Source organism: Manis pentadactyla, chromosome 5 (genome assembly GCF_030020395.1).
Source record: "Manis pentadactyla isolate mManPen7 chromosome 5, mManPen7.hap1, whole genome shotgun sequence".
Taxonomy (NCBI): domain Eukaryota; kingdom Metazoa; phylum Chordata; class Mammalia; order Pholidota; family Manidae; genus Manis; species Manis pentadactyla.
In genome coordinates, this window is record NC_080023.1 from 6,400,595 (window position 1) to 6,670,484 (window position 269,890).

Below are 269,890 nucleotides of genomic sequence, written 5' to 3' on the forward strand. Positions count from 1 at the left end.
ACAGGGCGAGCTGGCCTCGGGGGGCTCTCTGCAGGAGCCAGATGGGAGAGTGGGACCCAAAGTCCAGGCCATGTCACCCCTGCTCCTCCAAAACCTCCCTCTGCACCCCCACACACTCCCTGCTGCAAAGGGGAGCTCATGGTGTGCCCAAAAGGCCCTTCATCATTCTTCTCACCTCCCCCCCCTTCTTTTATTGTGGTAAAATATACATAACCCAAAATGTATCGCTTTATTATTAAGCGGCATTAAGTACATTCACACTGTTATGCAGCCAGTGCCACCATCCATCTCCAGAACTCTTCATCTTGGGCTAAACTGAAGCTCTGTGCCCATTAAATAACAGCTCTCCAAGCCCCCGTGCACAGCCCCAGCCCCAGCCCCCACCACTCTACTTTCTGTCTCTATGAAAGAAACAACTCTCGGGACCGCATGTAAGTGGAATCACACAGTGTCTGTCCTGTCGTGACTGGCTAAATTCACTCAGCACAGCGTCTTCAAGGTTCATCTGCATTGTAGCAGGTGCCAAGGCGTCCTTCCTTTTTTAAGGCTGAATAATATTCCATTATGTACATGGACCATGCTCTGTTTATCCATTCATCCGGCCGTGGGCACCTGGGCAGCTCCCACCTTTTGGCTGTTGTGAATAATGCTGCCATGAACATGGGTGTATAGATACCTGTTCAAGTTCCTGCTTTCAATTCTTTGGCATATACCCAGAAATGGAACTGCTGGGGCATATAGTAATTCTGTTTTTAACTTTCTGAGGAAGTGCCAGCCTCTTCTCTGTAACAGCTGCACCATTTTACATTCCTACCAGCAGTGCACAGGGTCCAGCTTCTCCACATTCTCCATGACACCTGTCATTTGACGTTTTCAGAACATCCATCCTGACAGGCTTGAGATGCTATCTCATTGTGGTTTTGATTTGCGTCTCCCTGATCACCGATGTTGAGCATCTTTCACGTGCTTATGACCATTCATTTACCTTTTCACTCTTTTGGTAGTTTTCAATTTTTATGTAGTTCAATTTATCTATTTTTTCTTTTGTTGCCTATACTTGTTAACCATTCTTGCCTTTAAGTCTTTACCTGTTCCCTCCACCTGCAGTGTTTTTCCTTCATCTCTTTGCTGGGATAATTCCTAGTAACTGTCAAGTCTCAATTTAAATGCCATCTCCTCTAGGAAGACTTCTCTGAGACTCCCAGACTGGGATAGGTGAGGCGTCCTTCCTCTTGTGTCCTAGGGATGAGGGCCTTCCTTCGATCACAGTACCTATCCAATTATTTTATAATTGTCTGCTGACATATGTGTCCCTCCACCAACACATACATATGCCACTGGACTTCGAGTTCCTTCAAGGCAAGGGATCATATTTTTCTAGGTCAGAACCCAGGTGCAGTGCTCAGCATATGGAAGGCTCCTAGTCGATATTTGTTGATGGAAATAAGCTAATTTCGTGGCGCCAAATATTTTTCATTATGAAAACCCTTTATATAAAGAATTTCACAAACCCTCACCTGATAGAAATTATATTTCTGTATTTATGTTAATTGAGACTATCCATGACAAAAACTGAGGTTTTATAAGCATGTTTCTTCTCAGTCTCAATAGTCTCAACACTCATTCCAGCTATGCCGTTGCTAGTTTTCCACAGAAAGTCCAAGATACAGTCTCCTCCCCGGCTTCTGGGATTCATGCCCACAGATCGGGGACAACCACCTATTTTGTTGTTGGGAAAATAAAATCTCTAAAGGGAAAAGAGAACTGCCTCAGTGAGTCCCATATTAATATGCTTGATAAATACAAAATCTTGCTCTGTTCTTACCAAAATCCATCTACCTTTGTTCAACTCTGGTCCAGAAACAGAATTTAGGAAATAAGCTGGCTGTGCCATAAACAAGGCCATGGGTCCACCACCCATTTTTCCTTTCCAGACATATTCTGGTCCACATTTCCCTCTTCCCTTGCAGCTGGATTGGAGACCACAGGACTGAGTGATGGGCAGAGGGAACATAAGCTGCTCTTAGCCCTGGTCCTTAAAAAGCATCCTGGGTGGAATCTCCTACACTGTAAGTGGGAATGTAAATTGGTGCAACCATTGTGGAAAGCAGTATGGAAGTTCCTCAAAAAACTAAAAACAGAAATACCATTTGACCCAGTAATTCCTCTCCTAGGAATTTACCCAAAGAAAACAAAATCCCTGATTTGAAAAGATATACACACCCCTATGTTTATCACAGCACTATTTGCAATAGCCAAGATATGGAAGCAACCTAAGTGTCCATCGATAGATGAATGGATAAAAAGATCCATATACACAATGGAATATTATTCAGACATAAAAAGAAAATAAATCCTGCCATTTGCAACAACATGGATGGATCTGGAGGGTATAATGCTCAGTGGAATAAGGCAGGAGGAAAAAGACAAATACCATCTGATTTCACTTATTTGTGGAATATAAAAACAAAGCAAAACAGAAGGAACAAAACAGCAGTAGATTCATAGACAACTAAGGGGGAGTGGGGCCCATAAAGGGGCAATCACAATATAAGCTGGTCACAGGGACGGTAGTACAGCACGGAGAATGTAAGAAAGAATATCTTTCTATGTTGATAGATAGTAACCGCACTAGAGGGCACGAGAATTTAATAATAAGGGCAACTGCTGAGCCATTGTGTTGTACATTTGAAACCGGTATAGAATTATATATCAATGATACTTTAATTTAAAAAAAGAACATCCTTGGCGATTCCCCACTTTCTCTTCTCTTCTCTTTTACAGGTGATGTGGGCAGCCATGGGCTTAAGGTAATGATGCCCCGAGATGGAAGATGCCTTGATGCCCAGTCACCAGTGGCAGGGGAGCGCTGGAGCGTGACGCCGACTAGCAGTACACTGTCACCTCAAGCCCCTGGGATTTCCAGTTACTCTGTCCCCTCGGCACTACCCAGCCTCTCCTGACATGCAGCTGCTCTGCAATTGAGGACTGTCTGGCTAGGAAGGTGTCTCATGTGCTGTAGGTTTCAGACTCCCAGCCCAGTGCTCTTTGCAGCACTCGGCCCCTCTCACCTTCATCCAATTTATTTAATGGATCACAGAGATGAGTGACACCTTGCCTGTCCCCAGGTGCTTCAAAGTCTAATGGGAAAGGCTAACAAGCAAAGCAAAGGTTCAGGCAGGGCACACAGGTGAGCCGGACGTCAGTGTCACAGCCACACGGGTCACAAAGCGGGGAGTTAGCAGGACCCATTCCTGTGTAAATCATGGTGACAAACCAGGAGAAAAAGCTAAAACAAAAAAACGTGGGTTCTGGAGTTGGACAAGTCTGGGTTTAGTCCTTTCTCAACACCCGAACAAGTCCTTTCAACTGCCTGGGCCTCAGTTTCCTCAATCGTAGAGCAAGAAACCAGTAACTTCCAAAAATAGTAAATAATAACTCCATGTGGTGAAAGAGTTGAATGAAATGTGGAGCACCCACACGGTGGGCACAGAGCAAACAGGGACACCACTGCCACTGTTATTAGAAAGCCTTGTAAATTCCGAAGTTCTGTCTGTGGTTGTCTTAGTCCCTTTTAGCTGCTATAACAACAAGCTGTTTCTGAGTGGCTTATAAACAATAAACATTTATTTCTCACAGTTCCGGAGGCCAGGAAGTCCCAGATCAAGGCTCTGGCAGACTTCGTGACTGGTGAGGAACCGCTTCCTGGTTCACTGAAGGCTGCCTTCCCCCTGTGTCCTCGCACGGTGGAAGGGGCCTCTCTACCTCGTACCCACTGTACCTATTTCTGTCACATTTATCACAGCTCACATATTATATGTTGTGGCGGGCTGGGTTGACTTTCTGCTTCCCCATCCTTCTATTGCAGTATAAGCCCCTTTCAAATAGAGCTTTCTGGTCTGTTATATTTGCTGCTATTCCTCTAATATCTAGAACAGTGCCTAACATGTGGTAGACATGCAGTAAATATTTTTTGAATGAACAAATGGATAAAAATGGAATCGACTCTCACCAATAGACCATTGGAGAAAGACTCTTATCATCGGGCAGGTTCTGAGATACAGAAAGGCTGAGAGCTGACCGAGATCTAGCCTGTGTCTGAAAAAGAACCTGGGCACAGGGACTCCAGGAGGGCACAGGGATTCAAGGGCAGGAATCCAGCCCAACACCCAGCACTTCCAAATGCTGAGGCAGGAAGTGAAATTCAAATAAGATGCAATCATGAGGCAGATGTAGCGGACCGGACCGCCTCTGCAAGGCCAAGATCCACTAGCCCAGAGTCCAGCCACCTTCTGTTGAGACATTCGGGGCGATTACCCGTGACCTATTCATGCAGAACAAATCTGTCTCCTAAACAAACACCAATCAGCAAAAACAGCCCAAAGTTAAATACGCTGACTTCGACATAAACTTAAATAAGCTCTTGTGTTCAGCCGTGGAGGGAAGGCTCTCTGCACTCTGTTTCTTTCCAGGGGCAGGAGTGGAGGAGGCCTAGGAAGGTCCTGCCTTGCCAGATGCTTTTCCAAGACCTCTGTCCACAGCCAAAACTTCCAGCTGAGGGACCCGGTGGGTTCACCACTCAGGAAGCCTGGACCTCCCCCCTGGGGAGCAGCCCAGACTGAACCAGAGTGTGCTTGCCTGCTTCAGCCCTCCTCCCTCCCAGGTACCTCCAGGACTGCCCAGGGCGGCTGGACTTCCGAGGATGCCGGAATCTGGCCCCACCCACACAGCGTCCCGTACTCCCAGGGTGCAGGCCCTGAGTGTGGGCCGTGGGGAAAGTGTCCCCGGGGGAGTTGGGGCCAGGTGGGGGTGCGGTGGGGTGTGAGGAGAAGGCAGGCTCAGGAATGAGGAGTCAGGGACTGGGGATGCCTTCAGGGACCCATGGCACCCCATGCAGGCCTCTCGATATAATGACAGCAACAGTGACCACTCTGTATGTGTCACCATTACATACATTTTCTTACTTAATCCTGGTACTGTAGGTTCTGTTATTACTCCCACTTTTCATGTATATGAGGAAACTGAGGCTAAAGCAACTGGTACAAGGCACTAGACCCAGTAAGCGGCTGCAAGGAGGTTCTGAGCCAGGCCGTCTACCTCGACTGCTTGCCTGTCAGCCATCCGTGGGATGCTGCCTGCCGGCACAGCTCCAGCTCCAGGTGGCACGGACCTACCGGGATTCCCAGGGAATGGCACTTTCAGTGTTAAGCCTGGCTGTCCCAGGTGAGCTGAGATGGCAGTTCACTGTGACAGGCTGAATAACGGCCCTTGCGCCCACCGTAACGATGTCCGTGTTCTAATCCCCAGAACTTAGGCATGGCAAAAGGGACTTTGCAGATGTGGTTAAAGATCTTGAGATGGGGAGATTATCCTGGGTTGTCTGGTGGGCCCAGTGTGCTCACAAGAGTCCTTGTAATTGAGAAGCAAGGTTAGTCAGGAAAAGGAGATGTACCAACAGAGGCGGAGGTTGGAGTGATGCCGTGGCTGGCTTTGAAGGTGTTAGGGCCAGGAGCCCAGGAACACGGGTCCCTCTGGAAGCTGGAAAAGGCCAGGAATGGACCCTCCCCTTGAGCTTCCAGGAGGAACCAGCCCTGCCATCATTTTAAACCAGGGACACCCACACAGGACTCTTGACCTCGTAAGATAAATTTGTGCCTCGATACAACAGCAGTAGGAAACTAAGACAGCCATCCTAGCTGCCTCCAGGCACTGACCTCGCCACTATACTGTGTTTTCTTTTCCGAGGAGAAGGAACAAATGTTTGTGCAGCATGTATGGCGTCAGGCCCTGGAAGAGCCCTCATTCCCTCTCTCACGCATTGTCTCGTGAGTTCCTCTGGACAACAGACAGGGAACGTGTTGCTATTGTGGATCTCTGTTTACGGATGAAGAAACTAGGCAAAACCAATGAAGCGGGTTGCAAAGCAACACATCCCTGAATTGGATGGGCTGCCCAGTTCCCTACACTGGCCTGGCCCCAGGCCCAGCTCCAGAATTTCACCCTGAGCCCCACCCTAGAATTTGGGGTCCTGCTATTTATGGACCAGTCCTATTCATTCATTCATTTTCATTCAGCCATTCATTCATTCATTCATTCAGCAAACATTGAGGAGCAACTTCCTGGTGCCAGAACAGCTCCAGACACTGAGGATTCAGAGATGAGTGTGACACAGACTTTGCCCACACAAAGCTCACAGTCTAAGAGGCCGTCGTAGGAAAAATGCGTGCCAGGGGATTTACAAGATGAGGCACGGGGGTGTAAGCAAATGCATAAGGATTTCTACTTCTCTGATTTATTCTTCTCTAATATATTCTCCAGCAGGAGTTAGGACATGGAGCTATGCTATGTCTAAGATATGGATCGATACTGTGTCTGGTGAGTCCATGTGAGCACCCGCCAGGAAGAGGGCCAGCTCATGCATCAGGGTGTGGGGGTTCACAGTGGTGCCTCTCCTCCACTAGCCTGTTTAGTGTGATTATCTGCACCCTCTAAGATGCGTTTGCAACTTCGTATTATCTCACTAGTTATGCAAATGCTCACCTGGACACACAGCTGAACAAAATTCCTGCCAAGAAACCACAGATTGAAGATCATACTAAACGTGTAGGCCCTGAGAAAGCAAGAAAACAGCAGACTTGACACTTCTCTTCCAAGTACAAGCTCTCTGTCATCTCTTAGGTAAGAACCCCGACATTTAATCAGAGGCAACAGAAGAGAGACAGAAGTCATGAAGAAAATGAGCTAAATATGGGTTCATGTCTGCTGTCATTAAAACAAACTTCCCTTAGTGATAATATAGTGTGTCTGGAGGTCTCATCTCTGCTCCACAATGGTGTCAGCAGGGACATATGTGGCTGGCAAGTTGGTGCTGGCTGTGGACTAGAATCTGCAAGCCGGGGACTTCTGTTCCCTTCCGTGTGGGCTTCCTCACAGCATGGTGGCTGGGTTCAAAGAGAGGATTCCAAGAATGGAAATGGAAGCTGCCACTTCCTTAAAGCCTCCACTTGGAACCTAGCTCAGCACCATTTCTGCTGTGCCCCGTTGCTCAAGCAGACACCGAGACTTCTCACATGCCAGGCAAGAAGACATAGACCCTGCTCCTCAATAGGAGGCACGCTAGAGAGGATTCCTGGCCATCGTTACCATTACACATCCACAGAGCTCGCTCAGGATTCCTAAGAAAGCTTCACATCCTTCTCTACTGTTGCTTCTTTCTTCCTGCTTTTCCTGGAGCTCAAATGGGAGTCTCAGGGTGGAAGGTCCATCCTATAACCGGGAAGGAAGCATGTTAATGATGGCCACGCACTAGAGGTGGCGGAGCAGAAAGGCCGAGGGAGTCAGGGCCCCCGGGAACTCCGCCGAGCTGCTGTGCCAGCCAGGACTGCCCATTTCTGGATTCCTTGTGATGTGAAAACCCAAACTGCTCCTGGGTTAAGCCCTGCTAGTGACACGTCTGTCACACACAGCCAGACACAGTCCCTAACTCAGGGCTCAGAGCTCGAGGTGCACAGAGGTGGAGGATGAAGAGACTCCCCAGGAGAGTGACATGTGTGCCGAGTCCTGAGGGCGAGGACCGTGGCAGGGGCTTTGCCACAGCGAAGGCACAGGGAGGCACTCTCTAGTCTCCCTGTGTGGCCTCCACCTGCTGGGACGCCTCGCTCCTGGCCCCCTGAGATGGAGAGCCTGCACTCTGGCCCACGAAAGGAACCATCTCTTTCTCCCACTCGGCGCCCCTCCACCAGTGCCGCTCCCCAGCTCCACTTCTCACCAGCAGCCGCTTGAGTGGAATATGCACCAGACAAGGAGCCACTAGGGAAAGGGACAGCACGGGAACTAGGTACCGTCTAGGTATCCGACCCCGGGCTCTGTGCTTCTTGGTTGTTATCATCTTAATATGAACTCTCCCAATCACCCTGAGATAAGGACACACGTCCCCACTGCAGGGGGAACTGAGGCTCAGAGAGGTCGGCCACACAACGAAGGTCACAAAGCTAGTGAGGGATGTAGCTTGGAAGTCAGGCCTGCCTAGGTCCCATCAGAGGGCATGTTCAGTCTAGGGCCTCAATCTGCATTCAGAAGTCCTGAAGTCAGCTCCCCCAGCCCAGACTCCCACCCGCTATGTGGCTTAAATAATTCATTTCACCTCCTTGAACGTCAGTCTACCCATCCCTAAGATAAGAGGGTCCTGAGGGCTGAATAGGAGTTCTAAAGGAGGCTTCTATCTCTAATATCCTTTGATCTTATGCAACTTCGGAAAACATCAAGGTTTATAAAAACAAAACATCATCAAGCAAGCTTGTAATAAAATTCCAAAGCAATATGTAGGTGGAAAAGGGTTGTAAATCCACAGGATGTCAATTCCAAGTTGAACGCAGTTTACAAGAATATGGTTCAAATATCACAAGGTCAAAATAATTTTGAGCTTTCCAGTATTTACAAACATGCCCCACTTCATAAACCTTTCCAATCCATGCTGCACAATATATACAGGACTATTTTGAAATGACTCTATTTAATTTGATGTGGCTTTAAGTGAGGTCTGTTAGAAATGTGCTACTAATTTTGGACTTTGTGTTTAGGGGAAAATGCGATTGAAGCTTAATCCAATTTTCTAACACCCGAAAACAGCTACAAGGAAATAGACAGGCATGAAGGAACAATGGCGGGGTCTGCCTCAGAAAAGGCTCCACCGGCCACTCACTTGCTCTGCGGGAATGTCCCCGACCAATAAAATGTTAGCCCTCTAGGCATGTGGGAAAGTCAGGCAGGGAAGATAGTTCATATGCAGCAGGGCGCTTAGCGGGGAAAGCCCGTTGAACGTACACAGCTGCACCTTGAGAAACTTTCTGTGGGATATTTCTGCTCTTACGAGCTCACGGGGGTTTCTCAATATATAGTCACCTGGTCTCAGACATAGATGACCGATGATAACAACATTGATCATTTGTTGAGTAGCTCTCAATGCAAATACTTTGGGTTACTAACTAACTGCTGTTTCCCATTTCCTCTAAATGGGCCAAGGCCCTGCCCCAACACTCCTCTAAAAACATCCAGGTAGGTGTGAGCCACACACAGTGGTCTCATCCTCTTCATTATTGATTAATGAAGAGGTAAGTATGTGCGGCAGACTGCTTTCCAGGAAAGATTAGAGCTGTCTGTCCCATCCCATGTGCCCTTCTGACTTCATGACTTCGACATTCCTCGCATTGACAGGCAGCCATCGAGGTCCCCTCCCTTTGAACTTGGATGGAATCATGTCTATGGCAGAAGAGTCTTACATGACTTCTGAGGCTAGGTCATGAAAGGCAATACAGTTTCCACCTGGTTCTCTTCAGATGCTTGTTCTTGGAGCACAACCTCCATATTGTGAGAAAGCCCTAGTCATCCACATGTGGAGACCGAGGTCCTGGGCCCACAGCACAACTGAGACGCCAGCCAAGAGCCAGCACCCGCTTGCCAGCCGTGTGAATGAGCCACCTTCAAACTGGTTCCTGTGGCTCCCTGCAGAGCTGCCCCAGCTTGTACGTGGAGCACTGTCCAGTTGTCCTTGCCAAGCCCTTCCCAACGTGCAGACCTGTAAGCAAAATAAAAGATTGTTGTAGTTATTAGGTATTTAATTTTGAGATGATCTTTTACGCGGCTGCAAGTACCCGGAACAATGTGCGCTCTGTTCTGGCAAACAAAACAAAAGAGGAGAACTGATAGAGGTCATCTGGGAAAGATTTCTTTACTCTTCAAGAAATACACAGGGAAGAACTGTCCTTTCTCTGCCTCTGGACATGGGTATGTGAGGATCTGACGTCTGGAGCTGCAGCAGGCATCTTGCAACTGTGAGGGGAGCTACTGAAATCTTGAGAACAGATGGCAAAGAGAAGACGAGAGAACCCAGTCTTCGTTGGCATTGTTGAGCTGCTGAATCAGGCAGCCCGGGACAGCCATATCTCCAGACTTCCTTTCACATGGCATGATAAGTTAATTATTGATTAAACCAGTTGAGCTGGGGCATTCTTTTACTTGTAGCCAAATATACCCTGATTCATACAGTATGTATTTTACATCATTCTATTCATCTATGACAACAGAACCAAAATATAAGCATCAATGCCATCTACTTTTGGCTGAAGAAACATGCTTAGTGAAGTTAAGTAACTTCCCCAAGGTCATTTACCAAAACGGGGGTGAACAGAATTCGTACCTAGGTTTGTCTGGCTCCACAGTCCCTGCCTCCACGCTCCCCCATACCTCTGTCACTGTCTAGTGGAACAAGTGTTGACCTGGGAGTTAGGGTTCCAGGGTCAAATTCAACATCTTCACTAATTTTCCATAGGACTTTGAGAAACCGCCTCACCTCTCTGAGCTCCTGCTCTCTCATCTGTAAGATTTACAGGGCTATGGAAAAGATCAAGGGTGACTGTGACATGCATAATACTTGGATATATGACACAGATATCTTTTTCATCCCTTCTACCTTACTGTCAATCTTGCTCCCTGTTAGCCATTCTCATTTAGGTCCCCTGGGAAGAGGGGGACAAGAATGCCACCTTGGAATGAAGAGGGCTTGACCTAGGGAAGTCCTTACCAGACAGAAAGAAGAGGAAAAGAAAATCCATCTGGCTTTCTAAGAGGTAGGACACAGAAATGACCTTGAGGCAGAAATGTCCAAATAATTACGGAGGAACTGGAGAGCATCAGGTCCATGACCTGCTTGCCCAGGCAGAGCCAGAGGAGGCTGCAGCCCCCAGGGGAGGCTGCACATGGCATGCAGTGGGGCATCCAACATAGGGGTCAAGGGCAATAGGGAAGTGGATGGGGGAAATGTCTGGGTACAGGATGCTAAGGAGGCGTGGCTCTTTCTCCATGATCGACAGAGCACACAGAGGTTCCCAAATGCCCCGGCAAGGGGACAAGAGGATGAGGAGACCAGCAGAGGCCCAAGTCAGAAGGAAGGAGCCACAGAATGCAGGGAATTTGTGTCAGAGGCAAACAGCCAAGACCATTTGCTCTGAGTGTCTGGAAGGTGCCCCAGCTGGGCGCAGCCCCTAATTCGATCCCACCCAGGAGCCCAGGGACCAGAGCAGACCACACTGGGCATGCCACCCCAGAGCTGGCATGTCAGCCCAAAGACCTGCCCCTGTGGGGTCATGGAAGCCTCCCCTGGCCCTTGCGGATGCCAGGAGAGAAGGAGAGACTGTGAAAGTCCAAGCATTTACCTGAAGGAGACTCTGTCCCCACTAAGAACACTTTGAATGGTGGGAGAGACTGAGATACTGTAACTCTCAGACTGCATGTCCCTCTCCCTTTTCCACTCCTACTCAAAAGCACAGGTTAGCTCAGCCATAGAAAATACAGAAGCTGTGTTTTCCTTACCTCTGTGAGGGGTGGGGTATAAATCTGCCATCCCACTCTACTGGATGTTACTATTTTTTTTTATCTCACTGTCTCTGTTCTATTAAAAAGTCCTTTCCCTAAAAGGGTGCCTCCTATGAAAATCTATTTTCAAATGGAGGAGAAGCTTACAAACTGAATGTTCTCCAAGGCCAGCAGAGACTCATGGGTATTTTAGGCAGGGAAATGGCAGAAGAGAGTGTGGCTTAGGAAAATCTGGAGGCAACAAGGGGATGGGACAAAACTGAGGCACAGAGCCTAGGACGTGAAATGGTCCAGAAGAAAGATGGCAAGGATTCAGGACCAGGCATCATTGAGCCTTGCAGAAAACAGAGAAGGCAGGCAAGATTCAAGACACATTCAAACAGCAAGTCTTTCCTCTGTCACTTAGCACCTGCCCTTGGGCAGGAACCATATACTCTCTGAACCTCAGTCTCTTCTGTCAAAAGGGGATAGTAATATCTATCTAGCAGAGATGTTAGGAGCATGAAATGAGATCACAGCTAAGGCACACAGCATGATAGTTCTCCTGCTACAACTGCTATTTCCCCCTCCTATGTAAACACTCACTTGCAAACAGTGGTAGAGATGTCTAAGAGAGGCACACCTGTCTGTACTACCGTTAGGAAAAAAAATAAAAAGCCTCTGACTTGCTGTTGGAGACAGAATTAACTTTGAAGTGGCAAGCTGAGATCTGCAAAGGAAAAGAGAATTTCATTACAAGTTTATAAAAAGACACTGGCAAAGGGTCCTTTGCCAAACGCATCCAGACGTCATGAGAACAATGTGCCTCTGAGGGATTAGTGACACCCATCATCACTGAACTACAGCATTTTCTTCTTCTACTCACCATGAGGATTCAGGCAGGTGCCTAACATTTCAGGGCCTTGGTTTCCCCTCCTGGAAGGGGAATAAACACCCCTGACATGGGGTCCTGTGAAGCTGATAACGCAGCACGGGGAAGAGGAGAGATCCCACGTGTGTGATCGATCGCCTTATGACCTTGGCAGACAATCATCTGAAGCCTCAGTTTCCTCATCTGTGAAGTGCGTGCAGTTCTCCCTGTCCCACACAAAGTTCATTCATTCTTCCAGGTCTCAAGAATGGAGCCGGGCTCTGCAGGGTGTCAGGCTTAGCACTAAGTACTAGGAGGGCCCCAGAGCACAGCAGACATGGCAGCTGCTGTCATGGTGCTTAAAGACTCTCTGCTCAAGGTCACCCATGAGAACAGCGCAGCCTCCTCGGTACAGAGCCTGGTTAGTGCCACGAACAAGCTGAGTGACCTTCAGCAGCTCACGGAAGCTTTCCGTGCCTCAATTTACTCATCTATGCAATGCGGATGATACCAGTTCATCCGACTGTTGTAAGAACTCACTGAAGTAAAATGCAGAAGGCTCTTTGAGCAGTTATCTATGTGTCCTGTCTCTCAGTCTTATTTTTTAGTGGCAGGGCCTATACAAACTGGTCCCAATCTCCTTCCCAATCTCATCTGCTAATATTTCCCTACCATGGACAGTCAGGCAAAATCTAACCACATGGGGCTCTTCCCAGTCACTCTGCCAACACGTTGACTTCAGACGTTGAGCCACCAGAAACTATGAGGGAGTAAATGCATGTGGGTTAAGCTCCCAGGCCATGGTGCTATGTTATGGCAGCCCTAGCAGACTGATACAAACACACACGTAGAATTTTTAAAATTATTTTTGATGCCATTGCATCGTTCACATTACAGGCCAACTTGGAAATTTTCGTTTGTTGGTTTTTTGTTTGTACTTAACACTGTATCAAGGACAGCACTCCAGATGCTTAGAAATTTAAATTTTAAAAGCTTAGTGTTTCCAAAAGACATGTACCATGAACTCATTCAACCTTTCTAGCCCTGAAGGACTTTCAGATGGCCTCCAGGTCTTTGCCACCACAAACATGTGACAGTAAACATCCTGTTCCTACGGCTTTACACTCTAGGGTTTTTGTTTCTTCAGGATAGATTCCCAGAAGTGGGATTGCAGGATCAAAGGGAATGAGTGTTTCTAGATGTTAATAAATACTTACAGATTGTATTCCCGAGAGGCTCTGACAATTCACAAGGACCTAAATGTTAACTCCTGGTCCAGCAAAACAAAATACAGTATCAGAAAAGGCTTCCCTTCCCTTTGGTATTCACCGAAGTTAGCCCAGAGTCAGGAGAGGAGCCCTCTTCCCTGGAGGCTTTCAGGTGCCATGGAAGCAACCAGAGGGGTCTGAGCCTTGGCTGACTGCCCATGGGCATGTCCGCCAACCTTGCGGAGCCTAGCTCCTCAACCACAAAAGGACCCAAACCCAGCCCAACTCACTTTGTACGCATCTGACTGGAGCAGACACTGAAGGGCCATGTCACATGTTGGGACCATCATTCCATCCCCTGAGCTGCTCCCCCCGACCCCACTGCTCTGGAGGGCTGTGGAGAGGTACCCTCGGCATGCGTCAGGCCACCTGGCTGTGTGTGGGCCGGGCCCCATCTGTGCTTCCTCGCCCCTGGCCCGGCGTACCCTGCCCTTCCCCCAGGCTGAGGCCCTTCCCAGGTCCCGCCCGCCGTCTGCCGTTCCCTTCCCACCCACACCTCACTGCATCCTTCCCAAGCCTGCTCTGTCATACTGGGCGTCGGTCTCTATTTATAAACAAAACTGCTCTCCCCCAGATACAAAATTGGAGATTCTGCCTCCTCAGTTCAGTAAAATAATAACAATAATGGCTAATAGGTGTTGAATGATAGCCAGGTGCCAAGCACCATGCTAAGCACTTGAGTTTGACGTGTATTTTTCATGTACTCTTCATAATAACGATTAATATCCCATTTTACAGGGCTCAGTAACTGGCTTGGGCTCCTTACCTTCCTCCGGCCTCGGTTAATCTCCGGTGAATTTCACAAGACCCAGGTTGCACCGAGTCCAGCCATCTGTGTGCCTGGGGAAGAACCAGGACTCACCTTGGTCCACAGGAGGAAGCCCAAAGTTGCAGGCAACTAGGGGTCCTCTCTGTCCATCCCAGGCAGTTCTTCTCTGCCCCCCAAGTTCCAAACAGAATCAGTTTGCTGTGGGTTCAGCCACATCAGAAGCAGAGACAGAGTTAAGTCAGTGCCTGCCCCCAAGGGAGTCCAGCCAGAGGGCAAACAGTGAACCACATGTGGTTGCCAAGCCAGGAGCAGTCAGGGAAGATTTCTGAGGAAGTGAGGTTTAAGAGACGAGGTACAGGTATGCTGTTCCTGGAAGAAGGTACGGAAAGAACAAAGGCCTGGAGATCTTCAGGAGAGGCCCTCGTCTGAGTGGGAGCCTGGGACCTGGGAGAATTGCTGAGCCCCAAAGTTCTGAGAACTGTGCTCTGATTCCTTGTCCCAGACACCTTCCTCTCTTGGAGCCCAGAATTAGAATTACGGTCACGGTGGTGTCTGACATCTATCCAGACCAATTCGTTATCATTAGGAAATGAATCCCTAATGAATTTCTGCCACCATTAAGTCTGATTTACAGTAATGGTAATTACCCTTGGAAGCATATGCTGTAGCCCTTTAATTAATAATCCCTGCTTATCAGCACACCTAACGATCATGGGACAAAAATGGAAGAAAGCCTTCCAACTCCAGGCCTGGCTTCCCCATTGTACCTTTGGGGAAAGGAGAAGGGTCAGGTCCCTGGAGAGCATCCGGGCACCATGTTGCCCGCCTGTGAGGGCATGAACATCCCAACCCTCTGGCTGAAATGCCAGAGCCATCCAGACAGTTGTGCTCAGATCCCAAGGCCAGCAGGTCTCCAGTCGGGGTCCTGCCTAGACTTCAGTAAATCTGAACACTGACCCCTGCTTGAAACACTGCAGTGGTGCACATGTGTGTCCAGGATAGCATGCCAGCTCTCTGCACACCTGCTCACCCTCAAATCTCCCCCAGTCCTTCCTCCTACACAGCCGGCACCCCTGCCCACCTTTTTCCTCTTCTCCCAGAAACCTCAGGTACTCCTGTACGACCTTATGCCTCTTTCTGAAATAGCCAGCCCTTCTTCCTTCTGTGGCCCTGCACACATCTACAGCCCTTCTCCCATGCCTCTGTGACAACCTAAGCAGTTTGAACCAAAAGGATCCATCTGTGTATCTGGAGGGCAGGAGACAGGTCAGCAAGTAACTTGAACCTGATGTGAGAAGGAACCACTATCAATACGTGTAAGGCACACAGAGGACAGAGGGGGAGAGCCAAGCAGAGCCCCTAAGAGGAGGGGATGCCTGAGCTGGGTATTGAAGAGTGAATTTTATGATATTAATGTTATTCCCACCATTTTTTAAGCATTCATCAGGTGCTGGACTCTATCCTTACAGTATCTCACATAAATGTCACATTGATGCCGAGAGGTCAGTATCATTACCCCCATTTTACAGATGAGAAGACCAAGGTCCAGAGACATTAATTTAGCCTGAGGTCATGCAGAGCCCATGAGTGGCAGAGCGGGATCCACCTCCTGAGTGTCTGTCCCAGGTGCACACCTCCAACAGTACCGTGTTTAAAGGGGTATAACCGTGTCCTTCAGTCCGAAGCAGGACAGTGTGACACTGCCTTCATCTCACTGCGGCTCACACCTGCACACATCACATCAGGAGGCTCACTAGGGCCCACTACTGAGCCAGAAGCAACCAGTGGGTGTGCATCTCCACCCATCCCAGGGGCTGTTAGATTCAACATCTTGGCACACTTTGTGTTAGTTTGCCCAGACTGCCATAAGAAAGTTTAACTACCACAGACCGGGGGCTTAAATGACAGACCTTTATTTGTCACAGTTCTGGAGGCAAGAAAGCTGACATCAGGGTCCCAGCAGGGTTTGGTTTTTGGTGAAGACCCTTTTCTTGGCTTGCAGACAGCCTCCTTCTCTCTGGGTCCTCACATGGCAGAGAGAGGAAGCAAGCCGTCTGGTGCCCCTTCCAATTAGGGCACTAATCCCATCATGGGGGCCCCACCCTCCTGACCTCATCCACACCTAATTACCTCCCCAGAGCTCCATCTCCAAATAGCATCACAGTGGGGGTTAGAGCTCCAACACATGATTTTGAGGGGGACACAATTCGGTCCTCAGCACACCTGAAGCCTGGGAATGGTGTGCCTGGGAAAACCCCATTAGTCGAAGAATGATGGATCTGGATAATGGAGCCATTTGCTGGTTCCACTCCTGGCTCAACCCTTTCCAGGGTCAAGATAGTTAGGATGCTCCTTGTGCCTGAGATTTTTCCCATCTGAAAGTGGGACATCAACAGTACCTAACCTGGTAGTCCAGGAAGATGAAATGAAGTGACACATGTGCAAGTGTTTGGTGCATAAGAAGCATCCAGAAGTGCTGGTTGTTCCTGTTATTACATCAGCAGGAATACCTGCTCTCAGCAAAAAACTGGTAAGACTCAAACCTTTGGGGCCAGAAGATGAAATGGCTACACATTATATCTTCATGAGAGAGAAAAACAGCAGGTTGAATGGAATTTTGAGACACTATCTGATATTTTTTTCCCTTTATATTCCCTTTTCCTCCCCAATTCCAAAATGAGCAGCCAGGTGACATGTCTGAAATACTACAGTCACAGTGAAGAAAACTAATAGGCACTCTTGGTACCATTCTTCCCCTTACTGCCCTGATTCCAGCATTCCTGCATGTGCTGGACCATCTCCAAGTTCCTCAAGGCAGCATGCACAGTGTTCCTCAAGCTGACCACTGCCCGCTTCTCTGGATTCATCCCTCGTGCTCTCCAGCTCATGGTGGGGCTCCGGCAACGCCCGACTTGGCACGTACTCTTGTCTGCACTCACTGTGCTGCTTCTAAGCTTGGGGGCTCTCTCCCTTACCCCCTTCCTCCTCCATCAGGCCCTGCTCCAATCCCTTCTAAGGATGCCCTTTCAACATGCCTTCTCTGGCCCTCAGACTGTGTGTGGAGATGCCCTCCTGCAGACCTTCGCAGCCCCTATGCCAGCCCCAGAGCGCTGAGCTCACACCACTATGCTGGAACTCTCTGATGAGGTTGCCCAGGGCAGTGAGAGAACGTGACTCTGGAACTCAACTGCCTGATGTGACCCCAACTTTCTAGTTGCTGGCTGCGTGATGGGGGCCAAATTACTGGGACTTCTCTGTGCCTCTGGTGTCCCATCTGTAAAAGGGCAACCACTTATAGGACTATATGGGGATATAAAGCACTTAGAACAGTGTCCAACATGTGCCAGGTCAAGAGCTCATTATTATTTATGAAACTGACCCCCCACTAATGTCTCTATAACCCACCGCCCAGCACAGTGACTGAGACTTAGTAAGCACTCAATAAATATTTGTAGAGCTGAATTACCCCCACAAAATGGAAACACAGCTTGGCTCACAAAGAAGGCAATCACTCATATTACATATTAGGCGATTTTTCCAGAGTACATCATGCCAAATACTGTACATTCTTGATTATGGGGAGGGGGCAGTGATATTCATTAAAGAGTAGCTCAGTTTCATTAGAAATCTTTACTTTTTGGAATTTTATAACTCGGCCACAAAAATTCACTCCAGGCAAAACACTAACTTTCGTCTGGAAGTAAATGGGTTTATTTTATAAATTTTTATGCATTTTCCACACATAAACAAATGGCCAGATAAACCATTCTTTAATGGAAGGACTGCAAGAGGAAAACTTGATATTCTGGGATATAAGACAGAAAGACTCCAAAAGACTGGGGTGGGGGGTGGGGGGTGGGGGGAAGGGGAGGTTTGCCTGGCCAGGACGCGCACCTCGCTGGGCATTTAGAGACAGGCTTTTCTCTGAGTCGTTTCAAAGGTCCTGTGCATCTTGATGACCCCCACTGGGAGGGCTGCAGCAGGCCAGAGGCTGTCCCAAGTGTCTTATGTGTATTAGCTAGTTCCCCAAATTGCTCTTCTCTTGAAGGATGAGTCTACTGGTCTGAATAAGCATCTCCCAAGGCTTATGTCCACGCGGAACCTCAGATAATGACCTTTTTTGGAAATAGGGCTGTGGTAGATGTGATCAAGGTAAAATGAGGCCGTTTTAGATTGGGGTAGGCCCTAAATCCAGAGACTGGTGTCTTATAAGAGAAAGGAGAGGGAGATTTGGATGCTGGGACACACAAGAGGGCAGAAGGCCACGTGATGAGCTGAGGCGGAAATCAGAGTGACACAAAGCCAAGGAACAAGGACTCCGACAGCCGCCCGGAGCTGGAAGAGGCAGAGGATTCTTTCCCACAGAGGAGCCTTCAGGGGGAGTGCAGCCCTGGCGACCCCTTGATTTTGGACTTTTATTGTCCTGCTTGTGAGACAATAAATGTCTGTTGTTTTAAGACCTCAGGCAAACGGAGGTAGGTAACTCACCTGGTTTACTCACAGACTACGTAGAGCCGATATTTAAATACAGGCAGTGGGCTTCAGGGTCAGAGGCATGCCCACCTCCTCCTGGCCCATCAGTAGATTTAACATAAGCAAACATCTGAGCTGCTCAACAGCAAATAACAGCTTTCTGATGCCTTCTTCTCTTAGTACTTTCCCAAGTTCCCCCAGTAAACAAGCACCCCCTCCACCAAAAAAAAAAGTACTTTTAGTTTCAGGGCTTTTAAATGCAGGGTTCTGTCTAGTCTCTTAAAAACAACGTCTCTTTCGTTTCTGCAATTCCATTGTGGGGTCTGATTAGAGCAACGCAGATTCCATCACACATTTAATATCCAGGAAGGAAAGTCACAAGAAAAAGCAATTTAATACAGATTGGTACAAGCTGCACCTGTGCCCTTCACCTTGGCCAGGTAAGTGAAGAAGCAGCTCCAAGGTGGAATGCATAGCACACATCATTCTCAGAAAACATAAACACAAACATACGGACAAGCAAGAAGCAGGGCGTGTGCATCCCCCAGGGGGCACAAATGGGGACGCGTTGACACAATGTAATCAGGGTTAGCTATGAAGGATTCAGGGTTATTTTTGCCACTTTATACTTTTACTTACTGTCTGAATTGTTTTGAATGAGTATGTACTTATTTTGTAACTAGAAAAAAAAATAACAGAACTATATCCAGGGAGGGAAGGGAAGCCTGCTTACTCCTGTGTACTGTGTGTGACTTTTCCCTCTGCAGGTTGGGTGCCAGAACCCCCCAGGGCTGAGGGTCTCACCCAGCAGCGCCCCAGTGGAAGACAAGCTTCCCTCAGAGCTCCAGCGGCCCAGACGGGATCAGATTTCAACCCCCCTCTGGCTCCGGCGGCCATCCCGTGCCAGCAGGCCTTTCCTATCTAAAATGCAAATAAGTCCCCAAAGTTAATCTGAACCTCCTGCCCTGGATAAGCAACGGGGAAGTGAACAAATAAAAAAGGGCCTACAAAAATCCAGCGGGGACTGAGCATTTACAGTTAGGGGCACAGGCCTGTGGGAGGGGATTCTTGCCAAACTGCCTGAGTGTTTCAGAAAGAGAAACAGGGCTAGGCAATCGCCTTTGAGAGACAGAAAGGCCCAGAAAGTGGGTGCTTATTCAAGACAGAGGCTGTGTTGGTTTCCTGTGGCTGCCATGACAAATTACCACAGACCTGGGGGCTCAAAACAGCAGGCATTTACTCTCTCACAGTTCAGGAGTCCAGAAGAGGAAAACCGAGGTGTCCTCAGAGCCCTGCTCCCCCCAGAAACCCCAGGGGAGGAGCCTTCCTGCCTCCTCCAGCCGCTGGCGGCTCCTGGCCTTCCGGGCTTGGGTCTGTGTGGCTCTGATCTCCGCCTGTGTCTTGCATGGCCGTCTTCTCCCTGTATATCCCTGTGTCCTCTTCTTAAAAGGACTGTCATGGGATTTAGGGCCTGCCCTAATCCAGAACGACTCTGTCGTAACTTAATTACCTCTGCCAAGATTTTATTTCCAAATAAGGTCACATTCTTAGGTTCTGGGAGGACATGAATTTGTTGAGTACACTATTCAAATCAGTCCACAGACATGCCCAAGCTTCTGGGACCGTGGCTATTTTCAGCGAGCAGCGAGGTTGTCCATCCTGAGTCCCACGTCCTAATGGTATCTGGCATATGCCACAACCGCCCCTCTGAGCAACTGTCACCCCCTCAGCAGTAGATAACCATTTATTGAGCACAGCCAGAGGACAGCCCCGTGGTGTGAAGGTTAGACATCTCCGTACTCATTCACTCATGGTGATGGGTGATGCTATGTGTCAACTTGACTGGGCCCCGGGGTCCAGATATCTGTGTTTGCAAGAGTGTTTCCCCATGAGATTCACACTCAGATCAGTAGTCTGATGAAAGACGCTCGCCCTGCCCAATGTGGGTGGGCCTCATCCAGGCCACTGAGGGCCTGAATAGAATAAAAGGCTGATAAAAAAGAATTCTCTTCCTGCCTGTCTTTAGGCGGGGACATTGGTCTCCTCCTGCCTTTGGACTTGGACTCAGCCAGAAACTCACACCATCAGCTCTCCTGCTTCTCAAGCCTTCAGACGCGGACGGGACCTACCCCACTGGCTCTCCTGGTCTGGACCCCTCAGCCCCCACAGTTGTTAGCCAGGCCATGTCGGTTATGTTTCTCTGGAGAACCCTGACTAGTACATGCCACCAGGAGGGAGACAGCCACAGACCATCATCAGAGAACAAAGGTGAAAATAGAATTTAAAAGAAAAAGAGGAGGCAGAGAAAAGAACTATAGAAAATCTGGACACAGTGAGTCTTATTTCCATATTTTGGGGGTAAACTGATCAGCTACCTTCTAACCAAGAAGTCCAGCCCAGCAACCTGGGCCTACGTAGACAGACTAAGTGTCCATAGAAAACTGTGTTAGCCATGTTGGATTCTCCCAAAAACCCTGAAAGCTTGGCTATGAAGCACACAGGGCCTCCTGTTCTTGCACCTCCACCTCCGCTGGGCAAGAGAACAGCATTTCTCTTACACACGTTTCTCAGCCGCTGTTCCATGACAGCCCAGGAGCCTGGGTGCCGTGGCAGGCAGCGCAGCTCCGGCCTCGGGCACCTACCTTCTCGTGTCCTGATGACTAGCACATCAGTCGCCGGAGAACTTCAGTCTTGTCCCAAGTCAGGCAGTGTTAGGAGGCAAAGGAGACCTCAGCTGTCTTCCCTGACATTCTCCTTGCCTTCCCCACTTCCTGTGAGGTGCATGGCAGAAACGGCCTGGCTCTTGGCCCTAGTCTGAGAGAAGCAGCCCTAGATGGAGTCCTGCATGCACAGGTGACCAACTCGGCCCAGCTGGGAATTCCTGGTTTTAGCACTGAAGGCCTGGTGCCCCAGGAGAGCTGTCAGTCCAAGCAGGCAGGATGCCAGTTACAGAAGGAACAGTTGAATCAGGACTGGGCAGGGTGAGAAGACGAACTCCATTCAGGCCCAACCATGGTCTCAAGTGGCTCCCACAGGCTGCTTCTGGAGCTGGGGCTGCCCTTGCAGGCTGACCTGCAGGGCCTGGTCACCCTTGCCTTGATCAGTCAGATGTGAGCCTCCCTGGGACGGGCTGTGACCTTAGGTGAGGTGGCCCTCTTCTCTGAAGGGGCTGACTGTGTGCTGACATCTGCTGGGCAACAGGCCTTAGTGGGGAAAGGGGTCTGGGCACACTGCATCCATGCTGCTCTCACAGGCTGTGGCTTGTGGGCAGGTTATCCAACCTCTCTCAGCTCAGCTTTTCAAAGGAGCCAGACTTTGCCCACCTCAAAGGGATGTGGGGAGGAGAAATCTGAAAGACATAACAGAAGTGCGTTTAGCATAATAAAGCCTCGCCAGTGGGGTCACATCTGCCCGGCTTTAGGACCTGAAAGGAAGGTGCCAATGAGCCTGCTGGTGCCGCCTTCTCAAGGCGATGGTAATAATGCGATGATGGTAATAGCTGATCATCATGGGGCCCTCAGGTTCCATACCTGGCACTATTCTAAGCGTTTTACACATAGTAGCTCATTTAATCCTCAGAACGACCCTGGGAAGCAAATCTGTTATTATCTCCATTTCACAGAGAAGGAAACTGAGGTACAGAGACACTCAAAAATTGTTGCCATCTGCCAGAGTAAGAGGGAAAGGGGTGCCTCTTCCACTGAGGATTTCTTTTCCTTTCAAGTGATAGAATTTAGGCTAGAGCTCCTTTGACTTAGAAGAATAAAAGTCAGGCAGCATCCAGAATATAGAAAGAGCAACTCAATAACAAAAAGATAAACTTGGAGAGACATTTCTCCAAGGCAGATATACAAGTGGCTAATAAAAATAGGAAAATATGCATGTCATTAGTCATCAAGGAAATGCAAATCAAAACCGCAGTGAGATACCACTTCACACCCGCTAAGATGGCTTAGATTTTCTTAAAATGCCAAATGGCAAGTGCATTCCTACAGAAAAATTGGAACCGTCACGTATTGCTGAAGGGAATGAGAAATGGGACAGCTGCTGTGTGAAACAGTTCGGCAATTCCTCGAAAGTTGAATATTGAATCACTACAGACCCAGCAATTCCACTCCTAGGTATATACCCAAAAGAGCTGAAAACAGGTGTTCAGACAAAAACTTATACATGCCTATCTACAGTAGGAATATTCACAAGAGTCAAACAATGGAAACAACCCAAGTTTCTTGGAACAAACGAATATATAAATGAAATGTGCTCTGTCCATACACTGGAATATTAGTCAAAAAGGAATAAAGCACTTGTACCCTGTACAATATGGATGACTTGGGAACTCATAATGCTGGGTGAAGCCAGACACAAAAGGTCACATATTGTGTGATTCTTTTTATATGAAATGTCCAGAATAGGTAAATCCATAGAGATAGCAAACAGAGTGGCTGTTTTCAGGCACAGGAAGAGGGGCAATGGAGAAGGACTGCCTAATGGGTATGGGGTTTTCTTTGGGGGTGATGAAATATTTTGCAACTAGGTAGAGGCTGTAGTTGCACAATGCTGTGAATGTGCTGCCTACCACAGAACTATACATTTTAAAACTGCTAATTTTGTGTTAAGTGAATTTTACCTTAATTAAAAAATGGCCACAGATGCAACTTGAGCTCTGATTTCCAGCACCCCCACAGGGTTGGGAAACCAGGAGTTAAACTATGAGGAAGCTAAACCAAAGCCTCTCAGCCAGGGCCCATGCACAGGTGTCCAGGCTGTGCACTGCATGACAGGGATGACTCAGGACACTGAAATGTACCCTACAGTCTGTCCCCAAGCCACATGGTCTGGGGTAAAGCTGCACTGGCTCAGAACGGTCTCCCTTTGCTGATTCAAGGCGAAGTACCCTCTGACCTGTAGCTGTCCCTTATAGCCTCCCAACCTTCCCCAGCTGCACCTCACCAGCAGCCCATTGGAAAGAGGCCACATAACCTCCAGCAGTGAACAGCCTGTGTCCTGTGCCCTTTAACCTCCTCCACCTCCCAATCTCCCACATCTCCAACAGCTGTTCCACGCCTCCACTCCCACCCAAGCCTCCCTCTGCCCTTTGGATCTGACAAATGGACTTGCCCTCTTCAGTGAGGTCCTCGGCTTCCCTCCTGTCTCACCCTGTGCACCTGCCCCTCAGCCTTCACCAGGCCCCTGCCCCCGGCAGGGTGGGGGGCACCACACCCCGACTGCACTCAGCTCTCTGCGTGTTCCTCACTGCAGCACAGGCACATGGCTGCTCTAGTGCAACTCTCAGGCCATCCCAGCAAAGGCAGGGTGGTTGGAGTTTGTGGTTTAAAAGCAGGTTGGGGCCTGGTCTCAATACAAACACTCTGATTGAGAGGCTTGGCCCCTGAGAGACATATACGATATAATAAGGACCCCCAAAGGCAAGTCCAAGCTATGTCAGGCCCAGAAGTCCCATGGACTACTATGATATGAAGCCGGTTTTCTAAACCCTTTTGAAGCCATAAAACTGGAAATGGTGATGGAAATAGAGCCCAAGATAGAAGTGCCGATCTTCCGAGGCCCTCTCGACAGACCAGTGATGGAGACCTAGCTGCACCCTTTACTGCACCCCGTCTCAGCATGAAGCAGCCAGAGCGGTCATCGCCCCCTTTCCCTAGCACCCTAGTTAGGGTTTCCATCTGCAGAGGGAGGAATGAGACAGGGACTATGGGCTTAGACAGAGGAGGGTGAGGGCCTCCAGAAAAAACAAAACAAGAGAATCCATTGTGGGATTTGCTCTGGCCAGCTGGGGGGCCAGTTTATTTTTCTAACTTTACCCAGGTGCTGCTTTCCCTCCTCCGGCCCTAGTCAAGTGATTTGCCACCTGGGCAATGTAGCAAACAAGCCCAAAACAATGTAGTAAAAACAGGAAGAATTCCATCTTGAAAATAAGATTGCATTTTGAAACCCAATTAGTTAAACAGACAATAACTCAGCCCACTTTGGGAGCAGAGCAGGCAGCCTTGAGTGATATGCTCCCAGAACCAGGAGGCTGCTATCCTGGGAGGATATCAGAGCAGTGAATTTCTTGTAAATGGCCCAGAAGACTGATGGGAGGCTTGGTGTTTTTTCAAGGGTAAACGTTTTGGGACCACTTAACAGGTGTGCATCCCTAGCCCTTTGTCTCTCAACTGCCTATAAAACCTCTAGACAACGCACCACCCCGGGACTCTCTTGTCCCCTCCTGGCATGAGCCAGGAGCTCTGTCCTCTCACTGTATCTCTCAATAAAACCTCTGCTTTGCTCTCCTAAAAAAAAAAAAAAAGCAGGCTGGGGACCCAGAGAAGCCTGCACAGTTAGAGGCAAATGAGCAACACTGAGGTGGCTTTTCCGTTTTGCATAATGAGTTCCTTGGTCAGAGCACGATTTGACGGCAGTCTCCTTCCTCCCAGGCCCTCATGGCTTACGACGTGGTTCTCATTTGCCACTGCTGGACCTGTGATTCCTGAACACCAGGGGCGTACACACATGATCAGTGAGGTGCCTTCTACTGCCAAGCTGTATGAGTCACTTCAATTTCTTGAGTGCCTACTTTGTGCCATTCATTTGTCAAACATTTATTGAGCAGCTGTCTTGGTGCTGGGGATGGTGGGAGGGTAAAGGTTACTGCAGGGTCTTCTAATTCCCTGGGCAGAGGTGAGCGCAGAGAAATCCAGGATTTTGCAGCCTAGCGTGATAGACCCCTAAAGAGTTCCTGATTAATTAGATAAATAGCTCCACTGGGCTTCTGAGTTAAACTACCCAAGCCAGTGCTTGAGTCCCAAACACATCAACTTCAGGGTAACAGCTTTGTTGTGATATACTGAACAAACCACACAGTTCACCACTTTAAAGTGTACAATCCAGTGGTTTTTAGTGTATTCAGTGAGTATCACCACTATCCGTTTTTATCATAAAAACTTAGGACATTTGTATCATCCCTAAGAAGGAGCCTGTATATTTTTAGCTAATCACCTTTAATCTCCCAACCCCATTCCCCCAGCCCGAGGCAACCACTAATCTACTTTCAGTATTTACAGATTTACCTATTCTGGAAATTCCATATTAATGGAATCATACAATGTGATCCTTTGTTATTTGAGTCTTTCACTCAGCATGATGTTTTCAGGGCGCATCCATGTTGTAGCATGCATGTACAGTACTCATTCTTTTTAGGGTTGCATAGCAGTCCCTTGTATGAATATACCACCTTTGTTTGTCCCTCCATCAGTTGGTGGGTATTTGATATGTTTCCACCTTTTGCTATTGTGAATAATTCTGCTATGAATGTCCATGTACAAGTCTGTGTAAAAACATACATTTTTTGGTACATACTTCAGACTGGCCTTGTTGGGTCCTATGGTAATTCTACTGTTCATATTTTGAGCTTCTAGACTGTTTTCCAAAGTGGCTCCATATTTTTCATTCCCAGCAGCAATCAATGTATGAGCGTTCCAGTTTCTCCACATCGTTACCAACCCTTGTTAATATCTTTCTTTTTGGTTCTAGCCACCCTTGTGGGTGGAAAACGGTGCACTGTTTGAAACTACCTTCTACTGCGTGCTTAGAAAGCACTAGTCACCATGACAACAATTTTCCATGCACCACATGGTTTTTTTCCTTTTAACAGTTCTGTGAAGCAAATACTTTTCTCCTCTTTCACAGAGAATACTGAGGCTTGGAGAGTAAACCACCTATCCATAATCACTCAGCCCAAGCTATTCCAATCACTGTAGCCATCTGCGTCCAAGTTACCAGCTATAAGATGGGTGTCATAAAGAACAACAGCCACTCCAGTGTGATGTCAAAGTGGGATCCAATAAGCACAAGCACCTAGGAAGCATGCACTCCCTCACACATGCATTCACAAGCATTTCTCGAGCATCTGTGAAGAGGCAGGCACCGTGCTGGGCACTGTGATAAACTAGCCCTGTATCCCTCAAAGTGCAGTCTGCACACCAGTAGTACTGGCATCATCTGAGTGCTTGTTAGACATGCATCCAGACCTGGAACAGAACTGCGTTTTTACCAAATCCCCAGGCAACTCATTTGCACAGTTAAGTTTGCAGAGTGCTGCATGAGAGCAGTGGTTCTCAACGCAGGGAGCCCATTAAAATCACTTGAGAAACTTTTAAAACTAGAGATGCCAGTCCTTCATCCCCCACACCCAGCTCTCAGATTCTGATTCAATTGATTGCAGCCCCCTCTTCCCACCGCAGGAATCCACCTGCGCGGCCAGGGTCAGGAGCTATGCACTCCTACTGACCATGCGAGGCTCCGGCTCTCCCAGAGCTTTCTGTCCAGTGGCCGGTCAGCTTTGAACCTGGAAAAGAGGGAATTAGAAGGCAGTCTTTTGTTTTAAGGATGTTGGGATGCCATATTAGGCTATGTTCTGCAGAGGGACCTGGAAGGGTGAACATTCACCCCTATATGGGCCACAACTCATCCAGATTCCTGAAGAAAAAGCATGTTTCTCCATCTAAACCTGCGACCTGAGTAGGAATGCCTGAAGAAGGGAAGAAGACATCCTTTCTCTTTGGTCTAAAGTCTAGGAGAGTAAAGGGTGCCTACGAGAGCTACATGCTGGTACACAGTCATGTTAAGTATACATATGCCTTAACCCAGGAGCCCTCACCAGGCTGAGACTCCAGGGAAATTCTCACTCAGAACTAAAGGGACAAGGGATTCTCTGAAGCATCATTTGAGGTGGGATTGGAGGTGATCTGAGTATCTATCCATCACTGGTAGAATGAGTGAGCAACAGGTTACAGAAACCCATCTTGGAGTACATGGGTACTAAATGACCCAAATGAGATACAGAGCCAGATCTTTAGTCCAGTAACATTGATGAAAACTCAAAATCCATGAACAAACAAAAAATAACACTACATACTTTCCAAATATGCATAAAAGTACAAGGATACCCATTGTTATGGACTGGACATTTGTGGACCTCCAAAATTCATAGGTTGAAGACATAACTTCCAATGTGATAGTATTTGGAAGGTGATTTGGGAGGTGATTAGGATTAGACAAGGTCATGAGGGTGGGGATTAGTGTCCCTATAAGAGGATAAAGAGACACCAAAGCTCTGTCTCTTTCTGCCCTGTGAGGACACAGCAAGAAGGCAGCCATCTACGAGCCAGGAAGAGGGTCCTCACAAGGAACCGAAACTGCCGGCACATTGATCTTGGACTTCCCAACCTCCAGACATTTTTAAATGATTGCCTTTGGTGCTCATGGTGGAGGGGTGTAAAGGAGAACATACAAGTGTGAGATGGAGATAAAAAGAGAATAAATAAATAACACAAGAAAGTAGCCTCACATAGAACAATGATGAAAGTATACCATGAATCAAAAGTAGGATTGATTACATTCTCCACTTCTGAGGATTAAAGATAAAACTGGAAGAGGAGTGGTCAGTTGGGGCTTGATCTGTGGCTGTGGAAGAAGCCAAAAAGGAAAGGTCCCTAAAAGCCTTTCTTCATAGGGATCCGCATGGGTCAGGAGAGTGCCACAAATCCTGGAGAACAAGTTGGCATTCATGGTGGCCAGCTTCCATGATGGCCACAGTGATCCACGCCTCCCAGTATCCAAGCCCCAGGTAGTCCTCCCTGATACTGAATAAGGCCTGGCCTTTGGTGACCAATAGAATATTACGGAAATGGAAATGCATGCCTCCTGAGGTGATGTAGAAGGCATCCCAGCTCCTGCAATGACCACTCACTCTAGGGAGAGCCAGCCGCCATGCCACAAGGATGCACAAAAAGCCCTGTGGAGAGGCCCCACTGGCAGAAGAGCTGAGGCCTCCAACAAATAGCCAGAAAAAACTTGCCAGCCATGTAAGTGAGCCGCCTTGGGGGTAGATCCGACAGCCTCACCTGAGCCTAAAGATGAAGCAGCCCCCGCTGGTATGTGAATGCAACCAGCAGCATGCACCATGAGAAATCTCAAGTGAGGACCGTCCATTGGAGGGTCCTGAATGCCTGACCATGGAAACCCTGAGTACAATAAATGCTTGTTTCTGCCACTACATCTTGAGGTAATTTGTTACACAGCAGTACATAACTCACACAGCTCTGTCAGTTCAGCCCTGTAAGCCGAGAGGCTTAATTTCCTTGGTCTCATTATGTTTATTCCCCTTATATTTTTCCTTTGTATACATCAATGTATTAAGAAAGCTTTTTCTCATCCCAATTGGGCTTTAGGAAAACCAAAGAGAAGGGATATGTTCATTCTTAGGCCAGAGGCTTACAGGAAAACAGGCCCTCCCAAGATGCCCCAGAGGAGGGGGTAATAAGAATTCTGGAGAAAAGAAAACTCAGACAAGGACCATCTGGCCAGCTGCCCCGTCCCACCAGGAAATTCTCAGTGCTAACCCAGGAGGCTCTAGGTTTATTTCACTAAGGGGGGTACCATTGCCTTCCTGGCAGCTCTAGGTTTAAAGTAACAGTAGAAACCACAGACGGGATGAACCAACTCCAGGAAGACAGTGGTTCCAGGGAGCAGCAGCGGAGCTGAGCCTAGGGGAACAGCAGCAGTCAAGGAATTGCCTTTGGAAGGGGAGCCAAAGAAGGCGACACGGGAGGCCAGGAGGTAGGAGCAGAGCCAGGGCTCCAAAGGGCTCGGAGGCAAAGGGAGGAGAGTTTAAAGGGGGAACATCGTGTGACAAGCCGACAGGAGAAAAGGAACTTAATTACTTAAAGAAAATGAAAGTGTGGAGAAGAAGACAAGCCCTGAAGGGGTCCAGAAGGATGATTAGACCCTTCGCTGGCCCAATAGCTATGATCCTAGACCATCATCCTGCTCAGCTCCTCTTCCGGACCCACACTCCCAGACGGTGGCCACAACCCATCCCACAAACACCTATTACCTTACAAGAAGGCAGGCATTTCCCCATTTCTGGTTCTCGTTTTTCGACAAGGCACATCTCTAGAAATTGTTGAATACATGGTTTTAGCAGAAAGATGGGTTCTGTATGCAGCCCGCATTTTCCCAATTGATGTTTCCTTTTGTTGCTGTGTGCTCTGTCTCTGTGTGAACACGGAGATCTCACTGCATGTTCCCAAAAGAGGGGTGGCACAGCAATGGGACCGAAATGTCCCAGAGGAAATGCACAGTCGTCTTCAGTGAGTAGAGGACAATGGGGAGGTGTCTTCTTACATAATTGAGGAGACAATGTCTTTTATACTCAGTCTGGTTCACTTTTCACACTAAATTAATCTTAATAAGCATCTGCTTTGAGTAAAGGAAGTTTTGTGATAATTCAACCGTGACCTCTGTAAAAGTCCAAATGATTTCACTTTAGTCCCTCAGCCCCGAGTGTTCTATTGAACTGGTCGTCTTTATTTCATGATCATCAGCATGTTAACATGAGCTGATTAATCCCATCAACCTAAATACACAGATCGGACGCAGCCCAGGGCTCTGACATCATTAGCTTTGGGATGCGAGCGCACAGGATTGCAGACTAGGGCCAGTCAGCTGGTCCCACAGGCCATTTGATCCAGTCTCCTTGTTTCTGAGAATTAAAAGCAGATTCTCCCTCCGGCTTATTCTCCGGCTCCAAGACCCAGGTAAAATGTCCCCGCACGGGCATTGCTGGGAACACACGTTACAGGGGCCCACTGAGCCTGCATGCCCTGTGGGAGTGCATGTGGCCAGGCCACCGGACGCTCAGTCAGGACCTAAGACCCACCACCCAGGGGCCGTAATGACCAGCAGGACCTCTGTGAGCGTCTCTTTATCTTCCTCAGGTATTTCTGAGCACGCTTCCTTGTGGAACGGATCATACATTTTTCTCCAGAGCGGGAGCCCCTAACTAGCAACCTGGACATTTGTGCCCCTGCCAGCCTGCCCCTCTGTTAGCTTCTGCATCCCAGTGGTCTTGTAGGAAACGTTTCTTCCCGTGTGTGTGTGAGGAAAGTCAGTTTAGGAAAACTGCCTTCTCTTAAGCCCGGCGGCTCTCCAAGTGTGATTCTGGGACAAGCAGAATCAACCTCACCTCAGAATTTGCAAGAGAAGCCAGTCTCAGGCCTCTCGCCAAACCTGATGAATGAGAAAATGTTGGACGAGAACCCCTCAAGCAGGGGCTCCGTGAGCCCTGGTGGCTGTGCTGAGCGATGCCGTTTCCAGAGGGGGCGCAGGAGCCAAATGACTCAGCCGGACCCAAAGCCCATGGTTTACAGTAGGGTCGCCCTCAGTGCCGTTCTATCTGTGGGGTTTGACGAGCCCCATGCACAGAGGACAGTGTATCCACCATCACAGTGTCAGACAGAACTGCCCTGCAGGCCCTCTGTGCTCCGCCTGGTCTTCCCTCCGTTTGTGCTGGTTAAAGCCCCTCGTTGGTGCTCATTTCTTGGGCAGCACAGGACCCTCCTGCACCAGCTCCTACCCACCTGGACGTCGCTGCCGAACAGAGGGACGCAACCCAGCACAGTGCGGGCGCCGGCCGCTCCCTCCGCACTGGCGGGAAGCTCCCTCCGGTCGCTCCTTTGCTGGGCCCCCGACGGGCACCCTGACTCTGTCCTTCCAGAGCCCGCTCTCAGCTCTTCGGTGGCTTCCCGAGGCTGCCCTTCTGCCGAGGGGGCCGGAGCTGGGGCCCACTGCTCTGCGCCACAGCGCCCTGACGCCCGTCCTCCCCAAGGGCAGGTGTGAAGAGCTGTAGGGGTGGCGCTGGCCCTCACGCTGAATTCAGAACTTAAAGGGTTAAGATACAACGATTTCGGTGGAATTCCAGGATAGAGTTTAGAACAGTACCGCCACAAAGCCAACAACTTTCCGATGGGGAGGAGCCGATCTCGAACGGGTGGGTAACTGAAGAAGCTTCCTGAACCTTCAGGTCTGGGGCTGAGAACGCACCAAGCCCCATCTAAGAATGTTATTTACTTCATCCTCTCAGAAACCCTCTAAAGTGGACAAGAGCATGGTTCCCTTTACAGACAATGGAGCTAAGGCACAGAGAGGTTGGGGGACTTGCCCCGGGCACACAGCTCTCTTACCCAGGGGACTGCACAGGCCGCCATGCCGTCAGAGGGCTGGTGGTGTTTCCGGCTGGGTCGCTTGTGGCTGGGTGCCTTTGTGAACCTGCTTTCTCTCCCATAAAGTGGGGGTCACACTACCCACATGACAGGGTGGGAGTGGAGATGAAATGCTGTTGTACAAGGAAGAGACCCCCAACCAATAGTTATCCCTCCATAAGGACAAACCAAGTGGATGAGAAAACCACAGCCCCAAGGAGACAAGTGACACACCAATGCCAGCCAGCTGGTGGGCAGCAAGGTCAGAAACATTCTCAGCCCAGCCCGGAAGGTTCAGGAAGCTTTTACAGCAACTTTAACCGCCAGTTAGAGGTCGGCACCTCCCCACGGAATGTTGTTAACTCTGCGGCAGTATTGTTTTAAACTCTATCCTGGAAACCGAAACACTTTTTTCAAAAGCATTTTAGGGAACATTTCACTTTCATTTATTATTTTAAATTATAACTTGGATATGAAGACATGAGCTAATCTGGCCTCCTTTCTTTTGGGATCTGAGGCTGGAAAACTCGTGTGAGATGCAGAGATGCAATCCAGTTTTTCCAAGTTTCCTGTGCACGCACACTCTCAAACCTGTCTCGCAAAAATGAGGTTGGGATTCGGGGTAGGAAAATCGGGAGGCCAAGCAAATCAGGCCTCCCCAGTGTGACCCCATCTCCCAGCCTCAGCCCCACTACTGGGCAGCCTTTCAGAACGCTGTGAGCCCACTGTGCACACATGGCTTAGATTTCTCTTTCTCAGCCTGGCGCAGAGATTTAAACACAAATATCCTGTGAGAGGAAATGAATCCATGCCGACTCCCCGACTCAGAGATTGCTCCCTTTTCTCTGATTTTAGCAGGGAATGAAGGAGGGAAAGAGGCCCACCTGGGTGTCGGGCAGGGGGCAATGAGTTTGGAGGCAGGAGGCCAGGACTCTAGCCACATACGTCCTGTGTGATGGTGAACAAACCACTTACCCTCTCTGGACTTCGGTTTTTACATTAGGGAAAGAACTGTGCATTGTACGAGAACAGATTCTAGTTGGAACGTTTACACTTACTAGGCTCCATAAGATAATGGCTGAGCAGTTCCTGTGAGAGGCCCGGAAGCCACAGACGGGAGGAGACGCATCCTGCAGAGGAGAGGCTCATCACTGGAAGTGGGGGGTTCCACCTTCAGTCTCAGTTTTGTCACAAGCCTTAATCTGGGATGACTCTGCCGTTCAGGGCTGAAGGGTCTCCCCCAGCTTCACATGTTGGAGTCCTAACTCCTAGAGCCTCAGAATGTGATTGTATTTGGAGATGGGTCGTTAAGGAGATAATGAAAGCTAACTGGAGTAACTGGAGTCACAAGAGGGAGGCTGTAATCTGAAAGGACTGGCCTCCTTACAGGAAGAGGAGGCACCAGAGGACCTGCTCTCATTCCACACACCTGCATGAGGCACAGAGGGAAAGCAGCCATCTGCAGCCGGCAAGAGAGGCTTCACCAGAAACCGCCTTCCATGGCATCTTCATTTCAGATTTCCAGGGTTCCAGACTGTGAGAAAATAAATGTCTGTTGTTTAAGCCCCTTGGTGCACGGTATTTTGTTTTGGCAGCCTGGCAGACTAATAGAGCTTCCCGTCTCGGGCTGCCTTAGTTCCTCAGATGAGGTCGCTGGGTCTGCCTGTGTGTCTCCAGGACCCCTTAGGAAACTTTAGAAAGCACATATGCCGGTAGACACCATCTTTGCGTGCAATTTCAGGAGCCTCCCCTATGCACTAAAGAACATACGGTTTGAAACAAAAGTAACAATGTATTTGGGGAATTAAAATATATGTGGAACTAAACACCATGACAATATAGCCCAAAAGGCAGAAGGCGATAAATGGGCTTCGAGTGTTTTTAGGCCTTTGCCTTATCTAGGAAATGGCAACACCCAAATATAGTGCAATAAGTCAAAGTGTTCTTTTCCTGGGGCAATCAGTACAGGAATGATAACCAGAATGTATGACTAACAATTAGCAGAGCAGGAAGAACAGAATACATTTCAAAAAGTTTCTATTACTCCAAAACTTGTCGGATATCTAAAAAGGCAAAACTCAATTATATTGCTATTATAAGAAACATGTACCTTAAATATAAGAAATCTGAAAACCTGAAATTAGAAGAATAGGAAAAACAGATGTGACTATATATAACATATAGTTAATAACAATATAATCATTACTATTATATTGACTTGACTTTAGGTGTAAAGTATTAACAATTTACTATATTGTCTTTATATGGAGTTTAAAAGACAATATATTCCTTAAGGCAAAATTTATTACTAGAGACATCTCACAGCATGAAAAAACCAGTTTAATAACATAGCATCAAAATTTGTCATTGCCTGTTTTAAGGTTTCTTTTCTCTTAGTAGCTGGGTTTCAGGGTGTTCTGCTAATTCAGAGTCAAATGTGGCTACAGTCATGGTGCCCTGGCCCTGGTGTGTTTAGGATTCAGTTATTGTTACCTTTTTTTGGAATTGTTGGGATATTCCAATAATGAGCCCTTAGTGCTTTATACATGAATAATAGTTTAATATGGAAAGGACTGGATGAAAGTTTTAATGTAAGGGCACAGTAGATATGGTAAGAGCAATGTAAATTTAGGCAGGTGATGGCAGGGCAATCTTAAAATAAATTAGTGACATCTACACCCCGGATGGCCAGCCCATTAGCCCCCTGGGGACACAGCATCAAATCGCTGTCACAGCTCTAGGCTAGCATTTGGCACTCTTGAACAGCACTCTAATGAACGACCTAAAGAAAGCTGACTTAAAGTTAGCTGTAGATTCATCCTCCCATAGTTTCAGCTGGCAAAGGGCATGATTGGAGAGAAAGGAGACTTTAGCAGGGGCAACAATTCAGTCACTAGTTAAGAAGCTCTATGCAAAAGTGGTTTCAGTGTAATCTCTGATTTCTGCTTCACTGTAATTAATATTCCTTGTTTTAATGGAGGTTATATATTGAGGTATATAACATATTAGTTTCAGTGGTACACATAATGATGTAATATATGTATATATTGTGAAATGATCACCACATTAAGTCTAGTCAACATCTGTCACCATACATAGTTACAAAATATTTTTTCTTGCAATGAGAACGTGAAAGATTTAGTGTCTTAGCTACTTTCAGATATACAACACAGTATTATTAACTACAGACATCATACTGTATATACATCCCCAGGACTTATTTATTTTAACCTTTTGATTCCCCTTCATTTATTTTGCCACCCCCCACCCCCCCACTGCCTCTGGCAGCCACCAATCTGTTCTCTGTACCTATGGTTTGGTTTGTTTTTCTTTTAAGATCCCACATATAAGTGACATCATAGTTTTCTCTATTGGACTTACTTCACTCAGCATAATGCCCTCAAGGTCATCCCATGTTGTCACAAATGGCAGGATTTCATTCTTTATGGCTGAATTTTATTTCATTGTATATGTGTGTGTGTGTGTGTGTGTGTGTGTGTGTGTGTGTGTGTGTGTGTATATACACCACATCTTCTTTATCCATCCATTCATGGATGGACACTTAGGTTGTTTCCATGTCTTGGCTATTGTAAATAATGCTGCAGTGAACATGTGAGTGAATGTATATTTTCAAGTTTAAAGAAAAATAAGTGTTTTTGTTTTATTTGCATAAATACTAAGAAGTGGGATTTCTAGATCTCTTGGTAGTTCTAGTTTCAGTTTTTTGAGGAACCTCCATGCTGTTTTCCATAGTAGCTGCACCAATTTGTATTCCCAGCAGCAGTGCAGAAGGGTTCCCTTTTCTCCACACCCTTGCCAACAACTGTCATTTAAAAAAATTATAAATTTGCACATAGCTAATGCCATAGCCTCAAAATAATACAAAAAAAAGCTGAGAGAAAAGGAGAAATAGTTAAATCCATGATCGAAGTGGAGATTTTAGCACCTCTCTCAGTTACTGGAAGAAAATGCAGACAAAAATTCAGCAAAGCTATAGAAGACTTGAACAACGTGATGAACAAATAAGAGTCAACGAATATATAAAGCACTGTAACTAACAACTTCTGGGTATTTAGTCTTTTCAAAAGCATGTGGAATGTTTATAGAAATAAACCACACATTGTGCAATAAAGCCTCAACAAATTTGAAAGGATTATCATCATACATACGTATTCTCTGATTACAATGAAATTAAGCTAGACATCAATAAAGCATAACTAGGAAATCCCTAAATGTTTGGAAATTTTAAGATATTTTGAGTTAAATAATAATGAAAACAAATGACTTGTTAAAACCTTGTAGGATGCAACTACCGCCGTGTGTGGTGATGCTTGGTTCTGGCTCATGTGTGGTGGTATATCCACACAACGGAACGCAACACAGCAAGAACCAAGACCTGCTCTACACAGTTACCTAGATGAGTTACACAGCCATGGTGGTGAGTGAAGGAAGGAAGCCAGATCCAAAGGAGAACACACTGTATGTTTTCGTTTATGTACAATTTTAAAACCAAAAAAACTCATCTATGGTGACAGATGTCCAAAGAGTGGTTCCCTTTTGTAGGGGATAATGACTGGGAACAGGTACAAGGGAGACCTGTGAGCATCAGTCATGCTCTGTTATCTCAATTAGAGCCGTGGTTCCCAGGGAGTAGTCATTGTCTTGTAAAAATTCCTAGAGCCATGCACTTAAGCTGTACGAAAATTGCTGGATATGTGTATTACTTCCACAGAGTTTGCAGACACGCACACACACAAAATGGAAACTTGGTTCCAAGGAAGGTAGGGTTTAAAAAGACAGATCTGGAGTGAGACAGACTGAGTTCGAATCCTGGCTCAGCCTTTTACAACCTGTGTGTCCTTAGACTACATAGCCTCTCTCTACTCAGTTTCCTCATCTGTAAAACGGGAATAATTTTGGTAACCTAAGCCCAAGGTTGTTTTGAGGACTCATGAGTTGATCCATGCAAAATATTTACAAAAGTATTTGAGTAAGATCTCAAAACTGTTGCTATCTTTTTTGTTGGTGTTATTACCTTTGCAACCAATTTGGAGGGTCATACAAAGTTGGGATTAAATGCAAGGACCTTACATTTTTGGGCATTTGTACCAGAAAATATGAAAACTTACATTCACACACAAGCCTCTGCACACAAATGTTCATAGCACTTTATTCATAATGGACAGAATCTGGAAACCAGAACATCCTTCAGGGGATGGATGAATAGCTAAACAAACTGTGGTACCTCCATACCATGTAATCCCATTCAGCAGTGAAAAGGAATGAACCACTGTTACACTCAACAATTTGGGTGAATATCAAGGGAATTAAACTGAGTGAAAAAAGACAACCCCCAAAGCATATAAATGTAAGCTTCCATTTATAGAATGTTCTTGAAATGACAAAATTACAGTGTTGGAGATCAGATTTAGTGGTTGGAGGGCTTAAGTGAGGTGAGAGAAGAACAGGCACGGTTATATAGGACAACATGAGGGTCCTTGCAGTGACAGAGCTGTTCTTCATCTTGACTGTGGTGCTAAAGGCCCAGACCTACAAATATGCTAATAGTATACTGATATGTATATGTATGTGTATGTACCACACACCCAGGTACAAGTAAAACTGAGGAAGTTTGAGTAAGATTGGTGGATTGTATCAATACCAAAATTCTCATAGTGATATTACACAAGAGCTGGGGTAAAAAGATCATGAGCTCTCTCTGTATTATTTCTTACAAGTGCACATGAATCTATGATGATCTCTGATGTCAGTCAGCCTAGATTTGGTGTCCTGACTCCATCACCGACCAGCGGGGTGACTTTCCACAGATAGACTCCCTAAAGCCTCAGTTTCCCCACCCACTAAACGGAGATAGCCATAGTTCCTACTGCCTGGGGTTGTGTATGGATGGAGTCACTGAACATAGTGTCCCAATAATACAAATCTTCAACAAATGCCACCTTGAGGAATATTATCATTGTTACAAATGAGAGTGTGGGTCTAACAGATGAAGTGGTTTGCCCAGTTGCCTCGAAATGAACCAGGATTCCAGTCCCTGAAGCTGGGTTCTATTTGATCAGAGGGGAGAGGATCAAAAGTGGGAAATCTGGGGGTGGATACACTGGTTTTCTCCCCCTGACATTGTGTCGGTGTGTGTTGGGGGAGGGGAGAATTAGGGACACGGAGGAGGTGCATCAGGAGACAAAGGAAGAAGGGGTCAGAGAGCAGGCACCGAAAAATTGCTAGGAAAATCAAAGGGCCGCTGGGAAACAATAGTTCAGGAGGCTATTGTGCCCTTGCTCAAATCCTCTGGCTACGACTGAATGGACTCCCCAGCCATGTCCTCCTCTCCCACCAGGGTGCATGCTGGGGTCAGCTAGGTTCAAGGATGTGACAGCTGCTCTGGACAGCAAAAAGCACTGCACAAGTGTTTGTCGATGATGATGGTGACGATGACGATTTTGAGAGGAGCCCTGGAGATCAGCCGCTCCCACCGGCTCAGATCCGGGCAGCTCCTCATCTAAGCTCTCCTAGGCCTGCTGCCAGGGCTCGAGGTCTGGCCCTTCTGAGTAAGAAGTGAGCTCAGAAGCCCCTTAGGTCTTTGTTACTCCAAGTTGGTCTGAAGACTGTCAGGAGCAACAGTTGCACCTGGGAACTCGTTAGAAATGCAGCCTCTCTGGCGCAGACCTCCCGAATCAGACTGCCTGTTAACAGTACCCCCGGAGGATACGCTTCCGAAGCACTGCTCTGGTCCAGCCCTCTGACTTTCTGCCAAGGAAACAAAGGCACAGAGAGGGTGAGGGGCTGCTCTGAGTCACAAAGCAGGTTGGAGCAGAGCTGGAACCAGAACTTGGGCACTAGGGCTCCCACGCAGCTGCCCTCAGCCAGGGCCTTGGTTACAGTGGGCGGAGGTGGAATGGGGATGAGCTCCTAAGGAGGAGAGCTCGCCGTCTTCTCTCCTGAGGGGTGTCCTGGTGGAAGAACAATGCCCCTCGCTGACCTCATTCAGCTTGTGGTTTGGATACAGGTAAGAAGAAACTCCATCCAGCTTGCAGACATAAAAAATTGTTCCTCTCCCAGGGAAGGCTGCACAAATACACCACAGCAGCTGGGTTGTTTTCAAGATGACTGCTTCCTCTCAGACCTCCTTGTGCCTCAATTTCCTCATCTGGAAAAGGCACCCTTCCTTGACAGCAACGCACTGAGCACCTGCCATGCAACAGGCCTTGGGCCAGGCCCTCGGTAAACAGTCACACATGCCTACAGCCTGGTGGTCGTACATGTCACATGACACAAGAAAGCCATGCAGTGTCTGCTAAGGATTTGAGGATAAGAGGTGGGTATGGGGCCTACACCCAGAAAAAAATGCAGAGAATCACTAGCCACCACTGTTGGAAACCATTTGCCAAAACCAACCTTGGAGTCTTCCTTTCTCATAATGGTCACTCAGATGAAACCAAGCGGCCTCTTCCATGAGCCCCTATCAGTTGGAGAACAGTAGCGCTGACAGGGACACCAGATTAGAAGTCTCCTGGTCCATCTTCATTTTCCACAAGGGGAAACTGAGACCCAGAGAGAGCCAGAGACCTCCGTGGGGACACGCAGCTTTAGTTGAAGCACCAGGACTCTCCACCCCTTCCCTGGTACACTTGCTGTCTCAGATCTTTTCCCCGTTCCATATAAAGTCACAATTCAACCGATATTGACAAGGGTCCTCCCTCTACCAGTTGTAGGAGGATGAGCAACATGGTTACAGTGAGACCTTGCTCTGGGGAAGCTCACTGCTTAGCAGGGGCTTAGCCAAAGGAGGTTCTCCTGACTTAAATCCACAGCACTGGCAGGACAGGAGGATGGAAGGCAGCCCGCCAGTGTGGGGCCCAAGCTGTGGTAGATGGAGCTGCCCTAGGGGCTGGGTACCCTCGGCCAAGTGCTGGGACTCACAGGCTGCTAGGAGGCCTTTCCAAAAAAAATGTTGGAGACTCTGGAAAAGTAATTTTTGGCTCCACCATGAGAAAAGCAAACTGCAAAGTCAAAACTAATAAATATTTAATTAAATATCTACAGAAGGTAGCACCATGTCAACATCATTAAATTGCTAAATTAATTATTCCTAAGAATTTCATTGCATGTGAAAATGATTTAGATTTTCTCACTTTGCAAGAATTTCCCAGTATGCCAAATCAGTTCTAAGAAAAAGCAGCCATTGAAAATAAGGATCTTTTGGCCAAGTAAAAGCAAAATTAAAGTTATTAAAAAAAAATTTTGTCATAAAAAAGGCTATATGTTGCTCTTCTTAAGAGTTTGTTCCAGAGGTACCCAAGGTCCGGCAAGTTAACCTTAACTTGGTACCTTAACTCGGTCAGGGCTGGTGTCAGACTAGCCTGCCAGAAATCTTTGGACAAGTCATTTAGCAACTTCAGCATCAGGTCTTCCCCATCTCAACTATTCAGGGGAGTCAGTAACCCCAGCCACGGAAGCTGTTGAGATCCAAAAGCCTCAAGTGCCAGGCATAGAGAGGAGTGTCAGCTGTGGACATTAGAAAGCACCTCATTCAGTTGCGACGCAAATTAAGAGGGTGCAAAAAACCCTCAATATCCAAGATAAATAATACTTTAATGCTGTATATTTTAAAAGCAAAAGAAATGCCAAAAAAAAAAGGTAAATGAGTAAAATATAAAAGCGTGATCTGTTGGGGTCTCTGGAGCTGGCCAACATGGCAGCACCGCTCCCCTCTCTGATCTGGTGCCGCAGGCCTCGGTTTTTGTACGGGCAGAACAGCGCTAAGCACCCCACCCGCCTGGTACTCATGGGCACGGAGGTGGTTTAAGAGAAGCTGAAGGATTCAGAGGAGCGCCTCGCACTCGGCCGCTTTGAGGCTTTGCTGCTGCCTGCAAAGGAAGCACGCTGCGCTCCCCGGGAACGTCGCACCGCGGGGAACCCAAGGTCACGCTGCCACAAACAAGCTTCCGCAGGGCCGGGGCGCGGCACGGGCGCGCTCGTGCTGCGGTTCCCGCCCTCTGGCGCTCGGCGGCCGGGGCGCGGGGCCGGCGCGGCCCTCCGCGGTCCGCAGGCCGAGGTCGGCCGCCCCGCCGCGCTCCCGGCTCCACCTTTGTCCGGCTCCGCGCCGCCCCGCGGCCCCGCGCGCTTTGTGCGCTCCGCGGTGTCCGGGGCGGCGCGGACCTTTGATCCCGCGGCCCAGCGAGCTCCTCATTAGGTCCGGCCGCACTTCAAAGCGGGCGCGACCGCGCAGCGCCCGCCGAGCGCACGGCCCAGACGGCCCGAGAGGGCGCGCCGAATGCCCCCGCCCGCCGCGGCCGGACACCGGGGGGCGCGGGCGCCGGCCCGCGGCTGGTACCGCCCCTGGGCCTGGGGACGCCTTCCCCAGGGGGGGCCACGGGCGAAACGCTTTCTGTCTGCTTCAGCCCCGCCGAACGCGCAGTTGTCTTCAGTTGCTTCTTTTCGGAAATAAAATAGCCCCCACCCCCTTTGGCTATTTCTGGGACAAAAGGAACCCTTGAGGTTGACCTGGAGGATTACAAGATGGGAGTAAATCACTGCCCCAACGTTTGTGGGGGCCTAGCTGTCGGGGGCGCGCACAGGTTCAGGAGGATGTGTGTGTGTGTGTGTGTGTGTGTGTGTGTGTGTGTGTGTGTGTGTGTGTGTGTGTGTGTGTGTGTGTGTGTGTGTGTGTGTGTGTGTGTGTGTGTGTGTGTGTGTGTGTGTGTGTGTGTGTGTGTGTGTGTGTGTGTGTGTGTGTGATAGGTATTGTGTAGTGGGGGAGGGGTTGCGTCGGGAATGTGGTGTTCTTAAATGGAGATGGTGGAAGGGAAAGACATGGGGCCCAAGCCTGCACTCCAGAACTTCAACCTTTTCCGAACGCACTGACCTTCTCCAGCCTCCTTGACCTTTCACGTCAGCGCACCTGCTACTCCCTTTCCTTAGAATGCTCTTCCTTCCATTTTCTACCCAATGAGCTTCTACTCTCCCTAGATGCCCAACTCTCCGGACCTCTCCTTCCGTCCTCCGCCCTTTTCTTGCTTTAGCCGAGGAGCTCTGGAGCCAGACTTGCCTGCTTGGATCCTGGCTGGACCACGGGCAGGAGGAGGCTTGGTAGTGGCTAGGCAGTGTCTTGGACCAGGTTCCCCCGAGGCTAACCCTGAGATGGGGGTTAGTGGGCTATGGATTCATCAAGAAAGCTCTCCCAGGGTAGGGAAGTGGGGAGCTGGACAGGGCCAGGAAGAGGGCAGGCGAGGACAGTCTCAGCCTGACCCTGCAGGGAGCTCCTTTGAGTCTGTCCTGCCTGGAGGCAGAAAGGTGAGCTCTCCGCTCCCATCAGGCTTTGGCCACTGGGCAGAGAGGAGAGGCAGGGCTGGTGAGGACATATACTTCCAGCAACTGTCGTGGCTGTCCTGCTGAAGTGGTTCCGGCAGTCCTGGGTGTCCCCTGAAGAAGGCTGCAGGTCTTTAGGAGCAGAGCGCACAGAAGCTGGGGCATGGGCATTCAGAGGTGTCTGGCGGTGTCTGGGCGACTCAGGGCCGAGCACGGAGAACAGCAGCGCATAAAGGCTATGCCATGGCATGGCCTGAACGCTCTTGTTCTTTTTGTGTGTCTGCCTCACCAAGGAAACAACCAGCTTCTTATTCCTCTAGCACCCATACATAGTAGGTGCCCAATAAAGATTGTTGATTGTCGGATAAATGATGCTAGGCAGTAGTGAGGACGGCTGGAGGGCAGCCTGTGCTTCGGCGATCAGTTCTGGAGTAAACTGCCTGGGTGAGACTCTTGTTCTACTGAGTGACCTTGGGCCAGTTTTGTGGCTTCTTTGAGCCTCAGTTTCCTTGTATGAAAAGAAGATAATATAATAGTACAGGCCCACAGTCTTCTGTTCAAACCCCTTAGGGTAGATGTGTTTCAGAATTCTCAATTTTTCTGAGTTCAGAAAGATAACACACACATGTACCTCTTGCTATGTAAACCCAGCACCCTGTAGTCAGCCAAGTACTATAAGGTTTCTGCAAAGAATCATGTGACTAGTTACATTAAGTAGGGCAAATGAGTGACCATAAATAGCCTCACATTAGTTCTGCTCAGATTTAATAAATAAATTTAAACAAATTTAATAAATTTAAGCAAATTCAGGTCAAGTTACTTATTGCAGATGATGGTTTGTTGTTGATAACATAGTTATGGCTACGTTGTCAGTTTGATTTAATATCTTTATCATTATTGCTATTTGCATCATCATTGTCATTGGAAAGAAAAACTAGCAGGGACTTGAGTACCATATTCCACAGTCTTAACCACATCAGTCTTATAAATTCCAATAATGTTCACTGACCATCTACCATGCATCAGGTCCTGTTATCAGCACAACAGATTATAACTTCTTGATTATTTATTGAGATTACCCCACTAGACTGTAAGCTCTTTGAGGGCAAGAACTGTATCTTGTTTTTCATTTTGCATCCTTAGTACTTAGCACAGAGCCTTACAATGGCAGGAGCTCAATAAACATCTGATAAAGAAAGAAATGAATGAATGACATCTCAGGGAGTTTGGAGTTTGAGCTCCCAACCTAGCAGGGGAAGCAGACAATGTATTAAATAATTAAAAATAAATAACTAAGTGTGAATATAGTAGCAGAGAGAAAAATGATCAATTAAACTTGAGGTCAAGTTTAACAGTCAAAGAAAATTTCACAGAGTGAAATGCAGGGATTAATTGAACCCTGGGAAAGCATTCCAAGGAGAAGGGATGGCATGTGCAAAAGCAAAGAGGTGTGAAAGGACCAGGCAAGTTCTGGGAATGGGGTCCTTTAGGCTCCAACATCAAACAGAACTCTAGGAAAGCGAATGATGATGTAATGATTTCTGGGGAGACCAAAAAAATGGGTGGTTTTCATTTACTGCTCAAATTTTACTGTAGCCTTCGAAAAAGGCAGAGCTACAGACTGAAAATAGCTGCCACCTTCCAAAGGGAGGGGCCTGGCTACCCTTGGACAAGACATGCCTCTCCTTTTCAGTTGATCAGTGTGCCACACACTGTTCCAGGTGGTACAGTTACGGAGAATGTTGGTCTACCCCATCCCAATGCCTTGCAACCATGTAGGGATGCCAGACCATTCACCACCAAGGCAATGTGATGCTACCAATGACAGACATGAGCCTCAGGGGTGGGACAGTCCCTGCACCCTGTGGACCTCAGCAGAAAGAACACTGCACTCAAGTCCTAGCTCCTACTTGGACAGGCACCCCACCTCTAAGCATCTGTTTCCTGTGGCATTTATCCACTCACAATAATTACTGAGCATCTCCTCCAGGATGGCCTTTATTTCTAGGCACTGGGGACATACAGTAATGAATGAAACATAGATCCTTGCCCTTGTGAACCTGAGTTCTAGTGAAAGAAGAAAATAAACATCATAAATAAATAATATAATGTGCAAAAAGCAATATATTTAGGATAGCTATGATAAAAAAGAAAGACAGAAACAAACAGAAAATAACAAGTGTTGGTGAATATATAGAATATTTGGAACATTCTTATGCAGGTGGTAGGAATGCAAAATGGTGCAGCCACTGTGAAAGACAGTCTGGCAGTTCCTCAAAAAGTTAAGCAGAATTGACATATGATCCAGCAATTTTGTTTCTGGGAGTACACCCTAAAGAATTCAGAGTGTGTACTCAAACAGGCATTGCATACCCGTGTTCATAGCAGCATTATTCACAATAGCCAAAAGATGGAAGCAAACCAAATATCTGTAAACATGAATGGATAAACAAAATGTGGTATATGCATATGATAGAATATTATTCGGCCTTAAAAAGAAAGGAAGGAAATTCTGACATATACTAAAATATCGATGAACCTTGACAGCATAAAGCTAAGAGAAATAAGTTAGTCAAAAGAGGACAAATACTGTGTGACTCCACTTGTATGAGGTCCCTAGAATAGTTGAGTTCACAGAGACAGGAAGTAGAATGGTGATTGCCAAGGGTTGGGGCGAGGGCTGGGGGATATTTGGTGTTTAATGGGCACAGTATCCATTTTGCAAGATGAAGAGAGAGATGGTGGCGATGGCTGCAGAATAATGTGAATGTACTTGATGCCACTGAACTTAAACTTAAACATAGCTAAAATGGTAAATTTTATGTTATATATACTTTACCAGAATTTTTTTAAGCAATGCATGCTATAGGGAAGAAAAAGAGTACAATAGGTTGAATCTGGGAGTTGGGTAGTGAAGGTGAGTGTGCAATTATAAACAATGTAGTCAGGGGAGGTCTTTTTGGAAAGGTGGCATTTGAGGAGTTCAGGGTCTCTCAGGAAATGTCCTGCCTCAGTACCCCTGTTGTGGTCAAACACGGCTGGAGAGCAGGGTGGTCTGGGAATAATGAAATAATGGACTTGAGAACACAGCTGCTGGGTCATTGTCACTTACCCTCCTGTACTTACAGATCTGTGAGGCCCATTCTCAGGGCTGCTGCATGTTCCTTAAAATCTAGTAAGGGGTGGCCCAGTGTGGGGTATGGGAACCTGAGGAGGGTGCCATGTAGGAGGGCTGCCCCTGATCCAAGACTCCTATACTACCTGGCCTATCTCCTGCTCTGTCCACATGCCTCACTGTGTTTCAGCCACACAGCTCTGGCTGAACAAGAAAAGCCAGAGGGCAGCTCAGCACTGAATGTCAGATCCAGGGTGGAGGCTGACCCCGTAGAGCTGTTGGAGTCTGAGCAGGGTGAGGAGGGGGTCCATGAAGGGTGTAAGACCCTTGGTGGAGTAAGAAAATCATCCTTGTAGGGATGGAGTAGCCATAATAGAGAGGCAGGATTATTTACATGTATAGGGATTGATCAGATAAGTAATACATTAAAGATAAAGGGAGACAAACTTCTCACTATTGGAGAATCCAGTTACAAATATGGAAAGGGCGGAATCTGGGAAATCCCTGTGGGTTGGATAGTAATTGGAGTTGTTAATGGGAACTCATGGTTTCCAATAGCTTCATATGTATAGAAATAAGTATACAGCAAAATATTTTGTGTATATAAGTGTTTGCACCTAGGTATGTATATACACATATATGTTCCTTAGTTGTGTCTGCTAAGAGAACTTCAGAGCAATGATATTTCAACAGGAGTAAACACACATAGCACCCAGATTTTGGCTTCTACATACCATTTTCAACAAAAAGGAATCGGGGACCCTTAGAGAAAGGGGTGATCCCAGGGCTGAGGAGGGAATGAGCCAGAAACACCTAGCAACCCAGAAATTAAGTGCTCAGAGAATGACGGGGACATGTCAGAAGAACACAGAAGCCATATATGGCTATATCTAGAATAATTCAAACATAAATCGTGATAGCAATGAATTATAGCGCATAGAATAAAATTGGAAACCAGGAGTCCATATGCTATACAAATGGAATACATCGAAAGTTTGATGAGGAACAAAATATTTACATAAAATATTTATCAATGAGAAAAAAAAGAGTGAAAATAGTAACTCTTTAGTGGAGAGACCAGTGGACAACATCTGAACCAGGTGATCCAAGTGATCACCATGAGTAACAGGACAAATTGAATTCTTGTGCTACCTGATAGGAAGTGACAAAAAAGAACATGGCATCATTTCTGTGCTGAATCTAATCAGGAAGAAGTGGCAGGCAAAACTAGAATGAGAGACATTCTACAAAATGACTGGCCTGTAATCTTTAAAAAGGTCAAGATCATGAAAATCAAGAAAACTGAAGAAGTGTTCCAGACTGAAGGAGATAAAAGGGACTTTATAAAGGCAGCATGTCATTCTAAACCGGATCCTTTTGCTTCAAAGGACATTATTAGGACCAAGGGTGAAACTTGAGTGTGGCCTGAGGATTAGAAACGCAGGATAGCAACTTCCTGATTCTGCTGATAGTTCTCTTGGTTTGATGGAAACACACATCACAGTATTCAGGGCAAACAGCATTCTGCTGGCCACTTACTTCCAGATGGTTCAGGAAAAAAAAAAATTCTTTGTACTATACTTGCTACTTTTCTGTAAATTTTAGAATATTTTAAATTTACATATGCATATATATAAGTCCGATCATATCACTCCACTGCTCAGACCCTTTATTGTTTCCTTATCACCTTTGGAATAAATATACGACCCTGACCTTGATCCATGACTCCTATACTACCTGGCCTATCTCCTGCCCTGTTCTCATGCCTCACTGGGTTTCAGCCACACTGGCCACCTGGATGTTTCTGGAATGTGCCAAGAACTCTTCTGCCTATGGGCCTTTGCACTTGCTGTTTCCTTTGCTTAGTGTGGTTCTCCCAGATTTCCACATGGTGCTCTCCTTAGGGCATGCAGGGTGTCTGCTCACATATATCCCATGGGAGAAGCCTCTGAAAACAGCGCCTCATCATGGCCAATCACCTGTATCCCTTTACCTGGTTATCTTTCTTCATAGTACTTTTCACTTCTTGACATTTTAATACAGGTGCCCCGGCTTGTTTGTTTCCTCCCTAGAATGTAACCTTTCTGTGGACAGAGACCCTATTTTATTGTTCCTTCTTCCCCAGGGCCAAGAAACATCCTGGCACGGTGCCCTGGACAGTGGGGAGCACTAGGTAAACTCCCTACATGGTGTTGGTCATAGTTAATACTCAGTAAGTGGAAAGATTTTTAAAAGAATCACTGATCCAGTTATGAAAATGTTTGCCCATGTCCAGGAACTAGAGGTTCCTAGAGCTGAAGGATTAGGAAGGAAAGAACACACCGCGTCTGCCTGAAGCTGGCGAGGTAAGGCGCTGATGATTGAGGCTGGACTCCAAGCACCCCCTCTCTGCGCGTGGTCCCGGTCCCCTTGGTGTTTTGTACCTAGGAGACTCCGGGGCCTGAGAACTGAGCTTCTCCCGCTGGCTCCGGCTCAGCCTCTGCTTCAGATGCCCTTCTCATCTGAACGGACTTTTCTCACCCGGCCAGGGCGGCCGATCCCGTTGGAGTATGCTCCGGTCCACAGGCAGCTGGCTCACTGCTGAGAAACACAGAGCAGTCTTGAAATGCAACTTTTCCAGTTTTGATGTTGCTCATTTGTAAATGTATACTTCAAGCGAAATTCCACCTGCTCCAATCCAATCCCTTCTTTGGCATCTAATTACCTTTAGAAAATGAATGCCAATATCAACAAGATGCTTTTTCCCAGCCCCAGAGCAAAGGAAACGCCTGACATCCTTTTAGCCCTTAAGGATGGATAGAGTGAGGAGCATATAAAATAAGTACCCAGCACACTTCTTTATAATCTTTGTGCCTGGGGAGGAAACACAGGTCCCTTTTGCCAGGTCTGGACAAGTTATTGTTAATTTGTCCAACAAATATTTATTGGGCACTTTCTACATGGCAGGTAGAACTCTAGATGCTTGGGGCACTGGTGGGCACAACAGGTATGGATCCTGGCATTGACATTTTTGCACAGGTGGTGCACTGGGAACACCTTTCTTCTCAGCCTTCAAAATTCAGTTCAAACCCACCTCATCTGGAAAGGTTTCCCATGTGCCCAGGGATAGTTAATTATTGCTTTTTTTGTGCTGTCATAACACTTTGCTCATATCTGATGTATAGTATTTTGTTACCTTCTTTTTCTAAATAGACTTTATTTGGGGGGGCAGTTTTTTTTTTTTAGCAGAGAGTGGGTATCATTTCCCCTTTCTTTTTTTTTTTTTTAAAGTTTTTCATTGTAAGTTTAATTTTTCATTGCAAAGGAGATAATTTCCAGGATATTGTACATACTATTAACATTTAAAAATAAAACTATTACTTTTTAAATCACTCTTATCATTCCTCAGTGGAAGCTGAATAACATGACAGTTTGATATTTTTATTTATTTATATTTTTAGATAATTATTTTTTATTGAAGGATGGATGACACACAGTATTACATTAGTTTCAGGTGTACAACACAGTGATTCAGCATTTATATACATGATAATTCTAGGTACCAGCTATCACCATACCAAGTTGTTACAATATTTTGACTATATTCCTTATGCTATACATTACATCCCGGTTACTTATTTATTTTACAGTTGGAAGTGTGTATGTATATATATATTTTTTTGTGAGGGCATCTCTCATATTTATTGATCAAATGGTTGTTAACAACAATAAAATTCTGTATAGGGGGGTCAATGCTCAATGCACAATCATTAATCCACCCCAAGCCTAATTTTCGTCAGTCTCCAATCTTCTGATGCATAACGAACAAGTTCTTACATGGAGAACAAATTCTTACATAGTGAATAAGTTACATGGTGAACATTACAAGGGCAGCCATCACAGAAACTTTCAGTTTTGCTTATGCATTATGAACTATAAACAGTTCAAATATGAATACTCATTTGGTTTTTATACTTGATTTATATGTGGATACCACATTTCTCTCTTTATTATTATTATTTTTAATAAAATGCTGAAGTGGTAGGTAGATACAAGATAAAGGTAGAAAACATAGTTTAGTGTTGTAAGAGAGCAAATGTAGATGATCAGGTGTGTGCCTGTAGACTATGTGTTAATCCACGCTAGACACGGGCAATAAAACATCCACGTATGCGGAAGATTTCTCTCAGTGGGGGGCAGTTTTAAGTTTGCAGTAAAATCAAAAAGAAAATGCAGAGTTCCCATATGCCCCCTGAGTCCCCTCCCACTTTCCCCTATTATTAACATCTTACATTAATGTGGTGTGATTGGTCAAACCATGAGTCGATGTAGATGCATTATTATTAACTTAAGTCCATAATTTACCTTAGGGTTCACTCTTGCTGTTGTACATTCTGTGGGTTTGGACAGATGTATAGTGACATGTGTGCGCCGTTATACCGCTATCGTACTGAGCAGTTTCACTGCCCTGAAAATCCCCTGGGCTCCACCTAGTCATCCTTCCCTCCCACAGTCGGCAACCAGTGACCATTTTACTGTCCCCATAGTTTTGCCTTTTCCAGAATGCCATATGATTGGAATCACAATCTGTGGCTTTTTCAATTGGCTTTTCACTTAGTAATTGTGCATTTAAAGTTCCTCCCTGTCTTTCACGTCTTTAGTAGCTCACTCTTTTTAGCACTGAATAATATTCCATTGTCTGGATGTCCCACAGTTTATTTACCCATTCATGTACTGAAGGACATCTTGGTTACTTCCAACTTTTAGCCATTATGAATAAAGCTGCTATAAAATCCACGTACAGGTTTTTGTGTGGACATGAGTTTTCAACTCCTTTGAATAAATGCCAAGTGTGATGGCTAGATCATAAAGTTAAAGTATGTTTATTTTGTAAGAACTCACCCGACAGTCTTCCTAAGTGGCTGTACCATTTTGCATTCCCACCAGCAATGAACAAGAGTTTCATTTTACTCCTTTTAATTTTATCTCTTAATTTCTGTGTTTCCCACCACCATGCACCCCTCAGACTGGGAACTACCTGAGCCCATTGGCCATGCGCTATTTATCACTGTGCCTTTAGTACTTGCCCCTGGAATGTTCCTTGAATTAATTCTTTGTTGAACTTAAATGTTTTAATTACAAGGGCAATCCCTAAAAATACTAGCGCATAGCTCTGGATCCTACTTCAGCAGTGGGGAGGGAACTTAAAGATGCACAATGTTGTAATCCATGGGAGACCCAATCTTCCATATTCTGTTGATATTTATTATCTACAGCATGTTAAGATCAAGTTTAAACAGTGTTCAGAACTAGAGTCTGATCATAGCTTTCAAATAATTTATCCTTTATGGGGTTTTTTTGGGTAACTTTAGGTCTTTATTATTTTGCTAATAAGCTCTTCAATAATCAACCATTGTGACCATGATAATCACACGTATCGCCTCTCACCTGGATACCACAACAGTTTTGTAGCATGTTGCAGTGCGAGGGAACCTTTTGAAATCCAAGTCTGCTCCTGTTATACCCCCACACTCGCTGAAACCCCACTGGTGTCCTTCCACTGCCTCCAGAATAAAGCCCAAACCAGTGTCAGATGAGGCCCTCCCGTGGTCTGACTTTTTCAAATCTCTGAGGATGGCGCTCAGCTCCATCCCACCTCAGGACCTTTGTAAATGTTGCTCCCTCCCACTCTCACCTCCGGGCATGTAGGAATACAGAGATGAGCAGGAGAAACCCCCAGTCCTCCAGGAGCTCTGTCAGGTCTAGTGGGGAAGATAGACAACTTAACAGGTAAGGATAACAAAGACAAATGTGCTGAGGACCATGGGTGTTGGAGGATGACTCCTAACCCAGCTTTGAAGGGGGCAGGTGTGATAGATTAGATCCTTGTGCAGCAAATATCCACTTTTCCTTTACTTTCTGTGGGAGGAATAATCTTCCTTGTCAAACTTGGCCTTGGGGCTTGCTCTGGCCAGTGGCATGTGAGCAGTCACAAAGCAGAGGAAGCTTTCACTGTGCTGGTGCAGTCTGGTCTCATGCTCTCCCGGCCTTCCACGAGGAGGACATTCCCCTAGAAGCTGCTGCTCCCTCAGCGGGGGCCCTGCACTGAGCCGCGTAAGCAGACCTGAGCCACAGCCGGGGCCAGAGCCACCTCAGCTGACCTGCAGGCCTGTGCGTAGGGAATAACTGTTCATTTATGTGCGAGGGTTTGTATCAGCTACGGTTCTCCAGAAAAACAGAATGAATAAGATATGCAGATACATATATAAAAAGATTCATTATAGGAATTGGCTCACATGATTATGGAGGTTGACAATCTCACCGTTTACCATCTGCAAGCTGGAGAACCAGGAAGGCCAATGGAGCAATTCAGTGTGAGTCCACACGAAGGCCTGACCACCTGGGAGCTGCTGGCATAAGCCCCAAAGTTCAAAGGCCTGAGAATCAGGAGCTCTGGTGTCCAAGGAGTGTATTAGTTCAAAAAGAGAGTGGAAATCCCCTCTTCCTTTGCCTTTTTGTTCTATTCAGGCCTTCAATGAACAGGATGCTGTCTACCCACACTGTAGAAGGTAGACCTTTACTCAGTCAGCTGAATCCAGTGGTAATTTCTGCCAGAGATGCCCTCACAGACACTCCCACAAATCGTGTTTCCACAGCTCTCTAGGCATCCCTTAGCCTGCTTAGAGTGCCACGTAAAACTAACCACCATGGGGTTATTTGTTACACGGCACGATCAGCAATAGTGACTAGTCCAGGAACCTTCCTGGGGAATGAGGATGGTAGGGTGTTCCAGTCGAAGAGGGAGGCAGTGGGACGAGGAGGCTGTGAGGAAACCTCGTTGAGTGCAGGAAACTGCAAGGATGTTGAATAATATTCGTAACTGGCATAGGCCACACACTAATTCACCACAAATGAAAATATATGGACGGAAAGGCAGACTCAAGCTGGTCATGAGCACGGAGGTATCACTGTTAGTTCCGACCCACTCTGCATCTTCCTGGCAAGGTCCCACTGCTGGCATGCCCACCATGGGGATCCTATCCCTTGGCTTTTGCAGCTGGTGAGAAGCCACGTGATCCAGTCCTACCCTTGAGACCTGTACACACATCTTCTCCCGAGTTTCTAGGAAAGCTTTTTCTTTCCTGATAAAAGAGGTCAGATGTGGTTAACACAGTGTTTCCCCCATCTCCAGCCTGGACAAGGATGTGATTGCTGGAAGTAAAGCAGCTCCTTTGTATCCAAGAAGGAATGGCCACAAAATTTCAGAAACATTGGCCCCAACATCTTTGAGCTACTAAATCAATGCCTGTGACTACCTTCCACTAGGCATCTTACTATGTGAGGAAAATAACCCCTCTCTGTTTTAGCTACTGTAGGAAGGGTTTGTGTTAGGCATTGGGTTCTGTATTCATGAGCTTTCCTAACTAATACAATAGCTGTAAGCACTATAAGCCTGACATGTTAAGCATATTATAACCACTATGCCAGTTAATCTTTGTAGTAATCCTGTGAGAAAGTGGTATTATTGCCACATTAGAACTGTTTCCAAGGGCCGGATCTGCCAAAGCTCTGCTACTCCAGGTCTACCCAGACTCCTCAGTATAAACCCCAGTCTATTTGCACTCACCCCAACATGGTAAGTTGAAGTTTTACTCCACCTGGGTATGGTCTGGGCAAGAAATCACCATGAGGAACAGACCCTTTCCCATAACAAGGGGAAAAGTTGTGAATTGAGGCTGGAGAAAGATCTGAAGATCTTGGGGTTCTGGGGTCTCCCCAACATTTCTGAGCTGGATAACTAGGATGAACAGAATGCATATTGAGGATTTTTTTGAGCATTTCTAGATCCTGGTGGGTAGCCAGCTTCCTTCTCTAGAAGCTCTAACAGAGGAGAGGGTGGGTGGAGCACTGAATGATCTCTTTGTCACAGTTAGCAGGATGGTGCAATTTGAAACAAACCTCCCCATACTCCTGATACCATTGGCTGCTCTTTGGTTTTCATTTGTGTTAAGGAGCAAACACCTGGTGTGGTTAGGAGGGTGAACACCATCTATCTTACCCTCCCTAGTGCGGATTACCTGGCTTTCATTTCCTTGGTAATACCTAGGCAAAAGTTCTCAAAGAACAAAAGTTCTATTAGGGGATGTTGAGTAAATGTTGCAGAATGAATACATTTGTATATGAATGAGCTGCATTCATGGGGGAATATTCAGAAACCTATGGGTGGGCTCCTCAGAGCTGTAACAAGGTGTATATATGTGAACACACACTCACACACTGTAATAGGAGACTCAAGGCTTTTGAGGTGTTCTTAGGTAACAGAAACAAGATTCAAGAGTTCAAGGAGCTAAAACAAGGGGACTAATGTAGTAAGACTGAGTTTAATAAGGGCAGGTGTTGAACGTTGAACATTTGTCCAAAAGTGCCCCACACAGGGAGGCCGTGGGGGAGGCAACACTTAATGGCAGCGTATGCAACAGCAGCGCACCAGTGGCCGCCAGCTCCCGTGAGCCAGGAGTGGAACCTGACTGCCAAAGACATTAATGGGCAACTTTAACACAAGCCCAGTTTCCAGAACGGGAGACCTGAGAGGTGCAGGATTCAGACCACACCTGAATTCTGAGTCTCAGTTCTGAGAACAAACATGGGCAAATGGTAACCAAAGGAAAACCCCCCATGATAAGAGGGACAGGGGCAAGGCAGGGCAGAAGAGATGGCCACAAAGAAGCAAGAAGGCTGGGAGCAGCAATGCCTATTCACCTTCGTATTCCCAGTGCCAGGTCCAGAACCAGGGACACGCCTGAGGCTTTGGAGATACTTGCTGAAGGAACAAATCAGAACATCCCTAGATAGAAAGACGACGGTTCCCCATCCATGGGAGTATTTATGTACAAAATAGCCACTTGCTGGAGTTTTTCTAGGCAAGATCCAAATATCTAATGAGGGCTTGGGAATAGATGCTAAGTTCCAAGTCCGGAGAATTTTATTCCATAAGTCTGGATATTAAAGCCAACATGCCTGCCTCAGACATTTAGTTCTCTTTTGTGGGTGTTTCCAGAACAGAAGGGAGGGAGGAAAAACAGAAGGAAGGATGGAGGAAGGAAGAATGGAAAAGGGCAGTGCCCGGAGTGCCAGTTCCCTGGAGCTGTCTCCCTGCCGCCCCTGCGGCACATGTTCACTGTCTCTGTGTGTAGCAGCCTCTCTTCCCTGAGGCCTGGGTCCAACTTGAGGCTTTTTGTACCAGCTTGTCCCTGACACTAACACTGTACTTGTTGAACAGTACCTGTTAATAATCCCTCATCTAATGAACGAACGAATGAATGAATCCTGCATTCCTGCATTCCTTAGGTTTTTTTTTAGGGATGTGTTTTCAACACTGCCACATATTTCATCTACTATTCTTAGGTACAGTTTGTGTATATTACTCCACTGGAGGAAAAAGAAGGCAGACAGGGGATGGGGGACAGACATTCTCGAGAGGTTAAAAACTGCCCTTTGTGGGTTTCAGAAATGTCTGGGATATTATGCCTGGAGCTGAAACATCAGGTTGCATTTACTTTTTCTTCTCTATAAACAGCTATAGGTTTACAAAAAAACAAATGACAAACAGCAAACCCCCTTGTTACTGTTCAAAACATATGAAATCATATGAGCTTGTGTCTCTGCAGGCCTGGGTTTTGGTACTCTTTCTTTCACTGGCCTTGGTTGGTCTCCAAGGTTTAGAAAAATTACACATTGATTTTGTACCCTCTGTAAGGGTTTTTAATGAGCACAAGGCCCCTAAATACTTGAAGAAATTTCAATGAGGGCGGGGCTCTCCTCTTTCCTAGCGTAGTGCTGGCCTCTACAGCAGGGTCTGACACAGAGCAGATGTAAATACTCAGAGAATGAGTAAAGTAGTTGCTGTCCACTGCAAGGACAGATATCACATAGCATGTTAATGAGCTTCCTGGCCCATCTACCATTACAGCAATGGTTAAGTGTGATTCTGATCTTGCAGAACAAGAAATAAGATAAAGGAACTGGTCAACGGTGGTAACTGAGTGAGTCAGAATTCAAAACCAGCAGTGTCCGACTACAAAGCCCGTGCTTTCTCTGAGTCACCAGCGGTTCAGGGACAGTGGCCTTTGGACTGAGTGAAGCTCATCTTGGGTCTCACCTGCCACCTGTCCGATCCCTTCTTCCCCTAGTTGTTCTTGGGTCCAGATCTCTGGCTACCTTTTCCCAATGCTTTTGAAGACAAGATAGGATATAATATTAAATGGGTGAATAGAGAGTTAGCTAAATGGTAGATACACGAGGGACTGTGAAACCGATGGGTAGAGAGCTAGTTGCATACGGACGTAGGTTCCTTCTCCTGTCTGTCCCCACAGGATCAGCCTGACAGTTTCAATCTGGCAACACATCCTAACAAAACAGATTGGCCTGGAACTCTTCCCTGCCAATTCTGCCCCCGCGGCCTGCCCCACCCAGGGTGATAGATGCCCGGAGGCCTTGAAAGTGGAACATACTTTTGCACTGCAGCTCTGCCCAGACCTCATTAATTCAGGAAGATGATACTTTGGCCAGAGGAAAGATCGACTGTGTGCAAAAACTCCTTAATTATGGGTTTCCTTGGGCTGTCTGCTCCCTTAATAAATTTGCAAACCACTTTATGTAAATGATATTCTTTGAAGGGGGTTATTGCATTTTCCTGCTCTGTGAGCTGGAGCAGAGATGGGGCAGAGCTGAATGCAGAGGACTATTTTAGCTACGTTTGCCTTGTCACTATAAACCGAATTCCTCCCAGGGTTGCTTAATATACATGTGAGCTCTGGGGATGCTGATGGGGCAGTAAGCCAGACGTTTGATGGGCGGGCAACAGAAAATGGAGAGGCAGAGCTCTTGGCACTGGCAATGACTCCAAGGGCAGGAAGCGTAAACTAAGCCTGGAGATGCCTGGGGTGGAACTGGATGGCCTATGAAAGAGGACGTGTGGGCGAGAGCCGGTGGAATGGAGAAAAGGAGAGGATGTTGCTCCGGCAGGCAAGGCAAAGCTGAACTGGTAGCCCAGTGGGAAGGACTAGCCAGGCCAGGAGCCCAAGGAGACCGACGGCCCCTAAATCTGTCTCTGGGTCCACCTCTGGTCTCAGAGCCTGAGTTCCTGCAGCTCCTCTACATTGCCAGATATTTCCAGCATGACTGCTCTCTCTGTGGGAGGCATTTCAGAGACTGGAGCTGGGCTGCCTGGGTTCCACTCCTGCTCTGCTACTTTCTAGAAGTGTGACCTTAGGCAAACGTCAACCATTCTGTACCTTGATTTTTCCTATCTATAAAATAGAAATGATAAAATCACCTACTTTGTAGGATTGTGTGACTTGTTGTCAATGAAGCACATAAAACAGTGCTTGTAAGTAAGCTGTAGTACGAGCTACGTAAAGATTTGCTATCATCGTCCTCATCCTCTATTAATGGCAACTAGTCCCCCAAGCCAGAAATTTCAGTTTATCTACTTGTGGGGAATGGATGTTCCACTCCAATCCCACCCTCCATTTCCTGGAACCCACACTCTCAAAGGCTAAGACTAAAAAGGGGTCACAACCCCCAAGGAGGAGGAGGGAGACGTCAGGAGGTAGTAGCAGAGCTTCCCCTGGAAGGGTGAATGGCAGGTCTGACGGTCACTTCCACAGTCCATCCTGTGGGGCAGAGTGTACCTCCCTGTGGTCCCCACATGAGCCGCAGAAGTGAAGAATAATGACAACTCAAGAAAGGGTGGCACCCCAGGGGACCTTCAGGGCTTCAGTAGATCAGGTTGTCAGAGAGGGAAGGACAGAAAGCAGGGCTGATGGGAGGAGGTTTCCGCGGACCAGAAGGGTGGCCACGGGCATAGAGCGCTCAGGTCCCGCTCGGGCCCCAGGCCTGGGATCACGTCCAGTAAGGCAACTGCCTCTTCTCACTTTGTCAGCCCTGTGTGGGTAAGAACTAAGTGAAGCGGCACTTGCACATTTTTCTGGACTCCATGGGGCATTTTCCAGATAAAAGTATGTCTGTTCTGTCATGGATACCATGATTCCTTCCTTCTACAACAGGGGCGAGAGCGCTGGACTGGGTTCATTTGTGATCACCACAGGGTCCTGTGCATCCAACATGTGAAAATGTTTGGTTACAATTAGGGATTTCATAAATTAAATTAATGGTTATATAATAAATTAGGTATTTCCAACAAACCACTTTGGGATGTATAGGGGCATATTTGGTAACTGCTGAATGACTGACATACAGATTCTTTGTTAAAAACTTCTTTCAAGTTACAGTCACTCAACTTGAAACCTATTTTAAAACACAGACCTAACCCATCACAGGCTACCTTGACGGGGGGAGGGGTCGAACTTCAAAAATATTCCCACTGATGCTCACAGTGTGACTTTTCATGTTCAAGTTTGAACTTAGAGCTGTAATTTGCCTGCCTTTTTAATGAACAATTATTAAAACCAGTGGCCGGCTTACAGCCTTCCTAAATTATCAAGGAGAAACTTGGCTTTCCTGGGAGGTTTGGGAAGAACTCCAGCAGTGTGGCCAATTCTTGGTTATTGATGACTTCTGGAATCCTGCTGTGCTGGCCCGCCTTATGCCTACAAAGCAAAGGAAGGTGCGGACAAGTAATAATGGAGACCTAAAAATATATCAACAAGAGTAAAATGTGTTGTGATGAAATTCCAAGCTTTATTAAATGCACTTTTGGTGAAAGAAGCCCTACAGAGAATTTCTTAATAAATTTCGAAGAGAGGAGGTGCTTGATTGCTGGAATAGCCTACATAAGCAATTGTGGTATTTGTGGAATGTCTTACTGCAGATTGTCAGAGGTAATCACTCCTCTAGTATCACAGTTGTTCCTTCTGATACACCCAGGTCCACAACAATGATCTGGGGCTGGCTGAGACTCATGTCCCTGTGTTGGAGATTCTGTTAGTGCCGTGGGCATCCCAGTGAGGAAAGAGCTTAGAGTGTAGCCATCACAACAAGCAGCCAATGCTTCCCACACATAAAGACCCATGGCTAGAAGAGGCAGTTTCCTGACATTAAACACCGTGGTTACTCATTCCAGAGTCCACAACGCCCACCTCCAGGAAATTCTTCTTCATGTTTAGCCTAAATCCCTCATGCTTCAGTGTAAGCTCATTTCCTCTCATTCTGTCCAAAGCAGAAATAGGGAACAGCTGCTCTCCATACACTTGAGGACCTTTATTTCATCCATCCTCTAACTAAGCCTTCTTTTCTCCAGAATAAATACTCCAACCCTCGAAACATTCTCTGAGACTGACCCAAACCACGGTGGCCAATTACCTGCTAAGTGCTTCCTTTAATGCCAACACTGAGCCAAGGTACAGTCTCAGCTTTCATTCTTGAACAGCACACACTCCCTGGGCGAAGTAGAATCCCAAAAGTAGACCCAGGCTCCTCCCAATAATTGAAAGAAGGCTCCCCACCACCTACCGCTATCCCAGAATCCTCAACACCCTCATGGCCACAACGGCTACATGTTTATTACCAGTCCTGCGCCAGATGCCCTGTTACACATCTTATACAGATCATCTCATTTAACGTAACAACTGCATCGGACAGATATTTCTATCTTTAATTCATAGATGAAGAAATATCCTCTGAAGATCTCATTACTAATAAGTGACTTGGATTTGAACCTGGGATTTGAACCCAAGCTCTGGCCACAGTGCCAGGCTAAGAGCAGAGCCGGTTCCTGCTCTGTAGAGTCCCATCAAGACAGGAATGACTGAAAGGGCCAGAAAGGACCACAAGAGCACCTTTTTTTGCACCTCTGCTTCAGGACCGACACCCCTTTCTAATTCATGGTGATCTTTTCCTGTCTCTGGAGAGTGGCCAGTGGTACATAAAACTTTAAAAAATTTTATTCTTCAGAGATGTCATTTAAATACAACAAACTCCATTATTGCACTTAGTATGTTTAATTAAAATTATCTATGTACACACTTGTCTGCCCCATTAATCTCCCACCTGTTCCAAAGTGAGGACTCCAGCCTTGTTTTTATATTTTCAGCATCTAGCACAGTGCCACTTATCAAGTAAGCACTCAAAATGTGTCTGGAATAAACTGACTGGATGGAAGAATGCAGGCATAGCGCACGGACAAAACACACACAAATCCAAACTTACTTCCCAAATTCAAAAGCACTTACAGATACATATCATCCCTTTGTCTAAATGCCCATCTCCTACTGTCATCCCTACCCTCACTGCAGACCTGGTTTGTGGGCATTAAACAGCTGGAAGATAAAGAGTCTCATCTTATTTGTCCTACTAACTCAATGTGTGATCTTAGATAAGTCACTTGTTTTCTCATCTGAAATATAAGGGGAATTGGACTTGAGTTTTGAGGCCCTTGAAGTCCTAGATTTCCATAATTCTGTGGCTATCAACCTACCTGAATCAGAGTTATCTAAATAATCACAAAAAAATGCCACTTCATGCTAGAGAAACACAGTCATAATAACCTAAGCAAAACCAAATGCCCTTCAATATCCTGTTGTGAGCTATAAAATGTCCCCTAAAATCACATTTTCCCCTTGAAACAGGATGTAGGAAAAATATTTTCCTATTAAATCCTTTTAAAGTGCAAGGGAAAGCATTTATTCTGTGATTTGCTGTCCAACTCAATAAAAGTAGAGGATTCAGCCATCTTAATCACAGAAGATACCGTCAGAAAAGCAAATGTAGTAGAAATTCAGGTTGGAAACCAAGATGCCCTGCCAACAAAATGATGCCCACGTTTTTCTGGAAGGAGTTTCCAAGTGTGTATCGAGCAGTTTATTTCTGCCATTATGTCGGGGAAACCAGTAAATGAGTTTTTATGAGGTGATTTATGAAACTCCCGTGGTGGATGAAGTGAGTGCCGGGAAGAAGTGGCACCAACTTCCAAACCTGAGGGGCTTTGGGGAGACAGAGGTCTTGAACGCTGGTAACTGCTGAGCACTGCTGCCAATCGAGTCCTCTGAGATGGGTTAAGCAAAGTGGGGTACAAAGGGCCAGAAGATTTTGGGGAATATTGCCTTGTGTTTTGAATATCTGAAAGCCTCCTGCTAGAGTAAATTCATTAAGGGCAGTGCTTCTGTTTTCCTTATTTCTGTAGACTCTTGGAGTATTACAAGAAGCCTAGAAACACTGAGAAATGGAGGATAGGATCTCTCTATTCATGTGAGAAAACACACAGGGGGCATCTGCTCAGTTTATCATCATCCCACCTTTCTGTGGGGCTACCCCCTGGGGAGGCAGAATAATAGCTCAGCAAAGGTGTCTAATCCTAGTCCCTGGAATATGTGAATATGTTATATTACATGGCAAGGGGGAAGGAGGTTGCAAATGGAATTAAGGTTGGTTATCAGCTGGCTTTCGGTTAGGGATATTACCCCGAGCTACTCGGGCAGCCCAGGGTAATCAAAAAGGTCTTTAAATGTCGGGGAGGGAGAATAGCCGGTGTCAGAGTGATAGGCTGTAAAACAGACTGAACCCGTATCACTGTCTTTGAAGATGGAAGAACTAGCTGCAAGCCAAGGAACGCGGGCAGCTTCTAGAAGCTGGACAACGCGAAGAGATGGATTCTGCTCTGGAACATTCAGGAAGGAATACAGCCCTGTCCACACCTTAGCCCAGATTTTAGCCCAGGGAGACCCATTTTGGGATTTTGACCTCTAGAACTGTAAGACAGCAAACTTGTGTTGTTTTTAGGCACTAAATTTGTGGTAATTCGTTACAGCAGCCACAGTAAAGTAAAATGCTCCCAAAGCCTCCAGCCAGGAGAGTGTGTCCTGACAGCCATGCTTGAACAGTATGACTCTGGGTGCTGAGCTGTAAGTGATTGGCCAAGGGTAAATGTCTGTCCCAAGCTGGGCCAGTTTTTTTCTGCATGCTCAGAATGTGGGCTTGGGAGTGACAACCCTGTAATTAGAAGCATAACACATAAGCTCAGGAGGGGGGTCCCATGTTTGACCATGTGAACTGAGAAGCAGAGAAAGCTGGTTTGCAGAGATAATTATATGCAGGAAGAGAGAGGCAGAGAAAGATGGAGAGGGATCTGGTAGCATTCTAGTTTCTAGCTCCTCTCTGCACTGAAGTACAAGTCTGCAGAACGAACTGTGTGAGGGGTCTGTGTATGCCTCCCACTGACATTTGCAAAAGACTCAATGTTCTCAGCTCAGAAAATTGGATAGATCAGCTCCAACCAATTATATAATGCATATAGATGGCTGTTCCCTAACAACCAGATGACTAACCCTGGCTTCATGGGAAGATGTAAAGGATATTTAGTGAGAAATCCCTACTCCTAGAATCAGGAGCCATTAATAGGTGTTCCTTCATTTTTTTTCAGATGAGGCTCAGAGAGGTGAAGTAAGTTGCCCAAAGTCACACAGCTAGTGAGTAGGGAATTCAAATTCGAGTTTTTCAGTTTCCAAATCTCATGAATTTTTGTTTGTTCATTTGGTTTTCCTGTTACTCATCTTCTGCTAATTGCTTGCTTCCTGGACCTCTATTTTTAACTAGAAAGAGTTCAGAAATCTGATAAATGTCCCTTAAGTACCCTACAAAAATGTCTTGGTTATTAAAACACTCACAGCTAGCACTGCCCAGAAAGGACAACAATGAATGTGTGATATACTTGAGGCTGGTCCAGGCTTTATAGTGTCCAGAGGCTACAGGTCAGATATGAAAGAGTTCCAAAGCAGTAACTGCCCATTCTCTCTTCTGAAGCCTTTACTCACTGGTGTCCACAGCTGTGTGGTCCCTGGAGAGTGCACACTGGCAGACACTGGATGCTCAGTCTTTGGGCCTCTATCGCTGCCTGATATGCAAGCTTGCAACTCCCACCCCAGACTGTGACTCTGAGCTTCAATAATCTTTGGGGAGCTGAGGACCATCTAGTAACAGAGTAAAGGGGTGCAAATAGGGATGTCCTAACTGACAACTGAGGGTGGTCTTAACTCAGAGAGATCACTGCCTTCAAAGTCAGACTCTTGGGTTGTGCAGAACCATGTGTACACCTCATTCTACCCTCTTGCCTGCAGGGCTCAGTACTCACAAAGATTTGTTTGTAGCAGGAAATCAGTCTCCTGGTAGTGGAGGGGTTTGGAAGGCAGTGGGGGTTCCCAAAACAATTGCTGATGGTGGGAAAGACCACAGACTGAGAACCAGTTAGTTAATCCTTGTATCTCACCACACACACACACACATGCACACACACAAGCACATGCTCATGGGCACAGAGACATATTTATGCGCATGCGTGTACACACACACACACACACACACACACACACACACACACACACACACACACACTTTGTCTTTTTATATGAACATCAAGAAAAGGACCTGTTGTGAGATAATTTTCCGAATAAGGCAAGCTCCTTGTGGCGATCATCTGAGCTTTGACTGGTGGACGTACAAACCACAGTCAATGCCCTACTATCTTTGCTCTTTGCAACCCTAGCTCTTGAAATGTTGTCACACTGACCGGGAGTGACAAAGGAGAGTCTTTGACAGCCTGAAATCTGCTTTATCCCTGTGCAGATGTCAAGTGGCCCCTGTTCTCTTGCCATAGGCTCCTCCTTTGGGAGTGACTTGCTTCCAAACTACTGCGTTCAGGTGGAATCTGGTCGTTCATTGACCTCCACAGCTGACTTGGCTGTGTGGGCAGGTGTCCCCTTTTTCTCCCTGCACTTATTTGAACTTCTCCAAGTCACGTGCCTTCCCAGACTGAGGAGGACCACTCTGGGTATGGACGTTCTAGGTGCTCTGAGCTGCTGCTGGGTCTGTTAGACCCTCTGCACAAGCTCCCTCTTGCTTTCTGCATTTAATGACTCCTTAACAGAGATGTTGGAAACAAAACAGTTGAGTGTATCTACCTTTTCGGAGTCATATGTTAAAAATGAAACCTCTGCCCCAAATCAATGGCCCCATGGCAATTTAGTGAGAGGAGCCATTTTGGGGTCCTTTTTGGCCAAGTTGAGCTCACTCTGGCCTCCAGCCTTCCATGTGGGGTGGGAGGCTCTGCAGCTGTTATCCTCCAAGGACGGACGATGGTAGGAGATGAAAGAAAAGGCAATAACACAATGCAGGCAGTTGCAAGACTTGATTAGAATCCAAAAAGATACAGATAAAGATATAGATTCAAGGCAGCTGCCAGTGGTTTGCCTGGCGGGAATGTCTAAACAGTGACTGAGGACCAAGAGGATCAGACTGAAGGAGAAGGGCCCAGAAAATGGGTGGGTGATGAAGGAAGGCTGACAGGAGAAATAAGTCATGCTGGGTATTAGTTCTCTGTGGCTGCAGTAACAAATTACCATAAACTTTGTGGCTTGGAATTTATTTCTTACAGTTCTAGAGGCAGAAGTCCAAAATCAAGGTGGTGACAGGGCTGTGGCTCCTTCAGAAGCTCTAGGAGTGAATCCTTCCTGGCTTCCTCCAGCTTCAGAGGGCTGCCAACGTTCCTGGGCTCGGGACCATATCCAATCTCTGCCTCTGTCTTCACATGGCCTTCTCTTTTCTGTGTGTCTCTTACAAAGCCACTTATCACTAGATTTATGGCCAATCTAGGTAATTGAGGATAATTTCTTCACCTCAAGAGCCTTAACTTAATTACACATACAGAGATCCTTTTTCCAAATAATGTAACATTTGGGGGGTTCTGGGAATCAGGATGTGCACCTGCCTTTGGGGGCCAATATTTAGTTCATTACAAGATGGAAGAAGATAGAAAGTAGGACGAAACAGGCCAGTTGGGCAGAACAAGGGGCTCAGAACAGCCTAGAGTCAGGTAAGAATGAAGAATATGGCCAGCCCTCTTTTACATGCTTTTGTGGGTGGGTGGACGGATAATAGCACATGGGAGGGCTGGGCCATGACAGTATCCTTTGTTTGTATCTTGCCTTCACCCCACTTTTCTGCACATCTGTTACAAAGCTAAGCTCTTGGGAGAGGTTCTGCGAGACATCTTCCTTTATTTTTTTCATAAAGTTTCATTTGATTGTGGTAAGAACATGTAACATGAGACCTACCCACTTAATATATACAGTACAGCATTGTTGAGTATAGACAAGATGTTATACAGCAAATCTCTACGAATTATTCATCTTGCATAACTGAAACTTCATACCCATTTGTCTTGCCAATGGGTTTCTGCCCCAGGCAAGTTCACTATGGATTCAATGTGACCAAAGAAATGACAGCAGAGCATTCTTGAGGTGAAAGGGTTATATCCAACTTTATTCCCACAATGGCAGGTCAATCACTAGAATCCCATCCACTCAGAGCGAGTCTGCGTGCAGCAAGCTGGTCTCTGCCTCTGGGCCTCTCTACCCGCACAGCCGTCTCAGTCTCTGTCCTTGGCGCTGCCACCACTCCAGCCTCTGCTTTGCTCTCCTGCAGCCTTGCAGCCATTTTGTGCAGAGCCCTGGGCAGAGCTCTTTATATAGAGTCAATAACAATGTATTGCCCACACATGTAGTGAGCTAGCTGATGAGGGCCAGGTGAGAATCCTGGCCACAGAAACCTTCACTTTATGCACACCATTAACTAGCAATTCCCCATTCTCCTGCCTTCTAGCCCCCAGCAACAGCTATGCTCCTCTCTCCTTTTGAGTTTGATCATTTTAGATATTTCATGTAGGTGTGGTCATGCAGTATTTTTTCTTCTGTAAATGGCTTAATTCACTCAGCACAATGTCTTCAAGGTTCATCCATGATGTTGCATATGGCGGGTTTTCCTCCCTTTTTTTTTTCTTTTGGAGAGCAAAGTACAGGCTTTTATTTAGAAATAAAGTGAGAGAATAGAGCTCCTGGCTCATGCCAGGAGGGGACAAGAGAGCCCCCTCCTTTTTTTAAGGCAGCTTCCATGTCGGGGCTATTGTAAATATTGCAGCTATGAAAGTGAAAGTGCAGATCTCTCTTTGAAATCCTGATTTCAATTCTTTTGGATCGATATCCAGAAGTAGGGTTGCTGGATCATGTGGTAGTTCTATTTTTAATTTTTTGAGAAACCTCCGTACTGTTTCCTTTAGTGGTTGCACCAATCTACATCCCACACCTAGAATCATGGTCCTTTCTAGAGCCCCTGAGGAAAAAAAATTCTTTCAATGAATTTCTTTAAGTCTACTTGCAAATGTGGAAATATATGTTCTCCAAGTCTTCTCTTGCAGTGTGGATTCTACCATGGTGTGGTCAGTCCTCCATGGTTTCAGTTACTGTAACCTTCCCAACCAGGTCTTTTCCACTGGTTAAATCTAGGTGTAATTTAGCAGTTCCTTTCTCTCTGTCCTTTACTTACTGAGAGATAACTCTATTATGATGGAGAGTGAAAAATGCATCCAACAGTCTTGTTTGGGCAGATACCTGGATATGGGTTGTATCATCCAGGATGGGTAATCATACTGCAGTAGCTAACAACTGCAAATCTCTATGGACAACAAGGGCAAAGGTTTCCTTGTCACTGCCAGCATGCATCCTTGGTTGGCTGTGCTCCATGCCATCTTTATTCAGGGACACAGGCTGATGAAACACTGGAATATTCTGGGTTGTCAGAGCAGAGGGAAAAGAGAGCACAGTGAACGGCCTGACAACTCTTAAATTTGCAACACATGTCACTTCTCATGGCTAAAAAGAATCACCTGGAAAAGTTGGTCATCAACAGGTCAAGGAAATATCATCCTCCCCTAGGAAGGGGCCATGCAGATAAGTGAACAATAAAGACTTTCACAGACCATCTCCAGCTACCAAATTATTGTGGCAAGTCCAAGATTCTAAAGACCCAGAAAACTCTGGTTTTCCCATACTGTGGTACAAGGATTCACGCTTCAGGTATTGGGTACCCTCCATACAGCAAATGCCTTACTCTGCAGGTAGAGGGGCTATAAAACCAACCTCCCTAAAGGTAGCAACAGCAACATCTCAGTGGCTAACAGAAGTCTATTTCTCCCTCATGGCGCATGTTTGTTAGGGTTGAGCATCTGAATGTGCAGTGCATCTCTTTTTGATGGAGGCTGCAATTAATGACTCCTATAAGGATCCACAAATAATTGTCTACATCTGTCTTCACTGTGTGCAAGGTGCTGTTATAGGGAGCTGTATTCAGGGATTTCAATATGCCTTGCTGTTTTTCAAGAGAAGACTGCCTTGCCTATTGAGACATTATTTATGAAACCTAATTTATATACTATATCAAACTGGGAAGTTTGTGGTATAGTCCCACGACACTCTGTTCTTCCTTTTAATCCACATCTTCTCTCAGTTTATGGAGTTTCAGATAGTTATTAGTCGCTTGTCAAGTGAAGTCACCTTGCTCTTTGAGGTTAAAAGAGCCAAATAAAAATAAAAGTGAAATCTCATAACCCACAGTCAGTGGGAAGTCCATCAGCCTCAAAGAGCTCTGTGACTGTTCTCGGAATTTCACGTGTTCGTGGTCACTGTGGTTTTAGAACCTGATGGTTTGAGCTCACTTGGGTCTCATCTCCACAATTTTCTTCTTCGCTCTTGCAGATATAGACTTAGAACTTTGTCCCCGTTTCTTCATGCACAGAAAACCAAATTGCACTCTACTCACCCGGGCATTGCTCACGGAAGGTTTGGGGCAGCTCAGCTGCTTTCCAAACACCCATGCCCCGCAACTACTTTCTCTTTCCTGGCTTCCCCCCCTTCTGGTTTCTCCCCTCTTTTCCCTAATTTAATCCCCTTCACTTTATTATACAGAACGATTTAACTCTCTTTCCTTTTACTCTGCCTCAGGCCTACCTTTGCATAGCCAAAGATTCATTAATGTCTCCATAAAACAAAGGGCCATTTGTGCAAGACAGAATCACTGGCAGAGATTTTGTAATTTCTTTCTTATTTTCTCTCTTAACTTGGTGGGCAGAAGAAAGCTGTATGGAAATTTGTTTTCCTCATACAGGAAGGCTGGAGTCATTACAGGTGGGTTTTAAATAACATTTTCCCTCCTTCTTCAGGTACATATGAACTTTCTTGACATCTATTTCTGTTAAACTTGTTTCTTGAACACAAATTTTTTGTCTCAGAATTCCTTTACACTCTTAAAAATTATTGAGAGCCCTAAATAACTTCGGTTTGTGTGGGTTTTATCTATCAGTATTTACCATATTAGAAATTAAAACAAAAATTTCAATGTTCATTTAAAAACAAAAATAAATCCACTGCATATTAACATAAATGGCATGTTTGTTTAAAAATACATTTCCAACAGAAAAAAATTAGTGAGAATGGCATTATTTTACATGTTTGAAAATCCCTTTAAAGTCTGGTTTACTAGAAGACAGCTGTTCTGCATTTACTGTTTTGCAATATGGGTCACAGAGTCCCTGGAAAACTCAACTGTAAACAACTCAAGAGTGAAAATGCAATTACATCCTTGTATTATGAAAAGTATTTTATCTTGCAGACCACACTGACAACCAGTTTCAATACATATTCTAGTTGGACATCCTCTATAAAAAGAGAAGCGATGAAATCAGTGTGATCCTGAATTAAATCTGAACCTTGAACCAAAATGTAGAAAGAACTCATTGGCTAACTTGCATCAACTTAAGTAACTATGACTTGTTATGTGGAGGGGTGAGAAGGCAGGGTAATCTAATGATCAGGTGAACGGGCCGCGGTCGGTCTGGGACTTGTCTAGGTGACCTTTGTGCAGACATCAGCCTTGGGGACTTTGCCCCTCTTACTTTTCATTTGAGGCAGAGTGGATGTAAACCCACCTAGAAAGGTTACCATCTTCCACCTCTCCCTTTCTGCCTCTCGTATCTTACCAACTGCATACTCTAACCGACTTACAGAGGGTATATTTAAAAACTATACATTAAGGATGAACAGAAACTGGTGACAATCTTCTGTCCTTGAATCCATCTGATAAATTCCTAGTCATCTTTCAAATCTGCCTTAATAGAGTGATACCTTCTCTGTAGAACACTTTCCGCAATAAACAGTAACAAGAATGATAACGTTGGTGTAACCATTAACATTGGTAACTTTATTGGTCACAGGGGGCCAAGTAACGCCAAAACAACTTTCAAGTGCTCTCTCATTTGTCACAGTAACACTTCAGGAAGGTGCCGGCTTAATTTTACAGCAGATGGCTTAAGGCTGAAAAAGGAAAGCCTCTGGCCTCTGTGCTTTTGCACACCTGCTTTGCCCTAACAATGACCGCACCCGGACGGCTACCGGCCACGTGCTTCGGTCCGCACCAGCTGAGACCTTGAGGTCAAAGGTCAGGCCGGTCGCTTCCCAGGCCCGCGACACCCGCTCTGCGGGGCCCACTAAACGCGAGAACCGCGAGAAGGGAGCGAGCTTTAGGGTTTCCCAATCCTCTGGCTCCCAGGGACTCAGGGCTTCGGAACCTCTCCGCGCGGCCAAGCCCGCCGAGGTTCACTGGGATGACAAAGGGGCGCGGTGTGCGCGCGGCCGGGTGCGAGGCGCCGCGAGAAGCCGCCACGCGAGCGGGCAGAGATTGTAACCTTCTCTCGCCTCGGTAGCCTAGCGGAGGGCGGAACCTTACTTCTCGTGCCGCAGTTGGCGGGCGGACGCGTGCGGTACCGGAACGGTCCTCCAGCCGCTGGGCATGCGCCGCGGTCGCGGGCTGCTGACGTGATCCGGCTCGGTGGGAGGCCGTGGGTGCGGGTCGCTATGGCGGTGGATATCACGCTGCTGTTCAGGGCCAGCGTCAAGACAGTGAAGACGCGCAACAAAGCGCTGGGAGTGGCAGTGGGCAGCGGGGTTGATGGCAGCCGCGACGAGCTGTTCCGCCGGAGCCCCAGGCCCAAAGGAGACTTCTCCAGCCGGGCGCGCGAAGTGGTGAGCTGGTTGCTATGGAAACAGCGGGCTAGAGACGGGGGCGGACCTGCAACGTGGACCCTAGACCGCAAACCAGACCCTGTCCCGTGTGTGAAGGAATAGCCTGGAGAAAGTGGTCTGAATGGGGGACAGCAGAGTTGGTCCCAGAGAGCCAGCAGCTGTCTTGGGAAAGGAGCAGCCTTATTTCGATGAGTTGGGACGTATATTGGGGAACTTGGAAATTTCTGTCACAAAGTTCATGGCTGTTTTGTAAGTCGCCGTCACTGCAGACTTGAACACCGGGAAACTTCCCTAACAGGCCTTTGCTTTTCTGTCGCAGCACTGACCACAGTGTTTTTGTCTCTTCTGTTTACTTATCTCGCCCTCTCCCCCTTGCATAGAGATCAGTTATCTTACTCGGCCGACCTCTCCCTTCCCCTTGCCTCCTGCGGTAGGTTAGGGCTCAGGCTAAGCATCAGCACGTATTGAGACTTGTTTAGGATAATCTTTCACAAACACTCTATGTTATACTCATCTGAACTACTTTCTGTTCCCTGAATATAGCCAGCTTTCCTTTAGGAGAGCAGGACCTTGTCCATAACGGCAGGAACCGTATTGGTTTCACTTCAGAATCCCCAAAGCCCTACTCCTATCGTTGCTTAGTAAATGTTGAATAAATGAAATGAACAAATGGTTGTCTATCTTTCCCAGGACACAGGAAGCTCTGTAGGAGAGAGATAATGTTTGCCTTGTTCGGTTTTGTGTCATTGGCACCAGGGGTGGATCTAATTTTGTGGCGCTTGAAGCTTATACAGTTTTGTCTGTCCTCTTTAAGAAATAAAAACACAAAATCACAAAAGAAGGTTCAGAGCTTTGGAAGGTGCAAGTGAGAGGCCTTGAAGCTTAAACTTCATTAATTTTGTAGTAAATCCACTTCTGTTTGGCATGCAGTCCAGTGCCTGGTACTTTGCAGACATTCATTTTTTAGTGAATATATGTGTGTGTGTAAATTAATGAATGGCAGTTTGCAGAGGATAATCAAGCATCAGGAGGAGGCTTGGACCAGATGAATACATTTAGTCTATCAATAATCATTTATTAAGCACCTACCTTCTGACCAGCACTGTGTTAGAATAATGCAACTTAAAAGTAGTGGGGGAGACAACAGTAACAGAACAAGTGCCTTACAGCCTCTTAGATGTTGTGTAGGACACAAAGGAGAATGTTTTTCCTGAGAACATTCTTCCTGAGAGCCAAGAAAGGCTTTATAGAGGCAACAATGCTTGCAGCAAATCTTGAAAGAGTAGTAGTTGGTTCCAGCGCAAACAGGGTGGAGAAGGGCATCTTAGACTACAAGAAGAATATGCACAAAGGTGTGGAGACAGGTAACTTTTATGGTCAGTTTATAGATACTGAGTGCATGTCTACCCATTAAATTATAAATTAATTGGACAGTAGTGATGTTTCTGATATTTCTTGAGGAACTTATTACCTAAAGTACTGCAGATCATGATGAATGTGCCCCTTTGCAATGTTAATAAAGTTGGTTTGATAAGCATTTGAGTGTGACTGGAGGAAAATTGGACTGGAGTGGCAGGCAAGGGAAGATCTTGGAGGGTCCGTGTATTCCTGTGCAGAGTTTGAGCTTTGCTCTGTAGGCAATTAGATGTTATGTTGTAGAGAGAGCACTAGAGAAGGAGCCAGGAGACCAGGTCATTGTCTTAACCCTGCAACTCTTAGCCATGTGATGTTATTAAGCAAGTTTTATGGCCTTAGTTTATTACTGATAAGTGGTTCCTTCCTCCCCCTGCCCCTCAAAGAGCAGAAGGCTTTTAAAAAACTACATTAATACCCTGTATAGCAAAGGTTAAAGGAAGAGTTTCTTAGGTGGAAATGAGAGGAAGGGAAACTAGGACATTCTCCTTCTCCTCCCCAGTCTGGCCTGGAGGTTTCTCTGTGCAATTGTAGTAGGAAGATCATAGTTTTGGTTTGAGGAAGGCCCTTCCTAACTCTGAAATCACTGATTTACTAGTACTGTGCTAATTTGGGGTCCTACTCAGGAATAAAGGATGTGGTAGTGGTAGAGACAAGAAGCATAATTGGGATGGCAAGCGTTGTGGACAGCCTGTGATCACTTAGACCTCAGGCGTCTCCTCAAATGGTGAAAATGTGGTTTAGGCCTTTGAGTTAATGGGTCTCCGGGACAATAACAGGACCTGGGGTGTTGAGTTCCCTGTCACTGATAAGTAAACAGAGTTGTTTGAGAAGAACTTTGTGCATTTGTCAGAGGATGAAATTGCATGTGATGGGAAGTTCCAGTTCTGATATTTAATGATGTGGGTAGGTTAGGCTTGGATAGTTTATTAAGTAGGGACATCAGCTGTGTTGTTCAGGGCCACTGCTCCTCCTGACATAGGGAAAGCATATATTCTTTTGAGGAATTTTTATTTTATGTTGCAGTTGCTTTGTGTATTATATCCTCTTCTTGCAACCATTTCTCTCTTTTGTGGAAAATTTAACTTGTGTAAGATCTAGTGAGAGGTGTCCTGTGCTCTTTCCACAGTCAAATGTGTCAAAAGTCTGGCTGTTAATTTTGTTTGGTGTGGATTCCTTATATATCATAATTTGGTCAATACTAGGAGCACATATTCTGGTTGGAGTTTAGCCTGGTTGTCAGATCTAAGGATATGTAACAAATTATAGGAGAGCCTTCTGTTGAATACCTTCCTGGAAGCATTTGCTGTACATTTTACCTAGTTCTTCCTGTTACTAATTTTGGACAAAACATATTTCTGATGCAGATTTCCACCTCACAGACTTGTTGTAGACGTTACTAAGTTTAATAAAACTGGGTTGAAACTAGGTATTTTATTTTCCCCAAAGGCTGGTTTCTTCTACATCATTCCTTTAAGTATTTAACTTTTTATGCTCAATTTTTCTGAGTTTATATACACTCAGGGCATGTCTACCTGTTAAATTATAAACAAATTAGATACTAATGACAATTCAGATTTTGGGGAGGAATGTATGATATTTGAAAAACTCCAAACAATGATGAATATGCCACTTTGCAGTGGGAGTTTGATTAGTTAACTCATTTGGACTGTGGAACTAATGGGAACCTTGAAAGTGGAAAGAGAACTAGAACTTGAATTTAGAAGACTTGGATTCAATCTGTGTTTTGCTACTTAGGAGTGGGTGACTTGGGCAAGCCCTCTTATCTTATTCTCATTTAACATTTCCATAAAATGGGCATGGTAATACCCTATTTAACTCATAAGCGAACTATGATCTTATAAGACTATATATATCATAATGAACCATACTGATAATTATTGTTCCTCTTCACTCCCTACCCCATCCCATGTAGTCCATTTAGACATATTTTCATCAGTGGCTCCAAGCAATATTACCTAAACCACTTAGCTTTCTTGTACTTTCATTTCTTGCTTGCAAAGGGGAACCAAGTAAGTGTGTAAAGGAATCAGTGAAAATCCTGTGCAGGTACTAAGAGCATCGATAGTGGAGACAGCAGCATTCTTCTGTCAAGGTGAAGCTCTATCAGTGATGGCAATTGTGTGGCAAGTATGCAGCTGTTCCTTCTCTTCCTCCCTGTGACCATGGAGCTCAGTGCTAATTTCCCAGTAGATCTGTGTAACTCAGAATCCTTTGTAGCATTGTACCTCAGGCAGCCAGTTTTTGGGTCCGACAGTCAAGTTGAAATCTGCTTGATGTCCTATCCAGTGCGTCTTAAAAACAGCATCTGTGTGCCCAGAGCACATAGACTTTTTTCTTAAGTAGTTTAAAGGATCTTGAATGTTTGTTGTTTAGGCTTCTTATTTTCAGTTGGGAAAACTAATACTCTGGAAAATGAAATGACTTGCCTAGAGTGATAATTTCTGAGGTTGTAAGACAGAGCCAGAGGTAGAAACCAGGTTCTTTGACCCAGTTTAATGCTATTTATTTCCCCCACTACATCCTTCTACTTTAAATTTCCACTTCAGAATTTTTAATTTTAAACCAAAAATTCTTTGGCTTTAAATGGCAGTGAGTTTCTTCTTGGTTAATACTGTATTCATAACTGGATACTGAATGGGATTTAGAGCAGAAAGACCTGAATTTGAATGCCTCTTACTTATTGTATGAACTTGGGTAAGCTATTTAACCTCAGTTTCCTCACTTCTAAAATGGAGTGAGTAATATTTGTAAACCAAATTTAAAAATATATCAAAAGGATCATTCATCATGACCTAGTAGGATTTATTCAAGGCATGCAAGTATGTTCAGTATCCACAAATCAATCAATGCTATCTCATTAACAAAAGAAAGGATAAAAATCATATGATCTTAATAGATGCTGAAAAAGTATGTGACAGAATTCAATATCCATTCATGCTAAAAACTCTCAACAAAGTGGGTACAAAGGAAACATATCTCAGTATAATAAAGGCCATATATGACAAACCCACAGCTAACATCATACTCTGTAGTGAAAAGCTGAAGGCTTTTCCTCTAATATCAGGAACATGACAAGGATGCCCACTCTCACCACTTTACTCAACACAGCACTGGAAATACTAGACACAGCAATCAAACAAGAAAAAGAAATAAAAAATGTCCAAATTGGTAAGGAAGAAGTAAAACTGTATTTGCATTTGACATGATACTATATATAGAAAACCATAAAGACTACATCAAAAAACTATTAGAACTAATAAATGAATTAATTCAGTAAAGTTGTAGGACACAAAATCAATATGTAGAAATCTGTTGCATTTCTATATACTAAAATGAACTAGCAGAAAGAGAAGTCAGGAAAACAATTCCTTTTACAACTTCATCAAAAAAAATATGTAGGAATAAATCCAGCCAAAAAGATGAAAACCTATACTCTGAAAATTATAAGACATTGATGAAATAGTAGAAGATACATATAAATGGAAATATAGCCCATGCTAACAGATAGGAATAATTAATATAATCAGAATGGCCATCCTGCCCAAAGCAGTCTACAGATTCAGTGCAATCCCTGTGAAAATACCAATGGTATTTTTCGCTGAACTAGAACAAGTAATCCTAAAATTTATATGGAACCACAAAAGACCCTGAATAGCCAAATCAATCTTGGGAAAGAACATCAAAACTGGGGGTATCATACTTCCTGTATTACAAAACTACCATGATTAAACAGTATGGTACTGGCACAAGAATAGATACATGGATCAATGGAACAAAATAGCCCAGAAATAAACCCATGCCTGTATGGTCAATTAATATATGACAATGGAGGCAAGAATATACAATGGGGAAAAGACAGTCTCTTTGATAAATGGGGTCAGGAAAACTGGAAAGCTAAATGCAAAAGAATGAAACTGGATCATTGTCTTATATTATACAGAAAATAAACTAAAAATGGATTAAAGACGTAAGTGTAAGGTATGAAACCACAAAAATCTTAGAAGAAAACATAGGTAGGAATCTCTTGAACAGCGACTAATATTTTTCTGGATACATCCACCCTGGCAAGGGAACCAAAAGCAAAGATAAACAGGTGGCACTACATCAAACCAAAAAGCTTCTACACAGCAAAGGAAATCATCAACCGAGTCAAAAGGCATCCTGCTGTATTGGAGAATATGTTTGCAAGTGATACATCTGATAAGGGGCTAATATCCATAATATATAACTCACACAACTCAACACCAAAAAACCAAATAAAAAATGGACAGGGAACCTGTATAGACACTTGCCAAAGAAGACACACAGATGGCCAAAAGGCACATGAAAAGATGCTCACCATCACTGATCATCAGGGAAATGCAAATCAAAACCACAATGAGATAATACCTTACACCAGTCAGAATGAATTCTAGCCAAAAGACAAGAAATAACAAGTGTTGGTGAGGATGTGGAAACCCTCCTACATTTTTGGGAATGTAAATTGGTCCAGCCACTGTGGAAAGCAGTATGGAGGTTCCTCAAAAATAGGAATACCATACAACCCAGAAATTCCACTTCTAGGAATTTACCTGAAGAAAACATAATTAATGGTTCCAAAAGGTATATGCACCCCTATGTTTATTATTGCAATATTTACAATAGCCAAGATATGAAAGCAACATAAGTGCCCATCAAAACTGTTACACCATATGAAGAAGGATAAATCATATGCCTGGCAGAGGGCAACAGCAGGGGGACTGGGGTGCAGAGGCAAGGCCAGGGTGCTGGTGCTGTTTCTGGAGGACGCCTGGGTGAGTGGCAGGAAGAGGCTGTGCAAGATTGGATTAGAGCAGGCGGTCGGCCAGATGTGGCCTGCTGCCTGGTTTTGTAAATGAGGTTTTATTGAAATGCAACCACATTCATTTGTTTACATCCAGGCTATGGATGCTTTTGTACTATAGTGGCAGAGCTGTATACAGCAAAGGCCTGCAAGGCCTAAGATATTAAATATGAAATTCCCTTTACAGAGAACGTTTGCCAGCCCTTGGATGTGAGCATTGTTGACAGTGCTAAAGAGTTTGGACTTGATGCTCTGAGCTACACAGGCAGAGGCATGAAAGGATCATATTTGTGTTTTAAAATAATCAGCTATATTGAAGATAGGTTTGGAGTGTAACAAGACTGACACAGAAGAGCTAGTTAGGAGGCTTTTGCAGTAATTCAGGTGACAGCTGATGAGCTAGTGACCATAGGATTGGATAGGAGCAAATAGATGAAAAACTATTTAGGAGTAGACCGAACAAACTTCAGTGTGGTGGGGGAGAGGTAGAATAATTCCCATCTTTCTGGTTGGAAAGTTAATCATACAAATATCACAATTATATTCTTTTCAAAGTTAGGACAGAATGTGTTACTCATGCCTTCTTTCTGAGTTCTGAACAGTAGAGAAGAAGGGAGCCAAGGAGGCCTGTGGAATTGGAGTTTTATTAGGGTGGCAGGTAGTGGATGGCTTCCCAGTGGTAAGCTCGCAAACCTGGATTGGGGAGCATAGCTGGAACCTAGTGGGATCCTCGAACTTTGTCGTATTTAGGTCTTGGAGGCAACTAAGGCTACAAAATAGATATTAGTACCTATGCCCAGCTAACTGCATGGAGATTGAAATCTGCCTCACAAATCCAGCAAACACCAGGTTGGGCCTTATTTTGGTGAGAAATACACAGCAAGTCAACCTCACCAGACTGCAGATGGGCATAGAGACTCAGTGGGACTCATTTAGACGCAAGACCTTATGCAGTTAGGGTCTCAGTTGTGCTTCCTGTACTCTTGAAGAAACTCATCATGGTAGTGACTGTATCACATAGAGAAGCATGGTCTTCAGGGATAGTTGATTTCCTCCTTTATTCCAAGAAAAGTCTAGAATGGGTCAAAGAGTTCACCCTTTAGTTTCTAGTTGGCAGGTCACCCAACAGTTCAGTGTACCACCTACTAGGATGGGGCTGCTGAACTGGGTCCCCTTAGGGGTGACATTTTTAATGAATTATTCTTGTGTAGGGTCTGGCTTTGTCTTGCAGGCTTCAGAACCAGATTTGTCAACATTGAGGTAGAACCACCCATCAAGACAGATATAACTAAGCTCACGTCAACTTGTGTAAAGTCAGTTTGTTCATTTACTTTGAGTGTTGTAACTAATATTCCCCAAGCGGATACAGATTTTGTAAAATCACTCATTTTTGGGCTTCTGTTATAGGTCAGTTATGGACTTTCATCTATCCCTTTTTGGGAGGATAGAAATATAACAGTATTAAGTGATTTTGCAATATTGCTGATATTATGAATGTTGTAACTCTAGAAATCATACAAACTTGATGTTTGAATTTTCTTGCTACGTGGAAACCAATATGGGCTCCCTCTGGCGGGCAAAGTATCAGTGAAGTCTACAATGGTTAATTATGGCTTGTATTGTGAAAAACTTACTGAGTTTAAAACAGATTTGGCTTACAATTGACTTAAAAAGAGTCCCCTTTAGGACCTCTCTAAAAGAAAGTGAATAAACCAGAGGAATGAAAGCATGATATATTGAGTGAACTCATATAACTCAGATATGAAAATTTTGCAGCACACTTGTAATTTAAACTCAGTAGTACTTTCTTCTTCCTGACTTTCAGGTTCTCAAAATCTGTAAATAATAGAGTTTGCCATCTCCTACGTGTAGTATTCATTAAAATAGTCACTTAAAAGTAATACTCATTTAAAAGAATAAAGAAGAAAATAAAGTTCATATACTCCAGATAGTCTAATGTATGGCCTATTTGTCAAAATTTTCTTATGAAACACATAAGCTATATTTAACCAAGAGAGTGAATCTTTTCAGTTCACAGTATCATACACATTCCTGTTCACTTTTTAGACAGATGATAAGAAGACCCTGATAAAATGAGCATTGTCTTCCTTAGTCTAAGCAGAAGTGACAGGCCACGGTGTATCTTGACTCAGAGAAATTGATAAAGGAATTAAAAAGCATGAGTTTTGAATTATAAACACTTGGACTTTTCCATTAATTATGTAATCTCAGAGAACTCAACCTCCTTTTCGTTTTTGGTTGCTTTTTCTCATTTTTCTTGTCTGATGAGGGGCTTTGGCTAGGTAATCTTTGAGGACCTTTTTAACAGGCTGGTTCCATGATTCAGTACTCTTCTTTCCAAAAGTCCCAGGATATATTTTTCAATGCATTTTGCAATGGTGACTGCCCAATGCCTTGTGATATTTCCTCCCTGAAATCTAATATACTCAGAATTTTTCACCTAGATGGAAAAATGAGTTTGTTTTTCTAAGTTGGCATTTGACGTTTTTGCACAAATACATTTGATTTAATAGTACTATATACTCTTATAATAGAATATTATCGGTGGGTCTTTTTTGGAAGTTGACTAATTATGTTAAAATCTGGTTATAAAAGTAGTATTAGTAATAAACAAAGTACCAAGTAAAAGTTGTATTCATTAAAAAGAATAAAGAAGAAAGTAAAATTCACATATTGATAGTACTACTGGCCAGAAGCAGCCCCTGTTACGATTTGACATACATCTTTCCAGACATTCTTCTGATTAAACAAAAACAGAACTTTTCACTGCTGTTAGGTGGCCTCCTTTTTTACTTATTTCTGTGTACATTTTTAAATGTCAGTATATATTGTTCTGTGTCACCAATTTATTTGGCTGCATAGCCATTAAAAATAGTTTCATGTAACTTATTTACCTGAACCCTTATTGAAAGATATTTAGGCTGCTTTCACTTTGTCATTATTTTAAGAAAACTACATTTTTATCAAATTTGTTTCACATTTATAATCTCTTAAAAATAAAAAGGCAAAAATATATATAAATTCATCTTACTTTCTATTTAATTTTTTCTTACATATAAAAAATTGGATGTCCTCTTACTGTGCTGATGGACAGTGACTGTAATAGGTTATGTGGTGGGGACTTGATAATGGGGGGAATCTAGTAACCACAGTTTACTCATGTAATTGTGTATTAATGATACCAAAAAAAAAAATTGGATGTCCTGATACTGATACAAGGAAAATTATCACTAATTTATATGAAAATGTTAAACGTATTGGAACTTATTGCCAATGCTGAAGGAAAATAGAAAAGGGGTATAATTAGGGGTAGACTAGTCAAGAAAGCTCTTCCTTGGGAGCTGAGCCTTGATGGGTGGTGAGTATAAGCATCGTGTGTTTCAAGACAGCAAAGGAACTGGCCACCCGGGTCAGCTGTGCTGCTCTGTCAGCAGCGTGAAATACACCTGGGGCGGTGCTGCGTGGCCTGGTTACAGAACGCCTCCAGAGCTTCTGTACAAAATGAACGTACAAAAATCAGTGGCCGTTGTGTATCTAATTAATGACCACTTAAAGCTCAGTGAAAGCATTTACAGTTTCAACAAGCATTTCTAGAAATAAATTTAATGAGAAATGTAAATATCCCACTTGAAGAAAATGTCAAAATTTTGTAAAAATACAGAAGACTTGAATAAATAGAAACACATGTTTTACACCTAAAAGGGAAGGAAAAATGTTGTGAGGACATCAATTATTCCTAAATTAATCTGTAGATTTAGTGCAGCTGTAATCAAAATTTGAACAAACTTTTTTGGGAGGAACCTGAAAATAGTCCTGGAATTCACCTGGGAAAAAAAGATGTGTGAAAATAGTGAATTAATTTTTGAAGAGTGGGAGAGTGTGTGTGTTGGGGTGGTGGTCCTAATCTTACCAGGCACTGAAACATTTTAAAACCAAAAAATGTATGCCTGTAGATTAATCACTGACGCCCAGCAGGCCAGGTGTGGGTGTGGGTGTGATTTTTATCTTGATAAAGAGAGGCATTGTAAATCAGTAAGAAGGTTTATTCTGATTTGGGAATAATTGGTTAGCACTTTTGAAACAAGAAAAAAAAGTTTTCTTAGGTCTTTATCTCTTACTCTACCCACATTAAAATACATTTTTAGTTGGGCTGAAGATTTAATTGTAAAAGCAAAACTGAAGAAAATGAATATTGACTTCTAGAAGTGGAAAGTCTGAGTTAAAAAATTAGCAGCAGTCGTCATAATAATGGTGATAATTTTGATGATGGTAGTGATGGCAGCTCTCACAGGTACTTCACGTAGCTTTTTCCCATGTACAGAGAAATTGTTATGGAAATATGGCATGCTGAAGATGAAGTCATGACGTGAGAGGAATTGCTTATATTCGCATGTTAGGTTAAGAAAACTATTACCAAAACCAGATACAATTGAATCTATGTATACAAAGTCAAATTCTAAGCATGGATATAATGATTAGAAGGGAATACACCACAATGTTAACAATGGCTATTTCTGGGGGACTTTGGGTGATTTCTTTTTCTGCTTCTGTCATCCTAAATTTCTTTAATGAGCAAATACCACTTTTGAAATGAAAAGCAGAACAGAACAGTTAGAACTCCTGGCAGATGACTTTTTATTTGCCACAGTAGGAAATGGAGAAGAATTAATGTCTTTTGATTAGAAAAAATGTCATGAGTAAGCAGTGTCTAATTATGTATTAAGTGCACAATGGAGGGGGACCTCTAAAGGAATTCTGCAGTAAAACCTTTTGTAAAGGGCATAGTTTCCCTGTAACTGAACTGGATTTTCAATTCAGACTTTCTTAATGCATACAAGAGAATCACCCACAAATGTTGCATTGATGTCTTAGCTCTGTTTGTCATTCTAAAAAATAATAAATGATAATGATAGCTACCACTTGTTGAGCACCTACTCTACCTGGCACTATGCTAAAAGCTTTATAATTTAGTTGACTATCCTTCCAAGTTAGGTTCCTTTATTCATGAAGAAACTGAGGTTCAGAAGGTTAAGTGACCTGCCCAGGATGATGTAGCAGTGATGAGTGAGCACCTATTGAAGGACTGCCTGCTGCTTCTCTAGGCTCTTGAATGCACAGCTGTGCATGTGTCCTGGGACTTTGGAGTTACACTCCCCTTGCATTCCACAGGTCAGGTCTCTGACCATTTTCTCCTTGGTGTGTTGTCGTATCACCTTCTGTCTTTACGCGCATGTTTTGGTACATAAATCATACATACTTGAAAGTGCCTGACTTAGGGGAAATAAAGCTTCCAGAGCTGAGATGACTTTTCAGAATTGTCGAGGTGAGGCAAGGGGACAAGCCTTTAAAGCCACTGCAGTGGACATCTCTCAGATGTGGGCTTTTTCCAGGGAAGCTCCAGAATGTGGGGTGAGGCTGTTTCCTTCTGCTGAGGGCAATTCCTTGAGGAAGACCCAGCTGTGAGCCATAGTTGGCAGTCCTCCTGAAAGCTGGGGCTTGAGGGCCTCCATCCTGAAGGCACAATTCTGCCGCTACCTTTTAGGGTTGTAAGGATCGAATGAGACACTCTATGTAAAGCTGCTAGCATTGTATCTGGCTGGTACATTATAGGTACTCATTAAATGGCAACTACCTTATTGCCAGCTTTTATTGACTATCTACCTATGAGGCAGGAGGGCATTTAGATTGCTCTTTGGGCTGGGAAGGTGAGTGAGACTTTCATCTGGCCATCAGTATGCTTACAGTCTAGAAGGGGGCATTCATTCATTCAGTAAATATTCACTGATTATATACTATAGGTTGTGCACTGTTCTTGGCCCTGGGGATAGAGAATAGATAAGACAGACAAAATCTCTGTTTTCATGGAGCTTGTATTCTAGTGAGAAACATACAGTAAACAGATACATTAAAAAAAGTAGTGATAAGTAAACTCCCAAATAGAAGACATGCTCAGAAGTAATTGTAGAAATCTTCAAAAGAGGAATTGTGATAACTCAGAGGGCAGAGAGATTACTTCTGGGTGAGGTTGAGGGGAGACTTCATGGAGGAGGTGACATTAAGGTGGCCTCAGATTTCCCACATGTGGGAATGAAGAGCGGAGTAGCAGGGCAGGAACCCATGACAGGTTTCCCCTGTGGGACAGCCCAGGACGGGAAGCTCTGTTTCCCTGGGAGGAGTGTGAGGCACCGGTAACGGGATGTGTTGGGTGTGACCCTGGGCCCTTGAGGGTTCACTCTGCGCTTGGCCCAGGAGGCTAATTTTTAGGGAGTGCGCGTTTGGATTTCCTTGTCCTCTGACTTGTGGTTGGGCTCAGGCAGTAGGAGGGTCCAGAAGAGATTGGAGGGCTGGAAAAAAGAGGGCTGATTAGGAACCGGGTATAGGCTTTGTATCCACAGTCCTGACTCGGGTCAGCCCTCTGCCCCACCAGCCTTAGAATTTTTTTCCCGTGTGTGTCAAATATCCTCTGGGGTAGGATGGGTTTAGCCAGTAGGCTGCTACCAGCCAGTAACAGACAAGACCGCATTGCAGCCCTACTTGGGTCATCCTGAAAGACTGTGACAAAGAGAATTCCTCCCCATGGGCAGAGCTTTGGACAATTCATCTCTGCCTTTTTATTTAAGGCAGTTTTTATAAGAGATACTGTACTTCTCTCTCCCTTTCTACCTCAACATTGCAATAGGGCGAATCAAGAATTTTAGGCTCAAACAGATTTTCTCTTAGTGATGTGGCACTTCATACGTTTCTTCCAAATACGACCTGAAAGGTTTGAGTTAGTAAATGGCTCTTGTAGCATTTCGACTATACATCTGAACTGGAGTAGAATATGTAACCCATTATCAGCTTCTGAATCGGGCTGCTGCCTTGTCCTTCTGTTTTTGTTTCAGTTGAAATGTGTGTTTTTATTCTGTCAATGGACAGTTTACATACCTAATGTACCCACTGTTTAAAGGGAATTATATAATGATAATCGATGTGAAAGGGACTAGTTAAATACTTCAGCTTCAAGGGATTCCATTAAAGTAATAAGGAAATTACCTTTAATTTTAAATGGTAGATTTTTTAATGATATTGCTATTAAGCATGTATTACAGACATTCAACCCATTTTTGCAAATCAATTCCCAAAGCACAATTCATCTTTATACAGGTGGAAAGGAAATAATCTTGAAAAATATGTAGTTTGTTGTCTTCTTAACAGTGGAGGAAAGCTTACTTTTCCAAAGAATAGAATGTGATGGTTGATTGGAAACTTTTAGAGCTACAGACTTTTAGCTCTACCTCTTGAAATAAGAAAATATATATAAATGGGTCCTCCGATGAAGATGTGGTGGGTACTTATAGCCCTAATTGACTCCAGACATAGAGCCTGTGATTTGTAAGCAAGCAGTGACAAGAGGAAGTTATATCAAAATTAAATTAAGGGTAGTAAGGAAAAAAAAAGAAATATCAAGGAGAGGTGGTGAGTTTTCTGAAAATTTCTAAATACCTATCTGGGTAAGTGGAAAAATCTATGACTGTATCTCAGTTATGTCAAAGGATGAAATCTGGAAACATTTCAGTCCTAAAAAAGACCTCTCTTTTTAAAAATCTTTTTTATGTTCCTTACTTGGTACAGTTCAGTTAGTATAGGCATATTTGCTTCTATACTTTTCCATGACTCAACTGGCAGTAAAAGTCAGTATCTCCCATGATAAACACGAGGTGATATTTTGGGAAGATTGGTTTTTCTGTTTCTGTTTTGACCTTTTGTAGGTCTTCCAGCTTGTGTGAATACAATTCTAGGAGGTAGAGCCCACCAGACGCTTAGCCACACAGGCACTCTTTTTGCAGCGTCTCAGTCAGTCTCCCTATTCCTGGCCTCTCCCCTCCAGCTAATTCTCACTCCCAAGAAGACAGGGACTGCGTTCCAGTCACATCATAGCACAGAGCACAGTGCAGAATTCAACAGGTCTTTGTGAAATGAATTAAATGAATAAATGCCTTGCCTGCCCCCTCTTTCCCCTCCATCCCACTGCCCCACGTGGGTTCAGACCCTCACTATCTTGAGCCTGAGCCGATGGAACCACACTGCCCCCCAGTCTCCCTTGCGCTGTCACTGTGCTGCTTTGCTCAGACGCGCTCCGTGCTGCTCATTCCCGGTATGACAGTTTCTCCGCTACTTGGCTGATGTTCAAGGACTTAATAAAGTAGCACTACCCACTTCTCCATTTTTCCATCCTGTACTTCCCAGGATCAGCCTGCCAGCTTTAACTGAACTGCTCTATTTATATACAGCCTCCTCTGTTTTCTTGCCTCCTTGTCTGGCTCCTGGTCTCTCCCTTGCCTAGACGGCCTGCTTCTCCTTCACATACGCAGATTCTATCCATCTTGAAAGGCGCGTTCTGTCCTGTGCCGTCTCCTCCTGAGTCTGAAGCATTTGCTCCTGTACTCATTAAGCAAGGACCCCCGGGGGGCTGTGATAAGGCACGCATTATTGTTTTGTGTTGTTATTTAATGCTTGCGTAAGTGGCCTGGCTTTCCAAGTACCATTGTGGTGCTTCCCAAACTATCTTGTGTATGTCTGGTCATCAGGGACAGCAGGACTGTGATCGGACGCTGCTCTGCGTTTCCCTCAGTGGCTCTTCTAGCCGGGGCTGCAGCCTTTAGGCAGGACACGCATCACCATACCTTAATCAGTTTGTCTTCCCAGTGCCTAGCACCACACCAGGCCTGTAGTAGGGATTCAGTATGTGTGATGTGAATAAATGGATGGAAGGCATTCTCAAATATTTGTTTACTAGTTTGACCCCAACCTGAAATAATCAACACGCATGATTTTCCATCTTTTAAAAGCCACAAAAATCCCATTTTTCATTTAGGTTTTTCTGGTCATTAGCAGTTCCCCCTCAAGCCCTTCTTCCTTTTCTTGCTCCAGCTTCATACTGAAGCATAAATCAGTTTCCTCTCATTCTTTTCCCTGTGAAATTGGAGAACAGCTGTTTAGTCACCTCCTTATAAATAACCCTTCAACAAGTTAAATTGCCTCTAGGACTTGCTTTCTCCAGATTAAATTATCCCAAAGCCTTTCCTTTTTCCTCATAAAGGCCTTTTCAAAAAGAAGCATTTGCTGTGTTTTTTTATTTCTTTTGCTAGCTCTTTATAAAACTTTATTATTTGATAAATGTACCACAGGATACCCTGTACAGGCTTGACTTACTGTGTCTGGAATGGGAGGCATCTCAGATCTCCTTCTCCTACTCATGTCTGAGGCACCCTGGTGCCTTCCCCTCTGCCTGTCAGAGTTGACTTGCTGGCCACTCACACCCTCTCCTTGTTCTCCTTCCTCTGTGCATTTCTTCAAATATGTGACTTCATTTTCTTCCCACAAACATGAACTTGCTGTATCGGGAGTCTTACGGCTACAAGTTACAGAGCGCAGTGCAAACTAGCTTAAATGATCATGGGAATCTACGGATTTATATCACTGAGAAGTCTAGTGGTATGCCTTAGCCTCCAGCGTGCCGGACCCCGTAGACAGACAGTGTCACCAAAGACCTGGGTTTCCTCGCTCCCTTTGCTCTGCCTTTCATGGTGTTCACGTCCTCCTTTGGCGGCCCCAAGCGCTTGCTTCATGGTAGCTTCCAAGTTGCAGCACTTGCAGACCTTACTTGCCCGCACTGCCGCATCCAGGGGAAGAGGGGGGCTCTTTCTAGGCCGCACCCACTGGCATCTGGGAATCGAGTCATATGCCTGTCCTTAAACCTGCTCCCTGAGTCCAGGGGGAAAGGATATATTGCTCAGCTCCGTCTGCTTGGGACCCAGCTCTGCAGCTGGGGCAGCATCTCTTCCACCCAGTACGCATTGCTGAGAACAGGGGCAGAGTGACTTCCAAAGGAAATATGAGGGGCTGTTTCCAGAGGAGGAGAGCAGTGGATGTGGGTGGCCCACCAAAAATGTACTTTGCACTCAGAATTGTGCCCCTTTACTCTGCCTTAGAGTGTGAATATTGCTTTGAACTGAGCGTGTCTCAATGTGTCATTCACTTACTCATGCACTAATAATTATTGAGCATCAAGTATATGCCAGGCATGCAACTAGGTATTGGGTGTACAAACATGAGACAATCCCTGACTTGAAGAAATTCGTATTCTAGTGAAAAGAGACTTATGGGCAAACATTAAAGTATGTAGTAATAAGTGCTGTTATCAAAGTATATGTGGACAGAGGTAGAAGTGAGGAAGTCTTCACTCGGGAGGGACCAAAGGGGAGGGCTTCACAGGAAAGGTGAGTTTTCAGCTGAGCTTTGAAGGGTGAAATGTATTTCCCTAGAAGGAGAAGGGAAGGACATTATCCCAAGGACCATGGTCAACCGTAAGGGGACAGACATGATCAGATACAGACTTTGGAAAGATGCTGCTGGCCGTTGACAAATGCAGCCGAGGTGAGAAGGGCCAGCAGCAAGGAGGGAGCGTGCTTGAGCTGTCACAGTGATCAGGTCTAGGCAAGACACAGTGAAGGCCTACATCTAGCTGGTGACCACTGGGACAGCGGACAGATCCAAGAGTTACTTGACAGGATTGGGGACTTGTTAGATGTAGGAGATGACAGTAGTTTCAGATGACTGAGGTTTCGACTGTGGGGCACTGGGTGAGTGGTCAAGACGAGTTCAGTTCTGTATTATTTGAGGTGACTCCTGAACCCCCAAGGACACAGGGTTTTCAGGCAATTATGAATACAGAAATGGACCTCAGGAAAGATTTCTGAGCAGTGATGTAGATGGGGAGACATCGGAGTGTGGGTGGAAATTGTAGCCTTGAGGTTGCCCGAGGGGAATTTCATGTGAGAAGGGGGCCTCAGTCGTTCCTGGGAATGGCAACACTGCGGAGGATAAGGGGTCAGGAAAGGGAGCTGTGGAGAAGTTAGGCATATGGGTCCCTCCAAATAATAGACCTTACCTTACCTTGATAAAGGCCATGTCACCTGGGATGGTTTGTGACATGGGGGTTAAGAATATGGACTCTGGGCTCCACTACCTCCAGGCAGGTGGTGACTTGTGAGCAAATTACTTAACCTCATTTCCTGATCTATATTATGGGAATAAAGTAGTACTTAATTTTGGAGGATTAAATGCGTAAAGCACTTTGAAGATGTTTGGCACATAGGAAGTGCTATAAAATGTTCGATGAACAAACATGGAAACCGGAAGACACATGTGCGTGTCCTGCATCTGCTGCTTTCTCTTTCTGAGCTCATGTACCACTGGCCAGCTGACCTGAGATTGAAACTTAGTTTATTTGGACTTGAGTAACTTACTCTCCTGAAAACTGGTGGTTCCAAGGCACAGTGCAAGCATCTTTACTTCTTGAAACGTTTCCAGATTACGTATTAGATTTTTTTTTTCTATTGGCTGTTAACTTTACCTCTGGCAGTGGTGTAGCTTTGTTTCTTCCATACCTCACATATTTTAAAATTGTTCCTAATACTTGATAGCATATAGCTTTCCCTTATTTTTTTTTTTTTTAATTCCCTCCTCAGAATCATTCCTAAAGTTCTGGAATGCTCTGTTAGTTGCTCCCCCGACTTTTGGTCAGTTTCTGGCATATTACTTTTAGTCAGGCTACTTTTCTCATCCATCTGTAGGAACTGGCAGTATTTCCAGCTCCTCTCCAGAGTGGTCAGGGATATGACTTGCTGTCTTTTATTCTTCCTCTTCCATTTTCCCAAGTAAATGTCTTGAACCACTGATTAGCTCTGTGTGCCCACGATAGCCTAAGCAGGCATAAAGCTCAAATCTGATTTAAAGGAGCATTGTACAGAGTCTGGTACTCCATTACAGTTTTTCAGACTCTAGGTTAAAATGAGAACAGTATTCCGGGTGTGCGTCTTGCTGAATCTCTAACGCTCGTTGAACCAGACATCGTGTGTGTTCATTTTTAAATAATGGGGTGGGTCACTTTGTTATTTATTACGAACACAAACACCGATGCTAACAAATGGCATGTGAAAGGAAAGCAGGTGATAGTGATGAAAACCATTTAATGATTAGTGAGGAAACAAATATTGTTTAATGAAAATAAAAACCATGTCTAACGGGCCTAATGCTGACTTTTGGGAGTATAACCATGTTGCGGTCTGGTGTGTACCCTCTGTCCTGTGCGGTAGATACTGTTTGAAATTGCTTGGGAACTGGAGCTTGCAATTGTGAGCCTGGAATGTCCTGCAGATAATTAAGTTGTGGTCAGGCTTTGGAAAAATAAAAAGTTCTCGAACTATGATTTTATAAACATGCTACAATAACATTTCTTTATATTTAACAGTTTCTTATAGAAAACTGATACTCTCATGAGGCATTGATTAAAGGTAAAACATCAAGAAAGAAAAAATATTAAATTAAAACTTCACTTAGGATGTTGACAGTTGGCTTGTAATATTAAACAGATGTGTATGTTCCTGGGGATATTCTTCTCTCTGAACTGAATCGCTAAGTTGTACTTTTTTCTTAATGACAACTACAAATTTTTGATCAGTTAATAATTTTAAATGCCCTTTCTACAATCTTCTGTATTCTAACTGCATCTGTAGTTTGAGCCCTCTCAATGATATAATGATTGGTGAAATCTTTGCTGCCTCGTCTAAAGTCTTTCATTTTCTTACTTTCTTCTCTCCCCTACCCCCTAAAGCTTAACTGGGCTCTTCTGATTTCATGATGCATTCTTGGAGATTGATTCCTTGAAATAATTTTAGGATCATTGGTTGGAATTCTACCCTTTCAGATTTATGTCTGTACTTTACTTCCACATAAGTTTCACATTGGTATTTGAGTGCACAAGTTGACCTACACAGTGGTATTGTGTTTGTGTGGTCAATTGTAAAGGCTTCATGATCCGTCTGTGTGGCCAGCCATGCAGATCGGCCTGTACCCCCATGCTGTAGGGCCGAAGTACGTCAGTGTGGGGACCTAAAGGAAACCAGGCTGTGGAGTGAAAGGAGATTCAGTAAATCTTCTTTTTGCTTAAGGACTTTGCCATATTAGGCAAATAACATAGAGTCCAGTAAGGGTAGTGAGGAGAGGGGGGAGGGTAGGGCAGAGGGGTGGATTGGGTAGTGGGTAGGCCTGGTAAACAGAGGAGTTAGGGTGAATTCTCTAGGATGAGGGGGATGTGTTTTACATCTTTAAAGATTCTTCATGGCTGTTTGCAAGACTAGGTAAATTTGTTGTGTTTGGGCTGATAAAAAATTTTATAAATTCTGAAGATCATTTTAATTGTCAGTCTTTGACATGTAGACATCTTAACATTTTCTGAAAGATGTGTTTTCCTAGGCAGGACTCTGATTAACCTGGAAGAACAGTTACTTGGTTGGGATAGATTTATTTATCTTGGAGCTGTGTTTTGTTTGTACAATCTTCTTTTTGGAATCAGTGTTTTTTCTCTGCAGATTCCATTTGGGAAGCTCTGATTTGGGGCCCAAGTATATGGGGGGCATTTCCAGTAAACACAAAGGCCTGCTAGACTGTCTGAATACATGTAACAACATATTTTATCATGTGGAACTTTACTTAAGCTTAAGAATAATGAATTCCTTTTTAATAGTACATTATTTAAATACTGCGGTTCTTTATATCTAGTAGTATAAATAGTTTTTAAGTGTCCTATTAAAATTTATCATATTAAAATTACATAGAAGCAAAAATAATTTTTTCATTTAAAAAGTACAATTTATATGAAAGGATTTGACATATATACATTTCTGGTGAACAAAGTTTTTGCTAGCTCTTTTATTCTTATTTTACATTTTGTGTGTGAGGAGGGAGAGCAAATTTCATGTGTACGATCTCTTAGCAGAGTTAATCAAATCACTGCCATATTCTAGAAATTTGAAATGCTAATTAATGGTACACCTTTGGAAAGAGTTGGGTACTTTGAGCTATGTGCAAAAATACTGTATAAATTTAGCATAATTTGCTACTTTAGAAAGAACCATTCATTTTCATGTAAGAATCTAAGAAGCAGTAAAATGTATCTGTGAAGGTTACTGTCAGTTCCCTCGATTCAGGGCTTCATATTATTTCATTCTAATTCTCTTCCAGTGTCTTGCTGTAAAGGAGTGTTGTAAATATTTTAAATAGTTCTCTCTAACTAGAATTAATAATAACATATTTAAGTAGAAAATGCTGTTCCATTTTACCATCATTACTGCATCATATATAACTCTGTAAATGATATTCTTTCATAGATATTTTGGCTGGGCTCACCGATCCTAATTTCAGTATTATGCCTGATTTAGCAATAAGCTGCTGTGATCAGCTACAGTGAATTGTATTAGGCAGGCTTTATTTTCTGTAGTAGTGTGGTACTGCAGTTTTCTCCCACCCTCAAGTTAGAGAAACATGGTTTAGTGTTTTCAGTTTTAATGTTTAATAATTCTACCGTGGGAAAAGGGCAAGTGGGAAGTTTTTCAGAGTGGATGATGATTAAAGAATTTACCGTTGAACTGCTTACAGTGTTTGGATCTTCTCAGCAGTTTTACAGCTAGTGAATTTGGTTCTTTCAGGGAGAAGGGAGTACATTGTCCCTGTTTGCAGCGTGTTATCTATATTAACTATCAGTTACTGATTGGGAAGGGAAGAAAGACTCTTATTGGTCCCTAGTGGTCTGACATGGTAAATGCATCTCCTGAAAATCTCATTTGATTAGAAATCAAAATGTTAATAATTTTAAGTAGGTTGATTGGCTTATTTAAAGTATTCTTTGAGGTACAATTGAAGTTCTTTATTTTCTCAATCTCTTACTGAAAATCAATGAACTATCAAAATTTGGGTACTAGTTTAGCACCTGTATTTCAAGCCACTTAGAAAATTGAGGAAAATTCTGTATATGCTTGTTTAAGTGCTAAGCAGATTGAGAAAAATCTGTCAGAAGTTTTCTCTTTCTCATCTCTTTGTTAGCTTTAGCATGCTTAATTTTCATGAAAATAATGTGTTTGTTACTGTGGTCACACCGTGATTTAGCTTTGGCTTATGTATGATATTTTATTGTCCCTGTCCTGGAAAATAATAGCAGTTTTTATGAGGAGTGGTTTGTGGGTTCACACAGCCCACTTGGAGTGCCATTTACTATAATTCTCTTCTAAAAGGACCATAAAACATCATGTAAATTATTTAAAAAGGGAAAGGCCTTTTTTGAGAAAGGCTAAGAAAAAATCTTTCCGGGCTTTATTTCCTAGAGTCAGTTTCACAATTTTAAGCTTGCAATGTATTTAAAGCATTAATTAAAAAAATAAATAAAGTGCACTTGTATGTGAGGAATGATAGTTGTGAGCTAGAGCTAGGCTAAAACCAGGTGTTGATGCAAACCATGTATCAAATTCATTATATTATAATCTTTTAAAGTAGGCTTTCTTTGACTTTGGAAATGAAATTAAGGATAAAAGGAAGAGGGGAAGAGAGGAAAGACTGAATTAACTTATAGCATTTATATCTTAAAAAAAACCCTTATGTTCTCTTAAGTAGTTGTTTGTTCATAATTGACTTTGAGGCACAATTTTTGGTAATCACTCTTGTGAAACTCACATTTAAATTCACAAATAGATTTACCCAAAGAAACTTCCCTTCTTGGCAAGTTTTAGCATTTCTGTTGGCTTGTTGCCCGCAGTTTATATACACCCTTATGAAGAAAGGATAAAACAAGCACTGTAACTAGGCTAAAGTTCTGTCATGGCTTTTTGTACAGATGCCTTATTCTGATATTATCTTGGTTTTGTGTATAAGTTCTATGGAAAGCATGGACAGAAATTGTTAATTTTCTACAGCATTTACATGGTACTCTGAGCTTCTAGTCACTTAAATGCAGATATATCTTATGTTTAGCAAATTGTTGCAAGAAAGTCCATGTATATGTATATATGAAATATAAAACAGAGACAGTTGTTCATTTTGCATGAAGATACACCAAATATATAATAGTTTAATTTTAAAAGCTAGTTCCTTGTATATGTGAGATTATTATATTTGTACAATATTTTATAGGAACACTTACAAGGGAATCATGATAACTGTGTTCATGGAAACAGCGATGTAGACATTTATCTATGCGTAATTTTCTCTTTTCAAACTAGCACGTTTTTAAAAATACAATATTATCTGTGTGGTTTAGGAACACCTTGGTTCTGTGACAGGAGGAGGTTATGAGTAGAGCATATTTATGCATCTTGTAGAGTGTCAGTAAATTTGCTAAATTTTCTTGAACATGGCAGTAAATCTTTGTCTAAGTATAAATATTCCTACTTACATGCATAACTTCATGAAAAATATCAGCTTAGGTTTAATGTCAGCTTACATGACTGTAAATTCTGCCTTTCCTAATGTGTTCAAACACACAAAATCAACTTCCTAAGACATACAAAAACTTTCTGGAATTACTCCTTATTCTACACTGTCTTCTTAAATTTTTCTGGTATTGGGGTGTTTGTGTTCTATCAGGGTCACAGAGCAGCTAACCAAAGTGAATTTGGGGAATAGAAAATGATGCAATAATTGGAAAGGAGATTAAAAAAAAAGTGGAGTCTCAAGTCTTGCTGTGACGTTATGAAAAGTGGGAATGAGATGAAGAATGTATGGTGAGCTTGGCTACTGCTGGTACAGGAAAGCCCGTGGAATTCTGCAGCTCTTTTCCAGGGACTGTGTGATAGACTTGGGGGCTTTTACCAAGTCTTTAGCCTGAGAATCAAACCCAGTTTCTGTGGTTAAATATTCTAAGCAAAAAATATTTTTGTGTGGCATTTTAACCAAACATGTTGAGTTTGCCACGTCTCTTCATAATTAAAAGTTTAGGTCTAGCTCCATTGATTAAATTTTTTAAATATGAGATATTTAGAAATAAAGTAGGCACTACATGGAAGGGACCAAATTCCGAATTCTTCAAGTTAGATATTCTACTATGAATTTAGAATACATTGCTATATGCTGACATCATTATTATTTTAAGTGATACAGAATGCTGTCTAGCATTTTCTTTTTTCGATTAGGGCATAGTTTTTCTTTTTTGTGTTAGCATAGACAGTATGCTTCCTATTAATTTATAGTTATTAAATAAAAATGCATAGGATTTGAATCAAGTTTGTGTTACCATGCTTTATAAATTATTCAGTTGCAAGAAATCTAAACTTTGCTAACAACTTTCATCCAAAATGTTGATGTTTCCTTGTTTTTCTTTTTCAGTTGAATCGGTTAAAAGATATTTTTCATGGACTTTAGATGTTGATAAATCATTTGTTATTAAATAGCTAAGTTTTTTTTCTTAGGTGAAAATCTTTGTCAATATGACCAATTCCTGTCGGAAATGGGGCACAAATTTTTCATTTTTTTCCCTCAAAATTACAACTTCAGAAAATATCTAAGAGATGTAGCAATTAACCTACATGCACATTTATAATACTAGAAAATGGGCAGCTAGTTACATTCAAAGACAGGATCTGATAGGCCCAAATTGCTTAAAACATCACAGTTATTGAAGATATACCCCAGGGAATTTGAGAAACCATTTAACAGATGAAAGTACATTTTGAAAAGTCTGACCTTACAGGCAATCATAAAATGAATCAAAACAGTGCTTTTTTTCCCCCTGAAATGTACAGAGCCCATCTGTGTCTAATCCAGTAATTATAGACTGTGTTCAATTACCTTTTCAAACTTGGAGCAGACTGGAGACTAGGCAGTGAACAAACGTAAGGTTTTGTCTAGACCTCAATTGACCACAGTCTAAAACTTGAATTTATATCTAATTTTATTTTTTGTTTGGTTTGATAGTTCTTAAAGGATTCATTTTGGCTACTTGGTGTTTTACCTTCTGAGATTTGAGATTCTGCCTTTTCTCATCACCAAAGCTTTCGTATCAGTGATAGTTTGTGCTCTCATCCAATGTTTGTTTTCTGAACACTTACTTTTGTCCACAAATCAATAATTTGCACTGGGGAAAAGACTGCATGGGGGTGGAGGAGGGGATTATACCCTGAGTAGTATTTTTTCTAAGTAGCTTTTAAGAGGTTGCTCCTGAATAATTCTTTTTTTATATGCTAGAAGAAAATAATTTATTTTCTTCTTAAACTTTGGAAACTATAGATAAGGTAATTTTCAGTTGCTTTGTACACTTCATGTTTTTAAAAATATGTGTAGACTACTAAAACAAGTCTATCTTTTTATCAAGTATGTCTCACAGGGTTTTTTTCTTTACACATTTTTATGGCATTTGCTCAATAGGCTGGCATCCATTGTAAGATACAGAGCATAGTATTCAAAATCCACTTCAAACCATTTCTCTTCATAAGTCCATTTATGATTTGATGAATCTTTGAGAATTACCGTGAATTGGCATGAAAAAAATAAAATATATTTTAAAAAATATATAAATTTTATCTAGCAACCTTGGCAATTCAAGTTTTTCTAGAAACACAAAGCAAACAAAAGATGACCACAGGTTTTAGAATGCTTATGCAATAGTCAAAGCGCCCTCCCCACCCCCCAGTATTTAGTATTCAAGTCATTCACATTCCAATTAGCATTGGAAACAAATGTTTTGAGGTATTTATTGGATGTAATCATAGCATATTAGACCATGAATTTTTATACTAACTGTACCACTATTCTTACTATGCTGTATTTATTATTTTTTTAGAGTTGTGTTCATTTTAGGTCTCATCATCCTTGGGAAGTTTTAAGGATTCTTCATGGGGGAGAGATGTTGTTTTATTTGGTTGCATGAATATACTTTCCAGAGAATAACATGGACAAAATGAAAGTTAAAGAAGATCAGAAATACCTTATGCTTAAAAGTTTCCGTGAGACATTTGCTCAGGAACACTAGGACGATATGATATCACTGCCTCATTCCTGAACCCTTGCTCCTTAGGATCTTAACAGAGAAGGTGAAAGATTAATCTTCCTAAGAAACAGAGATTCCTTGGATTCTCTGTCTTTCATTCCCTCATCAAATCCACTTAAGATCATTTTTCCACCCAGTGTCACTGGCCAGCACTTCTCCTAGTTCCTGCTTTCTTTACCTAACGTGGGAGACGACCACTAAGCTACTTCCTTCGTGGCACTGCGCTGGTTTGGGTTTTTATATGTGTTTATAAGCCTGTTTATGCCGCCCCCACTGGGCTGTGAGCTCCTTCATACCAAAGGCTGGATGTGCGTTATGTTCTCCAGTTGTATTCCAGCATCAAACACAATGCCTGGGTCGTGGGGGGAACTTGCTCCTTGTTGACTGATGGAATGCACGGTCTGCCTTACTTCCGTCCCATTCTCCCTGGCTCGCCATAACCATATTCTTTTCCCAGATCATCCAAGCCCCTCCTAACCCAGTGCTAGTCTTTCTCTCCCTTTCCTCTTGTGCCCTTTCATCGTACAGCTCTTACTGCCCTCACCAAATGACTAGCCGTGGTGGCACCATGCCCTGAGTACCCTCCACCATGTCCCTTTCAGCCAGCCAGTTACTCTTCTTTTTAAAAGAATGGCCCTCTTCTTGGAAACCTTACTGCTCCAAGCTGCACCTTCTTTCTTGTATATTTGTACGTGCTCAGTATTCACACTTAATTGAACATAGCCTTGGAGAAGTTCTGCTTTTTTTACAGTTGAGGACGTTGTTTTCTGATCTGTTGATATAGATCAGTATAGTCTTCTGGGCTGTGTTGCTCGGGGTTTCACAGGAGATGTCAGTATGTGAGTAATAGCTAGTATTTCTTTAAAGTGTTCCGGTCTGTCGTTTCACTTGATTCTCACACTCCTTTCAGAAAGGTCTCCCTGTTGGAGAGAGAAGAGGGAGAGACATGAGCTTCCGAGAACCTCAGTGGACGTGACTGAGTCATGACCCTCAGAGGGCAGAGTTCAGATCAGGCTTTTGTCACTCTGAACCCCGTGTTCTCTCCGGGACAGCAAGATTCTCTGTGAATATTTTCTAAGTTTATTTTTATATACATTTTGGACACATAGCAAATTGTATTGGTTTGTTCTTTGGTTGAAGCAGGGCAGTCTGTGTCTGTGTCTGTTACATTGCTTGTTGAACTATCCTGCAACTGTTGACTGTCAGTTTTCCTCACTTTTGCTTCTGAAGCACACTGTCCATCTTCTGTTCAATCTTCATCCTAAAGCAAGCACATGGTCATGATGGAGATGCAAAAAACATTTGGTGAATGAGGATGATGAGTCAAGTGAAAGAAATAAAAGAAATGTAATCAAAGTATAAATTCTGGTATAGATAATATATTCATTTTATTTTCAGAGCACTCTCCTAAAACACTGCAAAAATAGTTGGGAGGACAGTACTGCCTGCCTTTGATGAGTGCATAATCTAAAAGAAAACAACGGGCTACCATGAGGGTAATGCGGTGAGCATGGTAGGTTAGAACAGAGATGCTACAGTCCAGTCTGCCCAGGTTTCAAGCCCCATCTTTGGCGCTTTCCAGCTGTGCAACCAGGCATGTTGCTTTACCTCCGTGTGTATTAGTCTCTCATCTGTGAAATGGCAGTTATAATAGTACCTGCCTCATAGGGTTGTTAATATATAGACTTACTATCTGGCTCTTAGTAAATGCTCAATAAATACTAATGCTTATTAACATGGACCACATAAGGTCACTGAGCCATAAAGATAGGCATCCATAAATGAAGATAAATGTTCTTGACTTTGTATAACAGCAACAGTAAAAGTAACAGAAAACACTAAGAAGTTGCTGAGGTCATTTCGGTGGCCAAAGCTGAGTGAAGTGAGCGTGAGGACGCTTAGTGGAGGAGGTGACTCCTGAACCCTGAGACTGGGACAAGAGCAACAGTGCCTCCATGCAGGAGTGCATTCACCCAACAAAAACTCATCCCTTCCCTGCATACTCTGCCTCGTGGATGTGGATTAATTCCACAGGTCAAGTTTAGAGGAGAAAGGTGCTAGGAAGAGCTCCTTTAGTCAGGAGCTAGGATTTTCTTGGGTGCACAGTAAAGGATAGAAATTGGAATATCATGGATCCCAAGGAAGAGAGAATTTGGTTAAGTAATTGGTTAAGTATCATGCAACAGAGAAAAGACCAGGAGGTTTGACCAGGTTAATTGCTTATCATGTAGAGAGAATAGCTTCAGTGAAGAGTTGAAAGGCCAGGTCCTAAGTGATTAAGGTTAAATAAATGGATGTATTAAAAGTGGGGACAAAGTGGATCATCCATTCAGGGTTCTTAGTATTGAAAGGTAGGAGTGAAGGATCCTTAAAAGTTAATAGAAATCACATCTAAATAACACTTAAGCTCTCTCTTTTTTGTCATCACCAAATTGTGCTGAAAGAACATTTTTATTTCTCACCCTAAATTTTCGAAAATGAGAACAAGAAATAGAATGAATTTTATTCATGAAGTCAGCTTTCCATTGAAGCTGTATACTCTCTGTTGCTGGGTTTGACAAATTGCTCAACTTCTGATAATGTTCATGTAACTGTTCTCCACCTCTGCAGTGAGAAGATTGAGGAACATTTGTCTGATGGTGTATGTACAAATTTTCCTGACTCATAGAGAAGCCTTGCAGAAATAGTCCCTCAGTAAACAGTTATTGAACACTTTCAGGATACTGCTTGGTACAGTGAAGTCATGATGTAGATACAGTTCCTGGCCTCATGGGTTTTGAAGTCTGAGGATTGATCACTGTCTTCTTTAGGCTGGATTCTCCCTTTTGGAAGAAGGGGGAATCTTGGCAGTTCTTCCTTCATTATTGACTCTTACCTATTTATATGGTTTTCTCTCAGGTCCTCAATGTTTTTGTCACATCCCTGCCTTCACATTGAAATGAAAAGAAATCATGGCATTTATAAAATCAATGATTGGATATCTATCTTTTATAAGAAAAGGTAGAGGTTATAGTTGTGTGATCCAAGCCAGGTAGCGTTATTACTGCATGAGGAGACATCCCAGACCTCCTACTTTGTGGTGAAGATGTGCATACAGGGGTACTTTTCCCCCATCAGATTAAGAATCTCATTGGTTATCTCTTTTTGTGGGGTGTCTGAAAAAATACAGGAGTGTGATTTTTACTAACCTTGGAATTTTAGAGATTTTTAAGGTGCCACATTTAAGTAATCCACTGATGAACTTTGAAAATATTACTAACTCTATGTATTCCTCATTGAGGAAGATAGTCCCTAAAACTGTAACAACTAGAACACAGTAAGATCCCAGAACTGAGCAGGGGGTATGACCATTAGATTGACTCCCAGGAAGCTGACTGAGATGGCTGTCCAGGTTGAAACCCCCATACTTTCCTTTACTGCCTCAAACCTTTTTCTCTCTCCCTCTTTTGTTTCTGGGGTAAGGTGGCTGAGCCTACTTCTTTGGAGATCACAGATGATTGGGAAATCCCTTCAGAGCTCAGGCTCGCCTAAGGCAAAATTGAGATTTGAGATCCTCTCTGGGTCCCACCATTTTTCTGATCTCCACTCTCAAGGTACAGGTTCTTCTTTAATTAATATAGAACACAATTTCTGGGATTTGCTAATGAGAGAACCAAGGAAGGATTTCCTGTCTCCTCTGTCCCCTTAGTCTTTGGGAAATCTTAACATTTTTTTTAACTTAGATTATTTCCTTTGTTAAATTCTGAATTGAATGCATTCATGTCTTTTTGATGTGTATATTATCACATTCTTGGATTTTATTCTTGAACCCAGTTGGAAAGTTTTAAGGCAAACATTTGGTTTTCTGTTATCCCACAAATTGGGCAATGGTTGTTCAATTATAGTCTTCCCTTGACTTAGGCGGAGTCACATGTTAAAAGTCTATTTTGTTAGTAGCCCACGAAGCATACCAGTTGTCAGTCCTTTGTTCTGTTTGACTGTGGGCAGTAATATTACAGTAATGGTAATATTCCTAAATTCATGGATTACTTAAATGTATCATCTAGAAGTTCTCTTTAAAATACATCAGTGACAAACAGCCAGGCATAAAATAGGTATTATCTACTTGGCTTGCCCACTGATCCAAAAATTAGTAATGGTCTCCTAGTGGACTCAGATGCTCCCCAGAGACCTGACTCACAAACATGTCTCAAACATAGAAAAGCAAGTCAGTCCAGTTCAGTATTATGAAGACCTCTCACTGTCCTGTCCTGCTAGTTGCTGTGTGTTATTCTTACTCAGTATTAAATGGTTGTGGTAGATGACTAGTACTTTTTGTCCCCAAACCAACCTTCTTTCAGCAACAGCCCCTTCCTCCGTTTAGGAACTGACCCCATCTCTGATTTCAAACGCTCTCCACAGGAGCTGCTGTGTTCCCAGGTAACATCTTCCACCCTCCAGGTCCCAGACCAGGGGTAGGTACCAGACTCAAATCAAGCCTATCAGAATCCCTCCCTAAGATTTTTTAAAAATTGGAATTAGGGAAAAGAGTCAATCTTTGTTCAGAGGCCTGGATTTTAAACATATCTGAGGAGCTGGAGCTGAGGAGCTGTTAGTGGCCATGTCCCCAGTGCTGAGCTGCAACAAAAGAATTAAAGCTAAAATGCAGAGTAAAAAGGGATGAGAACTCAAAGGAGTTCTGTTTAAATATCTGCTTTCAGTTGTTCCCAGGGCCCAGCAGCATCTCTGCCTTCCCCATGTTTGATCATAAAGCCATTGGTTCTCCACTGGGGGCAGCGTTGCCTCCCGGGGCTGTTGGCAATATCCGGAGACATTCTTGGTCGTCAGAGCTAGGGGGCTGCTCCCGGCTTCTAGAGGGCAGAGGCCGAGGCGTGGCCACGCATCCCGCGCCATGCAGGACAGCTGCCCTGCAGCAAGGAGCACCTGGCTCAAAATGTCAGTGCCGCCTAAGTTAATAAACCCTGAATTTTGACCCTTCTTTCAATTATGTTGGATAAACCCTAGTCTCCGTTTAGTACCTCTCCCCTCTCCCCATTTTGTGAAAGCTCGCTGGAATTAGTTTCTGTTCAAGAGAACCTTAACTGACCTAGGAGTATACAGGAACTAATTGTGAGTGTTGTTTGGTTACTGGTAACACACTTCAGTCCCATATTTAAGATACCTCAGTATATAGCCAGCCTAACAAGCAGACATCCCATCACCCAGGTTTAGAAGGACCATTAATTCACCTACCACACAGGTTTGAATGGACATTTGTAGGCTCTCTTGGATACCTAAACAACATACATTCCAAACTTTAAATTTTTAAAGCAAAGCCCATTCATAAATTGTCATTAGGATTGCATCAAAATTATGCTGTCCTACCTAAGATTTCTTTTGAGATCTATATACAACTCGTATATCAGGGAGGAAATATATCCCTTTTTAGGAATAACTGATGAAAATCAAATGCTCATCTATGTGGAACAACACATAACCCTGTGTTCTAATGGCTTTGATGGAGCGACGCTGGTAAAAGGAACTCCCAGTATCTACATTAACATGGCTGGGCAAGCAAAATTCTTCTTTGAAACTATCAGAAAGCATGGTACCTCTGATTCATCTTCCAACTCATATTCACTGATTTCTCAATGAACAAATTGATGAAAAGAATGTTAGTGATGAATGTTAGTTAGATGAGGATCTGAAACACCGAGCATGGTCCTGCAGTTAATCCATAGATTAAGAATCAGATTTAATATTACCCATATTTTACACTAAATCTTTTTTTTTTTTCACTTTCTTTGTCTAATAATTTAAAAACACCCATGACTGGGGATTATCTCTGTTCCTTTACCCCTGCTTCTGCATTGGTCTGGTTAACTGGGGTTGAACTGCAGGGTATTCTGTGAGGCTAAGTTTCATATCCTCCACCCCCAATCCTTGGACAGCTGACACACAGGCACTCATTTGTTCAAAGAATGATGGATGGTGATCTCATCCAGCCCCACAGCTCTATTATCTGAGTTCCAGTACTTCTCTTTCAAACTCTATACATGTGACTACCCACCTGACCTCCCCGCCTGGCGGTCGGATAGGCGCTGGGCCTCCTTGCCTTTCCTCACACGTGCTAAGTCTGCTCCCACCTTAGGGCCTTTGTCCTCCTTCCCTCCGCTTGGAATGCTCGCCTCCAGACATCTGGCTGGCTGACTCTCCTCCCTCCTCCTTCAAACATGCCCTTACATGTCCTCTTCTCGATGAGGCCATGCTGAACACCTTATTTAAAATTATGATTACTTCCCCCACACTCCACCTTACATGTTTCCCTTCCCTAACTCTTCTTTTTTCCAATAACACCACCATCTAACATAATTAGCAGACTTATTACTGTATATTTTTTAGGCCATAGTATTTATTTAATCTGTCTAGATTATAAGGAGAGCCATGATCATTCAAACTGGGATTTTTTGACCCCCAAGTTCAATTCAGTTTTGTTACAGATGCTCCTTCTTGCTGACTGCTGAATGATCCTGACGTGTTGAGATCCACTACCCCTGGTCTTCTGAAGTTTTGGGCTCAGTCTTTGCTTCAAAGTAATAAACTCCATATATGTAATCTACATAATTAAAGTGATGTTTCTTTGTGTTTTTGACTGCAATACAAAAAAAACCTAGATTCTCATCACATTTGGAATCTATATTTGGCATGATCTATAGTAAAACACAGGCTCCATAGCATAAATAGGAGGCAAGAAGGGGCAGTCCAAAGAGATAGGATGTTTTCTTCCAGAGCAGCTTAAATAGGTAATATGGAGAGGCTCACATGACAGACTATTAAGACCATGAACAGACAAAAACCAAAAACAGCAGTGGTTTGGGCTATGTGCCCCAAGCTGAAAGTCCTAGAAGCGGACACTTTTCACTTACGCATTTCTATGGCCCGTGCTCTAATGGGAGTGTCAGCTGGGATCCATTTATTTAATGATGATTCCTAATTCTTCTAAGCAGTTATGGGAGGCCTGCTAGTGTTTAAATGAAAAAAAACACCCTATATTTGGATTCAAAATACCTTATATGTCTGTGTTAAGATGGCCAACACCATTTGTTTTGAGATCAGCTATCTAGCACAGTGGCTGATAGGTGAGAAGCATGCAGTAAGTACAGAATGCTTATTTTCCAGGCTGGAGCATAACGTGCTAGGAGAGAGTCAGTGTGTACCTTTTTAGGTAGGTTCTTTTTTTCTTAATTGTAATTTCACTTTAAAATTAATATACAGTAAAATTGATGTTTCTACTGTATAGGTCTATGAATTTTCACATATATAATATAAAATTAATGTAAATTATGATAATATATAATAAAATATTGATACACATTATATATACTATTGTATGTTATATATCATATATGATATATATGTATTTTTTCCTCTTTTGGTATAGCAATTTTATAGTTAGAATACAGAATAGCTTCATCACCCCCAAGGTCTCCGTCCTGTTATCCCTTTGTAGCCACACTTTATCCCCCTGCTCTGTCTTCTGACTGATTATCAGCAGACTTTTTTTTCCTGAGAGATAATGAATATATAAAAAATAAACCTGATTAGGTCACTTCCCTGATTAAAGTATTTTCTTCCAGTTCTTCAGAGAAAGACTTTCTAATACAGATTGTAAAGCATGATCCAGCTTGGTTCCTTGAATATGTCATGCTCTTCTCTGCCTCATACCCTATTTTGAAAAAACTAGGCAACCTCTCATACATATATACTTATATATATATATTCATACATGTATGTCAAGCTGATATCTGTAATTTTTCATCTTAAGTATAAATAGTTACAAAGGATATAATTTTCAGTGTACTATAAATCCTGACATTTTAAAGTGAAACTTTTTATCACACTTTTTAATGTATCCCATGGAATCTAAACACTCACTATATTTGATACATTGATTGTTTTGAAAAAAATCCCTGAGGACACGTTTTTATGGTCATAAATTTTACAACCTTTTTATCCTTGAACTCATATTTCCATTTCACTTCCCCCACATATTATCTATCTCCATTTATGCTTGAAAATCTTTTCTTGATTGTTCTATCATAGGTCTGTGCAACAAATACAGGTGTGCAAGTTGAAATTTAATTTTAAAATAATTTCCAGTGGTGATTTCTTTGTTCAGTTATTGCATCAACTTGTTCTGTGTTGAGTTACCTGTGCAGTTATTATTAGTATAAATGGATTAAGGCAAAAAATACATTATTTTATTGAAAAAGTCTTTTAAGGCAATGGATTTTTTTCCTAACTAGGTCATGTACAGATGGACAAATACAACTTTTTTCTAGAATGTGACAGTGTTCAATATTAACTTCATTCTTAGTTTTCATTCCTTATGCTCTAAGAGGTAAGAAACCTCGTTTATGTAAAGAAGTGGACAGGAACAGAAGTTTTGTGATAGTATTGCCATTCCACTCATTTCTTTGAACTTCCTCGGAGTTACATGTCATCAAAACTTCAAAATGACATGTCAGTTAACAACTCAGATCCTCCATTAATTTTGTAGAGTGAAAAGATTGGGAACTGCCTGAGCTTGTGAAAGGGTTTGTTGTCCTGTTGTTACAGTCATTCCTCAGCTTGCTCAGGATTCTGAGCGTCTCTCTGTTAGATGTTTTTAGGTCCAGGACAGCCCACCATGGTGGGATTCAGGTTTGGTGAGAACTATGTGTTTTGTTCATGAAGTGGAGAGGGTTTGTGAGGAGCATGTGGGCAAGTAGAACCAGTAGGATGCAGGTCACAGCCGATTCTCAGGCAGATCCACTTCAGGAAAGAATATAGTACAGGCAAGTTGAGGGTCTAGAAGTCGATTTCCTTAAAATTATGTGTCCTAGGGTCATGGCGGCAGCCTATCCCGTGCCTCCGGCCGCCTTGCTCCACCACGTGGATGTGAGCAATGTGAGGGCACAGCTGTGTTTGTCAGCCACAGTTTCCTCAACTCATGGCATCTAGTGAGAACTCACTGAATATTTTTTCACTGATCCAGGGAAAAACTTTTAATGTAAAATTTTACTCTGAATCTATTAACCTTTTCAGTTTCCTTTGAAAAGATGTAAAAGGGAAAATATTTTTATTTCTGAGTAGTACTGTCTGCTATGGAGTTAATTTTTAATTTTCAAGAATAAAAATGTTCTTTCACAAGTCAAGTTTTGATTCAGTAGCTGTCTTGCTAACTTAATAAAAATGCCACTTTACCTAAATTGTTTTTTTTTCTTTTTTCCCAGTTACATTGTTTTAGGTAACTTTTCTATTTTTCAAGTAACAAGATTCTGCTTGAATTCTCTGCTAAAATAATGTTTTAGGTATTTTTGGTATTTTTTTATCCTAATGTAATTTTCACAAGATTTTAAAAAATAGAGTTGCTATTTGATTTCTTTTTGCCTACAGTGGCTTTGAACTATCTGGCAAATACTTTGAGGCCTATATACCTATAGGGTAATAGAGGTCTATGTGCATGTTTCGGATAAATATGTTACATTGCTGTTCAGAAATTCGAACTGCAGATTGGCAGCTTTAGCTTGCTGGTAATGTGTGGATTCTTACTGCTTAGTAGTATCCTGGAGGTTTCTGTTTTCTGCAGAAAATCTAATACAGATTTTCGATTGCCTCTTAAAATGCTACACTTCTCCAGGAAACCTTATCTTCGATATTGCATCTGGTTTTCTGTGAAGTCATAATTTTGAATCAGAACTTCCAGCTGTTGCATCTAGTTTTATGGAGCCTGAATTGAGAATTAAAAAGTAGGTTATGTATTTAAATACCAGAAGTGAATGTTATCTTTCTTCTTATAGAACAGTATGGCAATTGTATTTAAGAATTTCCAATTTGTAGAATTATTGTTCATGATTTGCTCCATCCAAGAGAAACAAGATTGAATAACAACTGAAAAGCTTAAAGTGAATAGGTTACATTTTATTCTTCTGTCAGTGTCCTGTGAACCTACACACATGATGTCTGCATAATGACAGATAAGAATCATAAAATGTTAGAACTCAAAAGAGCCTTAAAGATCATTTAGTTCAACTCTCCTCATTTTCCAGATGAGGAAACTGAAGTCTTATTTTGCCCTGTATATAGAAATTGATCGCTAACTTGAGGCAGAGGAATTGGATTGAATGGCGTTAGGATAATCGTGTTGTTTACTGTTTTAAAATGCAGTCACTCTGAACAGGTAGACAAAGGAAGGGGAGTGTTGGCAGGACTGTTAGTGAACTGCTGCCGTGTGCCTGGGACAGGGCTGTCCTGTGAGGCAAACAGGTCCTTTCCTGTCCGAGAAACAGTTGGGCAACACATGTTAAGATTTTTAAATGTTTCTAGCTTTTTACCTTGCAATTCTTTTAAGAATTTATCTTAAGGACTTACAAAATCAGAACTGTATAATAAAGGTTTAGTATACAAAAATAGTCTTCTATGGCTCAGCCAAAAGATGTTCATCACAGCATAGTTTATCCTTGTGAAAAATAAGACGAAACAACCTAGATGTTCAACAATAGAGAAAAAAAATCATATTATGGTAAATTTAAACAAATGTTATGTAGTCATTAAAGTAATGTTTTAGAAGAGTTTTTAAGTACATGGAGAAGTGCTCATTATGGTGGCAATTAAAATAAATAGGATATAGAATTGTACATATAATATGGTTTCAATTATATAAAGGACGTGTGCATAAAATGGATAATAATACATGAAAGCAGCAAGTTATTTATAGGTGAAGATATGGATTGGTTTTATTTTCTTTATATTTTACATATTTCACAAACTCTCCATGAAGAGCAGAAAATAAGGTTATAAAAAAGAAATTTAAAATGTAGTTGAAGAGGCAAATTTTTTGTAATATCAAGTGACGGAAAGCCTCTTTAATACCCCATTGAGGATAAGATCATAAATAGAAGCATATTCTGATGTTTGTGCTCCAGTAAGTCACACACAGCTGCCCCACCTTCACCCCCATGTTGCAGATCCTAATGGTGGGGACAGTGACCCATCTGGACTGTGGGCAGTGACCCATCTGGACTGTGGGCAGTGGAGTGAAATCCTTGAGTAATTACTATTTTAGTAAGCAGTCATTTTATTTGGAAAAAAACTAATTTGAAAAGCCATTTTCCCCTATTGAACGAACATTCCTTTATTCTTTCATTTAATAAACATTTTGAATGCCTTCTAGTTAGCTCTAGCTTTAGTGATTCTTTGGTCGGTGATTGTTGCAATTTTCATAAATCTGCTTGCCAAAGTATTCTGTTTTATAGCTAACTTGATGCAGTTTCTGTTCTCACCTGGTTCAGGTTTAATAATTAAATTGGGTTATTAAATAATGAATATTTGTGTAGACACCAGTCACGGGAATACCTAAACCTGAAAATATAACTTTAATCAGTGCAAGGCTTGCTGGGATCCACGTTGCCGTGGCTTTGCAGTACGTGGTCAGGCAGCTGTGCAAAATTCAATGCTGTTTTTCTAAAAGGTAAGCTTTGCCAGAGCATGGTATGGTTTTCTTTGCTTTCAAAATTCTTTGAAAATCTATGAATATTTTGAAGTCCTCAATTCCACTTTATAATTTCAAATTAATAGCTTCTTACTACTATAATTTCATACATTTTATACTACCCCCTAGGAAAAAAAAAGTATTTACTTACGTCAAATTTCTTATATTGATTTCAGTTGGTTTCATTCCACATTACAATTATGGCTTTCCATTCCACAAGGTATGACTTAGAGATGTGTTTCAAATTTGAAATGGGCTGTGCATTAATAAAGCTACTGTTTTTAATTTAAAAGAAAAGATCTTTCAAGGAAAGTTTGTTAGGCGCCAGGATAAATTTTTTGAAATGTTTATTTTATGTGAATGCATGATAGCCTCAAATTGTTGTCCCCTTGCTAAAAAGTGACACCGTTTTTGTTCATTTGCCTGTTGGCCTCCCTGTATGTTTTGTGTCATATGTTATAACCAAAAATTCTAGCACTGGAATATGCTGTCTAGATGTGCTTTCTGTCTTCTTGCAAAAATAACCCTAAGTCTCATGAAATAGATGATACCTGTCTTATTCTTAAAGGCTTGCAGAGAGGAAAATTCCAGTCTTCCCGGTGTTCAGTGTCTCATTCTCCACATCATCTCCTTCTTTTTTTCTGATATGAAACCTAGATCTTTTTTTAAAACTTAAACTGCTTTGCTATTTGCCTAATGTTTTGGAGTACTAATTTATGCCTTTAAGTATACAAACTAATTGTTCTTACTGTACTTCCTGAATGTCCTGACCGCCTATGTTACATGAGGTGATTGTTTTATCCTGACAATAGTGTCATGTACCAGTGAATTGGTATCACAGAACTGTTTTCCTTGGAGAGATTATGAAGTCTTTGATTTTGGTTTGGACCAATGATATAAATAGTCCAAACACCTATAGTTATTTTTATTTAGCGATTCAATAAATATATATGGAGACTGGGCCTGTATGCTAGTCATTGTGCTGAGCATTGACAATACAAGAAAAAGTGGGTGAGATTAAGTGTTTCAAAGTACACAAGTCTAGTAGGGAGACCTTGCTGATATATTGGCAGTAATATTACCATTATTTGGTGTTTATTATCAGTATTTGGCTTATTAGCCAGTATTATTTTGCAAAGAAATAGAAGGGTCACTTCAAATCAACTTGCTTTTTTTTTTTTAACTGAGAGTGGTTCCCTCCAGAGACAAATTATTCTAAAAAGAAAAAAATACTTCCAAATCTAGGGAAGACATATATAAATGAGTTGTACATTTATGGTGACAAACAGTATGCACTGAAGTTCCATAAAACAAGAATTAAGTTTGGTCTTCCCCATTAATATTGTTAATAAAGTCTTTCATGACTTTTTTTAGTAAGTAGAAAACGTGTTTGTCCACTTCAAATAATTTGGTAATCATGCTTCTCTTTGAGGCATACCATGTAGCTTCAGATGTAAACACCTACGAATATGCTGTCTCTGGCTATAGCATATTGTCTCTATATTCTTGTGTCTTAGAAGATAATCTTAGTTGAACTCAGTGGGCAGAATACAAATTTTGTTTTAGACATAGTAGATGTGTCTCAGAGTTACATGACAAAGTGATTCTGAGGACCAGTGAACACATGTTTTTATTGTCAGATCTTATAAATTCTAGCCTGATAGGAGTATAGACAGTAGTTAAGAGCAAATATTCTGGAACCAGCTTAACTGGGTTTTAATCCAGTTATGCTCCCTATTAGCTGAGTGACATTAGGCATAGTATTTAACCTTCCTGTGCCTCAGTTTCCTTATGTGTACCACAGGATTAATAATACTATTTATCTCAGAAGTTTTTAATGAGGATTAAGTGAGTTAATATTTGTAGCACAGGGTGAAACTGCCTGGTGGGTAGTGTTATGTGAGTGCTAGCGTTATGAGTGATTAGATGTTATCTGTTGATGTTTTAGGTATTAATCACAGAATAATAAAGCAGTATTTATAGTTTCAGGGCCCAGTCAGTCAATGGTGATTAAGTTAAATGGTAACTTAGTTTTTTCTAGTTTTCCTCAGTTTTTTCCCTCTAGTTTTTCTCTACTATGGTACATTATAAACATCTTAGAAATTGGAAGTCTGTACTCTTTATTGGCATATTGTCCAGTTATCCTGGGAATTCAGCCTGAGCCTCTGAGAGCTAAATCAGAGGTCCCACCATCCTAAGCCCACACCAGTGAGGCCGTCTTGTATAGTACTGGGGTACTGATGGGGGCAGTCCTGTCGTCTTAATGGCTTCCTTGGTTCCGTGGAACCCGAGTGGGAGCCTCAGTGGTCATCTTCTCACGCAGCTGTGATCTTCCACTCCCACAGCCAATCTGGGCCCTAGATCTGGGATGGCAAGCTCAACCACAGTCCTCAGAAATTGCACTGGTTGAAACACTGGTTTTATGGAATTCATTTCTGTGTAAAAGATGAAGAAGGCACTCCTCCCATTGGCTAGGCTCTCTGCTAAGTCCTCTCAGACAGAGTCTAATTTGTCTTGGCTATGAAGGAATCTTCTCCCTATAGTCATTACTGCTTCCCACCCCTTCATCTAGCCCTTTCAAGCATCTGTTCTTTGTGTACCCTAAGTGTGTAAGGCTTACAGAGCTTGAGTCTCCTGCATGACACCATGGTTTAATGTGGCTGGCGGTCGGGTTTTTCTCCCCCGCAAACCCATGGCACAATAGTTGTTCAGATGGAAAGGGTTAAAGATAAAATGCCAGTCTTTCTACCCACAGTTGTGGAGGCAGCATGATGTGAAGCTGAAAATAACACCCCAAAGCTCCTGATTTTAAAGAGCACATTATCCCAGGCCTCAGTGCTTTGTCCCTAGGACAAAGGCTTGGGCTAGCTGGGGTGGTGGTGGTGTGGAAGTGGGCTATGGACGGGAGGCAGGGGGCTTCAGTGAGGAAGCCCCAGGGCTGATGGGGTGAGCAGAAGGGGCTGGATTTAGGAGCCATGCAAGATGGAGAATTTGTAGGACTGGTTGACAGACTGGTTGGAGTAGTTGAGTAGGAGGCAGTGATCAATTGTGGTGCCTCATCCTGAGAAGACAATGATGTTCTCATGAGTAACTCAGCTCACAGTAGCTTACACAGGAACTGCAGCCACAGGATCTCCCTGGGCTGTGTGCTGAGGTGGGGAATTAGCAGGGCGCGAGAGGCTGAAGCCTGTTTGGACATGGTTTCGTTTTGCTGCCCTGGCCTCTGTTTTCCTGACTTCACTACTGGAGTTGCTGTTGAAATCACTTTTCATCTCACTTAATGGCAGCCTTGGGCAGTCCCTCTGATTCAGTTTCTCCATTTTTAAATTGAATCTCTGACATAATTTGCTTTATCTTTCTCTTGGAAATGTAAGGAGTAAATGAAAAAATAGAAATCTTATTTTTGTAAGTATATATAACAAAAGAGATCTTGATGAAGGTACACTCACTTAAAGAATGTAATTCAGCTAGAGGATAAATAGAATTCACATAATCTGATAATTATAGATGTTCCATTTACTGACCCAGTGTTTCAGACACGAACACTTCTTAGAGCTCATAGTGTATATGTTGACAGCACCACTGTGTTGTGTCTTTACTTTGAACTCTCGTATCCATTTTAACTCACTCTATTTCTTTGTGCTAGTGTACTGTGAGATCCTCCCTGAAAACAAAACAAAACAAAAAACCCGAATTTGTTTCAGTTTAATCAACAACTTCTTTTACCTAATAATGGATTTTATTATATTTTTCCTGTTTAAAAATTCAGATACAGGGGTGGGGAGAGCTGGACCTGGTCAGGCATAAGGTTACCATTTGTTTTTTATATTTAAGCATATATTTTAAATAAGAAAGAGAAAGAAGGAAGGAAAGCTGTCGTATTCTGTCACCACTGTCTGTAAGAGATCATTTAAACACTGTTGGCTTACAGAAATTCCTTCACTGGGCATTCAAGGCCTTCCAACGTTAGGTAGTCCTTGTTATACACCAGCCACTTTTTCTGAGCCCTTTGCAGAAAATAACCCATTTTATCCTCACATGCCCTGTGAGGTGTGTACTGTTGTTTCCCCATTTTACAAATGAGGAAACTGAGGCAAAGAAAGACTGAGTAATTTAGGAACAGCCACGCAACTAGTGTCAGAGCCTGTATGAGGTCCAGGCAGTATGCCTCTGAAGTCCACTTCCTGTGTCCCCGCTATCCATGGTTCTCAGAGCTGCTTGTATGTTAGCATCATCTGGGGAGCTTGTGGAGAGGTCCAGGGGAGAGGGAAATAGATTTTTCCCCAGTCTACTGGACACCAATCAAATCTTCCCTTTTCTCCTGTTACCAAGGTCCAAGGTCACTCTCTCCCTGTTTTCCTAGTCCACCATACCCTTTCCTTCCCCTGATTGCATGACATATGCAGGGGTTTTAAAGGCCTTTCACAGTTAAGGGCAGCAGCTGTATGGCTTAGCCCTGTAAGGTAGAGCCAATGCAGATAGGGACATGCTTCCTACTTCGTATATCCAGCCCGGCTCCCAGCACAGTGCTTACACATGCGTGGCACTTGTTATTTTCTCGGGGGAGGTTCAGCGTATTGTTCCTTTGCATCAGAGGAGATCCCATGATATATGGGAAGAGCATGGATAGTTAACTGGACTGATTTAATTTTATCAGCTCTAGCATATCTGTACCTCAGTTTTCTTACTCGTAAAGTGAAAATAGTGATGATATTAGAGGGTCATTAGGAAAATTAAATGAGATAGGTAAAAATACAGAGTATGCTCTATCGTGTGTGTAGTAATCAGAAATAAATGTTAAACTCTTTCCCTTGTAAATTAAGCACAGTTGCCCATAAAACTTGGATATGTTCCCTGAAGTTATACTATTCAGTTTTCAGTCAAATGCAAAAAGTCATGGAATTTCGGGAGCTCAAATAGACAGACCCTAGAGACCAGGGGCTGCAATCCCTTAATTTCATAAGCAAGGAAGCAAGGTGACCATAGCATCAAGAAGTGACTTGGCCAAGAGCACACTAAGCTCAGACGTGGTCTTTGTGTGGAATATTCATTCTATGATGGGGCACAAATAGGTGTTTAGTAAACACATTCTAACTGCTTGATTGTTACTGCCTTCTACTTCACAGCATTACGTACCACCGCAATCTTCTCTAGTGCATGTTAATGTAACCCTTCACATGACTTTGCAGGCAGGGAATATCTGAACCCAGTGTAAGGCTTTGCCTGTTCAATAAAATCTTGACAGAGGCTGCCATGGGATAGAGGGTTAAAGAGGTACAAAAAAAAAGGCTGTGTTTGTTGGTTTTTCTTGCATGAGAGGCAGAAGAGCTAAAAGCATGCAATGAGTGGGTGAAAGCCCATGAATCTCTCTTTCCAGTTCTGGTGTTTTCCCTGAAAATTGGGTTCTTGTATCTTCCAGAAGTTCTTGCATATGTAAGGTTAAAAGCAGAGGGGAAATAAAGGTATTCCAACTACACTTCTAATAGAACGTTGATAATTTTGTTTTCACTGAACATACTGTAAGAGCTTCAAAATGGCATTATGCTTTGAGATTACTTTTAAACTAAACATTATTTTCTGTTGATGCTTTAGAATAGCTTTAGATTCCTACCATTGTTGGTTACTGTAACTTGAATTAAAAATGAAAAACAATTCATTAACACATTTAATTTGGAGACTAATTGCTAGGGAAGTGTGCAGCCTGCAATGAAGATAGTAAAATGTGTCCTTTTTTAATATGTGAATCAGAATTCTTGATTCCTGTGTGTCCTGCCCCCCTCCCCTCACCCCTACCACCCCTGCAAAAACAAATTCTTTTCCTATAGAGGAATAGTTCTTAGAACTACCGAGGTGAAAACACTGTGTTGTCAAATATAGTGGTGACTATCTATTTTTATAATTTACATTTCCTCTTTTTCTATCCCACTTTGCAACTTAGTACATATACCAAGATGTCTTGATTCTCTTAAATGCTTGGGAAATTTTACCTTTGTAGGACTGTGCAGTTAGCTATGGGCAGTGTAGTGAAGAAATGCCTGTGTCCTTTCCAAAAAATTGAGGTTGCTTAGAGAAGATGATAAATGCTTAGCATTGTTAGCTGCATCTAAACTCATGTGGAGAAACACCTATTTTAGCCCTCTTCAAAGACTTCAGTTGTCTGAAAGTAGAAACATTTGTAGTTTGAACTTGGTGTTTACCATATACTGTATGAGCTCTTAACAAATATTTAATACTTTTTTTTTTGCCATGATCGTCAGTGTCTTTGTTTCCTGATACTATACTAAGTTCTTAACCTTTCTTGTTTTTAAGTCATTTTCCAGAAAAGTCCAAATGGGCAAGTTTTTAAAAACACAATGGACCCAACAGAATGTGGCTTAACTTAAAATTATTCATTATGCACCAAAAAAGCTGAAGCAATAAAACTTAAATTTCATGAAAGTTAATCAAATTTGGTAGTACACAGATTTCATCAAAACCTGAATTTCATAAGCCTTGAAGACTTTGACATTCTAAAAATGTTCGAGGAGTTTGTTTTTACCATCCCACAAATGCACACATTGTTGCAGACCCCTCAGAAAGAGAGCTGCACGGAGGAGCACTGCAGACTCCCTCAGGCGTCTCCCGCGGGTTTCTAAATCTGAAATAAACTTCTTAGTCACATGGTGATAAGCAGAATTTGGAATATGTCTCTCTTTTAGTTCATGTGAAATAGAAAGTGATTAGTCATCACAGGAATGAAATCTGAGTTATGATGTGTTGATGGATCTTCATATCAAGGCAGGCTGAATGATATTTACAGTTTCCTAATGAAAACAAAATGAGTTCTGCTGGGAGTGATTCTCCCAATTGTTAAATTCTTTGCTCTTTCTTTTTCTGCTCACACTTCGATAATCTACAAGTACTGTTTGGATACTGTGTTTCACTTTCTTTTCTTACTAAAAGTTTTCAGTGATATATTCCCTGAGCAAATCCTTCCCAACCAAATTTAATTTTCTATGGACACAAATTCGAGTCAATTAAACATGTGTTCGATTAATTTATCACACAGAGTGCTACCTTGAGTTAAAACAATTCCACTTTGTGGAGAGGTCTTTTTGTTCAAAAGAGAGTCCTTCTTTCTAAGAGTAGAGCTCTGATTTTAATTAAATAAAGAACATTTTATGCAATTTTTTTCTGAAGCTTAAGATTAATTTCTATGGTTACTAGGGATATAAATCTCTAGATTGCTTTAAAACAAAGATTTTTGTTCAGAGAGGGTTGACAGCTCTCTTTAAGAGAAGCTATTACTTAATTTCACTTTCCTAAGTTTAAACACATAAAAATATTTGTAATGATACCCCAAAGGCATCATAAAAATGTAAAATAATTATACTCTAAAATATCTAAAATTACAGGAAATAGACCTCATTTTAAAAAATGAACTGGGATTCGTAGCTGTGGAACTGGGGTGTGACATACTTCAAAACCAGAATCTCTTGTTAGGAGCCTTTTTTTGTAATGATAAAAAAAATCTTTTCTGTTGCCAATCATACAAACTTTAAAATATGTTCATTCTTTAGTAAATATTTCTTTATAGTTTCATTACTTTTAACATGTGTTACTGTATTATGTGTAGAGATGTTAGCTCCCCTTTGAGAGACAAATTTCTGTCTCTAGGATTAAATGGCATCTGCTTGACTTACGGATTAACTGTATCACAGTTAGTAGTCTTTAGATTGCTTTTAACGATTATTTTAGAAAGCACATAGCCTAGTTTTCTAAGCAGCTTGAATACGGGCAGCATAAAGAGTTGCCAGTGTTTTACTTACCCAAAGTATACTTCCTTTTCAGTAGATAATGTTAACTGATAAATTGTTCCCAGGTTAAAAGGTTTGTCATGTTTTAATAAATGTAGTGCAAAATCTGTAGTAGAGACGCTTAAAGGAAAAAAACCCAACTTTGTAGGTAAATGAACTGATACCTTCTTTCCTACTTTAGTGTAGTATATGTTCTATGCCGCTTTCGTTTACTAAAGATTTAAGTGGGCTTTATATAGTAAAACATCCTCATTTTATTAGGAAAAGTGAAATTAGGTTTTTAAAATATTAAGACTGAAGTTTTGAAAGAAATGGCATTTTGTATGTAATTATGAATGCTGTTGAGACTAGTATGCTTGTACTTTAAAACATGCCCAATCCAGGAATGTTTTGCATTAAATGAATATATATTTTGAGAGCAAAATGGAGAGAAAGAAAACACTTTCCCTCCTTTTTTTTTAAGAGACAAGAAAATTAAGTTGGATGCCCATATTGAAAGTGCTATAAGCTGAGTGGGCAACAAAAGTAAACACTGATTATTACCAATGTACATAGGGACTGATTTACTTTTATCTTTCAAGGGGAACATTTCCCACAGTTTCTGTGGGTTTTTATATAAGTTGAGAAACCTTGGAAGTTTGTGTGAAAGTATAAATAAGTTTGGGAAAGTCATGATTAGAGTTTGATAATAAACATGCAAAAGCAGATTTGGAAAGTCTATTAAAGTCAGATGTAACATTTAATAATGTTTTCTCCAAAAACTCATTTTCAGAGAGAATGTTGGTTTATGTAGATCTGGAACAAAGACTTCAGCTATAATTGAAAATAAGGGTTAAATATGAATTCTTTAACATGGACAAAGTTTTGCCTTTTTAGAAAATAATTTAGTGATTGTTATAGGAATCCCTAAAATGCCCCTTTATGGGCACAGAAATTACATATGTATTTATAGATTCCATTTAAAAAACAAAATACATGCTTAGGTGCCAGGAAAGCTTAAACTATGTTTTATAAAATAAGCATTAAATGTTAGCATATAAGGAAATTCTTTATTTTTCAAGAAGGAAAAAATTTTAGTTGTTTTAATTATTTAAATATACCACAATGTAGAGTATAAATAAAAATAAAATTTGAAAATCTTAAATTTACTTGAAATCTTATTATGATATTAACCTCACAATTGCAAATTGGCATTTTATTTTTAGTTGCTTATACTCCGATTCTTGGGGAAATTTGTCCATTTTTTACTGTCCATTTAGTAATGATACTAAAGTTCAGAAAGGTATCACTTTGCCAGTTGTTTATTACATACAGGCACTTTTGAAGTAGTAGTCATGGCAACATTTGACCCGTTACTTACTATTACAGTATAGACTTTTTGAAGGATTTCTCTTGTAAAGTTTTACTTCACTTTCTTGGATACAGTACTGTATGTATCCTTTAAAAGTATGTGTGTATATGTTTGGTGGGGAGCAATTAATGTTAATATTTTGATGACAATTTTATTGCTTACAAATTGACACATGATTTTAATTGAAATTCATTGCTCTGATAAGAATGGAAATTTTTATATGCATGATATTTCAAATGCTTTACCTAACAATCTCAAAAACTATTAAAAAGGATTTAAATGTATATACTAGTTTTGCTTTTAAACCTTTCAAACTGAGTTCTGAATATAAAATTCAGATATAGGAATTAAACATTTTCCTGTCTAAATAAATTAGTAAATCTTAAAATTAAAAGTAGGAAGAACAGATACCATTTGATTCTCAAAATCAAGATCTGTATGATGCAGCTCAGGGTCTAACCATTATTTTTCAAGCTCTTTTTATACATGTTTTTCTCTAGTAAATATTTTAGAAACTAATTATTTTATGCTATTCTGAGCACTTAAGAATTTTTATCAGGCTAGTCCTTGTTTTATAAAACTTAGCAGTTAGCAGTTTGCTGCAGTTTTTTAAAATCCTAGAAACCACTGAATTTTCTTTTCTATTTTTTTCAAGCAAAGAGGATGTTAGAATGTTTTATCTGAAATATTTTCTTTTTGTTTGTTTGTGTGTGTACAGCAGTACTTTAAGTTTCATGCCTTATTTACTCCAAAGAAGACCATAACAAGGGAAAGGAATCTATATTTTTTGGAGGACAGGGAATAATGAAACAAGGTCTGTGATTTTGTTAGGAACTTGAGCATTTATATTATTGGGTGAAGCCGGCATGCTCTGCATTTTATTCCCATTCACTCAGTCAAAAGATGAATTTGGAGGCAAGGCTATGTATCTTGTTACCAAGTCCTTTATCTCAGAGCCCCATGATAAAATGCACATTGATTCCTTTGCTTTTGTTTTTACTAAGAGAGAGAAAAAAAATTTAATAGAGCAAAGCACTTACACTTTTGGGGTTTGAGTATTATCAAGCAGTGTTTTCTACTTGAATGTGATTGGCATCTGTCAAAGCAGTATGGAAGTTGAATGCACGTTCTTTCTTTGTACCGTCCGCAGTTGATTTCGCTCTTCTCTTTGCTGATGTGAAGCAGAAACTGGACAAGGTAACAGTTTTGATGATGAGATTAGAGGTAGCCAGGCTGACTGTCTCCTGGCTTTTAGAGAACCTTACAAGCTCAGGGCCACCCCCTCCCCTTGTTTAGATATTACTTGCTCTTTTGAGTTTCAGATTACAGGAGCAATTGATCCGCATGACCTATCTTAAGAACTTTAACTTTGCAGTGGAAACTTAAACCAAATGTATATCCTCAAGAGACAAATCATCTTAAAGCAGGCTGTTGTCATTTTGATGTACTGTACTGTTTGCTGAGGAACAGTGTGGTAGAGAGCAACACCTAGTGGATGGGAACTGTACTTGCGGGGATGGGGAGACGACAGAAAACGAATCTGTTTTGATGTAACTCTTGCCCTTGGCTTGCAAATGAGTGAGGTTTTGTGTTCTTCCAGTCACAATTTCTACCCGGAACTAGGACCCCAGGAGAATGAGGTTGAGAGCACTTGTGACACATCAAGTTTTATCTCTGGTTTTCCCTTTTTTGTAGGTGTAGGTACCAGTCCTTGCCATCTTCACAAACATTTTCTCCTTACAGTTGATATTGTAATTAAAATTAAAAGATTATTTTTTAAATGTCCATAGGGCAGCATTCAGTTTTGGGGATTTCGTGTTTTTGAATGTCTATGTTTAACCTTAGTAATAAGAGACTACCCAGTTTGTTTCGTGTTTTTGAATGTCTATGTTTAACCTTAGTAATAAGACTACCCAGTTTGTTGCCACGAACTGTATCTATTGCTAATCTGCTCACCCGAGAGAGGAGGAATTGCTGTTGCTGATCAGCTGTGCACTGTGAGTTGCTGGCAGCTTATTATAGACAGTTTCTGCCTTTGGTGTATACTAAAATATTTGCAAAAACGACGTGGAAAAATTCCATATTAAAAAAAAAACTTTAATCATAACCACCAGTTTTTGCTGTGGCTGTTTCCTAATGTTGATTTTAGAATGACATATTCTTGATAAAATGTATCACTTACTCAACAGACATTTGTTGAATTAGGAAACTTGCCAGGCTTTGGGAATCCACAGTGAGCATGACACAGTTCTTTTTGCACATATAATTTTTAAAAGTCTTTTAATTCTTCACCACAAAAGGGAGTGAACATATTCCTGGGATGTGGAATGTATTAAAGTGGAGTATAAATTTATTTGCTTAGTATTTTCTGCCATGATTGGAAGAATTTAGAGGACATTTAGCAAATGCTTTTGGAGAAGCTGATAAATAAAATTTATGGCTTTGTTTTAATGAGTTTGGTGTGTGGGAAGTTGTAGAAGGCTGCATGATAACATGTCCTCTGGTTTGGTTCTTCTGCTCAAGTTTTTTCCTGGAAGAGCCCAAGTTTGGAGATAAAAAGTGAAGACTTTAAGAGCCCAGGCTCTAGAGTCTATTTTGGAGTAGGGTCCTTGGCTTTTTGGTTCACTAACTGTATGAGCTAGGTAAGTTACTTAACGGCTCTGTACCTCCGTTTCCCTATTTGTTACGAGAACTAAATGAGATGATCTATGCCACGGACTTAATGCAGTGCCTGGCACATAGTAAACACTATTTATGCCGCTGCAGACAGTGATGACAGTGACAAGCTAGAATTCCCTCCCATCTCTTCCCTTTTCTGTGTTGTAAGGCAGACACGTGAGTGGATCACAGTGCTCGCAGACTCTCCCTCACACCTGCAGGCCCCAGGACGCCTGCTGCCACCAGCGCCCCGCAGCGTGACTGGTTAGTGTTACAGCACAGACAGGTCCTGCAGCCCGAGGACCCGAGCTGTCTTCAGTGCTGCCGAGCAAGTGCTTCCTTACACATGTGAAGGTTACCTAAAGGTTGTGCCCTCCTGTGCTTGTGTATTTGTTTGTTGAACCATGTTTTGTGATCAGAGGTTCTTAACCTGAGCTCCAGTGAGCCAAGAGCACTTGAAGCTCAACATGGTAGACAAAATTTTGTATCCTTGGGAACGTTGATTTTTATTAAGGGAAGAGATCATAGACACAGCTTTTGTCAGAGTCTCAAAGGTGTCTGTGCCCCAATACAAGGTCGAGAACTGTAATTTAGATGTCCATGGTTCTTTCTGGAAGGCTACTCTTAGAAGTTAAAAATATAACCTCCTCCTAGAAAAGGAATACAAATTTGAATTTTATACTGTTTGTTTCATTAAGGTACATGTATTTTAAGGATAGAATTAAGATTTTAATTTGAGGAACTCAAATTGAAATGGAATGTTTCTTCCCTTTACCCTTCTCATCAAAGTTTTGAATAATAGTAAGAGCCAGGAGAAGTTAGGAGTACAGGCCCTGGAGGAGAGGTTTGAGCCAGATACTGAGCCCCTGCCATCTGAGAAGCGGTGTCAGTGGCACCTATGATACGGCTGTGTGAGAGTTAAATGAGGTCTTCTGGATAAGCTTTGAGAGCCCTTCTTGGCGTAAGTACTATGGAGGTGTTTGCTGTTATCACAGCTGTTGCTTATTTATCCAACTACATCTGTAATTTGCAGAAATTAGTTGCCTGTTTCAGATTGCCTTGTTTGTCTGTTTTACATCCATGTTGTTGTAGTGAACAAGTGTAAGTATTTCTGATTTCTTATGCTCAGACTTTCCAAGGTTCCATAGCTGAATTGTCCTGAGTCAGAAAACATTATTAAATGATTATCCTAAATGCATAGATCCTTAGAATCATGCTTGAAACTTTGGGAAGCATAATAGGAGTAAAAAGAAACCAGCCAGGTGTGGTTATAAGGAACTTTCAAGTTAATTGAACACCAACAAGTTACCTTGGTTTTTCTGACTCTGAAGGACCTTCTCATCTAACCTTTGTAGTGTGCAGGTGAGGGAGGAATCAAGGCCCAGAGCAGTGACTCTGAGGTCCTTAAACTGGCTCGGGGTCCCAGTGTGCCTCGCCAGAAGCAGGGTCCCCCGCTGCCTGGAGCTGACCACCACCACAGCTTTCCCTCGGGAACACTTTGTGTTTTCCCAAAGAGCAGAATGGATAGGGGCTGCCTGCGGAGTGCCGTGCAGTCGGTGGCTCCAGAAAAAGTGGGTGTGAGCAGGATTCTGTTTTTTGGAGGAGAATATGAGTGCTGAGAAAAAGGAGGGCATCTCGTGTGAGGCAAAGGTATGTGGAAGAGCATTGGGGTGCAGGGGGCAGGCCGCCCCTGGAGGTGTTTGGAGGTCAGCTGGGTGCTTGGCGGGAAAGAGACGCCCCTTTCAGCGTGCCTGTTGTCCACTCTGCACAGTGTGCCACGGGCTGTGGGTGAGCTGGGGCTGGGACTGGCTGTGCCCCACACTGGTTTTGTTCCCCTAGGACCTCTTCTATGAAGAGGATCATACCTCACTGCCTGTGATTCTGGCATCTAAGAAAAAGTACTTTTGCTCTCTTCCCGGCTCCTGAACCCAAGAGCCACTTCCTCTGACACGCAGCTGATGAAACAGCAATCTGCTCTGGCTCCCGGGAGGCTTTGAGCCATTTTGAACTTATGGCAGGAGTGGATGTTGGAATCCAGTGGCCTTTGTAAGTGTCGTGTGGATTATGTGTGCTTTTCACCTTATGCAGTACAGTTAAGCTTGACCTGAAGTGCGTGCGGCTTTGCTGTGGAGGCGCCAGAGTCAGCAAGACAGCAGTTTAGCTCTTTTTAGGAGCTGCCTGTGCCAGGTGAGCTGTCCCTTGGCTGCCTTTGTGAGAGGCTTTTCCAGATGCCCCAGCATCGTGGATTTGGGCTTGGATGGAGTTGTCTCCACCACTCCACGCTGCTCTTTGCTCTGTGCCCTTACCTGCCTTTGCACCTGACTTTGGTTCGTGTTGGGGGGCCGCCCATTACCATTGAGGAGACTCTGCAGCCAGACTCTCTGGGACCACGTTTTGATATGTCACTGACTCTCAGTGTTTAACCTCTCTCTGGGCCTCAGTTTCCTCCTCTGTCATAGGGGTAATACCAGTAGCTCCCTCAGAGGGCTGTGGGGAGGGTTAAGTAAGTTCATACATACATATAAAGTTCTTAGAAGAGTCCTGGTGTATAGTAAGCACTCAATAAATGTCAGCTACTATTATTTCCACCACCTGTCCCCCAGTTATGCTGGATTTGTGCCATTTCAGGCTGCTTTTCTTCCTCTGACTCTACAGTTTTCCTCTTTGCTCCTCAGTGTTGTGTTTTGTGAATGACCTTGTAGGTCATAGTCCAGGTCTCCACACCTGTCCTTCTATCCACTGCCCCATGGTAGTCCACAGTCCACACTGACCTTGCCTCAAGAGTGAGACCCAAACAGTGGAAACCATAGAATGATTGAGTATCAGCTTTGTGCCAGATACAGTGTCTGACTTTTTACAGGCATCACTTTCATGGGACAACTTGTAGTCTCTTCCAATGTTACTGTCTCATGTTTAGACATCAGAGGTTAAGGCTGGAGGACGTCTTGCACAAGGCCATGTCACTGGTGACAGAGCTGGGATATGTATGACTCTGTCGTCCATGCCTGAATTACCAAGACTGGGAGAAATGCCACACACATGCGCGCTCCACACACACTGTCCACACAGTCCACACCCACTGTCCGCACACAGCTTGACTGGATCTGAAAAGACATGTGACGCCCTGTCAGGTCCTTGGGTTAGAACCTCCTGTGCTGTTGCCTTTCCTCCCTTCCTCTCATCTGTTTTATTATCTCCTTTCTTAATGTGCCTAGCTCATGCTGGGTCTTACATATTTGTCAAGGTAACAAACAAAAGAGGTTTCCACACACACTGAAGAGAAAGTAGTGATGATTAACTAGCATAGGTTCCAGAAGCATGAGCCATGCCCTCCCCCAGCCTCCTCGTGCACTTTTGGATGGGGTTACTAGGTAGGCAGGTGAGAAGATCTGGTTTCGGAAGGCAGTTAGCAAAGTCTCCCCTGATATTTTTGTGGAGGAAAACTTTTTTAAATGGACCGAGTATTTGGACTATTTGGGCATCTGTGACTGGTTGAGCTGGTTGTCTCCAAGGAGGGGTTTATGCCTATATGCTTCTTTTTCAGCCCTATTTTCATTCTATTTTTTAAAAAACTGATGATTTTTAGTTGCAATGTCTTTAGTGGCAGAATGATCAGAGTGGCAAATGACAAGAAGTCAGGGGAAAGCTATAAATATAGGGAAGCCGTTGCTTAGCAGCAGCAGTCAAAAAACCTAAATTTTAGTTGATGTTAAGTCAACTTGAGTGATATAAAAGTGAGCATGCTCTTAGGAGGCATCAGTAGAAGCCTAGAAGCTAGAACAAGGAAGGCGACGGTCTGCTTTCCTCTGCATTTCCTGCTGACATGCAGGGTATTGAGTCCGTTTTGAGAACAACATTTGATGGTTGAGGCCCAAAAACTAGCATTCAGAGGACAGCAAAGAATACTTGAGGGAATTGAGAATGTATGGCTTAGAAAAGACAGGAGACTCGGGTGGGGAGAACACAGCAGAGTGTTCTGAACCCAGTTCAGGGTGAACAAGAACTTTGTACTGTTTGAAGTAGAGCGGATGCCCTGGAAGGGGCAGCAGGTGTCCGCCCTACCGTGCAGACGCAGCAGGGAAGTGGCCTCTGGGACCTTGATAGTCTTGAGAATCCTGGAGGGCAGATATTTACTTGCTTTCTACCCTTTCTCATCCAGCATGTGCTGGGCAGACAGCAAGGTGGACGTTGCTTTGGAAATGGGAATGTGCTGGCGATGCCAAATAAAAGCAGTTTGGGGAGCTAGAAGAACGGGATTCAGTGTGTAATTAGATTAAGTGTGATCTTGCAGACAATGAGGTGAAGAGGAAGTTGGGGCTGGCCGGAGTGAGGAGGAGAAAGTTGAAAACATGAGAGGCCTTTGCTTTTTTTTGAGGTCAAAGGTCTTAGACCTGTTTTAAATTGAAAGTTGCACTGAGCTTCATGGGTCATTAAGCACTGTATGGTACTGTTCAACTTTTGAAATAAGTCCTAAGTCTTTTCATTATGTCATTAACACTAAGAATCTAAGGTTTTTTTAATTTCTAGATTTCTTTAAAAAGGGTAGGGACTTGATGTTAGAAAGGAGCAATACTTCTCAGGTTGCTATTCAAAAATTAGACCACCAAATTACCCCCACCTGGTGTTAACTGTCCTTGTCGCCTCTGTTTAACCGTCCTTACTGTCTGCTCGTCAAGACTCTGTGAAGCCAGCATTGGAGAGTGGAACTAGAAACGTCAGCCTCTCTCTTTCATGCACACATTTTCCTCTCTCTTTCTAAAAACATACATTGCATTGTGAACACTGCAGTCCAGGAAGGTTGCCATTGGTCCATCACAAAAACCCAGGGCAGGTTATGTAGCCGCTGATTGCAGTTTTCCTTAGCTGAAGGCAGCCTTATGTCTTTCTTCTAGTGAGGTTTCCAGACTGATGGAATAGAGCACTTTATATATTCAGCTAGCAGTCATGTTCTTTAATGCGTATAACATATATACATCCAGCTGCTGTGTGTATGACATTCAACTGTTCATACATTCAAGGCACTTACGGCGCGGGTCACGGAGGGCTTCGTGCAGAGAAAGTGGGACATGAACCCAGAGTCCTGTTTTAGTACCTGCTTGTGCCCAGCACACGGAGGAGAAACTTGGCTCATGAGAAAGAAGACATTCAGGTAGAGAGAACAGCAGGTGCCGAAATGCAGAGGCAGAGATGAGGAGGCCTGAGCGGACAGGTTCTGCGGGTCTGGAATGTGGGCGCGGTGCTTTTGAGCCACCAGTGGGACTTTTGAGCCACGAGTGGGACACGCATAGACAGTTGGGGACACATTTCTGGAATACAGGAGGTGGGGGGCGGGTAGATATTTTCTGTAGAGAATATATAAACTATGGATGGGAACGAGTTGGTTTAGTGAAGAGTTGTGGAGGACTGGACTTCAGTAAGTTTCAGAGGTTAGCAGAGGCACAGGAGGCAATGAGTGGAGGTGAAAAAGAGCTGTCTGGGGGTTAAGAAGAGTACCAGGATTGCGGGTGTGGGGTGTCCTGGAAGCCAGGGAAGGATAGTGCTGCAGGAGGGACCCAGGGAAAGCATCGGGTGTGTGAGGACCAGACAAGACTGGCCAGAGCTCCCACTACAGCCAGCACCACTCCAGTGCCCTGCATCATCGAAGGGTGGCATTGTGCCATAGAAATTAGGGGGGGAGTGCCGTGGTCGGGGTGGGGGCCAGCCCCTGGTGCTTGCTTCCTAAACAGCTGCTGAAAGGAAGGGAAGCAGGAAGGGAATAGTTTGTATCTGGGAGCCCTCAGTGGGCTCGCTGCTGTGACCCAGTGTGCTCCACCGGAATGTCAGTGGCATTGCTAGGCTCTTCTGTGGAGGGCCAGTCAGTGGGCAGCTTCTCATGCACAGGGAATGGACTCAGGCAACCCCCACTGCCTCAGGGTCGATGTGCTCCAGAGGTGCCAGGGTTCTGAACTTTTAGCTGCAGTTGCTGTTGATGTATTTTTCAATTATGACTGAGGGGAGTGGACGCAGAATTTAGTTAGTGGGCCTCCAAATTAAACTTGGGAACATGATCCTGGTGAAAAACGCTTTTAGCTTATCAGTAGTTGGCAAACGTTTATACAGCAGGGGTTGTTCTGGCTGTGCCTTTGGCTGCATGCTAAACTGAACAGCAAGCTGTGTCCATTGACTGAATGAAAAAAGTAATGATTTTGTGTAACAGGGAACTCTTTACAATATGCCAGAGGGACCTACTGGAGTCTCTTTAATCTTGAACAATAGTTGTTTCTTGCAGAGGCAAATTATGCAAATCGGTACTTGGTGTTTCATAATCAATCAGGTCTTTGTTGGAAGTGTTGTGGGTGCCAGAGGAACAGAATTCCTATCACCCTCGGGGGTGGGGAGCAGCTTGCAAGTCCAAGCGCTGCTGTGGTCAGCGAAGGACACTTGTGACTGCTTTGAACTCGCACCACAGTTAAAATGCCATCATTCTTTGAGAAGAATCCCACCGTTTTGTACCAGGGTTTTTGTTTTACAGTTTATCTTGCTTTAGGTAATGGACAAAACACCCGCGAAGGAGCAGCTAGCCAGGCTGTTCTGTGGGTGACACATAAAAACAAAGCTGGGCCTTGCCGCCTGGGATGGCAGATGGCAGCCATGCTCTGGAGCTCTCTTTGGGTCGAACCTGCCCAGAATGCCCAGACTCATCCAAGTGCACATGTATATTTTAAAACAATGTCATCTCAGCCTCAGCCTGTTCAGAACAATTAACCTTTAATAATCCTTTCATTCTGGATCAAAAACAGAACCAGAGAATTTTTGAAAGCCCTTGGGATACAATTATGATGTTTTTGAGAGAGTTCCTGTTATTACTTCAGCTTAATACTTGTATTGCCATCTAGTGGGTGGTGTGAAGTACGGAGCATACTATGTTTAGAGTTTCACCCTCCTATTAATTATTGAAAGGGATAGAAAATTAAGTTTGGAGCATTAAATCATTATTGGGGGACCTCGATGGGCTAGAACAAGATGGTAACATCTCTAGAGATGTACTTGCAAGAGGGTCTCTAAGCGGCCTGAAGATGGCAGAAAAGACATAGGAGGTATATCACCAGAGCATTCTGCAGAGTAGGAGTAAGTCAGAAGGCTGGGTGGGGAGGCGGGAAGGGCCTTGAATCTGGAGCAGTCTACTGGAGGGCCTCGGGCCTGAGGAATGGACCTTGCAGGTAATGAGGAATCAGTGTACACTTTTAGTCAGAGAAGCATGTGAGAAGATGTTCCTTTTTGTTTAAAAATATGTTTTGTCTAACTGCAAAGATTATATGCACTAATTTTAGAAATCTTTTAAAATACGAAAGGTTATAAAGAAAAAAGCCAAGTCTCCAAATCTTACCACCCAGACAACCATCAGTATTTCGATGAGCAGTCCTCTGTCCTTTCTGTGTATGTGTACAGCCTCAGGTGTGTTTCACGTACTTAACGTAAACGGGTCACACAGTACCTGTTTTGGGCCGTCTTGGGTTTTTCCCCCCACTCAGCCATCTGCTTGTGGGATAACCGTCCAAGTCGGTGTCCCTGAGGTTAAGTCCATGTCAGCATCTCAGATTCACCTGTACAGCCTCACAGGATCTTACAGGCGCACACGTTTTTGTTTGGTGTCTCCTAGTAAACCTTTCTGTGTAATGACAGGTAACATGAGATCCTTTTTCTTTGTCAACTGCATATAATATAAGGACCACACTGGTACTGTTTTATAGTCAATTTTCTTTTTTGGTAGGGTGGAGAATTTCAGTATCTTGATCATTTTGAAAATTAGCCCTATTAAAATATAGCCACTTAAAAGTGAACATGATTCATCTTCAGAGAAAGAAAGGGACGAGTCAGATGAATACCTGTGATTTTACAATGCAGTTTAAATAACCTACGTGGTTAAGTATCACATCCAAAGGAAACCAGACCCTGGCCAGTCCTGGAGTGAGGCTGTTAGCTGAGTGCCCTCCAACCATGCCTTTAACCTGAACCAGTCATTTCAGCACTGGGTACTTTGGATCTCAAATGTTCCATCCACTCTTCCTCAGAGGCCTGCTGTTCTCAGCTGGGAGAGCAGGGTCGTCTTCATGGTAGACTTGTAGGGACTGGTAGCAGACAGGACTTGGTTTGAGTCACAGTCTCCCATTTATTTTGAACTATTTATGCAGAACGTGTGTCTTTGCATCTGTAAAATGGGATTATAATAGAACCTGTCCCAGAGGGTTGGTAGAAATAATAATGGGTACAGAGCACTTAGATTGGTACTTGCCGCATAGTATGCACTCAATAAAAGTTGGCTATTACTTTGTGCTACTATGACTTAAAAAAATAATTTTTACCACCCTCCCTTTGTAGTGATGCCTAGGGAGATTAAGCAACTTGCTCAAAATTTCAGTTGGCAAAGGTTGAGAGTTCAGGGAGCAAAAAAAAAAACACCCCTTTCTTCTCAGCCTGATTTTGGAACCTCCTGAAAGAGAAATACAGCAGTTAGAACACGAACAAGCACATGGAGCATCAGGCTTTAGATTTGTAGCCAAGCATGGGTGGAGCAGAGGCCAGAATATACCTTCTCTGCTGGCGGGCTGATCTGAAAAGAGGAGAGGGAAAGACAGAGCCAAGATGCTCATTCTCTTCTCCAAATTTTAAGCCAATTGAGTTGTTCCTCTTCCCCCTGAGAAGAGTGAGTGAAACGTTGAGAGAGGACAGGAATATTGGTCCAGCAGAAGTCCCTCTACACGAAGCCTAAGGAGTGGGAGTCAGGGTTCCCTTCAGCAGTAAGTGGAGAAGCAGGAGTTAGATGCCCACAGTCTCGGCTGGCTCCCTGGATTTCTTACCATCTCTCTCTTGTCTGCCCTGCTCCACCCAGACCTACAGAGTCGGCTTCTCTGCCCAGGCCCCATCCCAGGCTGAGAGTGGATGCAGGTGAACACAAATGGGGGGAAGAAAACCAGTCCTAGAAGTTGCCTTCATTACTCATTTCAAACATGTTTTGAGGTGGTTTGGTGATTGATTCTCAGCATGAATGGGTCCCCATGATTCTACCAGTCTTCTGACCATCCTGTTTGCTTGCTCATATTTGTGGGCCTTCCTCTCGATATCCCTATGGTTTTGCCGATTCCAAGCCTCTCGTGTTGCAAAACAGGAGGCAGGCACAGCAGCCAGCCTCATAGGAGATGACTTGAGGTGTGAAAACGTTCTTTTTAGGCAGACATATATCCTTACTAAGTGACTTTAAAAATTAGCGTTATATGTGCAAACATCCAAGAAACTTTTCTTGCAGATCCTTCTGTATTCACTGTAGTTAAAAACATTTTTAAGATCAAATATACCAATACCCTCTTGTGAAACCCAGCTTATAATGAGTCATAAGAAATACATATTTGGTCATTCATATGAGCAAATATATATTTCCCAGGTATATTTGGACTTCATGCACAGGGTCTTAAAGGTGAAACAGGTGTTTTGTCATGTTAATGAGAGACCTTTGAACCCCCCACCCAAGGGCAGGGGCTGGAGGCTGAATCTGCCAATGGCCAATAATTCAGTCAATCATGACTATGCAATGAAGCCCTCACAAAACCCCTGAGAAGAGCTTCTCTTCCTCTGCTCTACCTGCTCTCCGTGGTTGGATCCTGCTTCTCAGTCGGAGAGAGCTGCTGTGCTTGGGGAGCCAGAACGCCCCCGCATGCCGCCAACTCAGGTCCAAGCTCCGCGAGGATAGAAGCTCCTTTATTTGAGGCCTTGCCCTGTGCCTCTCTGCATGTGGCTTTTAATTTGTATCCTTTACGGTATCCTTTATTACACTGGTAACCCTAAGTGTTTCCTGAGCTCTGAGAGCGGCTCTAGCAAATTAATCGAACCTAAGGGGGAGGTCGTGGGAACCTTCAATCTGTAGCCAGTAGGTCAGAAGCACAGGGAACTGCCTGGGGCTTGGGACTGGCAACTGGAGTCGGGGGTGGAGGGCAGTCCTGTAGGACGGAGCCCTTAGCCTGGGAATCTGGTGCCGTCTCTGGGCAGATAGCATCGGAATTGAGTTCTTGGACACTCTGCTGGGTGTTCAAGAATTGCTTGGTGTAAATATGTGTCGGGGAGGCCCCCTCCCACATACTTACACACATTGGAATCAGGTCCGGGAACCCGAATGGAGTTATATACTACTATTACCGCTATGTATAATATTGTTACTGTTATACGTATATGTAGGTAAAAAAGACACATAGCATTTGTTGTTAGACAAATGGGAATCACAGTTAATTTGTGAAGAAAAAAACATCAGACTTAATTAAGCTAGATATTAATAGTTTTATTAGTCTTCTGGCAGTATAAATAGATTAAATAGACTTTGCCTTTGAGTCATATAGGCCTGCGATCAATCTCAGTTCTGCCAACTTATTAGGCTTGTGACCTGGTGTGGGCCTCAGTTTCCATGTTTATTAAATGGGCCTGGGGGCAGTGTCTGAGTCATCCTATTGTTATGTGGGGAGGAAGTGACACACAGGTCCAGCCAGCCATTTAGGCACTGCCTGGCACACATGGCTGGTGCCCAGTAAGGGCAGTTGCTATTGTGTAAAATCAAGGGTGCAGCACATTGTTGAACACAGGATACAGGAAAAGAACAGCTTACCCACCTTGTAAAAACTATATGGAAAACTACAGTGGTGACCTGCCAAGAATCTGTGCTGAAATTTGGGGGTTCAGAACTCAAGTCTGATACTTAGAATGCAGGGTTCCATCCAGGCTTCCCCCCAGTGTCCCTGAGCAAGTTACTCAGCCTCTCTCTGACGGTGTTCTCATCTTTCTCATCTGTAAAACAGGCATGTAAAACAGTGGCAGCTGGAAGAACTAGGTGAGTCGATGCCTGCGGGGCTCTTGGACGACTGCCTGGCACACAGTAAACGCCCAACGACAGTTTCTCTGTTTTTTAGTGTTTAAAAGTGGCATTGATCCTGTTAAATGGAACTTTAAGCAAAGATTGCAAGTACTTAAAAATAAAGTAGCTCAAGACTGTGGGTGGAATTTAGTTGTTGGTTCAAGTGTGGATTTTTTACTAGTTTGGCAGCAGAAAATCAGTACTTCAAAGTGACTAAAAATGTTAAGAAAGTGCTAAAAGGGAGATTTTTTTAAGAAGAACATTTTATTACTAAAATAGAGTGGCATAAGGAACCCTTGTGTTCACACATACCCGGCTTCAACTCTGATCAACTCATGACTGATCCTGTTTCACCTGACGCTCCCTTGCCCCCATATTATTTTGAAGCAAATCCCAGGCATTGCTTCATTTTATTTGTAAATTTTTCAGTATATCTCTCTAAAAGAAAGGGATTTTTAAAAACCAATCGTGGTACATAATACTATTAGCACACCTAAAAAAACCATTGTAACTCCTCAATATCATTACATATTAAGTGGGAGAATTTTTTAAAGCAGTGAAATAACAATTCACAGCAAGCATTAAGATGACTGTACTTTTAGTGAAATTAGAACACACCCACGTATTCGTTAGTTTAACAGTACTGAGGGAGCCCATGCTAGTTCAGTGTACTGAGGGGTTCTCATTCCAGCTCTGTTGGTAGTGCTACCTCAGGGCTTTGGTTTCTTTCCACCAAGAAAAATACCTATGTGCAAGGATTGCTGTCAGAATTAAATGAAATAACCCACTTAAAGTGACTGGTACAGAGAAGAAAATGAATATTCCTTTCTTCCTTTTCTCCTTTAGCTTCAATTCCGTTATTTTACACTACAGTTTATGTTAGACGTGAAGGGCTCTCCTGTCCTTTGTCTGTAGCCATCCTACGGGGCAGTGGGGCAGTGCAGCCACAGCTCACTGGCATAAGAGCTCTTCCATGCTGGGCCATCAATCAGATGGAAGGTTATGGACTTGGTGAGAACACACCATCTCTTGTGAACTCATGTTAGGTTGCATGTTCTCCTTGGATTTTGCATGCTGATGCGGCATCTCTGATTGTACCTCACTGCCTTCCTAGGAGAGTAATTTGCCCAGATAGCCATTATGTCCCTCTTCTTATGTCCACAGTTACTCAGGTGCAGCCTTGTGATATCTTTGATGCTTTATGATCCAGCTTATGCATCAGGAATCATCAGATCGCGAGGCCTTTCTCTGTTGGCTTCCGACCCCCTTCCCCTTTCTCACATTTAGGCACTACTGGAGAAATGAGTAGGACAAAGATCCCGACCTCAAGGAGCTTGATTCAAGTATAATAGGGGTCACAGATAAACACTTCTAATGTAATGTGGAAAGTGCTGACGGTATCTGTAAAATACTAAGAACAGTGTTAGGGAAGGCTTCATGGAGGAGGTGACATTTAAGTGGACCTGGAAGGAGGAGCATGGGGTTGGAATAAAGAAGGTTATTCTAGGTAGAGGAAGAGCAGTCTCAAGGGCACAGAGCTGTGAAAATGGTGTGTCCCTCATCTGCCCAAGCCTATGATGTGCTCCACAACATGGTTCAGCCTCCAAAGTTTTTCCATCTTTAGCCCTTGCATCTTGTCACCCACCTGGTTCCGCAGAGACTCTTTCAGTGACCCCTTCCTTCCTCCCAGGACCCTCTCCCTTCTCTGACTCTCCATGTCACTCAGTGATATCAAAACTGTAAGAACGTGACACTAGAACTAGCTACAGATGGGGGTGGAGGGTGACAAGGGAGTGGGCTGCTGAATCTAACCCATGGAGTAGATGCCTTTGGACCTTTTAAAACTTAAAGAAAAGCTGTTACAGATATTAAGGCTCTGAGCAGGTATATTATGGATAGATTATTTGTGTCCCTCCAAATGGCATATGTTGAAACCCAAATTCCCACTGGGGTGGTATTTGGAGATGGGGCCTTTGGAGGTGAATAGGTCATGAGGATGGAGCCATCGTGAATGGGACTAGTGCCTTTATAAGAAGAGACACCAGAGCAAGGCTCTCACTTCCACGTGTGAGGATTCAGTAAGAGCACAACTGTCTACAAAGCAGCAACGGGACCCTTGCCGGACCCTGAATCTGCTGCAGCTTGATCCAGGGCTTGACAGCCTCCAGAGCTGTGAGAAATACAAGTGTTTGTTATTTGGGCCTCCCAGTTCATGGTGTTGACAAATAACATAACAAATTACCACAAGCTTAGTGGCTTAAAACAGCAAACATTTATTATCTCATAGTTTTGTGGGTCTGAAGTCCAAATTGGGACTCCCTAGGTTAAAATCAAGGGGTCGGCAGGGCTGTGTTCTTTTCTGGGGAGGCCCTAAGGAAGACTCCATTTCTGGTTTATGGAGGCTGCCCCCATTCCTCGGCTCCCTTCCTCCGTCCGCACAGCCAGCAGCGTTGGATGGAGTCCTCCCATTGGGACACGCTCGTGCTCTCCTCAGCCTCCTCCTCCTCCATCTAAGGACCCTTGTGATCACATGGGGCCCATCTACCTGGGTAATCCAGGGTAATCTCCCTGTTTGAAGGTCATCTGACAAACAACCTTCATTCCATCTGCCACATTAATTCTTCTTTGCAATGTCACATATCCACAGGTTCCAGGGATTAGGACTTGGACATCTTTTAGGGGAGGAGGTATACTGCTTTAGGGATTACTTGGTACCCACTGTGTATTCAACCTTTAGTAAAAGTGTTTAAGATTCTGCTCTGCTCCAGGAATTGTGCCTGACAGCCTCTGGGGAAGGAGAGAGGACCCTCCCTTACCTCTAGGAGCCTGCAGTCCAGCGAAGGGCAATCCACCTGTAGCTAGACATTGTGGCCATCATGCAGGGATCATGTGTGACATTATGTGAGTGAATGGGGTCTGGCTGTGCCTGGCAGTACAGAGTGGGTGTAGGGAGGAACACGGCATCTTGAAAGGTGGGGAGGAGTTTGCGATGGAGAGAAGGTGCGCAGGACATTCAAAAAAAGGGAGAACCATTAGGGTGTGAAGCCGGGGACTTAGAGCCTGGAGGCTGAGGGGGCGTTTGACAGGGTCTGAGGTCACATGGGACTTTTGGCACTGATGGTGCCGGGCCTTGAGTGTTCATGGGATTCTGGACTCACCCCCACTGGTTAGGCCCCGAGGTCACTATACATTGGCTGCCCTGTAGCAAGTCAGCTGGCAGAGCTGCTTCCTTTGGCTGGAGTGTATTTTGAAACCAGAATTCACTGCAGCCAAATATGCTTCATCTGTCCCCCTGCCTTGCTCACTAATTTATTTTCATCTGGCTCTCTTAGGCAGGGGTCGGGTAAGGGGGTGGAAATCATGGGAAATCTTAGAAGAGGACAGTAGCCTGATGAAATCTTATATGTAATGCAATAAACATCCTGTTTGCACATCTCAAACTTTTCCCCCAACAGTCTTAAAAGTCAGATTTTATGATGCAGTTTAAGAGGAAAATAGGCATCAGAGTGTGAGGAAGGCAGCTGTAATATACTGGAAAACATGTCGAATTTGAACTTGAACATGTCCTGAGGTTGACCCTGAACTCTGCTGTACATTAAGTGTGTTATGCTGGACAAGTCACTTAGCTTCTGTGAGGCTCATTTTCCCAAACTAGTTAATGAGAGCTGTGATATCAGGGCCCATGACAGGGCTGCTGGGCAGAGAACAAAGGTCATGTGGCTGAAAATGCCTCATGGGCCCTGAGAGATTGGACATTCTCAGCCCCTGTTTGTACCTGGTAAATAAACTAATAATGTGGCCATATGTGTTTTTTCCTTTGATTCCTGCTCTTACAATGCCTGAGGGTACTTTCCTGAACCCTATTTATTATTAGTCTAGACTCTGGGAAATTTAACTGAACCCCTGCTGACCTATCTCCAGACAAATGCTGAATGTTTCCTTTGTGATAAGTAGCATTTTTGTATTTAGACATGTATTCATTCCACAAATACCTGCTGGCCACCACCTTCTGTACTCACGCTGTGCTCAGAAATGTGTGGGAAGCTGTGCAGCCCTCTCCTTGCACGGCTCATACTCCCACTGACAGAGAGGCGTACCTGTAAAAGTCAGGCCAGAGGACATGGCTGTGTGTAACTCAGTGCCCAGCGGTGGTTCACAGATGTGCTTTTAAGTACAGAGCAAGGTGAAAATTAGCCTGAGTTGGCCTTGACAGAAAAACTTTCATGGAAAAGATGAAAGTGCGGCAGACCCTTCAGGGCTGGAACTACGTATGTTTGGATAAAGTAAAAAGGGCATTAGGAGGAAACTCGAGTGAACAGCGGTCAAAGGACAGAGCAAGCCACCAGTTTAGTTAATCACTCTCCTTCTGGAAGCACTTTCTTGTCCCTGTCAATCACGATTCTACATTTCTTCCTATCTCTCTCTTTTTTAAAAAATATAATTAAATTATTTTTTTTAGTTTCTAGCCCCATGCACAGTACCTGACATGTGGTAGGTGCCTTAGAGTAGGTTTTTACTATAGGAGAAATCGGCCATCACAAATCCAGTCCTTTGTCCTTTGTGTCCCTTTAGTTCGCTCGTGAAAGTAGGCTACAGCAAGACAGAGATCTGTTGTGTAGGGATTAATCGTTTCCCCTGAATCTTTTCTTGAACCCTGCTGCTGTACATGGGCCCTATTTAAAAACTCTACAAGTCCAGCCTTAGGCTACAGAACACTTGGAAGAAGAACTGTTTGTCTATTAAATTGTAGATCTAGAACACATACGGAAAGGAATTGGCTTTTTTTGAGCATGTGCTGTGTAGTTACTGGGCATGCATTATCTCGTTTATTCTCAAGGCTCCTTAGAGATCATTTCTTCTTAATGTCATAGATCACAGCAATTACAACAAGATGGAATCATCAATAAGAGACCAAGACAAGAGAGTCTAAAACTAAAGTTATTCTGTTTGTAGTTTCAAAATCTTTCTACAACCTGCATTCCATTCTCTGTTAATTTAAAATTTATTACATGTGAGTGTAACATATCTGTCTATACAAACTATTTGCTTTCTTTTTATTTTAGATTTCACACATTGGCAAACTGAGAGATTTTCTTCTGGAACACAGGAAAGATTATATTAATGCTTACAGGTTAGTGCATATTTTTATCATGATTTTGATAACCAGGTTCTTTTCCATACCTATATTCCTTTTAACCTTTTTGTCCACCTATTTTACTTAATAACTTAGAATTGTAATGGAGATTGGTTTGGCAGTAGTATTTGCAGAGCCAAAAGGAGCTCCCATACCCAGGGTAGCCTCTGTCATCCCCATATCCTCAAAGTCACTCTACCCACACAGCATATCTTCTATTCTGATACAAACATGTGTTTGATACAAACATGATACAACATTTCTATATGTACATTGTGAAACTTGCAGACATGAGTGAGACACTGTTTCTCCTTCAGTAACTATTTATTGAACATATGAAGGGATTTCATGGCATACAGTAATGCCATTTAGAGAGACAGAGCTCTTGCCTCTAGGGAAGGTTTTGGTTAGGATGATTTTTAAAAAGAGAAAACAGTTTTATAGTGCCTTCCAAAAGAGTTTCTGGAATAGACTGTAGTGCCCAGCAGACACAGGAACCTTGCAGTGCAGATAACCTGCCTCCTGCTCTTCCCTGACCTCCGCCTGCACCTGGCTTTACTATCGCATGTCTACCATAAGCCTCGGCTTCAAGTGTCTCATGTAAGTTCATGAAAAAGTTGGACTGAACATACGAAATGCCTTCATTAGAAGCATTCTTTTTGGGATTTTATCTGTATAAAGCAAGTGTTTGTTCTTCAGAAGCCTTCTTCTCACAAAGTATAAGATAAATGATATGTGAGGTGAATTTTAAATAATCCCTGATACTTTGTCTCCCTGAACAACATAGCAACTTTATACTTTTAAGTATTTTGTTTGTATACTTTTGGAATGTACTGAAATTATTCTAATGCATACTACCAAGACTTATTTTAAGTTCTCAGTTAAAATAGTTGGTTAACACTAGATGGCAGTGTAAATTTCATTTCTAAAAGTGTATGTGTATCAAATACTAATTTTATAGTCCCTAAAAATGGAAGCTGCAGCGACTTTGGAAAACTTACCCAAAGTGGTATAAACCTGTCAGTGTCCAGCTTCTTTCTTTAGTGTCTGACAATTTAGGTTAAAAAACGGCTTAGAGGTCTTTCATGGAAATCCATTAACGTCCCTTAGCCTTGAAAAGGCATCCAGGGAGGAGAATGCTTTGAATGTTGGGTTAGTTCAAGCCACCCCCCACCCCCACCCCAATAGCCATGTCAACCTGAGAAAGTCTTTGAATCTGTGAAACAAATGTCTTCCTCTAAACCAGGGGTTTGCAACCATTTCGCCTGCTGCCTGTTTCTATACAATCTGTAAGCTAAGAACAGCTTTTACATTTTCAAATGGCTGGGCGGGGGGCATAATAATAATAATATTTTACCATCTGTATTATGGTGAAAATAATATGAAATCTAAATTTCAGTATCCATAAACGAAGTTTGTTGCAACACCACTATGTGCATTCATTTACGTATTATCTGCGGTTGCTTTTGTGCTACAGTGTAGAGTTGAGTGGCTGTGACAGACCAAATGGCCCTAAAGTCTAACACATTTACTCTCTGGCCCTTTTCAGAAACACCCTGCTTTAACAATGGAGGAGATCAACACTAGCCAGCTGGTTGGGAAATTCAACAAGACAATATAATCAAAATGCAGTGCAAAAGGAAAAGCAATAGATTTGCAGAAAGGTTGTGTATAAGGGTGCTTATTCAGTCACTTTGCAATAGTTTTGAACTTCTGAGCCCTCTCCTCTGATGCTGCTGAGTATAGTGGGCTGGTGACTTAAGCCTTCTCATTTCCCAGCCACAATGGCAGCAAATGCTGGGACTGAGGGCCAGCATCCCAGGGGCAAATCTGCTCTGCCACTTAGCGTGAGTGGCTTGAGCATCAGAGAATTGTAGTTCCTGGGGCTTTCTTAGTCTTGAGCAATGCCACACCCATTATGGAGACTCAGTCTTTTATGCCACACCCATTATGGAGACTCATCTTCCCAGTTGCAGCTGTTCACTACCCAGAGTTCCACTCCTACTCCTGTTTTGGTCCCTTTGAAAGAGCACGGGCTTTGGGGTCAGTCACACCTAAGTTCCAGTCCCAGTTCTGCCAACTGTTAACCCTGTGAGTGTTTACACTTACTTCACATTTTTGGGCTTGTTTTCCTTTTTTAAAAAATGTGGATAATGTTCTAAGGAGGGTTAAATGAGATGTGGGAGAGTTCTTGGCACTAGTGAAGGGTAATTGAATTGGAACACCCTTTGAGCTATGACGCTGCTGAGGGAGTGGTCAGTTATAAAAAGAAAACACCTCTATTTCCTGCCAGAGGGTGGTAGGAGGGAGGGAGAGTAAGAGAGAGATGGGGTGCAGGAGTCAGGCCAACATGAGGGAGATACACGTTATGAGCTTAATCGCTGATGAAATCATGGGTAGTAGGCAACGCTTAGGTCTGTGAGTGGGTGGCCTATTGAAGGCTCCTGAATCAGACTGACTCACTCAGCCTTTAGTGCCACTGGAGAGTTGCAGACCCTGAAGCACAGAGAGCTGGGGCAGGTCCCTTATAGCGAACGAGAGAGAGAACAGAGCTGTCTGTAAGCAGGCAGACCCCAGAGACAGGGTGGCGAGAGGAAGGATCTGTGGCTAGGTGCGTGTTTCTGTTCCTGTCTGTGCCCAGGTCCTTCTGCCAGGTTACCAATCAGAGATGTCCCTCCTCCTCCCATGGAGGGGGTATAGGAGGAGGCCGAGGAAGCTAAGGCGTCACACCAGGGGCGTTGTTCTGTAGATCAGGGAATAGGCATCCTCTCAAGGCCCTTACCTTTCTCCAGATGGGGAAGGACCACCTTGTCTCCTCCTGTCAAGTCCTCCCTCCCAGAGGTGGCAGACTGTTGAAAGCCTTTCTCTTTGACTACTACCGCCAGTGCAATGTGCTGGCCTTGGCCTGCTCCTTGGAACATTTTGGATGGAGTAGATGGTGGAACTGAGAGAAATATTGCCTTCAGACCCATAAGGCTATGTTAGTTTGACATAATTAGGAGGCTGTAATTTTTTCCATAATGTAGAGCTCAGATTTTATTGACCCATTTATTTTTTTTTAATAATGACATTTTGCTAGAATAGAACAGCATGCAGCCTTTGTAGCCTCTGGCTGGATCTCTTGAATGATTTTAATTAAAAATAATTTCTCCATTTCTGGTAGATGTGCCTTTTCTGCAGTATCCTGGCAACCAAACAGTACCACTTGGGGGAGAAACTCTATGGTTTCTGTTGTTACTTATCGGATAACCATACTGTCCATTTTCCTAAAAGGTTAATTGACACTGACTGTATCCTAAAGGAACATCACCTTTTAATTGGGTAACCACTTTTATCAAATTAACCTTTAGACCTTTTCAATGTCACTGAGCTGAATTTCTGTTAAATCAAAATATAGAGTAGGAGGATGTTAATCTAATGTTCTTTGAATTAGTTATTTATAGGTCTGCTCTGTCCACAGTGTACATATTCAATCGGAAGTGAATACCTTTCTTGTGTTTCTGTCTCTGACCCCTTAGCCTCTACATCTGGTGAGACAGTTTCTCCTAAGGATGAGCACGAGGCTCATGGCCCCTCGGCTCACCACCCTCACTCCCCCCGCATTGATCTACCTCAGCTAGCGTGCATTCTGTGTGGTCACCATGTTCAGCCAAACCAGTTAAGAAAACAAGATGCCAGGGAGCGCTGTGATAAGGAAATGGTTCCCTCTCCCTCTTCAGATTCATCCAGGGGAGGATTAGCTGTTCCTCAGGAGCCCAGTGGCTTCCTTCTCTCCTTCCAACTCTCCCCAAGGAAATGTGGAAGTTGGGGTTGGGGAGTGGGAAGGTTGCCACACCGAGGAAGCGCAGGGGACTGATGTACTGATGTTTGGGACTGAGAAGACCCCATGCTTTCTCTTCCCTTTTCTCTCTGGGAGGGACTTGTCACCTGGCTGGATGCGTCCCCTGCCCTAAGTTCTCCAGGGAAGGCTCCGGATGCCTGGAGGTCTTGGGGGTGGGGGTAAAGTGGGTTGGCGAGGGATCTATTAAGGAGCACAGTTGTAGCTGTCTGTCAAGCCTGTTCTCTAGGTCATCCTCAGGCCTTGAATCGGGTATTTCAAAAAGTTATTTGATCATTGACTTATTGATTTATCAGCCTGCTAAGTCCTAGGCATTGCTGTTAATGATGGGGATATAACAGTGAACAGACAAAAGTCCTTGACTTTGTGGAACTTAAATTTTTTGAAGGGGGAGCACAGACAAGAAACAAAATAAGTAAAATACATAGACTATTAGAGCAAGGTAAGTGCTTTCAGGGGGAGGGAAGAAGGGAAGGTGGTTAGAAAATGTTAGGGGGACACAAGTTTATAAACATAGGTTAGGGAAGGCCTCAGTAAGAGGGGGACACTGAGTTAACACTTAAAAGAAGTAAGGGTCAGTTATATAGATACCTGGGGAAAGAACATTCCAGTAAGAAAAGAGCCAGCAAGTGTAAAGGTCCTGATGTAGGCGTGTGTCTGGAATGTCCGAGGAACAGCAAGGAGGCTAGTGTGACGGAGCAGGAGGGATGGGGGACGGCTGAAGATGAGCTCAGAGAGATAGCAAGAACCAGGTCTTCCGGGCATCTTAGGGATCTGCGGCTCCCGGTTTTTGCTTGCAGGTGGGAAGCTGGTGAAGGTCTCAGCGGGGGATTGGTAGGGCCTGACTTACTGTGTGAGAGGCTCAGTATGGCCAGTGTGTTAGAGTGGCCTCAGGAGGGGCGAGGCAGAAGCAGCAGGCGGGCCGGCTGGCTACAGGCCAGGTGAGGGGCCCGAGAGGCAGCTGAGGACGTGATAGCAAGAGGTCAGCTGCTGGAAATATTTTGAGGGTAGAGCCAGTAAGATTTGTGGATGGGTTAGATGTGAGATGGGAGAGAAAAAGGAGTCAGGACGACTCAGGTGCGGGGCCTGAGCCGCCAGGAGGAATGGCGCTGCGGCTGGTGCCAGTGGGGGAGGCCGCAGCAGGACTGTGCGCAGGGGGCAGCAGGAGGTCAGCCTCGGGCTTCACGCAGGTCAGACATTTATGTCTCAGGTTCAAGGAGAGGTCCGAGCCAAAGACAGGAGTTTAGGACCTGTCAGCGTAAAGGTGCTGTTCACACTGGAATAGCCATGAGACTAGACAAACTCACCCAGGGAGCAGTGTGGGTAGCAAAGAGATTCAGACACTGGGCCACGAACTGGGTCCTTAAATGGTCAGCAGGGGTGAGGGTGGCTAAACGACAGTGTCAACAAAGAGCCTGAAAAATGAGCAGCCAATGAGGTAGGAGGAAAACAGGGAAGTGTGGTGTCATGGAGGCGGGAGGAAGAAAACCAGCCAAGGAGAAGAGCCATCTGCCCCGTCCGAGCCAGTGCAGGGGCCGTGGCAGCCTTGGGAGCGAGGACAGCTGTGGAGTAATGAGGGTACAGGCTGTTGAGATGGGGTTCGAGAAAAGTGGTCAGGAAAATGGAGACCTCGGGGGTAAACTTCTTAGAGAAGTTTTGCTGAAGAGAGAGGAAAAATTGGACAATGGCTGGAAGGAGACATGGCACTAAGAGGTTTTTTGTTTTTTTTTTTTAAGTTGGGAGAAATAATACCATGTTTGTATGTGACTAGGAAAGATCCAGTCAACAGGAAAAAATCCGTATATTAGTAACTAATACGTGCAGTGTTCACTGTGTGCACCGCCAAATCAGTGTGCACACACATGAATTCTTTTAAGGTTGAAGGTGCAGGGGAGAGAAAAGAGAATTGCTGGGGGAGAGCTCGTTCTCAGAAAACAGGAAGCCGAGTTATTACTGACACTGGAGCTGGGGTGGGGTGTTGGAGAGGTTTGAGGAGCGTGGAGAAGACGTGGGACAGCCGTCCGGGAGAATGGGAGCACACGCCACAAGGACACTGAGCACACTTGGCAGGCAGCAGGAGGGCGCCACTGAGATAGTGACCATGAGACGGCCAGCGTGTGGTCTGCCGGCTAAATAGGGAGCCGGTCATCGGTGGTTCTGTAGGCCCACTGGTCTCTCCCATCTGAGCTCTAACTCCACACAGGTCTTGTCTCATTGCTTCCCACCCACTCCTGGCATCCTTCCAGAACCCAGCTTTGTAGCCACAATGACTCTTGCCTTTCCCCCTAAGAGATGGTAGAACTTCTCCTTCAGTTTCCCCAGATTTCATTACTCAAGGGTTGTAAGATCATTTGCCCTGGTTTCCTTTTTTCAAAACGAAGTGTCACTCATGGACCATTTGGTCTCAAGAACATTACTTCTGTCCTTTTATATTGCATTATAAGGACAAGTGTTAGCAGCAATTTATTTCTTTCTTAAATATTTTGAGTTCTTTCTTACCTTCTTTCTGTTTTTTTGTTTGTTTGTTTCTGTTACTCTTTCTTGTTCACCCAGACCCCAGATCTTGGGGTCTGTTGATGCTCTGCTTCCAGCATTGTTCTGTTCCTGACAGTTGTAATCTCCATCCTTTGCCTTTTCCTGGTCCCCTGCTACCACCCATGCTCTGCCATTGTCCCTTTCTTAAAGTTCAGTTAAATAGAAACTTACTAGCACCTACCTGTTCCATGGTGCTGGGGATACAAAGATGATAAGCAGGGCTCTCTGCCTCGTTTGGATAACCTATTGTCTGATATTCCTCCTCCGTTCCATCTACTGTGGTATTGCCACATTTATCTTCCCCAGGCTGAGCCCTTCCACTGGCTAAAGCTCCTTCCACTAGCACTGAAGGCCCCCCAAGAACCCATGGCTTCTACCTGTGCTGTGTTCCAGCCAAACGGACGTGCTGGCTCTTCTCCAGGCAGGCTGCCTCTCCTGATCCCATTCTGTTACTGGGAGCGTCTGCACTGGCCTCCCTACCGCTGCAGCCTGCCTTTCAGGATTTAGTTCACAGTTCGCCTTCATCCTGATCAACTAGTAGGAAATAAGCAGCCCCTTTTCTGAACTCCCTTGCCTTTTTTGGCGTGAGGGGTGCCCTGCATGGTGGTAAAGAGCATAGACTCGGGCCAGAATGCCTTGGTTCAAATCCCAACTCTGCGAAGTATTCGCTCTGTGACTTGGGCAAGTTGATGAACCTCTCTGTGCCTCAGTTGCTTCATCTATAGAATGGAAGTTATTGTAGTACCCACCTCATAGAATTTTAAGAATTAAGTGGGTAAATATACGTGGAGCACTTAGAACAGTGAATGGTGTTAACACATGGAAAGCGTTCTGTAGCTGTTAGTCTTTGTTTATGATACATAAGCACATATGGTTAACCTTTGAACAGCTTGGGTTTGACCTGCATGGATCTACTTATATGTGGATTTTTTCCGATATATTGGAAAATATTTTGGAGATTTGTGACAATTTGGAAAAACATTTTTTCTAGCTTACTTTATTATAAGAATACACTGTATAAAAATATACAAACTATGTGTTAATTGACTATTATCAGTAAGGCTTCTAGTCAACAGTAGGCTATTAGTACTTTGGGGGGGAGTCAAAATATATATGTGGATTTTCAACTACATGGGGGCTTTGTGCCCTTAACCCCCACATTGTTCAAGGCTCAGCTGTACATGTTACATGTTACATATTGTGATATAGTTTATTAAGAGCAGGGTCTATATTTTGTTTATGTTTGTAGCACAAACATTAACAGCTCAATTTCAGGAAGTATGTTGGGCATATACTAGGGGCAAGGTATATACTCACCGTATTTAATATTTATAGCAAAGTAGGAGTGTAGTCTTTAGCTTGTGTCCACCCTGCGTCAGTGACCTTAGGAACAGAGTGTAAGATGACTTGTTATCCTCTCTTCTGCTCTATCCTCAGGAAGTATCTAATTGCGTGTTAAATTAATTGGTAGGCAGAATGTCAGTGGTATTTGTAATTTTGATCTTGCCCTTTTCATACCAATAAACTAAATGGTTTAAAAAAGCATATTCCTTTAAATTTCTGAACCCAGAATAAACTTAATACCTAATTTTCCCTCCTTTCTCCCTGAAGTAAATTGACTAATCCAAACCTATAACTATCATAGTCTCCTTTAATTCAATCTAATATTTAGATAAATTAAGCTCTGTAATAAAATTATTCTGTGCAGCATAAAGGAAATAAAGCTTGACAAATTTATATATGTATGTCCTATGAGAATATATATTCTTGGAATTTATTTGCCAGATAATTAACCTTTTCAAAGAAGTAATAATTTTGTTATTGTGATACTTAATTTGGGGTGACATCACTAGCAAGGCTTTATTACTGTTGATAAATATGTTTCAAATGCTTATATATCTAGTGCTGTTCTTAAAATGTCACAGAAAATAAGAATTTGACCCCTCTTTCAGGTTGCTCTGTCTTCTCATCTGTCATGTCCTAAGCTTGGCATCCCTGTGTGGCCCGATACGTTAACCTCTGTCCTCCGGGCCTTTGCCGTCTGTGCTCTGGGTCCTAGGCCTCTCCTCATTTACCCCCACATGCAGTCAGGGCAAAGCACCTACTACATCCCTGTCAGATCTGGGCTGTCTCCTCTCCCCTCCAACATGGCCTCGGCTCATGGGCTCTTCATCTCTTCCTAGACTCTGAACTGTGGTTGAGGACCTCAGGGTTCTCTTCGCCTGCCTCCAGGCCAGCCACCACAGGGGACCCCGTGCAGAATGCAGATTCCTCTGAAATCCTCTAGCGGCTATCGCCAGATTCGTTACTGCAAGGACTTCTTTCTAATTGATAGTGGAATTTTTGTATTCTGTATGATCGTTGTATTTTATTTTATTGAAGTAGCATTGATACACAGTCTTGGTTTCAAATGTAAACATAGTGGTTCAACAGTTACCCATATTATTAAATCCTCACCCCATCTGGTATGGTTTTTATCTATCAACATAGAAAGATGTCGCAGAATCATTGACTGTATTCTCCATGCTGTACTACCATCCCTGTGACTAACTTACATCGTGATTGCGAATTATTGTGCCCCTTTATCCGCCCACCTGAACCCCACCCCTTGGTAACCACTAGTTACTTCTCAGTGTCTATGAGACTACTGCTGTTTTGGTCCTTCTGTTTTGCTTTGTTTTTATATTCCACAAATAAGTGAAATTATATGGTATTTGTCTTTCTCTGCCTGGCTTGTTTCACTGAGCATAATACCCTCTAGACCCATCCATGTTGTTGCAAATAGTTTTCTTTTTATGGCTGAATAATATTCCATTGTGTATATGTACCACATCTTCTTTATCCATTCATCTGTTGATGGACACTTAGGGTGCTTCCATATGATCATTGTATTTTAGGGAAACCTATTGATACTAGAGAAACTGCCATTGCTGATTGATTCACTACCCATTTTACATAAATGTGTAATATCATAATACCATCTTCATTCCTTTGAAAAATAGTGCAGACATAAGCCATACACATCCAGTATAGACACTCCACGTGCATGTGGTATGCCACTCCTTGAAGTAACTCAGAGGCCCCAGAGGCCCGCAGCTGTGACGTGCAGTTTGTAGGGACCGCCCAGTTTACTCCTGTGGCCCTCTCACTCTCAGATATGTCCTGGTATAGATCCTGCATTAAGTGGTCTTTCCAACCATGACCTGCACCCTGGGGATTTGTAGCAGGTCCTTTCCCGTGGTTCTCTGTGCAGAGTCTTCCTCTCTCCATGACTGGCACCTCCCCTGCACAAACTGCCCAGCTGCAGACCAGCACCACCTACAGCGGTTTCTCATGCTCCCTGCTTCTGTGCCAGTCTCCCCTGTGGTATGGTGTGCCCTGTAGGACCCCCAATGAGCCTTCCTCAGCTCATCCCCAGCCCCTATCAGAGGCTGGACATAAAGGGGGAGCTGGTAAATAAGTGCATAAATGGATGAGTTGCAAGGATTAATATGTAAATAAGATATACATAAGGCACTAAGAAGAGTGCCACATACTAAGTGCTCTGCTACAGTTAGCACACCTACTGTGTGCAGACACCATTTGAGATGCTGGGGAAAGAAAGATGAATGGGACAGAGTCCCTGCTTTCATGAAGCTTGCGTTCTGGGAGGAGAGAGACAGCTATTTCAGGAGCAGTAAGTGCTGTAAAGGGAAATAAAGCTGGGTAAGGAATAGTGTAGAGTAGCAATGTGGTTTGGAGGGCCCCAGCACCCTCACATCACAGGGCACAGTGTAGAAGGGTGGCTTGCAGCCCAGAGACAATAACTTAATAGGTAACTGAGTAGGTGGCACAGAACCCAGGACAGCGGGTGCTGGGGGCGAGCCCAGGGAAGCCGGCCCAGGTCAGGCCATCTGGGCAGAGATCGGAGGAAGGGAAAATGCGGCCCTCCGTGGGGCGAGCACTCCAGGCTGTGTGGCGTGGCCGGTAGGGGAGAGCAAGGGGGCCAGTGTGGCTGGAGTGCGGTGGACAGGACGAGTGGCAGGAAGTAGGTCAAAGGTGGGGATGGGGGCAGTTGGGCTTTGTATTTATTCTCAGTGAGGCTGGGTGGCTGGCGGGGCTGGTGGGTGGAAGCCAAAGGATCTGAGTCCATACATTCTCTAAGGTCCCTTTTCACTCGACATTTTGTAATTCTGAATTGCAGCTGTTAATGTCCAGAGTGTTCACTTAGGCTATTTAGCAGCACTGATAATAGTAACATTGCCACACCTGCCCAGATCTTACAAAAGATGAGCAGGTAACATAACTAATACTTGGGCTTCCAGCTGCTGTATCACTGAAAGTGAGCTCCCTTACTAGCTTAGTAAGTTTAGAGTTTTGAAACTTAACATCAGGAGAAATGAAATGTGTCTAAAAGTTATTTTATTGTGAGTTTTGAGGACTGCTTGTTAACATGGAAAAAATGTCAGCTTGCAACAGCTTGTCACATATATCTCAAGAGCCTGCAAAGAGCGTCCCCACATCCTTCTCCGTGCAGCACCCAGGATGTTCTAATGTAAATCACATTCTGTCATTGTGTTGTATAGAAGCCTTCAGTGGCCGCCCTGTTGTTCTCAAAGCCAGAGCCCACATTCCCAATAAGGCATCACGTGCCGCAGCCCAGCACCTCCCCACGCTGGCCTCACTCCCTCGCGGGACCGGCCTGCCCCAGGTTGGTCTCCTCCTGAAGCCTTTTCTACCGGAGGGCCCCCTTATGTGTTGGTTCCACTGTCTCCCACCTCTTCACCTGGCCTGATCCTCCTCATCCCTCAAGCCTCAGCTTAAACGGCACTTCAACACCCCATCCAGACTACATGATGCGGTCGCTTGCTGCTTCCCTGTAATTTTGTCCTCTTGCCCCTCTCTCTCTCTGTCTTTTTAGCCATATCATGTCTGAATATGGGAGGATGACAGACACAGAACGAGACCAGATAGACCAGGATGCTCAGACATTCATGAGGACCTGCTCAGAAGCAATTCAGCAACTAAGAGCACAAGGTGAGGTGACAGACGCATACAGACAGCCACGACTCTATTAAGTGCTCACACGAGATTCATATGGCACAGCCAGTTAAAGTTCCCTCTTGTGTTCTTATTTAGATCTAGGTTTTGAGACTTTAAGACATCTTTTTCTGGTTAATATTTTAATCTAAGCCATTAAAAGCAGCATAAAGCTCATGATTCAAGGTAAACAAATGGAAGGAGAGTGGTAGAAAGGACCTCTTGAAACAGAAACAGAAATTCACTAAGGGGCCAGGATCAAAGAAGACAAATTGTGAGTGCATGCTTGCGTGCCTGTGTTCTGTATGGCACTTAGTGTGGGGCAGTGGTTGCCGGCGTGTGGATAGGAGGGAGGGTAATCCAAGCCCGTTACTTGTAGTTGTAAAGTATTCTTTAGTATCACACTCTCGTGGTTAAGAGGAAAGCTCTGAAACCACGGCTGCTTATGTACCCATCCAACCTTCACAATGTTCTAGTCACAGGGCCTTGGGCAACCACTTAATTGCCCTGGGCCTCAGTTTCTTCATCTATAGAATGGAGATAATTGTAGAGCCTATCTCTGAGGGTTGGTTAGTCTGAGAATTGATTAAATTCTTCAGCATGCTTAGAACCATAGTTGGTGCTAGGGTTATTAATGTTACCCCACTTTCACTGATGTTTCATTCTTATTGAGGCACTGAGGTGGCGTCCCGCGTCATGTATTTCCCTTGATTCTTTTTTTATTTGCTTAGGCGGACACAGATTACATTAAATAGTGTAGTGTTCAAAGTGGCCAGATGCTCTGTGCTTTTCACATAGACTTATTTGGGAATCTTCTGTTAGAACCTTAGGGGACCAGTTGGAGAATCTGATCTGATAAAAACTGCAGACATTCTTGCCAGAAAAATATACATATACACAAAATTTTGTGTATAATTTCATGGATCTGCTGACTCTCTCATGTGAATCTCAAGTTAAGCAGTCCTATAATAAAACATAAATCAAGCTCCCTACCCTTAAGGACCTACTCATTCATTGAAATAACCTAGGAAATAAATGAACGTTAATAAAACCAGCAGTAAGTACCCAATCATGTGACCTTGGGCTGCTTGTCAACACTGAACTTTAGTTCCTTTGTGTGCAAAGTAATGTAATCATAATTGCCTTTTGGATTGTTTGCATTATGAGCAGTATGTAAAGTCCTAGCAGAGAGCCTGCACATAGTAGGCACTCAGTCTCAATAAATGGGAGCTGTCCCCCCACAACAAATGGCACAGACTCTAAGATGTGATTGTTCACCAAAGAAAGGCACCCTGTGGCTAGGAGAGTCCAGGAAGGATTCCTGGAGAAGGAAGTTTTGACTTAGTGTCTAAGGACCCCTCAGAGTGTGAATGGCTGAGTGGGGAGGAACATAGTATCCCGTGCTGAGCAACAGCCCAGACAGGCGTGGGGGAGGAGTGTGTGTGTGGCTGGGGTTTGATTTAAACATGTGACCTGAAGGTCTGCTTGAGCATTGGACACTGTTAGTACAAACCGGGTTAGCACTTGAGAGGGGGCCATGTTGAACGTGAGCCCTACTTCTGTAATAAACCATGAATGAGTTGACTGTAGTTTGCCTACAGGTTTTATCTTTTACAGAGCATGATAAATCTTACTCTTTTAAAAATGTAATGTCACTTGACACAAGACTTATATAGCTGTATTTTTTTTTATATCGTTAATGTACAATTACTTGAACAACGTTATGGTTACTAGACTCCCTGTATTATCGAGTCCCCCTGACATACTCCGTTACAGTCACTGTCCATCAGCGTAGTAAGATGCTGTAGAATCATTACTTGTCCTCTCTGTATATACTGCCTTTCCCATGTTCCCCTGCTACATTATGTGTGCTAATCGTAGTGCCCCATTTTCCCCCTTATCCCTCCCTTCCCAATAACTGTATTTTTAAAAATACTTTCAATAAAGAAACTGTTCTAAGGAAGCTGATGAATTGTTCTTCAAAGTAATTGAATACAAAGACCTGAATATTGTCCTTTCCTGTTACAGCCCACAAGGAGATACATTCCCAGCAAGTGAAGGAGCACAGGAGTGCTGTTTTGGACTTCATTGAAGATTACTTAAAAAGTATCTCATTTTATCTTAAAGGTCAAATGTAGCATTTCACAATAGGTGTGATGCAAAATTTCGCTTTGCTAGCTGAAGACTACAGTGTATCATTATATTTAATGATAACTTTACCTGGAAGCAGTTTTAAATGGTCTCTGTTCTGGTATTTTCCCCTGCAACAGGAGTATGTAAACTTTACTCAGAACAAAGAGCCATCCGAGTTAAACAAGTGGTGGACAAGAAAAGATTGTAAGTATTGTCTCCATTGGTATCCTTAATTAGTAATAGTGATAATGGTAGCAACTGTCATTTGCAGAGCACTTAACACTTTACGATGTACAGCGCTTGAATTTCCTCCCAAAATACTGTAGCTCGTCCTTTGGAGCACCTACTGTGTGCTAGGCACTGTGCCAGAATGTTATTAGCTTACAGCCACCCCGTGAGGCAGCAACTGTTACTGTCCTCATTTTATAGACAGGGTGGCTGGGGCCTGGGAAGTTACGTAACTCCCAGGGTCCCACTGTTTGAGCCCAGGCTGTTGGTCCAAAGTTTAGGCTCTTGCCTGTCTTGTCTCAGTAACCTTATGAGGCTGGCTCAGTTTTAGCCATTTTACCTCGGTCTCCTTGACCCCCATGCCCCTCCTTCCTGCCTCTGAGAGTGTTTTCCTGAGGGAAGAGCTGCAGCATAGCAACCAGTGTTCCCATGAGGCCTTCCTCAGGGCACCCATGGCGTGCCCCTCCCTCCCAACAGTGCATCACTCGATGCCAGGGTCTCGTGAGTGCACACCCTGCTACAACCCCAGCCCCTATGTGTTGCAGGTGCTATTAATGAACCCCCTTTTGCGGGTGAGAACATGAAGACTCAGCAGGTTAAATGATTTGCCCAAGGCCACACACTCAGGAACAGCAAACCAGACTTCAGTATTTCCCCAGCACCTGCCTGTCCCCCTCTGTCCCCCTGTAGGGTTGCATGCCAGCTTCTAGAGTGCATGAACTGCATCCTCAAAGCCACTTCCCTTGCACATCTGCCCAGCCCGGCTGAGACTGGATTCCTGAGCAAGGAGTGCTGGGTCCAAGCTCCAGCTCTCGACCACTTCTAAAGTGGCCTTGCAAACATTTTAGGTTGTTCTTTCAGAAGGTAGCAGGACATACTGTTTGGGGACAAGTTTTCTTAATTTTTACTCTGTTGGGGTCCCCAATCCCATCTTCAGGTCAGTTGAGTCACTAGGACTCACAGGACTCAGCACGCAGTTCTCCCCTCAGCTACTTAGTACAACCAAAGGGCGCAGAGCAGCCAAGGGAAAAGGTACAGGGCAGTATGCAAGGGCTCCACGAGCAGGCTTCCAGAGGTCTCTCCGGTGCAGTCACACAGGGTGTGAGGAGTGAGAGCTCACGGAAAGGGTAGTGCACCACGGAAGCTCATTAGAGACCCCCTGACCAGGGATTTTATTGGGAACTGGTCACATAGGCACCTTCTAGTGGTACACATCAAAATTACCAACTCTCAGAAGGAAGGTGGGTGTTCAGCATAAACCACACTGCTTGCACAACAGTTCAAGTACAGTGGGCCACTCTTAGTGAAGTGATGGGGACCCTCCTAAAGCCCAAGTTCCCAGACATCAGCCAAGGACTAAGCTTGCAAACGACTTTCTCAGTCCTAGGCCTGTAGTGTTCACTCTTTTTTACACATTTGTGAAATAGATTTGAATTTGTAAATGTCAACAAACAGAAGCATTTATGAAGGATAGTAAGTATTCAGGTTTTCTGTCAGCAGATAGTGTTTATTACACAGAACACTGAGAGAATAGCCAGAGAGAAGCAAGAGATAAAGTCTTTGCCCTCAAGAGCTTAGAGTCAGACCAGGTTGCTATATAAGCATGAAAAATTAGCCCCTTTAATCAGTATATGTCATAATGAGTGAGACCAGTAGCAAGTTCAGAGAGGGAAACGGTACTCTCAAGAAGCATGGCGTAGTACCTGAGAGCCCAGACTGCAGCCAGACAACCTGTGTTGAAATCCTGGCTCTGCCATTTATAAACTGTGTGACTTTGGAGAGACTACTGAACTTCTCTGTGCCTTGGTTTCCTCACTTGTAAAATGGAAAAATCTGTAATACCTACCTTGTTGGATTATTGTAAGAATAAAATGAGTTGATAGGTGAAATACTTGTAGTGAGCAGTTAATATATGTTTAACTTCTACTATTACCTACTTGTAAACATTTACCATGTGTCAGGCAGTATGTTAATTTCTTTCATTCCATCCTCACAACCACTCTATTAATAAATAATAGTATTCTGATTTATAGAGGAAACTGAGACTCAGAGAATTTGGTTACTTGCCCAACATCACATAGCTGAACTAAGATTTGAATGTTGGGACAACCAGGGCAGATTTCTCAAACTATAGACTTTGTGTTGGATATTGGGAGAAAAGATCACGGCTAAGTGACTGGAAAGAAGGAAAGCAGTCCGGGCCTGGGGAGGCGGGTGGGCAGCATTTGCCAAGAACAAGTTCTGGAAGAAAGGTAGGGTTCTGAAGATGTGTGACTTCCCACTGCAATGGGGTGGTGGTCCCTGATCCCCCACCCACTGGTGGAAGAGACGCCAGTTCCTGCTTCCTTGTCCTAGGCGGACCCTGACGCCTGAGACGTAACAGGCACTCCAGCCGAGTAAGAGGAGGCTTTGCTGCTGCCTCCTCAGTTTCTGGTTCTCAGCAGAGGTTTTAACAAATTAAGATCAGTCAGATGGGAGTTGTTCTCATTTAGACAGTAAAGTTCAGCCTTGTCTCCTGCCAAATAGCTGCCCTGTGCCAATTACTTTGAGCAAAAGACCTTGAGGGAAATAACTGTGTGACCCTACACCGTGCAGACCAGCCTTCCCTTCTAGTTCTCTCCTCACCTTGCTCCAGAAGGTGTCTGCCTAAAACACACATAAAATTTTATCACTACCTTGCTTGTCACGTCTGAAAAAGGCTAAACTTCCTAGCATGGCATTCAAGGTCCATGACAATTGACCACAGCCTTTGTTCTTAGTCAGATCCTGCCACAAAGTCTGTGTTTAATTACTGGCCCTTGAATGGGGCATGGTCACTCATTCCTGGCTCCTCAAGTCTGCACAGGGAGAGCTTACAAAGTGGAAAGGCTGTGGGCCAGCTTTGACACAACATTGGCACAAGTGGCCTTGTCATCCCCAAAGGGTTTGAAACTTACCCATTTTTCTCCTGCCCACATTAAAGCACTAATATTTTGGTTATGACTGAAGCTGAAATAGCCATCAGATGCCCTCCTGGGTATATACCCCTAATTTAAAACTGTGTGAATTAATCAGAAACAGTTCCCCTTCCCAGGAAGCTGTCAGGTTGTGTATCACTGGCTTCCTTTTTCTTGAGGAAGAGGATGAAGGGGGCAACCTGGAAATCAGAACTAGCCTCTGATGCTCTTGTCTCCTGGCTCAGAGGACTGCGTTCATGGAGGCCTAATAAACTGTGTGTAGGTCCAGAAATAGATCAGACTTAAAAGTGTCAGACCTTTCTCTCCAAAGAGCTATTTTTTTATCTGGTTGTGGGTCGTCTGATCCTGCATCTGATGGTGGCTAGCCTTGCTTTAAAGTTTGCTGGGTTCTGGCCCATCATTGAGCACCTCGCTTTTGCCTGCACAGCGTTGTTCTTAGAGTGGAAACTGGGGGCTATTTTCTCTGTCGCGGAGATTTGAAAAGGATGAAACATACTGTCTGAAAGAGGATGATTGCTTGTAACAGTGGGAAGGTTGTGAGATGACAGATAGGAAGACTAGACCAGCTGTCAGCACCTTGTGAATTATCAGTGTACTCTGAGGTTGATTACCAGAGTATCAGTGCATCCTACTGTTAATTCTATAGGATAGTTGGGGATTTCCTAAAATATTCTGAGGAGCTCCTGGTGACCTAAGTAAGTGTTACTCTGAAAACATTTTCCATGGTCAAACAAGTCTGAGAAACATGTAGTGTATAGAGCTCTTGGTCTCTACGTGCCACTGTGCCATGATTACACCCACCTAAGGGGGTGCCCTCCAGCCTTGACACATCTGGCAGGCACACTTTAGAAAACATTGCCCAGTCCAGTCCTGTGGCCAGTATATGACCTTGAGTTATCTGTTATATACTCCCTTAAGTTGGTACAAAAAGCCAGAATTTTGCTGCATTCCATTTTTCTTCCTCCTTTTTTAAAAAAAGGCATTGGTGCTCTTAAAACATAAACTCTCCCCATATTTATTTGGTGCTTGTCTTCTTGTTTATGACTCAGTCCTCTCCTCCCAGCTGGACTGGAGACTTGGCGAGGGCAGAACTGTGCCGTTTCCCTCTTTGTATCCAAAGCCCCTAACTCAATATCCCACACAAAGCAAGAGCTCAGTGAACTCTGACAGTGACTGCAAATGATGATGATGTTGATGAAGGTAAAGGAAAACCAGAAGTGATATTAGGTCTATCGCAGTGATTTTGTCCATTAAAAAAAAAATTTCACCTTATATATATAATGAAAGGATTCCTGCCCGTCTAGTTAATTAACATATCTATCACCTCACATATTTATATTTTGTGTGTATCTTCTGTGTGAATAGAACATTTAAATGCTATTCTCAGCAAATTTTGATTATTGAATAGTGTTTACAACTATAGTCACCATGTTTTACATTAGATCCTTAGAACATATTCATCTTATAGCCAGAAGTGTATATAGCTTCTAACCAGCCTCTCCGTATTTCCCCCACCTGGACTTTGTCTTATTTACTGCTTAGAATAGGGGATCAGCAACTGTGGCCTGTGGGCCAGGTCTAGCCTTTGCCTGTTTTGTACAGTCCTCAAGATGAGCATGGTTTATTTTAAAAGTTTGTAAAAAAAAAAAAAAACAGAAAAAGAATATGAAATTAAGACCGTATATGGTCTACAAAGTCTATATTTGCTGTTTCATCCTTTAGAGAAAAAGTATGCTGACCCCTGGATTAGAACAGGCTCTCTGTGGGTGAAGGACCACCTTGTTATTGTTTGTTCTTTGCAGCCTGTCATGGACTGAATATTCCACTCTACAGATCAAGTTCATGGCTTATGCTGCATGTGACCCACCACAGTAGTTTGGGAACACCTCAGCTGGTCTATACCCTGTCCAGTGAGCTAAGCCGCTGATTAAATGGCAATGTCAAATTGCTATAAATACTTCTAAATGCTTGCTCTTCACTTTGAACATGTCCCACAGCAGACCAGTAATAGTTCACAGTCTGCTACTGGACTGTGGGCCACACTTTGAGTAGCACTGGGCTGAAAATCACCTGGTACAGAATAGATGCCCAGTGAATACCTGTATGAGTCGGAAGATGGCTCACTCAGGACAGTGCGAGGGAGTCCTGCTCGGTGGGCACATGCAGTACCTGTGCCAGCGCACAGCCCCAAGTCTGAGAGCTGCTTTTGAAGTGATGGTACTGTAATATCATATACCAAATACATCTTCCTACCTAGAACCTTTGTTGGGCATGAGAGAAGTATCAGAGCTATATTTGACTCCGGATTATAAATCACTTTTCTTTAATATTTGTTTAGGGCTTAATTTAAGGTTTGCAGAGAACGTGTACAACTTTTTGTTAATTTGTTTGAATGTTATGTCCCTTGGGATCTATCTGGAGTGATAATTTGCCTGAAACTAAGAGAAATATTTTCTTCAACTTGGGATTTTAGTATCAATAAAAGGTCTGTTGAAGAATGAATGAATTTACACTTTAAACAGGGGAATATGTCCATTTTTTAATACAGTTACAAAAACTTCAGTTCTGTATCAGGAAATAGGTTACAGCATCCTCTCTCTTCTTTGGAGCAGGGTCTCTCTACATTTTTTCTTGTTTCAAAACTGAGAAATCTGTTTCCCTATTTTGTACCTCCTCCTGTTCTTCTTAAATTTAATCCCATGATTTTTCAAATAAGCGTCCTGGAAACAGATGTTGACCAGGTGGAAATTGTTTTGATTGCAGTTATGAAATGCTCAGCCTTTAGTTAGAGAAATCAATTTAAATAAATCATGGAGTATAAACTGGTCTGATGACTTAAGAATTGCTTTTTTCAAATTGCCTTCAACTAGTTAATTTGTAATTTCCTTGAGGATTGCAGTAGACATTCTCTGTATAATTAGATCTGTTCTTATCACTTAAGAGAAGCATGCAACTTTGTTGAAGTTTGCTGCATTGCAGACTTCTATTCATTTTCAATTGAAAACTGGCACATTAGCATACTCTGGACACAAAGGATGACAGGCACTAAAGGAAGCCTTAACTTAAAATTCAATTAAGCCCTTCTTCCTCAACAATTCGGCCCTCAGCTGTGGAGTGGGGCCGAATAAGGTGGGTGTCCTCAGGGATGGGAGCCAGGATGGGAGCTGTGGTTTCCCAGAGTAGGTCAGAGTCTGCACAGGCTGAGGAGGGTGGCTCAACATGGGCAGGCAGAGCCCCCGCAAGAAGGGGGTGTAACCACGTAGCGGTGGTGGTGGCGGTGGTTTCAGGGAGTGGCAGTGGAGATGGCAGACTGGTTATATGTAGAGGGATGGATCAAATAATTACGTAAGGGTAATGGAAGCCAGGTTTCACACTGCCGGGGAAGTGAAAGGGAAAAAGCCAGAATGAGCCCTGTGGTGTTGGATTGGAATGAAAGGTACTGGTGTGAACTCATGGTTTGCAATTTACATGGGTAAATATGGAAATAAATGTGGTTGTAAATGTGTATGTATGTATAGATTGGCAAATGCATACATGTATTTTCTGGCTTTGCCACTGAGAGGGCCTGGAAGCAGAGACACCCCACTAGCAATAAGCATACTTAGCACTCATCTTGGCTTCTAAACAGCAAGTTCAGCTTCTAGGAACCAGGGCTTCTTGGAGAAATGGCTGGTTCAGGGGCTTGGGCAGGAACATTTTATTAAATCAGAAAGCAAGGAAGGGCTCAGAGAGTGAGAGGATCATGTGAAAAGGGCATGAGCCAGTTTGAAGGGGCTTCACTGGCCAAGTTAGAGACAGTCTGAGCATCAGAATAAGTGATGGTAGCAGATTATATATAACCCATTGAGTAAAATAGGACATCATGAGTCCATCCAGATAGGTATGAACAAATGAGTATCTAAATGGCAAGGTTGAAATTGATAATTACATAGTATCAAAGCACTCTCCAGTACTAATTACAAGGGAGTAAGAGAGACTTTACAGTGGGGAAGCTGCCAGCCACCACCTCCATCGAGTGATCAAAGTAAAGTCATGCACAACCGGATAGGATGCAATGAAAAGAATGTAGGTAGAAGATCACTTTTTATGACAAAAGATGCATAACCTGAATCCAACCATGAGGAAAGGACAGGCAAACTCATATTGAGGGGTGTCTGTCGCACAGGAGAACTGGTGTTTTACGGTGTATCAAGATCATGAAATTCAAGGAAAGACTGAAGGACTGTTCAAACAAGGAGACTGAAAGGAAATGACAGATGCAGTGTGTGATTCCGAGCTGGAAGTTTTTGTCATAAAGGGTATTGTTGAGATAACTAGTCAAATTAGAAAATGGGTTTAGAGAAAGGACAGAAGTAATGTATCAGTGTGAATTTCCTGAGTTTGATGATTGTATTCTGGTTGTATCAAAGAATGCTCTTGTTCATAGGGAATACTAAAGTATTAAGAGGTGAAGGGGCATCAGGTTGGCAGCTCACTCTCCAGTGGTTCAGGCAGAAAAATTCTTTGTGAAAAAACACAAGACACCATCTCACACTTATTAGAATGGCTAAAATAGCACTGACAGATGTTGGAGGATGTGCAGCAATGGAAACTCTCCTCCTTGGCTGATAGGTGTCTGAGAGAATTCTTTATTAGGAAGAGCCAAGCAACCCTCCAAAGTTAAATGGCCACCCCATGGCCCAGCAGTTTTGCTTCTAGGCTCCCTGTGCCTAGCCATTCCTTTCTGCCCTTCTGTGCTGGGCAAATCTTACTCTTCAAGAGCTTACCTGTGTGACACCTACCCTGAGAAGCCCCCAGTAATTGCTACACTCTGAATTAGTAGTAGTAAGAATTTGTCAAGTACTTGTATTTTACATGGTACTTTTTTTGTCTACTGTTTGTTTAGTCTTTGCAACAACTTTGAGTGGTAATATTATTGGAAGGGTACTGGAAGCCAGGTTTTTCATTGTCAAAGAAATGAAAGGGAGAAAGCCAGAAAAACCCTGTTTTGTAGGATTGGAATGAAAAATACTGCTGGTCACTTTACAGATAGGGAAACTGAGGCCCAGTGCTTAGAAGGTGAGCCAGGAGAGTAGCTACTGTGTACCAGCCTCTCTGCTACATTCTTTCTCATGAGTGAGCCATTCAATTTTTATAAGAACCCTTTTAGAAAGGTGCTGTTTTGTCCATTTTGCAGATGAAGAAAACTCAGAGAGGATTAAAAAAAAAAACCTGTCATACTGCAGATAAGTGGCAGACTAGATAGAATTCAAGCCCACTTCTGTCTCCAAACTGCATGTCTTTTTTTTATTATTATTAAGGTATTACTGATATATGCTCTTATGAAAGTTTCACATGAAAAAACAATGTGGTTACTACATTCACCGATATTATCAAGTCCCCCTCCCATACCCCATTGCAGTCACTGCCCATCAGTGAAGTAAGATGCCACAGAGTCACTATTTGCCTTCTCTGTGCTCCACGGTCTTCCCCATGATCCCCCCACACCATGTGTGCCAATCATGATAACCCTCAATCCCCTTCTCCCTCCCTCCCCACCCGCCCTCCCCCACCCCTCCCCTTTGGTACCCGCTAGTCCCTTCTTGGAGTCTGAGTCTGCTGCTGTTTTGTTCCTTCAGTTTTGCTTCGTTCTTATACTCCAAAAATGAGGGAAATCGTTTGGTACTTGTCTTTCTCTGCCTGGCTTATTTCACTGAGTATAATATCCTCTGACTCCATCCATGTTGTTGCAAATGGTAGGATTTGTTTCTTCCCTATGGCTGAATAGTATTCCATTGTGTGTGCATATGTACCACATCTTTATCCATTCATCTACTGATGGACACTTAGGTTGCTTCCATATCTTGGCTACTGTAAATAGTACTGCAGTAAACATACAGGTGCATATGTCTTTTTGAATCTGAGAAATTATATTTTTTGAGTAAATCCTAGGAGTGGAATTCCTGGGTCAAATGGTATTTCTATTTTTAGTTTTTTGAGGTACCTCCATGTTGCTTTCCACAATGGTTGAACTAGCTTACATTCCCACCAACAGTGTAGGAGGGTTCCCCTTTCTCCACATCCTCGCCAGCATTTGTTATTCTTAGTCTTTTGGATGTTGGCCATCCTAACAGGTGTGAGGTGATATCTCATTGTGGTTTTAATTTGCATTTCTCTGATGATTAGTGATGTGGAGCATCTTTTCATGTGTCTGTTGGCCATCTGAATTTCTTCTTTGGAGAACTGTCTCTTCATATCCTCCATCCATTTTTTTGATCGGGTTATTTGCTTTTTGGGTGTTGAGGCATGTGAGTTCTTTATATGTTTTGGGTATTAACCCCTTGTAGGATATGTCACGTACAAATATATTCTTCCAAACTGTCGGATGCCTTTTTGTTCTGCTTATGGTGTCCTTTGCTGGACAGAAACTTTTTAGTTTCATGTAGTTCCATCTATTCATTTTTGCTTTTGTTTCCCTTGCTTGAGGAGATGTGTTCAGAAAAAAGTTGCTCATGTTTATATTCAGGAGATTTTTGCCTATGTTGTCTTCTAAGAGTTTTATGGTTTCATGACTTACATTCAGGTCTTTGATCCATTTCGAGTTTACTATTGTGTATGGGGTTAGACAATAATCCAGTTTCATTCTCTTACATGTAGCTGTCCAGCTTTGCCAGCACCAGTTGTTGAAGAGGCTGTCATTTCCCCATTGTATGTCCATGGCTCCTTTGTCCTATATTAATTGACCACATATGGTTGGGTGTATATCTGGGCTCTCTAGTCTGTTCCATTGGTCTATGGATCTGTTCTTCTGCCAGTACCAAATTGTCTTGATTACTGTGGCTTTGTAGTAGAGCTTGAAGTCAGGGAGCGTAATCCCTCCAGCTTTATTCTTCCTTCTCAGGATTGCTTTGGCTATTCACAGTCTTTTGTGGTTCCATATGAATTTTAGAACTATTTTCTCTAGTTTGTTGAAGAATGCTATTGGTATTTTGATAGGAATTGCATTGAATCTGTAGATTGCTTTAGGTAGAATGGCCATTTTGACAATATTAATTCTTCCTATCCGTGAGCATGGGATGTGTTTCCATTTATTGGTATCTTCTTTAATTTCTCTTATGAGTGTCTTGTAGTTTTCAGAGTATAGATCTTTCACTTCCTTCATTAGGTTTATTCCTAGGTATTTTATTCTTTTTGACACAATTGTGAATGGAATTGTTTTCCTGATTTCTCTTTCTGCTAGTTCATCATTAGTGTCTAGGAAGGCAACAGATTTCTGTGTATTAATTTTGTATCCCGCAACTTTGCTGAATACAGATATTAGATCTAGTAGTTTTGGAGTGGATTCTTTAGGGTTTTTTAATGTATAATATCATGTCATCTGCAAACAGTGACAGTTTAACTTCTTCTTACCAGTCTGGATGCCTTTTATTTCTTTGTGTTGTCTGATTGTGTGGCGAAGACCTCCAGAACTATGTTGAATAAAAGTGGAGAGAGTGGGCATCCTTGTCTTGTTCCCAATCTTAAAGGAAAGGCTTTCAGCTTCTTGCTGGAAAGTATGATGTTGGCTGTGGGTTTGTCATATGTGGCCTTTATTATGTTGAGGTACTTGCCCTCTATACCCATTTTGTTGAGAGTTTTTATCATGAATGGATGTTGAATTTTGTCAAATGCTTTTTCAGTGTCTATGGAAATGATCATGTGGTTTTTGTCCTTCTTTTTGTTGATGTGGTGGATGATGTTGATGGATTTTCTAATGTTGTACCATCCTTGCATCCCTGGAATAAATCCTTCTTGGTCATGATGGATGATCTTTTTGATGTATTTTTGAATTCAGTTTGCTAATATTTTGTTGAGTATTTTTGCATCTATGTTCATCAGGGATATTGTTCTGTAATTTTCTTTTTTTGAGGTGTCTTTGCCTGATTTTGGTATTAGGGTGATGCTGGTCTCATAGAATGAGTTCAGAAGTATTCCCTCCTCTTCTACTTTTAGGAAAACTTTAAGGAGAATAGGTATTAGGCCTTCACTAAATGTTTGATAAAATTCAGCGGTGAAGCCATCTGGTCCAGGAGTTTTGTTCTTAGATAATTTTTTGATTACCAATTCAATTTTGTTGCTTGTAATTGGTCTGTTCATATTTTCTGTTTCTTTCTGGGCCAGCCTTGAAAGGTTGTGTTTTTCTAGAAGGTTGTCCATTTCTTCTAGGTTATCCAGTTTGTTACCGTATAATTTCTCATTAGTATTCTCTAATAATTCTTTGTATTTCTATGGTGTCCATAGTGATTTTTCCTTTCTCATTTTTGATTCTGTTTATGTGTGTAAACTCTCTTTTTTTCTTGATAAATCTGGCTAGGGGTTTATCTATTTTGTTTATTTTCTTAAAGAACCAGGTCCTGCTGTCACTGATTCTTTCTATTGTTTTATTCTTCTTGATTTTATTTATTCCTGCTCTAATCTTTATTATGTCCCTCCTTCTACTGACCTTGGGCCTCATTTGTTCATTTTCTAGTTTCATTAATTGTGAGTTTAAACTGTTCATATAGGATTGTTCTCCTTTCCTGAGGTAGGCCTGTATTGCAATAAACTTTCCTCTTAGCACGGCCTTCGCTACGTCCCACAGATTTTGCGGTGTTGAATTGTTGTCATTTGTCTCTGTATATTGCTCGATCTCTGTTTTTATTTGGTCATTTATCCATTGGTTATTTAGCAGCATGTTGTTAAGCCTCCATGTGTTTGTGGGATTTTTTGTGTTCTTTGTGTAATTTATTTCTAGTTTAATACCTTTGTAGTCTGAGAAACTGGTTGGTACAATTTCAATCTTTTTGAATATACTGACGCTCTTTTTGTGGCCTTGTACATGATCTATTCTTGAAAATGTTCATGTGCACTTGTGAAAAATGTGTATCCTGCTGCTTTTGGGTGGAGAGTTCTGTAGATGTCTGTTAGATCCATCTGTTCTAATGTGTTATTCAGTGCCTCTGTCTCCTTACTTATTTTCTTTCTGATGGATCTGTCCTTTGGAGTGAGTGGCGTGTTGAAGTCTCCCAAAATGAATGCATTGCATTCTATTTCCTCCTTTAATTCTGTTAGTATTTGTTTCACATATGTTGGTGCTCCTGTATTGGGTGCATATATATTTATAATGGTTATATCCTCTTGTTGGACTGAGCCCTTTATCATTATGTAATGTCCTTCTTTGTATCTTGTGATTTTCGTTGTTTTAAAGTCTATTTTGTCTGATACAAGTGCTGCAACACCTGCTTTTTTGTCCCTATTAGTTGCATGAAACATCTTTTTCCATCCCTTCACTTTTATTATGTGTGTGTCTTTGGATTTGAAGTGAGTCTCTTGTAGGCAGCATATACTTGGGTCTTTTTTTTTTAATCCATTCTATTACTCTGTGTCTTTTGATTGGTGCATTCAGGCCATTTAGATTTAGGGTGATTATTGATAGGCTAATGGCTTTAGATTCGTGGTTACCAAAGGTTCAAGGGTAACTTCCTTACTATCTAAGAGTCTAACTTAACCCACTTAGTATGCTAGTACAAACACAATCTAAAGGTTCTTTATTTTTCCCTCCTTTTCTTCCTCCTCTATTCTTTATATATTAGGTATCATATTCTGTACTCTTTGTCTATCCCTTGATTGACTTTGGGGATAGTTGATTTAATTTTGCATCTGCTTAGTAGTTAACTGTTCTACTTCCTTTACAGTGGTTTTACTACTTCTGGTGACAGCTATTTAACCTTAGGAACACTTCCATCTATAGCAGTCCCTCCAAAATAGACTGTAGAGGTGGTTTGTGGGAGGTAAATTCTCTCAGCTTTTACTTATTTGGAAATTGTTTAATCCCTCCTTCAAATTTAAATGACAGTCTTGCCTGATAGAGTATTCTTGGTTCGAGACCCTTCTGCTTCATTGCATTAAATACATCATGCCACTCCCTTCTGGCCTGTAAGGTTTCTGCTAAGAAATCTGATGATAGCCTGATGGATTTTCCTTTGTATATGATCTTTTTTTCTCTCTCTAGCTGCTTTTAATAGTCTGTCCTTATCCTTGATCTTTGCCATTTTAATTATTATATGTCTTGATGTTGTCCTCCTTGTTTTGGGAGATCTGTGTACCTCCATGGCCTGAGAGACTATCTCCCTTCCCAGATTGGGGAAGTTTTCAGCAATTACCTCCTCAAAGACAGTTTCTATCCCTTTTTCTCTCTTCTTCTTCTTCTGGTATCCCTATAATGCGAATATTGTTCCATTTGGATTGGTCACACAGTTCTCTCAATATTCTTTCATTCCTAGAGGTCCCTTTTTCTCTCTGTGCCTCAGCTTCTTTGTATTCCTCTTCTCTAATTTTTATTTCATTTATCGTCTCCTTCACCATATCTAATCTGCTTTTAAAACCCTCCATTGTGTTCCTCAACGATTGAATCTCTGTCCTAAATTCGTTCCTGTGTTCTTGAATATTTTTCTGTACCTCAAGGAGCATGTGTATGGTTTTTATTTTGAAATCTCTTTCAGAAAGATTGATTAGTTCTGTCTCTCTCTAACCTTTTCATGTGTTGTTGAGATTTTGCTTTGAACCAGGTTCCTTTGATGTTTCATATTTGTATGTGGCCCGCTCTAGTGGCCAGAAGGTCTACTCTGTGGAGCCGTTCAGCCCCTGGAGCGATGTTGGGGAGGGGTCACAGGGGAGCGGTGCTGTTGCCTGGGGGGAGGAAAGAGCTGTTTCTTGCTTCTTGGCTGCTATGTCTGTCTCCACTGCCAGAACCAGGAGGCTGAACACACAGGTGTAGGTCTCTATGCTTTGCGCTTGTAGCTGCTGTAGGTGGGGCTTCCCTCTGGCTGGCCTGTTGCCAGGGCAGGGTTTGCCGATTTGCAAGCCAGGTGCAGGCTGGCCGGGAGGAAGGCGCAGCAGGCTGTGTTTCACGGTGTGGGGCCTTGGAGCCTGTGTATCCAGCCAGGGGGATGGAGCGCCTGAAGATCTTGAAAGCTCCCAACCTGCTGGGCAAAGTGCACCCGCACGTATTTGTCTACCTGTCCTTTCTCCTGAGCAGTAAGCTCTGCACAATCCTTGCCCCTTTAGCAGCCCTCTCACTTTTAGAAAGTCTCTCAGACTGCCCAACCAGATCAGCTGGATATGGATCCCTGTTTTCCACAAGCAGCTGGAATCTCAGTCTTTCCAGGTATTTTGCCTGTCTTAGCTTTTCAACCCCACTAATCATCAGAGCACCATGCAATATAGGTTCATGCTCCCAGAGCAGATCTCCAGGCCTGGGTGTTCAGCAGTCCCAGGCCTCCACTCCCTCCCCACTCCATTTCTCTTCCTCCTGCTGGTGAGCTGGGGTGGGGAAGGGTTTGGGTTCTGCTTGGTCATGGCTTTGGTATGTTACCCTGTTCTGTGAGGTCTGTTCTTTTCTCCAGGTGTTTGCAGTCTGGCGCAGCCTTCTTTCCTATTGCTCTTTCAGGATTAGTTGTATTAATTATGTTTTCCTATTATATGGGGTTTTAAGAGGAGGTCTCTGTCTCACCTCTTATGCCACCATCTTTAATCCTCTGCCCAAACTGCATTTCTAAATGTATCTTTCTCAGGCAGTTAGTGCCAGTCTCTGACTGCCATGGGATTTGTGGAATTACTGTAGTAACTTGTCAGCTAGGATGGCTGAGGAGGATGTCAGGTCAGTCCAACTGAGCTACACGGCTGAGGAGAAGCAGCCCACCACACAGGCAACTGTGGCTATGACCCCCCAGAATGTCCCCCCTGCTCCTCTGGGTTCATGGCATCCTTAATTCCTCCCCTATAGCATCAGTCTAGGTCCACACTAGTTGGACCAGGACCCTTGTATCAATTACAGCACTGTGGCCCCTTCTCTGAATTTTTTGAATTATTGATGGATTATCGTAGCTGTTTTTTTCTGTTCCTCCATTGGTCTTATCTTGTCAGAATAAAAAATGTATAGTGCTTTAGGATTTCATGAGAAATGTTCTTTAACAAACCGCTCTGCCTTTTCTCAATGCACAGTAATAATGGGGGCAATAAGCAGCTGTAGTTACAGTAGTGGTGCTCTTCTGTGTGCCAGAGACTGTGCTAAGAATTTACATATAGACAGCTAGGAAGGTACTCTGACAGTCATATTTTACAAATGAAAAAACAGGCTAGGAGATGTTAAGTCACTTACCATTTAAATGAAAATTCAGGCAAATGGATGGCTTTCTCATTTCAGGGTAGTTTTCAGATTAGCTAAAAATTAATAGCCCTACAATGGCCCCTAAATGTTGATATGGAAGGAAGAGTCGCACATCTTTTTACTCTAAGTCAAGAGCTAGAAATGATTATGTTTAGTGAAGGAGGCATATCAAAAGCTGAGAGGGGCTGAAAGCTAGGCCTCTTGCACCAAACAGTTAGCCAAGTTGTGACTGCAAATGAAAAGTCCTTAAAAGAAATTAAAAGTACTACTGCAGTGAGCACAAGAACAGTAAGAAAGTAAAACAGCCTTCTTACTGATACAGAGAAAGTTTGAGTGACTGGATAGAAGATCAAAGCAGCCACAACATTCCCTTAAGTCAAAGCCTAATTCAGAGCAAGGTCCTGCTTGTCAGTTCTGTGAAGGCTGAGAGGGGTGAGGAAGCCGCCAAAGAAAAGTTGGAAGCCTGTAGAGGTTGGTTCATGAGATTTAAGGAAAGAAGCCATCGCTAGAACATAAACATGGCAAAGTGAGGCAGCAAGTGCTGATGGAGACGCTGCAGCGAGTTACCCAGAAGACCCAGCTCAGATAGTGAATGAGGGTGGTTACACCAAACTACAGATTTTCACTATAGACAAAACAGCCTTCTATTGGAAAAACATGCCATCTAGGACTTTCAGAACTAGAGAGAAGTCAGTGCCTGGCTTCATAGCTTCAAAAGACAGGCTGATCCTCTTGCAGGGACTAATGCAGCTGGTGACTTAAAGTTGAAGCCAGTGCTCATTTACCAGTCAGAAAATCCTAGGGCCCTCAAGAATCATGCCAAATCTACTCTGCCTGTGCTCTAGAAATGGAACAACAAAGCCTGAATGACAGCACATCTCTATACAACATGACTCACTGAATATTTTAAGCCCACCGTTGAGACCTACTGTACAGAAAAAAGATTCCTTTCAAAATATTACTGCTCATTGACAATGCACCTGGTCACCCAAGATGGAGATGTATAATGAGATTAATGTGTTATCATGCCTCCTAATACCACATCCATTCTGCAGCCCACAGGTCTAGGAGGCATTTCAGCTTTCAAATCTCACTCTTTAAGAACTATATTTCATAAGGCTATATAGCTGCCACAGAGTGTGGTTCCTCTGACAGACTTGGGCGAAGTAAATTGAAACCCTTCTGGAAAGGAGTCACCAGTCTAGATGCCATTAAGAACATTCATCACTGATGGGGAGGGATCAGAATAACAACTTGAACAAGAGTTTGGAAGAAATGGATTCCAGCCCTCATGGATGACTTTGAGGGGTTCAAGACTTCAGTGAGGAGGTGAGTGCAGGTGTGGTGGAAACAGCAAGAGAACTGGAATCAGAAGTGGAGCCTGAAGATGTGACTGAATTGCTGCGTCTCATGGTAAAACTTTAATGGATGAGGAGTTGCTTCTTGTGGGTGAGCCAAGAAAGTGGTTTCTCGAGATGGAATCAGCTCCTGGTGAAGATGCTGTGAAGATGGTGGAAATGGCAACAAAGGAATTTAGAATATCACATGAACTTAGCTGATAAAGTAGCGGCAGTGTTTGAGAGGATCAACTCCAATTTTGAAAGAATTCGGTGGGTAAAATTCTATCAAACAGCATCTCGTGCTACAGAGAAATCATTGGTGAAAGGAAGAGTCAGTGTGGCAAACGTCACTGTTGCCTTATTTTAAGACATGGCTGCAGCCAGCCCGGCCTCCTGCAGCCAGCCCCCGATGGGCCAGCAGGGAGGGCCGTCAGCCTCAAGCGGGAACTTGCACCAGCAAAAGGATTATCACTTGCTTAGAGCGCAGATGACGGTTAGTACTTTTTAGCAATAAAGTGTTTTAGAATTAAGGTATGTACATTGGTTTTCTCTTTTTTGATAGAATGCTATTACACACTTAATCAACTACAATATAGTGTAAACATAACTTTTATTTGCACTTGGAAACCAAAAAAATTCATTCGACTAGCTTTATGGCAATACGTACTTTATTGTGGTAACCTGGAACCAAGCCCGCAGTATCTCCGAGGTCTACCTGTGTCTGTTTCTGGACTCTTTATTCAGTATCATTGATCAGATTGTCCTCGTTCCAGTACTTCACTGTCTTGACTACTGTGGCTTTGTAGGAAGTCTTGAAGTCTGCTAGTTTAAGTCCTCTGAATTTGTTTTTTCAGTATTTGCTATTCTAGATCCTTTGTGTATTTCCATGTAAGTTTTAGAATCACCCTGTCACTCTCTTCAGAAAACCTGCTGGGATTTTCAATGGGGATTACATCAAATCTATAGGTAAATTTAGGGAGAATGGACATCTTAATATCTATCTGCAAACATGGTATGTCTTTCCATTTATTTATTTCTATCTTTAACTTAAAATTTTTTTTCTCAGCAATATTTTGTCATTATCAGTGTAGAGGCCTTGCTTATCTTTTGTTAAATTTATTCCTAGGTTTTTTGATGCTCTTATAAGTGGTATTGTTTTACTTTGTTTTTCAATTTCTTTCTAATATATAGAAATACAATTGGCTTTTGTATATTGATATTGTCCTGCAACCTTATACATTCACAGTATTAGTTCTACTGGTTTTTATAAACTCATGTACTTTTCTGCATAAAGCATCATACCATATGTGAATAACAGTAGTTTTACTTTTTAATCATTATGCCTCTTCTTTCTTTTTCTGGCTTTGCTACACTACCTAGGACACAGGCCTGCAGTACCATGTTGAACAGAAGCAGTTAGAATGGACACCATTGCCTTGTACCTGATTGGGGCAAGGATTTAATGCCTCACCACTAAGTGTGATGTTAGCTGTAGGTCTTCTGTAGCTGCTCTTTACCAGGCTTAAGTAATGTCCTTCTCTGCTGGGGATTCCCAAGGGTACCCTTAGGTTCAGTGATTTGCTAGAAGGATTCCTGAAACTCAGAACAGCCGTTATACTCATGGTTATGGTATATGACAGTGAAGGAGACTGATTAAACTCAGCAAAGGGAAAAGGTACAGAAGGCAAAGTCCAGGAGAAACCAGATGCAAGCTTCCAGTTACATGGCTCAAACAGGACAGACAGCACTGCAGTCTCTCAGCAGTGGGCATGTGTGATGTGTGATGTGTGACAGCACATACAGTGTATCGCCAGCTAGCGTAGCTCACTGAAGCCTTGGTATCCAGAATTTTCAGTGGAGGTCCATCACACATGCACGGAGTGCCCAAGTAGCTGACCTCAGTCTCCAGTCCCTCCAGAGGTCAAGCTCTTAGCTTGGTCCAAGGCTCCCATCATCAGTCACACCCTTTGCATGAACTATCTGGTGTGGTCCAAGGCCCTAGATATACAAAAATACTCTGTATCAGGGAGGATATTCCGAGAGCTTGGAGGTTATCTCCCAGGAACTGGTCCAGGGCCAGTGTTTTTGTAATATGCAGATTTGGAACAACCTCAACTTGCTGGGTCAGCTCTGCCCTGCATACTCTCTAGTCCTAGCTCACTGAAAGTTTTTATCATGAAAGGAACTTGAATTCTTCAAATGCTTTTTCTGCATCTAATGAGATGATCACCTGGTGTTCTTTTCCAGTAATGTGGTGCATTACACTGTTGGCATTTTCAGTGTTAAACCAACTTTGTATTCCTGGGATAAACTTCACTCGGTCATGATGCATTGTTGTCTTTATATATTGTTAAACTCAGTTTACTTAGATTTTGTTAAGGATGTTTGCATGTATGTTCATGACGGCATTAGCTCAATTTTCCTTTCTTGTAATATCTTTGTTGATTTTCCATGTCAGGGTAATGCTGGCCTCCCAAAATGTTTGTAGGTTCTTTCTCCTCTGTTGTCGTTAGACCTACTTACAGCCTTACCTTACTCATCTTAGGGAAAGACATTTACTCTTTCACTGTAAAGCATAATGTTAGCTGTAGGGTTTTCTTAGGTGTCTTTTATCAGACTGAAGAGGTTCCCTCTTATACATACTTCTCTTCACCTTGCTAGATTTGCTCCTCAGCAGGGTGTAAAGGTGTCTTCATTCATTTGTGCTGCTCCGCTGTACTCCAGAGTTTGTTCAGCCAGGTCTGTACTGATGGACATGTGGATGATTTCCAGGCTTTTACTGTATTAAATTGAATTACAAAATTGCTACAGTAAACAGCCTTTTCCAAAGATTTTCATATTATTGCTATATCTTTGGGATAGATTCACAGAAGTAAGATTGTTGGGTTAGACAACAAATACATATGTGATTATTACCAGATTCCCCTCCATAGGAGCTAACACCACTTGGCATTCATGCCATCAGTATATGGGAGCGCCTACTTCTCCACAGCCTGACCAGCCCAGTGGGCCTTCAAACTTGTGATTTTTTGTCAGTCACATTAGCTGAGAACTAGTGTCTTACTTTAGTTTTTAATATGTTGTTATGAGTAAGATTGGGCATCTTTTCATATATTTAACAGCCATTTGCTTTTGTTTTTCTGTGAACTCTCTTGCCTAGTGTACCATAGGGTTGTCACCTTTGCCCCTTTTTTTACACAGGTGTTTGTTTTTAAGTGGAGTTTCCTTTTTAGAGCAGTTTTAGGTTCAGAACAAAACTGAGCAGACAGTCCCGGCCGTCCCCACACATCCCTGCGCCCACTCCCACAGTCTCCCCCACTGTCAGCGTCCTCTCCACTGTGGTGGTTTTTACCATGTAAAACATACATTTATTAAGTCATTTGTAGTCAGATTTATCAATTTACCTCTTATTGCTTCTGTCATAGTGCATTTTCCATTCCTTGGTTACAGAAGAATTCACCCACATTTTTTCTCATGTGTATGGTTCACTTTTTACGTCTGTATCTCTGATGCAGTTGGAATTTACTTTGGTATGCAGATTAAGGAAAAGAAACACTTCAATCCTTTCTCCATGTAACTACTTACTGATCCAGCCACACTTAGTTAAACCTATATATATATATACACATATATATATATATATATATGGAAAGAGCCATATGCATTTGAGTCTCTTTTGAATTTGTTACTCTGTTTCATAATGTATAATCTTTTCATGCCCTACGACCACACTTTCTTTAGGGTTTTTCTGACCATATTGTAAACATTTTCAAACATGGCAGAAGTGACTTTTACAGTGAACACGTGTATTACATTTTTTTTCCCATATTACATTTTACCATTTACTCTTTACTATACTTCTTTCACGTATCTGTCCTTCTTACATTCATTTAGCTCTGTTATTTTTTTTATATATGTCCAAGTAAATTGCATCAGCACACTGCTCTTTAGATGCTTCAGTGTGTCTGTCATTAACTAGAATTCAATATTTATTTATATTTATAATAAATTTCACAATTGACTTGTCTGACTTGAAGATGGGGAAGGGGACCCTGTGATATTTTTATTGGGAGCACATTACATTTATAAATTACTTAGAACTAACATCTATGTGACATTTCTTTTTTCTATCCAAGAACATGATATATCTTTCCATTTGTTAAGGTATGTTTGTATCTTTCAGGAACATCGTTAAGTTTTTCCCACATGGGCTTTGGGCTTTTTGTGTTATGTGTACACTGCAGTTGTCATTATTGTTAGTTTTTTTACCTTTGGTTTGTTTTATGTTGGCTGCTGCAAATGGTGTCTTTTCATTGTGGCTTCAAACTGTAAGCCAGGCACTATTTGTGAACATTTAAGCCATTATTTTTTGTTACTATAAGCAGTGCTATAATGAATATTCTTGAAACGACATCTTTGTGCATAATTTGTGATACTTAGAATAACAGATGTATTTCCCAAAGATGGTTGCACCCAAACACATCCCATCCTTTGGGGTCTCACTTAAAATGAGATTTTGTCACTGCTCTGTTGCAAGGGAGATATGAGGCTTGTTTTCCCTCCCCTTGGACCTGAGTGGACCGTCGCAACTGCCTGGGCAGTGGGATATGGCAGAAAGGACAGTATGTGACTTCTGAGGCTGTGGCCACAGTGTCTGAGACTGCTCGCTCTGGGGGAAGCCAGCCGCGGTGCCGGTAACACACTGCCCTGGGAATAGGAAACGGGGCCCCCTCTGGCACCAACTCAAGGGCACATGAGCGAACCTCCTTGGAAGCGGTTCTCAGCCCTGGCCCCGCCTTCAGGTGATGCAGCCCCAGCTGAGCAAGCTGCACCCTCGTGAGACACCCTGAGGCAGACCCGACCCCAGAGACACAGATGTTGTTTTTGAGGTGATTTGTTGCTCAGCCATAGGAACACTTAGGAAGATTGATGGTACAGTTACCTTAAAAACATTTTTTTATTAATGTTGTAGAGGAGCATTTTATAAACAGCCTTAGAACACTGGTCTTTTGGGAAAAAAATCCATGAAAATGGTCTCTGCAGTTAGGTTTTTTGGAAAAGCCAAGCTTTTTGGAAATTCAAAATGTATGTTAGTGTGTTAAAGGCTCTGAAAAGTTTCAAGTAAAATACCCATCTAGCTTTGACCCAGCCTTCTCAGATGCACCGGACCAGTGGGGTCCCTTCCTGGAGAACATGGTGGGTAGAAACTACTCTGACGAGCCGTCGTTAAGAGTATAGCTCGGAAATAAGTTCCCTGAGGTTACATGCCAGCCCAGCCACTGGGCAAGTTCCCTAACTTCCGTATACTTCGCTTTCCATCTTTGTAAAAAGGTCGTTAATGATTGAGCAGCTATTATTACTTTATAGGTATGCATATCATTAAATTTGTCCTTATGAAATTTGTCTGTTGGCTTAGAAAAATGCCCAATACAAGATAAGCCCTTGGTAAGTGTCAGCTGGATTAGTAATATCGTCCTCCTATATATGTACATTGTTCCTTTATTTATAGCTTCTCTATAAATGAAAGTAATTTATAGTGATGTGGAATTTATCATAGGTCCTTTTAGCAGTCTTCCTATCATTTTCATAGAGCTATGTAGATTCCGGTAAAGCTGTTACAAGGCTCACTGTTTTGTAACCAAATGTTTTTTCTCTTGTTAGCCATTTACTGGCAATTGTAAACCATCCATCATTCAACTTACATTTACTAAACACTGAATGCGAGGCACTCATCTAGGACATAAGCCTACCCAGTGAACACGACTCACAGAGTAGGGGCCCCTGCTCCCCGAGCATGCCCCTCCAGTGGAGCCAGACAGATGACAGGCAGGGGAACTAACAAAGTCATTCCAGGCCAGGGATGGTGCAGTGTCACAGGAGTGCACAGGCAGAGGAGGCCTCAGAGTAAGCAAGATGGAGCCTCACCCTGAAAGTGGAAATAACATTGCCATGGAAGGAACTCTGAGGCAGAGGGCCAAGTGCAAAAGCCTTGGTTTCTGAGACGAGTTGGTTCCATCCAGTGGCTATTGAAGATTTGTGCTTTAGTGTGTGTGTGTGTGTGTGTGTGTGTGTGTGTGTGTGTGTGTGTGTGTGTGTGTGTGTGTGTGTGTGTGTGTGTGTGTGTGTGTGTGTGTGTGTGTGTGTGTGTGTGTGTGTGTGTGTGTGTGTGTGTGTGTGTGTGTGTGTGTGTGTGTGTGTGTGTGTGTGTGTGTGTGTGTGTGTGTGTGTGTGTGTGTGTGTGTTTAGCAGCACTTTTGCATTGGTGCGAAATGACCAGCTTCCTGGATTTGTTGACCTTGGAACAGTCAGCCTTCACTGCTCACGTGCTGTGTTTGTGGTCAGTGTGCAGGTTCTTTCCATCAGCACCTGCTGCCTTCTCCCCTGGGGTGCTTTGGTGGGGGGCACACGGGCCCCTGAAGGCTGCAGCACCAGTATTTTGTACTAAGCACCCCACCTAAGGTGTAGTGGGACGGCCGCTGGGCACAGAGGCAGGAGATCTGCTCAGGAGAAGGCAGAACATATGTGTCGAGGTCTCTTGTGACCCCTCCTGCTGTCAAAATGGAATCCTGTTGTGTAAATAAATCATATGATTGCTCATTATTATTTTTTTTAGGTCTAAGCTGGAACCAGAACCATATGCAAAGACAAGAGAATCCATGTCTTCTGAGAAAGTTTTACAGAATCCTTCAGAAGACATTGAAGAAAAAGCTGTCACTGAAGAATATCCAGGTATGAATTAAAATCAAAATCTTGTGTCTCTTCCTTATGACATGTTGGCAAAAATACAAAGCAGAAAAAGAAAGAACACGGTCTTAGACATTTTGTGGCATTTGTATTTGCATAAAGCAAACATGGAGTGGCAGCCTGTTTTCTGTCGCAGTCAAACTTTAATGACGGCTGCTGGGGCAGGGGGTGATTCCCGTCACCTGGGCGCCGGCAGGCTCCACGAGAAAGGGCCTGAGTGGCTCTGCACCAGAGGGCTGGGGAGTGGACCGCATCCAGAGAAAATACCAGATCTCTTGCATGTCAGTCTCAGGAGAGGTGGGGTGTTGCTTCCCCTGCACCCATACGATGCCCTTTCCCTGGGATCTCAGTGCGCCGGCAGTGCCGACCCTGGGTGCACCTGCCCAGCTTGCCTCGGGTGGAGCATGTGATCTCACCAGGCTTCAGCCGCAAGTCTAGCCAACAGGACGAAATGCAAGTCTGGGTGTATCTGCTTCCTGTCTTTGTGATGTGATCCTAGGTGGCCCATGACTTAGAACAGCCCCTGACACCCTGTGGGTGCTGATAAACACAGTGCCTCCCAGGAGTCCTCTCCACCTCCTCTTCTGTGTTACCTCCTTCGCTGTGTGTCTCCCCAACTCAGGCACTGTCCTGCACCAGCAGCCCTCGGGGATGGCCCTGTAAAAGAGGAAGGCTTCAGGAGTCTGGGAAACGTGTCCAAGTTAAAAGCTCCTAAATGGGGGACCCAAGATTTCCATGTGGCCCTGTGCTGCCTCTCCATTTAACTTACTCCATACATTTCACAAGTGAAGGAATCCAGAATGCACTGTGACTCTGTGAGCCTGACGGATGCCGGGGGCTCCTCCATAGCTGGAAGCAGTGTCCGTAGGGAAGGGCAAGGAGTCTCATGGTTCACAAGCCCCTTCGCTGTGCTGGGCACGTGCTGGGCAGTGAGTAGATCGACTCTCACTGCTCTTGAGGTATTATTATCAGCGTTTTACGTGTGAGGAAACAGAGCTTTGAAGAGATTATATAACCTGTTCAAAGTCAAACTACAAGAAAGGGGTGGCCCTGCCCTCCAGGCGGGCCCCTCGTCACAGGGCCGAGCCGTCCTCTCTGGCGGCTGCCTCGATCCCGCAGGCCAGAGGCCTTGCACACCTCCGTCTCCACTTGCCCCAAACAAGGGAAACCCCAGCTTCTCAGGAAGTAATGCGGCTCTGCTTTTTCTAAGATGATACAGGGGGTATCATACCTGCATTCACTCATGCTAGACACAGCATAGTCACTCCTCCCTCCCCTACCCTCACTCCTCCCTCCTTCCCTCCCTCCCTCCCTCCCTCCCTTCCTCCCTTAAAACACTGTTAGGGCCGATGAGAGTAGGGAGCAGCCATGCAGATTCTCGAGGTCCAGCTGAGAGCCAGCCTCCTGTGAGATGAGTCTGCCCCCCTGGGCCCCAGGCCCACGCTGAGTATTGCTGTGCCAGGCACTGTGCTGGATGCTGGGGACACGGTAGTGGGTAGGAAACAGGCATGTCTGCTCCAGCCCAGTGGGAAACAGATTAGTGGAAGGCTTCTGCAGAGGGGTAGACTGTAGTGCTCATGGTGCTATGAGGGGGGCACCTTGGTAACCGAGATGTGGCCAGTCAGAGAGGCTGGAGACCTTGGCACTACAGTAAATGCCACAGGTCGGTGAGGAATGAGCCATGTGGCTCCCCGGGGAGCAGTGTCACAGGCAGAGGGGACAAAAGTGCAGAGGCATGAGGCAGGAGCATGCCTGGAGGCCGGAGAGCAAAGGGGCAGGAGGCGAGGAGGTGCCAGGGCAGCCCGGCCGTGGGGGGCCTTGCAGGCCACGGGAGGATGGGGGGCTTCTCCGCCGAGTGAGGTGGCCGGCCACAAGGAGGTCTGCACGAAGGACTGTCCCTCCCAACTGTCTTGAGTGGGGCCCCCCTGGTTGCTCTGTTGAAATGAATCATGGGGATCAAGAAGAGAGACAGGGACAGTTAGGAGGCTGCTAAAGTCGCCCAGAAACAAGGTCAAGGTGGACCGAGCATGGTAGCAGGGTGGGGGGGGAAGTGGGGGGATTCTGGATGTATTTTGAAAGTAGAGCCACAGAATTTGCTTCCTGGATGTGGGGCCTGAGAAAACCAGTCAAGGAAGGCCACCTGGTTTTGGCAGGAAGGAGGTCGCTGACCCTTTCTGAGATGCGGAGACTGTGGTGAGGCCGGCGGCAGCTGGTTAGACCAGGAACTCAGGGTGGGCGGCCTGCAGAGATGCTGGGTCGGGCACTGGCTTTGAGTCTAGAGGTCAGGGGTGTGTATATAGATAGCATCAATCCCACGACACAGGCTGGGATCCCCAGGAAATGAGGGTGGACAGAAGGGGGATCACGGACTAGGCCCTCCCAGCCGTTGCATTTCCCCTGCTTTCCCTGCCTCCCCAGCATGCCTGTCACCACGCTTCTGTGTGTTCTACTCATTGATACACTTTGGGGTCTGCCTCCCCTACTAAAATATAACTTCCATGAGGACAGGAATTTTTGTATTTTGTTCACTGCTCTCACGGGTACCCAGAACAATACCTGGCGCATACGAGGTGCCCAGTAAATCTTTGTTGAAAAGAATGAATGAGTGAGGAAAGCCTGTTTGGAACACTGATTGCTTTTAGTTGCTGTGGAAGTGTTTCCTGATTCAAAAGGAACCAAATCTTGAAGTCATACTTGCGTGTGCTTTCCTGATGAGTAAACCAGCCCACTGAACACGAGACTCCCCGGTCTAGCTCTGACCGGCATGCAGCAAACAGAGGGCGTGAGGAAGGCTGTCGCTCTGCAGGCAGTCAAGGTCCCAGTTCCAGTGCTTACGAGGACTTCAGAGCACTGTTTCTGCCCTTTTGAAAATGGGGGTGATGGCACCTACTTTTTAAGGGTGGGGAAGGAGACATGGTCAGCGTTAGCATTGCCTTCGCCTTCTGTCTTGCATCTTGGGACCCCTGCCCTGTCCCATCTGGGCCTAGGGCACCTTTCTGAGACGCCCCATGGCCAGTCCGCTCTTGCTCCCTGTGCTGCACCCTGGCGCCCACTCCACCAGACCCCTTCCCTTCCTGGCCATTTCACGGTCACCTGTTACTTGATTACCTAAGATCCCAAAGGGTGGCACAGTCTTACCTGGTACTAACTGAAAATGTACAAATTCCTGCACATGTAACAGATTTTTTTGTACTTCGTTTTATTTGTCTGTCCCAACAAGCACTGATATATCCTGCCTTTATTTCCTGTTCGTGGACGTGTGCCATCCCTTCCCTCTGGGTATAAGGGAAGACAGAACTTGGTTGCAGCGTATACTTTGGACTTGGGAGCCAGACTAGCCTGGTTTCACAGCCTTCCTCCATCCTGTTTTATGACCTTGGACATGTCATTGGAATTCTGAGCCTCTCCTCTCCTGTGGCATATCATGTGGCTGACGTGAACTGACACATAAAGGGCTCAGCAGTGTCTGGTGTGTGCAGTGGCGTTCTACAAGCGGCACGTCTTCTGTTAGATTGCGGAGCCGGCTGTGACGAGGTCCACTGCTTGACACTGAAGACCGGGCAGTGTTCTTCAAGTTTAGTGCTGAAGGTCAATTAGTAGGTTGGCTAAGATAGCCAGGGCAGTTAGGAAAGAAAAGAAAAGAAAAATCCAGATTAGAAAGGAAGTTTTTTTGTTGTTGTTCTTTTTGCAGATGACTGGTATCATATACAGAAAATTGTAAGGAATCCACCAAGAAAAAAGTAGTAAATGAGTTCAGCAAGGTTGCAGGATACAAAATCAGCATATGAAAATCAATTTCATTTCTGTATATTTTCAGTGAGAATCTGAAAATGAAATTTAAAAAGCAATAATTCCTTTATGCTATATCAAAAAGAATAAACTAAATCAAAATCCCAGCTGACTTCTTTGTAGAAATCAACAAATTGATTCTAAAATCCATAAGGAAGTGCAGGGAATGCAGGCTAGCCAAAAGAAAGTGGGAGGACGTACCCTTTCTGGTTTCGGCACTTACCACAAAGCCAACAGTGATCACACAGGGTGAGACTGGCACACAGGTGAACATGTGGGTCAGTGGGATAGGACTGAGAGCCCAGAAATAAATGCAGGTGTCTGTGGTCAGTGGCTCTTCACCTAGGGTGCGAAATCCATTCAGTGAGGCACAAACGGGCCTTTCAACAAATGGAGCTGGAAAACTGGAGATCCAGGTGCAAAAGCATGAAGCTGCACACTTAACCTCACACAATATACAAAAACTAGCTCAAAATAGACCGAAGGCCCAAATGCAGCTAAAAACTCGTAAAAGGAAACAGTGCTAAATCTTCCTGACCTCAGTTTTGACAAAAGATTAGCAAGGATATGACACCAAAAGCACTCACCACACAAGGAAAAGTCAGATAGATTGGCCTTCATCAAAATTAAAAGCTGTTATGCTTCAAAGGTCAAAAAAAATAAAAGGTAAATAGACAACCCACAGAATGGGAGAAAATATTTGCAAGCTATATATTTAATAAGGGATCTGTATCCAGATTACAGAAAATACTCTTACAGCTCAATGACAAAAAACCCAATTTAAAAATGGGCACAGTATCAGAATAGAAATTTCCCCAAGGAATATATACAGATGGCCAATAAGGACATGAAAGGATGCTCAACATCATTAGTAATCAAGGAAATGCAAATCAAAACCACAGTGAGGTACCACAGCCACCGAGTGGCTGTAATGGAAAGGCAGGTAATAACTGGGTGAGGATGTGGGGAAATCAGAACCCTCTGACACGTAACAGTTCTCCAGTTGAAAAGCAAGTTTGGCACATTTCAGCACCTTTGCACACACATGTACACACAACGCAATCCCACAGGAAGGAGGCAGAGGTCTGGTCATACAGGGCCTTAGAGGCTGGGATCAAGGCCTGGAGGTTTTTAAGCTCTGTGACAATTTCTGGTTCACATTTTAAAGCCTCTCTAGTGTTGGGTGGAGCTGGAGTTGAGTAAAGAGAAAGTGGAGGCAGGTGGCTTGTTCACATTCTCTTGCAGCAGTCCAGACGCTAGAGAACCGTGGCTGGCATCGGAGGCCACGGTGGAGATGGAGGTGGAGAAACATGCCCAAACTCCTGTCACAGGTTAGAACTGGAGATCAGATTGTAGGTAGGATGTGAGATCTGAGCAACAGAGAGCAATTGAGGATGCCTTCCAGGTTGGGGTCTGAGCAGCTGGGTGGACTGAGATGGGGAAGATCAGTTTGGCAGCAAGGCCAGGAGGAGCAGGCTGGGAACAGAATCAGCATTCTGGTGTACACATTGTAGGTCTGCCTACTGGATTTTCAGGTGGACACAGCCCATTGTTGGAGTGAGCCTAGAGCTCAGGGACAGCTTCAGGGCTGGAGGCGTTTGGGAGTCCTGGGAAACCAGCAGTGCAGTCACAGGCCTGCACCTCAGAAGAATTAATGGGTGTGGGGAGGGGACGCCTACACTGGCCCATGGTGCTGCCCTGTGTTCTAGGGCCTTGGGCCTTTGACCTTTCAGCGCTGCTGGGTAATCGCGATCCCTCACCCAGCTGCTGACCCCGGCGGGTGTATATCTGTCCTTCCCTCCCTGCCCTTTGGGAGACAGTTTCTTCCAACCATGGACATTTTGCTAAATGTATCTGCAGTTTGCTGATGGGTTTTTTAAACCTGGGCTGCTGTCCTTTTGCTTATCTTTTCTTTCCAGTTTTTTCATTTCCCTCTTGAAACATGAGATGTAACTTAGACAAAAAATAGTTTAGTTTCGTGTAGGACCAGGTGGTGTAGGTCTAGGCAGAGGATGCTTCTTGCTTGTAGTACTCCTGGTTTTTTTTTTAAGGCACTGATTTTACTTCCTCATTAGTCGGCAGTGTCAGGCACCTCTGCGGGTACGGCTGACCTTCGTCCATGTCTTACGGAGGCCTTTTTCTTCCACATCCCCACTCAGCCGGAGTGAGCTGGGTCTTCCCATGTCCAGTTGACATGGTTTCCCTGGCATTAGGATGGGTATGGTGTTCTTGTGAATGCTTCTCAGGCTTGCTCTCAAATAAGCCATGGCTGCTGCCTCAGGGATGCGATTCCAGACCAAGAAACTGAGTGGTGCCCTAGAGAGGGCATGGGGGGAGGTCAGAGTTCACTCAGGGGCTGGGGGACCTTGGGAGGAGGTGGCCCTGAGACATGAGTCCGGACCTGATGAAATGGAAGCTTAGAACGTTCTAGGCAGAGGAACAGCTCGAATAAATACTGGAGAGAGGAATGCAGTGTAGTCAGTAGAGGAAGCCTGTGGGTTTGCAGTGCATGGAAAGGGGAGGTGGCTGGATGAAGGTTGGGAGGGTGGGTGGGGCCTGACCCCGCTGAGTGCTTTGAATGCCGGGCCAGGGAGTCTGGACTGGAGTCTCTTGGCACTGGGCTGCTGGAGGTCCGGGCAGAGCACTGGCACGGGGAGCACCGTGCTTCAGGCTGCTGCTCACAGCAGCAGGCCGGCATGGCTCCGGCTCCAGCCGGCTGCGAAGGCGAGCGTGTTGCAGTGCGTGAGCTCTCTTCGCAGCCTGCCGCCCTAGCTCAGGGCTCATTCAGGCTTGGTTCTGATGGGAACGATTTTCTTTGTTTCTAATTTTGGTTTTCTTACCCTTAAAAAACATAAAAGTAAAAGCTTGACATGGATGCCATAATGACGTCAAGGGGAAGACGGAGGGCTCTGGGTGTGGATGGGTGGCTGAAAAGTGCAGTTTCCTACTTGAAGACGTCATCTCAGAAAAACACCTACTCGGTTTCTAAAGAAGCTTTCAGCCTGTCTTCTATAAATATGCCTTTTGTATGTAAATTATGTATATCTCATATTTATATGAATATTTTGTATGAATATGTCTTTTATAATAAATACAATGGTAGTTCTGGCAAAAACAGCCATTTTTAAAAAACTTGTACAAAGCTATGGATAACACGGAGTTATTTTGTGATGATATGTCTCAAATAGTGACCACATCTCATCACATGATCTGCCTAATCTTTTTTCTCTAAATTGTGCTATCATTATGTTCTTTTCCCTTTTCACTATCAAAGCAAGAACTCTGGACTTTTGTCCATTTCATGGGGCTGAGATCAGCTTTGGGAAATTTAATGGGGAAGAACAGAAAAAGAAGCCGTATTTGCCTTTGACTTCTTGGCTACCTGCTGACAAGCCCAGAGGCACCGCTGAGACAACAGACACCCCATTACAGTCTCCCCCAAGGAGCAACCCCTTCCATCTCTTCCCTGGCTGAATTCCAATAAAACCATGCCCGGGTTCCCTCCACCTCACCACACACACAGTTCTAAACACTGTAGAAGAACCATGTCGTCCCTGAATATTAGCCAACACGTAACTGAATATGGACAAAGCTGTGAGATTCTGTTCCATCTCATGAGTGTAATATGCCGGCAGCCTAAGCCAGCCTATTCTAAATGAGTACTTTGCCGCCTTTTTTTTTCTCTTAACAGAAAAGATACCACCTGACATACAGCCTGAACTGGGAACCTGGGGAGACGGCAAAGGTGAAGAGGAATTATCCCCAGAAGAGATACAAACGGTAATGCTACTCTCTGCCTGATCGTGTGTTTTTAACTAGTTTTAGTAAGAGTATTCATTGAGTAGTAGGTCATCCTAAATGCACTTGCCTTGATTTTTATACCAAGTTTTAAAAATCATGAATAAATATATTTTGTTTTTTAGATAATTATTTTTTATTGAAGGGTACTTGACGCACAGTATTACATTACATTAGTTTCAAGTGTACAACACAGTGATAAAACATTTATATACATAATTCGAGGTTCCAGCTATCACCCTTCCAAGCTGTTACAATATCTTGACTATATTCCTTATGCTATACATTACATCCCGGTTACTTATTTATTTTACCATTGGAAGTCTGTCCTTTTTTTTTTTTTTTTTTGTGAGGGCATCTCTCATATTTATTGATCAAATGGTTGTTAACGACAATAAAATTCTGTATAGGGGAGTCAATGCTCAATGCACAATCATTAATCCACCCCAAGCCTAATTTTCGTCAGTCTCCAATCTTCTGAGGCATAACAAACAAGTTCTTACATGGAGAACAAATTCTTACATAGTGAATAAGTTACATGGTGAACAATACAAGGGCAGTCATCACAGAAGCTTTCGGTTTTGCTCATGCATTATGAACTATAAACAGTTCAAATATGAATACTCATTTGGTTTTTATACTTGATTTATATGTGGATACCACATTTCTCTCTTTATTATTATTATTTTTAATAAAATGCTGAAGTGGTAGGTAGATACAAGATAAAGGTAGAAAACATAGTTTAGTGTTGTAAGAGAGCAAATGTAGGTGATCAGGTGTGTGCCTGTAGACTATGTGTTAATCCAAGCTAGACCAGGGCAATAAAACATCCACATATGCAGAAGATTTCTCTCAGAACGGGGGGGTGAGGTTCTAAGCCTCACCTCTGTTGATCCCCAATTTCTCACCTGATGGCCCCCCTGCGACTGTGCCTGTCTTAGGTTGTTCCTCCCTTGAGGAATCTTACCCGTCTCTGGCTAACCAGTCATCTTCCGGGGCCATACAGGGAAATGTAAAGTTGGTAAGTGAGAGAGAAGCCTTATTGTTTGAAATGGTTAGCTTTTTATTTCTTTGCATATTTATGCCCTGTAGCTTCTATGCCCAGCATTTGTCTTGAGGTATCTTTACCACTTGGAAGAATTATGATACTCGGTAAATTTGATATGAGGCACGAATTCTATTTAAGGGTTGTAATTAGGAAGGAAGAAGAAAAGCTATAGAAGTAGCAGGCGGAAGAAAACATGGGAAGATTGATTATTTCTTTGACATATCTTCTTGTAGAGTAACTTCAGCATTTATAGGTTTTAAGCTACTACTTAAATTGCGCACACACATTAACATAATAGGAGTATAGTTACATAACCAAAGCATATCTGTAATTACCAGCCATCTCCAGTGAAACCAAGAAAACCAGGCACCTTAGGCATTTGTGAAAACTTATCTATGATATGGTGGATATTGTCCAACTGAACTTGAACAGTCTGAGAGAAATCAGACAAATTAAAACAACCCATTCCTGGGGACTGTTCACATCCCTTATGTTCTTTTAACAGTAAATAGTCTGTATTTGTAAGATTTTGGAGCGCTACAATTTGCACTTCTCCTAATTCTTGGTTGAGTTCCAACAGTATAGATCCAGTCAAATTTGTTGTTTTACTGTATGCACAGGCCAGCTTAGATATCTCATTCTTCATTCCCGTGGCAAGTCCAGGAACTGGTGGGATGAGTGCATCTACAGCTGTAGCAGTGTGTGGATCTTTGTTGGGGTTTTTTGATGATCATCTTCTGGCATGAGTCTTCCAGAGAGTGCTGATGTTGGAAGTTCTCTTTCATATCGTATCTTAGTTCATTTTCGGGGTAGCCCACTTAGGCTTTGATCTTCTGTATAAACGCAAACAGACCCTTTGCCTACACTTTTATATGCCCTTTATACCTTTGTGTAGAACTCATTGGAGGTTACCACACAGGAACTGCCCTTTTTGTTTTGTTTTGTTTTGTTTTTGGTATCACTAATCTATACTTACATGACGAATATTATGTTTACTAGGCTCTCCCCTATACCAGGTCTCCCCTATAAACCCCTTTACAGTCACTGTCCATCAGCATAGCAAAATGTTGTAGAATCACTACTTGCCTTCTCTGTGTTGTACAGCCCTCCCTTTTCTCCTACCCCCCCATGCATGTTAATCTTAATACCCCCCTATTTCTCCCCCCCTCTTATCCCTCCCTACCCACCCATCCTCCCCAGTCCCTTTCCCTTTGGTACCTGTTAGTTCATTCTTGAGTTCTGTGATTCTGGTGCTGTTTTGTTCCTTCAGTTTTTCCTTTGTTCTTATATTCCACAGATAAGTGAAATCATTTGATATTTCTCTTTCTCCGCTTGGCTTGTTTCACTGAGCATAATACCCTCCAGCTCCATCCATGTTGCTGCAAATGATTGGATTTGCCCTTTTCTTATGGCTGAGTAGTATTCCATTGTGTATATGTACCACATCTTCTTTATCCATTCATCTATCAATGGACATTTAGGTTGCTTCCAATTCTTGGCTATTGTAAATAGTGCTGCGATAAACATAGGGGTGCACTGATCTTTCTCATACTTGATTGCTGCATTCTTAGGGTAAATTCCTAGGAGTCCAATTCCTGGGTCAAATGGTAAGTCTGTTTTGAGCATTTTGATGTACCTCCATACTGCTTTCCACAATGGTTGAACGAACTTACATTCCCACCAGCAGTGTAGGAGGGTTCCCCTTTCTCCACAGCCTCGCCAACATTTGTTGTTGTTTGTCTTTTGGATGGCAGCCATCCTTACTGATGTGAGGTGATACCTCATTGTAGTTTTAATCTGCATTTCTCTGATAATTAGCGATGTGGAGCATCCTTTCATGTGTCTGTTGGCCATCTGTATTTCTTTTTTGGAGAACTGTCTGTTCAGTTCCTCTGCCCATTTTTTAATTGGGTTATTTGTTTTTTGTTTGTTGAGGCATGTGAGCTCTTTATATATTCTGGACGTCAAGCCTTTATCGGATGTGTAATTTTCAAATATATTCTCCCATACTGTAGGGATCCTTTTTGTTCTATTGATGGTATCTTTTGCTGTACAGAAGCTTTTCAGCTTAATATAGTCCCACTTACTCATTTTTGCTGTTGTTTTCCTTGCCCGGGGAGATATGTTCAAGAAGAGGTCACTCATGTTTATGTCTAAGAGGTTTTTGCCTATGTTTTCTTCCAAGAGTTTAATGGTTTCATGACTTACATTCAGGTCTTTGATCCATTTTGAGTTTACTTTTGTATATGGGGTTAGACAATGGTCCAGTTTCATTCTCCTACATGTAGCTGTCCAGTTTTGCCAGCACCCCCTGTTGAAGAGACTGTCATTTTGCCATTGTATGTCCATGGCTCCTTTATCAAATATTAATTGACCATATATGTCTGGGTTAATGTCTGGATTCTCTACTCTGCTCCATTGGTCTGTGGCTCTGCTCTTGTGCCAGTACCAAATTGTCTTGATTACTATGGCTTTATAGTAGAGCTTGAAGTTGGGGAGTGAGATCCCCCCTACTTTATTCTTCTTTCTCAGGATTGCTTTGGCTATTCGGGGTCTTTGGTGTTTCCATATAAATTTTTGAATTATTTGTTCCAGTTCATTGAAGAATGTTGCTGGTAGTTTCATAGGGATTGCATCAAATCTGTATATTGCTTTGGGCAGGATGGCCATTTTGACGATATTAATTCTTCCTAGCCACGAGCATGGGATGAGTTTCCATCTGTTAGTGTCCCCTTCAATTTCTCTTAAGAGTGACTTGTAGTTTTCAGAGTATAAGTCTCTCACTTCTTTGGTTAGGTTTATTCCTAGGTATTTTATTTTTTTTGATGCAATTGTGAATGCAGTTGTTTTCCTGATTTCTCTTTCTGTTGGTTCATTGTTAGTATATAGGAAAGCCACAGATTTCTGTGTGTTGATTTTGTATCCTGCAACTTTGCTGTATTCCGATATCAGTTCTAGTAGTTTTGGGGTGGAGTCTTTAGGGTTTTTTATGTACAGTATCATGTCATCTGCAAATAGTGACAGTTTAACTTCTTCTTTACCAATCTGGATTCCTTGTATTTCTTTGTTTTGTCTGATTGCCGTGGCTACGACCTCCAGTACTATGTTAAATAACAGTGGAGAGAGTGGGCATCCCTGTCTAGTTCCCAATCTCAGAGGAAATGCTTTCAGCTTCTCGCTGTTCAATATAATGTTGGCTGTGGGTTCATCATAGATGGCCTTTATTATGTTGAGGTACTTGCCCTCTATTCCCATTTTGCTGAGAGTTTTATCATGAATGGATGTTGAACTTTGTCAAATGCTTTTTCAGCATCTATGGAGATGATCATGTGGTTTTTGTCTTTCTTTTTGTTGATGTGGTGGATGATGTTGATGGACTTTCGAATGTTGTACCATCCTTGCATCCCTGGGATGAATCCCACTTGGTCATGGTGTATGATCCTTTTGATGTATTTTTGAATTCGGTTTGCTAATATTTTGTTGAGTATTTTTGCATCTACGTTCATCAGGGATATTGGTCTGTAGTTTTCTTTTTTGGTGGGGTCTTTGCCTGGTTTTGGTATTAGGGTGATGTTAGCTTCATAGAATGAGTTTGGGAGTATCCCCTCCTCCTCTATTTTTTGGAAAACTTTAAGGAGAATGGGTATTATGTCTTCCCTGTATGTCTGATAAAATTCCGAGGTAAATCCATCTGGCCCGGGGGTTTTGTTCTTTGGTAGTTTTTTGATTACCGCTTCAATTTCGTTGCTGGTAATTGGTCTGTTTAGATTTTCTGTTTCTTTCTGGGTCAGTCTTGGAAGGTTGTATTTTTCTAGGAAGTTGTCCATTTCTCCTAGGTTTCCCAGCTTGTTAGCATATAGGTTTTCATAGTATTCTCTAATAATTCTTTGTATTTCTGTGGGGTCCGTCGTGATTTTTCCTTTCTCGTTTCTGATACTGTTGATTTGTGTTGACTCTCTTTTCTTCTTAATAAGTCTGGCTAGAGGCTTATCTATTTTGTTTATTTTCTCGAAGAACCAGCTCTTGGTTTCATTGATTTTTGCTATTGTTTTATTCTTCTCAATTTTATTTATTTCTTCTCTGATCTTTATTATGTCCCTCCTTCTGCTGACCTTAGGCCTCATCTGTTCTTCTTTTTCCAATTTCGATAATTGTGACATTAGACCATTCATTTGGGATTGCTCTTCCTTTTTTAAATATGCTTGGATTGCTATATACTTTCGTCTTAATACTGCTTTTGCTGTGTCCCACAGAAGTTGGGGCTTAGTGTTGTTGTTGTCATTTGTTTCCATATATTGCTGGATCTCCATTTTGATTTGGTCATTGATCCATTGATTATTTAGGAGCGTGTTGTTAAGCCTCCATGTGTTTGTGAGCGTCTTTGCTTTCTTTGTACAGTTTATTTCTAGTTTTATGCCTTTGTGGTCTGAAAAGTTGGTTGGTAGGATTTCAATCTTTTGGAATTTTCTGAGGCTCTTTTTGTGGCCTAGTATGTGGTCTATTCTGGAGAATGTTCCATGTGCACTTGAGAAGAATGTATATCCCGCTGCTTTTGGATGTAGAGTTCTATAGATGTCTATTAGGTCCATCTGCTCTACTGTGTTGTTCAGTGCTTCCGTGTCCTTACTTATTTTCTGCCCAGTGGATCTATCCTTTGTGGTGAGTGGTGTGTTGAAGTCTCCTAGAATGAATGCATTGCAGTCTATATCCCCCTTTAGTTCTGTTAGTATTTGTTTCACATATGCTGGTGCTCCTGTGTTGGGTGCATATATATTTAGAATGGTTATATCCTCTTGTTTGACTGAGCCCTTTATCATTATGTAGTGTCCTTCTTTATCTCTTGTTACTTTCTTTGTTTTGAAGTCTATTTTGTCTGATATTAGTACTGCAACCCCTGCTTTCTTCTCACTGTTGTTTGCTTGAAATATGTTTTTCCATCCCTTGACTTTTAGTCTGTACATGTCTTTGGGTTTGAGGTGAGTTTCTTGTAAGCAGCATATAGATGGGTCTTGCTTTTTTATCCATTCTGTTACTCTGTGTCTTTTGATTGGTGCATTCAACCCATTAACATTTAGGGTGACTATTGAAAGATATGTACTTATTGCCATTGCAGGCTTTAAATTCGTGGTTACCAAAGGTTCAAGGTTAGCCTCTTTAGTATCTTACTGCCTAACTTAGCTCGCTTATTGAGCTGTTATATACACTGTCTGGAGATTCTTTTCTTCTCTCCCTTCTTGTTCCTCCTCCTCGATTCTTCATATGTTGGGTGTTTTGTGCTGTGCTCTTTCTAGGAGTGCTCCCATCTAGAGCAGTCCCTGTAAGATGTTCTGTAGAGGTGGTTTGTGGGAAGCAAATTCCCTCAGCTTTTGTTTGTCTGGGAATTGTTTAATCCCACCGTCATATTTGAATGATAGTCGTGCTGGATACAGTATCCTTGGTTCAAGGCCCTTCTGTTTCATTGTATTAAATATATCATGCCATTCTCTTCTGGCCTGTAGGGTTTCTGTTGAGAAATCTGATGTTAGCCTGATGGGTTTCCCTTTATAGGTGACCTTTTTCTCTCCAGCTGCCTTTAACACTCTTTCCTTGTCCTTTATCTTTGCCATTTTAATTATTATGTGTCTTGGTGTTGTCCTTCTTGGTTCCTTTCTGTTGGGGGTTCTGTGTATTTCCATGGTCTGTTCGATTATTTCCTCCCCCAGTTTGGGGAAGTTTTCAGCAATTATTTCTTCTAAGATACTTTCCATCTCTTTTCCTCTCTCTTCTTCTTCTGGGACCCCTATAATACGGATATTGTTCCTTTTGCATTGGTCACATGGTTCTCTTAATATTGTTTCATTCCTGGAGATCCTTTAGTCTCTCTCTATGTCAGCTTCCATGCGTTCCTGTTCTCTGATTTCAATTCCATCAATGGCCTCTTGCATTCTATCCATTCTGCTTATAAACCCTTCCAGAGTTTGTTTCATTTCTGCGATCTCCTTTCTGGCATCTGTGATCTCCTTCCGGACTTCATCCCATTTCTCTTGCGTATTTCTCTGCATCTCTGTCAGCATGTTTATGATTCTTATTTTGAATTCTTTGTCAGGAAGACTGGTTAGGTCTGTCTCCTTCTCTGGTGTTGTCTCTGTGATCTTTGTCTGCCTGTAGCTTTGCCTTTTCATGGTGATAGGAATAGTCTGCAGAACTGGGACGAGTGATGGCTGGAAGGACTTCCCTTCTTGTTGGTTTGTGGCCCTCCTCTCCTGGGAGAACAGCGACCTCTAGTGGCTTGTGCTGCGCAGCTGCGCGCAGACAGGGTTTCTGCTTCCTGCCCGGCTGCTGTGGAGTTAATCTCCGCTGTTGCTGTGGGCGTGGCCTGGCTCGGGCAGCTGCTCCAAAGTGGTGGAGTCGCGTTGGAGGGGGAGCTGCTGGGAGGCTATTTATCTCCGTAAGGGGCCTCCCTGCTCCCTGCAGCCCAGGGGTTAGGGTACCCAGAGATCCCCGGATTCCCTACCTCTGGATTAAGTGGCCCGCCCTGCCCCTTTAAGACTTCCAAAAAGCACCCGCCAAAACAAAACAACGACCACAAAAAAAAAAACAAGAAAAAAAATTTTTTTAATTAAAAAAAAAAAATTTTTTTTAATTAAAAAAAAAAAAAAGGTGGTCGTTCGTTTTTCTTTATTCTCCGGTGCCAGCCTCAGGCCTCTGCTCACCGGTCTTTCTGCCCTGTTTCCCTAATATTGGGGTCCCTGTCCCTTTAAGACTTCCAAAAAGCGCTCGCCAAAACAAAGCAGCAAAAAAGCAAAAAAAAAAAAAATGGTCGCGTGCTTTTCTTATGCCCTCTGTCGCCCAGCCTCCAGTGCCTGCTCACTGTTCTTGCTGCCCTGTTTTCCTAGTATCGAGGGCCCTGCACTCTGGCCCGGATGGCGGGGGCTGGGTGTTCGGCAGTCCTGGGCTCCGTCTCCCTCCCGCTCCGCCTGCTCTTCTCCCGCCGGGAGCTGGGGGGAGGGGCGCTCGGCTCCCGCGGGGCCGGGGCTTGTATCTCACCCCCTTCGCGAGGCGCTGGGTTCCCTCAGGTGCTTATGTGGTCTGGATATTGTCCTGTGTCCTCTGGTCTTTATTCTAGGAAGAGTTGTCTTTGTTATATTTTCATAGATATATGTGGTTTTGGGAGGAGATTTCCGCTGCTCTACTCACGCCGCCATCTTCCGCCCCTCTGCATGAATAAATATTTTAGATACAACTTTTCCACTTAATTTCCTAATTGGTATATGCTTTTTATATGTTTTAAATTTGCAGCAGCATAATTAAAGAAGAAATTGCCTTAGAATACTTTTACTATTATTAGATGTCTTTTGAGCAACAATAAAAGTCTTTTAGATTAAGTGGGTCTCTTGTAATTGCTGCTCTGGTGCTTTTTAGTTGTTGGAATTGCTGGTGTTCTGGTGATGTGAAGAAAGCGTGGCAAAGACTGGCAACTGAAAAGAGTAACACTCCAGCTGCTCAGAGCACCTCCTTTGAGTTGCCTGTCCTCAGGTTGCCAGTTGTGGGTTATCATCTCTGGGTGAGTTTCAAAAGGAAACTGATAGGCTTGGCAAGATCCCCTGCCCACTCGTTCACAGCAGCACTGGGTACAGCTCATCTGGACATTGGCGTGACAGAGCCAAGTGGAATACTCCACCTGTGGTTGGAACAGATGCTTCCTGGCACTGCCCTGGCGTGACACCGTGTCTGCCTGGAGAGACTGGTCCCCACGGAGCAGCTTCCCAATGGCCGTGCCTGACCAATGATGACACCTTAGTTTGTGCCGCTGCTTACAGCAGGCAGGACTTTTGAGTGTGTTTTTTCCATGATGCTCTTACTAGTCATGCTAAGAGGTAGGGCGGCATTACCATCTCCCTTTGACTTTGGCAAAAAGCAGTGAAGTGTCTTATGCAGCGTCCCCTAGTTAGTAGTGGTAGAGCTTATTAATAACCAGTTGGTAGAGGCCCAGCCCTGGTCTCCTGGTCAAGAAGATGAGAAATAGAGCATTAAGCCAGAGCTCTGCGGGCTAAGAAAGGGACAGGTCTCCTCCTGGCCTTGAGCCTCTCCCACTGAGGCTTTTGTCTTCCAAGCTCTTTCTCTTTTTACTGTCTTCACATTTTGTCTCTAATGTTATGTACCAGCATAGCCACCCCTGGCCATTCTGTCCCCTTACCCCACTTCATTCCCTCATCCCTCCCCTAGAATATAAGCCAGCGCCAGGAGAGCGGGAACTTGACTGCTTTCACTGCCTTATTCCCAGAGCCAAGAACAGCGAACGGATGAGTGACTTAAGTGATACCGTAAGAGCTATAGGTTGTTTTAAATGGCAAAGAAGCAAGATCATCAGTAAGAACTACTAGAATATTTGAATTTTGAGCTATTACTGTTATTATTTATACTTATGAATGCCTTCCATTGCCAAGCCTTTGACATAGTTGTCTTGTTTAATTTCCATAACAGTCCAGTGAAATAAGAATTAAACCCCTTGTAGGGCTGAAGAAAACAAGGCACAAAATCTCCAAAGCCCTCCAAGGTCACAGGGAAGTAGGGCAGCCGGGCTGTGCCCTGAGCCCTGAGCCCTGGCTCTGTACCCTGAACCTTTTCTCTGTACCACAACTCACATGCGTCGGGTGAGATCTGGTGGTCTGGGTGAGTGTAGCCTGCCCAGGAGCCATGTGGCACACTGGCACGGGCAGCCTGGCAGAGTCAGCCAGCTACTTGGGGGCCCACTGAGCGGTATCGCAGGTGAAGGTCTACAGGCTGGGCCCTGCAAGGGTGGCCAGTGCACATGTCTGTGCCTGACGGGCAGTGACCTGCTTAGAGTCCTCTTGCTCACCACACTTCCTGTTTCTTCTCCAGCCTAAATAAAGGACTAAGACACCTGTGGTCACCTCAGAGTAGGACTGCTGACCGAGGGAGCTGTCCCCAGAGGGTCGTGTATCGTGGTGCCAAACCCACAGCAGGTGCCTATAGATGAGCTACCTTCGCCTTTCCCCTTGAGAGGGGCGGGCCGTGCAGGGAGGCAGGGCTGGTGTCCCCTGCGCAGAGGAAGAGACCAGACAGTGGTCAGGCTGTGGGTCCCGGCTGACCAGGGAAGCACTGTGGGGTGCATGCTACACTCATGGCAGGGTTGAGAGCCACGCACGGTGGCAGCTGCAGGTCAGTGACTTTCATACTGTTGTAGACCCAGTACACTTTCACAAACATATCCACCCAGATGAGTAGTTTCCTCTTTAAAATCGTCGCCTTAGGGGCAGGAAACTGATTCCAGTGGTGGTACCATTACCCGTGACTTTCCTGGGACTCGGGGGCGCTCCCTCAGAGCCTTGGGTGCTTCCTCTGGAATAATAAGCAGGGCTGTCTTTGTCCCTTGAGGACAGAAATCATTCTGAGCTAAGGAGGTAACTCAGACACCGTAACGTAGCCTGCCTTCCTCTCCAGCTTCCGTCGTGTTCCAGAAGGCACCCTCTGACTTTGAGTACATGCTTAGTGCCCCAGACCCAGGAGGGTGGGACCCAGAAGCCTCACGGTGCAGAGGGTGGCTGGAGAGAGACCACAGCGTGGACTGCAGTCAGCAGCCGCCACTGCCCAGGCCAGGTGAGGGGTGACAGGGCCTTGGCAGGGAGAGCAGTGAAGGCGAGGTGAGAAGGTATCAGGGCAGTCAGCTGGGCTGGTGAGGCACTGGAGGGCAGTTGGGTTGTGAGAAAGTGCCAGAAGGGGAGCGAGCCTGGAGCTTTCTAACAGAAAACACAAGGCTGGCGGTCCGAAGGGAGGGCGCACAGAGGGCAGGGGGGCTGGGGCAGGGCGGGCCCTGAATGGCGCTGTGGACAGGAAGAGTTTGAGGTGCCTGGGGTAGATGTCTGGTGGGTGGGGGCTTGAGGCTCAGGGGAACATGGGGGGCATCTTAGAGCTGGCCTTTGAAACTGTGTGTACAGGGAGAGGAGAGGGAGGCGAAGGGCGCTGCCCCCAGCTGTGCCAGCTGAGGCATGCTGCGGAGCCGACAAATGGACATCAAGTGTTGGGATCACTCTCCCTTCCTACAGCCGAGGATGGCAGATGTTTCTTAAAATTGCAATTTCTTCCATTTTTACAAAATAATTTCATTAATGAAAATGAGGGGTTGTGTTCCCCCATCGTGACCACGTATCTCTGCAGAAGGTAAAAATGTGTGTAGCTCTGTCCCTTCATTGAGAAAGAATATGTTTGCACTTCAGCAGAATTTACCTTCTGTCTCGGGTTTGTTTGTTTTAGTAACTCTGTACCACTCCTCATAAAGGAAGGAGCTAGAATAGTACCAGTTGTTCACCCGGGGATCCTGCCTTTCTCCTGTAGGCAGTGGGGAGCAGCAGACACGTGACTGAGACGCCTCTGGGTGCCTGGGGTGGACCAGAGGAAGGCAGGCAGCAAGGGTGTCCGTGGTAGCTGGCGCCCCGTCCCGGTGACAGGCGGTGAAGGAGCGTGGGCATACGGCCTGGACAGAGTTGGTCGTGCACCCTCTATTTCACTTACTGCCCGCGTGATTTGGAGCAAGGACAGTCGCCTCGCCTCGCTTCTGTTCCCCAGCCCCAGAGCTGTCGGGTCTACAGTGGTGTCTGTAAGCGCCGGCCACTTGGCAGCCGCTCAGAGGGCACTGCACTCAGAAGCTGCCACTTGCCTGCACGCCGCCGCCCCCTGCATGTGTTCAGAACACGATTCAGCTGGTGCGCATGAAAATGCATGCGCCTCAGAAGGCTCTTCTTTCCATGACTGCTGCCCATGCTTCTGCTTCATGGTACTGCCCTGCCGGAAGCCTTGGCTGAACCACGCCAGGGAGCGCGCCTAGTGGGCACGGTGTCCGCTCCCAGCACCCTCCGAGCCGGCAGGGCCTCCCCAGTGTTCATCTGGCACTGCAGGTGTATCGCGCAGGAGGCTGTAATGTTCAGCACTTACATGACAGGCTACTTGACGTTCAGGTCACTTCCTTCCTAGTTGGGAATAACAGCTGTATACTACATCTTATAGTCTGACTAACCCAAATCTTACTTAAAAGTCTCAACCCTGAAAACGAAGAGAAAGAAAAATACTAAATAGGAAAGTGTTGTAGCAAATTGTGGTCACAATTCATAATCACTTTTTCAGAATTTTTCCTTAGGGTAAAATAATGAATTAAGCTCTATAATAGCAATTTAATTCATTATTCCACCCATAGGAGCAGCTGTTATGTGCTCCAGAATGGTTGCAGAGTATTATGATTTCCACAATAAATTTCCATTTATAACTCATGATACAGTTATATTAATGCCTTTGAGCTAATATAAGCAGATGTTTAATGGTCAGGCTGAGTGAACCAGACTTTTCTGATGTCACATAGAGAAAATACCTCCTTTTCTAAGCCCACATTCATTTTCCTTGCCTCAAGTGAGCCACCTGGCACTTATTGATGTATCCCTTAGGATAATTTTTAAAGACATGAATGTGACTTCTGTTCTTAAATTCGCATGAAAGGTGCTGTCCCTAGCTGCTGTCCCTCACGTGAGGCCCCAGAAGCACCAGGTGGCTGGCTAGCAGGGCTCTTGGTCTGTGGCCAAGCTCAACTCAGCCATTGAGGACACAAAAATTGTTGGTAGAATCTGAGCACTACATTGGTGAGAGCTGGGGTCCAGACTGGGGCTCAGGGGGCTCCAGGTTCTCAGGGACCGAGGTGAGGGTCACAGAGCCCCCGGTGGAGGTGTTCGGCCTAGATGAAGCAGCCCTGGCAGAGCCTAGCAAGGCCCGGGCAGCGGGCTCCTGAGCCAGGGGGCAGACCACCTCCAGGCCCAGCCCCTGGGGGCCCCAGCTCGCCGGGAGTGCGTAGTCTTCCGCTCCGTTAGCTCCTCTTGGCTCTGCAGTGCAGATGGCTTCTGGCTGCATTTTATACTCAGAGGCCTTTGAGGAGTGATTTTCTTCTTAAAACTATAGTAAAAAGGATTAGATTAGAAAAGAATTTCTGTAACTGTGTATTCAGGGTGGATTGTATCCTTTAAATCAGATTTTAAACCCTTTTGGGGGGCCCCATTTGAAAGTCTAACTGACTTAATGAATGAAATTCAGCTCAATAATATTGCCTAACCCACATGTAACAAATACCACGTGCCAAGTGCTGTTCTGAACACTTTGGCATTTGTTAATTTATGCCACCTATGTGGTAGGGACTATGGCTGGCCTGTTTTACAGAGGGTTCCCAAGTCCTAGACTCTTAAACACAGTGCCTACCACTGTGGTTGAGGGTCAGGGTGAGGTTGTGGGGCGTGGTCTGTGCCGAGGGAAAGCATTGTATTTTGGGGTGAGACCTACACAGTAGAGAGTGGAGTGGGCCACGGAGGGTGCCCAGAGCAACAGGCTGGCTGCTGGCTGCGTCTAGGTGCCCACGCTGCCCACCATCTAGGCCTCTCGTTACCCTTTGCAGGGACTCGCAGAGATAGATGAAGTATTTCTCAGACCACAGGCTTATTCCCCTGGGCCTATCAGTACCCCTGTCCTTGCTGCTGACTGTGGAGACCAGGCCTCATTCTGCACTGCATGTTGGAAGTCCCTGCCCGCATGGGGACCCCCAGCCGCTGCTGGCCTGCCAGTGAGCCCCATGGGCATTGTGTGTGCATTTCTCATGCCCAAGAGGGCAAAGGGCCAGGAGTCACAGCTGCCCTTAGAATCTGAAACCAGAGTGGTGGAAGGGGCCTTCATGACTTTGCATTTCCAGACAACTCTCAACTCCCAGAGATATTAAATATTAACATTTGGTGATGGCTTACTATGTGCCATGCACTTTGGTAAGCAACTTAAATACATTAGCACATCTTCGTCGTAACAACTCTGTTAATTACTATTATTATCCCCATTTTATTGACAAAAACAGAGGCACAGAGAAGTTAGGTTACCTGCCCAAGGGCACGCAGCGGAGGTGGTGAAGGAGCCATCCCTCTGCCCTGAGGTCAGGCAGGAAAGGGTAAGAATCATCACACGTGCTCACAAAGAGAAGCTGCAGGCCACCCAGAAGGCCAGTCACTGGTCCAGTGCCACCCGAGGAGTTCCCACGAGGGCACAGAATCGGGCTCCCAGAGGCCCCTGGCTTATCTGCTGCCTACCCTGCTGCCTGGCATCTGGCTGCCTCCTGCCTTACTCCCAGATGAGAGGTGAGGCATACAGGTCTGCCACTGAGAGCCCTGCAGAAACCATCCTGAAGCCTGGTGCAGTGAATGCTGCGGGCCGCCTGGCTGTCCCCGAACCTCCCAGGCCCCGCTGGTACCTGTACGTGGTAGCTTCGCACTTGGCTGTGTGCACAGGTTCTGTTGTTTCAGACCAAGGCTCATTGTAACTGCATCCCCCGAGTGGAGGGTGCTGTCTCTAAAGCTCCTGGCCTTTGGCAAACCTATTTTCTCATTTGACCTGTATCACCGCTTGATCTCGTGAGGTGTTTTTTCTATTGCCTCCTCCAGGGATTGGTTATTTCTTAGGCGGCATCAAGAACCCAGGAGCTGGAAGGAAATGAGGGCCGGAAGCTGATCCCGCTCCTGACCTGCTAACAGAAGTCCTTCAGACAGGGGCAGTTCCTGGGAGACCTCAAAGGCAATTCAGTGCAAGGTCACATGACCTCGAGTTAGGTAGCAAACAGCAGGCTTTGTTCCCGGGGACCATTCTGATAGCCACCTAAAGCCCTAGTTAATTTTGTTTAGGAACACTAAAAGCATAAAAGGACCATGCATTTAAAAGGGTAGCCATATTTTGTCATTAGAAAAATTCAAAGAAAATGAAACCAAAAAAAAAAAACAGAAAAACCTGAGTAGTACTTGAAAGAATTAGTCAAAATATATTAGCATCTACATGCTAAAGTAATTGTGTTTTTCCTTACTGGACTCTTAAGTAATTGTAGAATTGATAGTTAACAGAGCTGATAGGTTCAAACTTGAAAGTGAACTTTTTATCCTCTAAAATAGCCTTTTTGATGCATAAATGGAAGGGCCATCGCAGTACGGTGTCAGCAGCAGCGAGGCAGCCTGCCCTGGGGAAGGCAGCCCTGCAGGGGACTTCCCCAGCCCTCTACCCTGCTGGAAGCTTTGCCAACTCACCCATTTTCTAACCCAGTAGGTCTGGGGTGGGTGGAGGTTGGGGGCCAGGAACCGTTGCCCTGTTGAGTGTCAGACCCTGAGCTGGGTTTTGGGTCCAGGGGAGAAAGCCCCACCCCAGGAGGGAAGACAGGCCCCTGAACTAATGTGAGAAATGTGATGGAGGGGAGCTTCTTGAGAAGACAGAGGGGATGATGCAAAGTGACATCTGCCCTGGTCTGTCTCATCACCAAGAAGGTGCCTCTGCTGGGTTTTGAGGGACCAGTTGGAGTTCCCCAGCCAGGGCCTAAGTCATCATAGGCTGAGAGCTGCAGAGGTGAGGCGGGGTAACAGGAGATGCCCACACCCAGCGTCACAGAGGGCGCTGCCCCTCAGACCTGATCCGTAGGGTGAAGGGGCAGGGCTGCATGGAGCAGCGTGACACGGCTGGCATCCATCACTTTGACCAAGGAGAGCCAGAGATTATGAGGGCAGAGCTTAGACCACGGGGAAGGAACAAATACAGCAAGTGTGCCAGGGCCCCTGGCAGAAGGGAGGGAGGGCGCCAGCATAGAGCCACGCTGAGAAGCCTGGGGGGGGCCCTGGAGGCAGATGAGGACATTTCAGCAGGTCCTGCCCAGAGGAAGTGGCCCCGTCTCCAGTGAGTGGGGAGGAGCAGCACAAGGGGAGGAGGTGCCACAAAGGAAGCGGCAGGGCAGGTGCCCGGAGACCAGCGCCTCCCTCCCCAGAGGGGGTGCAAGACCGGGCAGGGGCAGGAGACCTGGACGGAGCCTGCATGGGGAGAGCCCAGCTCAGCCCAGGGCACCCTTGGAAGTTCCCGAACAGGATGATCCTGGGTCCTCTGCGTTTGCTTCACTGGTCATGTGCCGACCAGGTCCTAGTCGGATTGCAAGCCTCAGAGAGCAGGAGCTGGCTGCTCTGCTTCCCACACGGTGCTGGGCACAGAATGCCCCAGGAAGTATTTGTGGACACGACTGCAGCCTTAACAGATGTGGAAAAATACCATGTGTGGGGGCCTTTGAAAGTCAGGGTCAGTGCGATTCCCACCCTCAGGCAGCTCCTAGTGACACAGGGAGTTTGGGACATACACAGATTATTATAAGAAAATGGTCACTATGCTAAGAGATTGGGTTAGAAAAACGAGAAACAACTCAGAGCTCCAGGGCCCAGGACAGTGTCCTGGAGAAGGTGGCCTGGGGCTGGGTCTCTGGGACATGTTGGGAGGAGATAGAGGACACCCCTGGCTACCTGTGCAGTCCGGGAACGGAGCAGGCATGGGAAGACGGGTGGCTTGTGCGGGTGAGGCTGGGGATGTTCCCCACACTGGTAAAGCTTCAGGTGTGCCCTCCTGCTGGCCGGGACCCAGCTGGCAAGAATGGCTGGGAGAGCAGCTCTTTGCTCTGCAGACTTGACTCAGCTCCGAAGAGCTCCCAGTGTCAGGGTGGCGTCCTTACCCAGCCTCAGCCCTGAGGCCTGGTTGCCAGCCCGAGCGCTGGGAGAGCAGCTCTGGCTCCTGGGGCTCTGTACTATCGCGGCGGATTGGCCAGGGCATGGCTCTGAGGTCAGACCGCCCTGCTCTCGGCCAAGGTGCCCAACCTCACTGCCCTATTTAAAAATGAGGGTCCCAGAGGCAGAAAGCAAACCACGGGAGCCTGAGGGAGAGCAGGGCGGCAGGGTAACATGACGCCCGTGCCACCGCACTCTCATGGTGGGCGTCAGCGAAGGCAGGCTGGGAGTCAGGTGAGTGGGACGCAGCAGTCAAGCCGCAGGCAGCCCTGCTCTGTGGGTTTCATTCTCTGCCCGGGGCAGGGATGCGTTCACGCCGGTGCCCACAGTCTCACAGCAGCGTCAGCCCACCATGCTGGGGGGAGGGACGGCAGTGATCAAAGATGGCTGTACGGACGCCTGGCTGGACACTGCCTTTGGCTGTGTGGCTTTGGAGACTGAGTTCAGAGTTATGTATGTCATCTTTCATGTGTTTGTTTCCTCACAGTTTGAACAAGAAAATCAGCGCCTAATTGGGGAAATGAACAACCTGTTTGATGAAGTCAGGTATGTTATGCAGTTCCTTTTTGAGCTCATGGCCTGGTTCACAACTTCCCCAGGAACTAGGACCTTTACTGACTTTGTTGCCCAGTTATCTGTGGCCTGGGGCCAGATGAAGCCCCCTGAGCCATGTGGGGGTGTCAGGGAAGCTGCACCAATTCACTGCCTCCCCCCGACTGGTGAGAGGTGGCCCCTGCAGGCTGCTAAGGAGCTCCCAGGCGCTGCTGCTCCGAGACGGTCAGTTAGTGACCGCAGGTCACCCCACAGAAAACTAATAGCTCCATCTGGGGGCTTTTACGGTGACTCGATTCTAAGATGAACTGGGGGACCTGCAGAGAGCGGCTGACAAAGGGAAAGGTCTTCCTGCCAATGGCCCGCCAGGGTCTCGCTGTTCCCTCACCAAAGGGGCCATTGACTCTGCATAAGCTGGGCTGCTTGTGGAAGCGCTCTGGGGCTTGGTTTCCTGGGAGCGTCGGGAGCATTCTAGAAAGAAGGCTGGCACTGGGCAGAGTGCCGGGAGCCTTGGTGTCCTGTGGGCGCTTCCCTAAAGCAAATGAATCCCTGTACCCACATCCACCAGCCCTGAAGACCGAGTGTGGGCCTCCCTCTGGCAGCCGCCAGGGGTTCTGCGGCCTTCTGCCCTCAGGGGGTGCCTCCTAGTCCTTCCTGATTCTTAGTATCACTGTCCCCGCCCGTGTCCACCTCGCTTTTTCTCCCACGCCTGGAAGCTCTCTCTTCCTGCCAAGTCTCCTGGCCTTTCCCCACTTGGTCTGGGAGGAGCCGTGGCCCCGCACAGCAGGACCATCTCTGCTTCCTCCTGGGCTGAGCTCGGCTGCTGCACGGCCCCTGGCCACCTCTCTTGCTGCTGTGCTGAACTGCACGTTCAAGCAGAATCAGACTTTCCTTCCAGCTGGGACTGGGTTTGAGTGGGAAATACACTTTCCTTACCCTCCTGAGCAATGATAGTGATGGCTGTCAGCATATTCTGAGGTGTTCTTGTTTCTGTGGGTACGAGGCTATGCACAGGCCTCACCATCAGAGGCCACTTTGCCTTCTGTGACTGTGGCGCCGCTGTGTGCTCCTGCCTGTCATGCAGAGCGGAAGGCAGGCGGACACCGAGGGTCCGCTTTCCCGGTTGCGACCTCCAACGGCACGGTAGGCCCCGAGCTGGGCGACGCTGACACAGACCCGGTGCAACCACTTCCCTCTGCCTTTCTGCTCTTCCCAAGCCTGACACGGTGTCCCCTCTCTGTCCCTTAGAAGAAATGATCTCTCTAGAAATGTGTGACATTCCTGTTAAGATTACCAAGTACTAATAGTTAATATATTAATTTTTTTTTATGAAGGCAAATTGAAGGGAAAGTGGTTGAAATTTCCAGACTCCAAGAGATATTCACAGAGAAGGTTTTACAACAGGTAAGGAGAAAAGAGTTAAGTTTGAGCTTAAAAGAGGGCCATACTGAGAACTCAGGACATTTCCTTGGAAGCTGCATGATCTCTGCAGCCGTGTGCCCAGTGCCGTGGCTGCCGGCCGGGCAGAGCTCCCAGCGCTCCTTGGGTGAGCACCTCCCGTGTGCCTGGCCAGGCCGGGACCGAGTGGCCGCCCTGCATGGTGGGGTGCATGGAGGAGGGCGTCAGGTGCATCTGGGTTCTCAGTGACCCCTGCAGGCTTGTTTTAAGGCTCAGAGGTAACCCAAGGGGAACAACCGGCACAATGCCTGACGGGACGTGGCTTTTCAATTAACAGTGTTACTAGAGCTCAGCCTCGGCGCTCCGATGCCAGCTCAGATGGTGTCCTCACAGGAAACGTGATTGTTCCTTTAAGGGTTTTCATGGTATTTCTACCTTCCTACAGTTCTGAAAGTCTTTCAGCCAGTACCTGGCACGAGTGTTACAGACTTGACACATTCGCCCTTTTGTTTTCAGCATCCACAGACTGTGGAGGGTTTGAAAAGACAGAATCATTTATCTCCACTGTCCTAAACTTGGCTAGTTGGCTTAAAATACTCAATCCACAAAGCTCCCTGACTTGTCCCCTCACTGTCGGGAGCCCTCAGGCTCAAACAGTTTGGAAGTTCGGGTTTGGAAGCACGTTGAAGGAACTGTTCAGGCACGTGCATGCCAAGCCTCGCTGAGAAGCCTGAGGGCCATCAGTTCAGCCACCCGACACACAACAGCGGAGCCCCAGGCTCCCGCTCGGAGCAGCTCAGCACGGGAACCAGTTCAGAGGCCAGGGGGCGGGGGTCAGTCTGGCTCTTAACGGGGCCTCCCATCACGCATCACATGACCTGGCCTCCTTCCCTTGTGCACAGTGGGGCCGATGTCACTGTCAGAGCTGGTGAATAGCAAGTGCCTGACACACTCCAGGCTCCTGGTGGGCTCTCAGTATGTGGGGACTGTCACTTCTAGGTGTGGCTGTGACACACCTGGGTTGTGTACTGTTTCACTAGCACAGTGCAGCCACTGGCAAAGGAGACTACTGCGTGCAAGGCAATGCCATGAGGTTCTGGCTGGCCGAGGAGCGGTAACATTCACCTTCTCCAGCCAATCGCTTATGCTCCTGCGCTCATCCTGGATACTGAGGAGTGCTGATTGCTGCTGACAACTGAGTCTTGGTTAGGAGGTTCGTTCTCAGTTGGGAAGCAGCTATTCCAGTTCTGGACATGTGCCCAAGTAGATGAAAAACCAGTGCCCACACCACTGCCCTGCCTCACTTCCCCAGCGCACCACCTGGGGAGGGGTGCACAGGACACAGCTGGAGCAGTGCCTGGCTTCCCGGGCGTTTCCGAGACCTGAGAAAAGTTGGGTCTATCCTGCTGTTTTCATCCATGTGCCAAGTTGTTCGCATTGACTTACTTCATGGGAGCACAGCCAGTGTCAGTGAGCTCCCAGGGCGAGTCTCCAAAACATGATCACATAGCCAAGCCAGTCCCCGGCCCCAACCTTAGACTGTGTGACATCCTGGCTGGGAATCAGATGGCTAAAGGTTGCCTTTCTCTCTGCAGTACTCTTTCAGGTTTCTCTCAAAGCCCCCTCTGGGCTGCACTGCCCTCCCCGCCCCACATCAGCCCGCCTAGGAGGGAGCCCCCCACTCCTAGACCAGTCTGCATTGTTCATTGCCTGGAGTGGTGGGTGCTTATTAGCTAGATGTTCCATGTACAAGACCAGGATCCCATCTTTAAGTCTTCCATGTATTTGGACTAAACACTTTTTGTAAATATCTTGCACTCCGTTTTGATTTTTAAATTTTAGATTTTTTTTTCTTTTAGAGATGTGGTGATAAAATGCAGAGCACTTTTTTGAAGCTAGTGTATGTGTTTTAAAGCACATGCATTTTGAAGCTAGCTTCTCTGGACTTTATAAATAACTGAGAGGCTGGAGGGAAAGCCCCTGGCATGCAGTGGCTGCTCTGTAACCAGTGGCCCCCAGTGTTTGGCCCTTATTGCTGGCAAGTGGCTCAGGAGAGGCAGTGGCTGCAGGTGGGAGGGGCATCGGCCCTGGGGTCCAGTCTTAGTCCTGCCACTTGGTTGCTGTATGACTTTGGGCAAGTTGTTCGACTTCTGAGCCTTACGTTTCCCTTTTATAAAATAGTGCTGCCTGCCTCTCAGGGTGCTCTGAGGGCTCATGGGTTCATACGTGTGCAGCCTCTGGCCCTTAGTTAGGTGGCAGCCCCTGGTTTACCGTGACACACACTCGGGGAAGGAGGGGGTGGCTGTGTTCATCTGCACTCTTTTCCTCCGCAGGAAGCTGACATCGATAGCATTCACCAGTTAGTTGTGGGAACAACTGAGAATATCAAGGAGGGCAATGAAGACATCAGAGAGGTGGGTACTGCCCGGGCCCCAGTCTCATACAGTGAGGCACTGGCTTCGGCAGCGGCATTCACCTCACTGGGGGGCTGCCCGGGTGCCTTGCCGGGTGGAGCCCACGTCCAGCTGTGCACTGGATGGTCGCACTCCGTCCCTGCCAAGCCCTTGGCCCCACTGTTACTGAGCAGTGACTCACTGCCTCTGAAGGAGCAATATGGGGTGAGTGGGGTCGCCATCAGCAAGGGGCGGCCCAGCCCCAGAATCCAGGGCTGGCACCGCTGGAAAAGTTGGTCGGGCCCCTCCCGAGGGCCGGAGCCCTGGTCGCTGTTCACGGAGGCCACTACAGTTGACTCTGCGGAGTGGACTTCCCTTCACCATGGTCCTCGGGTTTGGGTGGACATGGGACCATTCCTGGGTCACCTCTGCCATTGCCTGGCTGGGCCCCAAGCCAGCAGGTGTGGTTTAACCCTAGACAGATGCGAGCCTCCCGGGGTGGTTCCGGGGGAATGGTGCCCCACCTCAAGTAAGGGCTGACCGGTGAGGGAAACACAACCCTCTTGTGGTGAATTCTAAACCCGCTTTCTGGTTTGGCTTAATAATTAAGTCATCTATTCAAGGTAAGCTTAGGATTCAGCAGTACAGTCACGGCCAGCGAGGGGGGTGTGCAGACCCTGTGTGACACATGCACCCGTGCTCCCCCAACCCCAGGCCATTAAGAACAACGCCGGCTTCCGAGTGTGGGTCCTCTTCTTCCTGGTGATGTGCTCCTTCTCCTTGCTGTTCCTCGACTGGTATGACAGCTAGGCTGCCCACCTCTCCTGGCAAGCGTGGGCTCTAGCACCGGAACACGGCTGCCACTGGATTTTACCGCGGAGCCATGGGGTGGGGGGACTGACATATGTACTCTCACAAAAGGGGCACCCAGACCTGTGGTTTTAAGCCCAATTAGTATCTAAAAAATAAAACACAAATGGAAGGTGGTCTGTGTAACAGTCCTGAGGCAGATGGCTGAGATGGGAGGGGCTGCATGTGAACTGGGAGCTGCCCAGGGGGTCAGAGCCGGGCACCGACCTTCCATCCTGGCGGCTTCGACGCGTGCTGCCTATTGATAACTTCTCACAACAAATGATCATTTCTTTGTTTCCCATGGCTTCTTGTCTGCCTGAGCTGACTGATACTATCAGAGTCACTGTATTGTAGAAAAGAAAACTCACCTTCGCCCTTTTAATCTAACAAATGCAATTATAGCCACTTCACATTGGCCAGTGGGTCCAAGTATAGCAATTCAGTGGATGCCTGCCTGCTTCCTGTTGGGGGAGCAGTGTGGGGATGGACTCTGGGGTCATCAGCAAGGGGCCACCCAGCCTGCTTCTCCCAGAACCCTTTCCTGGTGGGTGGGCAGGGGGCCCCAGGAATTTTTGTTCAGAGGGGAAATGGGTTGCTACTGCTCTTGGGCCTCTGCTGCTGACCCTGTGGGATGTGCAGGCAGGAACGCCTACTCGTCACTGGAAGCACGAGACTTCTGCGGCCCTGTCTGTGCAGAAAGCATCCTGGTGTCCGCGGGCCCCACCAGGGCACGGGTTGCCGATGGCTCTGCACTGCTCCTTGCACAATGCAGGTGCTCTACAGACAGTCCACTGGGCAGCCACAGGGATCCTTGTGTTCTTTATTTGCAGAGTGAAAATGTCAAAAGTTACATGTGAATGAGTTTACAGTCAATAAAGTACATGTCTACCAGAAAATACAGGTTGGGTGCCTAGGCACTGTGTTTCCACGGGCTTGAGTTGGTTTCTGTATTTACCTGCAGGGCAGTTTGGCACGCAGTTATTGCTCGGTTGCGTCCCAGCCTCCGAACAGCCATGTGACACACACCCACTGTCTGATGTCAAGGTTTCCAAACACTCTTTATAATAAAATATAGCTTGTCTTGGAAGCACATTTCAGGAAACAATAATGGAGTTGGCCATGACCATGCTTGTTTGCAGCAGATCGTACATTATTTGTCATTTTTTTTTGATCTACTGAAAACCAGTGAAACTTGACAAGTCCACCAGAAACAGCACATTGAAGGAACATGGAAGAAAATGTCTGAATGTTTTTCTATTTAATTGTCTTACACACTTAGTTTATCTAACTGGCAATTTTTTTGAACACACTTTAATGTCAAGATTCAGGTTGAAACAATTTTCTTACAAGACTGTGAATTGAAATGTCATGATCAGATCGGCAGGTGCCATGCCAGCCCCCTCCCAGCCTTGCCTGCCTGCTGCTTACATCAGATGAGGTCTTTGCACAATATCAAAACTAAAGTAGCCCTGGCTTACCAGCAGTCACACCTTCACTTGTCCCGCCCAGTGAATGTTTTAAAAACTAACTTGCCAATAGGGCTGTCAGTGCCAACTTTTTCATAATAGGAGTGAATAAAAGGGCCAGTGGGGTTTCTTTTCTATGCAACACATCACAGAGCAGTCGACTACCTACAGGGAGACGGAGTTCTGCAGCCTGTGGCCCAGGGTCTGCCTTTCCCAGAGTCCCCTCACCTCACATGCTTTTACAGTCTTAGGTGCACTAGAGCAACACCTGGCCTTCTCTACCTGGTGCCCTGCACACCAAGGTGCCAAGGCCGGGGAACCATGTGTCCTGTAGCACTTAGTGCTTCAGCATGAGCATGGGGAAGGAGAAGGCACCTCTGCCTGCTGCCAGCACTCACTCCAGTGCATCTTGGCCATCAGCACTGTTGCCGTCTGATGGGAGGAGGGAGCAAATGGGAGGTGGGGCTTGCTCTTAGCAAAGCAGGGTTCACTCTAGGTATGGCTGTGGAATAAGGCTCGTAACAGCAAGGTGGTCTAAAAAAATCAATTCCACAAAATGCATTATTTGAAGTCCAACCCCCTTGCATAGCCAGTGTGAATTTATTCTTTGACAGCATCCAGTAAATCCCAGTAAGCAGCTAAATCAAGATTCCTTAACATGACAAGTGGCATCACAGCTCTTTAAGCAATGCTGAGATGCACTGGGCTTTATGCCCATGGGTGGTCTGCAGCAAGTTTTATTTGCAAAGCAGTATTAGCCAACAGAAGCAAGTTGCACCATAAATGAGTAACCTCTAAATTATCAGTAATTAGATTTAATGAAATGTCCCTCAGAGTCCCTTTGTTACCTTCAAGTGATACATTGTAAGGACCTTGCCCATCTCACTAGGCTGCTTTCTCAGCGGCTTCCGTCTCCTGCTCTGACAGCTTCTCTTCCGACAGCACTGACATCCACGGCGATATGGAGCGCGTGATGCTCTGCTTGGCCAGGTTGTAGTGGTTGATGACCGTATAAAACTTCTCCCGGGCATTGGAGTCTTGCTCTGCATAGTAGCTCTCCAAGCCTTCTGGAATGCACTGGGTGTTCTGAAAGACAAGGGACTGTTGGCATGGGTGAATGGATGGAGGAGGGGGGCCAGAGCATCTCCAGCTGACACCCAACCGTATCTGTAGAGCACCTCCCCTGGACTTGGACTGAGGAGCAAGAGTGGGCATGGGTCCTGCCCAGGGCCAGCCCCGTGACCACATGACCCTGTAACTCAGAACAGGACACACATCTGTAGCAAGGCCACGATGGAGTGGCCCTTGGACTCTAAGGACATGAGGCCTGCCTGCTTCACTAATGATCTCACACTAGTTCTCATTATTTTAAAGCTACCAGAAAACTGAAGCTTTTGACATGTCCATCAAAACAGCATATTCAGTGAAGGAAGGGAAGTCAGAAAGGTTCCCATGAGCTAGGTCTTAGTAGGCCTCAGCCAGGTGGGGGGAAGGACAGCACAGAGGCAAAGTAGACAGGCCCTGGCCTGCGGGAATGCAAGTCCACAAGGAGCAGAGAGAGGGGAGCAGCAAGGTGGAAACCAGGAGAGCAAGCAGGCGCCCGAGGGTCAGGTCCTGCACAAGCTGCAGGGTTCTGTTGGGAGCTGAGTGTGACCATGCGGTCCAGACAGCAGCCGCAAGTCACCACGGCCCCCAGGTGGGCACACTGAGTAGGGGGCCCTATCTAAGGCAGCTGTCCACTAAGGAAGAGGCTCTGTCACTGTTACCAAAAACGAAACCCTGGGAAGCATGCGGGATGGGGAGATCAGGCCATTGCTCTCAACAGCTTGTCAAGAGTCTAGGACTCCACAAGGTTAAGATCCTGCACGCGAGGCTGCCTTCCCTAAGCACCCCCACCACAGCTGATGGTGAGCACACACCATCTATGCACATCCCTCACCAAGCCCACAAGGAAAGTGGGGTTGTAGACTGTCTTCACCCCTTCTCCCAGACTTAAGTGGGCACCCAACTAAAGACTACAATTCCCAGCCCTCCTTGCAGCCAGGTGAGCCCAGGAGACTAACTACAGCCAATAGGAGGTGAGTGGATATAACAGGAGCAGATTCTAGATGTGCTCTTAAAGGATACTGCTTATCCTCCACTGTTCTCATGGCTGCTCAGCTGGGGGTGACCACAGAGGGCAACACCCTGAGGCTGGCAGGGCACCATGAGACAGAATCCCAGCTCCGGGATGACCTCACAGAGCCCCACTGCCTTCCAGCTGCGGCTTTACTGTGTGAGAGAGAAACTGCCCATCTCGTGGAAGCCACAGCCGAGGCCCCACACGATCAAACACCACGGTCTCCCACCAGACAGTGAGACTACAGTTAAGATGGGTCCCAGCCCCGGCCACCTTCACAGTCACCAGGAAGCTTGAAACCCCGGGTCCTCAGCCCCACCCAAGGGTCTCAGCATACCTGTGCTGTGGCCATCTGTTTATAAACATCCACAGGTGTTGCTGAGTTCAGCGTCCTAGCCATGGCCACCCTGCTGGCAAGTGCACAGCCGGGATATGGAGTCTGAGCACCCCAACCAACTCCTGGGGCACCACAAGGAACCCAGCCGCTCAAGGCGTTCGTCTACCTCTCCTGAGCAAGCAGTGTGGCAAACAGGACAGGAGTTGTGATGGCAGCATCTCTGCTAGGGTGGCTGCTGCACCGGGGACGTGGCACCAGGAGACAGCATGCCAGCCCAGGAAGCGCTGGGGACCCTCTGGGAGCCTCGGCCTTGCCCAAACCTGGGCTGCCCTCGGTCTCTGGAAGCTAAAGGCAGGTTGGCTCTGCCTCGTTTGCTGGGAGATTCCCTCCTCTGACCTCCTGCACCAACCAGCTGCCAAATGCCTTCTGTCTACCTTCTCTCACCATGAGGTGGGTCCCATTGGTCCTGTTTCAGAGGCAGGGCAGGTGAGACCCAGAGTGGTGAGGTTACCCTGCAGTCACAGCAGGGAGTGTAAGACCCAAGCCCCAGCCTGGGCCTCCTGGGCAGAGGTGCTGCCTGAGAGTCTGCCGGCAGGTGACCCGCTGGGCTCGGAACAGCGGGAAACGTGGGCCCTGAGCTCCACCCTGGGGGCCGTGGGGTGGAACCATTCTTTTCCCCGACTGCTGGCAGCCTGAAACCCAGCCTGGCACAGGAGGCCTAGGCCACAGACCTCGGCTCCCCTGCCCTGGCACTCGCTGCATTCCGGCCCCAGCCTTCAGGACCCTCTGGGGCCACGCCGCTCCCCCTACAGGACTCAGGGGGCTGGGAGGCCTGCCCAGCGGGAGCCCGTGACCAGAACCGGGTGAACGCCACGGCCCGAGACATCCCCTTTGGCACCAGGCCACAGCGTCACCCTCTGGACCTGGAGGCCTCCACACCTGAGGTGGCCTGGCTGCCGCCTGTGCTCAGGAGCAGGGACACAGGGCTGAGCACAAGATTTACATAGAGAAAGGATGACGTCTTGGTCACAGCAAAGCTCCCACCACAGATTCAGAGGCTTGTTCTGTCTCTGAGTGAGGAAGCTCCCGCTCCCCACCTCCCAGGGTACCAACCATGTGTCCGCAAAAGGCACCAGCGTGAGGCTAACAGCAGTGGCCGGGCAGGCTCTCCCTCAGGTGGGCTGCCTGCCATGAGGGGCCAGTCCTGGGCCAAGGCCAGAACCCCATGGGGCGCACGCCACACCTTGCTCGCCCCTTGCCCCAAGCCATGGCCTCAGGGAACCCGAACTCAGCTGCTCAAAAACTAGGAGGTGGCAGGTCTGGCTCTTGGCAGAGGGAGGATGGTGCCTGCTTATCATGGCTGATGATGGCTGTGCTGGTGTCGTCTCCACCTCAGGCCTGGCCCCCGAGCTACTGTCTCATGAGTGCTGGTCTGGGAGGACGGTGAGTGGGGGGAGAAGGGACAGTTTGGGGGCCCGGGGGTGCTGCGTGAGCACTGGGGCCTCGGAGAGGCTTATAAACAAGTGATCCTGGTGGCAAGTCCCCGCCCCTCAGGTCCCCAGGCAGGGCCTGTGTCCCTGTTCGGGTTCTGCAGCTGCTGTCTCTCCCCAGAGATGTGTGACTCACTGCCACCGGGCTGAAGATGGGAAATAATAAACGCATGCTTCCCCTCAGCCAGACACCACCCTGCCCCTGGAGAGGCGTCTCCTCACCAGCACACCGGACCCTGGAATGTAAAGATCAGAAGCAGCTGCCAGTCTCCGGGAAACACAAAGGGCTCTTTCTGGGGAGGGACTACAGGGGACAGCCACCGCCTGCACCCGGCACGCCCTCGTCCGGCGTCTCGGGGACACACTGGCAGGGCCTCGGGAGCTCCCGCTGCTCTGAGCTTTAGGGGCTGCAGAGTCACGCTTCCTGAGTTGCTGTGACATCTAAAGTCAGTGGATGGCAGCTCAGGAAAGAAGCCAGGATGTGTCCAGTGTCACACAGAGGACAAAGATAAGGCTGGAAGGGGCACTGCCAAAGTGACACCCTCGTCTCATCAGCGTCTCGTCCCCAGCACACCGGGGCCCTGGGAAGCAGCGAGCCTGCAGAGGCCAACAGCCCTTCCACCCGGGCAGGCCGGCACGCAGGTGGCCACCCTCCTCCCCAGCCTGCCCCTCACTCTATCCCCCCCACCTGCCTGAGGGCCCCGCAAGGCCTTCTGAGGCGGCCAACACCTGCTGAGTGAGCTGCTTGGCTCCAGTCTGGGCCAGGGAGGGACATGCTGGCGCCTGCAAAGGAACACTGCAAGGAGAGCATGCCAGGGAGGCCACAGGGGGACCCAGGGAGCAGCAGGTGCAGCCCAGGCAGGGCTCCAGGAAGCTCTGGCCTGGCCCCTGCACGGCCAGGACAGGACACAGAGCTGCATATCGTCTGTCCTTGTGCTCGCAGAGGTCACAGAACCTCTGTGCCAGAAAACGACAATGGTAACAGGACCAGTGAGGTAATGAGGAGACGTGCTCCTGACAGCCCCAGTCCTGGTCGGCGCTGTGAAGGGCCTTCCACACTCAGCCCGTGTGACAGAGAGCACATTTGTGCACTGACGTAGTCCCCAAGGAAACCCAGATATAAGAACATTGTGGGGTTTGGGGCAATCTAATCTCAAGTTTAAAACCCTGATCCTCCTATGTAACTTCACAGTTTAAAAAAAAGCCAAAACCTGGCATCCTTCCCAGCCCATGCCTGCCAGGAATCCCCTGGTGATGCTCCTTCACTTGGGGCCACCCGGAAGTGCTGAGGGACGCTCACCACAGCCCCGGGCACAGGCACCTGCCTTGGGTCCCCGCCCCTCCCGGCGCGCCACAACCTCTGTGACACCTGTGCCCACCAGCCCTTCCCATGGCTCCCTCTGCCTGGGGGCTCAGCGAGGCCCAGAGCAGGTCCCCACCCCTGCTGGCCACATAGACTCCTCCTCATTGAGATCCCAGCCCAGAGGAGCCCCACCACCCGTCCGGAAGAGGCGGCCCTAGGTGCTCACAGTCACCCTGTGTTCCTTCTCTGCCTGACACTTCACAGTGTGGCCAGATTGTCTGGACATCTGTCTGCTTGTTCAGCCCTTGTCTCCTCCACTAGAATGTAAGCCCCAAGGGCAGGGACATGGCTCACTCTGTCCAGCGCTGCATGCCCAGCATCTAGCCAGAGGCACTTAACAGGTGCTGAGTGAGTGTACGAATGAAGCGCAGACTGTGACCCTGGCCACGGCAGGCACCTCTGTACTCCGTTCTCCTGTTGATAAATGGGGATCTCATAGTATCTATCCCCTAGGGTTTCCGGGAGCACCCTTAGCAAAAAGTCCTTGTAAAGGGTTGGGGTCTGCGTGTGGTAACAGCACAGACATGCAGAAAGTTGGGGACCTCAGGGCCCACTCACACCTCCCCTCCCCGCTGCAGCTTTAATTTAGCCCAGGGCGGTCAAATCCAAACCAGCAGCTCTCAGGCCCCCTAACTATGTTCTCCAGGAAGACCCCCCCACCCCTACCCTGTTAGCTGCCAATGGAAAATGCCAATGTCCCAAGAGGCACAGCTCTAGAACACTTTATGAGCAGACCCAGGTCCCCAAGGCTGTCGGGATCACCTGTAGAGCCTTTCTGACATACAGATAACCTGCCCTCTCCTGGCCTCCACCGGGAGTCAGAACCAGGGCCGCATCTCCCTACCTGGGCCAGGACACCTGCAGAACTTGGCCTCCAGGATTTCAGCCTGCCCCTCCATGCAGGGAGTGTCCCCATCCCGGAGCCCACGGGCCGGGAAGGAAAGCCAGGATCTCCTAGGGGGGCCGTCGGCCTCTGTGTGGAAGCCGCCTCTCCAGGCAGGGACTTCCTGCGCACCGCGGCTCCCAGCGGGGCCCTCCTGCGTCCACACTGCTCGTCCGTAATGTCTCAGCCCTCGGAGTCCCCCAGATCTGGACCAGGCCCTCCCTCCTGTCCCTCAGCCACCTCCCAGACTCACTCAGTCTTCCAGGCTGACCTCACATGGGCCCCCGTCTCCGTGCTTGGCCCCCCCACCAGCCCAGGCCCTCGTTTCCACACCGGGAGCCCGCAGCAGCCTCCTGGGTCGCCTCCCCAAACCTCCAGCCTCCCCGGACCGCCAAGTGCCCAGCTGAGCCCAGCCCTTCCCACTCCCCCAGGGGCCTCTGCCTGGCATTCACGCGCTGCGCGGACTGGTCACAGCCGGTTCCTCGGCTGCTGCCTCCGGGGCGCGCAGGCAGAGCGCACGCGGGCTGGCCCCCACCGTGTCCTGCACCACCACCCTGTCACCTGTGCGCGCGGCCCCCCCCGCAGCCCGCCTAGCTCGGCCCCGCGGCCTCCAGCCCTGTGGGTAGGCCGCCTTTAAACCACGGGGTCTCCGGAGCCTCCTAGCAGACCCACACTCCTCTGGCCCCGGGCCCAGGTGCAGCTGGCCCAGAGCGGGGGCCGCCCTCTGCCTGGATGTGCTTCCCCAGCCCTGCACCGCCGCAACCGCAGGGCCTCCTCCGCACGCTGCTCCCGCGCGGCTGCCCTTCTGGAAACCACAGCCCCCATCCCTGCTTTGCTTTTGCTTCTCGGCACATAATGACGTGGAATGTCGGCGCTTCTCAGACGGCGACCTTGGCCTGACTGCGCCTGGCTGGGTCCCAGCGCCCAGAACTGCAGCGGCAGCCGGCACGTGGCAGGCACGGAACAGCCTTGTGGGTGAAAAAGATGAGATGTCGGAAGCCTTAAGGACAGAGCGACGAGGGAGGCGGCGGCGGCCCGGCTAGGCAGCGTGGACTCTCGCCCGCCTGCTGCCCCGGGCCCGGGCCGTGTCCCTCCCTGGCAAAGCCAGCCGGCGATGGCTGGCAAACCACACGTGCTCAGCACCAGGCCCACGGGGCTGCTTTCATTTCAGCGGCGCCAGATCCTGGGAGGGGTGGCGTTTTCCCGGCTCACCGGCCCAGGGGCTGAGCATGTGAGAAGCGGGAGGGAGTTCGGGCCAGGAGCCTTCCTCCCGCACCGCCTTCTCCCCACACCCCCTGCCCCCTTTACTTCTCTTTATTCAATCCTATTGTCCTGTGTGTAGGCTTACGTGCCGCTTGCGGGCTTCTGGGACAGGCACTCCATCAGCAAAGCAAGCAGCCAGGGGTGCCACGGGAGCAGGCAGCTGAGGGGCACGCTCAGGAGGGCACCCCCGAGCCCTGCTCCCAGGCCCTGCGGCCCCAGGCACGCCCTCCCGCTCTCTAGGCCTCAGCGTCCCCCTGCGTGCCCTCCCCCCTTCATATGGCGGTGGTCCCCCCTTGCTATTGGTCCCACAGTCGCCCTGAGCCAGGCTGCCTGCTGTGCTCAGTTCCCAGGAGCTTCCTCCCTACAGGGGGCACCGTGCCACGGAACCTTCCGCAAGGACCCCTCTGCCAGCCTGGGCTGTGGAGTCCAGGGCGCCTGCTGCTCTGGGCCTGTCCCCCCGGCCACTGCGCTTTTTCACCCAGGAGGAAAAAGTGCAGAGGCGTCCTGGGGTGGTGGGTGGGGCAGAGCTTTACCTTAAGCACGAAGCCATCGGGGCAGGCACGGTCGTACTTGTACACCTTGTAGACAACCAGGAAGACGACACAGGTGAGGAAGGCCAGGGCAAAGAGGACCAGCACAGAGACCTGCGGGCAGAGGCAAGATGTCAGTTGGCTGGGAAGACCCGTGAGCAGGGCCACCAGCCAGGAGTGCACAGCCGAGCCCCGGGAGGAGCACAGACACACACAGCCCAGGAGGCCTCTGGGGACGCGAGGTCAGCAGCATCCCCGCTCACTGGGCAACTTCCTGTACTCATTTTATTTCAACACACCCATTGGTGACCTTTACTGTTAATTAGCTCTTTTTTAGTATTCCAGGCCTGCGTAGAGCTCAGGTATGGATGTGATCTAGCCTCGTGGACACTTGGGCACATGACTGAGCTGTGGCTGTGGGCTGCCATTCTGACTGCCCCTAGTCACTGAGGCAACACCATCGGCTGCCAGCTAATGAGCTGCTCCACAGATGCCCCCTGAGTCCTGGACACCAGCCCTGCCCTTGGGCTGCGAGCAGTTTCAAAGGAAAGACAGAACCTCCTGAGCCCCCATCACCTCCGCCCTGGACAGTGTCCTCATGCTCCCTAGAGGGCGGCCTCCAGCACCAGGATTCGGCCTTAGCCGCTGTAGGCCGAGCTCCTGGCATGTGCCAGCCAGCACACAGCAGGCACTCAGCTAACACTGCCAATGAATGCACGACAGAAGGGAAGGCGTGATGGTGGGAGATCCTGCCCCAGCTGGAGGACATGGGACACGGGGGACAAAATGACACTGGATCTGAGCCTCGAAGACGCTCCCACGGCTGCCGGGCACTGCCTGGCAGAGGTAAGAGCAGCTCCTAAGGCCAAGCAGCCATGCACGGCCCCTCAGGCTCAGATCGGGGAGGCACAGGCCTTGCCCCCGACAGGTGGCTCCCCACTCGGGTGAGCAGAGGGGCTGTGGGTGCCAACCCAGGCACTGGGGTCCAAGTTTCACCTGCAGCTCTACAGCTCACCTGCTGGGTGGCCCTGAAAGCCCCCGAACCTTTCTGAGCCACAGTCCCCTCACCTGTGACATGAGACCAGGGTTCCCCACCTCCCAGTTGCTGTGAGGCTGGTACGTGCCCATAAAGAATCCTAATAACCACTGCACTGGGTGCCCACCCTGTCACTGTGCCCTGCCCCCACTGCCCGGGCTCCTAATCTCCAGGTGCAGAACTCTCCCAAGCCTGAGGCTGGGGACATTGGCCAGGCCATGTCAGCAGGGTGGCTAGGAACTGAAGGACATGACCTGCACTGGGGCTGGCCCCACCCACGAGGCCCTGTCACCTCGCTCCAGGCCAGCCCACCACACCCCCTGCTCCCCTTCTCCCTGCAAGGCCACCCTGGCCACCTGCCATGCCCCTCCAGCCACGAGTCCCCATCTCTAAACCCCACCACTCCCAGCTCACACCCACTACAGCCTGGATGACACCCATCCCTCCCGCTCTGTGTACTGGCCCAGGAAATGGCCCCTGAGACCCCCAGGCAGGCAAGAAGTCTCAGCATCACTTCGGATGAGGCCCGTCATGTCCCCATCAATGTCTCCATCCCTCCACCCCCTTCGTCCTCCCTGTGACCCCTCACCTGGACTGTCAGGGCCGTCACCCTCTCTCCTGGCCAGAGAAACTCCACTCTGGACAACCTCGGCCCAGAGCACCTCTGAGTTCCTGTGGTGGCTGCAGCACACAGTGAGGACGCAGCCCCCTGGCCCTGGGCCGTCCAGGGAGACGGCAGAGGTACCTGGGTCTGGAGCTGGGTGACAAAGGCAGTCAAACCCACCAGGAAGGGGACGCGGCAGCCCCGGGAGCAGCCAGAGCATGTGCAGGGATTCCTGAGAAGAGCAGCAGCCCTGCGGTTCAGCCCCTGCTGCCAGGGTTTCGGGGAGGCAGTCAGCAGCTCTGGGCCCAGGCTCCTGCCTGCAGACGGCAGGGAGAGGACCCAGCTCCCAGGGCCGCTGGGATGCCTGAGGACTCAATGCAGTCCTGCTGAGGACAGCTCCAGGACATGGTGGGCACTGGGCATAAACTGTGTGCCCTTGTCACTGCAGCTGTCACCACTATCATTCCCTCGCTCACCAGGTTGCACAGTTGGGAGATGCAGGGCTGGACTCTCAACCTAGGCCACACAGTCTTCCCCGTGCCCACTGCCTCCTAACCGAGCTTTCTTCCCCACACTCACCCCAGCTGCTGCCCCCCCTGCCCCAAATCTGTCCTGCCTGGGACCCAGCCACCTGCTGACAGCCACTGGGGGTGGGAGGGCAGCTTCAGGGGCTCTCTCCACAGTCTAGAGCAGCACCCAGGGTGGTCCATGGAGTGAGTTGTGTTCAGTATACCTGGCCTCCTTCATAAGCCTTTGTACTTTACCTCTGGCATTTGAAAACATCATTCCAAGAAGAGGTTATGGCATGCAACAGATTCAGAAACCTTGTTAGAATATGAGCTCCCTGACAAAACACTAGCAAACTGAATTCAACAATACATTAAAAAGATCATATACCATGATCAACTGGGATTCATTCCAGGGATGCAAGAATGGTTTGACATCCACAACTCAGTCAATGTGATACACATTAACAAAATGAATGATAAAAATCCTATGATCATCTCAATAGATGCAGAAAAAGCATTTGATAAGATTCAACATCCATTTATAAAAACTCTCAACACAGTATGTATAGAAGGAATAAACCTCAACATAATGAAGGTCATGTATGACAAACCCAAAGCTAACATCATACTTAATTGTGAAAAGCTAAAGGCTTTTCCTCAAAAGTCAGGAACAAGAAAAGTATGCCCACTGTTGCCACTTTGATTCAACACAGTATTGAAGTCCTAGCCAAAGCAATTAGGCAAGAAAAAGAAATAAAAGACATCAGATCAGAAAGGAAGAACTAAGACTTGTCATTATTTACAGATGACATGATAATGTATAGGACATAATACTAAAGACTCCACCAAAGAACTGTTAGAACTAATCAACAAATTCAGTACAGTTGCAAGATACAAAATCAATATACAGAAATCTGTTGCATTTCTATGCACCAGTAATGAGCTATCAGAAATAGAAATTAGGAAAACAATTCCATTTGCAATTGCATGAAAACAAAACAAGTAATGGAATAAATTTAAGCAAGGAGGGAAAATATCTGTACTTTGGAAAACTGTTAAGACATTGATGAGTGAAGTGGGAAACAACACAAATAAATTGGAAAGATATTCTGTGTTCATGGATTAGAAGAATCAATACTGTTATAATGCCCATACCACCCCAAAGCAATCTACAGTTCAGTGCAATCCTATCAAAATTCCAATGGCATTTTTCACAGAACTAGAACAAACAATACTAACTCTGTAAAGCCTCACAAAAGACCCTAAATGGCCAAAGCAATCTTGATTAAAGAAGAACAAACCTGGAGGCATCATGCACCCTAATTTCAAACTATATCACAAAGCTCTATTAATCAGAACAGTATGGTATTGGCATAAAAACAGATATATAGATCAATGGAACAGAATAAGAGCCATATTTCTCTTCAATAAATGGTATTGGAAAAACAGCCACATGCAAAAGAATGAAACTGGACCACTGTCTAACACCATACACAAAAAGTTAACCCAAAATTGACTGAAGACTTGAACATAAGACCTGAAACCATAAAACTCTTAAAAGAAAACAGGTGATAATCTCCTTGGTCTTGGAAATGATTTTTTGGATTTGACACCACAAGACAGCACAAGCAAACGTAAGCAAGTGGGACCACATCAGATTTAAAAGCTTGTGCACAGCAAAGGACACCAACAAAATGACAAAGCAACCTGATGAACAGAAGGAAATATTTGCAAATCATGTATCTGATAAGGGGCTAATATCCAAAATATATAAAGAACTCATACAACTCAACAGCAAAAAGCAATCCAATTTTTTAAAAGTAGGCAGAAGATCTAAATAGACATTTCCCAAAGAAGACATACAGATATACAGCCAATAGGCACATGAAAAGATGCTCCCGTCACTAAGCATCAGGGAAATACAAACCAAATCCACAGTGAGATTTGGATTGCCTATTAGAATGGCTATTACCAAAAGGACTGGAAATAACTAGTGCTGGCGAGGATATGGAGAAAACGAAACCCTTGTGCACTGTCTGTGTGCGGGGAGTGAAAATTGGTGCAGCCACTATGAAAAAACAGTATGGAAATTCTTAAGAAAATAAAAACTGAATTACAATATGACCCAGTTCTATTTCTGAGTGTGTACCCCAAAGAATCGAAAGCAGGGACTTTATATACAAGTATTTATATACCCAATGTCATAGCAGCATTATGCACAATAACCAAGACATGGAAGCGACCTAAATGTCCATCAGTGGATGAGTGCATGTGGTACATACATACAATGGCATACATTATTCAGCCATATAAAGAAGGAAATCTTGCCGTTTACAATGCGGATGCACCTTGAGGGCATTGTGCTAAGTGAAGTAAGTCAGAAAAAGGCAAATACCACACTATCTCACATATATATGGAATCTAAATAAACAAAATAAAAAAAACCAACCAAGCCTCATAGATAGTGAGCACAGATGGTGGTTCCCAGAGGCAGGGGATGGGGGTGGGCAAAATGGGTGAAGGGGATCAAGAGGTATGCACTTCAGTTTAAGAGCAGTCCCGGGGATGTAGGTACAGTTGACACTGTACCACATATTTGAAAGCTGCTAAGAGAGTACATCTTCAAAGTTCTCCTCAGAACAAAGACAGTTTAACTATAATGACGGATGTTAACTAGACTGACTGCGGTGATCCTTTTCAATATACACAAATACTGAATATGTTGCACATGTAAAACTAATATAATGCCATCTGCCAATTATACCTCAATTTAAAAAAATTAAGACATGATCTCAAGTCCTGGAGAGAGGTGACATCCTTAAACCTGTCCCTTGAAACTGGAAGCCACATCAGGGTTTGGTTCACGGCACCCCATCTTTTTAGGTCTAAAAATAACTGCCAGCTCTCTCCACGGTGCTGTGGGGAACCACTTCCTGGGGCTCTCCTCCTGGAACCTGGCCTGGGCCTTTCATCCAGGACTCCCAGGCCTAATGGCCAAGGAGCTCACAGAACCGAGAAATGAGAACGCGACAGTTCTAGAATAGTCACGGGAGAAAGGCAAAGACATCAACCCACAGAGTCAGCAGGAGGCGGCTGGCAAAGCCTTTCCTGTGGCTATGGCCTCGCAGACCTCGGGCGCTCCTGGGTCCCAGAGTCTAGTCAGACCTGGGAAGTGCCCCACGTCACAGGAAATGTGGGTTCGCAACTCACTATGTGGCACTGAGGTTATCGTAGCCTGAGGGGAGAGCGGAGGGCCTTTCCAGAAAGATCCCCACCGACTAAGAACTTGATCCCAGCCCTGCCACCTGCCAACTATATGACCGAACATGTCACCTGCATATCTCATCTCTGAAGGGGAAACCGTGCCTCGTGACCCTACATGTTTATCAGGATACCAGGAATCAAGGGTTTGAGCATTTGGTCAGCCCTAGGTGCTGGGCCCCTGCTATGGGTTGAATTGTGTGTCTCCCCCACCGCCACTCCCTGCACACCCGCCCCCCGCCCAAATTACGGAAGTCCTAACCCCTGGAATCTGTGTGACCTTATTCGGAAATAGGGTCTCTGTAGATGTGATTAAACTGAGGTCATTAGGGTGGCCCTAATCCAGTATGACTGTGTCATTATAGAAAGGGGAAATTTGGACGGAGACACAAAGAGAACACCATGGGAAAACGGAGGATTGCAATGTGGCATCTACAAGCCAAGGAATGTCAAAGATTGCCAGAAATCCCCCAGAAACTAGGCAGAGGCAGGGAAGGATTCTCCCTTGCAGAGTTCGGAGGGAGCCTGGCCCTGCTGACACCTTCATCTCGGACTTCCAGCCTCCAGAACTGTGAGGATATAAATGTCTGCTGTTGAAGCCAGCCAGCCAGTACACTTTGTTAGTGCGGCCCTAGCAAATGAATACCACCCCTAAACCAGAGCTCTCTTAGGGGGCTTAGTATAGGGTCATCCCCCGAAGGGGCTTTCCGCTGTCATCCCTGCCCCCACCCCACTGTGCTGCCTTCCCTCTCCCCACCCTGCAAAGCCTGGCCAAGCTGTCCCCTGGAAGGCTCTGGAACATCCCAGCCTCTCTGGACACCAAGGGCACAGGTGTGCAGCTCATAACCCAGCATCTGCGGTTTCCTAAGTCAAGTGGAATGAAAGTGTCCATTTGGAGTTTCATGAACCTGCTCACCTCCCCCTCTGTGAGACAACTCGGATTATTCCAGAACAAAGTGTGAAATGACTTAGGCATTCCCTCCAGGCCCCGGGGGTATCCTTTAGGCTTGCTCCACGTGGACACGCCCTGACCATTAGCATCTGGGAGAGCCTCGGACCACCAGGGGAACCTCTTTCGCCCAAAGTACTCCAGCGAAAGACCAACTCGCCATTCGTGGCCCAGCGTGTTGAGAACCCAGCGTGCTCCAGTCCTGACTCTGTAAAGGACATCTGCCCTCTGCCCTTGGCTCCCCGTCAGCTGTGAAAGGGGGGCACCTGCCCAGCACCCGAGTGGAGGTGGGTATCCAGGAGGCACAGGCTGGGCCCCCAGTGGGGAATGATATTTTGGCACCAGAGCAAGGAAGATGCTCAGAGACCATCAAATGCAGCACCCTCCTTTTTGGGTGACAGAGGCAGTCACTGAAGAGACAGCACCTTCCAGTGGGGCCAGCAGGTCACCCAGGGGGTTCTAAGAGTCCAGGGGTCCACACAAGAGCAGCAGCAGCTATTCACAGTGACGCAGTGACCCAGAGGAAGGGGCTCAACGTGGCTGTGTCAGAATCACAGGAGCCTCTAAGGAACCCAGGACCTGGACCCCACCCAGAGCAGTGCAGTCTAGTGCTGGGGGCGAATTCCCCAGACAGTCCCTGTGCACAGCTCACGCTGAGAACCCCAGGGATGAGCAGGGCAGCCCACTTCTAGGCGGAATTCCTGCAGCCTCGGGGCAACCAAGCTCCGGCCCCGCACTGGAGCAATCACACCAAAATGCCATCGTCAAACAGGGCCATCTTCATTCTGTGCCCACGGTAGGCAGTCTGAGTGAAGTGTACTCCAGCACAGCGCCTGCGAGGCAGTATTACTGCCTGCATCTTACAAATGGGGAAACTGCGGCCCCCGACATGTGGATGACTCGCCAAGGGCTAGCCAACTGGGCTGCCTGAATAACGTCCTCTGAAGATGTCCAAGTCCTCATCCTGGAGGTTGTGCATGTCACTTTATATGGGAGAAGGGACTCTGTGATGTAATCAGGTCACTGATGTAATCTGGATCATCCCCAGGGGGCTCTGTGCAATCACAGGAACCCTCAGGGGCATGAGGCAGAGGCGGACCAGGCGGAGGAGCAGGCAGCATAGGCTGCAGGCTCTGCAGGTAGAGGATGGGGTGCAAGCCGAGGCATGCTGAGGACCTGGACTCTGGCAAGTGGAGAAGGCGAGGAGGCAGACCCTCCCCGAGAGCCCCTGGGGGGTCCTGGCTGGGGCCCCGAGAAGCCGATTTAGGACTCCTGTCTCCAGAACGGAGGGGACCAACACGCATGGCTGAAGGCACCCAGCTGGTGGCACCTGGTTATTGCAGCCCCTGAACATAAGCACCTCCACGGGCCACCTCCCCAGGGAGCGAGCCCCCGGGGGCATCTGGCAGAGAGGAGGCACCTCCCAAGGCTCAGGAGACTCATAGGGCCACCCCAGGGCATCCACGTCAGAGACCACAGAAACAGCTTGCGAGGCTCATCTGTCTGGGTTTGATGAAACAAATGATCACACACACACAGGATGTGGCCCCAGGCCAGCTGTGTCCTCTGCAGCCCCTGGCTGAGGGACAATGCCTGGCCCACTCCTGTCCCCGCTGGGCTAGGGCGGCCAGAGCCGGGGAGCCCCTGAGGGTTTCCTTGGAAGCAGGGCCTTTCTTTCAGGGCCAGTGTCTCTATTAGACACACAAGGCCTAATGCTGGGGCCCGGGATGCTTTTAGTGACCCATGAAAATGGTTTGTAATTTATTGAAAGACCAGAAATTTTAAAATATACATATAGTAATGAATATATCCTAATGAACCTATCCTGGATTATGTTCAACTTCAGACTAAGACGTTCTTATGATGACTTTATTTTTTTAAAGGAGGAGGGGCCCACAGAGGCAGAAGTGCCTCGGGCCCCAAGGCCCTGCCCTCTTCCGCCTACGGTTCCCCAGGGCAAGTGGATGCTCTCAGGATGTCTGCCAGCGGCCTTGGCATGTCCTTGCTCCTGGTGTCAGCCCTGGGCTCTGCTGTGTAATGTTAACTCATCACAACTTAGGGTGAGAACTGGCACAGGAAAGGTGGGCACACAGGCAGAGCCCCCACTGTGCCCAGGAAGACTTCCAGGAGGGGGTATCCAGGCCTGAAGGAGGGGGGACTCATCTGGGAAGTGCGAATGGGATGTTCTCAGAGGAAGAAGGTGTGCCAGAGCCCTGAGCCATCCAGGAAGGCAGTGTGTTCAGCCCGCATGCCTAGGGCACCATGTGTCCTGCAGGAGTGGTGACTTAGGTCCCCAAGAAGGGAGACCCAGACAGGTTCTGAGCAATGAAGGGTTCCAGGAGGCAGCTGTCCTTTTTTTTGACAGATCCAAATTTCTCAGTGTAGCTGCCTGGCCTATGAGTAGATATTTGCTACTTATTACATGTATGTGTGTGTGTATGTGTTAGAGCAGATTCCACATGGTCCCTAAATTCACACTGCTTTTGTGCAGCTGTCACTAAAGCTCTAAAGCAGGGACAGTGGGATGCAACACAGCTACTATAAGGGATTTGTACTCAATGGCATGTGTCCTCCAGCTATGTGCCCCACGGTGGCCCTGACCCCACTGCTGTGGGCAGTAGGTTGTGAGCAGTGGGGGTCTTGAACTTTCAAAATGCATAAAATACTACACATAGGATTGCACAGAAACCTGTGACAAACTATTATCAAAATATTGTAAAAATATAAATTAATGATATACTATACGTGTGCTTCTTTATTAATGCACCAAACAACAAGACCTTACAAATACTGTGATTTCAAAGGAATGGTGAGAGTAAACACTTCCCAGATCTTGGCAAGAACTGCAGTGTGATACCAAAAACACCTGTAACGATTTGGATTGGTGACAGTCACCAGTACTACTAACATGACTGATTTACTGGCTACAGTAAAAAGAGAAAGACCATGTACACTGCAAACTACAAACACTGCTGAAATTGGAGAAAACCCAAATAAATGGGAAGGCACCCTAAGGCTCATGTATTGGAAGACTCAATACTGTTAAGGTGAGAATACTTCCGAAACTGATTCACACATTCAGCACAATCCCTATCAAAATCCCAGCAGCCTTTTTTACAGAAAAGAAAAATTGCAATGGATCCCAAATACCCAAGCAATCCTGAAATAGAGAGTAAATTGAAAGACTTACCCCTCCCAATTTCAAAACTTACTACAAAGCTACAGTAATCAAAACAGTATGGTGCTGGCACACAAATAGCCATATGTGTCAAAGGAATAGAACAAAGAGTCCAGAAATAAAACTTTACGTCCATGATTGATTCTTGATAAGGGAGCCAAGACCATTCACTGGGGCAAGAACAGTCTCTGAAACAAAAGGTGTTCAGAAAACCTGGTATCTGCATACAAAAAAATTAAGTTGGACCCTTACTTCACAACATTTACAAAAATTAATTCAAAATGGAATAAAGACCTAAATATAAAAGCTAAAGCTATAAAACTCTTAGAAGAAACAGAGGTAAATTTTTATGACCTTGGATTTGGCAATGGTATCTTAGATATGAACCAAAAGCACAAGCAAGAAAAAATAAATTGTACTTCACCAAAATTTTTAAATGTTATGCATCAGAGCACACTAGCAAGAAACTGAGAACGCACAGAATGATAGAAAATATCTGCAAATGATATATCTAGTAAGGATGTAGCATCCAGAATATATGCAGAACTCTTACACCTCAACAACAGAAAGGTAACAACACAATTAAAAGTGGGCAAGGACTTGAACAGATATCTTTCCAAAGAAGATACACAAATGGCCAATAAGCACAGGAAAATATGCTCAACATCATTAGCTGTAAGGGAAGTGCAAACCAAAACCACCACAGGATACCACTTCACGCCCCTAGGATCACTATAATGGAAAAACAGAAAGTAACAAGTGTTGCCAAAAATGTGGAAAAACTGGAAGCCTTGTACCTTGCTGTTGGGAATGTAAAATGCTGCAGCTGCTGCAGATAATAGCAGTTCTTCAACACATTAATCATTAAATTACCACATGAGCCAGCAGTTCCACTCCTGGGTACACATACCCAGGAGAACTGAAAACTAGTGTTCAAACAATGTGTACATTCATGCTCACACTAGCCAAGAGGTGCAAAGCACCCAAATGTCCATCAATGGATGACTAGGTAAACAAAAGGCAGTCTATCCACACGATGGAATATTACTCTGTCATAAAAAGGAATGATGTATTGATACACACTACCTGGATGAACCTTGAAAACATTTCCTGTGTGAAAGCAGCAATTGCAAAGGACCACATGTTGTATGATTCCATATACATGAATGTCCAGGATGGGGAAATCCACAGACAGAAAAGAGAAAAGTGCTTGTGAGGGTTGGGAGAGGGGTAGGCGGGGAGTGACTGCTGGTGGGGAAGGGCCCTTTCCTGGGATGATGAACGTGCTCTGGGCCACAGCATGGTGATGGTGGGACAACACTGCAAATGTACTAAATGTCACCAAATCGAATACTTAAAAATGGTAAGTTTTGTGTCATGTATACTTTACCACAATAAAAAAAAATGAGCCAGAGGAGGGAGATGGGAGGTAGGGCGGCACAGGCTGGGCAGGGCTCCTGGCCAGATGGTGAGCCCCAGAGGCAAGTGGGAGCGAGGGGGGTTTTCTGGAAAGAACATCCAGGAATGGGTAGCAAATAGGATATGGGCCTGGGGATGAACTTGGTCTGGAGTTCATAAGGAGGGGGCCATATGTCCTAGATGCTCAGGACGGTCCTGCCCCAGCACCCCAAGGGCAGTGCCCCCGTCACTCTCAGGAGTGTTCCAGTCTGGGCCATAATTGTAAGGCCACTCAACTTACAAGGCCTGGTCAGGGCACCAGTTCTCTAATGTCCATCAGGAGGTGGGAAGTGGCAATCACCCCCTTCAACAGACAGGCTGGAGCGGCACTTGAATCTGCTGTGTCCCATCTGCTCTTTCTGGCCCGGGGCCTCCCAGGGGCGCACTGCCCAGCTGGGCTGCACTGGGGATGTCTGCAGCAGGGGGGCATCACCCCACAGATTCCACGCAGCTGTAGTGGGCAAGACAGTGCTTGGTGGGCTTTTGGGTGTCAGATGGATGTGGGTCCAAATCCTACTTCCACCCCTCGTTGGCTAGCTGACCTTGAGACTCTTACTTAACCTCCTCTTAATTCCCCACCTGCAAAATGAGGACAGCAAGATCGACCTTCAAGACCATTCCTGAGGCAACAAGAAAGAATGCCCAAGGAGCTCCGATCCCAAGCAGGCGCTGGGTCCACGGCTGCTGAGCTACTGCGCTCCACGCTGCCCCCGCGCCCTCACGGGGAGGGGAAAGGAGATGTGCTTTTCTGCTGAGTAATGCAGACAAAAAAAAAATAATCTTGGAAAAACAGGATGAATCCTGACATCCTCCAGCATTAACAAACCTAATGTTTTAGGTAACCCACACCACGCAGAAGTGAACACAGACTCTGCCCTGGGTGGCTCACCCCACTTCTTGCCCAGTTCTGGCTGAAGCCCCAACTCTGCAGCTGGGCCAGAGAACTCGGGGCTCCACGGGGCAGCCAAATCCCGCAAGGGGCTTAGCTGCACGTTGTGGGGGCGCCCATGTGTTCCTAGGATCTGGTGCCAGTGCGTGAAGGCCTCCCCCACGGCTGAATGCCAAGGACATGATGGCGGTATTCATAAATATTTAACAAATGCACCTTGAAACACACCAGAGCATCACTGGAGAGTGTAGAAAACGGGTGCACAGGAAGCTCAAGGTCATCAAGGATGTGAGGAAAAGAGATAAACCACCCTCAGAAGCATGTGTGACAGGATGCAAAGGGACGCCCCCACGGCAGCAGCGGTGGCCAACAGTGGGCACCATTCAGATAAACTTGGTCTCTCTTTCCAGGGCACTCTCCCAGCTCTGGGCCGACCGAGCAAGATGTTCACGTGCACGGCTGACCTTGGCATCTCATGAAGCCCCGGAGGCAGCGGGGTGTGTAGGGTGCAGGAGGGTCAGGTCTCCTGCACCAGGGCCACAAAGCATAAAGGGCTCAGGAGAAGCCTGAGGAGCCTTCAGCCTCCCTCCCAGGGTGGGGGGCCCAGCCGCCCCACCTCGCGGCTCTGCAGAGGACAGGAACGCGCAATTAACATCTTATTTAGGTTTAGTTCATTTGAGAAACATCTCAGCCTGTGTTTATTCTCGGCATAAATACACCTCCAATTACCGAAAAGCCTGCTTTCCTCACTGACGCTGAGCTCAGAGGCCCAGACTTGGGGCCTCCGCTGGGTGAGTCACCCAGCGGTCCCGGTGAGGTGAGCCTGACAAAACCCGCTCCCTGGCCAGCAGTTACCTAGCAACCAGCCTAGCAACCTTGCAGCCGAGAGATTCATCCCTGAGCGATAATCATAAAGCAACATCCAAAAAGACATCTCGTCTCAAGAATGCCATCCAAACGTATATGAAGATGAGGCGCCAAGCAGCCAGCTCCTTGCTCCTGAACTACACAGATTAGAGGCAAAGGGGACACATATTTACCTGTTGCTTCAACAGCTGAAAGGCTCCATTTCTTCCCTGCGATCTGCACATGGAGACGAATGAACCGAGGAGACCCCGGGCTGGGGCCTTGCAGAAGCTGTGTGGTCACTGGCCGGAGGGGGAGGGGCTCTGTGCAAACCAAAGCTGTGTTGACCCCCAAATGGGCTGCGGTGGGGGGCACGTCATCCTCCCCGTCCTGCTGTCAGATTCACCTCAAGTACAACCTTCTCCCCACAACCCTCAACCACACAACAGCCGCATTGTGTACGTGCACTCAGAGATGCCAGAAAGGTAACTGGGCAGTAAAAGGCCAGGAGTGAGGCCAGAAGGGTGAGCGCCCTTAGCATTTCCAAAAGGCGCGAGCCCTCCTGAGCCTGCCCTGCCCGTGTGCTAGAACACAGCCCATCTGCAGAGAGAGGCCAACTCAGTGTACAGCAGGGTCCTCCGGGGGGCTTGTTACTATGCACATTCCCAGCGCCACGGGGCCCCCTGTGAAAACCCAATGTCAGGTGGGCCCACACCCGCTTGAAGGAACGCTGCCCAGGCAGACCCCACAGCAGGTGGGCAGGGGACTGGGTAGATCCCCTTCCCTGTGAGAAGAGCAAGAGGGACCCGCATATGCAGGCCATTCAGCCGCTCAGCGTCCAGCCATGGATCAAGCTGGCCAGTTACCATGTGACCTTGGGTGGGTCACCTGCCTGTCGGGTGAGACCGGATGAGTGACACCTGGGAAGGGCTTACACCCACTCACGGCCTACAGGGGGCTCCACCGGGAGCTGCCACTGAACTTGCTTAAGAAGCAAGGGTCCCACAGGCAGACCCTGGAATCACTCACTGGTCAGCGGCACAGTGAGTGATCCCCGGCCCATCAAACTGTTCGTGTGCACGTACCCAGCCCAGGAGTGGAGACGGCACTCGGGAGCGCCCATCCTGACTGGCAGAGCGGCTCGTAGGCTATCTGCACTGCCCACCTGTAGAGAGTGGCCAACTCTGTATACAACAGGGTCATCTGAGTATACAACGAGCCCCTCACTGCTCACCTGCATCCTGACTGATGCTGTCCCGGGTTGCCATGCTCTGGTTCCCTCCTCAGGTCACTGACTCAGGTCAGGGCGCCCTTACTTCAACAGGCCACCCCTCTGAACACCTGGTCACGGGCCTCACACTTGAAGTGAGCAGCCCGAGAGAGGGCGCTGGGGAGAGGGGTCCTGGCACCATGATGTGACGGGGAGAGATGTGGGAGAAACAGCACTCACACTGGCAGGACTCTGGGCAGGCTGGTCTGCCACACATTTGAAGGCATCTGGGAAGAGGGTGAACATGTTCTGTGCAGCTCAGAGGGGCCAGGTTGAGGGCCACAGGGCGGCAGCCTCAGAGAAGAGTTTGGAATCAACAGAAAAAAGGATTCTTAGAAGCAGGTCAGCCCAATAGTACAATGGGTCGCCGGGGCAGAGAGCTCCCTGTGCAAATGCGTCCTGTCCAGGAGAAGCCACATGACCACACGTGTCCCAGTCAAGGGACTGCCCGACTTAAAGCGCTCTGCCTTGGTTTCCCCACTTTTAAAATGGAATAATAATGGTGCAACTTCAAGAGGCTTCAAGAGGATTAAGTGAGCATGATGAGCCAGCCTACAGAGAGCCTGGGCAGGAGCGCACTCCATGACCGCTGGGGACACTCATGCCGCCTCACAAAGGGCGGTGCCACGTCAGGAGGTCAATCCCCGGAGGCCTCCCAGGGGAGGTGCTATCTGAACAGGCACTGGGAGCAGGCAGGACAGGCGGGATGGGGGTGAGGGGGGCTGTGATGGGGTCAGCAGGGCCCTGGGGAGGTGTGTCCAGAGGGAGGGGCGGTGGAAAGGCACCGGCCGCTCCGGCAGGGAGACGTGAGAGCTCCCAGCCTCCTGGTGACCACCGGGCCCACCCGCCTGTCAGAGGGGCAGTGATGCCCCCAGCAGGGTGGTTGTGAATCTGAAGGAAGCCACAGGCGATAAGCCTGTTTATGTGTGAGCCTGAAGAAACGGGCTCATTGCAGCCCACGATCTGCTGAGCACCTGCTGTGTACATCACCCACTAGCCACCCCCAGGAGGTGGGGGCAGAGGCGAGGCAGGGTTCTGCCTGCACAGCCTGCTCTGCTGGGACAGGCACAGGTCTTCTGAGCCTTCAGGTTCTGGGCAACAGGAGCCAGGTAACCACACAGAGGCTCAGCTGTGGCTGCCGAGAGCCCAGGTGGCCAATGTGCATCACTCACACCTTAAACAAGGGGCCTGGGGACCTGCAGCGGGTGAGTGTGCGGGAAGAGCACAAATGACGGACACTGGAGGTGGCACACAGTGGACACTCAACAGATGGAGGGGTAGCCAGTCAAGTGCCCCGCTGTGCTCTGCTCTGTGGGAACCTCAAATGCCAGGGAGGGGGAAGAAGCTAAGGTCAAATCAGGGATGAGAAACCCAGATGGTGTCCAGACGTTGGAATGATGGATACCGTGAACTTGAAACTGAGGCCGTGTCTTGAACCAGGGGGCAATCCTGGGGCACAAACAGGCTGCGTCACGCAAGTGGGAGCAGATGAGGCACGTGCCGGGGCAGCTGGCCAGAGCAGAAGACAGCCGCTGGCCTCAGGTCTGCGTGGCCTGGTCCCAGCTGTGAACCTCACGGCACATAGGGACCGCCAAGCCGGAGCCACCAGAGGAGCCTCTCAGCCTGTACACCCTCCTTACCGCACGGCAGAACCTCCGTGCTGCCTGCACCTCAGTGTCCCCACCTGCCAAGTGGGTTATGCTGGTAGCACCTGCCCCTCGGGACAGTTGCTGCGAGGATGAGATGAGCTGACCCAAGTAAACACCCCACAGACACAGAAGACTGCAGCCCCCCTCCATCTGTAACCAAGGGCCGTGGTGAGCTGGAGCAGGAGATGGCAGGCAGAGGTGCGCTGGGAGCTGCAGGGTGTGTGGCGTGGGCATCTGCACCCCAGCACAAGCAAGCTGCTCACACAGCCATGTGGGGTGACCAAAGGGCCAGCCAGGCCAGGCTCAGGGCCCACATCACCCACTGGTCTCTCAAGTCACTCCTTTAAATCTGGGTGAGGGCGACTGTGTCATCATCTCTCATCTCCCAAAGAAACAAGTTTCCAAAAGATCAGTATCCTGACTTGTCCTCAACCAAAGCAGCCGGCTCCCCCTTAGAGGCCCGACTGTGGGGAGGGCGCCACCCCCAGGCACAGCCCTTTCAGCCGCTGACTCCCCCCAGGAGAACCATCCAGAGCAAGGCCATGCGCAGAACACCCTGGCAGGCCCAGCCCCACCCCTCCCACCCCTTCAGGGCTGGCGAAGGACCGAGGCTGTGCACCAGGGCCCTGGGGCTGCGCCTCCTCTAGATGGTGGCACGGCCATGAAAGGCTGTGACGCTCTCTACCTCACCTTCCCCATGCGCACACGGTTATCCTAACAGTACAGGGCTGGCGATGGGGGGTCCTGAGGTGACCTAGCACAGGGCTCAGAACTGTGTCCTGCACGTACGTAATAACAGCGACAAATTATCCTGTTACTGTCTGCTTTCCGCCTAGAACTGAGAATGTTTGTAACATTTGTCTCAAAGTTTAGGAGTGGGTTTTCCCCATTATTAAAACTAAGAAATGCACGATCATTTTAGAAGATGAAAAAAGAAGAAATTTTAAGAACCACAGGTTGGCTTTGCACAGCTGGGGGCTGCCTGAATAAGCGGTGTCTCCTGTTCCCATCACCCCACAGGCCAGCTGGGCAGACCCCTCCTGGGGACAAAGCAGTAAGCCCCCTCCAGGGCCACTCACCTTAAACCTCCCAGTGACGCCCTCTGTGACGCTGACGGTGAACTCGGCTATTTGGGGAGGACGCGCTTTGCCTTTCTTGCGGTCTGGTTCATACTCAGTTTTCGTTTTCACGACCACCTTGACCAAGAAGCAGAGGAGCAAAGGGTCAGTGGTGCCATGGGGTGCCTTCAGACACGTCTGCCCAGAGGATGGGTGTGGACTCGCCTGTTCAAAGTCACCATTTCACCAGGAAAGGAAGGGTTTTCAAAAAGAACACCACCACTTATTGGAAATCTCTGTGCCAGGCCTTGCAGAGAAATTACCCATCAATAATCGTGATAGCAGCCCCATGAGGGAAATAGGGTAACTTAGGGGCAGAGAAGTTAAGCTCCTTGGCCAAAGGCCAAGTAGCTAATAGGTGTCAGAGCTAATAGCAGTCAGCATGACTCCTGACTCCTAATGGAGTGCTCCCTCCACGGCCCAGAGGCTTCATCAGCCCAGGGGGTGGGGAGCACACATCCTCCTTTTCGCTGGTCTTGGTAGGCTGTACGGGTAAAACAGGGCAAGATGTGAGTGCACACGTCTCACACATTTCCCTCTAGGAGTTGCAAGAACAGGCAGCCAGCCTTCAAGGAAATCGATCTTCATCTTTCTGTCTCCACGCCACCCCCTCCACCCCCCACACCTCCCTGCAACAGCCCCCACAGGGGCTCCATGCTCCTCGTCCCCTCCACTCTCTCCTGTGAAGTGGGAAATGCTTTGCCAACCAGGAAACCCATCCTGCCTCTGCCCTGGTGCATAAGCAGCATTCAAGGACTGTCAGGTAAGACTGGCCCCGATGTTGCCACCAGCTATGTGACCACTGTCACTGTTGTACCTCTAGAACCTTGGCACTCGGCACATGCTGTCAGGACAGATTCCATTTACAACTCCAAGTGCATTACGGGCCCCTAGGAGCCATGTCCCCAGGGACAGGTGACATCACCTTCCGGAACCCCGGCTGTGAGCCACACGTTCAGGTTTAGCAAGGGCCTGTGTGAGGGCTGTCCGGGCCCAGGCAGGGCGGAGCAGAGGCCTCCCAGAGGTGTCTGTATTCAGGAGGACTGTGGCTGCCAGCCAGGTGATCTCGGGCACCTACTGGAAACTCTCTGAGACTCAGTTTCCTCATCTGTGACCTCAGAAATCTTTTGGCCCAGCCATTGGGCCTCGCTAGAATTCCTGTTTCTGGAGATTCCCTGACTGTTGCCTCCCTTTGTTTGAACATGCCCAGGGTTGGGAGACTCATTACCTTTCAGCTGCTCCTGGGTGGCCAGAATGGCGGCCAGAATTTCATTACCTCCCTGAAATCTTCCTCCCTGTACCGTTAACTGTGTGCCAGATGGTTGTGGAGTGGCTGTAGGACAGACTGAGAGCAAGAGGCTAAAGCTGAGCGGAGGGGGGATCACCTGATGGACGTGCTGCCTCCGACATCCCTGGCACAGACTGCCCGGCACCCTCGGGCTGCACAGGAGGGAGGGGAAGGTGGGGCAGTGAGGGCAGCCGTGCTAACTGGGCAAGTCTGCCACGCAGACATGGAGAAGGGAAAGAGGAAGGGGCAGCTGTCCCTCCCGCAAAGCCTCTCCTGGACCATCAGTGCTCAGGGTGGCTCCGGGTGGCCCTGGTGCACAGGTGTGACCGGCTGATCCTCTTTTCCTGAGCAGGAACACCTGCTGCCAGGCTGGCTCCTGCCTCCCACCTCTCTACTCAAAACGCAGACAACAGAGTTAGGGGGATCAAAACCACTCTGGAGAGCTGAGTTTCTCAAAAGGTCCAGTGGGAATAAAGGAATCTTCCAGAAGGGAAGAACCCACCACAGGAATATGCCTCCATCCCCATCCCTGACCAGTGGTCAGCAATCACCAACATGCCAGAATACAAGACAAAGCTCTGAGTCAGACCCTCCTCTTGAGGGACAGGAGACAACACTGTTAGACGGGCTTGGGGGGAACAGAACGGGCATACCTGTGGCTAGGGCGGTTCGCACCAGCAGCAAGGCGCTCAGACGGATGTGTGTTCATGATTTGAGGTTTGAGTTGTACAACACAATTGTCTAGACTTAAACAGCGTATTTACCTTTCCAAGTGTTTACTCCATAAACTATTACCCTTAATGGGCACAAACTACTTGACTGGAAGCTGTATTCAAGACAAGAGGGGATTCTTTACATTGAGGGGGGAAAAAAAACCACTACTTTGGGGACAGGATGATGAATGGCTGCCGCCGGTTACGCGAGCACCGAGCAGCGGGCACCTACCCGAGAGCTCACAAAAGGAACAAAGAGAGGAAGCAGGCTCCCGGGAGGAGCGCGCCCTGCCGCATCCACAGCCCGCCTGGGAGGGGAGGGCGGGGAGGGCGAGGCGGGGAATTCGGCACCCAGGGAGGGTCTCCCGGGCCGAGGAGAGGGGCCTGCCCGCCGCGGCGGGGCAAACCGGCCGATCTGCACCACCTGGGAGGGCACGAGGGGCGGCCGCGCCCTCGGCTCACCGGACCCAGAGCCCCGGGCACCCACGGCAAGGGCGAGCAGGCTGCGGGTGGCAGTTGTGCAGCCAGGGACCTCCCTCGGCCAAGGCTCCCCCGAAAAGCAAGCAGGGCCCCCCCCCGCCCGCGTTCCCGCGGCGGCGTGAAGGTGTCGTCTAGGGCAGGGAGGCCCCAGGTCCCCCCGATCCGGGGCCCGCGCGGGCGCGCCATCCTCCGCGGGCTTCCCCCCGCCGCCCGGCCCGCCCCCGCTTCGCGTCCTCGGCGCACCCGCGCGTTTCTTTTGTTGCGGCCGCCGCCCGAGATTTGGGGGTGCGCACGCGGCGACGCCGGGGTGCGGGGGCCGCTCACCTTATCCGGGGGCGGGAACTGCAGCTGATTGACATCGAGGGGCGTCATCAGGGGGATGGTGTCGAAGTCATCCTCCAGCAGCGGCTGCTTGGCGCCCTTCTCCGCGAAATTGTTCCCCAACTTCACCATCGTGCCGGGAGACCCGAGGCTGGCGCCTGCGGAGGGAGGCCGGGCGGGGTCACCGCGAGCAGGACCCACCCGCCGGCCGGGGCCCGCGGGGCACCGGGGCCGGGCACTCGCCGGCCGATCCCGCCGCACCCGCGCGCCGGGCGTCCGGACGCGCCCGCGACCCTCCCTCCGCGGCCGGCGCGCCGCCCAGACCCGGCTGCCCGGAGGACGGGCCCGGCCGGCGGCCACTCACCCACGCGCGTCCGGCAGGTCTGGGCTCCGAGCCTCCGCGGCGCGCGCTCCTGCTCGCAGCAATGGCGGAGGCGGCGCCGCGCGCGGGCCGGGGCGGGGGCGCCCGCGATTGGGCTCGCCGGCCGCTCCCCCGCCCGCCCGCCCGCCGCCTCCCTTCCTGCCGCTCGCGGCTGAGCGCGCCGGGGGCGGCGGCCGCGCCTCCCCTTGACGCAGCGCGCCCGGCCGCACAAAGGAGCGCCCCGGGGCCCCGCGCGCCCCAGCTGGGGGATGGGGGCGAGCCCCGGAGGGAGGCTGGGGCGGCGGGAGCGGGGCGCCGAAAGAGGGGTGCGGGCTGTGCCGCTCGGGGGCGGCGGCCGGGGCGCAAGGCGGTTGGGAGCGAAAAGGAGGGAATCCTAGGAAGGGAGAGATCCCCGAAATCGGGGGTACCCCGCCGGCATCCGCGCCCACCTGGGGGTCCTGAAGGATGGTGAGGGGTTTGGGGGTGGGGCTGCAGGGGGCGGGGCCGGGACCAGAGCGTTAGCTTAGTGCGTGGCCGGGTTGCGGTGGGGGCGACGGAAGAGGGCGGGGAGATTTTCGGCAGGACTTGGGGGCAGAGCCCTCCAGAGCGGGGGACAGTGCCCGGGCTGGGGGGCGCCCGGGGCGGCTAGAGCGAAGGTATTCAGGGCAGAGAGCGAGTCGAGCCGCAATGGAGGGAGAGGGAAAGGTTTCTCTGGTCTGATGGAAGGGAAAGCAGGGGTCCCCTCACGGCAGCTGCAGCCTGGAGCATCTGGGGTGCAGAGGAGGGACGGCCTGGGGTGAAGGAGGGGAAGTCGAGCCTGGCCTGCCTGCCGCTGAGAGGGCCGCTGTCGCAGCCGCCCAGATCAGGGGCTCATTTTGCAGACTTGGAGGCAGCCCTGGCTGCCGGACTCCTCAGTGGAAAATTGCAGGGATTGGGCGGCAAGACCAGGAGCCAGAGGAGGGCTGCCGCTGGAGAGCCAGTATGTCCAGGGCCCATCTGGCCCGCTAGGGGCCTGGTGCGGGTGTCCCCCATGTCTTAACTTTCACACCCTTTGCCTGGGTTCCGCCACAGCATGGCTGATGGTTCAAGGGCAGGCCTCTTCCAGCAGCCAACTGAGGACCCCAAGAACCTCCCCAACCCCCAGAGCCCCAGGGAATATACACTGAGAGCAGGAACAGTCACTGCCTGTGCTCTGGGCCCTGCTTCCGTTTAGGAATCTGCACCTGTGTGCCCTGACCCCAAAATCCCCAGGAGAGCCCCTACTTACAGACAAGGTAACTGGATTCCTTGTTAATCCCCCCCAGGTCTTCAGCAGGGTCCAAGTCGGCCTTTGGCCACAGGGCAGCTTGGCAGTGCCCAGGATCCGGGCCGACACTAGCCCTGGCCAGCCTGGGAGGGCAGGTATCCTAGGTGCTGGCTTCTGCCGCAGGCCTCGGGCCTGGCCACCAGCATCCTTCGGGCAAAGGCCATCTGATCCAGGACTGATAACGGTGATACGGCATCTCTGCCTGGGGTTTAGCTTTCTTATGTGGAATCCTGGGCGCCTCCTCCCTGGTGATCTGATAGATCCTGCAGCAGGTGAGGAAGAGCAGTCAGCATCCACCCAGTGCCAGCCTGGGTCAGTCCCTGGCGGGATGAAGCTCACAGGACAGGAGATTCCCCAAGAGCTTTCGGGAGGGTGTGGCTTCGTCCCCATCTCAAGCATCAGTGTTTCACAGATGCCAGCACAGGCCACACACTGTGGTCAGAATCCCACTCAGGAAACTTCAGGCCGCCCGTCCTAGGCCTCGTGTGGACCCCTCTCCCCCTCCAGGCTGTCAACTGACAAGTCAGAGACAGGAAGCACCCACAGTTGCAGAGACGTGGTGGACAGTCCCGGAGCTAATGGCTTGCCTTTCGTGCTCTCCTGGGTTTAACTGGTGCTGGTCACAGGACTAGGCAGTGACCCTCTGTGGGGGTTCCGTGTGGGTACCTGGTTGGGCCAGGCCCTGGGAGGGGTGCATGCAATGCCAAAGCGTGAGATGTGTGGCCACCTGCCAGGAGCTGTGGGATGGGGCAGGGCCATGCAAGTCTCTGGGCCACCAGGGAGGGCTGAGGGACAGGCGGGCCTGACAGCGAGTGCAGCAAGGAAGGGTTACAGGGTGCCAGATGGAGCATGCACGGCAGCTATCAGTGCCCTGTGGCCGCCACAGCAAAGTACCACACACGGGGCGACTGAAAAGAGGAATTGTTGTCCCCCAGATCTGGAGGCCAGATGTCGGAAATCATGGTGCTGTCCGGGCCACTCCCAGCAGGGGCTGTGGGGGAGAGGCTGGGCCTTGCCCATTCCGGCTCCTGGTGGCCTCCTGCGTGACCTGACTGGCCGCATCCCTCCAGTCCCTGCCTCCACGGCCACACCGCCTGTCCTCTTCTCTGTGTGTCTCTCAAGAGGGCGCTTCTCACTGGACTCAAGCCCACTCAGATCGTCCAGGATGAGGTCCTCCCCAACCTGAATTTAATTACGTCTTTGCTCATACAGTGATGCTCGAAGGGCCTGGGGCTTGTACGTCTAATGGGGGGGCCACTCCCGGCACCAAGCCTGCAAGGGTGCCGTGATTTGGGGAACTCGGGGTATTGCATATGGTTCTGGCAGGCAGGGTCTTGGCAAGACATTCAGTTGAGGAGGCCACAGTCACAGAAATAGGAACAGCAAAGCTGTGACAGCGGTTGTGGGACCAACAGATACAAGGTAGGTCGCAGCACACACAGGGAATCCCCAGGACTTGCTCTGCCCTCTGCCCTTCTAGCACCAGCCCTCTATAACCCCCTGGGCCTTGCAGGACTTTGACATGTATTTGGTTTTTCCAAAAGACTTTGAGGAGTCCTCCTAGGGTTACTGATGCCAGGGGACAGACCCACTGCTGCTGGGACAGTTGCAGTGACACCCACCCCCTCCACTGGGCAGGGCACCAGCTGCTGCTCCCACCATCAGGGCCCACCCATCACTTCCAAGTCCAAGCCTCTGAGCGACTTGCTTTGTCCCCTCGTCCCACTGGGTGAAGGCCAGGCAGGAGGCAGTGTGACACAATCTGTCCCACTTCCTTGCTGGGTGACTTTGGGTACATTGCTTAACTTCTCCACCTCAGTTTCCCTATCGATGAAATGGAGAGAGAAAACCATAGTAGTGTTGGGGGAATCAAAAGAACTAGAATATATGAAAAGGTAGTGCCTGCTTTGGCTGTCTCTGTGGCTTTGGGCTCTGGCTTGGGGCCCCCGGGGTCTCCGTTCTGGGTAGCTCATGGCAGAGCCAGGACCAAGGGCCAGCGTCTCTCCTGCGTGTGGGGTGAGTGCTCTGGGGGACTAAGGAGATTCTGCCGCAGGGTCCTGATGATCTAGCTCAGAGATCAGTGCCTCATCTGAGACCACAGGGTGCCTGGCAGAGCCGCGACAGGCTTCCCCATAACCAGCCCGTCCCCCGCACACATGAGGGCTGCATGGGGCGGTGGCCCATGGGCACCGGCGGCTCGCAGAGGGGTGGGGAGCAGTGAGGGCTCTGCCCTGGTTTTCCGACAGCCTGGCTGTGTCCATCCAGAGGTGCTTCATCCATGTGTCTTGTTTTTAGTTGAGAAACAATTCACATATGACAAATTTCACCATTTTAACGTGTATACTTCCTTTGGATTTTTAGTATAGCTGCAGGGTTGTGCAGCCACCATTAACGCCAGAACATTGGTGGCCCCCCCAAAAGAAACCCCTCCCCCTTACCCCTCACTCCCTGTTCTCCCCTTCTCCAGCCCCTGCCACCACCAAATGACCTTCTTTGTTCATTTTTGGCATTACCAAGACACTTATTTTAAAAATTTTTTCCCAACTTTATTGAGATATAACTGACATATAACAGAGTAAGCCTACGGTTGTACAACATAATAATTCCATATATATTGCAAAATGATTTCCACAATGGGGTCAGTTAACATATTCATCGCCTCACATAGTTGCTTATTTTCGTGGCATGAGAGAAATTGAACGTCTCCTTAATCTGCTTTCTGTGGAGTCACCTACTCTGTACGCATCCTCCGTTCTGGTAAGTTTCTCCGCCCTGCTCCTTAATTCCTGGAGTCGGTCGGTACCCTGATACGGACCAGGGAGAGGCCCCGGGCATCTGCATCCTTCTGCAGATGGAAGAATCAGCCCCCCTGGGCAGGTCCTCCTGCCCGCCTGGAACTCTAGCTGTGCCAACTCCGCATTCCCAAACCACCTGCCTCTGGGCCTTGGCAAATGCTGTTCCGTCTGGGTGGCATGTGTCCCTCATCCCCTTGTCCATTTGGCAAACTCATACTCATCCTTCAAAGCCCAGATCAGTGTTAGCTCCACTTTGAAGCCTTACCTGGCCCTTCTTCATGCTTCTCTGCCCCTGGTTTGGGGTATTTTCACCTTTTCCTAGATGGTGAGCAAATGTTGGCAGAACAATTTCATCTTTCATTTCCACATCCCCCGTGCCTGCAACAGGGCCTGGCATACAGCAGGTACTGAGGAACTGTATGTGAACTTGAACTGGCATCTGCTCATTAACATTCACAGTAGATGTAGACATTTAAATGTCAGGTTTGTAAAGCCAAGTTCAAGTGTAGGAAGACCACCCAAGCTGACGGCACAGTTGCCCAGACATTGCTGCGACGTTCTCCCTCCTGGATTTAACCCTGCTGCAAAACGCGCATTTCTGGAAAACTCTGAGTCTTATTTAAAAATACATAATGTATAGACAAAACCATATAGTTTTAGTAGCCCTTAGTGTTTTATTTGCCTTTGCACTCCCCTCCACTGGGCACGTAATAAGTACTCAGTAAATGGTTAAGAAATAAATGAACGATATTTTTGTTTCTTTGTACTTGTAGAAACTGAGTAAATACTATTATTGGGCTCAAAGTCATTTAGTGACCTGTTATGTATTTAAACATGTGTATGTGTGTTTTGGATTTGAGGAGATTTGGGGTTTTGTTTTTCTGCCTATATAGTCTTAAGGAACCACTCAGCAATTCCTAATTTTCCTAACATGTTTCTAACGTCAATCTTGTTTTGGCTGTGAGGCCCTTGACCTTGGGGGGTCATGAGCAAGAAAGAGATGGCCACAAGGGCTCTGCTGAGTGCCCCTCTCTAGACCCCGGTTTCCTCATCTGCAAATCCACGGGAGTGATCACGAAGGGTTTTCAGCTCCAATATTTGGAGTACAAGAAAAGCTGATTTTAAAAATGCTCCCCACGTGACTCCCACTTTTGGATTTGAGGTCAGAGCGTTGTAATTTGGGGTGAAGGACGGGCGGGGTCAGCAGAAGTGGGTTTTTCAGGCGGATCGTCACACCCAAGGGGCTGCCAGCCCCAGCCCCCGCGGGCTGCCCATTTCCCTCTCTCACCGCCCAGGCTGTTAGCAACTGTTCAGACCTGTCCAACCTTAAAATAAGGACATTAGAACAAGAAAATATTTAGGACAAGGAGCACCGTTGCTGTCTCGCCTGAAGGAACCTGAGAGGCTCTCTGTGGCCCCAAGTTCTTCTGTCATAGGGTGGGAAGACGCAGCAGGGAGGGCGCAGCCAGCAGAAGTAACCGCGCCTGCGGAGCCGGGGGCAGCGGGAGACTCCGGGAGAGGCGCAAGCACGCGTCACCCTCGGTTTCTCTAAATTTGGTGGGTAGGGGGTGGAAGTCTGAAGAAAAAGCTCCACAAAGTCTTGCCTGGGGAGGAAGTGCAGATCAAATGACAAATTACCCTACGGTCAGGGGGTTCCAGAGAAATCCTCTAGGTCCACACCCCCATTTTATCATCAGGGACACTGAGGTCAGTGAGGATTTGTCACCACTTGGCAGAGAAGTGGAGCCTGTCCCTGGGGCTTTCGGGCTGTCCCCTTGCCCCAGGGGGCCACGGCCAGGGAGCTCACAGACCAAGCTGACCTCCCTCCCCGCCCACTTCTCCTCCCAGGCACCCTCACTGCCCTGGATGGGCCCTTGACCTCCAGGCCCACTCCCACCGTCCCACCCACTCTGGGCCCAGCTCCATCTGTATAGACCATGGCTCAACACAGTCCACACCCTCAGCCAATGGCTTGCTGCTCCCTGACCCCCTCAGCCACCCTGTCCCCCAAAACAAGGTCACTACAGTTCCCGGGCAGACTGAGGTCCCCTGGAACCCGGCCACCTCCCCCAGTGCCCCTGCGGGCCCGGGAGCTGTCCCGGGCCCTGCTGTACTCTCAGGCTCCGGGCCCTGCACTTGGGCACACCTTAGCGAACAACCCCCATTAGGCTGCCTCGAGTGACCTCATTTCAGCCGGCCATCTGTGACCTCTTGGCATCTTGACAGGTCAGTGGGAAGGGAGGACATTTTTGCTCCTGCCGGGGTCCCTGGAGCTCCAGGAAGGACCGACGAGGTTGCCTCCCTGACCTCGTCCAGGCTGAACATTTTGGTGATAACACTGATGGTGAAATTCTTTCTCTGCCGTTACCTTTTGCTATGAAGCTTCACAAAAATTCTCCAGTGGAAGGGTAGGTATGCTCATACCCCCATCACAGGTCGAGGAGCCACAGTAATTGGCTGGAGGCCAGTGTGAGTAACGGCTGCTACGCAGCGCACGCTGACCGCTGACCCGTGCTTGCTCGGCACTGTCTCTCACCCCTCTGGGCCACCTTCCGGGATGGGTTCTATTATTATTCCATCTTCCAGATGAGGCCACTGGGGCTTAGCTGATGCCTGGTTGTTAAGACAATGTGCAGTGATGCGCTGGCAGAAGAAGGGAGAAACCCAGACACTCAGAGAACTTAGTGCGCAGGCTCTGGGCCGGACCCGCAGCCGGGCCCTCACTGCAGCCTGCCCTGCCCTGCTCATCCCCCCTGACCTGACCACGGCTCTGCTCCAGGTCCCCTGCTTACTGCCAGGTTCCACTAGGCTCACAAACGGTGAGGAGGAGGGAACACCAGACCACTGCCTCGGTCCTGCGTTTATGTGGCCCCCTTTCTCATTGGCAAGCAAGTCGCACTAGCAAGGCAGCCTTGGGCAAAGCCCTGACTCTCCTGGGCCTCAGTTTCCCCATCCATAAAGTGAGGGGTTGGGCTAGAACAGTAACCTAATTCCCTTCCAGTTTAAAAGCCGCCCTCTCATTCAGTTCACTGTCACCATGACAACAATGGCCCAGGATGAACCAAAACCAAAATTATTGAGGTCACGCAAGGTATGGCACACAACCTGGGGGGGAAATTACCACGGCCGCCCAATTTCATCCTGCTCCTCCCCGCCACATCCACGGGCATTCCGATGTTGCCCAGCTCCTGCTAAGCACCAGGTTTCCAGCACGAAGCAATAATTTGTATTAAATTATTTAACTGGTAAATGATTATAAAAGCACTTTGCCAAAGTAAAGAACTACAGAAAGGCCAAATTCTAACACCAATAATACCACAGTATGTTTGAATTAATGACTGCATTTTTTTAAAAGCCCACAGATGGATGAGTGCAATTCATTCCATGCTCTGTGGAACCAGGTCCCCAGGGGAGTGTCTAAAATTCCTAGGCTCCCCGGAGCGTGCTGGCGATCACACAGCACCGGGCTGGACTGCATTGCAGGCGGCTCTGCGATGACCTAATGGGGCTTTTCTGTCCCGAATGTGTCCATTGCCGCCACTGGGCTGGGGCTCGGGAAGTCTCAGCTCAAGCCCAGGCTCTGAGCTGACCAAGGGCTTCTGGCTGTGACATGATTTGGTTTTTTTTAATCCATAATTTATAACTTATTTCTCTGTTTGGCAGGCTTCCCTGTTTCTGCTGTCCAGCTGGGGAATGGGACCGGGTTCCTCATTAGCAGATTTTTGCAAAGAGTGAAATTTTACCTCCCGGTCTAATTTCCTCATTTTGGACGGCAGTTAATGCAAAACACGTTGCCCTGCCCTCTAAGGCAGAGAACGTTGTAAAGACTCTTACGTCTTCTGGAAGAATCAGGTCAGCCTCATCACAGCGCTGGACGAGGGCAAAGGGTGTGGGGTCCTCCTATGCTGAGTGTCCCCAGGCGCCTGGGGTCGGTTAGTGCTTATTCTACATTTGGTATTGCCCCTGTGACCTCCAGCCCCACCAGGAGGCTGCCAGTGACATCCTCACCACTCACCCCATCACCTCTTTCCAACTGGCTACGAGCAGAGTCCAAACGGCCAAATTTATTAGAATGATACAAAAATAAAAGAGCAAGGAGGCTGTAGTGGGTTGCACAGTGTCCCCTAAAAGTTTATGCCCACCTGGAACTTCAGATTATTTGGAAAAGGGTCTTTGCAGATATAATTGGTTGAGGACCTTGGAGTGAAATCACCTAGGGTTTAGGGTGGTCCTAAATCCAGTGACTGGTGTCCTTATAGGACCAGAAGAGGACCCAGACACAGAGAGGAGAAGGTGGGTGATGACAGGCAGAGAGCAGAGTGGGGCTGCTGCAAGCCAAGCATCAGTGGGGATCGCCGCCCAAAACCAGGAGAGAGACGTGTACCCATTTGCCCCCGGGGCCTTCAGAGGGAGCACGGCCCTCTGACACCTTGATATTGAACTTCCAGCTTCCAGAACTGGGAGAGAATAAGTTCCTAGTATTTTCAGTCCCATGCCCCCCCCCCCAGTTTGTGACTCTTTGTTATGACAGCCCTAGGAAACTAGTACAGAAACTCTGCAGCCCAAATAGCTTCCCTAATGCTTTTATACTTTTATCTTATTATGCTGATATTTTGACATCATGTGCATTTTTAAAACAGCCCCTCCGAGTTTTCAAAGCAATTCAGAGTGTGAGTTTCCATGATTACAGCTCAGTAGAATGAAGGTATGTGGTACCTGCCTGGTGTGCTGGCTTTGCTGGGTCCTTGTTGTGGGAGCTTGTTCCTGCCTCTTCCAGAGCCGTGTGCAAGACGTGGTGTTTCTCCCCTTTGAGTGGAGTGCCTGTGCCTCAGGTTGCAGAATCAGGAAACTGCATTTCAGAGCTGAGATGGAATGGGGAGCGCACTAGTCCAGGGATGTGGTTCTCAAAGTGGGGTCTCCAGACCAGCAGCATCCACCTCACCAGGGAACTTGTCGGACATGCATGTTTTCCAGCCCCACCTCAGACCTGCTGGATCAGAAACTCTGGCCTAACAAGCCCTCCAGGTGATTCCTATGCACACTAAAGTTTCAGAATCATTGCTTCCAGGTTTGCAAATGAATTCTGCAGGCCAGGTAGAGACCCAGATGTGTTTTGCTTGTTTGCATATTTTAAAATGGCTTTTATTGGAGATACTGAAAAACCAGGAGATTTCACAAAACTTCTAGATTTCCTGCTTTCTTTTGAAAAATTGAGCTAGCAACAAAGACATTCCCAATGGCAAAGGTCAGCTGCATGCACAACATGGCCACCCTGCCCGTGCCCTGCCTTAGATGGGTTTGTGCTTACTCAGGGGGCCGTCTAACCTGTTAGGTGCCTATCGGCACTTGAGTTTGAGACCCTGACCCAATCCATCAGCTCATCATGCAGGTAGGGGACTGAGGGACAGATGACACGAGCATGTTCCCAGGCCACACAATGGCACCGCCATGTTTTCCAGGTGACTAGGCAGCTCAGACGCCTTTGCTGATACTTGGGGCAAATGCTAGAAGCTCATCAGGGGCACCTGGGAAAACTGCAATCCCGGGGAAGTCAGCCCTGGATTAGAACCCTGTGGTACCAGGGCCACACAGGCAAAGGGAAGGTGGACTTGGGGCAAGGCTGCGGAGGAGAGGAGGGGGAGGGTCAGAGGATAGTGATAACGGTAGCAGGAGCAAGTCAGCAGGTGTGGACAAGGAGGTGGGGAAACGGCATCTTTCATACATTGCTGATGGGAAAGTCAAACAGTGCAGCCACTGTGGAAAATAAAATGTTAGAGAATTAGCATATGATCCAGCAACTTCCCTCCTAGCACATGTTTACACAAAAATTAGCACATGAATGTTTGTAACAGCCTGGATCCTGAAAGCCAAGAAGTGAAAACAATCTAAACGTCCATCAGCTGATGAAGGATGAACAAGCGGGCCATCCACGCAATGGAGTATCACTCGGCCATAAAAAGGAGTGAAGGGCCAATGCACACGACCAGGTGGATGAGCCTTGAAAACATTTTGTGAAATCAAAGAAGCGAGTCACCAAAGACCACATACTGTATGAGTTCATTTATGTGAAATGTTCAGAATAGGTAAAACTGTGCAGAAAGTAAACTAGTGGGACAGTGGGAGGTGGCTGCTAATAGACATGGGGTTTTTTTTTTTTGGTAATGAAAATGTACTCCTCTGTGTACATATTTTTAAAAAGTAAATTGTATGCCTTTACAATGCTGAATTTTATGGCATATGAATTACATCTTTATGATAAAAAGGAGATGGTTCGGTTGTAAAAAGTTTGGGCTGTCGTCAGTTGGGGATGGGACAGAATGATTCTGAGGCAAACCAATACTAATTGCTAACACTTTTCTAGCATTTATGTGACAGGCACTGTATTTAGACTTTGCATATATCGACTTCTTTAAATACTTTAAATATTGCAATACATGCTACTGTTAGGCCCTTTTACAGCTGGTGAAATGGTTTGTCCAAGGAGTGGGAGGACTGAGACTCACACCCAGGGAGCCACCTGCTCTACCACCATGTTCTCCAGCTCGTGGGATGCTGTGGCTGTATGTGTGCACATGTGTGTGTGTGAGCGTGTGTGTATGTGTGCATACAAGCACGTGTATGGTGTGAATGTGTGTGTGAGCTCATATGTGTGGGTGCACGCACACACACGCATTGTGTACCCGTGTGCATGTGTGTATGTGTGTCTTGCACACCACAGGAGTTGCATAAGGGTCTATCAAGGAGGCTCTCCTTCCTGGCTGGCTGTAGTTTCCCAGGGTCAGATGGGGCTGGGTTGGGAGGCAGGCAGCGTGGGCCTCAGGGCCCAGGGGTCAGAGAGGCTGGGTGAGGGGCAGAGGAAGCCTCCTCACCATCAGGCCGCGGCGCGGTTTCTCTGAGGAGGCCTCCGCGCCCCCCAGGCTGGGACTCCTCCCAGGGCAGGGCCGCCGGGGCTCGTCTCCCGGGCCTCCGCAGCACAGCGCCAGAGCCTGAGATGCTCGCCCCACAGGCCAGAGGCTGGAAGCCCAAGGCCGAGGCACCAGGGGGCTGGTTCTTGAAGCCTCTCTCCTTGGCGCCTACACGGCCATCTTCTCTGCGCACTTCTGTGTCCAAATCACCTCTTTCATAAGGACACTGGCCATATTGGGTTAGGGCCACCCTAATGCCCTCATTTAATCTCTCTACCTCTTTGAAGACCTTGTTTCCAAGTTCAGTCACATTATGAGGTACAGGGACTTAGGACTTAAATATAGGATTTTCAGAGGGAAACTTAATTTAGCCCATAACACTGAAGGTTATAAAGCACAGCTGGAAGCCCAGGTAAGGGGAGTCTGGTAAACATCGCTTGTTTTTTTTTTCAAAGCTGCCCAGATTCTGTAAAGTGGTCCAAGGAACACACACGAGAAGGAAGTCAGGACAGGAGATGAGTCAGATAAGCTGCTGTTTCAGCCCCAGGCAGAGTGCAGTAGGGTCGGGAGGCAGAGACTGAGAGCTCTGCTGGACGCTGCCTGTGACGTGGAGTGCCGGTGTTAGAGGCTGAACGGCGTTTCTCCGCAAGATGTGCTGAAGTCCTAACCCCTGGAACCTGTGAATGTGACCCTACTTGGATGCAGGGTCTCTGCAGACACAATCAAGGAAGGAGGAGGCCATTAGTGGGGCCCTAATATAATATGACTGGTGTCCTTACAAGAAGAAGAGAGAGACACCCTCAGGAGAAGGCCATGTGACAACAGGGTGGGGCGGTGCAGCCACAAGCCAAGGGGCACCCGGGACCCACCACCAAGCAGAAGGTAGGAGGGGGCAGGAAGGTTCTGCCCAGAGTCTCAGAGGGCGCATGGATGTGGAGATGTCTTGACTCTGGACTTTTGCGCTCCAGAAATGGAAGAAAATAAATGAACTTCTTCGTAAGTCCCCGCACAACCTTGCTAATTCTCTATGGGTACCAGGATAAAATAGGGAGAGGCCCCATTCCTTAGTCAAGGGGATGAGAATTCCCTCAAGTAAAGAGCAATTTTGCCACCCAAAGTGGAGTGGCGGGGTGGCGGGGTGGCGGGGTGGCGGGGTGGTGGCCCCAGCAGGTATGCGGTTGTCCTAACTCCTGGAACCTGTGAGTGTGACCTTATTTGGCAAAAAGATCTTTGCAGATGTAATCAATTAAGGACCTCAAGATGGGATGATCCTGGATCTGGGGTGGGCCCAGATCCAATGACAGGCGTCCTTAGAGGGGACGGCAGAGGAGACACAGCACAGAGCAAACAGACGGAGGCAAATGCTGGAGCCGCTTGCAAGGAGCCGGAACCACGGCGAGCAGGAGGCGGGCAGGAGGGCCCCCGGGCCTCTGGGGGGTGCTGCCCCTGATCTCAGACTCCGAGTCCCCACAGCTGTGAGAGGAATGCACTTCTGCTGCTTGAGCCACCCGGATGGGGGTAATTTGTTACAACACCGCAGGACGCTAACATAAAAAGCTCTTGAAATGCTCACAGAATGTGTCTCTGATTCACTGGCCCCGCTGAATGGTAGAACGTTAGTGACACCAGGCACCGCCAAGGTGCCTGTGGAAACGGGGGGCGGACGGATGGGCAGGGGTTTCCATCCCAGCTTTACCTCTTGCTGACAGTGTGACCTTGGGCAGGGCAACCAAAATTTTCTCGGGTATAAAATGAGATTAATGATGTCTCCTTTATGACATCATCACAAGAGAGTAACGTACGTTAAAATGCTTAGCACAGCGATGGGCATTGGTGCCCAGGGGATGCTGTGTTGCCTCTGGCCTGGCTGCTCACCTTCCCCGCCCCGGTGTGGCACTTGTCATATCCGTTGTCATCATCTTCGGCCCGCATCTCTGCCCCAAGGCTGGCCTGTCGGACCACAGCTTCTCATCTCTGTGTGTGGAAACCACTCAAGAGGTGTCTCCATTGACGAGGGAGCCTTGTGGGGCTCAGCAGAATCGCTCTAGATCACCGGGGCTGCCCAGGCTGCAGCTGGGTGTAGCGCCCTCTGAACGGGCAGCCTGCTTGTCCTTACTTTGGGTCGTCTGATAGGTGCTGTTTTATTAGTGAAAACTGGATTCCAACTAGAAGATACAGCCTGTGCTCCGAGTTTGTCATGGGTGAAATGGTACTTCTTCAGCAGTAAGTATCTCTCTCTGGGGCTGTTAAGCATCTTGAAGGGGCTGGCAAGTGCCTCCCTGTGAATCGACTTGGGTAAGCTCCAGCGGCATCGCTCACGTTCGCTAACGAGCCGATGAGTTAACTATAGATGCCTCCCTTCTTGACGGTGGATTTTGTCCATTCTTCCTCACTGACTCAGAGTGCACTGGGGGTGATTCCTCTTGTTTTTAAGTTTTATAGCCCCCAAATCTGCTTCCTTAGTGTAGAATCCATACCCTCCTTCCCACCCACAGGGCCGTGGCTGTAGATCAGGCCTCATGCCCTCCCTGGTCCTGCCGCTGGCCATGTCCCTCCAGGCTCCCTGACACTGGATCACCCCATCAAGGGCTGGCACGGGCCTGCAGGGAACCTCTGTGGACCTCAGTATCCTCCTCTGTAACTTGGAGACACTAACAGTCATCACCTCATAAGATGTGGCAGAAAGCACGAGAGAGAATCCAGATGAAGCGCCAGGACCCATGGCCGGTGCTCAGCTGAGGCTGAGACTTATGATCACCACTCAGAAAAAAGAAGGCTGCCTCCGACGGGCGTGGGGCTTTAGGGTTTGCACTGTGCCCATTATTTAACCTGGCAGTCCAGCTGGGCTGTGAGCCGGGGAGGGCCACTCGAATAGCAGCAAGCCCCTGACTCAGGGACCAGGAGGCGGGGCTCTCAGCCCCATGGAGGCGTGGGGCACAGCTGAGGAGGGCTCGAGCCTGGAAGCCTGAGGTCTTTCCACATTTCTCTGGAGGAGAGACCAGCCAGCCCTTCTGAGAGGGAAACTGGATGTCTGTGATAGCACTTGAAGAGCCGAGACTGCATCTACTCATCTCTGTGTTCCTAATACCATGAGCTGTGCCTGGCACATAAGAGGAGAGGCTCAGATTTATTAAACGAGTGAACGACCAAATGGATGAATGAATGAGTAAGGGCTATGAAGGGTGACCAAGTCACGTGTGGCAGACCATGAAAACTGAGGGATGTGCTTGATAACCCTTACTTGAAGTCTGCGGAGTGCTAGGCACTGGGCCAAGCGGAGCCGGCCTTCACAATGATCTCACCGCCGGGAATATTCATCCCATTTTACAGATGAGAAGACCCGCCCTTGGAGAGGTGAGGCGACCTGCCTTCCATCACGAGGCAAGTGAGCAGCTCAGCTGGGACTGAGTTCAGGCCTGTCCGGTCCCATCTCCCTTCCTAAACACCCCAGAGCGCCATGTGATGGGGCTCCTGAAGCTCTCTAATCAAGGTCCTATTTTCTATATAACTGCAGTCATCTGAGTCCTGCAAACATAAAAATGTATACTATTTCTACCAAAATTATAACTACCAATAATTTCTGGAAATCTAGTATATTTCCTAGGGCCTGCCCAGCAAAGTACCACAGACAGTGGGGCTTCAACAACAGAACGGCACTTTTTTTTTTCTCACAATTCTAGATGCTGGAAGTCTGCAATCTGGGTTGGATTTCCTGAGGCCTCTCTCCTCGGTGTGTAGACGGCCACCTCCTCCCTGGGTCCTCACGTGAGCATCCCTCTGTGCGTGTCTGTGCCCTCATCTCCTCTTATAAGGACACCAGTCCGATTGGATCAGGGCCCACCCTAAGGGCCACATTTTACCCTAAGCACGTCTTTAAAGAGCCCATCTCCAAACAGAGCCACACTCTGAGGTGCTGAGGGTGAGGGCTGTGCATACGGGTTTGGGTGGGATGCAGTTCAGCCCATAACACTGAGTTTCCATGGCTTCAGGAAAATTATCTACTGCAGCCCACAGATAGTTTTAAAAGTTGCCCATGGTGAGCATTAGTCCCAGTTTTTCCCTATCCCCCATAAAGGGGTTTTACTTGCCCCAATGACATGTGACTGGAAGTGACACGTGCCACTCCTGAGAAGGAACTTTAAGAGCCGCCACATCAGTTCAGCTCTCTTTTCTCTCCCTCTAAGATTGGCACATCCTAGGGAGGAGCTGCTGCTCCTTAAACATTCTGGAGTGAAGAGGCCACACAGCAGAACCCCAGTGACCTGCAGTGGACACAGCCAGGAGCATCGTTGCTCATGCTGCTGCGATTTTAGGGCTGCTTGTTGTTGCAGCAAAACTTGGTTCCAGTGGAGTCGATGCACTGCAGACATCACTGTATGGCTTTTAGGGAGCTCAGTGTAGTTCTTCACAGTGATGGAGGGAAACCTTCACTACTCAGATGCCTGTTGTTAATTTTTATCTGCTGCAATGTCCATCTACCCATCTTTGACAGCATAACATTGCAATGGAATCTCCGTCACACAAGAGTATATCCCAGGCCCCAGCATTCGCTGGGGTGCTGCCTGCGTCCCCAGCCTGACTGCACTGGAGGCTGGCCAGTGGGGGCCTGCCTGTGGACTGTGGAATCAGACCCAGGCTGGAATCCCACCTTTGCCCTCCCACGAATGAGCAGATGACTGAACGGATTAGTTGGAGGGTGTATTAGTCAGCTTGGGCTGCTATGGTGAAATACCACAAACTCGGGGGTGGAAGCCTTAAACAAACAGAAATTTATTTCTCACAGTTCTGAAGTAATAGGCCAGGATCTGGCAAGGTCAAATTCTGGAGGGGGCCCTCCTCCTGGACTGCGGATGGCTGCTTTCTCACTGTGTCCTCACATGGTGGAGAGGGCGAGCAGGTTCTCTGCGGTCTCTTCCTCTTCTTGTAAGGGCTTGAGGCCTATCAGGTTAGGGCCCAACCCTTATGAGCTCGTTTAAACATTATCATCTCTTACAGGTTCTCTCCAAATACCGTCACATGAGGGGTGAGAGCTTCAACACATGAATATCGGGGGACACATATTCAGGCCATGACAGTTGGGTAGTCTGAATAACATCCTTCCAAATGCGTCCGTGTCCTGATACCCAGAACCCCTGGATGTCACCTTATGTGGGAGGAGGGACTCTGCAGGCGTGATCAGATTATGAGTCAAGATGGGTGATCATCTTGGATCATCCATCTGTCCTCCTGTGACCACCGTGGTCCTTGGGAGAGGGAGGCGGCAGGATTCAGGGGCAGAGGAGAGCAGCACGTGACAGTGGGAGCTCGGTGGGACGCGCCCTGAAGATGGAGGAAGGGGCTGTGCACCAGGGCGGTGAGGCAGCCTCCAGAAGGTGAAAGATGCAAGGGAACAGACCCCCCCTGGAGGCCCAGGAGAAAGCAGCTCTGCCAGCACATTGACTTCAGCACCGTGAAGACTTCTGGCATCCAGAAATGTGAGAGAATAAACCCATATTGTTTTAAGCCAGTGAGTTTGGGGCAGTTTGTTACAGCAGCCATAGGAAACTAATACAGCTGAGCTGGGTTTGACTGTGACAGAAAAGCCCACGTAACTGTGGCCAAAGGACAAGAGCTAGATAAAAAGTCTGGAGGTGGGTGGGCCAAGGCTGTGGGGGGGGCTCTGCTCCTTGAAGTTCCCAGCTACACCATCCGAGGTGGGGCCCTCATCCCCATGGCCTGAGAAGGCGGTATCCATGCACAGGCAGTAGGAGGGAAGCAGGGACAGAGAGGACAGAGGCAAGGAGTAAGCACAGCGTCCCATACAGGAAGTCCCCAGGAGAGCTGCCACGCGGCGCTTCTTCTCTCTCCCCTATTGCCAGAACTTACCCACGGGGCCGCATTAGCTACAAGGGAGGTGCCACAATGGCATTTTTACTCTTAGCAGTCATGTGCCTGGAGGAAACTTTTATTACGACAGAAAATGGGGAGAATGGATATTGGGAAATAATCCACATTTCTGGGTGGTTAACCTGTGTGAGCCTATCTCAGTTAGGAATTGCTCAGCTTCAAGGAATAGAGATCCTGCCCTAGGGCTTAAGCAAATAAGGCTTTTGTTTCTACAGAAACAAGTCGTGTTTGCTTGCTGGTGTAGTATAGTTGTTTTGAAGATGACCACACTTTGAGGGTTGGTTTCCATCCTGAGTCTTGGAGCTTCATGGACAGGAAAAGGCTGCTGTTTCTCCAAGCATCAATTTTGCATTCAAGGCAGGAGTAAAGATGAAGAGTACTTACTGCCAGTCTGTGTGTCCATCCTCAAAAGGAAAACAAAAGCTATCCCACAGGCACTCCCAGAAGACTTGCATAAGGTGCTCATTGGCCAGCACCAGGTCTCATGGCCTCTCTAGCTGCAAGGGAGTCTGGAAAACAAAGTATTTAGCTGTATAGCTTTCTATTAGATAGTAGATAAAAATTATTAATAGTCTTTAAACACTAATTCCATTCCCAGAAATTCCTATACCAACAGTTACTATCAAAGTTGTGCACAGAGACCAGTATATACCCAAAGATGTTCATTACAGTGCTACTTACTGTGAAGAATCATAAACACCCTGCATGGTCCCAATTGATGAACCAATCATTCAGTATCTGGCACCAGCACCTGCATTACTTCATCTGGAAAACAGAAGAAAATATGCTTTACCTTTTAGGACTATAGCGAAGATAGAGGTAAGAAATAGTGCTCATCTGGCACATACTGGTTCTTAGGCAACGGTAATATAGCTGAACCTCCCACCTTTCCATCACCTGCCTTACCTTTCACCAACCAAATAACTGAGAATTAACCAATGTCAATGTTCCCAGTTGGTTTATCTTTTACATCTCAGGAGAGTGGAACTCCATCCTCCAGCTCTAAGCTCTGGAGGGAGAGTTGCCCTTATGATTGGGTGGGGCAGTTGGACTTGGTTCAAATCTGGGTTAGACGATTTCCCACTCGACCACCCTGCAGACGTGACCCTCAGCCCCTCTTCTGTAAAATGGGGTAATAATGGTGACCTCCCAGGCGGTTGTGAGGTTTCACAGACACCGACCCCCACAGTGTCTACCACCCAGCAGACCTCAGACTAGTGCCAGTTCCCCTATTCCTGACATCAGATGTCAGAGGAAGCACACTTCCTCTTACCCAAAAGTGCCCTGACATCAGCAATGAGACACTGTAACATGCGAAGGGGCTCCAGTCCAGCTGGAAGTTTCCCTGGTCTGAGCCAGTCAGGGCTCCTGGCTAAAAGGTGACCTAATTATTAATGAAGGCCCCAGAAATGAAAGCTAAGACATAATCTACCCCTGAATGGATTCAGAAGGAGCAGATAATGGGACAATAAAATTAATCTTGTAGAAAAACACAATTAGCTGTACCATTTATAAATCTCATCCCCTTCCACATGGGTGAAGCAGGTGGCAGCGAGGCCGGAGCCATCCATTCATTTCAATGGATGGATGCTGGGCGAATGTTTTCATTTCACATTCAAGGGTTATTGTTAGAGGTTTAAAAACAATCTTCAGAAGCCAAGATGACCCAGAGAACAAAATAAGCGATGGCCCTCCTTTCTCCCTATCCCAGTCCCTGCCTATTTCAAGTCACATCCGTGCTACCTGAGCTTCACTTATAGAGAACATTCCACAAAGCCTTCATGCTTGGCCTGGGGCCGAGTGAACGAGGCGCCTGTTCTGGCCCCCAGAGCTCCCAGGCAGAGGGCAGACACGGAGCAGGCCCTGACATCCCTGAGACACAGACCAGCCTCAGCTGCATGTCCTGGAGCAAGTACTTCCCCGGTAAGCCTGTTTCCATACAAGTAACACGCAGCAAGTTATGCGCCTCCCTCCCTTGCATGGCTGGAGGAGGATTACAAGGGCACAGAGCGCCCCAGCCCTCTGGGAGCTGGGCGGACTCCCACGGCAGGGTGGTGTGTGCACCGGGCACATGCCGTGCACAGGGACTGTTAGGCGTGCAAAACCCAAGGGCATCTTACTGGACCCTTGTGGGGACCCTCACTGTTCAGAGGCAGGAACTGGGGCTCTGAAGGGGAAACAACTCCCTCACAGGTGGAAAGTGACCAAGTCCAGGCCTAACCCCTGGCCTGTCTGGCCTTGAAGGCCAAGCTGTTTCCTGAATACTACTCTGTGGGGCGCTGTGAGCTGAAGTGTGGTCCCCCAGGTTCATATGCTGAAGCCTACCTCCCGGCACCTCAGAATGACTATATTTGGAGGTGGGGTCTTTAAACAGGGGAGTGGGGGAGGCTACGATCCGATCGGACTGGTGTCCTTGTAAGAGGAGGAGATGAGGACACAGACCCGCGCGGAGGGGCGAGCACTGAGGACGCAGCGAGGAGGCGGCCGTCTGCACGAGGAGCCGAGGTCGGAGAACCAGCCTGCTGGGGCCTGTCTTGCACTTCTAACCCCCGGTGCTTGGAGGGAGACGTTTCTGCTGTGCAGCCCAGTCTGTGGCGCTTTGTTATGGCGGCCGCGGGGAACTAACACCATCGGCAGACGGGCTTGCATGGGTCTTGGGCTCGGAACAGAATAAGGTGGCGAGGGAGGCGGCAGCGCCCGCGGCCTTCATCCTGCCTGGGCAGTGCCATCCTGGAACCAGGGCTGGGCGAGGGTGGCAAAGCTCCTCCACCACCACCTTCCTAACTGTGACTAAACGGTGGATTTCCTGTGGCCCCCGTTCAGTGGTGTTGCCGGGGACGTCAGTCCTGCCACTTCAGCTGCCCTGATGACTCTGTATGTACCTAATTCCCTGCACTAAATTGCTCTCTGCTGAAAATAGCAGGAGGGATTTTTGTCCAGCAGCTGAGTGAACGCCGCTCCTCTCTCAGCCTCTCTGTCAAGGCAGATGCTCAACCAATACCAGAAAGTCATCACGGACTCCCTGAACCCTTACCATCTCCGTCCGGTCTGTCAGCAGACCTCATTACATCTCCCTCCAACACGCCCCGGTCTGGCCGCCTCTCACCGCCTGCGGGGCACCCCTGCAGGGGTGCCTGGCCTGCCCACCACGTAGCTGCCTGGTGCTCCCCCTGCTTCCACTTACCCCATGGTCCCTTCTCCAAACAACACCAGAGGGTTCTTTTATTCTGTGACATAAAGCATACTTTTGTTTATTTTTAAATTTCTATACAGAAAAAGTATCTTTTTAAAGGGGTACAGGTCTATGAGCTATGGGACCACCATCACCATCTTAATATGGAGAATAGTTCCAATGCCCCCTCCCCCAAATTCTCTCTGACCCTTTGTAGTTAAATCCTCCATCTCTAACCTCCTGGCAACCAGTTGTCTGTTCTCTATCTCCATAGCTTTACCTTTTCCAAAGGTCGTAGAAATGGAATTATAGAGAATAAACAGTTAGCTTGGGCTTCCATAATAAAAATACCATAGACTTGGCGGCTAAAGCAATGTAAATTTATTTCCTCACAGTTCTGGAGGCTAGAGTCCAAGAACCAGGTCCTGGCCTCCTATTAACTGAATGCCTGCATCCTCTCCAAATTCATCTGCTGAGAACTAATCCCCTGTGTGAAGGTTATAGATGGGCTTTGAAAGGCTATGAGTCCTGAGGACATGAACGGGACTCATACCCTTATGAACGTGACCCAAGAAAGCTCCCCTGTCCTTCACCATGTGCCTTCTGTGAGCCAGGAAGTGGGCTCTTATCAGACACCGAATCCACCAGCACCTTAATCTTGGATTTCATAGCTTCCAGAGCTGTAAGAAATAAATATCTGTTGTTTATAGCTGCCCAGTCTATGGTACTTTCTTATAGGCATCCAAAAAGACTAAGGCACAGCCTCTTTGGTTTCTGATGAAAGCCCTCTTCCTAGCTTATGGATGGCCACTTTCTCACTGCATCCTCATATAATAGAAAAAGAGAGGGGTGTCTCTTCTCATAAGGATACTAATCTTATCAGGTCAGGGCCCCACCCACATGACCTCACTTAACCTTAATCACCTCCTACAGATCCTGTTCCCTGATAGTCACACTAGGGTTTAGGGCTACAGTGAATCTGAGGAAAACAGAGTTCAGTGCATAGCAGGAAGTGTAGCTTTTGGTCTGGCTTCTTCCTCTTGGCATGGATGTTAGATGGACTCTTCTTGTTGAGTGTGTCAGTGGTACAGTGCTTTTGACTGCTGAGCAGCATTTCATTCTATGGATGCATCACAGTTTTTTATCCACTTGCCTATTGAAGGACATATGGGTGGTTTCTAGGTTTTGGCAATTATGAATAGAGCTGCTATAACACTGACATATAGTATTTTGTGTGAATATGAGTTTTCATAGTTCCCTGGGATTCTTATCCAGGAGTGGGATTTCTGGGTCATTTGGCAAATGTATGTTTAACTTTTAACTTTATAAGAAAGGGACAAACTATTTTCCAGAGTGGCTCTGCCATTTGCCTTCCAACCAGCAACATCTATGAGCTCCAACTGCTCTGTGTCCTCACCAGCATTTGGTATTGTTGAGTTTTTGTGTAATTTTTTTTAGTCATTCAAAAAGTTTTCTAGTGGTATCTCATTGTGGTTTTAATTTGTATTTATTTAATGACTAATTACTTTGAACATCTTTTTATGCATTTGCCATTCATATATGTTCCTTGGTATAGTGTCCATTCAAGGTTTTACCCATTTAAAAATTTAGTCCTTTGTTTTCTTATGGTTAACTCTTGAGAATTCCTTTATATTCCGGATAGAAGTCCTTTGTCAGAGGTGTGATTTACAAGTATTTTTCTCCCAGTCTGTGTTTTTATTTTTCATTTTTAAAGTGTCTTTCAAAGAGCAAATGTTTCTAATTTTGATAAAGTTCAATTTACCAATTTTTTGGTAAATAGAAATTTCTCCAAAGAAGATATACAAATGGCCAAAGAGCACATGAAAAAATACTCAACATCATTAGTCATCAGGGAAACACAAATGAAAACTACAATGAGATATCACATCACACCTACTAGGATGGCTGTAATAAAAAAACAGGCAATAACAAGTGTTGGTGCACATGTGAGGACACTGGAACTCTCATTCACGGTTGGTGGGAATGGAAAATGGTGCAACCACATGGGAAATAGCCTTACTGTTCCTCAAGCTGTTAGACAGAGTTACCACAATGACCCAGAGATTCTCCTAGGTCTGCACCCAAGAGAACAGCAACATGTGTCCTCACAAAAACTTGCACTGAATCCTCATAGCAGCATTGTTCATAACAGCCAAAAACAACTCAAATGTCTACCAACTGATCAACTGATAAATCAAAAATGGTATGTCCATGTAACAGATAGAAAAGACTTGGCATCTCTGCCTCTACATCGTATTTGTCTCCTTTGCTGCCTCAACCTTTGGGCCAAAGGAAATAAAAAGGAAAAGGAATCTGCTCATCCTGCAGCCCTGCATGCAGACTGGTTGATCATCAAATGGAATTTTGCTCATAGTTTGAGATTTCTTCAAATAGCTCCTTACCCAAAGCTTGCCTCCTCTGGGAGATGGGGAAATGTTTATGAAAATGACAATTGTCTTGTCAAAGAGTTTTAGGGACATCGTAGCCAGACCTAGATCGGTGAGAGTCCACTAACCGAGAACACAGTGTCTCAGCTCTCCTTGGGCCCTAGCTGGTGCCCGGATGTCTGCAGCCTTCAGTCACCCCCTAACCTGCTCCCCCTCCTGCTCCTCCTTCCCCAGCTTGAAAGAAGCTAAGCTTGCAGGAACCCTGAGTGAAGACGGGGCTTTAGGACATTAGTCTGTCACCTTCTCAGCCTGCTGGCTTTCTGAATAAAGTCACTTTCCTTGTCCCAATACCTCATCTCTTGACTTATTGATATGTTATGTGGCAAGTGGCACAGCTTGGACTCAGAAATACCCACACAGTGGAGCATTATTCACGAGTAAGAAGGAACAGTGTACTGATACATGTTTGAACCCGTGATGCTAAATGCAGGAAGCCAGTTACAAAGGTCACCTATTGTGTGATTCCATTTATATGGAATGTCTAAAACAGGCAAATCTATAGGGATTTGTAGATTAATGGTTGCCTACGCCTTTATGGGGGATGGAGGACAGGATGGTGGCTAATGTACACAGAGTTCCTTTTGGGGTTGATGAAAATGTTCTAAAATTGATCATAGTGACAGTTGCACAACTTTGTGAATATACCAAAAAAACATTGAATTATATGCTTTAAATGAGCGAATTGCATGGTGTGGAAATTATACCTCAATAACGCTTTTACCAAAATAAAAAATCATTGGGCCATATATTTATGGATCTACTTCTGATCTCTGTTCTGTCCCACTGATCCAAGCATCTGTCCTTTCACCAATACCACAATATTTTGATTGCTGCAACTTCTTTTAGGTTTTGAAGTCAGGTAGTTGGTGCCCAGCTTTGTTCTCCTATGTTCAAGTTGGTTTTGGCTATTTTCGTTTCTTTGCCTTTCCATATAATGCATTTTAAATCTGCTTGTTAATAACTACAAAAAATCCTGCTCAGATTAAGATTGGGATGCATTCTGGATGGAATTGACACTATTGACCCTCCCAGTGAATATAGTATATTTCTCCATTTATTTAGCCCTTGGTTTCTTTCACCAGTGTTCTATAGTTTTTACATACAGGTTATACACATATTTTGTTATATTAATGCCCAAGTATTTATTTTGAGTAATTATAAATGGTACTGTTTTAAAAATTTTAGTTCCCAGAAGTTTATTTCTAGTATGTAGAAATATGATTGAGTTTTCAATATTAACCCTGTATCCTGTGGCCTTGTTAAATTTCCTTGTCATTTCTAGAAGCTTTTTGTACAGTCTTAGGTATTTGCTACTTAATTATGTCATCTGCAAATAGTGATAGTTTTACTTCCTGCTTCCCAATCTATCTACCCTTTATTTCTTTCTCCTGCCTTATTGCACTGGCGAGGACTTCCATTATGAGGTTGAATAGGATTGGTGAGTGCATATGTCCTTGCCTTTTCCTCATTCTTAAGGGGGGAAAACATTCATTTTTGTACCATGAAGTGTGAGTTAGCTCTAGTTTTTTTATAGATATCCTTTTTTTTTCTTTTAGTTAAAGAAATTATATTCTAGTTTGCTGAGAGTATTTTGGTTTTGGGTTTTTCTATCATGAAGTGATTTTTGTCAAATACTTTTTCTCCATCTATTGATGTGATCTTATAACTTCTATTCTTTAGTCTTTCACGTGGTGAATGATAGTGCTCAGTTTTCCAATGATGAAGCAGCCCTGAATTCCCTGGGAAAACCCCACTTGGTCATGATAAATAATTCTTTTTGTATATTCCTGGAATTTATTGGTTAATAGTTTATTGATTTTTACATCTGTGTCCATAAGAGATCTTGGTGTGTGGTTTTCTTCCCTTGTAATGCTGTTTCCCTGGTTTTGATGTTAGAGTAACGCTGATCTCATGAAGTGAGTTGGTGAGCTGGGAAGTGTACGCCTTCTGTTTTCTTAAAGAGTAACTATGTCATCCTTAAATGTCTGGTAAAATTAGCCAATAAAACCATATAGGCCTGGAATTTTCTTTGTTGAACATTTCAAACCTTGATTTTATTTAATAAATATAAGACTTTTCAGATGATCTAATTATTTGTATGTGAGTTTAGTAGTTTGTAGATTTCAAGGACTTGGCCCATTTCATCTGTGTTGGAGAATTTATGAGACTAGAGTTGTTCATTTTATCCTGTCCGTGTTTGTAAGATTGCACGATACCCTGTCTTTCATTCTGCATATTGATAATATGTGTTTTCTCTCTTTTCTGGGTCAGTCTGGCTGGAAGCTTCTCTCTCTCCTCCTCACCAGCGGTGGTCCGGCCACCAGGCCTTCCTTCTCTTCCTGCAAACCCGTAATGCTCCTCTGAGCTCGGCACTTGCTGGTGCCCCTGCTCCTGTCCTACAGAACCGGGGATCCTTGAGCCAGAAGTGCTTTAGGAGGCCTCTGGTTACGCTCTTTCCCAGGCGAATGACTCCGGCTGCCTCAGCATGGGTGTCAGCAGGTGCCCGTCTCACTCGTGTCATTTTTCCTGCTCGTGGCCACTATGCTTGTCGAGGGCAGTAAGAGTTACTGCTTCCCAGCAGTTGTCACACAGCTAGCTGGGGGAGAGCCCTCATCTGTCACCCAGCGGCCACTCCCCTGGGCACCCCCCTCTGCCAAGTTCTGGCTTCTGCCTGGGTCTGTCCCCTGGAGCTCCAGGCTCGCCCACATGCCCTCTCCTCTGTAACACTGTGCTCAGCAGTGCCAGCGCCAGAGCTAGACTGCCTGACCAGAGCCCAGTTCTGCCACAGGCCATTAGCTGTGTGACCTTGTAGAAGTTACGGAGATGCTCTGTGCCTCAGTTTCCTCATCTACAAAACAGACCTGATAACAGTTTTTCCCTCTCAGGGGTGTTGTGGGGTTAAGTTGGCATCATCACGTGCTCCTGGTGAGATGATCAGTCGATGTTGGCTCTGGTTCTCATTCAGTCCACCCATTGGTGAGTGTGCCTCCCCGGTTCCTGGCGGGTCTCTGGCTTCCTTTCTCACCTCTTACCTTCAAGGTCATGTGCAGGTCCCAGCAGGGCACATGCTTGTTGTGATAGGTTTCTCCCACTGTGGGTCCAGAACTGGCCTGGGATTCAGAGGCTGTGAGCAAGGTGTGCTGCTTGGGGAGGGGGCAGCTGGGCAGCCCCCAGGGGGTTTAGTCCTGAGTTCTCCAGATGAGAAAACCAGCAGAGGGGCAGGGAGAGCATTCCAGAAGAAGCAGGCCACTGGCATGCCTAAGCAGGGCATGGCGGGGCATGCGGGAGGTGCTGAAGAGCTGCTGCTGCTGCTGAGGGAGTAGAGGCCAAGCAGGGGGCCTGGAATGCCAGCTGTGGCCGAGTGGTGGCCCCAGAGGCATCCCTGGAGCCTGTGCATGTCTTTATACATGACAAAGGCACCCTGCAAACATTATTGCGGGTCCTGAGATGGGAGATTATCTAGATTATGTGGAACACCCTAAAAGTCTTTACAAGCATCCTTTAAAGAGGGAGGCGGAGGGAGATTTGATCCAGAAGGTTATGTGACAATATGAAGCTATGACACGATGCTATGCTCGGAGGATGGAGGAAGGGGCCACCAGCCAAGGAATGCAAGGAACGCAGCTCTGGAAGCTGGAGAAAGCCCTGAAATAATTCTCCCGGAGCCTCTGGAGGGAGTGCGGCCCTGCTGACTGCCAGGGCCCCTGGGAACAGTGTTGGATTTCCGACCTCCAGAATTATAAGAAAATTAACTTTGGTCATTTTAAGTCAGCCACTTTGGGATCACTCCTTACAGCAGCCACAGGAAACTCATACAGCAGGCTAAAGGGATTTAAGCTTTCTCTCGGGGCCACAAACCCCAGTGGGGACTCTGAGCTGGGGCGTGACACAGTCAGGCACCTTAGGGAAACCATGACAGGATGCAGGCGGGTTCCCTTTGGTGGCTAAGCAGGTGCAGAGGGCTATGTATTCAGCAGGTGCATCTTGCACCCTATGCCCTCTCCCAGGGGAACAACTTCTGCCCCTACCAGCACCTACCAAAGCCACCTTTTTCTCCCTGCCTCATTTCTTGAGGGTGTCCTCCTAGCCCCCAACAGGCCCATTTTCTTCCATATGAGCTCCTAGCCATCCCTAAGAGCTCTGTGGGTACACCACCCCACCCCTGAAATAGGGCTCCAACAGCCCTTGTTCTCCTTGCCCAGAAGTGTCCCCCGCGTTTGCGTAGGATTGGCTGCCTGCCGGGGGCTGGCCTCAGTGCTTGGCATGCATGGATCAGCAGGTTGACTCAAATGAAACTGCCAACATCCAATTATCTCTGCCTTGTGTAAATGGCAATTTAATAGGATTCAGCCTAAGTACTTCGGTTGATCCTTAAAATAATTGCATACGTTAGGTGCTACTTCCAAGCGACAAAGCTGGAAGTTACAAGGTTCGAGAATTCACGCAAAGTCACAAAGCACTTACATTAGTCTCCTGAGGCCGCTGGAACAAATTCACAAACTGGGTGGTTTAAAACAAGAGAAAAGTCTTCTGCCACAGTCTGGAGGCCGGAAGTCTGAGACCAGGGTGTCAGCACCACTACTACTACTTCGGGGTGGCTTCAGGACACACACAGGAAGCCTCCAGCCCCACACACGACTGTTGCCCTAACTGCAGGGAAGGCGCTTTGCAGCTGCTCGGAAGGCCGGCGACACAGCCACTCAACCTTCGGCAGTGGTGGCAAAAAGGGCTAATGGTCCACCTCACTGTGTCCCCACTGCACTGGCCTGATTTGGCAGAGCCCCGGGGGCCCCGGGGAGGATCGGCAATGCTGCCTGTGACCCGAGAATGGTCAGCCGTGACAGCAGGCCCCCTGCCCAGGCGCTCAAGCTGAGGAGCCCAGACACCGGGCGTGTATCCACTGAGCGAGCGCCAAACCCGCTCTTTTACTAGTTGCAGCCTCCCTGGCCATCTCTAATGGGTAGAGCCGTGCGGGGCAGTGACGGTCCTGGGGATGTCACCCACCCACACCCAGCGCCCTGACCTGCAGCTGCAGGGAGCTCAGCCTCCAGGAAGCATCTGGGCCTCAGGGACCGAGACACTCCAGCCTGGGGACTGCTGGAGAGGAAAGAGTGCCCTCCCTGCTAGCACAGACCTGGGGGGCTCACACCACCTGCTGCGGATGGAGTAACTCATGGGAAGGAGGCAAGGAGGGAAGGGAAAGAAGGAAAGGTAGGCTCTGGAGCCAGCCTGGTGGGGCTCAGATCTGGGCTCTGCTATTTCTTAGCTCTGTGACCTTGAGCAGGTTAACCAACCTCTCTGTGCTGCTGTTTCCCGGTCTCTCAAATGGGGGTGATACCATAGTTATGCACTTCCTAAGGTGGTGGGGAGGATAAAATGGGTCATGAAGGAGCAAGAGCTTAGCATCCCACCCAGGGGATAATGAAAACTCAAGAAGTGTCAGCAGTCACCACTCCTCAGCCACTGCGGCCGGGAAAGCCCGTGACCATGTCCCACAGACTTAGGCCTAAAGAGGATAAGGGCGTTTGATGAGGACCTGGGGGACCGTGTTCCCCAAGCACAATCACTGCACTATGGTGTCTGTTTCAGCAGCTCAGACCCAAATCTTTTTGTTCTTTCTTGCAAACTCAGGCTCATAGCTTGTCCCACATAGCTGAAGTTCTCTGGTAAGTTCCTCTGTGTGCATCTGTGGGTAGGTGTGTGTGCTGAGAGGCCTGGCCTTGCCCTCCCAGGTCCCCCAGGGCTGCCGGTCCCTCTGTGAGCTCAGACAGAAGATCCCAGGATGGGGAGGATCCCCTCCCTGAGCTGATCCTTGGTGCACCACCCAGACAGGAGGTCTGAGGTCCTCTATGTAACTTCTGATGCCCAGAGATCTTGGCAGGTGCTGTGTAAGCCTCACAGAGGGTGAGCACCTTCCTGAGGTCACAAAGACAGCTCCACGCTCCCGGCTGCCCCAGCAGCTGCCTCCGTGCCCAGGCCCCACCACAGAGGGGACCTCTGACGGCAGCAGTGCCTATGGCTGCAGAGGTGCTCATTTGTACATTCATTTGTTCATTCACTCAGTGGGCTCACCCCATGAGTCAGCCCCAGTGAGGGCTTCCAGACAGAATGGCCAGGTGCAGCCTTGTCCTCAGGGGGCTTTTGGTGGAGTCAGAGATGGACAAGATCTCCAGGGTCTCCAGTGCCACAGTCTGAGGCCCTTTTCCTTCTTCGGGCCCCTCTCAGACCCTCAGGGATTCCCTAGAAGGCCGTGGGGCACTTAACTGAGTCTGGACAACCTTGAAGCACCCCTGCAAGAAGGAGCATATAATTGAATATTGATGGCAAAGTAGGTGGGTCAGAACAGACACCTTGAAGGAGCCCTCACCAGGGCACCCAGCCAGCCAGCCAGTCCCACCCCACAGAGCCGAGGTTCGGGGAAACAGGGAGGAGCTGGTGGGGGGTGGCTGGAGAGGCCAGGCCAGGAGCCCTGGACCACCCTGGGTAATGAGAAGCCCCCAAAGACAGCAGAGAGGTGGTGTTGAAATGATTACAGCCAGCATTTGTTGACCTTGTATTTCTTGCTAAGGGCTGCTCTCTGCCAATTCAATTTTCACTCAAAGCCCTACGGAGTAGAAGGAAAAGTGGGGCAGCCACTGTGGGAAACAGTCTGGCAGGTCCTCAAAAAGCTGAACAGATTTATCATATGATCCCACAATCTCACTTCCAGATATATATTCAAAGCCACTTCTGGTTGTATACTCAAAAGAACTGGAAACAGGGACTCAAACAGATATTTGTGTATTCATGTCCGTAGCAACATGAGTTACAATCGCCAAGAGGTGGAAGGAAACAACCCAGATGTCCAGGATGGATGAGTGGATAAACAAACTATATCTATCTGCACAATGGAATATTATTCAGCCTGAAAAAGGAAGGAACTTTTGACATGCACTACAACATGAAAGAACCTTAAAGGCATTATCCTAAATGAAGTAAACTAGTCACAACTAGACAAATGCTGTATGGATCCACATATATGAAATCCCTAGAGGAGACAAAATCATAGAGATGGAAAGTAGAATCGGGGTGGGGGAAGGGGACATGGGGAGTGAGTCTCAGTTTGGGAAGAAGGAAATGTTCTGGAGATGGATGGTGGGGGTGGTGGCACAATAATACGAATGCACTTAATGCTACTGAGCCATGCACTTAAAAATGGTTAAAATGGTAAATATTATGTCACATATATTCTACCACAGTAAAAAAAAGTTAATGGTATTAAAAAGAAAATCACAGAGCCCAAATGGAGTCACTTATGTTAAGGCCCCACATCAGCAAACCAAGATAATACCCACCCTAACTGCAGTTTCAGCATCCTCAGGAATGTAACTTTTAACCAGCCAAACCGGAGTTTCCTGGAGGTAATTTCCTGAGGAACCCCTTCCGTTTAAGGGCAATCTCACCTAAGCAATGCATTTCTTGCTAATAAATTCCTCTTTATGCCCTCTCTCACCTTTAGAAACCTTTCCTTCTCTGTAGCTCAGTGGAGCTCCCTCTGCTTGATGGATGGGATGCTGCCCGATTCATAAATCACTGAGTAAAGCTAATTAGACCTTCACACTTACTTGGATGAACTTTGTTTTTTTAATGATGGTAAAAACGGGAAACTTTATGTCATGTATATTTTGCCATAATAAAAAAATTAAGACATTAAAAAATTTTTTTAAAGGAATAAAGTTCTGGAACATATTACCACATGGATGGATCTTGAAAACATGATGTTGAGTGAATGAAGCCAGACAGAAAAGGACAAATCTGTGTGATTCCATGTACATGAAATATGCAAATAGGCAAGTTTATAGAGACAGAATTTAGATCAGAGGTTGTGGGGGCTGGTTGAGGGGGCAATGAGGGGTTATTGCTTAACGGGGACAGAATTTCTGTTTGAATGATGACAAAGTTTTAGAAATAGAAAGTAGTGATGGTCACACACCACTGTGAATGTACTTAATGTCACTGAATTTGTACACTTAAAATAGTTAAAATGCAAATTAGATGTTATATATTTTAAAAATGATTTTACCATTTTTTGATTTGATAAATTGATCAAATTTTAAATTACTGAATTTTGAATTGATGATATCAAGTAATAAATTGATGTTATCAATTCAAAAAACTCACTGGAGCAAAAGTGATCTTTAGCCCATTTAACAGGTGAGGGAGGGGAGGCCCAGAAGGGGTTGGAGGAGTCAGAGCCCAGAACCCCGCAGGGTGTACCTGTCCTGGTCAGAGAGGTCTCTGCAGGTTCTAGAAGGAGCATGGGCCTGGGCAGGCGGTGGGGTGGAGGGACAAATAAAAGGGCATGTGTGCAGAAGCCTCATGAGATTGGGGCCCCAGGCGCCCAGGCTAGAGCAGGGTAGGAGGGGGGTGCAAAGGAACTTGGCTCTCAGGAAAGGGGCCCAGTTTATGCTCAGGGAGTATGTGTGTGTGTGTGGGTATCTACCCAGAGGGGGGGGGGGGCAGGTATTGACATATTTGTCCTCCATCTCATCAGATGGTCTGTTCTGAATCACAATGGCTCCGGGAGGGAGAGCCTGGTGGAATAATAGAGACACCTTCAAGAGAGCTCAGAATTAAAGGAACAGGTGCTTAGCCCTGCGCTTTAACCAGGAACGAGATACTCCAAGAGGCAGCCAGTTCCCTCACTGTGAAGACAGCCCAGTGTTGCCCGCATCTGATTCCTGGGGAGGCCCAAGGTTGGCACCAGCCACAAAGAGACCTCTGTCACGTCGGAAGGAAGGGTGCTGAGCCCCTCAGAGCTCTGGGCCCAGGGGGCCCTTGGCAGGGGAGGGTGGGAGCAGTGAGGGGACACCTGAGGCCCTGGGGACGCTCAGCTACTTCAGAGTCCCGCTCCTGGCAGCCTTGGGGGCCCCTGTGACAGGGCCCGGGCTCTTCAGCCTCCTCCCTGCAGGCCTGTGGACCCGCCAGGCCCTGAAGAACTGCCTCCTCCTCCTCCCCCAACTGGACTCTCAGCCCCACCCTCAACCCAGGCCCTCGGGGAGAGTTAGCTCCCCCTCCCCGCTCGTCCTGCATTCGGGTGGGGACCCTCTACGGGGAGGGGCACACAACCTTCATCTCTGGAATTTTGTCAGGCCTGGTCCACAGCAGGCATGCTTTCAACTCTGACTGGAATTGGATTAAAATGAAATATATTGTACAGAAATGAAATGAATTAAAGCTAATAGTAAATACACCAACTCCAGGTATATGCAATGAGTTGAAAGTTGGACCCCCGAGAAGAGGGTCCTTCTCCACACCCGTGGAGCCTAGGAATATGACCTTCTTTGGGAAAAGCGTCTTTGCAGATTTAATTACCTGGGTGGGCCCTAAATCCAACGACAGGGACCTTATGAGAGACACTCAGAGGAGAGACAGAGAGATGGCAGACACGGGAGTGATGTGGCCTGGAGCCCAGGAACACCTGAAGCCGCCAGAAGCTGGGAGAGGCAGGAAGGATCCCCCAACCCAGAGCCTCTGGGGGGAGCACAGCCCTGCAAAACACCTTGATTTCAGACCTCTGGTCTCTAAACTCAGAGAATACATTTCTGTTGTTTTAAGCCACCCAGTCTGTGGTACTGTTACAATGACCATAGGAAAACTAATACAGGTGTAGTAGAAAGAATACGAGGTGTTTGCATTCAAACAACCCTGGCTCTGCTCCCGCCGTCTGGCCGGATGCCTTAAGCCTGTGAGGCTCAGTTGCCCTGTGTATTAAATGAGACTCCTGATTAACTCAGTCATCCCATGAGCAAATTAATCTGGACCTTCTTGGTCAGCCATGACGAGTATCACTACCCACCAGTGTTCAGTGGGCCTTTATTATGGGCTGGCTCCAGGCTGAGCTCTGGGGATTCAAGGTGAAGAAGTGACTACCCCTGAACTTCAGGAATTCACAGCCTAGAGGAGGAGATAGGATACCCAACGAATCATGACGGTACAAGCAGGAGAGGGCTGGAACTGGGGGGTAGCATAAAATATTAGGGGAGCAGAGGAGGGAAGTTCCAGCTCACGTGGGAACAGTCAGAGAATGGTTCACTGAGGAGAAGGAAACTCATCTAGGTTTTGAAGGATGTGTAGGAGTTTGCTAGGAGGAGATGAAAAATAAATCAATTTTGGGCAGAGGGAAGAGTATCAACACAGGCCGAGGAATGAAAGAGCACGGCTTGTGACTGGGGGAGGCAGGAGTCTGGACAGACAGCATGTGAGTAGGGTGGCCTTAAATCCAATATGACTGGTGTCCTTGTAAGAGGAGGAGAGGCGACACCAAGACAGGCACAGAGGGGAGATGGCCACGTGACACACAGGCAGAGCTTGGAGTGATTTGGCCACAGGCCCCAGGGCCACCAGGAGCTGGAAGAGGCCAGGAAGGACCCTGCCCTGGAGCTCTCACACAGAGCAGGGCCCTGCCCACGCCCTGATCTCAGACTTCTGGATTCCAGGACTGTGAGAGAAGGCATTTCTGTTGTTTCATGCCAGTTGGTGGAAATTTGGTACAGCGGCCACAGGGCTCATGGCCAGGCAGGGACAGCGGGCGGGACAGGCAGGCAGGCCGTGGACCGGGTTGCTGCCCAGAGGCTGTGCACGTGCGGACGGCTGGAGCCACAGCCCAGTCACTCGGCACTGACTGACTTTGGGCTGGTTGTGCAACCGTCCTGTGCCTGCTTCCTCTTTGGCAAATTGAGGACACTAGCAAGTCCACCGCAGGCTTTCGGAGGGTCAAGGATGTGGTGACCAAGCCACACTGACCTGTTTGGTAGGTACCCGGAAAACGTTACTCCTCTTTCTCCTTTGCAGTTCTAAGCCTGGGTTGTGGTTCAAATGCCAGCTCTGCACGTTTGTGGCTCCATGACTTGGCAACCCCTCACCTCCCAGGCCTCTTTTCCTCCTTTGTAAAAGGCGGCTCTTACGAGATCAACAAGGCATTGCACGCAAAGCCCTTCAAACGCTCCCTGGCTCACAGGAAGGGCTCAGCAGAAAACTCCTACTCGGCCCACTGAGAAGTGCTCCTTGGTGGAGGACGATGGTCCTGTAAGGCGTCGTCATTCAAAGCGCGGTGCCTGACCACCATCGGGCACAGCTGGGAGCCGTGAGAACTGTGACTCGGCTGGGCTGCCCCGGGGCTGCAGAGTCGGACCCACATTCAAGCAGCTGGCAGGTAACTGTGCACGGTCAGGAGGAGGGACTCTGCTGACACGTGGCCTTCCTGGCCCTTCACCTCTAAGACTCACCCAGGAGCAGCTGAGACCACATATTCCCAGACCCAACCCGGGACCCGCTGGGGACGGGGTCCCCCTGGTGATTCTCCTCTCTTGGGAAATGCCTAGTAACAAGCCTTCCCTCGTGGTGGGGCTGGGGGTGGCCCCACCTGAGCAGATGGGGTTCTCTGGTGGGGGAGTCCTGCCAGCTGATAGGCATGTGACCTGGGGTGAGGGTTACAGAGCTAAATGAGGGGACAGCTGGCAAATGCCCAGCCCCAGAATGAGTAACAAGTGCTCAAGAGATAACTGCTGAATGAATGAATAAGAAACAAATGAATGAACAAATGGCAGCGGCGCCCTGGAAAAGGCAGGAAGCCACCCAAGATTCTTGCCCGAGTGTCTGCCCCTCCGGGCTAGAGTGCCTGGGCAGCCCAGACCCGCCCTTCATGACCCCGCCTGCCTCTCAGCCTCCAAACGCGCGAATGCACAGAGCCCCTCACACATGTAGTCAGCGCGCCTCTCTCCTCCTGCCCCGCAGCCCCAAGCCAGCTCTCTCCCAGGCGGCCCTGTGCCGCACGCTGTACCGCTTCTGCAGCGCCATCTGCGACGCCTTGTGAAGCGTGCCTGCTTGTCCCCTGCCTCTAACCCTATACCCTCCACGCCATCAGAGTCCTGCCCATGGGGCTGGGATCCGCTGGTCTGGCCGCCTCCAACCTCTCTCATCTTGCCGTCATTCTCCCTCCTGGGAGACTCAGGCAGGCTTGGCTTCCTAACAGCAGCAGCCCCCCACGTAGGAGTAAGGAATCCTGAGGAATCGCCCCCCACGGCAGGCTTCTCCCTGGGCTTCCATTACAGCAGGCTGCGCTCTGAAAACCAGATTTGATTAGCAACAGCAGCAAGGCGATTGATTCTCACAAACCTCATGGTGAATCTTTTATAGGAAGGGTGTGAATCTCTTTTATGTCTGTGTCTCCAGGAATGACCCTGTTTCTCAAACTGTTGGACCTCATGGAGATGGTGTCTATTTCTGGAACTGCTTTTGGTATGGTGAGCCGGAACCCGGGCCGAGGCCCCTGGGACCACCCTTTCCCCGCTGCCTGAATGCTCAGTGCCAACACAGATGCCAGCCGGTTGGGAGGCAGAGACTTTCCTGGGAGCCTCTGCCGCCACGTTCTGGGGCAGTTTCTCCAGCACGTTTTTATCAGTTGCACGAATGAGGATGAGCAGGCACAGGGCACAGAGCCCAGATGCTGGGTATAACTGTGGGCAGGGTGCAACCCCTGCTCTAGTGGGTGAGATGGGCACTTGGGTCCCCGAAAGAGGGAGGTGCACGGGGTGTGAAAGAGCCCCCGGGGCTGGTATACCTGGCGAACTCATCAATGGCCATCCCGCGTGAGCCTCGCCCAGCACCTTGACCGGGGGAGGGGCCAGGGTTCTGTTCGGAGGCCTGAGTTGTCCTGGCCACTACCGGTGGCTCTGGGAAGGGCTGAGGCCCGAAAGTAGCTGGGCTGAAGAGGGGAGCTTCTCTTTGTTCTGAGTTGGACTGTAGCCCAGCTTCCCCACTTTGTCTGTCCAGGTTGGAGTTCTGTTTGAAAAGCTGGGATTCCCTAACTGCATTCTCTGAGGCATTTTCAGGAAATGCAGGGTAGCTGGTGGAGCGCTCAGCTACAAACAGGCTGGCCCCTTCGCCTTAGGGAAGTTCAGTCCCAGGGGCTTGCAGGGGCCACGGCCGGCAAAACCAGGGAGGAGGGGACGGAGCAAAGGGTCCTGGCAGCGGTGACACTGGAGCAGAGCCTGACACTGGCTCCCCACCGCCTTGCAACAGCTCTGTAAGTAGCTAATTCCTTGTCCTAACCTTGCTCTGCTTGGAAAAACTGGAGAGGTCTTGTTTTCCTGGAGGAACTGCACAGGGCCTCACGCACAATATGCACTCAGTGAGGACTGGTTCTCTCGCCTTCCTGTCACTCGTAACTGTGTTGTTGTGATGTGTAAGATGACCACCTCCTCCTTGGGCACCCATCACACCCACCTCAGATGCCGCCGCCTCTGGGAAGCCTTCTCAGAGCACTCCGGCCCTTAGCGGCTGCTCCATTCTACCACCTTACGCATGCATGTTTTCATTCACTCAGTGAATGTTTACTGGGGGTCTACTCTGTGCCAGAAAAAGCGTATATTCCACACTACTTATCAGTCCCATCCTACTCAGATTGACTGCTGAACTTTACCTAAAAATAGCAAGGATTCAGAAATACTCCCCGTCTTGTGTTCTGGGAAAACAGCTTACTGCAAAGCACCAGCCTCCCCCGCGTGACTAGATGCCACTCCCAGGAGACCCCTTGTTCACCTGTGACAACGCTGGACACAAACCCTTGCTCATAAAAGATTAGCTGAGCTATTTGTCCCCACTGACCAATCCAGACACATCCATTAATCCGGCGTCTCTCCTCCCACCGGCTCCTGAGCTGTGGCCGCTCACGGCCTGGGCAGCGTGCAGCCCGCCCTCTGCAAACACAAGAACACACGGCTGATGGCAGGAAGGGCGTCCTCTGACCTTCAAGCCCATCTCTCCACCTGCTCCCACGCAGCACACCCCACCCCGGGCTCTTCCCAGCCTGGTGGCGCCTCCCTGTGGCACAGGCCTTTCTCCAAGCTGCCTGCGTGCCCCCAGTCTCATGGTTCGAGCTCCCCTATACCATGATCCCTCGCCCTTCTCCTGCTAACAGGCCTTTCCAATGAAGTCTCTCCTTACCTAAGTCCAGGCTTACTCATTTCTTCATATGTGCTTCTCTCTTTTTAAAAACTGTGGCAAAAAAAAGACTCAACAAAACTTACCATCATGACCATTTTCAGTGTTCAGTACAGTAGCAGGGAGCACATTCACGTGGCTGTGTGACCATCACAGAACGTTTTTATCTCGCAAAACTGCCACACTGCCCACTGAACAACAACGCCCAGGACCCCCCAGTCCCTGTAACCCCCATGCTCTCCTCCGGGGGCCTCGGATGCGGGAATCCAATGTTTGTCCTTTGTGATTTGTCTACACAACACAGTGTCTCCAGGTTCATCCGTGCCGTGCTGTGTGACAAGATGTCCTTCCCTCTTCAGGTCGCTCATGTGCTGGGATTCCGCCGCCCACCTCGTGTGCCCGGCCATCGGCCACAGCATCCGCCCCCCCGGGCTGCGTCCGCCTCTTGGCCAGCGGCAGCAGTGGTGCAGTGCACGTGGACGTGCGTGTATCTCTTCAAGACCCTACTTTCAAGTCTTTTGGACACAGAAGTGGGCTTGCTGAATCAATTTTTAATATTTTTAATTTTTGTGACCATTAATCTCTTAATTTTGATCTTTAAGTTTTTTCAAGAAGCTCCATGCTGCTTTCCCGTTTTACATTCCCACCCACAGTACACAAGGACTCCAATTTCTTCACATTCGCACCAATATTTGTTACTTTTTTATAATTGCCATTTGATTTTTTAATAGAAATACAAACATTTATTTGTGTTTTAGGGTTTTTTTTTGATAGTATAAGGCCAGATTTGTTTTTCATTTGAGAAAAAACAGTAGCTATTTTTGAGCACTTCCTGTGCTCCAGCACCAGGGGGCGCACATGAGGCGGTGGGAGGGATGAGAGGGTGAAAGAGTGAGGGCAGGAGGTGGCCCATCTCTGGGTCTGTGCCCTGCAGATGCCCTGGGGCTGGGGTGCACCGGCGAGTCATAAGGGCGAGTGAGTGAGGGTGCCAGGGCCTGTCAAGTGCTCCCCCAACATGTCCACCCTGAGGAGGGCACAGCCTAGCGAGAGACAAACGCTCAGCGACTAACTCCAAGACCAGCCAGACCAGAGAAGGAAAGCGTACAGGGTAGAAGAACCATGGTCTGGAGCCCATGCCAGAGACGACAGCCTTCTAGAACATTCACTCCTGAAGGGGCTTTGAGAGTACTTCATCAGGGGCGTCAAAGACCGACCTCTTTGGTGCAGCTGGTCTGGGTGGCAGTTTGCCTGGAGCAAGGGGTTGGGGAGGATCCTGAAGCCCATGTGAGCTCAGTGGCCCACCAGCAGGGTCTGCCAGGAGAGCAGGTCTGGGTGGGCGTGGAACGTGCTGGAAACTCCTGATAGTCTAACCCCACCATTTCACAAAAGACAAAAGCAAAGCACACAGATTTCATGTGCTTTTCCCGAGGTTGCCCTGCAGAAGCAGAGCGCCGACTGCCTGAGGACCCTTCTCTCAGGCAGCAGGGAAGACAAATCCAGAGCAGGAATGTGGCCCCTGATGCTCTCCCTGCCCCGTTGCTGACCTTGCGGCCACATCTGCCGACACCCAGGATGGCCCCTGTTGCACACGCCTGGGGAACATGACTCCTGCCCACTGGCACCCGGCTGGCCCCAGCCCTGTGGTCTGGCCTGAGGCCGCAGTCCATGGGCTGCCTTATCACTGTTTCTCTGGAGTGAAACCCAACACTAATCACTGACAGAGGGCTGTAAAACCTTAAAACCACAAGGCTGAAGGGAAACTTAGTTTCTAGTATACTGTTTCCCAAAGTGATGATTTCATAGAAAAACATTTCAGTAGCTAAAAAATAAGAAATAAGAAAAATGCCAAGGGCATAAATATGCAAAGAAGTAAAAAGCTAACCATTTCAAACAATAAGGCTTCTCTCTCACTTATCAACTTTACATTTCCCTGTATGGCCCCGGAAGATGACTGGTTAGCCAGAGACGGGTAAGATTCCTCAAGGGAGGAACAACCTAAGACAGGCACAGTCGCAGGGGGGCCATCAGGTGAGAAATTGGGGATCCACAGAGGTGAGGCTTAGAACCTCACCCCCCCTGTTCTGAGAGAAATCTTCTGCATACGTGGATGTTTTATTGCCCTTGTCTAGCTTGGATTAACACATAGTCTACAGGCACACACCTGATCATCTACATGTGCTCTCTTACAACACTAAACTATGTTTTCTACCTTTATCTTGTATCTACCTACCACTTCAGCATTTTATTAAAAATAATAATAATAAAGAGAGAAATGTGGTATCCACATATAAATCAAGTATAAAAACCAAATGAGTATTCATATTTGAACTGACTGTTTAGAGTTCATAATGCATGAGCAAAACCGAAAGTTTCTGTGATGACTGCCCTTGTACTGTTCATTATGTAACTTATTCATTATGTAAGAATTTGTTCTACATGTAAAAACTTGTTTGTTATGCCTCAGAAGATTGGAGACTGACAAAAATTAGGCTTGGGGTGGAATAATGATTGTGCATTGAGCATTGACTCCCCTATACAGAATTTTATTGTCGTTAACAACCATTTGATCAATAAATATGAGAGATGCCCTCACAAAAAAAAAAAAAAAAAAAAAAGGGACAGACTTCCAATGGTAAAATAAATAAGTAACCGGGATGTAATGTATAGCATAAGGAATATAGTCAAGATATTGTAACAGCTTGGTAGGGTGATAGCTGGAACCTAGAATTATGTATATAAATGTTCTACCACTGTGTTGTACACTTGAAACTCATGTAATGTAATACTGTGTGTCAACTACCCTTCAATAAAAAATAATAATTAAAAAAAAAAAAAAAAGTTCTACTAGAAATAAAGTGTCCCCTTGCTTCTCACTTAAAAAAAAAAAAAAAAAAAAAAAAAAAGAAAAATGCCAGGTAATATTTATTTTTAAGCACTGTCTGTGCCAGGCCGTGCACAAAGCACCCGGGACCTAAGTCCTATCAATGTAGCCGACCTAGCTGACAAGACGTGCTGAGGTGCCAAGAGATTCCTTCTTTGCTGTGGCTCCCGGGAGTCTTGTGGTTGAAGGTGAAGCTCATGGGTGTTAACTGTAAGGGCCGTATGTGTATTAGTTTGCTGCCATAACATAATTAGGACTGCTGTAACCAAGTACCACAGATTGAGGGGCTTAAACCATGGAAATTCATTTTGAGTTTGGGAGGTCAGAAGTCTGCGGTCAAGGCAGCCACAGGGCTGTGCCCTCCTGAGGGCACCATGGAGAGATCTCCCTCCTGGCATCTGAGTCATCTGGTCTGTAGCAGCAGAACTCTGATCTTCACATGGTATGGGCCTGTGTCCCAACCTCTTTTCATAAGCAAACCAGTCATATCAGAGTTGGACCCACCCTACTCCAATATGGCCTCAACTTCACTTGACTAATTAGATCTGAACAACCCTATTTGCCAATAAGATCACATTCTACCATACCGGGAGTTAGGACTTCCACATGCGAAGTTAGGTGGGTCATGCCCACCTTCACCCACTGTGTCCCACGTGCACTTCCTGGTTATGCAGGGAGAGACAACGAGCGCTCCGGTGTCTCTTCTTATAAGGACGCAAATCCTATAGGATCAGGGCCTCTCCCTCCTGAGCTCATTTAACTTCAATCACCTCATTAGGGGCCCTGTCTCCAAATGCAGCCACAGTGGGGGTCTGGGACTCACCATATGCATTTGGGGGGACACACACATGCAATGTGTAACCAACCACAACAGGACACCTATGCAACACAACCCTAGTTTCAGCTTACCACCTGCCTCTAGGTTCTCTTTTGTACAAACACAAAACTCAGTTGCTTTCTACAGTCTTCTGGGAGTGAGGCAGGTCTTGATCAATATTGAAATAATAAACTGTCTCGTGTTGTACACGAGCCAAATGGCAGGAAATGCAGTGACATGCCGCTGGTCACTCCCAGCAGCATCTTCAGTCCTGAGGCCAGCGGTTTTCACACTGCTCCCCTGGGAGTCCCCAGGGGTCTCGTGGACCCAAGGCTGGTGGGGGATAGAGCGACGAGGGGCCTCGCACTCAGGCCCTGGCCCCCCTGCTCCATGAATGAGTCC

At 46.5% G+C, this 269,890-nt stretch overlaps 2 protein-coding genes across 4 annotated transcripts; one reads left to right on the forward strand and one right to left on the reverse strand.

Annotated features, from left to right (window-relative positions):
- Positions 1 to 68,797: 68,797 nt before the first annotated feature.
- Positions 68,798 to 200,028, forward strand: STX18 (syntaxin 18). Of its 3 annotated transcripts, XM_036921128.2 has the most exons (12): positions 68,859 to 69,057; positions 124,842 to 124,944; positions 133,447 to 133,514; positions 144,791 to 144,906; positions 146,938 to 147,015; positions 147,180 to 147,246; positions 170,347 to 170,462; positions 177,958 to 178,046; positions 195,187 to 195,245; positions 196,586 to 196,655; positions 198,983 to 199,063; positions 199,757 to 200,028. In XM_036921128.2, the coding sequence occupies exons 4-12, from the start codon at positions 144,798 to 144,800 to the stop codon at positions 199,850 to 199,852; spliced, it is 765 nt and encodes a 254-aa protein (XP_036777023.2). In that variant the 5' UTR covers positions 68,859 to 69,057; positions 124,842 to 124,944; positions 133,447 to 133,514; positions 144,791 to 144,797; the 3' UTR covers positions 199,853 to 200,028. The 3 variants fall into 3 exon arrangements, with proteins under 3 accessions (XP_036777021.2, XP_057358086.1, XP_036777023.2); XM_036921126.2 differs by lacking the exon at positions 124,842 to 124,944 and having other exon boundaries at positions 68,798 to 69,057; XM_057502103.1 differs by lacking the exons at positions 124,842 to 124,944; positions 133,447 to 133,514 and having other exon boundaries at positions 68,822 to 69,057.
- A 668-nt stretch (positions 200,029 to 200,696) lies between these two features.
- Positions 200,697 to 229,432, reverse strand: NSG1 (neuronal vesicle trafficking associated 1). Its single transcript, XM_036921130.2, has 5 exons — positions 229,279 to 229,432; positions 228,918 to 229,072; positions 226,074 to 226,190; positions 209,349 to 209,459; positions 200,697 to 202,446 (listed from the first exon to the last, which is right to left on the reverse strand). The coding sequence occupies exons 2-5, from the start codon at positions 229,044 to 229,046 to the stop codon at positions 202,246 to 202,248; spliced, it is 558 nt and encodes a 185-aa protein (XP_036777025.2). The 5' UTR covers positions 229,047 to 229,072; positions 229,279 to 229,432; the 3' UTR covers positions 200,697 to 202,245.
- Positions 229,433 to 269,890: the final 40,458 nt, after the last annotated feature.

Bases quoted from the DNA above. Each gene is read 5' to 3' on its own strand.
- STX18 (XM_036921126.2), top strand. From the start codon at position 68,890: ATGGCGGTGGATATCACGCTGCTGTTCAGGGCCAGCGTCAAGACAGTG. The intron at 178,047-195,186 runs GTAATGCTACTC...GTTTCCTCACAG, and splicing joins CCCCAGAAGAGATACAAACG to TTTGAACAAGAAAATCAGCG. The intron at 196,656-198,982 runs GTAAGGAGAAAA...TTTCCTCCGCAG, and splicing joins CAGAGAAGGTTTTACAACAG to GAAGCTGACATCGATAGCAT.
- NSG1 (XM_036921130.2), bottom strand. From the start codon at position 229,046: ATGGTGAAGTTGGGGAACAATTTCGCGGAGAAGGGCGCCAAGCAGCCG. The intron at 226,191-228,917 runs GTGAGCGGCCCC...TTCTTGGTCAAG, and splicing joins AGTTCCCGCCCCCGGATAAG to GTGGTCGTGAAAACGAAAAC. The intron at 202,447-209,348 runs GTAAAGCTCTGC...CTTGTCTTTCAG, and splicing joins CCGATGGCTTCGTGCTTAAG to AACACCCAGTGCATTCCAGA.